Raw genomic sequence first — 288,358 nt, 5'->3', positions numbered from 1 at the left:
GTTTATGTTTATTAAAATGTGGCTAATGCACTAACAAGCTAAATTCCTTTACCTACAACCTAGAAGTCCTTACTGTATGCAGACTTTTGTTAGAGTCATGTTAACGCTATTGCATGTGTGTTTTCCCTTAGACTGTGTGCTTCCCGAGGGCAGAGCAGGTGTCTTTCATCTTTGTATTTCTGGGACTTGTTGTAATATCAAGAACATAGAATATACTCAATACTTGTTGAACTGAAATTAGAATAAAAAGCTGGATAATTCAATATTTTTAAACTCACAATTCACTTTTATTACAATCCTAGATGAGGCCGGCAGTTCAGAATTTTACCTTCCATCTACATTAGGCATTTTCCAGCCACTGTGAATTTGGATTTCATGTAGTTTAGTCTGGATGTTTCCGTCCAATTCTGTCGTGATATTTATAAACCAACACATATGATACTCTTCTACATTGTGTAATAATGTGCCTTCCTTTTGCTGGAAATGGTTCCCAAAAGGAAAGTATTAATCCAACCACAAATATGTTTACTTTTTGAGATTCAAGGACCTGAAATAGTGATAGAATCTTTGACTTTATCTCTGTTCGGTCTTGCTACCATCCGCCAACTGATTTTGAGATTCCAAAGGAAAATCTTTTCATATGTGCCCTCTTGAGCATCGTATACTTTAATTCCTAAGAATTTAGGATTCAACTTGCTCTGCTCCGAGGGTAGTGTGTTTTAGTTCATAGACATATTGAGACAGGAATGCCTTGGCAAATTTGTTTTGGAAGGAGAGATGAATATTTCAAGCTCATATTCATACTGCCTGGGGAGAAATTTGTAATCTGGATCCCACAGCTGTTGCTGGGTGAAACTGTGGGGTCGTTTTCCTCTGGCTAAACCAGTAGGGGGTTCCCAATGCCTGTCTCTACAGCTAGATGCTCTCTGCATTTTTATTACTTGCTGTAACCTTAACAACTATGTTTGGAAATAAATGGTTTTTCTAAAAATCCCCTGATAACTTATGTATTTTGTATTGACTTGAAATCATGCTCATTCACAGGTTCTGCATTTGAGAGGAAACAAAAAGGATTTGGATAGATTCTTAAAATATTTTTCAAGAGTGGGAGCTAAAAGGAGAAGCTTTTTTTTTTTTTTTTTTACTGTCCTAAGAGATGGCTTTTGGGTTGATGCCATAAAATCTAGTGTGTGTGTGTGTGTGTGTGTGTCTGTGTGTATGAGCACAAGCGACATGTCCCTGTGTGCTAGCGTAAGATCCATCCATTTTACCTTCCTTTCCCTCATAGCATTGTGGTACTTCAACACTTGACTCTAAATCTCAAGGCTGTGAGGCCCTGTGATAGCGTAAAGCTATCAGCTAGGGGAAAGCAGAGACGTGACATTTCAAGGGAGAGAATTTTCTAAAAGTAGACAAACAGGGAGGGGCAGATGGTTGGTGGCAAATTTTCTGCACCCCTATGCACCTCAGAGCAAAACAGTGTTTTGCAGATAGCAGGTTCTAGCAAATATTTATCAGTCTGATATTATATTCTATATTCTTTGAGGAATTCTTTGGGTCTGTTTAATAATTATTTTGGGGAAAACGTGAAACCATGTTAGCAATATGTGATTTGCATATTATAAATATACCAGCCTCTGAAAACACTTGCTGCTTTTGTTTTCATAAAACTTGCTTTAGGAAGAAAAAAAAAACCTGTTTTCAAGGTTTGCTCCTAATACTGATATTCTCATTTTTAGAGTTTCTGACTTCAACCTGAGAAGAGGTGTTGAGACCTTTGGGCCACACTGTTCTTATCCTTGACTCACTTGATCCTCAAAGTTGATTTCCCATTTTTAAAATGCATATTACATCATCTGTCTGTGTGAATGATGGCACAAGAATGAACTCATGGTTAAAAATTACTTGCAATTTGGAAAGGTTGGTTTCTATAGCTTTTAAGTGCACAATATCGAGTTGATGTACATAATGAGTCTTTTTTTTTTTTCATTCAACAGCAAGGTGTTTCCTTCACTGAGCTTTGAATGGGTCTTATGAAGAGGATTTTCAAGTGACACCTGGGAGAGCAAGGCAGTCATTACTGACTTTACAAGAGCTTCTTTGGATATATGTTACCCTATCACCAACTTTGCTGGTGATTTAAATTCAGCACTATATTGGCTCTGATAATGTTACCCAACAAATTGGATAGCACATATTCTGACATCTTATCTAGGGGATCTCAGCTGTTCCCTTGCAGAAATAAGTTTGGAGCAGGGCTGCAATGCAACCTTAATTACAGGGCAGATGGACCAGCTACAAATGGATGTTTTGCTGCTAGATGTTCTGTTCCAGAGAAGGATGCAATCAGTTCAAGCTGTTTTTGACTGATGTTTCAGATTGTGGTCTTGTAAACAGGTCTGAAAATAGCCACTTTTTAAAGACTGTAAATTCCTGTATTTAGGGTTATGCCTTAAAAATGAACCCTAAAAGGAATAAGGATTGGAGGATGGAGTAGCTTTCAGTTTTGAATTGCTAGCTGGATGGCTGTAGCACTGTTCTTAAAAGAGGAGGAAGCGGGTCATTAGAGGAGATGCATCTAAATGCTGTGTGTCAGAAATGAAAGGAAAATGGAGTTTCCTTGATGCTGGGGAACTGTATAACTAGCTGGGATAACAAACATTGATATTTATTGTAGTGGAATGCAAGGAAGAAGCTGAAAAACAAAACTCCTGGTGTCTCTGCTCCACATCTGCTGAACTAATTTGGGGGTAATTTTATCATTTTAATGTGCGTGATGCTCTTCCCCAGTTGCTAAAGTACCCTGTTGTATACCAGATGTCAGACATTTAATGAGGCCTCTGAGGCTCAGGATGGGTTGCATTGCATGTGTTTAATGCTTGCCAGGTCTTTAGATAAACCCACAAGCTTGTGTTTCCTGGTTAGCATTGATTCACAATACTTAGATCCTTTCGTAAATGTTAATGGCCGTTCTAGCCACGAGGAGGGGCTGGAGGCTACTCCATCCACTCTTGTCAGTATCACCCAAGATGGGTGCAAATGTAAAAGGCTCCAGGTTCTAGGGTACTAAGGGGTTAGTATTATGAAAGATGGAATTAAAACTCCCAGCCTATAGAGGTATGGCTTGAAGTACAGTAAACTGACCAAGAGGGTACAGTTCCTAGAGTCTAGGATTTAAGTCCTGGCAAAACACTGAATTTCTCCGTCTCAAGTTTCCTCAACTTTAGTATAAGGATAATATTAATATCTATCTCTTAGATTTGTTGTAAGCAAAAAATAAAATAATCCAGATAAAGCATTTAGCTTAATGTCTGGTACAGCCTTAATGCTGCTCCATAAATGTTATTTAGTTTTGATATTATTATCTGATCTCTTGGGTATTCACTTTATCTTGGGGAATCCTCTTCTGTGGAGCTTGATTTCCAACTAAGGTAGATGATGACTTAGGTCACCTATGCTACAGTCATTAGTTCCCCTTTTAGAAGTGGTTTATCTGGATGTTTGGAGCACTAGGTCTAGAGTCATACAGACTTGGGTCAGAGTCCTGGTTCTGACACTTAAAACATCTGTGACAGTGGGAAGTTTATTTAACTTCGTTAAACCTCAGTGTAATGATCTTTATTTTTTCCAGCTTTAATGAGATACAGTTGACATATAAAACTGTGTAAATTTAAGGTGTACAACATGAAAATTCGATACACAAATATATTGTGACATGATTACTACAACAGGGTTAGTTAACCCTTTCATCACCTCAGATAATTACAGTAATTACAAGATTTACTGTCTTAGCAATTTTCAAGTATATAATACAGAGTTGTTAACTGTAGTTTCAACCTTTTACCTTTTTTCCTTTTGTGGTGAGAAAACAAGATTTACTGTCTTAGCAATTTTCAAGTATATAATACAGAGTTGTTAACTATAGTTACCATGCTGTACATTAGTTCCCCAAAACTTATTCATCTTATACATGAAAGTTTGTACCCTTTGACCAACATCTCCCTCATTTCCCCCACTTGCCAGCCCCTGGCAACCACTATTCAGCATCTCACTGGTCATAGATTTTTTTTTAACTGGACAAGTGAGTCTTCTCATTCCCACTGAACTCACATTCCACCTACTTTTGACTTTGATTCTGATGATAAGTTTACCTCAGTCATTTTAAGATTATAGACTTTGGGTTCAAAGTGTGTGGTCTTCAATCTCTTAGTCTTAGATGGCTCGTTCTTTTAGCTAGATATTCCTGGATTTGAAGACCAGCTGGATGTGATATTTTGAGAAAGAATCTCTTTTAGCATTAGTTTCCTCAACCTTAAAATGGGAATTAAAATTATCTAATTTTTGACATTACATTTTAAAATGAGCTTATGCAAATAAAGCACAGTGCCTTGCCTGGCCCATGTTATAGGCTGTCAGTAAACAAGTCAGACTGCTGCAGGAGGTGAGGGAGTGTTGAGGCAGAAGGAGTCATACAATCCAACTGTAGCTTGGATCCATGACCTAGAGCTTACTTTATCAGAGGATAGGTTCCAAACTTTCACTCATATTTAACCCTTTCTCTTCCTTCTTTTGGCTTAGACTCTTTTTTCTTTGTCCACTCTTATTTCTCCCGCTCTATGCCCCTAGACCCAACGCCAAATCAACCAGGCATTAAGTATGCAAATATAAGTTGGTGCCTTTTGTATTGTCCACTGATGCTTTGGTACTTTTTACTGCTGATGGGGAAGAGTCAACAATGGCTAAATTCATTGCTCAGATTCTGGAGAAAGTCAAGCATGAGGGTACTGTCAGGCTAGAAAGGTAAGCTGTGGACCCAAGGTCTGATGGTCAAGGCCGAGCAGAAAGCAGAAAGATGTATAGGGACTCTAAAACAACTATAGTACATTGAAGATGCAGTGCCATTGAATTCAGTTTTCTGCACACAACTCCTTTCATAGCTGGCTTCTTTCATAGTTTGACTTCTGCCAAATTGCACCTTGGAGTAAAAATTAAAACAAAACAAAACCTTCCTTGCCACCACTGATGGATCTCTGTTGCAGATTTTTTCAACAGGTGACAGCCACTCTGAGAACAGAGAATTGACAGCTGCCTGAAGTCAGCAGTTAGAGCTGAAATTGAGAAATGCGAGTTATAGTGCTGCTTAGTGAGAATTTGAAAATTTCCCCCTGAACTTTAAACCCTTTAATATACCTGCCATAGTGTTTTCTGAATTAGAAAATTGCAGGAGAAACTAAAAGTGAGAAATAACTACTGAGAAGGTGAAAATATTTTTGCTGACATAAAAGACAGGAAAAAACCCCAGAACTTTCAATGATGTTTTGAACAGGACTTTGTAACATATCCTTATAAGTTATTTTTATATTGGTGCATGTAAACTATGAGGGAGGAAAAACTACAGAAGAAAAGGCGATTCCAAATTATGTTAGAATATTACATTACTTTGAGTACATGTGATTGAATTATCTTAAATATAATTAAAGAGGTATAAAAAGGCACTTTTCTCTTTCTTCAATAAGTAATTACTGGGCAGCTATTTTTGAAATACTGGTTTAGATGTATATGAAACTGTTAGCTAGTCTAACTTATCCATATGTCTAGGTATGGCCCTGGCAGGGAGTTCAAGTTATTCTATTATGGAGTTGGATAAACTGCCTTTTCTTTTAATTTTAAGTTTGATATGAAATAAATTATTTAAGGTGTCTAGTAACATAGATGCTGATAGTCAATCCTGGTTAAAAGGAAAGGGGAAACTAAATGAAAACATTAGTAACACTGTACTCCACAGAGTTTGTTTTGCTTACCTCATATCCATAAGTGTTGACCCATCATCTTTAACATATCCTCTAAATTTGGTGACTGAAAATCCTTGTGACTGTTTCTGATGGATGTGATCACAAACAGAAGTTTTATTTCATTTATTTGGTTTAAAGAATCAAACAAATGTGTTTGAGGACCTACACTGCATGCTTCTATGGATGCATAGAGTGACTGGAGTGGAGAACTCAATTCATTCAGAGTTGCCTATCTGAGGAGGTGACACTTGAGCTAAGAAGTGAAGGATAAGAAAGACCAAACGTAAACATCTAGAGCAGAGGAAGTGGCTGGTTCAAAGTCTTGAGGGCAGGAGTGAACTTGTTATCTGAGTGCACTGGGAAAGAAGTTTCCCTTAAGAATTCTGAACCACACACACCTGGATTCAGTGTGTGGAACTCTCTTTTATGACTCCCAAATACTAAAGCCAAGAATTATGTTAAAGTAGTCATGGTTGGCATTGCCCCTAGAAGAGGTAAATGAATTTTCTCTGCACAGAAAGACTTCACAGTAAAGTTTTCCTAAACACACAAGAAATCAGGTCACCATAACTGGGAGACAGCAGAAACTATAGTCTACATAATCAAAAGCCCAAAGATGGCAAATGCTAGAATGATCAGAACAGAATTTTAAATGAGCATGTTTAATACGTTGAGAAAAATGAAAGAATATTAAATATGTTTAGAAAAATGAAAGAGTATTTAAGGTCTCTCTTTACCAGAGGACATGTATTGAACACATTTTATGTGGCAGGCAGTGTCCTGAGTGCAGATCTTATAAGGTCTCCATTCCAGTTTATTAATTATCTCAATTGTTCAGCTCTGTCTCTGGAACACCTATGTACCTGCTTCTTCTCCTAGATATTCTTCTGGGTTCCATTCAAGGTCAATTTGCCTTATTTTTCAAAATGTATGTAATCTACCTCTTGGTCCAATGTTGTAGAATGTACGGTGGGCTACCTTTCAAGGGCACACCTGTTTTCCACTCTGCTTGTGACCTAAAATGAAAGAATGCTCTGTCCTTGAGCCTGACACAAGTGGGCAGATCTGAGAAATAATGATTGGTTCAATGGTACAATTCATAAAAATGGACATAGAATTGGCAAATGAGAATTATAAAGGATTTGAATTATTTGGACCATTGGAATGAAGGGTGAAGGGCTTTAACACACACACACACAGATAAAAGAAAAAGAGCAGGAGAGAAAGAATGAAGAACATTTTTACATTGACATTTGAATTCAAATTTCATGGTTACCATAACTGATTTATGCTCAACATATTCTAGAAATGACAGAAAACGTAGGCATGAACTGATGGCATTGATTACAATAAAATAAGTGTTTTAAACATGGATGAGAGACAGTACAGTATAAGAACCTTAAAAATCTTCATTAAGAAATAATTATGGCCTCATCTTCTCTGGAGACACTTAGAAATTATGGTATTCTTATATTCTTGAAACTGTAAAGCTTTCTTTGCTGGCTAAGTGAAGCTTTGTTTAAAAAAAGAGAGAAACATATGAATAACCTATTAAATGTGGTTTCGGTATTCTGGTTGTATGATATTGTCTCATTTAAGAGGCCCTTTCTTGGGTACTCCAGCCATGAACTGGATTAAACTAAAGAGTGTGTTTGTGTGTATATGTGTGTTTGTATTTATATATTGTCACACACATTTTTTTAAAGAGAGAGTGTCATTTAAAACATATGCACCCTCCTCTTTTTGATAGGACCAGCTAATTATACAGGAACAATAACAGTAGAAATCCACCATTTTACTTTTTAAAAAAGAGGTGACAGTGAGCATGAAACTATACTATAATAATAGTAGTAATAAAAATGTTTAATAACATTTTCAGTAGTGCTTTAGCTTTTACCAAGCATTATTTCCTTTGAGTCTCATAACTGTGTGTTTAGCAGATACTTTTTATCCTGCTCTAATTAGGGACTGTTTGGTAGCAAGAGGCCTGATGTACTCAAGGTAGATTAAGTAAAGGGAGATTTGTAACAAGGAGAAAGGAGTTATCTCAATGTATTGAAACACAGCAGGAAAGCCCTTGGTAACCCATGCACCTCTCCACTGCTCTCTTGGCCTGCATGTGTTTCGTAGCCTTTAGTGTCTGTCTGTCTGTCTCTCTCCTAACTCCCTCTTCTTTACTTGCTGAGAGGTGGGGGGCAGTTTAGAGGAGATGGAGTAGGCTAGACACACAACCTCAAGTGTGGCAAAATACATTCCCTTTACAGATGAGGAAACTAGGCTCTGTTTCCTTCACTACCCAGGGCCCTACTGAGATCTCAAAGCCCTTAGCATGGTAATTCAAAGTAAAAACAACAACAATCATTAAAATACATGTGGCCGGACTTCCCTGGTGGTCCAGTGGTAAAGAATCCGCCTTCCAATGCAGAGGACAGGGGTTCAATCTCTGGTCGGGGAAATAAGATCCCACATGCTGCGGGGCAACCAAGCCCGAGTGCCACAACTACTGAGCTCACACACCTCAACTAGAGCGCCCGAGTGCCACAAACTACAGAACCCATAGGCTCCGGAGCCCATGCGCCACAACTAGAGAGAAACCCACGGGCCACACAAGCCTGCAACAAAGATCCTGCACGCCGCAACAAAGACCCCATGCGGCCAAATAAATAAATATTTAAATAAATAAATAAATAAAATACATGTGGCAAAGTCCATCAATGTGCTGATGACAACTTTGACACTTTCAGAAACATTACGTTCTTTCAAAAGGTTTTATTTTTCATTTCTTGTGTGTATCTGCTTTCTTGTTCTCTAAACACATAAACTAGGAAACAAGCAAGGCCTTTAGCACTCAGAAGAAAATTCCATGCCAGACTGAAAGTTGATAAATGAAGGGACTGACTTTTAAGTCCTTCGCAGTTTCATGAGCATAGACTTGGTCTTAGAAGAGCTTTTGTGAGTTAGGGGACATTCTTTCTTAGTGGCGTATGATAATCTGGGGTTTTTTGCTCTCTTATGTAATGCCCAGAACTGAATTTGATGAGAAAGTGCAGTGTGATTTGTAATCCATTCTAAGACATTCAAACACAGATTTGCTTTTTGTTTTATTTGAAAGTTGTAGAGTTTTTGTTGCTTAAATAACAGAAAATGAGTTCTTTCGAATAAACTGCAATTTGACAACTTGAATGACAAATACATGAGTCTTACCTTTGTTTGATGACCCCAAGCCTTCTGGCAGGCTCCTGTCTAACAAACCCGTAAGTCTTCAACAGTGGAGCTCTTGGGGCTAAGTGGTCAGGGAGTATGAGATGCGGGCTCTTTGCACTTTCCTAATATGTTCATTAAGCAAACAATTCTAGGCCACACCTAAGAGTGAGAGGGGACTGGAGCTCATTTTCTTTATCATAGCCCAGTTTGTGCTACGGTGCCTCCTACATAGTAGGTGTTTATTCTTTATTAAATAAATAATTTTTTTCACCTTAAGGTTTTACCTGAAACGAGACATTCAGTTGGAAATTCCCACCATTGGAAGGTGTTCAGATTAGGCATCATCAGTAGTTCAGACTGAAAACAACTGTAAACTAATCCAGAGTGAGCACATTTCCGAGTGACCCAGAAATCATCAGGTACTTACCATGGCTGTTTCTCTGGGATATTCTGGAAACTGACATAGTATTCCATATTCATGCAAAGCTGAAGTAATTTTAAGCCATCACTGCTTATTTTGGGCTAGAATATGGTGTATAGCATATAGAAAAAGTAATTAGTTCCACTCTGTCTTTATGTTCTTATTTTCCCTTCTCTCATTTCCATATTCAGCAATGTCAAATATCTTGCAGGCCATGGAAAACAGAGATGAATAAGACAGGGCCCCTACCTTCAAGAACTTTTCAGTTTGCAAAAGACAAAGGGAATTAATAAACAGTATTGAAATATTATGGATGTTTTGATAAGAGATTAAGGGCATTATGGTTATACATAAAAAAGGAATTATTTTTATCTTGAGATTTGGGGAGTGGCGTTGTGATGTTTTCATAAAGTTTAAATGTGAATGGCAATTCTTCAGATATTTCTTAAAGTATATTGTTTCACTTTGGTAGATAAAGAAAAGAAAGTCAGGTATTAACCTGTAAATGGAACTTTCCACAAAATATTTTTAAGGTGATCTCCTTTTGGAGGAATAAGTATTAGGCAGACTATGAGGTACCAGGGTTTTCCCAGGCACAGAGAGGGAAGAGAGCTTGGCGGGCCTGGTGAATGCAGTTGGCTAGTGAATGCTCCACTATGGAGCATGGGGTGGGAGCACAGGTGATGCTAGAGATGTATCCTTCCTTACCTGATATGCAAATTTGTGGCTTTCTTCTGTCAAGTATTCTTACTGCATATCTGGGGTTTGAATTGGAAAGTTTTTGAAGATATTTAATGACCATTTACTAAGGTATGGCTATGTAAAATTCTAAGGAGGGCAGATAAGGCAAAGAGGAAAGAGTTGGATCACAAAATGATAAAAGAAAAATTACAGGGATATATTTATTAGATTTAGGTACTATTTTTTGAATCCTAAAATTTTTCATGAGGTTTCAGACCATATGTGTTTAATTAACTTTTTTTCCTAGCAGATGTTCAAAGACAATTTTCACATGCCAAAGACTATAAGAAATGTCCAACCAAAAGGATACTGGAATGATAAATCTGACAGGTTTTTGGTGATGAATATAACAAATAAAATTTACATACTTAGATGCTTATTTTTGTTGCAAAAGCCTTTGGAGAAAATATTTAAACCCCTATTGAAGGTCTCGAATACCATAAATGCCTATTAGTTGGCTTGTATCTACCACTGCCTGTCATCTCAACTCAGCCTGTTCTATTCTAAAACCATTTTATGAAGTCTAAACACTGAATAGTGTTTAAATGAAAAGATGGAAAGGGAAAAAAGAAAGCTTTCATTTTGGGTTTCCCAAGGCCTTTTTCCCCCACATTCTAATATTTTCCTTACCTTTGGAGGTCTAGGAACTCAATGACATAATTATAGTTTCATTGGTCATAAAGACTAACTCACACTAACCAATAATTTAAGTAAACTGAATGGCTAATTCATTACTTGAGACTGAGGGAATTTTCATTTCCAGCAACCAAAATAACCTTCTTCTACCCAAGTCAATGCTTCCGCAGTAACAGAGTCCAGAGTTATTAAACTGGCAATTGGAATGTTCCTTGGCAGGCACAGGATCAGAGAAAAGAGAAGTAGAACATTTTGAAGAGTGTTTTACTGATTCATGATGAGGTCCCACGAACATTCCCTGCTTCACAACAGATTCCCCCTCTCCAATGAGTAAGAAATGTGTTTGTAAGATTTAATGTCACTTTTCTTTAGAAAGTGGTGACCAAACTCATTTCTGATTTACTTTTTTTTTGTGACCCTTGAGGATATCTCCACTTCTTTTGACGCATCTTTTCTTTAGAATGATTTTTATCACCTAGACTTGGAAGTTACACAGTGTTACTTCCACAGTGTTCCATGGGTTGAGACAATCACAAAGGTCTGCCCATGTTCACTGGGAGGAGACATAGATCTCACAACTCAATGAGAGGAGCATCAAGATGACATTGTGAGAAGACCGCGTGGGACAAGAGATACTGACGATGGTCATCTTTGCAAAATACAATCTGCCACAGTCTATTCTCTGGCCACAAGAATTCACATTGCTTCTGCAGGCAAAATATGTCTACCCCTGCCTCAAGATTTCCAAAGTTTCATCTCATTATAGCATTTGCTCAAAGTTCAATATTTTGTCATTTAAATTCGGTTTGGTCTCCACATGAGCATTTTCTCAAATACATCAACTTTAGTACAGTTCCTCTCGATCTAAAGACATGTAAACTAAAAGAGATAAATTATCTGTCCTTTAGCTCTCTGACCCCCAAACATAAAAGTCTGGCATACTAATAAGATAACTCCTTGAAAATGGTGGGATATGAAAAATGCACATTCAGGGGCTCATAGCAGTTCTGAAATCCAGTAGAACACATTTCACCAGTTCTTTGATTAGGGCTCAATCTTACTCTATGGGAGTTCTCAGTACTGCTTGGTTCTGTCCTGTGAGTTCTTCCTTTTCCCCAAGAAAAAGCCTGTGGTTTCAGTTGAGAAGTCTTCCCAGTCTGCTTCCTGCCTGTAAAATGCTGTAGGTGCAGTTTTCTTTTCATTTTGTACTGTCTCTGCCCCTTTCAGTCTATGATGGCAATGCTTGTGCCAAAAGAGTTTTCTTAAAAATGTTGTGACTTTTCTATGAATCTTATTGGGGTTCACTCCCATAGACAAAAGCCACAAGTACAAGTATCTTTAAGACTGGTCCTTTTCTATCTTGGGCTTCCTGAAGGAAGCTAAATGACAAAATGCTTAATATTCATATAAACCCCAGTTTTTGGTGGAATCTGCAAGGCATTCTCTAAGATCTTTAAAGTGCTTTTATTTGTCTGGAAGTTTTTATAAACCACTGTATTAGAACTTTATAAAGTCAAAAAAAGAGCTTATAACCCCATCCAGGATTTGATCTTTGGTATGACACTTAATTTGAGAATCATTTGCCATCTGGAGAGACTAGAAATGAGAAATAGTTTTATTTTTGAGCCCAGCAAGTTCCGACTCTTTGATATTTAACAGTTTTCTCTTTAGCTCAACTTGTTCCTTTCATATTTTATCAAAGTCTAGTAAAAGAAGCCAGGTGGCAATTTTAATATTTTGCCTGGAAATCTCCTTAGTTATATCATTATTTTCATGAGATACATTTTCTGTTTTTTCACATTACAGCAGTCAATAGATTTGCCAAGCTTTCTGCCTTTACATAACGAGAAACCCATTTCTGTAGCTTCCAATAACATTTTTCTTATTTTTCTTTAAGCTGTCACTGATAGCCTTTGAGCTCTGCGATCTTTTACGTAACTGTAACACTACCCTCAAGTCCCTTCCAGATTTCACTAACAGTCTTCTCAGGCTCCTTCCAGCTTCTACTCAGTACTGTATCCCTAAACCAATACCTCATATTTAGGTTTTTGTTATGACATCACTCATTTTCGGATATCAAATTATGTATCAGGTGTCTATCATTATATAACAAATCACTCCAAATCATAGTGGCTTAAAACAATAACAATCATTTATTTTGTTCACAACCCTATTATTTGGGCAGGATTCTGTGGGGAGAGCTCATTTTTTCTCCATCCAGTGTCAAACAAGACAGCATGCTTGTGGCCTGGATGACCCATCTTCAGGATGGTTCACTCATTGGAATCTGTTGACTGGAGCTCAACCAAGACTTTTGGCCAGGGACCTTGATTCCTCTTCATGTGGTCTCTCCATGGGTTTCTTGGACTTCCTCACATCATGGTGGCTGAGTTCCAGGGTTGAGCATTCCAAGAAAACAAGGTGGAAATGCATGACATTCTTATGACCTAACCTCAGAAGTCACATAGTGTCACTTCAGCTGAAGTCTACTGGTTGAGGAGTCTCAAGGTCATATTGCTTGAAGAGCATATGAGAAGGGAAATATTGTTACAGTTAATCTCGGAAAAAACAGCCTGCTACAACTAGTATTGTTGAAAGAAGTGTTCCTATTTATGGGCCATTTGTGAGTTATTTTTTGCCTAGTTTTCAATCTTTATATTTGACTTATTGATTTATGTATGTTCATTGTACATTGAGAATATTAGTGTCTATAATATCCATCGCCAGTATTTTTTCTCCAGGACATTCCTTTTTACGTTCCAATGGCTTTTTTTTTTTTTTTTTTTTTTTTTTTTTTGCGGTACGTGGGCCTCTCACTGTTGTGGCCTCTCCTGTTGCAGAGCACAGGCTCCGGATGCGCAGGCTCAGCGGCCATAGCTCACGGGCCTAGCCGCTCCGCGGCATGTGGGATCTTCCCGGACCGGGGCACGAACTCGTGTCCCCCGCATCGGCAGGCAGACTCTCAACCACTGCGCCACCAGGGAAGCCCTCCAATGGCTTTTTTAAATGGACTACACATGTGTCGCCATCCCCAGCACCCATGCCAGAAGTGAGCTATGGCCGAGGTACATAGACATACCCAAGTCCTCTGGGCTCTCATTTGGTACACGTATGAAAATAAACAATAAAAGAAAGCAAAGAGGGCTTCCCTGGTGGTGCAGTGGTTGAGAATCCGCCTGCCGATGCAGGGGACACAGGTTCGTGCCCCGATCCGGGAAGACCCCACATGCTGCGGAGCAGCTGGGCCAGTGAGCCATGGCCGCTGAGCCTGTGCGTCCGGAGCCTGTGCTCCGCAACGGGAGAGGCCACAACAGTGAGAGGCCCGCGTACCGCAAAAAGAAAAAAAAAAAGAAAGCAAAGAATTTATAAAGTAAAAATAAGAACGTTAAATTTTCCCTAAGTGTGTGTAGAACAATCTTATGCTAGTGAGATATTTTAAGGGAAGAACTTCCAAGAGTAAGAAATTAAAATATATTTCTTATATGCAAACATTGGACAGTGCCTGGCACATAGTAAGTGCTTGTTTAATGCTTGCTTAATGACTAGTTTGTTTTCATCAATGACAGACTTAGTTTGCATTCTCCCAAAAGCAATCCCTGAGAGAAGGATGTGGACATGTGTATTTTATTTGGGAAAAGATTTCAGCAACCAAAGAAAGGGTGGTGCTATGATTAGTTTACCAGTGTCGACAAATGGAACTCAATCCATCTGGGACTCTTTAACAGGCTATAAGAAACACACCTCAGAATAATCCCACCAAGAGGCAAGGATGCTGCAGCATCAGGCTATCAACTGTAGCTCCTGCGGGTTGAGTGTTAATCCTCGGAGCATTTACCTGTGACAGTTCCAGCCTTCCCTGAATGCAGGTGCTTGAGATAAGAAGCCATTGACACATATGGGAACTTCATGTCAAGGCACAGGTACCCTCTGTGGTAGGTGCAGGTATCCAGGTGGGGCTCTGGAAACATTTACTACAGTGATATATTGGATAAAGGAAAAAAGAAAATAAAAACTATAAAGATGGACTAACAGAAATGGAGCAAGGAAGAAAGGAAATCCATTTGTGGAGGAAAAATTAATCCTCCTACACCTCCTAAGAATGTTGTGAAACCAGTTACTAAAACCAGTTACTTTGGGGGTCAAATAATATAATTGAGAACTTTAAATCAGTTTCATAATTTGTTATCTGAGATGAATGTGTTGAAGTGGTATATTTCTGAGTCAAAAGTAACAGACTTTGGCTGAGAGTTATTTGCTTAAAAGCTGCCTCTTTAAATGTATTAGAAAATAGAATGCTGGTTTAATACAGAAAGAGAGGTATGAGAGTTCTAAAAAAAATGAAAACCCAAAATCTAGCAGAAATTTTCTCTCTCTCTCTCTTCTTCTCACTCCCCTTCCTTCCTTCCTTCCTTCCTTCTTTAGAATGTACAACTCAAAGAGAATATTGCTGAAAAATACGTATGACCAAACATAGACTTCTCTTCTATACCTTTGCCTTTACATTTTACATCATCCTGGAACCTCCAAAGGTAATGACATACTTGTGATTAATTGTTGCTTATCATTTAGTATCTATTTGGCCCTTAGAAACTATTCTCTCTTTACATTAACTGCAAGCTGCCACAGTCTGATTACCGTTCAGTACTGATCTCCCAGTGTATGATAATAGAATTAACTTAACAAACATAAAGAGTAAAAATGAAATGTCAACTTTTATTACATACTTTTCTCCCATCTGCCAGAGTGATTTAAATGCCAGTTTTAAAAGTAAAGAGACAACCAGCCAGCCTTTCAGTGGGCCTTGCATATGGCTGCCCATGGCGTATAGCGCTTGGTGTTCTGCACGCCAGCCCAGGGCACTGCTGAGTCCGGCCTGGTGGTGGCATTGGATGGCACATGGCAGTAATCCTTTGTCCATCTGTGTCCTTTCTTTGCCTGGGATAAGACATTATGGTTGAACAGCTCTGTTTTGTCCTTCCTTTTCTGAAAGTTTCTCGAATTTTGAATCTTGGCCGTTGCATTGGCAAAAGTTCTGCTTTCCTCTTTCAAGAGAGATGCTGCATCTCTTCTTGCATTCCAGACTGCTGTCCTTTTTGATTGTGAGCCAACAATATGCATGACAATGTTTGGGGTTTTGTTGGTAACTGATGAAATATGGCAGCTTGTGAGATAGATTCTAGATGATATGAAGAGTTTAATCTTTCTAGATAAATCAAACAGCCTAATCCAGGATATTAGTAACTCACTCAGAATAAATTAGGTGCTTTATCTGTTTCACATTGCTTATCTATACTTACTTATTATAGTTTCCCTACTTACTTATTTTCTATAGTCCCATTAAAATGCAAGTTCTAAGAAAGAGAGAACTCCGTATTCTGTGCAGGCATACTTTCAGCCTACCTGGTACATAATAGTTGCTCAATAAATACATTTTGAATAGTTGAGTGAATGTCATCTTGCTGCCTATCGAGTCCATCCATTTTAAAGTGTATTGAGTTACAGATGTAGAAAATAAACGTATGGTTACCAGGGGGTAAGTGGGGGAGGCATAAATTGAAAGATTGGGATTGACATATACACAATACTATATATAAAATAGATAGCTAATAAGGACCTACTGTATAGCACAGGGAACTCTACTCAATATTCTGTAATGGCCTATATGGGAAAAGAATCTAAAAAAGAGTGGATATATGTATATGTATAACAGATTTACTTTGCTGGACACCTGAAACTAACACAACATTGTAAATTAACTACACCCCCAATACAAATTTTAAAAAAATCAAGTGTACTGAGTTAAGAATCAATAAAATTGGCAAGAACTGAGCCTGCCTTCTCAAGAGGATGTTACCTGGAATGGTAGCTACAAATTTACCTCAGAACAGTCCCTCCTTTGTCACTGTAGAACACAGTGAGTTAAAATAAATGTCAGAAGCACTAAATTATCTCATTTGCTGCTTCTGCCAGGTAATGCCCAAGTTAACCTGAGTTTGAGACTGTGAAATACAAGGTCACATTGCTTAAGGTCCAAAATAAAAAAGGGAAAGTGGTCCAGCAATGGTAGAAATGTAGAAAGAGAAAAGATGCTGATTAGAAAAGCCAAAGTCAGGAGCCACAGACACTGGTGAAGCGATGATTGGAGGGGTATTTGGGACACTGAAGAAATTTACCAGTTCATCAAAGGAAGCGATGAGATGCGAGTTTAACTGCTTGGTTGCAGCAGCTTCCAAGAGAGGTGGCCGATATGTACCTCCTCACTGCCATTAGAAAGCAGTAACACAGGACTTCCCAGGCAGCCTTGCTAGGGATCATTCCTCTTCTTAAAAATTCCTGCTTCTTCCAGAGCGATGCAGCTCTCTGTTGGAGTCCTGGTCCAGTCATCTGTGAAATGCTCCAATCCCTTCTACAATGTTCCCAGTGTCCAAACACCAGCAGTGCTTATTTTTTAAGAGAGCCAAATTCATCTTTGTATAGTTCTGATTGTTAAAAAGTGTTCCTTTGTTTTAATATTTGTTTCTGTATGTTTTATCTTTGGTTTTAATTCTATTCCTTAGGAACTTGTTACTGCTTTACATGACTGGGTTCTCAAAATATTTACAAGCAGTCATTATTCCCCGGACTAGTCAGAGTAATTAACTCTAGCGGTCATTTCATATAAACCCTGAAATCTCAGTGGCTTAACACTGAGGCTTATTTCTTTCTCATGTGGGTCAAAATGCCTTTCTGAACCTAGTAATTATGCTTTCTGGAACATGGGACCTTCTGCATCACTTTGCCAGAGGAAAAGAGATTTGGAAGCAGTAAAGAAACCAAAGTGACACACGTCATTCAATCCACTGACCTGAATTAGTTGTGACCATAACCTAACTGCAAGGGATGCTGGGAAATTTAGGAGAGCACAAGGATATTTGGTCAACTCTGTGTTATCTGCTACATGCAACTCCCAGTTTTTTAAACTTTTCAACTAGCTAAATTTCCCAGAGTCTTTCATTCTTTTCTTTTCTTTTTTTTTTTCCTTTCAATTATTTCTTATAGGACAGAATTCGAAGTAACCTAATCACCCACAACCTCTAAGGTCAACAATATCATTCACCAGCTGTGCTACACTCTCTGTGTGGTAATTTTTTTCTGTCCACCATTGTATCCAGACACCTTTCCCACAGATATCTTCCACCTGTCCCATCTAGAACTCATCTCTACTAGGGTTTCTAACTCAGACAAAGGAATCACAACCAACCAGGTGATTTCAACCTACGAATGTTGCAAATAACTAAGCTTCCAATTTGGGTTTAAACAGGACACCTGGATAGATGTGTATTCATCTTTCTCTCAGCTAAAATGTGACCTTATTTTATACTTCATTTTATTTCTATCTGGAGTTCTAGGTATACAATAAACATTAATTTTTAAAAAGCAGGTACAGTGTAACATATAAATAAAACAAAATTTGAAATCATCATAATTACCAAGCACATCTACTGTCTCTCAGATGATCTATCCAGTAATTCCCCAATCTTACAACACTGCTTTGGAATATATTTACAGTTGACTGTCTTTACTTACCAGCAAGAGAAAAATAACAATAATATGGATTAAGTGAATGAAGGGGCCCCCAACAGTGATTTTGCTTGGAGGAAAATTTTCATGTGATTGTCTCTTTAAGCTCTAATCTGGCAAGAAAAAATATTCAAAATAATGAATTATTTTCATCCTTGGAAGATAGACTAAAAGTGTACATATTTGAAAGTAAGTGAAGCACATTTGTTATAAGAAACACCGCAAATAGCACAGGTGTCTTTTTGACATGAATAGGGAAAGAAAACAAAGGTTTATTCTGATCCCCAGAGCTCAAGGTGGAAAGTGCCAACATCTAACGAGAAGATTGTTGACTCCACCTTTACTACAAATATGGAGCTTTTTTGCTCATAGTTGGAGTGTCAATGTTGATATATTTGTAGAAGAATACCTGCTAAAATGGCAAAGCATAAATATGGCATGCAAACGAAGCAGCCTTTTTACACACATACCTGCAGATGAGGTACATTCACCATCTGCCTGAAGTGAAGCCACGTCGTGCTTGCATAGTTAGAGCTGATCACTCTGGCACAGAAATGAATATCTCAGTGGGAGCCAAGTACCACCACAGAGTTGAAATTCTTGTTAAATTAAGATTATCCAACCCCACTGAGGAGGATAATCCATTTACATATTTACACTCCAAGCTCTTAATTTTCCAGACAGGCCTTAGTAAGAAGGACAGAGTTTTGTACAAGAAAACAAGGAAATTAAACATTTATTGTATTCCTTTCTTTTTTCCACCTAAATTGTGTAATAAATAACAGAACGAAATGGTTACTAATGTTCCTAACAGCCTTCAATTTCCAAAGAATTTCAATTTGAAAATTTAAGCTTCACGAGGGCAAGCATCTGGACAGCTTTGGCCTTTGTTAGAGTCTTACCACATACAAAGAAAGTGTTCAGTAAATATTCACAGAGTGAATATATGAATGAATAGTTTTTGTTGATTCCACTTTACTTTTTGTCTCCTACCGACCTCTAGCACTCAATCGCTAGTTTTATGATACTTATATTCTAGTTAAGACTAGGTTTATAAGGCCAACATTATGTTTCATAATCAGTAGAATACTAGAAATTATTTTAATTTTGAAATATCTATAAGGTCAGTTACAAAAGCTTACACATTTTTGTTTAGATAAATTTTTGATAATACTAAACTTTTCAAAGTGCCTCTGCATTTGATGTCTTAAGAAAACATGTTCAAGGAAAATGTTACTATTCTTTTGTTACTGATTCATATTTTGTCCGTTGACAAAATAATAACCCAACATCATAATTCAAAACATGTATTCAAAACATTTCCATAGATTTTTAAAGATTATAAAGAGAATTTAGCTAATAGGATCTCCTTTGATGTTCACAGGGCTCTGGCTTTCATTGCAATATTTACTTTTAGGGACTTGAGAAGACAGGAATGTGGCATCTGTAGTTATAGGTACTGACTGAAGAAAAGTTCCAATTCTGCACATACAACTCAGCATTTTGAATTCTGTCTGCCTAAATGTTCATCATGCTGGCAGGTCTGCATCAGTGATTTGGTAGCTAATTGACATGAACTTTGTACCTTTCTTTGATTTAAGTATTAGAAAAGGAAATACAAATCTCTTAGCTATGAAAATAAAGAGTAGTCTTCTTTGAAAAGTTATACTTAACTGAAAATGGTAATCTAGGAGATTATTCAAGAACATGTAGAAGTGTATAGGATATAATGTTAAGGGAAACATGTTATATAAAAATATAGATGCAAATAGATAAGGATTGGAAGCTAATGTGCAAGAATTAAAATAGCTAGTTAGGGCTCAGGGCTATAGGTAACTATTTTTCCTTTTACACAGTTATATTCAAAAGTGTTGCTGCATTATCATTTTTCTTTTTAAAAGGTAAGACAATACATTCTGGTATCATTATAGGACAAAAAGATTACCCTGGAAATGTTAACACACAGCCTGGGATTACTTTATAGGGATAGGTATGATGTCTTTGGAATTGCTCCAGTATTCTGTGTTCTTAGTATAGGCCTTCAGTTCATACTACATTTATCTTCTTATTAAAAAACAAATATTCTTCATTCATGTTATGATAAACTATTAAATCCAGGAGTGTCTAATTTTTAACAGTTCTAAACAAAAATAAGCTATGGATTACAGATATTCCACTACAAGCCTGGAAAGCAATAGAGAGAAATAATTATTAACAAAAAGGAAAAAGAAATAGTCACACTCATATTTATTAGCCCAAGTAAATACTAAACGATGTTTGAAATTATGTTAAGAATTCTTCCCTAAGTAATATTTTTCATTTTAAAACCTTACATTTTAAAATGTTTATACTCATGATATACTTATTAATTAGTTTCACAGACACAAATTATAATGTTTTGTGGTTATAAACCTTAAATTCATGTGATATAGTGTTCAGTGCATACCTACTGCTTATTTGCAAACAAGAAAAAAATTAATAATGGACACATGATTTATTCCATAAGTGGAATAAAACTGTTTTTCCTGAAATTGCATTCTTCTAAAACAGCATGAAATAGCTATAATGGGAAGTAAGTAAAAACTTTACATGTAAAGTGACATTGTTATTTTTTCTGCTTTCTTATCCAGATGCAGATTTTTACCTTTAGGCAATAGTGTAGTCCTGCCATCATCCAGACTATGAGATTGCCCTGAATCTTCATTCTCAAGAAAATTTGCAAATTACCTTTATACCAAAATGATAAATTGTTCCCTCCATCCCAAATCACCAAAGAACATCATACATTAAAATTTCTATGTCAGTTATCAAATGAGGTGTATTATAACCTAATGGCTACACAAGGAATAGTGAGAAAGGACAATTGACTTTGATGTATGACTGCTTAACCTGGAGAAACTAGGTCCTACAAAGGAGAGCTCTTTTGTGAGAAACACACACATACATACACAGCCAGTAAGAAGGAAATGTTATTATTAAATACACAAGGGTGCCAAATCTGCTCATGTATACTAAGCATCAAAATAACATTCTGAGCATAAAAGATTTAGAAAGAAAAAATATTGTGGCTCTAGAATGAGCAGTCAATAATATGACAACTGTAAAAGGCTTACTTTGGAATTCAGAGATCAAAAAGGAGCTGTAGTCTTTGCAGCTCCATTAGGAATTAGACCCAAACGACTTCCTTTTTTATGACAGTATTCAACTGTGCACTTTAGATCTTCCCAACAGAAAGCCTAATGAGCCCTGTGGAGGCCACACTACCTGCCAAGAAAATAATCCATCCTCCAAAAGCCCCGGCAACAATATTCTTCAATGCTCAGAAAAAGTGCTGAAATGTCATTCAAAAGACTTTCTACAATCCTCCCTGGCAATCCTGGAGAATCTAATGAGTGAAAAGCCAAAGTACACCAAAGAATCATCATCTCCAAATTTAGAAGAAAAAAATCCAAGTCACGTAAGTCAGAAAATTAATGACTGACTGTCAAAAATGACCTTCTTAGAGTATCCAATGATGACTGTCACGGCTTCTCAAATTACCCAGCAGAAAGGCCCAGGAACTGAGGAGAAACCACAGAGCAGAGATTCACTGCCCTGCTAATGTGCAACCTGTCCCTAACATTTTTATTTCCATTTCATTTTGGAGATATATTTTAAGACTAAATAATTCTTAGGCCAGTGAGCAAGCAAATCTGGTAACGAATGTTACAAAGGAAAGAATTGTCTTTCTTCTTTATTTTTCCTACCTTTCTCTTCCTTCTTTTTATATCTCTGATTGGTTGTTTTTTATTTTTCCCTCTCTCATAAAACATCAATATAACTTTTATTTTTATATTAAATAAATAGAATGCTCTCTGGGGCATTTATAAATCAATATTTCTGGAGCTTCCTCCTCTGTGTGGGACCTGCAAAGCATGGCATGGACCTAGAGTCACTTCCATTTCTCCTCCAGTCTCTGCTCAACTTCCCCTCTTTAAATTAAAGTCTGCTCTTTGCTTAAAAAAAAAAAAAAAAAAAGGAAATCAATTGTTTTTTAACCTGAGGTAGGTATTTTCCTGTAGATTGCTAGAAAAAAAATGGGCATGCCACCATGAGTAAGGCACCATATCTGCTCTCAAAGAGCTTGCATTATAGTACAGTAATGTACTATACAGACGAGTACAACTACAAATACATGCTAAGGATGCTAAATACAAATACAACAGCAAAGACCTAAATAATACCTAAAGTGTATACCAAATTTAGTCTTGGAGAATTGAGGAATCTTTCTGGAGAAAATTAAACTGAGATCTGAAAAAGGAGCAGGAGTTGACCGCTGAATGTGCACTCTGATTCTACAGTAAAGAATTTAGAAGATCAAAGTTGTGATTTCAAATGACAATTCACTTAAGCTCCTTGTGTCTTGATTTTTCTCTTCTCTGAAACTAGTTTTGCCATCCTAATAGGATTGTTGTGAGGAAAAGGATGTCTGAGACCAACAAACTAAAAATGGGTACTCAGTGACAAAATGTTACTATATATTTTACTAATTATAAAAGCTTATATGGTATAGTAGGCAACCATTAAGATGGCCCCAAAAGATTCTCACTTCCTGGTATTTACTCCCTCTTATCCTGAAGTACGGCCTGGATTAATTGACTCATTTGTAAAGATAGAATATGGCAGAAATGATGGGATGTCATTTCCAAAATCAAGTGATAAAAAGACTGGGACTTCTATATTGGGGCTTGGCTCTCTCTCAGACCCCCACTTGAGTCCCTGACCTTGGGGGAAGCCAGCTGCCATGTGGTGAGGCAGCTCAATGAAGAGGCCCATGTGACAGGGAACGAAGCTCTGAAAATACCATGTAAGTGAGTTTGGAAATGGGTGTCCCCACCCATTTGAACCCACCCAGCTGAATCTTCAGAAGACACCTCAGCTCTGGCCAACAGCTATCTCCTCAGAGACCTTGAGTCAGATTCAACCTGCTAAACTGTGCCTGGTTTCCTGACATTCTTGTAAAACACCTTGGGATTTCCAGTGAAATGCTGGAGAGGCCATGGGCTAGAAGAAAAGAACATGACCAGAATTAAGGGATTCATCATAGGATTAAAGGCAAAACTAAAATAGTTCCTCCCTAATAAAAGTATAAAGTGAGCCTCCATTTGATCAAGGTAATCTGGCAATAATTTAACTGCATTCTCAGACAAATCTCAAAACTATTTGTTTAACAAATAGTTGTATAACCAAACTCACAATCTTCACAAGTATCATCATCTACAGTGTCCAATCTAAAATTTTAGAAAATGTAAACATGGGGTTTCCCTGGTGGCACAGTGGTTGAGAGTCCGCCTGCTGATGCAGGGGACATGGGTTCGTGCCCCGGTCTGGGAAGATCCCACATGCCGTAGAGCTGCTGGGCCCATGAGTCATGGCCGCTGAGCCTGCGCTTCCGGAGCCTGTGCTCCGCAACGGGAGAGGCCACAACCGTGAGAGGCCCGCGTACAGAAAAACAAAACAAAAAAACAAAAACAAAAAATGTAAACATGAAAAAAAAAACATAACACATAATTAAGACAAAGTCTGTCAATAGACATAAACCTATAGCTGTTGAAATTAGCATACAGGGACTTAAAAATAACTATGATAAATGTCTTAAAGAATTTACCAAAAAAGCACAATTAGTGAAGAAATGGAAAATATCAGAAGAGACAGAGCTATGAAAAAAGAAGTAAAAGAAAATCTCAGGATTTTAAAAATCTAACATCTAAAGTTTTTACAAATCCATTGGCTGGAATTAACAACACAATGAAAGAAAATGTAGACCAAAGTATCAGTAGACCTGTAGACAGATCAATATAAATCATTAAAGTGAAGACAGACAGAAAAAATATAGAAAAATGAAAGGAGCCTCAATGACCCGTGGACAGCATCAAGCTTCATCATGTACTTGTAGTCCAGAAAGAATGGACAGAAAGAAAGGAACAGGAAAAATAGTTGAAGCAGAAAATACTAGGTAACAAATGTACAAATTTGATTATTTAAAAAAAAAAATCTAAAAAATCAGGAAGCTGAGATAAATACAAAAATAAAGCTACATTTAAAAACTTCAAAGTCAAATTGCTAAAAAGCAAAGAAAGAGAAAAAATTAAAAGCAACCTGAAGGGGAAAAGGCTGAATTTTCATCAGAAGCAGTAGAGACTAGAAGACAATGAGACAATATCATTAAAAAGATGGGAATGAAAAAAAACCAAATCTGTCAACTTAGAATTCTATATCCAGTGAAAATGAATTTCAAAAACGAAGGCAAGGGCTTCCCTGGTGGCGCAGTGGTTGAGAGTCCGCCTGCCGATGCAGGGGACACGGGTTCATGCCCCAGTCCGGGAAGATCCCACATACCGCAGAGCAGCTGGGCCCGTGAGTGAGCCATGGATGCTGAGCCTGCTCTTCCGGAGCCTGTGCTTCGCAACGGGAGAGGCCACAGCAATGAGAGGCCCGTCTACCGCAAAAAAAAAAACCAAGGCAAAATAACAAAAGCTATAAGAATTTGTCACTAGCAGACCCACAATACAACAAATGCCGAAGGAAATTCTTTAGACTGAAGCAAATGACACCAGGTGGAAAGCTGGAGCCACAGGAAAGAGTGGAGAGTACCAGAAAGGGTAAATTTGAAAGACTAATATTCTTTAGTTTTGTACATCTTTGAAAAGCAGTTAAATGCAAAAATAATAATACATTATGGGTTTATAACATATACAGATGTAAAATATGTGGTGAGAGTAGCACTAAAATGAGAGAGGTTAAAAGAAATTATACTCTTAAAGTTCTTACATTGTAAATGAACTGCTACAATATTAGGTTATAATATGTTAAGGATATCTACTGAAATCCTTAGAACAACCACTGAAAAAAAATGAGTATGGTTAAAAAGCCAGTAGAGTGAAGAGAATAAAATGAAATTTAAAAAGTCTATTTACAATAACAAAAAAGTCAGGAAAATAGGAAGAAAAAGAGAAGTGAGGGGACAAATAGAAAACAAATATCAGCAGTTTCTAAATATAAAGTCACATTGTATGGAAATGGAGCAAACACTTCACTTAATAAGCACAGATAATTAGACTGGATATAAAAGCAAGATCCAATTGTATAAAGCATTTACAGAAAAATAAGTGAATTTAACAAGGTCAGTATAAAATCAGTTAGAGTCTTGTACTTAGTACAAATGAATTATAAAATAAAATCAAGCAATGCATTTTCAACGCTACCAAAAAGTATAACTTATTAGGAATAAATTTAATTTAAAAATCTCCAAGATCTCTACAATGAAAACTACAAAACATTGCCAAGAGACATTAAAGAAAATTTAAATGAATGGAATAATACATTTATCATAACCATGGATTAGAAGACTTAATATGGTTAAGTTGTCAGTTATTCTTAAATTGATCTACAGATTCAATGCCAAACACTTAAAATCAAAGCAGGATTTTTTAAAGGACAAACAGACTATGGGCTCCTAAAATTTGTATGAAAATGCACAGACCCTAAACCAAAACAATCTTAAAAATCAAAAATGATGTTGGAGGACATATGCTCTTTGATTTCAAGACTTCCCATAAAAAGATAGTAATAAAATCATTGTAGTATTAGTTTAATGATAAAATAAAACAAATAAGTATATAAGTAAATAAACAATTAAATTAATGAATGTGACAGCAAAGAGATTTCAGAAACAGACCCGCTCATATATGGTTATTTACAAAGGTGCCAAGGTAATTCATTGGGGAAGGATAGTCTTTACAACAAATATTGTTGGAACAACTAGATATAATTAAGGAAAAAATTGACCTTGACCCATATTTCACACCATCCACAAAAATTAATTGAGAATGTATCATATACCCAAACATAAAAGCAAAATCTATACAACTTCAAGAAGAGTATATTAGATAATTTGTTCATGACTTTGATGCAAAGATTTTTTATGCTCCAAAAATCACTAACTTGCTTTTATAAAATTAAAGACTTCTGCTCTATACAGTCACTATTCAGAAAATGAAAGATAGCCTTGAGATTGAGAGGAAATATTCTATCTGACATAGTGTCAGTATCCAGCATATATAAAGAACTTTTACAATTCAATAATAAAAAGACTAAGAAATCAACAAAGAGTGAATGAAAAACTTGAACAGAGCTTTTACAAAAATAAGTTATGTGAATGACAAATATGCACGTGAAAACATGCTAAATATCATTACCCCTAAGGTAATGTAAACTAAAATGAAAATCAGATACAATACACACACATTAGAATGTCTAAACTAAAAATGATTGACAATAACAGATGTTGGCAAATATGTGGAACAACTGAAATTCTCACACATCACTGGTGGTAGATAAAATAACACTACCACTTGAGAAAAAGTTTGGCCATTTCTTATAAAATTAAACAAACACCTACCTTATGAACTAGAAATTTCATTTCTAGATATTTTTCCAAGAGAAATCAAAACATGTCTACAAAAAATCAAGTATACAAATACTCATGGCAGTGCTATTCATAATATTAAAGAAACTAGAAACAATCCAAATAGCAATTTATAGAAAAATGGATAAACTGTGGTATATTCAAAACGTGTAATACAGCACACCAATAAAAAGGAATGAACTACTGGTACTCTCCACATTTTGGGTGAATGAATCTCAAAATATTGTGTTGATTGAATAAAGTCAGACACAAAAGGATTCTACAGGTGTGTGTCAGAAAATTCTATATGAGGTCTTACCAATCAAATGGAGGCAAGTAAGAATATAATGCTGAAATATTCAAGTGGTGTATTATAGATACATGGTCTTTAAACTGGGAGAGACCTTATCTTCAAGTCCTTTTTTCTTCTTCTCCTCCCCCTTCCCCTCCCCTTCCTCTTTCTTCTTCTTTTTATAATGAATGAAGACACTTAGAAAAGTAAAGGTTTTGATGACTTGGCCAAAGTCACTTAGCCCATACTAAATAACTAAAAAAAGTAGACACGTACTAAGTACTAAGCTCTGGTGATAAAAATTATGGGACTTTCCTGGTGGTCCAGTGGTTAAGACTCTGTGCTCCCACTGCAGCGGGCACAGGTTCAATCCCTGGTCAAGGAACTCAGACCCCACATGCCATGCAGAGTGGCCAGAAAAAAAAAAGCAGTGGTTACATTTGAGGATGGGAGTGGCTTTACTGGAAAAGGGTAGGAAGGTATTATCTAGGGTGATGGAAATATTCTGCATCATGCTTGGGGGTAGTGATTACAAGCATATAATACATTTATTAAAACTCAACAGAAAAAAAAAACTCAACAGACTGCAGACTTAAAATTTTGTATTTCATTGTATGTAAATTATACCTCAATTTTAAAAAAAAGGAATCAAAACTGTGAACTTGTTGAAAATAAACATTTGTTTTTGTGTTAAAGAAAAGGTTGACCTATGAGGAGCTATTTACAATAAAATATTTCACTTGAAAAAAAAAAGGTTGAAATTTGCAACATAATACTGTTAATCTCTGTGGAATTGTTTTATGCAATTTTTGTTCACTTTTTTCTGTATATCTTCAGTGTTCTCAATTCTTTTTTTAAAATAAAAGTGCATTTATTTTTATTATCAGCCAAAAATCATTAAATATTGTGAAAAACTTAGGAGTATTTATTAAAATTGTTTCTCTTGTGCAAAAGCTTGATTGGAATATCATAAATGCTAACGCTTATGAGTGTGAAAGAGTTAAGACTAGAAAAGACCAGAAATAAATCAAAGGATTAAAAAATACAAGTGTGCATTAATATATTTAGAAGGTACATATATGATCAGCTGGGACCTTGAATTTGCCAACGTGGAGACTAAAACCCATAGCTATAAAAAGCTATCATTAAATTATCTTCCAAGATCAAATGAGAGAATGAGTTGCAAAGTAAAAATCTGGATAAAAATTCAGTGTTATTTTTTAACTGAGAATCATGAATCATGGCAGTTTATAAAAGATGTGTCCTGATTCTAGGTGAGAAGTGTATTAGCCAGACACTATCTGACATTTTCCCTCAGAGAATGAGGACATGGCAAGGGATATGTTCTGTTGACAACAACCAGTATTCAAAAATTCTGACCTTTGCTAATCAAAATTGAGTTCCACCTGAATTTGTGGACCTGGAAATCAATGAGAGCAAATGTTTCTCAGCTTCTAATTGGATCTCCTTGTAAGGAAATACCATCGGGCAAAACAAATATTTGGTGTAATTTATGTACAGGAGCAGTGTATTTTTACATGACTTGAGAAAAGCACATTATACTGAAAAGCCCTTAGACATTTTAAAATACATAGGATTTTAGTAACACCATGCATACCAACTTGACAGTTTGTAACTGGGCTTTGTTCCCCTTTATAGCCACCTTTTTTCTTGTTGCTGTTGTTTGGTTTTGCTCAATGTGGTATGCTCTCTGAGCCAGTATGGACTTCATAGACATGTGTCAGAAAATTCTAAATGAAATCTTGTCAACCAAACTGAGAGAAGTAAGAATAGAATGCTGAAATATTCAACTGATATATTATAGAATCATAAAGTATCCAAATCAGAAGGACGTTGTAGGTCTGTCTTCAAATCCAATCTTCTTACTTTTTCCAGTGAAGAGAAGTGAATGATTTGTCCAAAATCACATAGCCAGAGAACCAAGAGTAGAATCTTGGTCTCTTTGACACCCAGTTCAAATTCATTCAAGAAATAAAATAACAGTTAATTAAAAAACCTTGCCTTTTGGGAATGCCTTACAATTTAAAAAGCATTTTTAAAATTTATGTAACACTTTCAGGTAGAAGGGATATAATGATCTTATTTTATAGAGAAATTGAGGCTCAGATTCTTTCTAAATAAGTTCACTGGGAGATCCAGTGCATAGACTCAGGTTAATATTTAATTTGTCCACTTAATAATTAACATGGATGAGGCATCATGTTAGGTAAGTAGTTTCACCCCTTACTACATATCAGAATCACCTGAGAAGGTTTTAAATCTTACCCATACCCTGGCCACACCCCTCAAGAGTCAGATTTAGGATGGTAAACAATATTATTACAAAGGTCCCCATATGATTCTATGTGGAACCAGATTGAGAGTCACCATGCTATAAGAAAAAAAGTATGTTTGTTTATTTGATAGATATTTATTGAATGCTTGTTATGTGTGAAGCATTGTTTTAATTGCTAAACATGCAATAGTGAATACCACAAAAATATCTGTCCTCATTGTATTTACATTCTGGTGATAGAGACAAATAAAAAACAAATAGAATATTGAAGATGGTGATAAATGAAATGGAAAACAAGCAAAAAAAACAAAAGCAAAGGAGAGGAATAGAAAAGGAGATAGATATTGCTATTTTAAATAGAATACAATTTAAGCAAAGACCTGAAGGAGATGAGTTTGAGGAGAGAGGTGGGGAGGGAGATGCTATTTTTGAATGGAGCTCTCTGGAGAGAAAGAAAAGCAAATGCAAAAGCTTTGAGGCAGGAGTGTGCCTGCTGCACTCTAGGAACAGTAAGATGGCTGTGAAAGCTGATTTAGTGAGGGCAAAGGTGATAGGAGATGAGGTAGGAAGAGGGAACAGATCATGTAGGACTTGTAGGTCATTGTACAGAATTTGGATTTTATATAAGAAAGATGGAAATCCAATGGAGTATTTTGAGTAGGAGTGTGACAAGGTCTGATTTTCATTTTAAAAGGATTACTGTGTATAGAAAAGATGGTAAGGTGGCCAAGACAGAAATTGAAGGTCCAACAGAAGGCTTTACAGTGATCCAAGTGAGAGATATTGTGATTTAGACCACAATTATAACAGTGAAGGCATTGAGAAATAATCGGATTCTGGATATATTTTGAAGTTAGAACAAACAGAATTGACACTTTGGATGTGTGGAATTAGATAACGTTATTAGCCCAGATGACTGCAAGTTTTGGGTCTGAAGGACTGGGATTTCAGAGCACCTAATAAGACTTCAAAACACATGAAACAAAATCTGATGAAACTGAAATGAGAAATAGACAAATCCACAATTACAGATGGAGACTTCTTAACAATAACTGATGAGCAAGTAGACTAAAAAATTCAGTGAGGTTATAGAAGACTTGAGCAACAGGGCCCAATTAATATTTATAGAACATTATAGCAACGACTGCAGGAGACCAGCTCTTTTCTAATGCACATAGACTATTCACCAAAATAGACCATAAAATAAGTATAAATAAGTTTCAATAGAACACCGTATGACCCAGCAATCCCACTACTGGGCATATACCCTGAGAAAACCATAATTCAAAAAAAGTCATGTACCACAGTGTTCATTGCAGCTCTATTTACAATAGCCAGGACATGGAAGCAACCTAAGTGTCCATCAACAGATGAATGGATAAAGAAGATGTGGCACATATGTACAATGGAATATTAGCCATAAAAAGAAATGAAATTGAGTTATTTGTAGTGAGGTGGATGGATCTAGAGTCTGTCATACAGAGTGAAGTAAGTCAGAAAGGGAAAAACAAATACCGTATGCTAACACATACATACGGAATCCAAAAAAAAAAAAAAAAAAGTGGTTCTGATGAACCTAAGGGCAGGATAGGAACAAAGACACAGACGTAGAGAATGGACTTGAGGACACGGGGAAGGGGAAGGGGAAGCTGGGACAAAGTGAGAGTAGAATTGACATATATACACTACCAAATGTAAAACAGATAGCTAGTAGGAAGCAGCCTCATAGCACAGGGAGATCAGCTCGGTGCTTTGTGACCACCTAGAGGGGTGGGATAGGGAGGGTGGGAGGGAGATGCAAGAGGGAGGAGATATGGCGATATAGGTATATGTATAGCTGATTCACTTTGTTATAAAGCAGAAACTAACACACCATTGTAAAGCAATTATACTCCAATAAAGATGTTAAAAAAAAATTCAAGTGATTTAAATCTTAAACAGGCTGTGTTTTTTTTGACTTCCATAGAATTAAATTAAAATCAGTAATGGTAAGGCATCTAGAAAATCCCCTAAATATTTGGAAATTAAAGAACTAACATAAATAATTTATGGTTAACTACTATAACTTTCTCCATTAGAAATATGTACAAAATTTCTTATCAATATTAGAAATTAAATCCAACAATATTTATAAGAGGTAATACATTACAAAAAAGTGAGTTTTATTCCAGGAATGCAAGGTTAGATTACATTAAAAAACTTATTAGTGTATTTTACCATATTAACAGAACAAATGGGAAATACCTTATAATCATTTCAATAGATACAGAATAATAATTTTGAAAAATTCAACACCTATTCATGATTTTTAAAACATTCCCTGCAAGCTAGGGATAGAAAGAAATTTTCTTAATCTGGTAAAGGACATCTATGGAAACTCTACAACTAATATTATACTTAATGGAGAACTAGAAAATTATTTCCCCTCAAAATCAGGAAAATGCACTTTCATATACTGGGGGTCCTTAGCCAACAAAAAGCCTCGAAAAAGAAATACAACCATAAAGATTAAAAAGGAATCAGTAGTGCTATCTTTATTCACAGGCAGTATGATTGATTATATAGACAATCCTAAACTGTATTTTAGACACACACACATGCACACGTGCATACACATACCCAAATACACACACTGACTAGAACAAAAAGTGGAGTCAATTTACAAAAATACATTTTATTTCTATATACTAGCAGTAATTAATTAGAAAATGAAATGTAAAAACACCATCTGCAATAGTATCTAACAACAAAGAATACATAGGAATAATCTTAATGAAAGTAATGCAAATTTTATACACTGGAAACTACAAAACATTGCTGTGAGAAATTAAAGACTTAGATGGAAAGATATTGTGTTCATGGAATAAAAGACTTGATACTCTTAAGAAGGTCTCCCAACTGATCCACTGATTCACTATAACTCCAAACAAAATCCCCAAATTATTCTTTATAGAATTTGAGATAGTCTAAATTTTATATGAAAATAAATAGGACTTAGAGTAGCCAAAAGGATCTTGGAAAAGAATAAATTTGGAAGACTCAGGCTGTATGACTTTAAAAAGCTTACTGTAGATCTTAAGTAATTTTAGGTGATAAAACCTTGTCAGGTAAAACTTTTCTGGAGTGCCACACACTACTGTAATAACCAAGGTATCACCTCTACTGAGAACACATACTATCTAGCTACAGTAAAACAGACGGTATGATTCCACTTACAGAAGTTCTTGAACAGGCAAAATTAATCTATATGATAACAGAAATCAAAATAGTGTTTACGTGGGTAGGCTGTGACCAGAAGTGGGCAAAGGTAACTTCCTGGAGTGATAGAAATATTTCATATCATCATTGGCCTCTTTGTTATATGGATGTCTCATTTGTCATATCCTCATCAAATTTTATATATAAATCACTGTATATAAATTTTAACCCAGTTAAAATAAAAGATTAATATGAAGATCATAATTTAAAAGAATATATCTTTACATTTGTTGTCCAAAAAATATGCAGACAAATTAGGCAATAAATACATTTTGGTAAGTTATATATTATATATGTAATATATATTATATATTACTTTATTGATATTCGTGACAAGCAAAATCTTTTCATTCAAATTTCCAAAAGTTATATGAAGATTAAATCCAAGAAAGAAAAGCAGGGCATGATGAAAAAAATGTTAATATATCCCACCTATTGTCTTTATATCTTTGTAAATTGCCTTAAATCTTTTCAGGAAAAGATGTCTCTGGTTACAAATGCTACATAACAAATTACCTTAAAAATTTCTGTATTAAAACAACCATTTTCTTTTTGGTCATAATTTTGTGGGTCACGAATTTGAGGACGACTCATCTGGGCAATTCTTGCTTGGGGTGTCTGATGTGGTTGCAGTTAGATCTGGGCTGGGATTGCAATCACCTGAGGGATTGCCTGGGCTTGATGTCCAATATGGCTCACTCATATGAAAGTGAATTGCTGGCTATTTGCTGGGACCCCACCGGGCTGTCAGCCAGCGAGTCTACAGTGGCCTCTCCAGCATAGTGGTCTAAAGGTAATAGGACTTTTTATATGGCTGCTCAAATCTCCAAGCACGAGTGTACCAGTGAACATGACAGAAGCTGTGTTACCTTTTCTGATTCAGCCTTGGGTGTCATGCAGAGTCACTTCTGCATTCTACTAGATACAAATGAGGCACAATCTTACCCAGATTCAAGGAGAGATGACACAGAGCACAATCCTCCACAGGAGCTGTGTCAAAGAATTTCCATTCATTTTTTAAAAACAGCCACAGATGAAAAGCAAATAAATTAATTAAAAAATTTATTGTTTTGTTTTGACATGAAGAGTTGAGATCTATTGAGATTCAGCACATTCTAACCTGAGTGGACAGTACTTTTGAGAGATTTAAATTTTATGTAGAAATTGAGATCATTGTTGTTTGTATTCATATAATCTCTCTTAATAGTTTTACCTAATCAATATCCCTATCAATTCAGTAGTAGATGTGTGGTCAGGATTTGGAAGGAATTAACACAAATACGTCTTTTTTGATTCAACAACTTCTTAGGGATGGAGGTATAAATTACTTTTTAGTTCATTTATATAGGAGCAGGATTAAGTAAAAAACATAGAATTATTAAGCATTCTTAAGTTCAGAGGACTTGAGGGAGATTCTTTTTTATTCATTCATATATACACTCATGATGAATTCATTCATCAGTCACCTTTAATTCCTTTTTCTATGAAGCAAGCAGTTGCCTAAACTGGAATGGCAAGACTCTAGTTCCATGAACTAGAAAGGGATAGCAAGGCTCTTTTGCAGGAAAGAATCTAGCTCTGAGGCAGGGCTGGTGATCACTAAGGATGCCTATGATTGGACAAAGGGCCCAATCATTTAGTGCCTACCAGTCAAGCTTAAGAGAAAAAGCTGAGCAAATTTTTTTTTGGCTCTGCAAAAATCCATTTCATCTCATAACTGGACATGGGCTGAGTGCCAGTAGAGGCGATGAATGCTACAGATGTGTAGTTTTCATTCAATTTATTTGCTTCAGCCTCTTAAAACGTGTTGAATTGGGAAAGGGGGTGGGATCTATAAGCTTAGTCTTTATCTTGAAATTCACCACTGATTTAGGAATGAGGCCTGGGGAAATGCTTATTTAAGAGCTTTTGGATTCCTTCATTCATGCTGAATTTTGTAATAGAATAACAATTTATTTGTTCAGTTCTCTTGGTTCTGACATAATGCATTGGGTAAATATAAAACCATATTACTCGAGCGTGCAAAAAAAAATTGATATCACCTCAGTTATTCTCAGAATAATTTTTTAAGCAGGTCTCCTGATATAGTTGTAAACTAATGGCTTATACACTGGAAATATGTAGGAAAATTGTTACTTTATGTTTGTGTGCAAAAATAAATGAGACGTCATATAAGCCAATCAATCAGCTCTGTAAAGCATCATCTGTTCTCAGTAATAAGTGGTTTCCTCTCAACATTAGGTTAATTTTACTTGCTCTGATCTAAAAAGTCTCTCTTGAATCCAAACCACAGAATGATATATGGGACTAGCGGCTATGTACAATAATATCATCTTGCTGCTCTGCCCACTTTTTAAGTTGTATTTCAGGTACCATATGCTTTCATTTATTTTTTTCTTTTCCTTTTTAAAATTTTTTTAAAGGAAAATAATAATTTTTTATTAACTGACCCTGAAGAAATGGATATTTATGAATTGCCTGACAAAGAATTCAAATTGTTTTTTTTTAACATCTTTATTGGAGTATAATTGCTTTACAATGGTGTGTTAGTTTCTGCTTTATACCAAAGTGAATCAGTTATACATATACATACGTTCCCATATCTCTTCCCTCTTGCATCTTCCTCCCTCCCACCCTCCCTATCCCACCCCTCTAGGTGGTCACAAAGCACCGAGCTAATCTTCTGTTATGCGGCTGCTTCCCACTAGCTATCTATATTATGTTTGGTAGTGTATATATGTCCATGACACTCTCTCACTTTGTCACAGCTCACCCTTCCCCCTCCCCATATCCTCAAGTCCATTCTCTAGTAGGTTTGTGCCTTTATTCCCGTCTTGCCCCTAGGTTCTTCATGACCTTTTTTTTTCCCTTAAATTCCATATATATGTCTTAGCGTATGGTATTTGTTTTTCTCTTTCTGACTTACTTCACTCTGTATGACAGATTCTAGGTCCATCCACCTCACTACAAATAGCTCAATTTCGTTTCTTTTTATGGCTGAGTAATATTCCATTGTATATATGTGCCACATCTTCTTTATCCATTCATCTGTTGATGGACACTTGTTTCCATGTCTTGGCTATTGTAAATAGAGCTGCAATGAACACTTTGACACATGACTCTTTTTGAGTTATGGTTTTCTCAGGGTATATACCCAGTAGTGGGATTGCTGGGTCGTATGGTAGTTCTATTTTTAGATTTTTAAGGAACCTCCATACTGTTCTCCATAGTGGCTGTATCAATTTACATTCCCACCAACAGTGCAAGAGTGTTCCCTTTTCTCCACACCCCCTCCAGCATTTATTGTTTGTAGATTATTTCAATTAATTTTTTTTTTTTTTTTGCAGTACACAGGCCTCTCACTATTGTGGCCTCTACCGTTGCAGAGCACAGGCTCCAGACGCACAGGATCAGCAGCCATGGCTCATGGGTCCAGCCGCTCTGCAGCATGTGGGATCTTCCCGGACCAGGGCACGAACCTGTGTCTCCTGCATCAGCAGGCAGATTCCCAAGCACTGCGCCACCAGGGAAGCCCATTTGTAGATTTTTTGATGATGGCCATTCTGACCCGTGTGAGATGATATCTCATTGTAGTTTTGATTTGCATTTCTCTAATGATTAATGATGTTGAACATTCTTTCATGTGTTTGTTGGCAATTTGTATATCTTCTTTGGAGAAATGTCTATTTAGGTCTCCTGCCCATTTTTGGATTGGGCTGTCTGTTTTTCTGATATTGAGCTGCATGAACTGCTTGTAAATTTTGGAGATTAATCCTTTGTCAGTTGCTTCATTTGCAAATATTTTCTCCCATTCTGAGGGTTGTCTTTTCATCTTGTTTATGGTTTCCTTTACTGTGCAAAAGCTTTTAAGTTTCATTAGGGCTCATTTATTTATTTTTGTTTTTATTTCCATTTCTCTAGGAGGTGGATCAAAAAGGATCTTGCTGTGATTTATGTCATAGAGTGTTCTGCCTATGGTTTCCTCTAAGAGTTTAGAGTATCTGGCCTTACATTCAGGTCTTTAATCCATTTTGAGTTTATTTTTGTGTATGGTGTTAGGGTGTGTTCTAATTTCATACTTTTACATGTACCTGTCCAGTTTTCCCAGCACCACTTATTGAAGAGGCTCTGTTTTCTCCATTGTATATTCCTGCCTCCTTTATCAAAGATAAGGTGACCATATGTGCATGGGTTTATCTCTGGGCTTTCTATCCTGTTCCATTGATCTATATTTCTGTTTTTGTGCCAACACCATACAGTCTTGATGACTGTAGCTTTGTAGTATAGTCTGAATTCAGGGAGCCTGATTCCTCCAGCTCCATTTTTCGTCCTCAACATTTCTTTGGCTATTCAGGGTCTTTTGTGGTTCCATACAAATTGTGAAATTTTTTGTTCTAGTTCTGTGAAAAATGCCAGCGGTAGTTTGATAGGGATTGCATTGATTCCGTAGATTGCTTTGGGTAGTAGAGTCATTTTCACAATGTTGATTCTTCCAATCCAAGAACATGGTATACCTATCCATCTATGTGTATCATCTTTAATTTCTTTCATCAGTGTCTTATAATTTTCTGCATACAGGTCATTTGTCTCCTTAGGTAGGTTTATTCCTAGATATTTAATTCTTTTTGTTGCAATGGTAAATGGGAGTGTTTTCTTAATTTCCCTTTCAGATTTTTCATCATTAGTGTATAGGAATGCCAGAGATTTCTGTGCATTAACTTTGTATCCTGTTACTTTATCAAATTCGTTGATTAGCTCTAGTAGTTATCTGATAACATCTTTAGGATTCTCTATGTATAGTAACATGTCATCTGCAAACAGTGACAGCTTTACTTCTTCTTTTCCAATTGGATTCCTTTTATTTTTTTTCTTCTCTGATTGCTGTGGCTATAACTTCCAAAACTATGTTGAATAAGAGTGGTGAGAGTGGGCAACCATGTCTTGCTCCTGATCTTAGTGAAAATGGTTTCAGTTTTTCACCATTGAGGATGATGTTGGCTGTGGGTTTGTCATATATGGCCTTTATTATGTTGAGGAAAGTTCCCTCTGTGCCTACTTTCTCGAGGGTTTTTATCATTAATTGGTGTTGAATTCTGTCGAATGCTTTCTCTGCATCTATTGAGATGATGATATGGTTTTTCTCCTTCAATTTGTTAATATAGTGTATCACATTGATTGATTTGAGTATATTGAAGAATCCTTGCATTCCTGGAATAAACCCCACTTTATCATGGTGTATGATCCTTTTCATGTGCTCTTGGATTCTGTTTGCTAGTATTTTGTTGAGGATTTTTACATCTATGTTCATCAGTGATATTGGCCTGTAGTTTTCTTTCTTTGTGACATCTTTGTCTGGGTTTGGTATCAGGGTGATGGTGGCCTCATAGAATGAGTTTGGGAGTGTTCCTCCCTCTGCTATATTTTGGAAGAGTTTGAGAAGGATGGGTGTTAGCTCTTCTCTAAATGTTTGATAGAATTCACCTGTGAAGCCATCTGGTCCTGGGCTTTTGTTTGTTGGAGGATTTTTAATCACAGTTTCAATTTCAGTTCTTGTGATTGGTCTGTTCATATTTTCTATTTCTTCCTGGTTCAGTCTCAGCAGGTTGTGCATTTCTAAGAATTTGTCCATTTCTTCCAGGTTGTCCAATTTATTGGCATAGAGTTGCTTGTAGTAATCTCTCATGATCCTTTGTATTTCTGCAGTGTCAGTTGTTACTTCTCCTTTTTCATTTCTGATTCTATTGTTTTGAGTCTTCTCCCGTTTTTCCTTGATGAGTCTGGCTAATGGTTTATCAATTTTGTTTATTTTCTCAAAGAACCAGCTTTTAGTTTTATTGATCTTTGCTACTGTTTCCTTCATTTTTTTTTCCTTTATTTCAGATCTGATCTTTATGATTTCTTTCCTTCTGCTAACTTTAGGGTTTTTTTGTTCTCCTTTCTCTAATTGCTTTAGGTGCAAGGTTAGGTTGTTTATTTGAGATGTTTCCTGTTTCTTAAGGTAGGATGTTTCCTGTTTCTTAAGGTATGCTGCATCCCATAGGTTTTGAGTCATCATGTCTCCATTGTCATTTGTTTGTAGGTGTTTTTTGATTTCCTCTTTGATTTCTTCAGCATTCTCTTGGTTATTAAGTAGTGTATTGTTTAGCCTCCATGTGTTTGTATTTTTTACAGATCTTTTCCTGTAATTGATATCTAGTCTCATAGCTTTGTGGTCGGAAAAGATACTTGATATGATTTCAATTTTCTTAAATTTACCAAGGCTTGATTTGTGACCCAAGATAGGATCTATCCTGGTGAATGTTCTATGAGCACTTGAGAAGAATGTGTATTCTGTTGTTTTGGATGGAATGTCCTATAAATATCAACTAAGTCCATCTTGTGTAATGTATCATTTAAAGCTTGTGTTTCCTTATTTATTTTCATTTTGGATGATCTGTCCATTGGTGAATGTGGGGTGTTAAAGTCCCCTACTATGATTGTGTTCCTGTTGATTTCCCCTTTTATGGCTGTTAGTATTTTCCTTATGTATTGAGGTGCTCCTATGTTGGGTGCATAAATATTTATAATTGTTATATCTTCTTCTTGGATCAATCCCTTGATCATCAGGTAGTATCTTTCTTTGTCTCTTGTAATAGTCTTTATTTTAAAGTCTATTTTGTCTGATATGAGTATTGCTACTCCAGCTTCCTTTTGATTTCCATTTGCATGGAATATCTTTTTCCATCCCCTCACTTTCAGTCTTTATGTGTCCCTAGGTCTGAAGTGGGTCTCTTGTAGACAGCATATATATGAGTCTTGTTTTTGTATCCATTCAGCAAGTGTGTCTTTTGGTGGGAACATTTAATCTATTTACATTTAAGGTAATTATGGATATGTATATTCCTATTACCATTTTCTTGTTTTGGGTTTGTTATTATAGGTCTTTTCCTTCTCTTGTGTTTCCTGGCTAGAGAAGTTCCTTTAGCATTTGTTGTAAAGCTGGTTTGGTGGTGCTGAACTCTCTCAGCTTTTGCTTGTCTGTAAAGGGTTTAATTTCTCCAACGTCAAATCTGAATGAGATCCTTGATGAGTAGAGTAATCTTGGTTGTACGTTTTTCTCCTTCATCACTTTAGATATGTCCTGCCAGTCCCTTCTGGCTTGCAGAGTTTCTGCTGAAAGATCAGCTGTTAACCTTATGGGGATTCCCTTGTGTGTTATTTGCTGTTTTTCCCTTGCTGCTTTTAATATGTTTTCTTTGTAATTAATTTTTGATAGTTTGATTAATATGTTTCTTGGTGTGTTTCTCCTTGGATTTATCCTGTGTGGGACTCTCTCTGCTTCCTGGATTTGATTAACTATTTCCTTTCCCATATTAGGGAAGTTTTCAACTATAATCTCTTCAAATATTTTCTCAGTCCCTTTCTTTTTCTCTTCTTCTTCTGGGATCCCTATAATTCGAATGTTGGTGCATTTAATGTTGTCCCAGAGGTCTCTGAGACTGTCCTCAGTTCTTTTCATTCTTTTTTCTTTATTCTGCTCTGCAGTAGTTATTTCCACTATTTTATCTTCCAGGTCACTTATCCGTTCTTCTACCTCAGTTATTCTGCTATTGATCCCTTCTAGAGAATTTTAAATTTCATTTATTGTGTTGTTCATTATTGTTTGTTTGCTCTTTAGTTCTTTGAGGTTCTTGTTAAACGTTTCTTTTATTTTCTCTATTCTATTTCCAAGATTTTGGATCACCTTTACGATCATTATTCTGAATTCTTTTTCAGGTAGACTGCCTATTTCCCCTTCACTTATTAGTTCTGGTGGGTTTTTACCTTGCTCCTTCATCTGCTCTGTGTTTTTCTGTGTTCTCATTTTGTTTAACTTACTGGGTTTGGGGTCTCCTTTTCACATGCTGCAGGTTCGTAGTTTATGTTATTTTTGGTGTCTGTCCCCAGTGGCTAAGGTTGGTTCAGTGGGTTGTGTAGGCTTCCTGGTGGAGGGGACTAGTGCCTGTGTTCTGGTGGATGAGGCTGGATATTGTCTTTCTGGTGGGCAGGTCCACATCTGGTGGTGTGTTTTGGGGTTTCTGTGGACTTATTATGATTTTAGGCAGCCTCTCTGCTAATGGATGGGGCTGTGTTCCTGTCTTGCTATTTGTTTGGCATAGGGTGTTCAGCACTGTAGCTTAATGGTTTTTGAGTGAAACTGGGTCTTGGCGCTGAGATCAAGATCTCTGGGAGATTTTCGCCGTTTGATATTATGTGGAGCTGGGAGCTCTCTTGTGGACCAGTGTCTTGAGCTTAGCTCTCCCACCTCAGAGGCACATCCCTGACGCCTGGCTGGAGCACCAAGAGCCTTTCATCCACACAGTTTAGAATAAAAGGGAGAAAAAAATAGAAGGAAAGAAAGAAAGAAAGAAAGAAAGAAAGAAAGAAAGAAGATAAAATAAGATAAAGTAAAATAACATTATTAAAATAAAAAATAATTATTAAGAAAACAATTTTAAAAAGAAGAAAAACAAAAATGGACGGACAGAACCCTAGGACAAATGATGAAAGCAAAGCTATACAGACAAAATCACACACAGAAGCATACACATACACACTCACAAAAAGAGAAAAAGGGGGAAAAATAATATATCTTGCTCCCAAAGTCCACCTCCTCAATTTGGGATGATTCGTTGTCTATTCAGGTATTCCACAGATGCAGGGTACATCAAGTTGAATGTGGAGATTTAATCCGCTGCTCCTGAGGCTGCTGGGAGAAATTTCCCTTTCTCTTCTTTCTTCCCACAGCTCCCGGGGTTCAGCTTTGGATCTGGCCCCGCCTCTGCGTGTTGGTCGCCTGAGGGCGTCTGTTCTTCGCTCAGACACTACGAGGTTAAAGGAGCAGCTGATTCTGGGGCTCTGGCTCACTCAGGTCGGGGGGGGGAGGGGTACGGGTGCGGGGCGAGCCTGCGGCGGCAGAGGCCAGTGTGACATTACAACAGCCTGAGGCACTGTGTGTTCTCCCGGGGAAGTTGTCCCTGGATCACGGGACCCTGGCGGTGGTAGGCTGCACAGCCTCCCAGGAGGGGAGGTGTGGATAGTGACCTGTGCTCGCACACAGGCTTCTTGGTGGCGGCAGCGGCAGCCTTCGCGTCTCATGCCCGTCTTTGGGGTCCGCACTGATAGCCGCGGCTCGTGCCCGTCTCTTGAGCTCCTTTAAGCGGTGCTCTGAATCCCCTCTCCTCGCGCACCAGGAAACAAAGAGGCAAGAAAAAGTCTCTTGTCTCTTCTCCAGGACTCCCTCCCGGCTAGCCGTGGTGCACTAACCCCTTCAGGCTGTGTTCACGCTGCCAGTCCTCTCCCTGCACTCTGACCAAAGCCCAAGCCTCTGCTCCCAGCCCCCGCCCGCCCCGGCGGGTGAGCGGACAAGCCTCTAGCTAGGGCTGGTGAGTGCTGGTCGGCACTGGTCCTCTGTGCGGGAATCTCCCCGCTTTGCCCCCTGCACCCCTGTTGCTGCGCTCTCCTCCGTGACTCCGAAGCTTCCCCCCACCACCCCTCGTTTCTGCCAGTGAAGGGGCTTCCTAGTGTGTGGAAACATTTCCTCCTTCACAGCTCCCTCCCACTGGTGCAGGTCCCATCCCTATCATTTTGTCTCTGTTTTTTCTTTTTTCTTTGGCCCTACCCAGGTACATGGAGAGTTTCTTGCCTTTTGGGAGGTCTGAGGTCTTCTGCCAGTGTTCAGTAGGTGTTCTATAGGAAGAGTTCCACATGTAGATGTATTTCTGACTTATCTGTGGGGAGGAAGTTGATCTCCGCATCTTACTCTTCTGCCATCTTGAAGCTCCTCACCATATGCTTTTAAAAGGCCCTGCTTTAGTGATTACTTTGCTACCAGTTGATTTTTCTTCTCTTCATTTCTGGTCCATAAATGTGGTGTCTCTGGAAAACCTCAGATGGCTGGGACCAACCCTAGCATGAATGAGGTGCCACTTCCCTCTTTATGTCATTGAACTGGAAGGCTCAGCATTAGAATAACGAAATAAAGAGGCTCAGAATACTGGAGCGAAAAAAAGATAAGAGTAATTCAACTTAAAGCCTTTGTTTTACCTCTCAGGTCATGGAGGCCAAGAGTGCATACAGTTTTTTCTGAAGTCACACATCCTATGTCTCCAGATCATCAGTCAATCCCTTTTCCATTGAACTCTTCTGTTATAAAATATTAAAGCAATTTGGAAAGTCAGTACTATAAAGTGTGATGACCATGAACTATTAGATTCATTTTTTGTATTACTTTTGGTTACTAAACCCCAGGAAGAAAATATTTTGAATATTTGGAACTCTTGGGATAAATTACCAGTTAAAGCTCTCATGATGGTGATAATAGCTTTTGTGTATTTTGTATCCCCTTTTATTACTGGACAGAGGAATCATCCTCAGACCTTAAGTTTTCCTCCTTGTCATTTAACCATCATGTCGATTTTCCCTGTTGATAAAAGGTCTTCTTTTCCCTGCCATGGATATGGTAGCCTTTCACTAAATGTCCAGGCCCATTTAGATAAGTTCCTGCTCTATTGCCTGAACCTGTATCTTCCTAAATACATAAGCCTTTAGTTGCAGCAGAGACAAAGAGCATTAAACAAATTGGAATTATCTCTTTTGACCTAACAAATAGAAGAGCTAGCCATTTGATGCAACTTATAAAACATTATCTCTAATAAGCAACTTTCTCATTATAATTATTTTGATATGCTAATTCTCATGTATTACTAGCTACCTTTTTGTACTAAATTATAGGGCTCATATTTTTCTTTGATGAAATTTGATGGAATATTTAGATAGCTTTAGAACATACATATATTAAGGAGGCCTACTATTACCACACAGAAGTTTCATGTGTTCTTTGAGTATAATTTGACCCCTAGCCTTAATATTGCTCATAAAATTAGACATCCTTTTTAAAATCATTACTCAAAAAAATAACATTTTAAAGAATACAAGTGAGAAAACACTTCAGCCTTAACAAGTGTATGCCACACTGTGATTTCATCACTTGTTAAGGATATTTAAAAAGAAACAACTTTATATTGTCAAATTATGTAATTTAAAAAATTTACTCATGAAATAAGAGTAAACTCTACCCTTCTGCTGTGACATAATTTTTAGTAAGATAATGCAATGAATTATTTTCAAATTGAATCCAAATCTAAGTCCTCTAAGCAAAGCATTTTCTGTTGACTCCCTTTAATATGGAAGAGCTGGCTCACAGATAAATTAATGTTGGTTGGTGCACATTTCCCTTTGGATAACATTTTTTTTTCCCATCCTGAGACCAGCCATAAGCCATTTGCTTGGGTTTATTAGTTCTTAGAAAATGCTGTAACAAACTGGAAGGTTTGTAATATATTGGCACACCATGCATTGCATCTCAATGAATGGCATTCTCAGCACTGGAATTTGGAGTCTCTTATTGTGCAACAAAGATATGTATAGTAGTACTGCTGACCTAGCTAGTTTTGGGAAAAGGTATTCTGAAAAGCTAAGTGCTGCTAACTGAATGCTACCTTTGTTTTAATGATCTTTATTCAGAAAGATAATGAAAAGCAGAAAACTCAGTCATACCTGGTAAGATCAGACCCAACACACATAGGGATTCATATGTATTATTGAAAAATGGTTGCACTGAGTAATTATATTCTGTCTCATTTATAGCCTCAAACTTCCGGGGTGAGCAGAAATAAATTATGTCAAAAATCTTCAACTATAAGCTTAAATTCTTTCTTTAGAATACAACTCTGGAATTCTATAATTTTTATCACATTCCTGAAACAGGGTTTAATAGTATTCCCCTCACTTTTATTTCTCTCTTGCCTCTACCACCAAGTAGGATTTTCTACTGTTGATTATACAAGAGACCGTGGATTTAAAAGTGGCTCAGAACTCCAGAGTTCTAATTAGGAGCCTTGAGAATAGCTGGTTTCACACCCAGACTATACTCTATATCTCTTCTCCATTCTGGGCTCACTCCATTCTGTCATTGTGTATACCTATATGTCTGTGACAGATATAGCTAAGCTATATCTTCCATTTTCATAGCATGAGTTGTTGCTGGGAGTTTTACTGAGCCAGAGACTACATTTCCTAGACTTTTTGCAACCAGGTTAAATGATTTTCATCAGTGGAATGGGAACTGAAGTGGGAGGTCACTTTTAGACCCAGGTTTTTTTAAAAGCAGTTACGCCTTCTCCAATGTCTCTCACACTCTCTCACTTTCCCCTTCTGCTGGCTGCAGGATGACAACACAGAAGTCCTAAGGGAATCCAGGACGACAGGCGAAGGAACCTGGTTCTCTGAATCACTGCATAAAAGAATGTCACATTTACCAAACAAGAACAGCCACCTTGGACTTTTGCATGAATAGGAAATGAACCTCTATTGAGGTTACTCATGGAAATTTGGTGATTTATTTTTTACAGCAGTGAACATTTCCTAACTATAATAGTTTTATATGCTTCTATGAATTTACAAAGAAGTAAAACTGGCTTGTTTATTTTTGAAACTTCTATTTCCAACTCCCCCTCAGTGTCTAGCACAGTGTTTTCATATTCAATGAGTAGCAATGAAACTATCTCTTACTGAGTTCTTGCTATGTGGGCATCAATATGCTGAGAGATTTTCATTCATTATCATAATCATCTTAACATCATATTACAAAATCATTACAAGGGAATATGAAAAAATGTAACCTCTCCATGGACACAGAGAAATCATAAAGCTTGCTCAAGGTCACACAGTAAAATTTTAAACCCATAATATCTAATTTCAAAACATATTTTTTATACTAAACTTTATACTATACTATACTATAGTATAAAGTTTTATACTAAACTTTATACTATGCTATACTAAATCTTTTCAAATTTCATTTATTGAGGGCTTTCTCTGGGCCATCTTTGTATTTTGCATGAATCATCTCATCTAACTCTCCAAAAAGCATATGTGAAAGGTAATAACAGAAGAGGTAAGACTATTTTATAGCTTTTGTGCACTTAAGCATCTTTCAAGCACTTGCCCTGTGCACAGTTTTATGGTATGTGAAATCCAAAGAAAGTAAGTTTATTTACTATTTTACAGAGTGGTTAGATAGCCAAATGCTGATATAACCACAACTGAAGAATTTAAGCAAGTCATAGTGGAACTTTAAAATCAAGAAAGCCTGTAACTTGGATATGGAAGACTTAACTAGAAAGATATTTTATTAGTTTGCTAGGGCTTAAACAACTGGGTGGCTTAAATCTCAGAAACGTATTGTCTCACAGTCCTGGAGGCTATAAATCTGAGATTGAGGTGTCAGCATGGTTGGTTCCTTCTGAGGGTTGTGAGAGAGAATCGGTTCCATGCCTCTCACCCAGCTTCTATTCGTTGGCTGGCAATTTTGACATGCCTTGGCTTGTAGAAGCCTCACCTTAATCTTTGCCTTTATCTTCACATGGTGTTCTCCCTATGTGCATATCTATCTCCTAATTTCCTCTTTTTATAAGGACTTTAATCATATTGAATTAGAGCCCACCCTCATTTTAATTTGATTATCTTTCTAAAGACCCTATGTCCAAATAGGTCACATTCTGAAGTACTTGGAGTTAGGACTTCAACATACAGATCTTGGGAGGACACAATTCAAACCATAACAGATATTCATGCATTTACTTAATGAGCCCATGACCACTAAACATCTATGGGGTGCCAGGAACTGCTCTGTGGGGCTGGGGGGAGAGTAAGCAATAAACAAAACAGATAAGGTCCCTGCTCTAATGGCATGTGGTCTCACTTGTACCTGCCTAGTCCAAAGTTCCTTCTGCTGTATCCTACTGGACTCCTTATGAATTTTCTTGATAAATTATTTTAACATTTTAATCCCATATTTTAAGTAGCTAAAAGAGTACATATATCTCCCAGTTTTCATACCCTGTGCAATAAGTAAACACTTCAGCTGTATTTAATAAATGAATTTATTCCACCTGGGGATAAAATTTGGATGTTAGAAAAACTATTGGTTTTTTTTTTTTATGTCCCCAACACGACCTTCAGTGAATTATTTCTGGCTGTGTATTAAATGACATAACATACAACACTGTAAGCAAATTAATTGTTATTCAACATAACATTGCTTTGCATTAATTTTGCATTTCTAAGCTATTAAAATGCTTTATACACTCTAGGCCTATACTACTGAAGTTAAGGAATTTGCAAAATGAAATACCAATGGCCTTCTAAAATGTTTTTACCACATCTGCTCTTTCCAGTGCAGGGAAACTGGCAGGATTCAGGGAAGGAGATCCTCATGGACAAGAGTTAACAGGAATCAATGCACAGTCTGAAAAGATAAGTGTGGCTTAGGAGTTCTCCTAGAAGAAATTAGGCAACAGCCCTTTAAGATAAAGTACACAATATAACATTTCCATATCAAGAACATCTGCCAATTTCTTGAGAAAAGAAAAATTAGAAAAAAAAAAGTCATCTTTCTACTCAGATGGCCTCCTGGACCAGTGAGACTCAGAACTATTCTGTTGGCATCTGGGTAGCATCTACTGAGCGACAGGTGTGTTATCCAATGTGGGGGGCAGAGAAGTTCTGCAGAACTGGAACATTCTTGGAAACTGGTTCCCAGCTTGCATTTGTTCTTCTTTTTGGAACATCTTCCCCTACTCCCATCTTCATTTACCAGGCTAATTTTCTTAGCTGCGGCTGAAAATTTGAGTTACCACCTTTGAGAAATTCTCCTTGATGTCCCCAATTCCACATTAGTGTCTCATGCTCTCTGCCCCCCTGACACAGTACTTACCCCTATAACAGCCCCCACCAGTTTAAGGGTAAATGCCAACCCACTAATGTGTCTCTTCCACTACACAATGAACTTCCTGAGGCTAAGGATTGCATCCTTTTCTCTGCTGTAGATCTGATGCCTGAAATTTAGAGATGCTCAACATGTATTTGTCAAAAGGAAAAGTTAGAATGATAAATATTATATCCAGTTCTTTTTCTAAGAACATATTGCTTAATTTAAGCTAGAAAAAACACAGCATAAAATGAAGAAGCATGTGGATACACAGTATTCATAATTAAATAAGGGATTTTCTGTTGCTGCTCTGTCATTTATAGTTGGATGATAATTGAGAAGTCAATCTTGCTGAAACTTAGCCTCTTCATGAATAAAAAAAAATAGTCTCATCCACCTCCCAGTGGTGTTGTGAGGATCACCTGAGACATATACGTGAAGCATTTTGTAAAAGTATCAGGTTTGTTATTATTACTAAAAAAATCAGTGTCATAAGTCAGAGTGCATAAAGTTCACTTATGGAAAGAACAAGTACCCAAAGATCCTCAAATTTGCTTTATTGCCAGGAATGCTTTTGGTAAATTTTTCTCTGTATCATTGTCAACAAACGTTTATGGAACTTGTGCTGGAAACCTTATTTGCATTTCTGTGAAAGTGTGGGAAGACTGGCATCATCAAAAGCGTTTCTTAGTTAAATGATAAGTCATTTGAATTCCTTCATTTTGTGGATTGCAACCTTAGGAGTGCGTCTGTTCAGAGTAGAAGCTTGGTGTGCTTACACTAGGCTCAGAGAGGCTTTTGTAAGATAAAGTAGTGAAACCAACCATTGTTTTGACTTCTTTTTGTTTTTCATTCCTATGGCACAATATTAGTTTACTGTTTTAGTTTCCTCTTGCTGCTGTAACAAATTTCACCAATTTAGTGGCTTAAGACAACACAAATTTATACTCTTACAAATCTGGAGGGTCAGAAGAATAATATTAAAGTGTCACCAGGGCTGTGCTCCTTCTGGAGGTGTCACTGGGGAATCATTTTCCTTTTTCAGCTTCTAGAATCTGCTTGCATTGTTTGGATCATGGTCTCTTCCTTGTCACACTCCAACCTCTTGTTTCCACTGTCGTTATCTCCTACATCTCATTTGACTCTCTCTCCTCTGCCTCATAAGCTCCCTTGTGATTATATTGGGCCCACTTGGATAACCCAGGATAAATCTCCTCATTTTAAGATTCTTAATTTAATCACATCTGTACTCTTTTTTTGTCATGTAAGGAAACAAATTCACAGGGTCTGGAGATTTGAACCTCTTTAGTCCAATGGACATCTTTGAGAGGCCATTCTGTTTACCATGATATCCAAAACCTTTTCTCTTTTTGAACTATTGCTTTTAGTAGCATTGGAGTCACTGTTTTCTGGGATTATAAGTGATGAATTTATAACTTGTATTAGGTATCTTGATCAGGTTGTATTAGATAGCTCTAGTTGCTGTGTAACAAATAACTTCACAATTTGCTGCTTAGATTAACATAAACACACTACTATATATAAAACAGATAACCAACAAAGACATACTGTATAGTGCAGGGAACTATACACAATATTTTGAAATAACCTATAAGGGAAATGAATCTGAAAAAATATATATATATATACATATGTGTAACTGAATCACTTTGCTGTACACCTGAAACTAGCACAACATTGTAAATCAACTATACTTCAACTAAAAAATTCCCCCAGACTTCCCTTGTGGTCCAGTGGTTAAGACTTCACCTTCCAATGCAGGCAGTGCGGGTTTGATCCTTGGTCAGGAAGCTAAGATCCCACATGCCTCATGGGCAAAAAAAACAAAACATAAAACAGAAGCAATATTGTAACAAATTCAATAAAGACTTTAAAAATGGTCCACATAAAACAAAAAAAGTCTTTAAAAAAAATTCCCGTTATTCCCCTCCTTTCGGGGAGAAGGTGTTTTTAGAGTACAAGCCCTCCCTTCCCCATTCCTTGATCAATGAATAAAGCTTCTGCTTGCATACAGAAAAACAATTGCTACTTAAAACAAGATGTATTATCTCACACAGTTTCTATGGGTCAGGAATACAGTAGTGGCTTAGCTGCGTGGCCTGGCTCAGGTACTTTCTTAAGGTTTCAGATGTCCTCTGGTGCTGCCGTCATCTTCAGATTTCACTGGGCTGCGGCAGCTGCTTCCAAGGTCCCAAGGACACTCACAGACACAGATGGCAAGCTGGTGCTGGCTATTGGAGGGAGGCTTCAGTTCGCGACCAAATGGATTTCTAAATAGACTTGTTGAGTGTTCTGACATGGCAGTTGACTTCCCCTAGGGAAAGTAATCCAAGGAAGAGCAAGGTGAAAACCCGCAGTGTTTTATCAACTCCCTTTGGAAGCACACACTGTAAGTTCCGCACTGTCTAATTGGCCACCCAGGCCAGCCGTGAATCATTGTGGGAGGGGACTACACAAGGGCAGAAATACCAGGAGGGAAGGATCTTTGAGACCTTCTCGGAGCTTGGCCACCACGTAGGTGATACCTATGTACTAAATAGGTGTACACAAGTGAGTGTTCTCTTGCTGTGATTAAAAACCACCTGTGAGACTGAAGTAAGTCTCTTTATTAAATCAGCTATATATATAGTCTCCCAAGATGAATCAAGAAAATGATGAGCTTTTTCTCAGACACGAGTAAGAGGTCGGGCATATAGCAGCATCAATGTTGGAATGCCAATATTGTGACTTGAATTTCAAGGATCTTATCTCTAATCCAAGCCACGTTAGAAAAGAAAATTTACTGTACAATCCACTACAAGTTATTTCACTTCATTTCATCAGATAAACGTTAGGAATCAATTCCTGACTGTTGTCTAATAGTCTAGCACGTTAACTCCTAAGAACAGTTTTCCTCTGCTGAAAAACCAATCTGAAAAGAAGAAACATATGTAGAATTCTGAGAGAGATGAGCATCTGGCCATCGACAGTTTTTCTTCTTTAATATAGTCTTCTGACATTTTCCCAGCTTGAAAGTTTTACCTCTCAGAACACTCTTTGGTTGACTTCAGGATCTGCCACATCCCACTTAGTGTGCTACAGAGTATTAACAAATTACATGATTTGCTTTTATATTTAGTGTTTTCTGACAGTATAGTTTTACTACCTTCTGCTTCTAACAGTAGCCAAATGAGCTTTAAACTATCTCATCATCTCTTCATTTATCTTCCTCCTCCAAAAGGCAGAGAGAAGGAGAAGTGAGGGGAATATGGGGAGGAAGGAGGAGAGAGAGAGAGAGAAAAAAAAAAGAAAGAGAGAAAAACCTCTGTCTCATCACGTGGAAACTAATTTTATCATCAATAGGCGTGAGATCTTCAACGTTGTCAGCGGTTTGGGGGTTGCTTGAGACTGCCAGAGATGCAGCAGTAACACTTTCTTGTAGCACCAAAGGAAGTGTCAAGATAGAGCAGACACTTCAGCAGCCAGAAAAGCAGATTTAGCGACAGCCACTCTCTCCTAGGCTATTTCTGGATAACAGGAGAGTTCTGCCATTAAGAACAAATTTGAAACCAGAATCTCTTCTGAAGACAATTCTTTCCAGTGAGTCTCTTTTGGGGGCTGTCTTCTCTCCTGCGCCTGTAATACATCAGGCACTAGAGGTGAGACAGGAATCCTGCTTGCTCCTACTGGTCCTTATGGACCCTTCTCTTTCCTCTCTAAACCAACAGAAAGCACCCAATGCAGCCCATCTACTAACCCCTCTGCCAAACCAACACTTCCTTATTCCTTGAAGAAGTTAGATCCGGGCTGACTGTCGCTCTCTCCAACACTACTCCTGTCATAACAGTGGATGATTTCAATATTCACTTACGCCATTTTTTCCAAACCCCTAAAATCTCAGTTTAGCTGCCCTCCTCCAGTGATGACGTTTTTCTCCTAAACTACCTCATACACCATTTCCACTGCTAGTACCAATACTGAAATCCCTTCGTAACTTAAACCCAAGTATCCTGTCTCTTAGCTCTTCTGCTCACTCTTAGCTCTTCTGCTCACTCATACTATTGCTCTGATTACTGTTTCAATCCCACTTTCAGAGTTAAAATCCATTGATTCTACCACCTCTTTACTTATTCTTATGTCCTTCCTTCCTGAAATTCCATTGTCAATCAGTATAATCATTTCTTTGAAGATGCCTTTACCTTTCTTATATTTATTTGGCAAAACCCCAATCCTTGTTAAATCTAAATCTCTGCCTACCTTATCCCTGTACCTGCTCAGGTGAAAATGTCTGGGGGAAAGCAAGTAACCACGATGGCTGGTCTCACTTAAGCCCACAATCAATAACTTTAATTGGGCTTTTAACATTTCTCAACAGTAATACTCTATTTTTTGCTCGATTAATTTTCCATTTCTCGTAAATGACTACTTTATACTTCTTCCTTCACACTTCTAATCTCTAACACCTTCCTCACCTCTCTGAGGAAGCAATCAGAAAAGGATCTGTCAAGTTCTTGCCATTTATATATGCTCTGTATTTCCTCATATTACAGTAGAAGAATTGCTTGTGCTCTGAGGTAAGTCCAGCCTCTCTCATTTGTGCTAGATACCATCATCTTTTGCTCATTCAACCAATTCTCTCCTTTTATGTCCAAGTTGATAGTGATTTTCTTTTTATCAGATTTTCTTCATTGGTATACAAAAACGCTATCCTTTCTTCCTTCTTAAAAATTCATCTCTTAACCCAACTTCCCTTTCAGTCATTATTCTATTTTTTTTTTCTTGTCTGAGAAAAGCCCTACTGAAAATAGTTGTCTCTGAGCAGTGGTTTACTCTCTGTACTGAATTCACTCTAGTCAGGCTTTCACTCCCACCATTCCACTACAGCTAGTCTTCTCCAGGTCATCAGCTGACTTGCTTGTTCTAAACAAAGCGTCCATCTACAGCTCTCATCTTAACTTAACCTACACGTAGAAGTTGGTAGATTTGATCATTCTTTTCTCCTTGAAACACTTTCACTGGGTTTCCAGAGCATCATAATCTTGCTTTGCCTGCTACCCCTCAGTTTCCTTTGATGACTCTTTCTTTCTCATCTCCCTGGCCACTTAATGTCGGAGAGCCTCAGGGATAAGTCTTACTCTGTAAGTATAGACTGTTGAATTTATTTCAGGTATAAATTATACATATAAATATATATAATCAGGTATATATAAAATGTATATCCTACCTCCAATCTCTCCCGTGAATAACAGACTCATATATCCAACAGTCTACTGCACATCTCTTGAATAGATAATAAGTCTCTGTGGTCACAACTCAGTTCATACTATTTCTCCTCAAAACCTGTTTCTCTTTTAATTTTCTTCATTTTAGTTAATGGCAGCTCCATCTTTTTGCCAAAATTTTCAGATCAATCCTTCTTGACTTCTCTCTTTTTTTTTCAAACTTCATATTTACTTACCCGCAAATCCTATTGTGTGTAACTTCAATCATATTCAGAATCTGACCGATTCTGACACTCTATTACCACACTCATCTATGCCTTCATCTCTCACCTGGATAAATGTAATAACCACCAAACTGGTCTCCTTTTTTCTTTCCTTGCCCTCTCCCCCTTGTCTATTCTTCACAGCAGAGGGACGCAAAGTATTTTCTAATTTCCATTACAACTTATTCTTTGATCCATAGGTTATTTAGAAGTGTGTTATTCAATTTCTATTTATTAGAAGATTTTCCACTTTTCTAAATTGATTTCTACTTTTAATTCCATTGTGTTAAAGAGACATGCTCTGTGTGAGCTCTATCTTTTAAATTTATTAAGACTCATTTTTACTGCCAAGCATATGGTCTGTTTTAGTCAATGTCCCATGTACACTTGAAAGCAATGTATTTTCTGCAGTTGTTCGGCATAGTGCACTACAAATGTTATTTAGGTAAAGCTGGTTAATAGTGTTCTTCTAATCTTCTATATGTTTACTGAATTTTGTGCCAGTTCCCACTATAAATTACTGAGGAAAAAGTATGAAAATATCCAAGTGTTATTTGTGGACTTACCTATTGTTTTTCTTTTCCTTTTTTCTCCATTTTTCCAAGCATTTTGAAAATGTGTTATTTGGTTAAATATATTTAAGTCATTATAACTTCCGAATGAATTGGCACTTTTTGTCATTAAGAATTCTCCCTCTTTATCTCTGTTAAAAATCCTATCTTTGAACCATAAAGCACATCTGCTTTGTCTAATATCTACATAGCCACACTGCCTTTTTAAAAAATTAGTGTTTGCATGCTATATAATTTCCTGTCCTTTTTCTTTCAATGTATATGTGTCCTTATATTTAAAATAGATCCCTTGTAAATAGCATTTAGTTGGTTCTGGCAATCACTGTCTTTTAAATAGAGTGGTTTAGTCTGCTTAGGTTTATTGTAATTACTGATATGATTGTGTCTAAGCTTACTGTCTCGCTGTTTGTTTTGCATATGTCCCATATGTTCTTTGTTATTTTGAAGGGAAATTTAAAAACTAATTTTTGTTTTGTTTTGTTTTTGTTTTTGTTTTTGTTTTCTTTCTGCAGTACGCGGGCCTCTCACCGCTGCGGCCTCTCCCGTTGCGGAGCACAGGCTCCGGACGCGCAGGTCCAGCGGCCATGGCCCACAGGCCCAGCCGCTCCACAGCATGTGGGATCCTCCCGGACCAGGGCACGAACCCGTGTCCCCTGCATTGGCAGGTGGACTCCCAACCACTGCGCCACCAGGGAAGCCCAAAAAATAATTTTTTATATTTGCCCTCATATTTGTCACCTTCAGTGTTCTTCATTACTACAGGTCCAGACTTCTATCTGGAAACATTTCTCTTCAACCTGAGAACCTCCTTTGTACTTCTGTAGTGTGGGTTTCCCACTGTTGAACTTATTAAACACTTATTTGTCTGAAATGTCTTCGTTTTGCTTTCAGTTTTGGATAGACATTTTTTATTGGACATATGATTCTGAATTAAAAGGATTTTCTTTTCTAAATGTTAAAAAAAGTCATTACATGCTCTCTTGGCTTCCACTTCTTTCTAATGAGAAGACAGCCATCATTTTTATTATTCTACTGCTAATGTGTGTTTTGCCCCTTACTGGTTTTAAGATTTTTGTCTTTGTCTTTGGTATGCTTCAATTTTCACTTTTATGTGCCTCAGTGTGGTCTTTATATTTATTCATTCTCTTGGAATTTGCTGAATTTTTTTCTTCTGTGGATTAATAATTTTAATCAAATTTGAAAAATGTTTGGTCACTATCTTTTCAAATATTTTGTAATTTGTTCCATTTTCTCTCTTCACTCTTGTATGCTAGTTGCATGTATCTTCAACTGTTTGACATTAGCTCAGGTGATAATGGAAACTTTGGCCTGCATTTTTTATTCTTTCATTTTTCTTCTCTGTATGTCAGATTAGATAACTCCTATGATCTGAATTTGAGATTACTAAAATTTTTTCTGCTTTTTTCAAGTCTGTTTAAGCATCTCAATAAATTCTTTGTTTCAGACAGATTTTCTTTTCAGTCCTAAAATTTTCATTTGATCTTTTTCTAGACTTTCAACTTTTTGCTAAAATTCTCCATCTGTTCATACCTTTTGTCCATATTTTCCACTAAATTATTTAACATGCTGATAATAGCTCTTTTAAGTCCCTCACTGCTAATTCCAACCTTTGAATTATTTATGGGTCTTCTATCAGCCAACTTTCTGTTGAGATAGGTCTCTTGTCTCATCTTCTTCCATATCTAGTAATTTTATTATATGCTGAACATTGTGAATGATAATTGGAGAGCTTCTGGATTACATCATTTTCCTCTAAAGAGGAGATTTTGTCTTGATGAATAGTTAAATTTTTGGCAGGTTACTTTGATCTCATTTGCTCTTGGTTTTAGCATGTTACAAGAGTAAGGATCTTAGGCTGCAGTTCTAACTCCTAAGGCATTGGCTTTCTAAATTCTCATCTGGATGCTCAAGTCATTTGGCTGGGTGGGGATGCCAATACTTCCCCAGAACTGTGAGGACTTGGAAACCTCTGTCCACTTCTTAGTCCCCCAGCAGCTCTTTTTGGCTTATCCTCAAATATTCATGTCCCACACATGCACAACTTAGAATTTAGCCAACAACATGAGGTGAATATTTATGCTAATTTCTCAGACTTATTTTTCAGTCGTTTCCTCTCTCCAGGGTCCTGCCCTAACAATTCCAGATGTCTTAAAATCCCCAAAGTCTAACATTCATTTCTTTTACCCACTTACCTTTTCCTATATCCAGCCATATAGCTCCTTTTGCTTGTTCAATCTTCTGAGAAATAATTTGGAAATCTCTCCCAGGCAGAAAACCAGCATGAATGGAAAATTTACCTCATGAGCTTCCCTTCTGTCAAGGATCGCAGCCTTGTACTGTCCATTTTTCAACATTTGAAAACAGTTACAATTTTTTTTTCTCCAGCATTAACAGTTTTTTATTACATAAGGGTAAGTAAGTCTAATACTAACTTCTCAGTCAGGAACTGAACCATAATTTTGTTATTTTAAAACATTTTCAGCAGAGTATTTTCCCTATGGAAAAAAATTGAAATAGCACACACTTTTCAGTCTTAGGAAAATGTGCTGCAGATATTATGAATAATTAATATAGTGAAATCACGTTTTTAAGTGCTGATAGTGGTAGTAATGGTGGTGGTTGTGGTGGTGATGGCGTTGTGTGTTTTTAGAGGGTAAGTTCTAAAGTTGACATATAAGACAACTACTGCATTTACCCCAACTTATCACTGAAAACCACTTGGAACAGAGATTTACATACCACCTTTCAGAAAGTTCAACAGATAGATGGCCAGCTTCTTTGAGCACCAGGTGAAGAAGTTGGCTATATTAAAGCAAAACTTGTATCTTTAAGCACTAGATCACATTTAGTGCTTATACTAGGAGAAGAGACTGATGCTGACTAAAGAAACATCAGATCCACATATACTCTCTGTGGAATGTATTCTTTGAATGAAGCGGTAGACTTGGTTTTCTCCATCTTTTTTCCTATAGGATAGTAAATTGTATTCTCTCTCTCCTGTTTTCTGTCACTATCTCTGTCCCCCTCTCTCTGTCTCTCACTCAAACACATGTCTAGTGGTATTTTTCACAAGTTTAATATGTGGATTGGTCTTCCCCAGAGTTTATGGCCAGAGGGCTGGATAGCTAAGTGGTTTATAACACAGAGCTACCTGTAGTTCCTCTATAGGGCTGATTAGTTTATTTTCATTGGTTGCCTGACCACAGACATCATTTTGACCATCATAGTTATAGTCAGTTGGTTTTGCATGAGATCTGTAGAAAATCTATCATGACCAAAAGAATAATCCAATGCATGTATTATGTTAAAGGTCTTCATTTGTGGAAGATGTTGTGCCAGTCTATTAGCTATTTTGCATATTATGTCATTAATTCTTTCTGGTTGGCACAGCTAGCCATCTCTGTCTCAATTTGCCTTAAGTAATTGGAGAGGAAAATAACTAAAAAAATAAGAAGTAATTTGAGAATAATTTCTTCTGTCAATTCTTTTAAGTTTATCAGCATTAATTTTTTACATTTAGTAGCTAATGATGGTTATTCTTTTTTTTACAACTTTATTAACATAAAATTGAAGTATAAAACAAGTACACAGGTAGAATGTGTACAACTTGATATGTTTTAACATATGCATACCCTTGTGAAACCACCATCACAATAAAGTGAATGTATCCATCATACCCAAAAGTTTCCTCGTGTCCCTTTGATATCCATCCCTCATCATCTCCTATCCCCAAGAAACCACTGATTTACTTTCTGTCACTATAGATTAGTTTGCATTTTCTAGAAGTTTATATAAATGAAATAATAAAGTGTACTATTTCTACTTGGCTTCTTTCACTGAGCATAATGATTTTCTGATTTAGTTATGTTGCTGCATCTGTCAATAATTCTTTCCTTTTTTTAATTCCTGAGTTATTTTCCATTGTATGGCTCTACCACAATTTAATTAATTATTTAATTGCTGATAAACCTTTAGATTGTATCCAATTTTTGGCTATTACAAACAAAACTTCTATGAATATTCATGTACAAATACTGGAATGGACATACATTTTTATTTTTCTTGGGTAAATAGCTAGGAATGGAATTGCTGGGTGTATAGTGAATGCATTTTAACTTTTTTACAAAACTGCCAAGACCTGTACTGAAGTCGTGGTGACATTTTATATTCTCAGCACTGATGAATGAGAGTTTTACTTACTCCACATACCCAGCAGCATATGATATGGTCAGACTTTTAATTATTTTATCATTTTAGCCATTTTAATGGGTGCATAGTGGTATCTCATTGTGGTTTTAATTTGCATTTTAATAACACCTAAAGATGTTAGACCTTTCTACCCATACTTATTTGCAATTCATATATATTCCTGTGTGAACTGCCTGTTCAAATCTTTTGCCCATATTTAATTGGTTTGTTTGTCTTTGTATTATATTGAGCTCTAAGGGGTCCTTTTGTATTTTGCATGTAAGTCCTTTGTCTCAAATGTATGTTTCAAGTATTTTTTCTCAGTCCCTGGATTGTCCCTTCATTTTCTTAATGGCATCTTTCAAGCAGGGCAAAACAGTTGATTTGACTTACTTAAAATTACCTGGCTTATAAATGTTACATCTGGAATTTGAACTCAAGTCTTTTCATTTCCCCAATCCTAGCTTTTAGCCATTGTGCTATGTTGCTAAAGAGTATTGCAATAATTCATTTACTTAGATTGAAATATTTTAATGAATGGCCACAATTTTTTAGTGTCAGTTCTTGAGTAGTGGACCTATGTAAGTGAACAACACATGGTTCCTGTCCACCTTATGATCCCAGAAAAATGTGAGAAAAAACCCTCAAATTTAGAAATGTGTGTTGTATGCTGTATTAAAGGTATATAGCGCAGACAAGGCAGGGGTTTACTACCTGGGGTTGTAGAGAAAATTATCAAATAGAGCTGATGTTTGATCAGAGTCTGAAAGGTACAATGGGTCTGGAGAGCAGGATAGGATGATCAAGGATGTGCCATTTCCATACCATGTACACAGTGTGAACATGGCAAAGTCAGAGAGGGTTGAAAGCAAGTGGTCACTGCAGAATTGGGGCTAAATGTTAGATTGTTTGTGAGAAAACCAAAAGATGCCATTTTAAATATATATTAGGATCTGATAATATTGAATGCTCTGATGCATAGACTTATAGATAATTAGCTATGAATATTTATCTGATTATGGTAAAACCATGGTCTTAGAATATTTATTCAGGTAGCAGTGTGCATGATTGGAAACATGGGGATGAGACTGGAGTTCAGGAAACAGTTGGAAACCCATTGTAATGGAAAAAGCGAAACTAAACTGATAGGAATTGATTTGGTGAAGAGGAAGGGCTGAATTTATGAGTTAATTTTAATGTCTAATCAATAGTTCAGGTATGAAATATATAGCATGCTGTTTGAGTACAGAGAATGAACCAAATTAAACACAATACATTAGATTACTAGTTAAGGAAAAGCCCTGAAGGAAAAAAAAAACACTCCACACATTAGGCAATTGAGAATCATTATTATCTGATGATGTGACTGAGCTATATCAAATGCCAGCAACCTAGAAAGAAAGCAAGGAGATCTGTAATAAAGAATAAACATAGAAAACCCCAATTTAAAAAATTAATATATGACCCAGAAGAAAGACAAGGTTATTTTAATATTCAGTGCTGTCAATACTGCCTAAGGTGTTTACATGAGCTAGAAGAAAAGGCTGTAATCTCTATTAATCAAGGGTGCCCGATGACACGTTGCTTGCTCCACACAGTCTGGTAGAATAACGTATCCGAACACAGATGGTCAAAGTCTTGGAGAGCCAAACGCTGCCTGTGTCTAAGTGGAGTACCCAGAGAGAATCAATAGCTTAGAGTGTCGAACCAACTGCCAGCATGTTTCACTGGGTGCACAGACATACTTACGTAGCCTAAAGTGGTTTATAAACTAAAATGAGCAATTTTCTCATAAAAATCCAGATTTCTGGCTTCTCTTGAAATATTAGAAGATCCAGAGGCTCAGGGTCAACAGCAACATTTGTCAGAAGCTGCATGTTGCTGCCACCAACCCTGTATCTGAGCATGCACCCGCATTTATACAATGTAAACATATTCACAGAAAGACCAGCGATCATTCATTTTTATTATCTCTCTGGCCTTGTGGGCATTTGAGTGTGCAGTCCCTGATTTAAGTTGCAAGTGAAGACTCAAGGGCTAGAGTATTTCATAACTGGATCCAATAAGACCCCTAAGGAAGGCTAAAGGAGTTGGGATTGTTCATTTTGAAAAAATATAATAAAATGTTTCCAGAAATATCTTCAGCATGAAGGCTGACACCTAGAAGGAGGCTCTCAATTGTATTAGATTAAATAGATTTTCTAATGAAGACCTATCTAAGGAAAAATTATCAAGTGGCCAAATTTTATTTTGAGTCAAAAAAGCCACCTTTCCCATTGTCCTTTTCTTTCTCTTCAGCATTGGATTATATCACCAGATTCTTTGGTCTTCATTAACATCTTCTGTAAAATATGTGTGCATGTTTATGTATTTATATTTATGAAACATCTTCTAAAATATTCTCAGTAGCTAAAGAGAATAGGATTTTACAACTATCTCTGGCTTTAACTACTAGGGTACTATCAAAGGTTTGGGTTTTAGATTCATTTATTCTTTCAGCAAATATTTATTTAGCTCCTGGGGATAAAGCAGGTTCAAGGTTCCTTCTTTCTTAGAGCTTAAATTCCAGTGGGAAGACAGATAATAGATAAATAATAATAGTAAACAAATACATGATTTTGCATTTTGATAAGAGCTATGATGAATAAAAGCATTATTGGAATGGAAAGTGGCATGGCTGTGAAAGTCACTATAGAAAGGCAGGTCAGGGAAGGACTCTCTGAAGAGTGACATTTGAATTAAAACCGAATTATGAGGAGTCAGCCTGGGGTTGTCATTTTCTGGACAGTAGACACAGAAAGTGTAAAGGCAAGAAGGCTCTTGACATGTCCTCGAGGCAGAGACAAGGCCAACAAGGAAGAGAGTGGCAGGTGATTTTGACTGAGGTGCATTTCTCATGGCTGTAAGTTCCTTGTGGTTCTAAATCACTTACTGTAAAATAGGGAAAATAACATCTCTTTCACTGGGTTGTATAAGGATTAAATATAATCATGGATAAAATATTAATCTGTTGGGGTCATTTCTGAAGGATTGTGGAACTTCCTAGGAGAAAGGAATAAGTAAACAAGCTTCATCCAGCAACAAACACCTCCTTCATAGAAGAGACAGGTTTCTGAGCACAGAGCAGGTGCACGTCAAATTCAGTCCCCTATCCAATTCATGTCTGACTACTGTGGACTATGTGGAATTAAGGTACTCTTTGGTGACAGGACAGGGTGAGCTGGAAGTAAAAAGTTATAAGTGCTATTTACTTTCATTTAAAACCCTTTAAGATATTGGAACACAAGCAAAAGTTTTTGGGGGTCCACATGAGAAAGTAAAAATCTAACACATCTTGAGAATTCTGTCTATTTCTACAGAGAACACAGCTGGCTTTAGTGCTTTAGCTTCAGTGGCAACACACCTCTCATGAGATGGCAATCCCCATGGAAAGAGTCGAAAAGTCGAGTGGATGAGATAGTTCCTGGAAGATGTGGCACTCCTTAGCAGAGGCTGCTGTAGTGCCTGGAAAATAAGTGGTGCCCAGAGGGAATGGTGGTAATAGGCTGAAGAAGCACAGGTGTCCATAGGGACATAGAGATGTCTGGTGATGCCAGAGCCACCTAAAGAGCAGTATGGTACCCAGAAGATGCTGTGGTGGCAATATCCAGCGTTACTGCATGATGTTGTAGCCAGACTATCCTGGCAAAAGAGGAAAGCAGAGAGACAGAGAAAAAAAAGACAGAAGTGATATTGTGTAATAGAGTAACTGACTGGTAGCATGTGTGAAATACACTCTGAAGATTTACCGAGAAACTTGGGAGTTGGATAGCCAGGGACTGGTGATCTGAATGTAAGAACAAGAGACAGGAAAATGTGTGTGTAACACTTAATACTGTGCCAGACATATAGTAAATATCCATATAGAGTTGCCAGATGAAATACAGGATGCCCAGTTAACTTAGAATCTCAGATGAACAGTGAATAATTTGTTAGTATAAGTGTGTCCCAAATATTGCATTGGGGATACTTATACTAAAAATTATCCATTGTTTGTCTCAGACTCAAAGGTAGCTGGGCATCTGTATTTTAGTTTGCCAAATCTGGCAACCTCATGCCCATAAAACTTCATTTGTTTTTATGGTGCCCTATAGCTTAATTAATTGCCCCTTACTATTTGGAAGCCATTTTCTGCAAACTTCCCAGCAGGTTTATTGTAGTTGGGTTTTAAATTATTTACTTAAAACACAGTGCCACCTAGCTGGGACTTGCTATTTAACTATTTCATACCCATTACATGTAAGTTTCATCCAAGCAGCCACAGTATGCACTATGTCTCAAGATTCAGTATATTTTATTACCTATTGGGAAGAACTCCTTTTATCTAATGGGCATTTTTTCTTGACATTTTTCCCCCTCTAATCAGGCTGCCAGCATTTCTTAAATACTTAAGATGTACTCAAGCTGAGAGCTTAGTTTTGAAGGAACGAGGCAGTGAATTACCGTTTGAGGTGGAAGAAGTCATTAGAGGGAAAAAGAATTTTGGCAGGGAGGGGGAACCGTGGTAAGGGACTCCAGGCAGGCTGGATTGTGAAGAAATTAAAAGAGGGACATGTGGAAGGAAGCTTAAAACTCAATTTAGTCTATCACTTATATACGGAATCTAAAAAAAATGATACAAATAATTTGTTTACAAAACAGAAATAGACTCACAGATGTAGAAAAGAAACTTATGGTTACCAAAGGGAAAAGGGTCAGAAGGGGTAAATTAGGAGTTTGGGATTAACAGATACACACTACTATATATAAAATATATATAAACTAAAGAACAAGGACCTACTGTATAGCACATGGAACTATATTCAATATTTTGTAGTAATGTATAATGGAAAAGAATCTGAAAAAATATATGTATATATATATATATATCTGCATCACTTGGTTGTACACCTGAAACACTGTAAATCAACTATACTTCACTAAAAGAAAACCTTAATTTAGTCTCCTTCAGAATTTTGTCTATATTCAGCCCTGGCTATATTCAGGATATACTGAATATATATACAAATATATATATAAGTATATATATATATATATATATATTAAAATATATAAATAAATATATATATTTGTCTATATTCAGGATATATATATATATATATATTTGTCTATATTCAGGATATATATATATTTGTCTATATTCAGGATATACTGGCTTTGATACTCTGGCTCTAGAAACAAATTTTCCCCTTCCAGAGCAGACACATCATTAGAGTAAATCACAGTTCTCACAGATTCTTTTTTTTTTTTTTTTTTGCGGTACGCGGGCCTCTCACTGTTGTGGCCTCTCCCGTTGCGGAGCACAGGCTCCAGACGTGCAGGCTCAGCGGCCATGGCTCACGGGCCCCAGCTGCTCCGCGGCATGTGGGATCTTCCCGGACCAGGGCACGAACCCGTGTCCCCTGCATCGGCAGGCGGACTCTCAACCACTGCGCCACCAGGGAAGCCCTCTCACAGATTCTTGTTCCTTTGGTTGGGGTGGGGGAGACAGATCCCCCTGATTCCTAGCCCTGAGTGGATTGCTCCTTCCATGTTCACTCTAGGTTGCAGAGTTAAGCTGCTTCTGAAGCTGCATACAGTCTCAGGGAGAGCAAATTCAGCGACGGATTAGCAATACTTGCCATGAAAAATGGGAGTTTGGGAGATACGGAATGGCAAAATGGACCAGGAGTGATTTAGCATAATACTACCTTTAGGAATGTTTTGGTTTGTATGTTTAGGGCAAGAATAGCAAGAGCCAGGCAAGTTCCCAGGCCAATGTCCGGGACACTCTTGGTAGATCTTGGAGTGGGCTTATCACATGGAGAGAAGCAAATGGGAGTGAGAGCTGGCAGCCCAGGGCTGCGAGGAGCTGTGTTGACATTTGGCTCCTTCTACAGCCTTGAGAAGATCCCCCATTCCATGCCTAAGTCTCTAGGCTGGAGGGTTGGTTAACCCATCCACTGTTATCCGTGTAGGTGGATGGAAATCACACGAATATAGTCCTATTAAGGCGTGCTAGAAATAGAAGCCTCAAGGGGCCACAGATGCCAAATAAGGCACATTTCCCTGCAATTCGCCCGTCAGCAATCGTGCCAGACATTGCTAATCGATCACTGGACTCTCCCACTGGAAGCCCGGAAGCAGCTTCACTATCAGTCTTAACTGAGCAACCCAGGCAGCAATTTTTAATATTGATTGGCAACTAATTTGACATTTCCGGTCAGAGACCAGATTCTGAGACAGCACAATTCCACTCTGCTATGGGACTAAAACAAAGATTGGGAAAGGGTGAAGGTCAAAGATAAGGATACAAGAAGTCAGGACACAGGTCATCTCCTGAGCTTCATGACTCTGCTCTCAGTGTGCCTCTAAGACCCTTGAAAATGGAGCACTTTGAACAAAGTGCCTAAAAGTGAAGACACTTTTGGTTCTTGGTTTTTGGTTTTGGTTCTTGTTATATTATGTGGTATTTTGATTTTGTCAGTTTGGGATTAGTTAATATTTAACTATTAAAAAGGTCTTCCCCCTTCCAGGTGATGGCATTAGTTGAAAACCAAAAAAAAAGAGAAAATTTGGATAATTTCTGTACAACTATGCATGGTGTTTGAATGGTTTTCAAAATTCCTGCCATATAAATTGACTTTTTGTTTAGACTATTTTACTTCCAGGCTGTGGCATATATCTGACTTACATCACAGTTTATGTAATATCCTCTGCCTTTCACAGTCATCAGCAAGACTTTAAAGCAGATATTGATTTATGCGATGTGAATGCCAAGGCTTTTTATATTACCCTCTCCACCCTCCAAAGCTCCCCTCCCCTTGTCCCTGTACACCAGTTTCTGACTTGTTTTCACAAATGCTGACTATATTGACTCTGTAGAATGTGCTTCTTACACTGATAGGCAGACCTGATTGCTTAAAATGAGCACCGCATTGATCTCTTAAAAAAGGGGCACACGGGCTTCCCTGGTGGCGCAGTGGTTGAGAGACCGCCTGCCGATGCAGAGGACACGGGTTCGTGCCCCGGTCCGGGAGGATCCCACATGCCGTGGAGTGGCTGGGCCCGTGAGCCATGGCCGCTGAGCCTGCGCGTCCGGAGCCTGTGCTCCGCAACGGGAGAGGCCACAGCAGTGAGAGACCCGCGTACCGCAAAAAAAAAAGGGGGGGCCCACTTTTTGATCTACTTTTGTCAGGCTCTGTCTGCTTTTAGCCTAGTGGCTAAGAGCAGAGAATCTAACTTGGGTTTGAGTTTCAGCTTTATACCTTGTTATCTGTGTCACCTCGAGTAAGTTATTAACTATAAGTGTTATACTTTCTTTATATGTAAAATGAGGGATAATAATATTAATGATAAAGGTGATTTGTGGGGATCACATGGGCTTGTACATGCACAGTCCTGGCACATAGTGAGAGATCAATAAATGTTAGCCATTTTATGGTTATTATCTTCTCCATCCCGTCCTCAAAGATAGTTTAACCTTCTTATTCTCCCCCCAACCCCACCACCTATATTCTCTGCTCCTTTCCATTGCCTAAAACCAATCTAGATCTAGACAAGAGATATTTAAGTGGATTCAACATAGACTTTTAGGAGTAGCGATCCACTCCTCCCTCCTTCCCCTCTTTCCCGCCTTTTCTCCCTTCCTCTCCCTTGCTTCTTTCTTTTCTTCCTTTCAAAAAACATTTCATAAGGGTCTTTTAGGAACTACGTACTGTCATAGGTATAGAGGATAAATGATAATAAAAAGTTGTCTTCTCTTATGAGGAACCAATGAATTAACACTTCTGAAGCGCTTTAGGATAGCCTGATATATAGATGCTCTCTAAGCGTTTGTTAAATAAACCTAGGTTTCTGCTTCATCCCAATGTCTGATCTTAATCTTCTATTTCCACTGGTAATCACATCCTTATTTGATCCTCATGTTTTCATGCCTGTTGTGATGACAAGTCTATTTTATACTCTGATCACATCAGGACTGAGGTTTGCCTTTATATTTTTCTTTGGAGGCAGGGCAGTGGGGAGGAGAAGAACGTCAGAGGCTCAGCCCCACTACCGCACCCAGCTCAGTGGTTTCTGAACCAATGCCCTGCTGGTAGATATATTCAATGGCAACTGCCTGTTGGATCTGCACTAGCAACTTGGACACTGTTCTGTGCTCTTCAATATGTGTTGCTCCACTCTGAGCTCTTCTGAGACAGACTAACATACTGCATTACCTCTTGTTTTCTATTCCCCTGCTATTTTCAGGTATTGTATTATTACCTACCAGATTGGCCTTCCATTTAGGACCAGCAGTGGCCACCATGCCTGCTACCTCCCAGCCCCATCCTTCAGTCAGATCTATCCCATTACAGCCCACCCAGTAGTTCTGATCTTTTAAAGAAGCATGAGGCTTATTTCTCTTCTGTATTCCTCTTTGTCATCAAATATCTCTAGCTCTTAATTAATATATAAACAATATTTATAAAGAGGCTGCCAAGTAGATGTTAGGCATATTTATGAAAAACTAGTAACAGCCAATAGATGAAGTTGAAGCCTTGATAGTAAAGAATGTGGACTTTCTCTGTGTCTGTCTCTGACTGTGACTTTCAGGTAGTTCGGCAAAAAGAAGATGCACTGACTAATCTTGACAACACTTGTTTTTTTTTTCAATAAGCATTATTTTAAAGTAAACTTTATTTCAAAATATTTAGGTTTACAGAAACTTTGTGAAGATGGTACAAGAGAATTCCTATATACCCACAGCCCGTTTTGCCTATTATTGGCATCTTACGTTTCTATGGCACAATTTTCACAGTTAATGAACCAATAGTCTTTCATTATTAACTAAAGTCCATACTTTATTCTAATTTTCTCAGTTTTTACCTAATGTCCTTGTTCTATTCTGGATCCCATCCAGGATATCATATTGCGTTTACTTGTCGTATCTCCTTAGACTCCACTCGTCTGTGATTATTTTTCAGACTTGCCTCGTTCTGGATGATCTTGATAGCTTTGAGAGTACTGATCAGGTATTTTGTAGAATGTCTCTCAGTGGAGATTTGTTTGATATTTTTCTCATAGTTAGACTGGGTTTTGGGAAGGTCACAGAGGTAAGGTGCCATTCTCATCACATTATATCAAGGATACATACTATAAACATGATTTATGACTATTGATATTAATTTTGATCACCTGGCTGAAGTAGTAATTGACAGATTTCTTCACTGTGAAATCATTCCTTTTCCTCTCTTTCCATACTGACTCTTTGGATGGAAGTCACCAAGCTCAGTCCCCACTTAAAGAGTAGGGAGTTATGTTCCATCTGCCTGAGGGCTAAGTATCTACCTAAATTATTAACACTTATGCTGCACAGATTTGTCTATTCTCTCCCATGTACTTATTCAATCATTTATTTATATAAACATGGGATCATTGGTATTTATTTTGTACTTTGGGTTATAATCCAATGCTACTTTATTTATTTGATTGCACAAATTGTTCCAGCTTTGGTCACTGGGAGCTCTTTTAGTAGACCCCTGTTTTTCTTCAACACACCCCCATCACTCTGTGTGTGTGTGATCATTTCCTTTCTTTCCGGCACTACAAGATGATGTCCCAGGCTCATCTTTCCTGCCCCAGTCCTAGAATCAGCCATTTTCCTGAGATGCCCTGCTTCCTCTCACTGAAGAATGATATTAAAACCAAGATGTAGGCACTGAGTGTGCTTGTTGCTATTGGGGTGTCATTGCTTCTAGGCCAGTCTCTTTAGCTGCTGTGAAGTCAGAGGGAAGTTTAGATTAATTTGAACAGCTGCAATGAAGACATGCATGGGTTATATGCCAGTTGGCAGTGGAGTGAATGGGAGATAAGAAATTTTCGGTAACAAGTAAAAAAATGGTAGAGGGAAAGTGGTAGCTTGAGGTGGAGTCTGGATGGTGACCATCCAAAGGATCCTGGGAATGTTTGTATCTAAAGGCAAGGATCCAATGACAATGAATGAAGAAATTCAAGACACAGGACAGGGCAGACAATTGATTAAGGAAGCTAGATTATTCTATCTGGAAAATATCAGTAAGGTAGCAATATTTTGTCATGGTTTTCATCAATATTTTCCAGGGAAACACAACAGATTAAAAATGTCAAAAGCGGGACTTCCCTGGTGGCACAGTTGTTAAGAATTCGCCGGCTAATGCAGGGGGCACGGGTTAGAGCCCTGGTCCAGCAAGATCCCACATGCCACGGAACAACTGAGCCCATGCGCCACAACTACCGAAGCCCGCACGCCTAGAGCCCGTGCTCCACAACAAGAGAAGCCACCACAGTGAGAAGCCCGCACACCACAACAAAGAGTAGCCCCTGCTCACCACAGCTACAGAAAGCCCACGTGCAACAATGAAGACCCAACACAGCCAAAAGTAAATAAATAAATAAATTTATATAAAAAATGTCAGAAGCAATTACTCATAAACTATTGAATAATTGTTTCTACCTTCATTTTTTCTTCTTCTTTTTGGTAATCAACTTTAAGAGATATTTCAAATACATGAGACGGTAACATTTATATGGTACATTTTAGCTCCTCAGAGCACAGTCACATTATGTCTCCCATTTTACTCTCAGAACCATCCCATGAGATAGGATAAATATTATTCATCTCCTTTTGAGAGGCATGGACATATATACACTACCAAATGTAAGGTAGATAGCTAGTGGGAAGCAGCCACATAGCACAGGGATATCAGCTCTGGTGCTTTGTGACCACCTGGAGGGGTGGGATAGGGAGGGTGGGAGGGAGGGAGATGCAAGAGGGAAAAGGTATGGGAACACATGTATATGTATAACTGATTCACTTTGTTATAAAGCAGAAACTAACACCTCATTGTAAAGCAATTATACCCCAATAAAGATGTTAAAAAAATTATTCATCTCCTTTTTACAAATAAGTAAATTGAGGGATTGAGTTTAAGTAGCTAGCTCAAGGTCATTCTTTTAGCTGTGGAAATAAAACTAAAAGTTGGGTTTCTGTACTGTTCAGCTTGTATTCTTCCCACTGCTTACCCCAGGGTTTCTCAACCTGGGCACTAATGATATTTTGGGCGAGATAATTCTTTGTTGTGGGAGCTGTCCTGTACATAGTAGAATGTTTATCCACATCCCTGGTCTCTAGTCCCTGGATGCCAGTAGCACACTCCCCTCCCCCAAGTTGTGACCATTTCTCTAGACATTGTCAAACATTCTCTGGGGACAAAATTGACCTCCTGTTAGAGAAGTACTGGCCTTAGTTAATAATCTGCTTTTAAGCAATAGACATTTCTTTCCCCCCCAAACTTCAACAATTAAGATCTCAAATATCTTAAAATTTAAAATCCACATTTTATTGTAATGGATTAGAAATAAGCTCTGGGTGATTGCATCATTCACCAAATTTAAGAATTATATTTGTTTAATATATAGGACATCATTTACAATAGTAATTTAATATAGAAATAATAAAAATGCTAATTTGAGGATTATAAATTAGGAAAGGATAACATTTGGTCAGATTAGAGTACATACGTGTTAGGATTTCATTCAAGATTAGATCCATGGAGTGCGGAGGCATTGTTCTCCATGGCCCTTTTAATTATAATTTTGAATTCATTATATAAGAGGGAAGAACAAATTACTTTACCCTTTGTATTCTATTGCTTTTGCTACAAGTTAATTGCTAAAGGGATGTGGCCTATAAGCTTAAATTATACATAGTGGCCCATCTCTGGGAACACTGTCTCCAATGCAATGAATATTAAGCTAAAATACCTTTGTTTAGCTCACAGGAAGCCTCCTGACCAGGCTCACCTGTGAATGACAGCAGTAAGGAAGAAATTAACACATCCCTTCCAGAGTCTGACTGGAAGCAGGACTTTAGCCCCTCCCCTTTTAGTATAATAGAAGCCTAAATTCTAACTCAGGGAAGATGGTTCTTTGGGACACTAGTCCACCATCTTCTTGGCCTGCTGGCTTTCCAAGCGAAGTCTCTATTCCTTGTCCCAGCAACTCCTCTCTCGATTTATTGGCCTGTCGCGCAGCAAGCAGTACAAGCCTGGACTCAGTAACAATTACATAAACAATACTACTGTGAAAGTGCTTGTTAAACATTTGATAAAGGTAACAAAGTGACTGAAATATATTTTTTAACTGCTAAGAATTTGCTCATTCTAGACTTCACTTTTCTCTGTTCTCTTTAATTTTATGCATTTACATATATGATTTTTACATCACAGTAATTACAGGGTATAATTTGCATCCTTTTTAACTTAAAATTATATCATAAACATTTTTCCTGTTGCTTACATAATGTGCATAATTATCATTTTAATGACTACATAATATTCTATATAGTTGCTAAGCCATAATCCATCTAAGCATTCCCCTATTGCTATATATTCAGGTTGTTTTTGATATCACAAATAATACTGCAACAATCATCTTTGTGATTATTAAATTATATTACTTTTGGAGACAGATTCACAGGAATGAAATTATTGAGTCAGGGTTATGAGCATTTTAGTGGATCATGAAACATATTGCCAAATTGCTCTCCAAAGGGATTTACACTGCCAGCAGAAATATATGCTTGTATCAGTTATATTACATCCTTGCCAGAATTAGGCATTTTAATCCTTTTTTCTATGTTGTATAATTTAATAGGCACAAAATTCACTTTGTCCTCTGTTGTTGATGCTAATGATCTAGGGTGTTGGGGAAAGGAAAGAAACATTTTCTGGGTGCCTACACTTGCTATGCACCATGCTAGGAAATTTATACTCATTGCCTGAAATATTGACCCTAGCACTGTCTCCCCACTCCAGTGTTTCTCAATAGCCCTCATCTGCTTCACTTTCTTTTGTAACACTTATAAATATCTGAAATTATATTACACATTTACATTCTTCTTTATTTTACCAATTCCTCCAATAAAATGAAAACTCGCTGGACAGAGGGGTTTTGTCTTGTGTGTTATTATCTGGGATAGTACTTGACACACAGTAGAGTCTGTATAAACATTGTTGAATGAAAATATGAAAGGTTTAATTAATTAGTCTCAGTTCATAATCATGTCACTTCTATTGGCTTGCCATTAAGACTGTTTAGAGATATATGGTGCTGTCTTGTCCTTTCTGGATACACTCTGTTGCATTAAAATATGGTCAAGCATGGTCTATCTGCTTTGGTCAATGAAAGGTGAGCAGAAGTGATGTATGTCTTAGTGGGGTAGACTGTTTAAGAGCCAGGCACACTCATCACTGTTTTTTCTTCCCCTCTGCCAGAGTTAATGCCTAAGTTCCAAATAGTGTCTTCTCTGCCAGCCTAGGTCTCAAATTTAGGAGGGCTATGAAATAGATTAAAGTCTCCAAGTAATCCTTGGTAGATATACTGCGTAAACAGGAAATAAACAATAATTACTTTGGGCTGATATTTGAGGGCTGACTGTTACTGTAGTAAAATCTAGTGTAACCTAACTAATGCAGAGTTTAGTATGTATAAATAGTGTGGTCTGAATCACAGGGCTGGCAGTGGAGAGGCCAAGATCCAAACCTGGTTCTGCCTGTGTCTTTTCCACTATCCCAGAGTACTATAGATAGTAAATAGGTGTATTATTTTGTTACGGCTGTGTACTACAAACTGGGTGGCATAAACAAGAACAATTTATTGTTTTACAGTTCTGGTGGCTAGAAATCTGAAATCAAGATGTCTGCAAAGTTGGTTCCTTCTGAAGGCTGTGAGGAAGAATTTGTTCCATGCCTCTCGCCAGCTTCTGTCTGTTTGCTGGCAGTTTTTGGAGTTCCCTGGCAAGCAGAAGCATCACCTCAGTCTCTGCTTTTATCTTGTTTTTCTTTTTATTGAAGTATAGTTGGTTTAGCTCTCTGCTTTCATCTTAACATAGCATTCTCCCTATGTGTGTTTGGCCGTGTCCAAATTTCCCCTTCCTATAAGGACACCAGTCTTATTGGATTGGGGACCCATTCTACTCCAGTTTGACCTCATCTTAACTAATGATATCTACAACTACTCTATTTCCAAATAAAGTCACATTCTGATATGCTTGGGGCTAGGACTTCAACATATTAATTTTAGGGGGACACAATTCAAAAATAAATACCATGAGCTTATGTAAGGGTATAAATAGTGTATAACAATTCTATGACTACATCTAGATTAACCTGGATTGAAGATAATTTTCCTTACTATTGCTTCTGTTATCCTTACAATGTTCCTGGAAATCTGTTGAATTAGAAAGAGCCAGCAATAATGAAAAACAATGGGAGATGAGAAATTGCAATATTATCTTTGTAAAATATATATTGTCAAAGTGAACAGTGTTAGTCTCAATTGATGGTGGTCCAGCTGTTATGTCCATATGTCTTTAGCATTTCAAAATTAGGACCAAGTATTCAGAATAAATATAAAGGCATCTAAAATGGTAGGGACGTGATCCCAGATATTGTCACCATATGTATAATGAATTTCCCATTTAAAAAATACCAAGTCTATATCATTTGGCTTATCTGGTATAACATACAAGTTGATTTCCTAGCACAAAGCACCATATCACAGGTAAAGCAAGCTAGCCAAGAAAGCTTGAAATTTTCTTAGCATTGAAGTTTTACTTTCAGTCATTGCAATTTATGTTGTCAAAAGTTGAAATTTCATTTATAATAAAAATGTATTAATATTGAACCATATGCTAAAAGAATTTTCTAAGAGAGCAAACATAATGATCTGACATCTGAGTTCTTACAGATTATGACTTAGGATAACATCCAGAAATCTCATGTTATACTTCTTCACTTTTAGCAGTGAGAAAAAAAATACCCTAATTTAAGATGTACTTATCTACATCACATATATAATCATGGCCTCACTTTTGATGATTGGTGGCACAGCAAATAAGTCAGAGTAACAATAGTGAAAAAAGCCCTCGCATTTTATTTCATAAGAGAGTTGAGTCCACTTTAGCCTAATGGACTTAATTTTACATATAATAGCACTATGATTATCTGTGTTCTGTTGGCATTCTTCAGCTCTTCTGTAGGACACAGCTGCAGGAGATGAAATTTTAAGGCAGTGGATAGCTGTTAGGACCTAAATTGTGTTCTGCCCAAAATTCATATGTTGAAACCCTAATCTCCAATGTGACTGTATTTGGAGATAGGATCTTTGGGGAGATAATTAAGGTTAAATGAGGTCATAAGAGTGGGGCCTAACCTGATAGAACTTTGTGAGAAGAGGAAGAGATATCAGATCTCCCTCTTTCCCTATGTGTGCACAAAGGGAAGGCCATATGAAGACACAGTGAGAAGGCAGCTGTCTACAACCCAGGAAGAGAGGCCTCACCAGACACCAGTCTTGCTGGCACCTTGATCTTGAACTTCCAGGCTCCAGAACTGTGAGAATATAAATTTCTGTGGTTTAAGCCACCCAGCCTGTGGTACTCTGTTATGGCAGCCTGAGTTGACAATGCAATAGCAGAATGAAAATGGGTGAGAAGGTTGCTAAGAGAGATAAATTCAAGAAATAATGAGAATTAACAGCAGAGTGCAGAGAAAGCCATAAGAAGGTGAATAGGAAAAAAATATCAAGAATCATAACTTCTTAACTTCTTTAGATCAAGGGAACAAAGTCCTCTATATAGCTCTTTATAACTCCCAAGAGCTTTACTTTATTAGAGCAACAAAAATGATTCATGTTCAAAAGGCTGGGTGGGAAAATGCTGGGTGGGTTAAATTACATATGTGAGCTAGAATGTGCACAATATAATCTAGAAAAATTACCTAAATTATCAAGCTTGAGTTATTTGGAAAAAAAATCACTTTTCTTGGTCTCTCTTCTACACCTTCTACTGAGGAGTTTGAATAGCTGAGATAGCACTCTAATACAAATACGTTTCTATCCACTGATGTGACCAGTATTTCTTAATTTGATCATATAAAAATAAGTGACTCCCTTTCCCATTGGATCTCTATAATCACAATAAAAAGAAATCTAAGGGGAAAGGGGGTGGGGGAGGGATAAATTAGGAGATTGCTATTAATTTATACACACTACCATATATAAAACATATAACCAACAAAGACCTACTTATAGCACAGGGAACTATACTCAATATTGTGTAATAACCTATAAGGGAAAAGATTCTGAAAAAGAATATATATATATTTATATATACATATACATATATGTATATGCATAACTGAATCACTATGCTGTACCCCTGAAACTAACACTATGTTGTAAATCAACTATACTTCAATAAGAAAAGTAAAAAAGTTAAAAAAAGAGACCTAATAATGAACAATTATGAGATTACAAAGTTCTTATGTATTAATAAAGTATAAATAACATTTCTTTTAAAAAGAAAACTTTGTGTTATATATATATTAGGGATTTTAGATATATCCCTTTCTCTGTGTTTATATACAGGCCTCTCTATATAGACAGTTGTAGATATATGTGTGTGTGTATATATATACATAGATAGATAGATAGATAGATAGGCAGTCTTTGCACAGTAGTGTGGGACCATAAAACATAAAATGACCATGCAAACTGAATCAATGCCAAAAGATCTTAATAAGCGACGGGGAATATTACAGTTAATCTGCTCCCTTTATTTTTTGGTCAAAACATTAAAAGCTCCCTTACTGTCAATTTTAAATATGTAGGGAAGTGAAAAAATTAGCAAAACTGATATTTATTTAGTACACTGTAATTTAAAATGATGGAAACATTTTGAATTAAATGTTTCATTTCTTTGTAAAAAATTTATCCATAGCAGCCTGAACAGTGCTTGCTGCTTTCTTCCTGTCATATAACTTACTGCATAGAGTGGTTGTTTTCTCTCTGCCTTGGCTAATTGTCATACTCCTTTCTAAGTTTACCAATAATTTATCCTTTGAACTTTCAATGTTGTGAAAATATCTCCAAGAGTTCCTTTAATGCGATGTTTTTGGTCAGAATCACTTCTCTGGGATACCTTCATTTTCATCACAATCTCATTCTTTATTTTTGTCAATAAACTCACTTTTACTCAATTTCTCTGGCTGCATTCAACATTCCCATGGTCAGCTATATCTTCTTTTATGCCATTTATGTTTGATTTGAATTTCCTTTTCAGCGTTATCACCTTTTCTTCTTTACTGCCCTTCCATCTTTATTGGCCAGTTTCCTCTTTTAATTATGCAGTTTTGAAAATGTCCCATGGATTTGTCACTGGGAGATAAGGGGTCAACACAACTGCATGCTTTGCTGTCTGTGTGTGAACAGAATAACACACGTGCAGTGAACACTGACAGACTTCAAAAAAGTGATATGATTGGTCACCGATCATTATGTGTTATTTACCTAGTAATTTATGAACTGAAGAGTTAGCAGAAACATGGTACTTTGCGCAAATACTCAGTTACACCACGGTAAATATAATTTGAACACTGTTGTTGGTGATGTGGTGTTATTTACTTGAACCATGTGTCTTATATAGTTTGGGCTGCTATAACAGAATACCGTAGACTGGGTAACAGCAGACCTGGTATCTGAGGTCTAGTTATTTCTCACTAGCCTAAAGGCTGTGAAGTCCAAGATCAAGGTGCCTGCAGACCTGGTATCTGAGGAGAGCCATCTTCCTGGTTTGTGGACAGCTGTCTTCTCATATCCGCACATGGTGGAGAGCAGCAAGAAACGGAGCAAGCTCTCTTATAAGGCCACTAACATCAAGAGGGCTCCACCCTTGTGATCTAATTACTTCCCGAAGTCTCCATCTCCAAATACCATCAAGTTGGGGATTCAGGTTTTAATGTATGAATTTTGGGGGGGCATGAATATTAAGTCCGTAACACCATGGTAACAAGTTTTAAACATCAGAGTTGCACAAAGCAAGCGCGCGCACGCATACACACGCACACATGCAAGCACACAATTAATGTATCAGAACATGGTCTTATATTTCAATTAGTCTCTTTCTTTTTTTCAGGTTTTATTCTTTTGCTTCAATCTCTTCCCTACTCTTTTTGCTCAGATGTTTTTTCTCCTTCTCTCTCTTTCTTATGTGCCTACAGGAGAAGAGCTAGGAAGGCTTTCTGGGAGAACCTAGGAGGGCTTCAGCAAGCTCCCCATGGCTCTCAGTTAAGTACCGGGTGGACAGTTCTCTAGTCAGTTTATTTCAAGGGCATTTTGGGGGTTTGGCTGGAGACTGGGGAGGTGCATTCTGGGTCAGATACAATGAGCTTGCTCTCTCTTGTCATTTGTGAGCTTCTCATGCTTATCAGAATAAATCCGTGCTCAGCACATTGAGGAACTCAGTTCATTTAGGCTCTGCTTGAACATTTTTAAGGTCTAGCTGCAGGAAGTCTATGGTAGATTGAATGCACATATGGCCCTTGTTCTCCACCCATCTTTGTGTCCACCCCTCTGCAATGTGCCTTTGCAGCTCCTCCCTCACTCCTTGGAAAATGGCTGGCCTTGGGACTTGCCTTGGCCCATCTCAACTGAATGAGATGAAATTGATAATGTGCCAGAGCCTTGCATGTTTCTGCTCTAACTTGGCCCCTATGTGAAGCAGTTTAGCTAGTCTGAAGGAGAGACCACGCAGAGAAAGTTTCAGTTGTCCCAAGTGAAGCCATCCTAGATTAGCCTACATCCAGATGATCCCCATACATTGGAGAACGTCCAGCCAAGATCAAAAGAGCTGTCAACTTGGTCACGGATGCATGAATGAACCCAGCTCAGACTAGAAAAATGGCTCGGCTAAACCACAGATTTGTGAGAATAGTATTTGCTTATTATTATGGCATTTGACTTTTTTTAAAGCTCAGCAATAAATAGTACAGTGTCATTTATAGAGGCAAAGGTTTTTAAAATTAACTTTAGCTGTTGCTGTAATCTATAAAAATGTCTTTTGCTTAGTCCCAAGAGTAGGTAGCTGGTAAACTCCAAGCCAATTCTACCACCTTAACTTTAAACAGACCTCTTAGGGCACCATCAGTGTCAGAGCTGCTGATCTATCCAACCTGGAGGAGTAGGGACCATGTCTCTCTTTCTAACCACTGTTTAGTCGACACACTGCAAATTATCTGGTGTACAGAATCTCTCTATAATATTTGCTGAATGAGTGAAGGCCTAAAGGCCTTTTTGAGTAAGAACAATATCTCTAGGGAAATCTGATTAATACTCAAAATGTATCAATATTTTGGAAAGGTTTTTCTTTTTTAAATATCAAATTTAAAATACACCTCTTTTCCTCAATTTTAAAATACACCTTTTTAAAATATCAATTTTAAAATGCACCTCTTGTTTTCCTCCTGGGAAGAAAAAGAACTTTTTCCCCTTTTCTACAAGTGATAGTATTTCAGTGCAAAATGAAAATGGAAATGAATTTATAAATGCAGTAATATGAAGGTCAACAGGCCAAAGGATGGTGTAAGAATCACCCTCGTTAATATTGGCATCTTTGAGACGTAAACTTTCAGTTTTTGTCTGATTGTTGGAGGTGGTTTCATGCCTACTCAACTGTATTTCTTTTTGTCTGGAGGTCCTTGTGAGCAAGTCCACAGATTTGAAAATGGCAGTGTGAGTTTAGAATTTAGATCCTATAATCCATTCATGGCTCACAATCTTGGGGTGGTGAGAGCAAATTTAATTTTTACTACACCTTGATCATGTCCTGAGGCTCTATCAGACCAAGAACCAACTATGATCTAAAGTGAAGGAGACAGGCAAGAAGAATTTGAATACTTTTATTTTTACTTCTTGGAAGAGAATCATTCATTTAAAATTTGGAATAAATTTCCTTAATTGATATTTTTAAAGAATCATAACTCACAAAACTCATTAGAAAGACCATGCCTGCCAAATGTGAGATCAATGTTTGTAAGGTGTAAATAGAACCATTTGGTATATGTCCAGGGAAACTTTTTAGAGTATAAAATAAAAAGTTAATAAATGGTACCCTAGAGGCAGGAACAAGTGATACTGAGCATGGCCCCGTGGGGCTCCTAGGCACAAAACCTTTCTGTGTCCCCCGTTTCTTTGATGACAGGAAACAGCCTTCATTCAGCCTCCATGACCTTCCCTGAGTTCCAATGGGTAGATCCAAGCAGTTGTTAATTAGCGAAGGGAGGGGATGCGAGACCAGGGAGAAAGAAACAGTCGAGCAGCCTTGGGGCAAGGTCCTGTTTCCCCATTAACGGATACACACAACAATATCTTTGAACTATTTTGCAGATACTGAAACCCCCTCCAGGTGGGAGAAGTTAACGATTAACGATGGTATGCTGCACACAAGCATGTAGACCCCAGACCAGTTGGACCTGAAGGTTGATGATGCTGACCCCTACTTACCTACCCACGAACCCATTAGAAGAATATCCATGAGCTGATCACACCCTTTTTGAACAATTACTATAAAACTTCTCACTGGGCTTCCCTGGTAGCGCAGTGGTTGAGAGTCTGCTTGCCGATGCAGGGGACACGGGTTCGTGCCCTGGTCCAGGAAGATCCCACATGCCGCGGAGCAGCGGGGCTCGTGAGCCATGGCCGCTGAGCCTGCGCGGCCGGAGCCTGTGCTCCACAACGGGAGAGGCAACAGTGAGGGGCCCGCGTACCGCAAAATAAAACAAAACAAACAAAACTTCTATCTTCTCCAAGGGGGGGCACATAATTTTTCGAGGCAGGAGCCCACTGTGTCCCCTTTGCCTGGCAAAGTAATAAAGCTACTCTTTTCTACTTCACCCAAAACTCTGTCTCCAAGATTTGATTCAGCAACTGTGTACAGAGAAGCTGAGCTTTCGGCATCACAAGGTCATTTACAACTAGTCTTTAGCATCTTAGCTCATACATAGGAGGCAGATTATGTAGTAGATTGTGTACCTGCTCAGTATCCCATATTGTCTCCAGGGGGCTGTGATTTGTAAATAAGGAAGTTGGTGAGATCCCAGGATGGCCCATGGGATGCAGAGGGTCTTTTAGCTGCCCAAAGAACTGGTCCAATCTGAACCACTATGATCCCCTTCCAAACATTCTCCAGTCGCTCTGGCAATCTGACTTCCATCAGGATAGCCAGCATTCTTTATTCCTCTACCCCCAAGAAAGAATTAATACCTGGGGAAAAAAAATCAAACTTATTTTTTTTTATTTATTTTTTAAATTTTATTTGAAAAATACAATACACAGCAGAGAATTATTTCCTCCCCTACTGCTCTTTCACAAAGGACACTGTATGGTAAATGGAACTGAGATATTTGGCTAGGATAGATCCTGAGAAAAGAGAGGCCCAGTTAGAAGTGGAATAGACAAAGTCTGTCAAAGAAGGTTCACCTCTCTTTTAACATAAAAGATCCTTTTAGATAATCTTAGGAATCAGATAAAACATGTGCAGAATTTCTGCCATGCAAACAGAGACTACTGAAATTTTCAGGCTGACCAATTTATACTGACCTGGGCCCCAAGTAACTAGAATAAAAAGATGTTTTTATCAGAAAGACATGTGTTTGCCTGCTTTCACTAGACTACCTATGTACATATTTACAAATGAATATTTTCTTAAATGAGTTTTATCATTATTCTCAGTAACAGCATCATGGTTAAGGGCTCTTTGCTGACTTTTTGCCTTATGCATGTGTATCCTTTTTATCCTTCTGAATTTCCTTCATGGCAGGATCATTCACTGCACAATCTTGGGTCCATGACATTTAAATATTACAGATGACCTTACTCTGATCCTGGTTTAAATGTGGATTTCTGAGGAATTTATAACTCCTGCATTCAGACCAGGTTTAACCAGGTACAAAGATACATTTATATATAATATATAGCTAAGGCTTCCAACAAGAAAAATGTGACTAATTGATTCCTTGAAGACTGATGCTAGAACCAAGAGAACAGATCTCTTTAAGTCTTACTTGTAATCCGCCTCCTAAGATATTATGATCATTCCCTCCACTTTCATTGCCAGTAAGTGAATTCCCCATCACTGTTATTGCCTAAAAAGTCTTTAATGAGGGTCAAAGGCATTCCAAGCTTTTTTAGTGTTCTAAATTTCTACCGGAACTGAATTTTCTAGAGAAGTCTGAAAGGTAGAAACGTGAATTTTCTGTTTGTTTGTTTTTTTTTCTGGCCCTACTAAAAGTGCTTTAACTCCCACGGTGATGAAAAAGAGTAACATCTAATTTGGGAGTAATGGACAAGTCTTTGGTTATATTTGTTTTCTGATTTCTGTTAAAATCACAGAGAAAATTAAAAGTTTATTTCCTTTAGCTCTATCAAGGTTGGGAAGAATCTTCTCAGTCAATTAACCACTTCTCATATAAGACAAAGCTACTCTGCGTAGCTTTGAAAATCACAAAGTTATTGTTGAGCAGTACATTGCATGGTTTTCTCAGAGTCCAATTTATTTTCCTTATATTATGATTTTCATCCTTAATTCCACATGCTCAGTATAAGGGAAGTCCCTCAGGGCCTCTCCTGAGGGGTGGGGTTAGGGCATGGGGGTGAGGGTTGCAGGAGAGACATCTGATTTAGGTTTTGACTTTACAAAAGACCTCACATCTAGACTCTTGACGTTATTTTTAAATAGGATTATAAATTGGCTAGTATATTGTTGTGCTTTGAAAAGTGTTCGTTCTTAAAACACAAATGTTTAAAATACAGCATAACTTTTATAACTTTATTTTGGCATGTCTTCGTTTTTTGAAGTGTAGATAGTTGCCCAGACTCCATTGACCTCTGAAAGGCCTCGATGTGTCCAAAATGATATGGCAGCTGTGGCATATTTAAAAAGAATACTAGGGTCAGAAAATCTAAATTTAAACTTTAACTGCCTCTTACTAGTTGTGTGGAATTGGGCACATTATTTAACCTGCGTTGTCTTTATTTTTCTCATCTGTAACACTAAAGCCAAACTTAATGTTTACCCAGGGTTACTGTGAAGATTAAATGAACTAATAAATGAAAATGTACTTTGTAAACTATAACGTACTACACATACGCAAAGTAAAATACATTAACTACATTTCTTACTTTTATATAATTTAAACTGCGTTGTCAGGGTGTGGTTCTTTGCTATTTAAATTATCTGGAAACTTGACTAGTAAAAGAATGGAGCCTTAGACCACTCTTGAGACAATTATCAGTGGAAAAATGCTCAATAAATAGGTATCATTGCTAAGGATTTAGTCACTTTGACTCTCCTAAATACTGCCTGAATTCAAAAACTACAAGTCAACAATTAAACCACAACTGTCAGGAACAAAAATCCAAATAAATAATTTTTAATTATGATACATTACTTATTACAGTAAAAATTGGCATTTTCCCCTTCAAAAGCAGAAGCACCAGTCTTAGAATTTATAGTATGAATGGTATTTTAAGTGAAATATAGCATAATATTATGTGCAAACATTATTTTAGTACAGAACATACTTTCTAAAAGTAAAGTAATTTCACACACTGAAATCTGTTAGAATGGAAATAAGTCATGCTGAATAATGAAATAAAAACCCCCATGACTTTCAAAGTCCACTTCAAATGAAACATGGTGTGCTGCCGAATAGAAGATACATGAAAAATTAAAAAGCTTGACTAGCTCAAAATAGAGGGACTTCTTACACAAATACGACTCGCGTAGAGGTTTCTTTTCATATGGTCTCAGTGATTCTGTGAGAAACTGAAGTGAATGTTTTATTTCAGAATTAATTTTTGTTCATTGGTCATCATTTTTTATTGAACCTACTCTGTGTGAGGCTTTGTTATAGGTGCTGGGGAGACAGAGAAGAAAGACACAGTCCTGCCCTTGAGGAGCTCACAGTCTAGTGGGGGAAACAGATAAGTTGACACTGATTTTTAAATTATAAAAATGATTAGACAACTTGATAAACGTTTTTGTCATCAAACACACTTTGGGTGTTATGAATGGATGGTGAAAAGGGACGATGTCCAATGCAGTGAAAGACCATCTGCTTCAATATCATGTGACTTCTGCGAAGGCAGTGATGTGGTTCTGCAAAAAGAAAAGAATTACAAAGTCAGAGCCCTGGGAAAACTGGCTTTGTAAAAGATTCAGTGCTTTTACAAATAATCATTAGCCTCATATAAAACTGTAGCCCAGGTGTGTTTAAACTGCAAAAGCATACAGCATTATTCAAATGAGTTGTACCTATTATTACATAAATTTGGCTGCTAATTATATATTTTATTCAATATTATTAATTAACCAAATAGAGTAAAATGTTATACCTGCCTTATTCAAAATTAACACTGAAATTTGGAGAGAGAAAAATGGCAATGCCAGGCATGTTAATATTCTGTTCAGTGTTAATGGAATTTTAATGCTGCATGTTGAAGGTTCAGACTAATTGCTCCCTGTGAGACAGATGGCATAGAAGGAGTGGTGAAATGTTCAGACTGAAATGGCATTTGCTAGTTGACAAAGATCTCCTTTAAACACTTCATTTTTGATGCATGAATCCAGACTACAGACTGCAATCTCTGTTGTTTACCTCAACCAGAAAATTCTTTAAGGAGGTTTAAAATTTTTTGTTGTTGTTGTTTGTTTAAGCAACTGAATTGTGTACAAAGGAACCCTGCGGAATGGCTAATATTTAAATGGTTTCAGACATGCAACAGGCCATACCATGGCTGCTGAAATACTGCAGTGGAAAATCGACATGACATAATTAATCATGCCACATATAGGTCATGTCAAGAGCTAACTTAAGTGACAGCCCCAACCAATAACAGCAGCATTATGGAAGGGTTTTACCATCAAATTACCTGTTTGGAATGTTTTTCATAGTAGCTTGGACTCTTTATAAGTCAAAGACATCATAAATAGAATTTCACGTAATGAATGCACGCCATGAGATTTCTTCCATGTATGTGTAGCTCTTTTCAAGTTAAGGTGTGTTAAACAGCTAAAACATTTTCTGAATGTATGTGAATAAATTAAAATTCATTTTCACTGAATTGAGGCATATTAACCGCAACTAGAAGGATATTACTAACCACAGCTTAAGGCATTATTTTCTAGGTGTGACCCACTTAAGCCTAGAGAAAAACAATATCAGTAAGAATCAGTAGTGAGCAGAGCATGCGGACCCTTTTACTAACTGCTTGACAAGACCTTAGATACTTTAATTTCCCATTTAAAAAAATGCATGATGAAAATGTTGGCAAATTCAACAGTTCATCTCTAAGTTTTCTTGAGTTTTCCTTCCAAAAGCACAAGCATGACTTTAGGACAAAAAATATTCGTCAGAGTTATATAATGCACTATGATTGAGTAAAAGCCGTAAGAACTGTGGAAACAGTACATCATAGTTTTATTTCCAGTGGCCCCATGGGGACTTGAAATCTGTGAACAATTTGATATACAGTGTTTCAGTACAAAACTGACAGGAGTGCACTCCTCTGGACAGGACCTAGCACATAGTAATTTCTGGAAAGATGTTAAGATATAAATTGAAGATTAATCAGTCAGCGGCAAATGGAGGGTAGGGAAAGGGTGAAGACATGACAGTAAAAAGAAAGGAAAGGAGATTAAAACAAAGGAGAGGGCTTCCCTGGTGGCGCAGTGGTTGAGAGTCCACCTGCCGATGCAGGGGACACGGGTTCGTGCCCCGGTCTGGGAAGATCCCACATGCCGCGGAGCTGCTGGGCCCGTGAGCCATGGCCGCTGAGCCTGCACGTCCGGAGCCTGTGCTCCGCAACGGGAGAGGCCACAACAGTGAGAGGTCCGCGTATCGCAAAAAAAAAACCACACACACACAAAAAAAATACAAGGGAGAGAAAATGGATGCTGTTCCAAAGGCCACTGGCCTAGGTATCAGTGTTCCCTTAACCTAAATAATAAAGTGTCCACAAGGCTCATTACATTTGCTGAAGATGATCCTAAGTGAAGGGGACAACCATCACTTTGGAAGATAGAAGTGAAATGTTAAAAGACCTTAATAAAGCAAAGAAAGTATCCAAAACAAATCACTGATAATCAATGCAAGGGAGAACACAAGCAGAGTAAGAAAAACCAAGGGACAGGTACAAGCTGGAGAGAGTGACAAAGATGTGCAATGACTGACTGCAGGGAGAGCATATAAATTATCATCTAAACCTGGACATAGTGGGGGAGAAAAGGGATGCTAATCATACATAGGAATGACAGGCTTAAACTGGGGCTGTCCCAAATAGGGACACGAGGTCACCTTAGAAATGAGACATTGAATGGATAACTGTAAGTGTGCTATTGAGAACCAGGAAATCCTGGTTTCAGTCTTGCCATTTAAAAGCACGTTTTGGGGTTTCCCTGGTGGCACAGTGGTTGAGAGTCCACCTGCCGATGCAGGGGACACGGGTTCGTGCCCTGGTCTGGGAAGATCCCACATGCCGCGGAGCTGCTGGGCCCGTGAGCCATGGCCGCTGAGCCTGCACGTCTGGAGCCTGTGCTCCGCAACGGGAGAGGCCACAACAGTGAGAGGCCCGCGTACCGCAAAAAAATAAAAAAATAAAAATAAAATAAAATAAAAGCACGTTTTGGTGACCACTAGATCTTCCTTTCACTGCCCATAAATTCTGAATGATATTACCCCTTTCTTTATGCTAAGTCATTACCAGGTTAAACTTCAAGGGTAAACAGTTTGTTTCCAGACTGACTCCACTTTTAGATCCCAGGGCTCTGGGGAAATGCCTGCTTTTTCCAATTAGTCCCCTTTCACTTTCACATCACAATTAAGTTCTAACTGAGTTGATTTTTCCTATTTGACTGGAATTAGAAGGGTTCTACTTGGGGCTAATCATTTAAAGATGGTCATTAGGTAAACAGAGGAAAATAAATAACAAAGTGACTATGCAAAAGGAAGAGAAAATAAAGGGGAAATTTAATAACAGTTTCCAAGTACATTAAAGGAGTATACAGAGAGCACAGGGGCCATCTGTTTATTAATTTCACTAAGAGCAAATAAACCCACACCACAGACTGAAAGGGATGGACCTTATATCTCAGTATGCTTTAAGAAATAAGATGAATTCTCGTCTAGCACAGGAGCAGTTTTTCCCTGAAAGAATCTTGAGAAAGGGCAAACTAATTACTTAAAGTCCTTACCATCTATAAGACTCTATGATTCTATATTATAACAATTACATGCATGTAAATGCATGATTTGAAATATTCAAATGGTATAATTCCTATGCAGGAAGTTATGACATTGCTCACTTCATCAGCATTTTTCTCAGTAATATTTAAAAAAACAGAATTGCATTTAATATTTTCAGATCACCTGTCTTGAGGAATGGACTCCCTATGAGGCAGACTAGGTGACAAGGATTTTCCCCTTTTAATCCAGCTGAATCCTTAATATGCAATACTAAATCTTATTAGTAGATAATAGTGCAAACACTCAGCAGGCAAACCAAAAACTCATGCATAGAAGCTTAATTCAGAGCCACAAGAAGAAAGTGGTCATATAAATCATCAGTGCAATTATACATACAGAGGATTAGAGTGGAGATAACAAAGCTTGTGTCCAAAGAGTTGAAGATTAGAATATGCTACATCCATTAGAAAGTGTTCATTCAAGTCCACAGCAAATCAGTGAGCAAAATACTGAATCCAGTCCTTGAGTGCAGAGGTCCCATGAAAAAACAAGCGCTTGTTTCTGAAAAGTAGTTTTGGATTCTTAAATTTGATATACTCTAAGTCTCTAGCATATCAATTTTTGAAGCCTTAAGTTCTATGTGAAAATTTCTGTTTTCCTATTTATTCTATACCCCCAGTTGTATAAATTATGCTTTGGAATTTTAAAAAGTTACTTAAAATTGTCATTTACTTATGACATGAAAATTTGGTGATGACTTGCCACCTGACAAGATCTGCCACCCGCCATTTCTCTTTGAGAAAACAGTGGGAGATGCAAAATGAGTACCTCAGGTAAGAAAACAAAAAATAGTCACTACTATTAAGGGCTATTTCATTGAAGAACGCTAATTTCCCATTAATGAGTGAAAAAAATCAGTGAAAAAACAAAATATATTTGAATAAATATATACAAAATTTTATATTGAATAAAAATAACAATAACAACCCAAACAACCTAGTATCTAGATCCCTTTTCGTTGTAACGGAAACCTGCACAAAAGGACACGGTTTCTGTATTTGCCTTAGCTTTGCAACCAACTCCAACACCAGTGCGCTCTAGCGCACATACGTTTATTGCCTTAATTGAAGGTGTTCACAGTGGCTGATTCCCGTTATCCAGCTGAAGAGCCTTGCAAGACAGCCTTTAAAGGACCTTCCCTGTGAATTTTCTTCTCGACCATTCTCAATAGGTTGGATTTGGGACACCTACAAAATGTGTTTTATATATTATTTCAGTGTTTATTAAATATTGACTGACTTACTTGGATAAAGTGCTAGTCTATTTAAAGTTCTATGCTGTTATATTGCTGCACCAAATGCTGAGGTTAAATGTTGTTCCAGTTCCTTTCTTTCTGGATGATTATAAACAGCTTTTGTTTTTTAACAGGAGGTTATCAGCAATCAGCTTTTATGCTAAACTTAAGCATAAAATGGGATCTGTGCATATGATGGCTAACTCAGTGATTTGTGTACTCAGCTCTATTGGTAAGGAAGCTGGGTGGCACAGTGGACTCTGGAGTCAGGTAGTGTGAATGTCAAGTGTTTGAAGGTGGGCTCCGTACCAACTGAAATTTTCACAAGCAATTTAACCTTTCAGAGACTTAGCTTTCTCATTTGTGAAATGGAAATAATAATACCTATTCGAATAGATTTTTATTAAGATTAAATGAGATGATATGAACAAAGGTCCTTGTCTCTACTCAAACATATCACTATATCGATAGTTGTCTGTAAAAGCCAGAGAAACAAGATAAAAAAGTAAAAGAAAAGAAAGAAAAGGAGAGAGAATGAAGTCAAGAAGATTTTTATAATTGGTTGGAATTTCACAATGCTATAGTCTACAATTCTAATATCCAAACAAACTTTAAAACCCAAATGTTTCTGGTAAAATTGGTGCAAATTCATTTGGTGGTAAAAAACAAACCTGAATAGCTGTGAGGCAATTTGTACTCTGTTATGCTGTGGAAATATCCATCTTTGATTACAAAGTGATGCCCAAGATCCTGCTTGTGTAACAGAATACACAGTACTTTCCCCTAAAATATAAAATATTTTAATCCTGAAAAACACCTAGCACTAATGATTTAGGATAAGGAATCATAGTCCTATAATAATCAACAATTATTACAGACACAGCCTACATTTTATCAGGGGAAGGTGGATGGATGTCATACTCCCAAATATTGGCTATCTTTATTTTGCATTTGCTTCCTTCCTTCCTTCACTGTGTCTCTTGATGAAGGCAAAATGGGTAGGAGAAGAGAGAAGGAAGAAAAGCAGTAGCATATGAAGTGTGTGCTCTTAGACTGTACTTTGTCACATTGTTTTCCTCCTGGTAGGTTGTGAACTTGGTGAGTATTTTAGAAAAGAAAAATGATGTTGGGTCCATATTAGAAGAAATTATTAGAGAACTTCAAACTTGAGACTACAAAACATTGTAAAGTTCATCTAAGCAATTTCTTGTTTTAAAAAGTTGGGGATGTGAAGACATAAAAGATAAACGTGATAGAACCAGAGTTCTCTCAGGAAAGATGACTTTTGGGGAACTATTTCTTTTTTTTATAGTGGTTCTGTTTCAATTCAGAGTTTTATATTAGTTCAGAGTTTTGTTTCTTCGCAGGAATTTCCTTTTACACCAGTCTGAGAACCACTGCCAAAAGGTACAGAAAAGTGATTAGTTAGCAATGTGAGCACTGCCAGGTATATACAATCAATTCTTAAAATATTATTTATCTGGTAAAAAGAGCATTGCCTAAAAAAGCAGTAATCCTGAATGGTTCTCCAAAAAAAAAAAAAAAAAAATCTCTGTGTTTAAATACTTCTGGGAACAGCTGCACATTATTTCCCTTGCTTAGAACTTCACGGGGCATAAGGTATTGAGAAGATGTGTAATAAACTCTTGGGTTTCACTGTAACTCAATGTTTCCCAATGCACCGACATGAAACTCCAAGTAAGTCTATTAATACTAATGTGTTTATGGTCCTTAGTGGATGTGGGTATCCCTGGACTCTATCTAAAGTTTCTTAACTTCCCTAACTCTAATGACCTGTCTAACATACTTTTAGCCCATATTCACAACTATGTTCTCAACCATCAACCCAATGTACCTCCTGGCCTACATCCCTCATACTACAAAGTTTCTTTGGCCATTTTAGAAATTTCCCAACCAATAATTGTGCATCTGCTCCAGCTCATCTTGCTTCTTTTCAATTCTATTTCTATTACATTCATTCTGGACCCCATTTGAACTCTCTTTAATGGCATCCTCAAGTCTCTTGACCCAGTGCTCTTACCTCACTTGCCAAATAAAACCTTGGTGCAAGCTGGTTCCTCTATCTAGAATATTTTTCTCTCCTTCTCCCATGGCCACCAGTCCTTCAGATCTCTACTTAGAGGATGTTGTAAGCATCGCTAAGTTTGGATGGGTCCCCGTTTATGTGCTCCTCTAGCATAGCTATCATCACCCTGTTTTGAATTTGCTTATAAAATTATTTATAAAATCTATAAAAGTACAGACTCATGAGACTGTAAACTCATGAGTCCTGGGAAAGGTACCATAGTGCTGCTTATTTGATATTTGTTACGTTTCATATATTACAAACCTAGTAACAAATAAAATTTTACTATACATAACAAATGATGGTAAAAAAGGTAACTCACCCATAAATTGTACCCATGCCTTCTTTTACACTAGTATTTTAATCTAACTAATGGCTTCTTATTTAATTTCTCTTTAACTTTTTAAAAAAGCATTATATTTGCTAAATAAGCAGCCCAATGCTACTTGACAGAGAAGAATCAGAGGATGTGGGTAATGAATCAAGTGCATGATAAGTTCTTGTATAACCAGGAGCTGATTAGAACTCTTTATTTAAAAACTTGCCTATTTTCAGAAAGAGGTACCAGTCAATAAAAATCTGGATGAGCTACATCAAGAGTAATTTCAGAACCATTCAAACCCATAAGGGCCATTAGGCATGACACAGATACTTCAGAAACATTTTGTAAAGGTAAAATATTGAATATATTTACCATACAAACCAACAATCCCATTCCTAGGTATTTATCCAAGAGACTGAAAAATATACATTTTCACAAAAACCTGTGCATGAATTTTTATATCAGCTTTATTCATAATTGGGAAAAACTGGAAACAGCCCAAATATCCTTCAATTGGTAAATGGATTTTAAAAAATGGTGGTACATCCTATACAACAGAATACCACTCAGCAATAAAAAAGGAAAAAAAGAAAACAGGTAACAACATGAATGAATTTCAAATGCATTATGCAAGGTGAAAGAAGACTCAAAAGGCTACATACTATATGAATCCATTTATATGACACCCTGGAAAAGGTAAAACTATAGGAACAGAAAAAAGATAGTGGTTGCCAGGGGTTGGGGGCTAAAGGAAGGGTTGGCTATCATTTTAGGGTGATAGAAATGTTCTATAACTTGATTGTGGTTATGATTACATGATGGTAGGCATTTGTCAAAACTCATAAAACTATATGCTAAAAAGGGAATTTTATAGGATGTAAATTATGCCTTTAATAAACCCCAATTAAAAACAGGAGTATTAAGCCACTCTATGAATTAAGTCTAAGGGCCAAGTGATGACTAGAATTTGTCAGTTATTGAACTATTGTTTCAATATTTGTTTCAGTCACAAAAAGGGAAATACAAAATAAATGTACAGGAAGGTATTCAAAAGATGCAAATTAAAATGAGGTACCTCATTTATTTTTGACCTATAAGATTGGTGAAGATTGTTAAGAACAATACTCTCCGTTCTTGGTTTGATGTGAATCAAACCGAAAACCTTAAGAGTACTCATCCTCTTTTTTTGCAGCATTTCCACTTCTATAAATATATCTTAAATAAGTTATTAATTGAACTTACAAATATATCTATTTTAGAGATGTTTACCCTAGTATTTATAATTGTGGGAAATTGGAAGTGGAAGCAATCCTCCGCCTAACAAAGGTAATGATTAATTTATATGGATTAAAGCTTTTCAATGTAATTCTATATTGTAATTCTATGTGTTAAGCACAGTGATTATGATCTGGAGCTCTGCAGTGATAAACATGGAATATAAATAAAAAATGGAAAAAACAGTTCTGTATTCCAATTTCAGAATGCAGGTTATGTGACCTTGGGCAAATTACTTAACCTCTTTAAGTCTCCTCTGTAAAATCGGAATAACAAGCTACACTCAAATGATTTCTGTAAAAACTAAAATGGCATTTTATGTGTGATGTTCTTTGCATAATTCTGGACACATATTAGGTTCTCACTGAAGATTAGCTTTTACAGTTATGCTTGATATGATGATATATTCATTGATCTGTGAGCATACTCATGATATACTGTTACATGGGCAAAAGCTGGCTACAGAAGGGAGCATCCAGGGAGGTCCCGTACCACACACAAACTCAGACACATACTCATGGGGTCTCGAAGGCTATTTTAAGAAAATATGTCCAGTGATTACTGTGGTAGGATATGGATATTTCCTATTCATTACTGTTTTGCTTACCCAGATTTTCAAATTTTAAATAATGTACATAAGTTACTTGTTGCTCCTTTAACAGAAACGACAAACAACAAAAACTAATTGTGGTTGTTTCATAAGACTGGGAATGGGGTCACTGTTTATTTTCCTAGCTTTAGTCAAATAAAACTGTATTTTCTCTACCAAAAATGTTCATAGTGTCATGGTGCTCTGGACTGATTTTGAAGGCTGCCATAGCTTCAAAAGCGTCTCTAGGACAGTCCCAAAAGGGAACCAATCTGAGAGAAGAGGGGGATGAATGGGTGGAAGAAGTTTTCCATGTGTAACTAACGATGTGTGCACTGAGAATGATTTTTTAAATCCATCATTGTCTTATTCTGTCCTTAACTAATGACTGCACGAATCATATAATTTAAAAATGCAGTCATCAACTCTATATTTATTCATAAAATGAGATGAGAGAGCTTGTTTATATTCAAAAGTAATGTACTGAAAAGATGATTTTATAAAAGGCCTGCTAGATATGACTGAACAAAAAATCTGGCTTTTATTCTTTGTATAGTATATTATGATTTATAAATAGTGTGGAGAAATAAATAATGAATATATGTAAGTACAAATAGGAAAAATGACATATGGCAAAGTAATATCAGTATATGCTAATTTTTCTAACCTAAAATGTTGATGCCTGGTTGGAATTTTTAAGCTTCCATTTTCAATTGCCTTTTTTAAGCAATATTAAATTTAACAAATGAGAACAGAGTACAGCATGTAAACATTGATTCACTTCAAATATTTTTCATAAGTGCTCAAAGCTTAGATTGAGAAAAAAGGCCTAAAATATAAAGATATTTTGTTCCACTAACTATTCCAATATCTGATCACTAATACAGTTGTTTTGACAGGTCCTATGTAACATTTACATTACAGTTCAGCAGCTCTGTTAAACAAAGATTTGCATTATAGAAAAGTAACTGAATCTTAAACAGACTGCCATTGTTATTCAAGCACAACATTTTGAAACCTCAAAAGAATTTATCACAGAGAGCACCGTAACGTATAATCATATTTGTCTTGGCAAGAAACCACAGGATTGTTTTGCTGTTGCTATGACACTAATGTATGCAACATTTTATACTATAAGATTTTCTGCCACATGTGCTATGTATGACATAGACGATCTGTATAAATTTTTAAATCTGTGAAATATACCTATAAGGGTATCCTATCCTGCAATAAAATGAAAATCCTATTAAGGGAATCATTATTGTTACAGGAGGGAACTAACTTGTGTTAAGCACCTACCATGTGCCAAGAAGTTCATTTGGGATCTGTTAATCCCAACAATTACTCCGTAAGGAAAACATTATTATATCAATCTTTTTGGAAAAGGAGAAGAGGAATAATTTGTCTAACCCCGCCTAGTTCTAATGTAGACAAACCAAGCTTCAGACTCAGGACTGCCAGCTGCAGAAGCTTGTCTCTCCAACCTCCACCCCCACCCCCACTCTGCCTAAATTTCAGCTCAGGCTTCACCTTGATTTCTGTGATTTTATAATCTGCAAAACAGTCAATGTAAATGTCAATGCATGGGCTTTCCTGGGTCACCGTGAATTCTCTTAGAATTTTCCTATCCATATAGTTTTCCTTCGCAGTTGCCATGGGAATTAAACAAAACATGGTAATTTCTATCTGTATTAGTACACATTCCTTATGCCATTTCTAGATTTTTCAAACTGTTATCACTGGTTACCACTTTCACTCAGGTGATGCTTCTGTTAATCAGGAAGTGCTTTCATACAACGAAGCTTCTTGGGTAGTACAGGTTAGTGAAAAGTCCCTGACCCGATGTACAAAGCTGTAATCTTGTAAATTATTCCTAGCATTACCTTCCCTTTCTTGTTGTTGGCAAGAGGGAATTACCTTTGGTTTAAATGATTAGGTCACATAAACCTAAGAAAAAATGATGCTTAGGCTTAGATGGAAAAAAAATATTTTTTCACAAAAAGCATTGCCTATACCTGGCCCTATCCACTAAGTGAGTTCTCAAAGTGATCTCCAATGAGCCAGCCATAAGTGGCTACAGTGGCCTGTTCTATTTGCCTTAATAAAACTATGCAGATTATCAACTCCTCTCAGATTTATTGGAAATATTCTATTTTCTATCAAATCCCATCTATCCTTACATTTATTTTTAAATATTTTTGCTCCCTTGCTAGATAGTGAGTGTCCCTTTCTTTAGATTTGCTGTTTGGCACCAGTTAAAATTGATAATGCATAAGCACACATCATGTGTATGTGTTTACCTATGCAAATCTGAACAGCAGCTTTCTGCCTTAGAGAGAGAACAAGCAGAGGGCAAGAGGGAAAAAACAAAAGCATTTAGTGTTTTGTTTCTGGGATGAATGAAGCTTGACCCAGGAGGACCCCTGGAAGGAAGGAAGTCAAGGTGCTCCTTTTCTGTTAGTTATGGCCAAGAGAAATGTCTGAAGAGAGGACAGGAAAACTCCAAAGATGGAAGGTCAGCAGGTTTCTTGAGGTGGGTAGGGTGGAGGGATAGTTTTCTTAGCGACACCCTGGTCAGCAGTTAGCCCTTTTTCACTGTAAAGTACTGGTATGGTTAGATAACCCCTGCATATAGACCGAATGCTTGTGTGCCCCCAAATTCATATGTTGAAAGCTAATCCCCAACATGATATCAGGAAATGGGGCTTTTGGGAGATGATTAGCTCATAAGGGCGAAGTCTTTTATGAATGGGATAAGTATTCTTATAAAGACCCTAGAGAACTCCCTCACCCCTGCTGCCATGTGAAGACACAGGAAGAAGATGACCATCTATGAACCAGGAAGTGAGCCCTCACCAGAGACTGAAGCTGCCAGTGCCTTGATCTTAGATATCCTAGCCTCCAGGATGGTGAGAAATAAATTTCTGTTATTTATAAGCCACCAGTCTATAGTATTTTGTTATAGCAGCCTGAATGGAGTAATACAACTCCTCTGATCAGAATCAGCACCCGACCAAGGGAGACTTTGCCAAATGATGCCTGGTCAGTCAATATGGCACAACATGGCTGTATTGAGGTCTAGTCCATGTCATCTTTATCATTTATCTGGATTTTTACAACAGCCTCTCAGATTGGTTTTTGTTTGATTTTGTTTTGCTGCAGTGTTGCTCTCCTTCAACTTATTCTCCATTCTGAACATGCCATTTCCTTCCTTACACTCCTTCATGGCTCCCCTTTGCTTACAGGGTAAGAACCAACTTCACAGTGTTGCATAAAAGACCCTTCACAAATTTTCATCAAACATGACAGAGAGTACTTTTCCATATACTTCTTTTTCATTTGCATTTGATCTCTAATGATGTGCTTATTCATGAACTTTGCCCAGTTTTCAATTAGGATGTTTTATATATTACAGACATTAACCCATTGGCAAGTGTGTAGTTTACATCTTACACTTCGTCATTGGACTTTTAAAACTGTTTAAACTACTCTTGATAAATTTTATTTTAAAAAATGCTTGAACCTAAATTTTTCTAGTCAGTAATGCAAGAATGAAGCAGTAATATTGAGTCCCTCCTTTATAAAATCTACAAATTATCATACTTTGACAATTTTATTAGCATTATCTAAGATTTGTCTCATTTTGTCATTGCTGTATTAATTTATTTTGTTACAGATCTTCTCTCTAAATGAATTTTATAATTTTGCCCTGTTTCTGTCACTGCATTTACCACAGTCAATTCTAATTAAGTCTATATTTAAATGGTTTCCATTTTTCCTGCCAACTCATTCATAATATGACTCTTCTCAATTTGAGAGCTCTAGATATTGGTGTTTTGCTCAGTTAACTGGTAAATATCTTCTGGTACGAGCAAATATCTTCTTTCATGAGTAATATAGTTCCTGAATTCTTACACATGTGGTGCTTTATGATTATCTTAACACTTAAATGACCTTTTGGGTGGGAATAGAATTCGTATGTCACCACCTTTTTCATGGAAACTCGGAAGACATTACTCCATTTTATTCTGGCATCTAATCCTATAGAGGGAGAAGTCTGAGGCTAACATGCTGTTAGTCTTGGGTGGTATATTAGTTTTGTGTGTATTAGTTTTCAGTAGGCACCCTGTATTTTAACCTCAAAAGCTCAGTTGGCTTCCAACAACAAATGTGTGTATATGCCTCCTCATACTACATGTTGGTGGTCAGGTTCTACGGATCTGCCCCAAGCTACAGGTTGGGTGTTGGTCTGCTTCCCATGACTTCCCATTCTGGGACTCAGGCTGTCAGAACAGCCCGTATCTGGAACACAGCCTTCTCCTGGAAGAAGGCTCAAGGGCAACAGGGTGGGCAGAAGCTCATGATGGCTCTACAAGTTTCTGGTTGATGGGTTATCTATCAGGTTCACTCACATGTTATTGATCAAGTCCAAAATAACTGGAGCAGGAAGGATACTCTGCGTATAGAAGAGGGTAGTTAATAATTGGGAACAACAATACCATCTACCACAATATTTATAGAATTCTTTCTTCAGTATTGAAATTTGAAAATTTCACTGAGAAATATCTAAATTCTGGTATATATTTTAATTTTCCCTTGTATCCTGTTAACCCTTGGAGCCTAAAGATTCAGATACTTATTTGGAAGGAAAGTTTACTTATAGTATTTCTCTGAATATTGCTATAGCTTCATTTGTCCTCTTCTTTAGCATCTACAGTGATTCACATGTTACATTTCTGTGGTATATCCTTCATATCTATTATTTTTACTCAGATCAATTTTATTCTCTTGTTCTTGTACTACGAATTCTGAAACCTGTCCTTAACATAACTGATTTCACTTTCTCCATTGTAGATTTTGTTCTTTATGGTTTCTAGTATTGGTTTTAATCTTGCCATGACATTCTTTTCTTACATTAGTTTCCTAATTGTTCCAGCTACCTTTCATCTCTCATTTCACATATTTTCTTTAATTTCCTTGACAGTAGAAAATAGATATTGTCTACAATGAATTCAATTATCTTGTAATCTTTTTTTTCCCTCAAAAACGTATTCTATCTCTTAAAATATGTCTCTCTTCTGTGTCATGAAATCATTTCAAAGGATTTAAGTAATTGTCCTGATTATTTATACTTGAATCAGAATAGATTTAGCTCAGTTTATCTTCCTAAACTGAGTGGGAGAAGATTCAAAGACCCCTGAACTGTTTTCTTGAATAGTCAGGGAATCCTTCACCTAGATCTTAAGCTGAAGAGCTGGAGAATGTAGTTTTATAATATCATTTTGATGATTTACCAGCCTGACAGGAGTGGGAGAAGAAGCTGAGGCCATGGACATTTCCAGGAAGGTCACTTTATTTCTATATGAAACTATATAGAAGCTATAATGAAACTATTCAGCTATGGCTGCTGAAATATCAGGACTGCTATTCTGTTCAGCTTAAACTCTACTACAGGAAGATGGCATCGTCCTTGGAGGCAGCTTATTTATTTTTATTTTTTTACCCATTTTATGGTACCCATTCAGTTCAGGAAAGGGTTCTTTCATCTGGCACGCGCCCATATTAATGAGAAGCCTGATCAGAGGAAAGCTTCTTGCCTGAAGGCTTTCTTTTGGTGTGTACTTGCCTATCTGCTAACCCTGCTTCAACATGGTGTTGGTCCAAGGTGCTGAATTGTGCTCTAAATAAGTCTTCTCATTCTCTTAAAGGTCATTCTTATCTCTTGTCCTCACTCTTTGAAATTTTGGAGGTATTACTGGGATCGTATAGGATTTTAGCCACTTCTGCAACATTGAACTTCTTTACTGGCAAAGAAAAATTTCAATTGTCCTTTGGTGACATCCATCAAACTGGATCTATTTACACTATATCTAGTAGAAATGCCTATAATTTTACTCTATCTTGTTTTCTCTCTGTGACACAGCTATTAAGATATTAACTCCTACTTTGCTCTTGCTAATATAGGAGAGTAAAGCTAATGAATATGTAAATGTTTCCATCTTCATTTCCTAGAAGGAGAGGCAGACTTTTGGTTTTTGGACTCCCGAGAGTAATTAATGGTGTCTTTGTGTTTTTGGAGACCTCCTGAAGCCAGCACCCCTGAAGATTCTGTTTGGGATGCATGGGCCCTTGAGGGCAGGAGCCAGAAAAGGATAAGTTTGAAAGGGAGGAGTGGTGCGACTTGGCTCCCTGGGGCCTTCGGTCAGTGGGATTTTGTGGCTCCTGCAAATGAGAGGCACCTACACACAGCTTGTGTCAGGGCCCCAGGACAGATAGGACCTGAAATGGAGATGACTGCAGGTGTGCCAAGGACAGCTGGACCCTGGGCGTGATACATAAAGGCATGTGAGCTACAACCAAGGTCTCCGTGCCCAATTTGGCAGAGAAAAATAAACCAAACACTCTCCAAAGGTTTGTGGGAGTCATAAGGAAGGGGCACAGGAATTTAAATTATTCCAGGGAAGTTTTTCCAAGGGACTTTGCTCAATCAAAACATATCAACAGTCAATACGAGGAAGCATAACCAAGACCTCCTCAGAGAGCAGCTGAAGAAAACTGAATAATTTTAAAACACTATAATTATTTTAGTTACACAATTTTTCATGAATATAGCCTCATTACAGGAAGATAAAGAGAAAATGAGAGAGAAAAGGAAGAAAGGAAGGAAGGAAGGGAGGGAGGCAGGGGAGGAAAGGGAGGAAGACAGAGACAGGAGAGAGAGAATCAGGTCCACTATGTCAGTTGCTCTCAGACTGGTGTCTGTGGGTACCCTGCCCCCTTCTCTCTCTCATCTATATGCTCTTTTCTTTCCTACTAGAGAGAAATATCTTGTGTGGTGTTTTGCACACCTGGCTTCGTCATACACAGACACATTTTATACATATCAACTTACAAAACTTTTACAACATACTAGAAAACTTTCCACATCTTGATTTACCTCATCCATTTTAACTGTGGAATAGTAATAATAATTATAATTCGTAATGATTAAGGGCTTCAGAGGTGCCAGACACTGCTCTAAAATGCTTGACTATTATCTTATTGAACTCTTACGACTATCATTCTATGAATCATTCTATGAAGGAGAAAACTGAGTCACAGAGCATTTAGGTAAGCTGCCCAAGATCAAAATTGTCCATAACTGCCAGCTAGTCTACCTCTAGAAACTGTAAGCAGAAGTACCACACTATAATGTACTGGATCCCATTGTAGGAATGTATCACAACTGATTTAATAATTCACTACAGATATACATTTAGACCTTTCATGATTTGATATTACAAACGGCTGTAATAAAGTTACTGGTAACTTAAATAAGTGGGCATTGAGATATGATGGGCTACTTTCCACAGGTGATTAATTCTTTTCATAAAACCAAAGGTAATGAATGTTCAGATTTATTTAGCCTTCAGAAAAATCATGACTTTTCCTCAAACTGTGGTAATTAACTATATGACAAACTCCCTATAATTAAGGGGTAAATTGCTGGCATTTTATAAGCAAGAACGTTTGCATGCTGTAATTACTCTGTAGTGTACCATCTATCAAACATGTACTTTGAACATGAGGTTATATAAGTACATAACTTCCAAAAGAAACCCTTTGCCTTCTCCATGTAAAACTGACAACCAGAAAATGATAGTTTGGCATAATAATGCTAAAACACTAGGCCATGCCTGTGGACCACACTTTAACACCGGGCCTCCTTTCTCTCCTCAGAGCGCCAGCTTTAAGGATTTAATGTCATTCTCCAACTATCGGTTATTAAGATCAACTTACTGGGGAGCGATTTGCATTCACTTGTTTCCCACTGTGAACTATGATGAAAAGCAATATATTTACTCCAAACATTCCTTATCACAGAAAGAAGAGAAAGCTACTGTGGGCTTCCCTGAAGTGATGGTCTTCTTCCCTTTCTGGCTGATGAGCTCAAATACATGTCCTCTCACCCGCAGAGCTCCTGGAGGAAACTCCTGAGACCCATGCTCTTCCTGCGGTCTATGTGAGTGAGGGCAGCAGACCACAAACTGCGCAGACAGCGTTCTGCCTTGCAGACAGGGATGGAGAGAGCGGAGAGGGAAGTTGGAGCTCAGCGGGGTGAGCGTAAATGTGCTAGGTGTGTGAAGGGGAGAATCAAATTAGATTCCAATCATCTTTACTGCCTAACTACTGGAGTGAAGACAAGGCACATGAATTTGTCATAAACAAAAATATTAATGAAAGAAAGAAGTTAATAAACACGGATCTCTTGCAATCTATGGATTCTAATAGAATATTTTTGCTTTCACCATCTAACATCTTAAAAGTCACTATAAATAAAAATGAATTTGCATAAAATCAAGAACAGAAATATTTTAATAACTTAATATACATAATGATGTAATGGTATATAAGAATATCTGGCAATGCTAGTAGACCACTAAAGAACCGTTATGCAAATAAATATGTTAAAAAGCAGAAGACTGTGATTTTTGTTCAAGTTAATATATTGAGAGCTATATAAAATAAAGACTCTATTTTTTACCCTGACCATTTTCTTCAAAGTATGTTTAAGATCTCTTCCTAAATTCTACTGTTTTCTATATTTAATTTAAAATTAAACAAGATTGAATTTTATATGTATTATTCACTTATATATTTCATCACATAGGCATGTGTCTTGGATTACTATGTTGTATAATTTTTCTTTGCTGTTTATCAGTGATATGGACATTTGCAAACTGCTTAACTACTTGGAAGTTCAGTTTTCTTAACTGTATAATGAGGAAATTTATTATAAGAGGGCATCAACTAAACCACTGTAGAAAAAAGATGAAAACAATCCAATGACTCAAAGAGAAAAGAAATTTATTTGTTTTTCAGAACCATCTAGGGTATGTATGTGGACTGCTCCATGAGCTCACCCAGAACCTACGCTGTCAAGGAGAGGAGGTCGTCTTTAAAACTTAAAGACTATTCCAGTCATTTACCTTTTCCATTTGGCGAGAAGGAGTACAGAATGTCCAGGACAAGAGTTTTCAAAGAGATGACCCAGAGGTTGTTGCACCTACCCTTCTGCTCACATTGTATTGGTCTAAACTTGGTTGCATGGTCACACCTAACTGCAAGGGAAGCTGGGAAAAAGACTACAGCTGGGCAGCTGTGAGTGTAGCTAAAATTGGAGTGGGAAATTTCAGTAACTAAAAGGAAGAAGGGGAGAAGGAATATTGGTCAACTATTAGCAGTCTTTGCCACTAATAATACTCAGCTTTAAAAATTGTTGTAAAGAACAAAATTCTACTTGTAGAGCACAGAAGTGTTTTTGTGGAAGCAATCAGCATAGTATTTGACACATTCTGAATGATCACTAAATGACCATTGCTATTTTATTACCATCATCATCATTATCTAGTGTCTCTGTCCTCATCTAAATGCTTGAATTCCTTCCGCAGTATCATGGATAAGTGATTATTTAGCTATTCTTGAATCCCTATAGTAAAAAGAAATTTCATTGCTTTTAAGGTGGGAATTCCACTTTCAGAAAGTTGTTACTACTTACCAGACATTATTTATCTTTCTACACTTTCATTTCTTTCATCCTAATTGTGATCTCTGAACAAATCGCATCCCTCTGCCATACAGCAGTACTTCAGATATTTATGGGAAGATATTGCTTCTTTCTTGAGTTTTCTCTTCCTATAAACTAACCATTTTTGTTCCTTCCAGTCTCTTATAATCCATGATTTTGAGTCCACTCACCATCTTAGACACATCTATTTGCTCACTTAACAAATATTTATTGTCAGTTTTTCTATTTTATCAATATTCACCTTTAAACCATGTTGCCAAGGGCAGTACACAGTACACCAAGTTGGTCTGAACAAAGCAAACCGTCAAACCCCTCATTCAGGATATCATTTTCCCTAAGTGGGACTTAAAAACCATATTAACTTCTGGAAGACATATCATGCTGTTCACCCAAGTTGAATGGTAGACTTCTATACTCTCTGAGCCTTTTTCATTTGTGCACTTAACCTAGACATACCCTACCCTACAGGAACTTTTTTAAAAAGTCCAAATACAAAACACTTCCTTTATTTCTAGTTAATTGTTAGTTGTATCTTTGTTGTACTCTTCCAAGAATTTTTATTCTTTCATCCAATGTATTAATTATCCCTCACAGACTCAGACCATCTAAACCGCCAATTAGCATGTAACTGAACTCTTCATTTAAGATATTGATCAAAATCTGGACGTGGACAGGGCTGAGGAGAAGCCATTAGTAACCCTCTGAGCAGTCATTTAAAGTCTCAAGAAAAGTTATTGTCATCTACCTGCTTCTCTGTTCATTGCTATGCCCAATGAGGCCTTGACCTGCCATTCAAAGTGCTACCTAGTCAGGCTCCCTTCAGCCCAAGCTGACCCCCAGTTCCCCCCCTGAGCAGGAGAGCATGACTGGTGATTCCCTGCTGCCAGAACTTGATACACTGAGGTTCAACAAATATTTACCGAGTCCTGATTATGTGCCAGTTGTTACACTAAGCAGTTTCTCATATAAGTGAGGCATGGAAGAAATGGAATATATGCTATGAAAAAATGCTTATATTCTCAAGTAAAACTATCTTATTATTTTGCCCATGTATGGGACCACTGTATAACATTCCTATCTTGAAGCTATGGCAACTTACAGAACGCATCCCATGTACAGACTCAGCATTTAGCGTGAGGGATTTGAAGAAATATTTTCCACGTGATATGCATTTTTCTAAGATGTTGTATTCAGTGACTAAATTCTTGCTAAATACCACGTTAGACTCTGAGCTTGTTTTAGTAAATCAAAAATGACTGTGTAGGAACTCTCAAGAGTAATTATTCATTTGCTCTAACAATCACATTTAGAATTTAAATTATGAATCACCTGTACAGATGTTACCTTTTCCAAAGGACTTTCTACTCGAGGAATGCTGATCATTGGCATCTGTGCCAGATTATCTGTGTGTATATGCTCATTTTCTGGTTGTCTTCCTTTGAAATTATTTACCACACACACGACCTAAAATTTTGGGAAAAAATACAGTTAAAGCAAAGCCATGCTCCTTATAACTATGACCCTTGTGGATAGCCTGATAAAGCTAATCACAGTAATAAAGTATTGGAATTACTTAAATATTACACGTCTATAACTTTACATCCAGATTTATTTTGTGTAAATTTTAATGGTTAATCCAGTGCAAGCATGTTCAAGAACATTCATCAATTAATATGTAGCTCAGTTAATAATGACAATTTTATTATTCCAAAATTTTCATTAAATTAACTTATAGTCAATGCTCAAATCAATCCAAAAATAAGATCATAACCCTATAAAAATTCATAGCAAGCTAACCTTTCCTTATTGTGGCTAAAAATTCATAGCAAGCTAACCTTTCCTATTGTGGCTAATAAATGCTAATCATTTCCCATTGCTTTAAGATCATTACATTCATAATAAACCTTCTACAATTGGCACTTTCTAATTTAGTAGCATCCTTTAATTAATCTAATTTATTGTCTATTATTGTATCCCACATATATTTGGCATTTCGACAATAGCTTACTACTGCTACCACTGAAATAGAAGAACTTCTACATAAAGGAAACTGGTCCTTGTTTCAATTATGCCACTTATATCCCACTTATATCCCATAAGTGACAGAATTTGAATTAAACCAGAAGTTCTCATATTCTAGTGTGCATAAAATAAAGTTCTGGCACTTTTAAAAATGCACATTCCGAAGCCCTCTCCTAAAAATTCTGATTTCACAGATGAAGGATAAGGCCTAGGAGTTGCCACTTTTAAAAGGCATTCCTGGTCTTCCCTGGTGGCGCAGTGGTTGAGAGTCTGCCTGCCGATGCAGGGGACACGGGTGCGTTCCCCGGTCCGGGAAGATCCCACATGCCGCGGAGCGGCTGGGCCCCTGAGCCATGGCCGCTGAGCCTGCGCGTCCGGAGCCTGTGCTCCGCAACGGGAGAGGCCAAAACAGTGAGAGGCCCGCGTACCGCAAAAAAAAAAAAAAAAAAAAAAAAAAAAGGCATTCCTGAAGCTTCTGATGTAGGTGAGTCAAACTTTAAGAAATAGTGATTTATTCCTGTCTTACCCCTACGTTCTTCATGACATTTTTTTTTCTTAAATTCCATATATATGTGTTAGCATATGGTATTTGTCTTTCTCTTTCTGACTAAGACAGGAATAAAGACACAGACCTACTAGAGAATGGACTTGAGGATATGGGGAGGGGGAAGGGTAAGCTGTGACAAAGTGAGAGAGAGGCATGGACATATACACTACCAAACGTAAGGTAGATAGCTAGTGGGAAGCGGCCGCATAGCACAGGGAGATCAGCTCGGTGCTTTGTGACCGCCTGGAGGGGTGGGATAGGGAGGGTGGGAGGGAGGGAGACGCAAGAGGGAAGAGATATGGGAACATATGTATATGTATAACTGATTCACTTTGTTATAAAGCAGAAACTAACACACCATTGTAAAGCAATTATACTCCAATAAAGATGTAAAAAAAAAAAGTAATAGTGATTTAAACAATTCAGGAGAATTATTTGTTATTATTTGCTTATATTGAACTAATGGGTAAGCTATTCTTGAGTCTTCTTTTTCTGGGTTTTATATTCTATTATCAAACCAAAATATAGAACTTACTTGCAGTTTATAACCTAACATTCATTTAAAAAAATAAATGCTTAATATACAAGTATAAATTTACACTGTATATTTTTCACAAATCCTCCATTGGAAAGCCTTTCCTTTAGTAGGGCTCATTACTGAATATTTTCAAAGGCCAATTAGATCTTGGTTACTCTCCAGTTTTTAAATAAAATTTTCAAATCTACAAAATAACACATACTCTGAGACTTTATCTCAGAAAAAAAATTTCCTTGCGAATTGCTATATACTTATTATCCTTCCACTTCCTTGAATAATTACAGATCAGAAGCATAGATCAAAGCCTGATTATTTGATACCTCAGCTTCATCACTGCCATCAAGATGTTTAAAGTAAGGGATGGCAAAGGCTTAGAGATGGGTACTTGATAATCCTTCTATCAAATGTTGACCCTGTAAAGGACTAATAGATAGTGTTGTGCCTGTAATGGGCAGATAGTATATATTTTTGATTTTGCAGGCATACAATCTCTGCAGCAAGTACTCAGCTCTGCCATTTTGGCGTGAAAGCAGCCAGAGGCAATTCATATAGGAATAGGCATATCAGTGTCCCAATACAACTTATCACACAGCTATATTTAAAATGGATAACCAACAAGGACCTACTGTATAGAACAGGGAACTCTGCTCAATAATCTGTAACAACCTAATTGGGAAAAGAATTTGAAAAAGAATAGATACATGCATATGTATAACTGAATCACTTTGCTGTACACCTGAAACTAACACAACATTGTTAATCAACTATACTCCAATATAAAATAAAAAGTTTAAAAAAAAATAAGCAGCAGGCCAAATTTTGCCTATGGGCTGTAGTTTGCCAACTGACTACTGCCAAGAGCACAAAGAATATAATCAAGAATTTTAGCCAACAACAACATAACAAACAGCAGTTTCATACCCATTTCATGACATATATACACACACATGCACATTTCCCTTTTCATTAATATTATAAATTAATGGAAAATCGGCAGATGAAAAACACTGCTACAAATTCTTCTGAATTAAAATTTGCTAAAATAACTATGTACATAGACAAAAGGAAGTCACTAGATGAAGAAACATTCATCTAGAGTTAATATGGGCTACTGAAATTAGTTTAATTGCTTTTAACGCTATTTAGGTTTGGAAAACTCTTTGAAAGGTATTATCAGTTATCTCTTTACCTTAATTGAGGGTCAGGACAACACCCCATTGAAGCAGCTAAGAATTCACATGTGAAATATTTAAATGCCTAACACAGAGTAGATATTCATTAAAGCATCTATTAACATAATGATTACTCTTCATTACTGTTATTATTTAAATCATAAGGAAGGAAATTACCAAATCTTCCCTAGAATCATATTCAAATATTTAGTAAGTCTTGTAACGTTCACAAGCATGAAACTGATATCCTATTAGAAAAATACTCAAAGAAAAGCAATTGACCTGTCTTTTTGATCCTGAGTCTGTAAGTTCTTGAACAGTCCTCTAGGTCTCAGTCTTCTCAATTTGAAAGTGAAGAGTTTGCAATAGATTAGCAAGTTAGCTCCATTTCTTTGTTTGGCAAAGGTATGAAAAATTCAACAAATGTTCAAAATAAAACCCAAGATGCGCCCATCTCCTGGCCCTACTCCAAAACTTGATCTTCTTCTGGACTCTCTCAGGGAAAGGCAATACCCCTCACATTCCCGTTCACCTAATGCAGTTGCACGAGGCTGAAAACTTGGACACCTCTTATACTCAAGCATTCACTCAATTTGCTCAATTTTCCTTCCTAAAGATTTTGATTTCTTATATCTACTTTGTTCTATCTCCGACACCGACTCCATCGACTAAGCAATCACCACCGCTTGCCTGAATTCCTACATGGCTTTCTAAAGTCTCCCTAAATCCAGTCTTGCCTCCCTCTGATCCCTTCCTACAAAGAAGTGAGAATGGTCTGTCCAAAATGCAAATTGTATCATGTCAACCTTCTTAAAACCACTTTGTGGCTTGGCTTCTCATCAAGTGTAAACTCTGGCCCACCTTTCAACCTTCCTTCTTGGTTATCTAAACACCTTCTGCTCCCTTTCACTGCCTTTTGCTCGGAATACTCATCTCCACTGTCTTTGGGCACCATATCTTACTCATCTGTGGTATCACCATCTCCCCTCCACTTCCTTACTAGTCTTCCTTGACCCTAGGCTGTTTTTGTTTGTTTGTTTGCTGGCAAGGACCTGTGATTCTTTTCATCCAAGCACCTATCTCTAAATGAAATCATACATCTGTTAGCATAGTGTTTTGGTTGATGTGATTTTCTTTCAAGGTTGTCAGCTCCATGGTAGCAGACATGTTTTTTTTTCTGATCACTATTGTATTCTCAGTGCCACCGTGAATGAACAGATTAATGAATGAGCATGTATGTATCCAGCCTAAAAATTCTCAAATTTTCTAACGTTCCTGTACAATTTAAAGTGATTTTCTTTTGAAACATTCTATTTTTACATTAGTGGTTTCCATGAGTGTAATTCTACCCTCTCTTCCAAAAAATGACACTCCTAAGTCACCGTTACACATAGATTTTTGTTTCCTTTATCCGGTAGTGATAATAAATTAATCTGATCCATCTGTGATCATTTTCTCTCTTGCTTGTGGCAAATAAAACATCTCTGTTGTATGGGGCTACGTGCATGGGCTTTGGGGTCAAACAGGCCTGGGGCTTAATCCCGGGCTCTTTCATTTACTAACTTTGTGAGTCCAGGCAAGTTACTTAATATAACGAGACCTGTTTCTCTTATCTGAAAACTGAGGACAATAATAATTACATCTCAACATGCTGTTATGAGGATTAATTGAGTTAATATAGTAAAGAGTATTCAAATAGTTCCTATTTTTATTATTATGATATCACATATGTCAACCCGACAAGCTTTTGCTTTGGCTCAGTAAACTTGAACTTTTCTGCTGGACACTAATATGCATCTTTGTTGTAAGTGCTTTGAGGCACACATTTTTATAAAACAATATTAGTCAATCTACACCTATTGTTCAACTAGTATTTGCTTTGTATTTTCCTAAGCTTGGGGATTGTGTTCTCTAACTTTGAAGAAAAGGCACGTGAGATAAGAATAATAAATTTACTACAGAAGGTAATTACTTGTTAAGACTGTAACAGGACTGACTTCAAGTGCAGTGGAAATTCAGGAAAAATGGGAGAACCATGTAATCAGGGACACTTCCTGGGGAAGCTGGGATTTGTCTAAGAAAAATCTCAAGTGCATAAAGGATTTGAATACAGTCATCAAAGGTGAAGACCATGATACCTAGAGCCTTCTCTGTACCACACACTCGACTGCCTTTATTATATATGTGATTTCCCTTAACCCTCAAAAGAGCTCTGGAAAGTAAATAAAACAGTTCATTCATTCATTCATCAAATATTTCCTGAGAACCTCCTATGTACCAGACCCAATACTGAGAATACACAGTGATGAAAACAAATAAACACCTTCTCTGTGAGTGGCTTACATTCCAGTGGGTTTGATAGCAAAAAACAAAACCAAAAATATTACATGTGTTATATTAAAAGTTGAATTACACAGTGGAGAAAAGTGAATAGGAAATGAGAAAAGGAGTCCTTGGGGAGGGGTAATCACTTTAAATACAGTTCAGGGGAGGCCTCACTATTTTAGGGATGATGAAGGGCTAAGTGACTTGTATGATGTCACACATCCAGCAAAAGTGGCAAAAAGAAAAAGTGGCAACAGAAGGATTCAACCTAGGTTTGTCTGACTCCCACTCCTGTTTTGCTCTCTAAACTATACAGAGGAGTGGGTGTTCCAGCTGAGGCAACACACAGGCCAGACAGAGCCTGTCTGTGTAAGACAGGAAGAAAACTGACTGGATTCCAAGTGCAGGAGTTCCACTGCAACGAGGGAAACATAAACTTGGCTGGGAAGAGTGAAGCCAGACTATGGAGGATCCCAGAAGTTCAATGGAAGTGTCTGATTTAATGCAGCAGGAAAGAGGGTTTTGTTTGTTTGTTTGTTTGTTTTGCTTTGTTATTGGCAATGAATTATGGTATCATGTGTATGAAGCAGAATGTGAGGTATTTGGAGGAAAGTCTGAAGTGAGCAGGCAGCTAGGAACCCGTTGATATAATAGAGGTAAGAAGTTTTGATCTCTAAAATCGAGAGGCTATGGTCAGAACAGTGCAGAAATACGACATGGGAGAAAGACTCTGTGGTGGAAATGAACTGGAACTAGATCAATCACTGGGTGTGGGGGTGAAGGAGGAGAGTGGGTCAAAGGCAAACGCTAGACACCAGGTGTGGGTGATGGGGGATGTGAATGCCTTCAACTGACACGCAGAGTCTTGGAGTAGGTTACTGTTAATTTTATTTTGGAATCATTTTAGTGATCTGCACACACTGAAGGATCACTGGAAACACCCCAGCATATTGTAAGCCAGAGCTGTAGTCACTGCTTGAAATAAATATTCTACTTAGTTGCCCAAATGAGAAATCCGAGAATCATCATAGATTGCTGCCTGCTTCACCCTCGTCATCTCCAATGTTCCATCAAGCTCCAAAACATTCCACCTCCCAAATACCTCCCGATAGCCTCCCCTCTCTCTGTGCCCTCAGAGGCCCGATTTGTGCCATCTTATTTCCCTGGTTCTGCATAACTTGTCTCCTCTATCTTCACCTGGAGTTTTATTTTCCAGAAAACATATTTTCCCCAAAGCACAAATCTTATCAGAAAGTAAAAGGACTGACAGGAAACAAACTCTCACTTACAGAAATTACTTCAGTCATCCATGTGGCCATGCACTGAATATACACACCATTTTGTTCAACTTTTATAAATCCTTATAATGATCCTTTAAGGAGGCTGTTTATAGCCTCCTTTAAAGAGGAAGAAACTGAGGGTTGTTTAATGGCACAAACGGAGTAGATAAAGAAGCTGGGATTCAGATTCAACCAGGCTGTTTTTCTCTGTTTCAACTCACTTGGACCCTGACAGAGGCTCCCAAATCACCTACGTTTTTAAACAAAAGTCTATGTTATTGTCATAACATACAAGACCTTTCAGAGTATTCCCTTGTGTGCTCTTCCACTCCCCTTTCTCGTCACTCGTGCTGGATGTCTGGTACCATTTCCGGGTGCCATGTTCTCTCAGATGCACATGGCGCCTTGGGCCTAGACTATAGGAGAGGCTTCATACATACTTATTTTATGAAGCATTTAATACTGCCTCTGTGCTCTGTGCTCTTTGCCCCTCATTCCTTATGCCCCAGGCTAGACCTACCTGCGTTACAAACCTTTCAAGTTTATAAATTATCTCCTCTTTTTGATTTGTCCCTAATCCCAACAGGGTAGATGTCTTGAGTATCTGTACCTCTACCATTACATTTACCCTCTATAGAACTCTTTGTGTCCATCTTGTTCCACCTGACCGCGATCTACTTGAGTACTTGGATTGTATCTTTTTCGTGTATTTATTCCCAGCACCAAGCACAGTGCCTGGACTAGAATAGGGTCTCAGTAAATGTTTCTTTCACGAAGGAAGAGAGGGAGGGAACGTTTGAGGGAATAACCTGACTATTCCTCCCTGACCCCGGAAACAGATTCCCACAGCAGACAGGTCATGTTTATCTGAGCCTCCTGGCAGCCCCAGTTCTTGACACCTTGCCTGGCACCTGTAGGCACTCACATTCATAAACAGTTGGGAATGAACGTATAAAAGCTTGTTTAGCCGTTACGTGGTTAAAGCGTTTTCACATGACCTTTTTATAAGGTCATTTTCCTGGGTGCGTGGGAATGTCTGAAGGGGCCTGTGGAATGTTCTAAATATGTGCAGTAGGAGGGTCTTGAACCCAAGGGGTATCCAGAGCCCAACTCATCATTCACCACATGGTTCTCAGATAAGGAAGCGACAGGGAAGACATGAGGGCTCTAGATTTCACAACGCAGGGGGTCACGACATTCACTGGCAGTAAAGGGAAGGTCGTAACAGCCACAGGAGGATAAGACGAAGCCTGATGAGATGCTAGCAAAGATGTTCTGGACCCGCAGAGCTGCAACGCAGTTACGTCTGACAGCAGTGTTTTAAAACTTTGACTTTTGGCATGCTCTTTGTCCTGCCTATGATTATTTTCTTAGGATTTATGTAAGATGCTTTCTGTTTTGTTCTGTTTTTATAAAAAGTTAACCTGTTTCAATTGTGATAAGTGACAGCAAGGGAAAGGTTTTGGCCCAAGCGTGGGTGGGCCCCAGTTTTCCTGAGGCTACAGGATATCTCTGAGAAACAGAGGAGGGTGAGCCTAAGTCTCTCAGGACTTTGGACATCAGAGGGAGTGACATCAGCAAGAAAAGCAGCACAGGGTCTAGAGAGGGATCAGGGGATAGTCACCACTTTACCGCAGGAAGTTCTAGAAGAAATAACCTCCTAAAATGCCCGACACATAGATAGTGCCCAAAGCTTTGGTAGAAGAAAGGTTCATATAAGTTTTTGCTTACTGCTTATGAACTAGTGAAAATAAACTGAAGAAGGAAAGTTACTCTGGAGAAACAATTTAAATATAATAAAATTAAAATAAAGTGTTTCTTATAATGTGTCAATGCAAAAATATGTTTTGATTTATACAGTAGTCTACACATTTTTTCCATCTGGGTAAAATATCCATACTTATAATGGATTGATTAATTCTACAGCCAGACTGAAGTATATTTTCCAACAACTAAAACCTATAGACATATTCCAAGGGGATTTTATCATAAGAGTAGAGATGACTTCATCAGAAGTCACTACGTATGCTCTTCACTCCTCGGCAAAATCTGATTTGCGCGACGTTGTCTTGGAAACTATCCCTGGGTTTTTAGTCACTGCAGGGAACCGGTTCATCTCACAAGTGAGGTTCACCTGTTATCAGGTGCTGAGACTTGGCGGCTCACTAAGAGTACTGCGCAGAGGCACCAGGGCACTTTGGGATGGTCTACATACTCCAGGATGCAAAGTGCCATGAGGAAACTTTTAAAATATTCAAACAACCCAGTTTTAAAAACCATCTGGGGAGGCATGAGTGTTTTTAGCCCCTTTCCATTTTACATGAAAATATTTTGTTCACCTTTAAATGTAGAATATATTGGGTTGGCCAAAAAGTTCGTTCAGGTTTCCCGTAAGATGTTACGAAAAACCCGAACGAACATTTTGGTCAACCCAATGTGTTTTCTTCACCCCCAAACCTGACTTTGGGCAGAATAAACGAGGGAGCAGGAAGAAACGAATGACTTAAAGCATAAATATTTCTATTTGCTATACCACCTTTTGACAACTAAACCCAGTGATTCACACCTGTATTTTCTAATAGGTGGTTATACACGTTGATTAAGAAACAAATTATATTTAGAGAAATTTGTACTTACCAGAAATACTGCTATAGATATTCCAACCAGAAAGCCTGCTATCACATCGGACCAATGATTTCGATATTCTGCTACTCTGTTGAGCCCAGTAAGAAAGGCCAAACACATTAAGCCCAGGCATAGAACAGGCTTAGCAAGTCTTGTTCCTTTGGCTTTGATTGTGTTGGTAATGTACATCTGAAATAGTAAATGAAAAACATGACTTTCCATGAACTTATTTCCTTGATATACACCTCATATATGTGTCTGTACATATATATATTTATTGACATAGATATGCCTATATAGTTCAAATAATTAACTGAAGTTTATGAATTTTTTGAAAGAATTTCTTAAAAGTAGAGTTTAAAAGTAGTGATTAGTTCATTTTACTTACCTTATATTGACTAATGGCCAATTCTTATGTACTAGTAATTATCTAAGATACTGAGTGCAGACATTCCAAGTGACTTTTTTTTAACTTTTAATGTACTTATTCTTGTTTTATCTGAATTTACATTTTAGATCAATACTATTAGAAGGGGAAAACTGATGAATGAATGTTTTTAATGTTTACATTTTTGTATACCATATGGAGAGGATGCATACTTTATAAAAATTAGAAGTTGTGAGTATAGTTATAAAAAACAAAATGGAGTGGGTTTCCACTAAACAGATACTACTTTGAAAAAAGAATTTAAAGTTCAATACAGTGCCAAGGTTTGCTTTTATGCTGTTACCTGAAATTGTGAAATTACTTTGTTTTAACCAAATTTTATCAACCAGCATTAGGACAACAAAAATAAATTAACGATGATGGGGGAAATGTGTCAGCTAAAGCCAAAACAAAACAATTAGTAAACACCTACATTTTTGGCATCTTCACATATGCTAATGAAGAACAATTAAGTGTCAGCTGATTGCACAGAATGAAATGCCTTCAAGTTGTGAGCCACCATGCTCAAAAAACCCAGTCTTTCCCCCAATCTGATTTATTCTATAGCTCAATTGCTCATAACTTAAACCATGTGTTCCTATATAAGTGAATCTGTTGACTGTGAAGGAAATGTGTCAGTTATTATTTCAAGTCACTAGTAAAGTAACTATTAAAGAGATGGCTTTGACAGTGCAATCAGTTTTTATGATATTAATGTCAGAATCTGATACTGATAATATAATCAGAAAAATACTTAGAAATGCATATAACCACTTGCCTATTGTCCTCAGTTGAATAAAAAATACATTTGCCTAAGAGATTAAACCAAAATCAGCACTTATGCTTTTAGTTCATGGCAGCCATTTTAGAATGCTATGAAATTCAGTAATTATCTTTTCTCTTTTTTTTTTTTTTTTCTGGGCACGTTTGCAGCCCTGTTAGCTGCCAGTACACACTGTATGAATATTTAAACAGTTCATGTGATACAAGGCTTCTACCTAGCCAAGTTCTAGCTCTTTGCAATCTATCCCTGGTCCCGATACTCTAGGGAAAAAAAAGCTGGATTATCTCCATTTTGGGCCTATGACCTTCAGAGCTATGTCTGTGTATTCTAAGCCTGTGCTTGAAAGAGCTAAATAATCTCAGTTAAGAAGAATAAGTATACATGAGAGGGAAATAGGAGGAGATGAGAAAGAGAAAATGGTGCTTTTGCCATTCTGAGAGAATATATTAAAGAGTTTTGCCCACATGAGTAACAAGGCAAGAATATCACACCACTTCAGGTGTCCAGTGACGCACCTAATAGAGTAATTCCTTATTTGACTCGTGCATATAAACAGGGAGTGAAATTTGAGCTGCTTGTGGGATTTTCTGTAACACAGCTATGCGGCCGATTACTAACTTCTTACCTTTGCATTTCTTCACATCTGTCAGAACGCTAAAGACATCCTATCCTTATTAAAACAAAATGAACGTGAAATGATAACTGAATAGTATTAATACCGCTAATACTTATTATAGCTATGATTGAATGAGGCTGTTCAAGGCAATGTTCTAAGCATGTTACTTTACTTATTAAATCCTCAAAATAACTATATTAGTAAGAAATCATCATTACCTTCATTTTATAGATGAAAAAATTGACTCAAGACAAAGCTTACTATGAAGAATATACAACTTAACTATTGGGGGTGGCACTTTTGAGAAGGAGAGATGTCAATGGGAAGTAGGGGTAAAGCACTTTGATGCCTTTAACCTTTGTTTCTTTCTTGACTGATTTCTTGCCTAGAGAAAATGGCATAAGCTAAGTATCAGTGAATGCAAGAGAAATGAAATTAAAAATAAGGGAAAAAAGGCCACCATAGTACATAGCAGTGAGGCTACATCTATACTCTACTATTAGGAAAAAGTAGGAAGTAGTATATATGTGGTTTGTGTGGAAAATCTCCTACAGAATCTGTATGGCTTTGGAAAACATTTGCCTTCTCCTTCAACCCCAGAGGCCATCACAGATAGAGCTCAGCCCTAACTTATCCAAATTGTGTAGGCCTATAGTGATCTGTGACCTTGGGCTACAATCCTCTGAAGTGTCTCTCTTGAATTTGAGTTTATTCCTAAGATTCTCTATGACTTAAGCATTGTTTATAAAGGGTCCCAAGACACAGTCTGGCCACTATGCAAACTCATGAAAAGGCTTTTATATTAGGAATAGCCTGGGATTTGGCTCTTCCCCCACCAGATCCCCACTTAATGTCCAGAACCAGAATAGAAGATAATTGAATTTTAAGCGTTATGGGAGAAGGACGACATTTATTCAAATAATTTCAACTTTAAAGTGGGTCACTGTAGTGCTTTATAATGCACAGATTTTTCTGTACCATAATCAGTTGACATAGATGTCACAAAAGAAAAATTTGAGTTTGCACTTATATGTACTAGGAAACTTTTTGGTACTTATGAATGTAAGTGCCTTTTAACCAGTCTAATTGTGTTATCCTTACAGGAGGTCTATTATACCTAATTTGCAGAAGAGGAAATTATAGCATGAGAATCTATTAAGCAAGTTGGACACAGGACAGGAATTGATTATTTATGCTCTCTTGGTTTTTAATTCACTTATGAAACCATCTAGGTTAACCAGATGTCAAAATGTAGCTAAAATAAAACACAAACAGAAGGGTGTGTAATCTGAGCAGGATGGTATCTGCTCAGTCCTCAAGGGTCAGTGAATGCTCACTACCTCATAGGCCAAGCCATTTAGCCATTATTAGGCAGTTCTTATTCGTCAATCCCATAAATATCTATTAGCCCCAAGATGCAGAAAGTTAAAACCAGTCATTTGCTACCTACTAACAGTGAGGTGTATATTCTTCTACACATTTTTTCCTTGCTTATACAATATATACAATAATTGACACACATATAAAGGGGTTTTGCTTACTTGTTTGCTTTTACTAAAATATAATCTCAATGCCCATGTAGTAAAGTGAATGGACTCACTTGTGAGAATATTAATCTATCTCTTGGGTAAATGAGAAAGCACTGTACAATTTTAAAACAATACTATTATAAAATAAAAACACAAATGTTTGTGTTTGTTAATTACTTACTATACACCTGAAACTGTTATTCAAAGAGGAGGCATCTAGGTTAGATCCAGAAGGATGAGTACGAGTTCCCGGCAAAGGGGAAATGGGGGTAAAAGGTGTCCTAGACCCAGGGAGAGCATCTGTAACCCTGCTATGCGCTCCCCAAGCACCTGCGTCGTCCTCTCCCAGAACACTTACCACAATGTGTGGTTTATACTCATTTGGGTTGTTCCCTTCACTACAGTGAGGACACAGAAGGCAGATCTGGAGTCTGCACTGTAAGCCCTGAGCTTAGCACTTTGCCTGAAACACAGTAAGCACTCAAAAGACTTACTAGACTTACTAAATAAAAGAACGAATAAATGAAAAATGCAAAGGCACAAGACAAAGAGTATGGAGTATTTTCTTCATAGCATTTGTCACTATTTAAAATCATGTTCCCCATTTCTGTGTAGGTATATCTGTTGCCTCCACGAGAATATTCCATTAGAATAAAACTTCTGTCCATTCACCATTCTACCTGAAATGCACAGAACTCCTTTTATGTAGTAGGTATTCAAAAATGTTGAATTAATGAATGCATGAATGGCATGCTTGGGGAAAAGTGAAGTTTTGAACTCTTTTATTGTCAGAAAATACACATCGCTATCAGAAATTGTCTTGCATATGCATGTGTTTAGTTGCTATTGTTTCTCCTCCTTGTCTATCTCATATTGCCTGGATCAAAACCTGGTACAGGGTAGGCACCTGTGATAGAAAGAATATTAGCCCCCTAACAATGCCGAAGCTCTAATCCTAGGAACTTGTGAATATGTCACCAAATCACATGAGTCTTTAAAAGTGGATAACCTTCCCTAACTGTAGTCAGAGAGATCTGAAGATGCTATGCTGCCGTCTTTGACGATGGAGAAAGGGAGCAACCAACCAAGGAATTCAGATAGCCTCTGGGAGCTGGAAAAGGCAGGGAATGAATTCTCCCTAGAGCCTCTTGAAGGGATGCAGCCAGGCTGAAACCTTGATTTTAGCCCAGTGAGACCATGCTGGACTTCAGATCTATGGAACTCTAGGATAATAACCTTGGGTTGTTTTAAGTCCCTAAGTTTGTGGTACTTTGTCATGGTGTCAAAAGAAAACTATGATAATCAATCAATATCTGCTCCATGCGTGAATGAATGAATGGACTGGAATTTGTAAAAAGGATCCGTAAGGGATAACTGTGGCATAGTGATTAGATTACCCGCTCTGGAACCAATGAGATTTGGGTTTGAGTCCTGGCTCTGTCACTTACTTAAGCAAGTTATTCAACCAATCCAAGCCTTGAACTCCTTATGTATAAAATGATTGGGTTGTTTTTTTCTTTTTTGATATTAAGCTGTATGAGCTGCTTGCATATTTTGGAAGTTAGTCCCTTGTCTGTAGCATCGTTTGTAAATATTTTCTCCCATTCCTTAGGCTGTCTTTTCATTTTGTTTATGGTTTCCTTTGCTGTGCAAAAGCTTTTAAGTTTAATTAGGTACCATTTGTTTATTTTGGTATTTATTTCCATCACTCTAGGAGACTGCTCCAAAAAAATATTGCTGTGATTTATGTCAAAGAGTGTTCTGCCTATGTTTTCCTCTAGGAGTTTTATAGTATCCAGTCTTACATTTAGGTCTTTAATCCATTTTGAGTTTGGTGTTAGAGAATGGTAGCCGTCCAGTTTTCCCAGCACTACTTATTGAAGAGACTGTCTTTCCTCCATTGTATATTCTTGCCTTCTTTGTCACAGATTAACTGACCATAATGTGTGGGTTTATTCGGATTGCACCCTATAGTCTTACTCATGAATCTACAATTCATAATCAGGTTAGGATGGATTCTTTAAACTGATTTCCAGGTTTTGACTACTTTGATTCATATATCCTAAGAAGCAATAGGTTTTTTTGGTTTTGTTTTTTTAATAACCACATAGCATTACTACTGGTCATATGTTTGTAGTCCTCACATGGACTGATGTCCCACCAAGTTCTTCTTATCTTGGATTCCTAGGATTATTTTTAAAAAATCAAATTTCTTAATTGTTTTCAAAATAGCATTCCACCTTGTTAAAACCCTTTTGACCTTTGAGGTTGACATCTATCAAATTAGTCCCCTTTCTCTCAGCTTCTTCTTAGCACCATACAGATCACCAATAACAAGGCAGTGTCAAGGGTAGAATTCCATGGCACTTCACTGGAGATTTATTTGCAAATTGGTACAGAGACATTGAACAAAATTTGGAGTGTACATTTATTAAGCCAGGTGTGCAGTGTCCTGAAAGTCTTATTATTATATCCATACTTATCCATGATCATAAATTTGCCAAACTGCAATGTAAATGTATTTGATAGGGTATGTAACAGAATTGTGATGAGAGGTAATGCAGTGGTAGAAAGACCATGGACTTTGTACCAGATTTGTGTCCACATAATTCAGACCTTTCAGGGCTGTGTTGGGGAAGCACAATAAACAGTGGTATATTGAAGCCATAAATTTTATGTACTAAACCTAGATTGTATAGAGCATGCAGCTACTTTTTTTCCCCCTAACTGACCTAAACTTCATCATGGGCATCCATCCTGCACTGAAGAGGAACAGAAAGGGAGAGAGAAAGTCTGCCACTTTCCCCTCCTATATGTTGGTGGTACCACCCTGTTTATACTATATCCTGTGTACTCTTTATTATTACCTTGTAATAAAATACACAGATCTTCAAATTTTGCTTTTGGTATGTAAAGGTAGCTTTGGAATTTAGAAATTCCTGTTCTCTTTTGACAAAGAGAGATTTGACTACTGAAGCCAAACATTGTCTTCCTTTTCTAATTGGTACTGGCCCATCTCTCTTTTTCTTTTTCCAGTTTTACTGAGGTATAATTGACAAATTTAAAAAATCGATATACTTAAGGTATGCAACTTGCTGTTTTTATATATGTGTACATTGTGATCACCATAATCAAGCTAATTTAATGTAACCATTACCTCACATAGTTACCATTTTGTGTGTATGTGTACATTTAAGATCTACCTACTCTCTTAGCAAATTTCAAGTACACAATACAGTGTAGTTACATTGCTATACATTATATCTGTGTGGTATGTATAGATATAATACTATTCAGGATTAAAAAAGAAGGAAGTCCTGCCATTTGAGACAACACGGATCAACCTGAAGGACATTATGCTAAGTGAAATATGCCAGGCGAGGAAAGACAAATACTGCAAGATCTTGCTTATATGTGCAATCTAAAATAGTCAACCCCATACAAGCAGAGAGTAGAGTGGGGGCTGCCAGAAGCTAGCGGACAGGGAAACGGGGAGATAGATGTTGGCCCTTCTCTTACGGCATGTCCTTCTCTGAGACACTGAATAACAGATGAGAAATCCTAGAGCTACGTTGCCCAATATGGTAGCTACTAGCTAGAGCTACTGAGCACTGGAAACATAGGCAGTGGGACCAAGGGACTGCATTTTTAATATTAGTTAATTTCAGTTTTTAAAACTGGTACTTCCTTTGATTATTAGAAAACTTTTAAATATGTTTGGAACAAACTGGGTGTTTCTACTTTTACACTGTAAATTTTATGAAACCTAAATAGAGATCAAACACTTGAGATGAAAATGTAGTATCAGAACTGAGATGAACTGCAAAAGACAAATAGACACTGGATTTTGAAAACTTTGCAAAAAAGGGAATGCAAAATATCTCATTAATAATTTTTATATTGACACATATTGAAATGTTAAAATTTAGACATACTTGGTTAAATAAAATATATTTTAAAACGTGAACCTTTGTTTTTGCTTTTGAAAAATATGACTTCGAAAATTAATAATCATATATGTGGTTCATTTTATATTTCTACTAGATATTGTAGACATAGACAAGAGCATATGATTCAAGGGAAATGAAAAATATATCAGTTAATATTCAAAAATATTGTTCCTATTTCAGCATTTATTGCTATTTTATTATTTTTATTTATTGTATTGGTTGGAGTTGTGTACTGAACCTAAAACCATTTTTTAGGGCACTCGTGTTCTGTAAGACAATAGTTACCTATATCTTTTAACTATATCTAACTTTTACATCTATTAATATTTTACTATTTCAAGCAGCACATAAAGTAATAAAATGATTTTATGGAATTATCTTTAATTTTCAGAGTTAAACTATCACAGTCTATTTTTTCAGGTTCTGATTATTAACACAGCTTTTTTTTTTTTTTTTTTTTTTTGCGGTACGCGGGCCTCTCCCGTTGCGGAGCATAGGCTCCGGACGCGCAGGCTCAGCGGCCATGGCTCACGGGCCCAGCCGCTCCACGGCATGTGGGATCTTCCCAGACTGGGGCACGAACCCGCGTCCGCTGCATCGGCAGGCGGACGCTCAACCACTGCGCTACCAGGGAAGCCCTAAAACAGCTTTTTAAAAACCATTTTGCTTCTAAAAGTTAATCAATTGTTTTGTATTTTATTGATATTTTATTTTTTTAACATTTTATTGGAGTATGATTGCTTTACGATGTTGTGTTAGTTTCTGCTGTATAACAAAGTGAATCAGCTAAACATATACATATATCCCCATATCCCCTCCATCTTGCGTCTCCCTACCACCCTCCCTATCCCACCCCTCTAGGTGGTCACTGAGCTGATCTCCCTGTGCTATGTAGCTGCTTCCCACTAGCTATCTATTTTACATTTGGTAGTGTATATATGTCAATGCTACTTTCTCACTTCGTCACAGCTTACCCTTCCCCCTCCCTGTGTCCTCAAGCCCATTCTCTACGTCTGTGCCTTTATTCCTGTCCTGCCCCTAGGTTCATCAGAACCACCTTTTTTTTTGGTGCCATATATATGTGTTAGCATACAGTATTTGTTTTTCTTTTTCTGACTTATTCCACTGTGTATGACAGTCTCTAGGTCCATCCACCTCACTACAAATAACTCAATTTCATTTCTTTTTATGGCTGAGTAATATTCCATTGTATATATGTGCCACATCTTTATCCATTCATCTGTCGGACATATAGGTTGCTTCCATTTCCTAGCTATTGTAAATAGTGCTGCAATGAACATTGTGGTACATGTATCTTTTTGAATTATGGTTTTCTCAGGGTATATGCCCAGAAGTGGGATTGCTGGGTCCTACGGTAGTTCTATTTTTAGTTTTTTAAGGAACCTCCATACTGTTCTCCATAGTGGTTGTATAAATTTACCTTCCCAACAAACAGTGCAAGAGGGTTCCCTTTTCTCCACATCCTCTCCAGCATTCATTGTTTATAGATTTGTTGAAGATGGCCATTCTGACCAGTGTGAGGTGATACCTTATTGTAGTTTTGATTTGCATTTCTCTAATGATTAGTGATGTGGACCATCCTTTCATGTGTTTATTGGGAATCTGTATATCTTCTTTAGAGAAATGTCTATTTAGCTCTTCTGCCCATTTTTGGATTGGGTTGAATGTTTTTTTTTGATATTGAGCTGCATGAGCTGCTTGTATATTGTCGAGATTAATCCTTTGTCACTTGCTTCGTTTGCAAATATTTTCGCCAATTCTGAGGGTTATCTTTTCACTTTGTTTATGGTTTCCTTTGCTGTGCAAAAGCTTTTAAGTTTCATTAGGTCCCATTTGTTTATTTTTGTTTTTATTTCCATTTCTCTAGGAGGTAGGTCAAAAAGGTTCTTGCTGTGATTTATGTCAAAGAGTATTCTTCCTATGTTTTCCTCTAAGAGTTTGATAGTGTCTGGCCTTACATTTAGGTCTTTAATCCATTTTGAGTTTATTTTGTGTATGGTGTTAGGAAGTGCTCTAATTTCATTCTTTCACATGTAGCTGTGCAGTTTTCCCAGCACCACTTATTGAAGAGGCTGTCTTTTCTCCATTGTATATTCTTGCCTCCTTTATCAAAGATAAGGTGACCATACGTGCGTGGGTTTATCTCTAGGCTTTCTATCCTGTTCTACTGATCTATATTTCTGTTTTTGTGCCAGTACCATAGTGTCTTGATTACTGTAGCTTTGTAGTATAGTCTGAAGTCTGGGAGCCGGACTCCTCCAGCTCTGTTTTTTTCTTTCTCAAGATTGCTTTGGTTATTCAGGGTCTTTTTTGTTTCCATACAAATTGTGAAATTTTTTTGTTCTAGTTCTGTGAAAAATGCCAGTGGTAGTTTGATAGGGATTGCATTGAATCTGTAGGTTGCTTTGGGTAGTATAGTCATGTTCACAATCTTGATTCTTCCAATCCAAGAACATGGTATATCTCTCCATCTGTTTGTATAATCTTTAGTTTCTTTCATCAGTGTCTTATAGTTTTCTGCATACAGGACTTTGTCCCCTTAGGTAGGTTTATTCCTAGGCATTTTATTATTTTTGTTGCAATGGTAAATGGAAGTGTTTCCTTAATTTCTCTTTCAGATTTTTCATCATTAGTGTATAGGAATGCAAGAGATTTCTGTGCATTAATTTTGTATCCTGCTACTTTACCACATTCATTGATTAGCTCTAGTAGTTTTCTGGTAGTATCTTTAGGATTCTGTATGTACAGTATCATGTCATCTGCAAACAGTGACAGCTTTACTTCTTTTCCAATTTGGATTCCTTTTATTTCTTTTTCTTCTCTGATTGCTGTGACTAAAACTTCCAAAACTATGTTGAATAACAGTGGTGAGAGTGGGCAACCTTGTCTTGTTCCTATCTCAGAGGAAATGGTTTCAGTTTTTCACCAGTAAGAACAATGTTGGCTGTGGGTTTGTCATATATGGCCTTTATTATGCTAATTCCCCTATGCCTACTTTCTGGAGAGTTTTTATCATAAATGGGTGTTGAAATTTGTCAAAAGCTTTTTCTGCATCTATTGAGATGATCAGATGGTTTTTATGCTTCAATTTGTTAATATGGTGTATCACATTGATTTGCGTATATTGAAGAATCCTTGCATTCCTGGGATAAACCCCACTGATCATGGTGTATGAACCTTTAAATGTGCTGTTGGATTCTGTTTGCTAGTATTTTGTTGAGGATTTTTGCATCTATGTTCATCAGTGATATTGGCCTGCAGTTTTCTCTTTTTGAGACATCTTTGTCTGGTTTTGGTTTCAGGGTGATGATGGCCTCGTAGAATGGGTTTGGGAGTGTTCCTCATTCTGCTATATTTTGGAAGAGTTTGAGAAGGAGAGGTGCTAGCTCTTTTCTAATTGTTTGATAGAAATAGCCTGTGAAGCCACCTTATCCTGGGCTTTTGTTTGTTGGAGGATTTTTAATCACAGTTTCAATTTCACTGCTTGTGATTGGTCTCTATATTTTCTATTTCTTCCTGGTTCAGTCTCAGAAGGTTGTGCTTTTCTAAGAACTTGTCCATTTCTTCCAGGCTGTCCATTTTATGGGCATATAGTTGCTTGTAGTCATCCTTCATGATTCTTTGTATTTCTGTAGGGTCAGTTGTTACTTCTCCTTTTTCATTTCTAATTCTGTTGATTTGAGTCTTCTCCCTTTTTTTCTTGATGAGTCTGGCTAGTGGTTTCTCAATTTTGTTTATCTTCTCAAAGAACCAGCTTTTAGTTTTATTGCTCTTTACTATTGTTTCCTTCATTTCTTTTTCATTTATTTCTGATCTGATCTTTATGATTTCTTTCCTTCTGCTAACTTTGGGGTTTTTGTGTTCTTCTTTCTCTAATTGCTTGAGGTGTAAGGTAAGGTTGTTTATTTGAGATTTTTCTTTTTTCTTGAGGTAGGATTGTATTGCTATAAACTTCCGTCTTAGAACTGCTTTTGCTGCATCCCATCGATTTTGGGTCATCTTGTGTTCATTGTCATTTGTGTCTAGGTATTTGATTTCCTCTTTGGTATCTTCAGTGATCTCTTGGTTATTCAGTAGCATACTGTTTAGCCTCCACGGGTTTGTATTTTTTACAGTTTTTTTTCCTCTAATTGATATCTAGTCTCATAGCGTTGTGGTCGGAAAAGATACTTGATATGATTTCAATTTTCTTAAATTTACCAAGGCTTGATTTGTGGCCCAAGTTATGATCTATCCTGGAGAATGTTCCATGAGCACTTGAGAAGAAAGTGTATTCTGTTGTTTTGGGATGGAATGTCCTATAAATATCAATTAAATCTATCTGGTCTATCGTATCATTTAAAGCTTGTATTTCCTTATTTATTTTCATTTTGGATGATCTGTACATTGGTGAAAGTGGAGTGTTAAAGTCCCCTACTATGATTGTGTTACTGTCGATTTTCCCTTTCATGGCTGTTAGCATTTGCCTTATGCATTGAGGTGCTCCTATGTTGGGTGCATAAATATTTACAATTGTTATATCTACTTCTTGGATTGATCCATTGATCATTATGTAGTGCCCTTCTTTGTCTCCTGTAATAGTCTTTACTTTAAAGTCTATTTTGTCTGATATCAGAATTGCTATTCCAGCTTTCTTTTGATTTCCATTTGCATGGAATATCTTTTTCCATCGCCTCACTTTCAGCTGTATTTGTCCCTAGGTCTGAAGTGGGTCTCTTGTAGACAACATATATACAGGTCTTGTTTTTTATCCATTCAGCCAGTCTATGTCTTTTGGTTGGAGCATTTAATCCATTCACATTTAAGGTAATTATCGATACATATGTTCCTACTACCATTTTCTTCACTGTTTTGGGTTTGTTATTGTAGGTCTTTTCCTTTTCTTGGGTTTCCTGCCTAGAAGTTCCTTTAGCATTTGTTGTAAAGCTGGTTTGGTGGTGCTGAATTCTCTTAGCTTTTGCTTATCTGTAAAGGTTTTAATTTCTCCGTGGAATATGAATGAGATCCTTGCTGGGTACAGTAATCTTGGTTGTAGGTTTTTCCCTTTCATCACTTTAAATATGTCCTGCCACTCCCTTCTGGCTTGTAGAGTTTCTGCTGAAAGATCAGCTGTTAACCTTATGGGGATTCCCTTTTATGTTTTTTGTTGCTTTTCCCTTGCTGCTTTTAATATTTTTTCTTTGTATTTAATTTTTGATAGTTTGATTAATATGTGTCTTGGTGTGTTTCTCCTTGGATTTAACTGTATGGGACTCTCTGTGCTTCCTGGACTTGATTGACTATTTCTGTCCCACGTTAGGGAAATTTTCGACTATAATCTCTTGAAATATTTTCTCGGACCCTTTCTTTTTCTCTTTTTCTTCTGGGACCCCTATAATTCGAATGTTGGTATGTTTAATGTTGTCCCAGAGGTCTCTAGACTGTCCTCAATTCTTTTCATTCTTTTTTCTTTATTCTGCTCTGCAGTAGTTATTTCCACTATTTTATCTTCCAGGTCACTTATCTGTTCTTCTGCCTCAGTTATTCTGCTATTGATTCCTTCTGGAGAATTTTTAATTTCATTTATTGTGTTGTTCATCATTGTTTGTTTGCTCTTTAGTTCTTCTAGGTCCCTGTTAAATACTTCTTGTATTTTCTCCATTCTGTTTCCATGATTTCGGGTCATCCTTACTATCATTACTCTGAATTCTTTTTCAGGTAGACTGTCTATTTCCTCTGCATTTGTTTGGTCTGGTGGGATTTTATCTTGCTCCTTCATCTACTGCATATTTTTCTGTCTTCTCACTTTGCTTAACTTACTGTGCTTGGGGTCTCCTTTTCTCAGGCTACAGGTTCGTAGTTCCCATTGTTTTTGTTGTCTGCCCCCAGTGGGTAAGGTTGGTTCAGTGGCTTGTGGAGGCTTCCTGGTGGAGGGCACTGGTGCCTGTGTTCTTGTGGGTGGGGTTGTATCTTGTCCTTCTGGTGGTGTGTTTTGGTGTGTCTGTGATCTTATGATTTTAGGCAGCCTCTCTGCTAATGGGTGGGGTTGTGTTCCTGTCTTGCTAGTTGTTTGGCATGGACCATCGAGCACTGGAGTTGCTGGCCTTTAGGTGGAGGTGGTCCTTAGCAATGAGATGGAGATCTCTGGGAGAGCTCTCGCCGATTGATATTACGTGGGGCCGGGAGGTCTCTGGCAGTCCAATGTCCTGAACTTGGCCTCTCCCACCTCAGAGGCTCAGGCCTGACACTAGGGTGGAGCACCAAGACCCTGTCGGCCACATGGGTCAGAAGAAAAGGGAGAAAAAAAAGAAAGAAAAATAAATAAATAAATAAAATAAAATAATTAAAATTAAAACAAAAATTAAATTACTAAAATAAAAAAGTAATTGTGGGGCTTCCCTGGTGGTGCAGTGGTTGAGAGTCTGCCTGACGATGCAGGGGACACGGGTTCGTGACTCGGTCCAGGAAGATCCCACATGCCGCGGAGCGGCTAGGCCCGTGAGCCATGGCCGCTGAGCCTGCGCGTCCGGAGCCTGTGCTCCGCAATGGGAGAGGTTACAACAGTGAGAGGCCCGCGTACCACCAAAAAAAAAAAAAAGGAATTGTGGGGATTTAATCCGCTGCTCCTGAGTCTACATGGAGAGATTTCTCTTTCCCTTCTTTGTTCGCACAACTCCTGGGGTTCAGCTTTGGTTTTGGCCCCACCTCTGTGTGTAGGCTGCCCTTAGGCTTCTGTTCCCGCCCAGACAGGACAGGGTTAAAACAGTGGCTTATTAGGGGGCTCTGGCTCACTCATGCCAGGGGGAGGAAGGGGTACAGTAGTTATAAGTGGTATGCGGGGCGAGCCTGCGGCGGCAGAGGCCAGCGTGAGTTTGCACCAGCCTGAGGCGCGACGTGTGCTCTCCCAGGGAAGTTATCTCTGGATCACGGGACCCTGTAAGTGGCAGGCTGCACAGGCTCCTGGGAGGGGAGATGTGGATAGTGATCTGTGCTTGCACACAGGCTTCTTGGTGGCTGCAGCAGCAGCCTTAGCATCTCATGCCCGTTTCTTGTATCTGAGCTGATAGCCATGGCTCGCGCCTGTCTCTGGAGCTCACTTAGGTGGTGCTCCGAATCCCCTCTCCTCGAGAACCCAGAAACAATGGTCTCTTGCTTCTTTGGCAGCTCCAGACTTTTTCCCGGACTCCCTCCCGGCTAGCTGTGGCGCAGAAGCTCCCTTCAGGCTGTGTTCACGCAGCCAACCCCAGTCCTCTCCCTGGGATCTGACCTCCGAAGCCCAAGCCTCAGATCCCAGCCCCCATCTGTCTCAGTGGGTGAGCAGACAAGCCTCTGAGGCTAGTAAGTGCTGGTTGGCACCGAACCTCTGTGTGGGAATCTCTCCGCTTTGCCCTCTGCACCCCTGTCGCTGCACTCTCCTCTGTGGCTCCAAAGCATCCCCCCTGCCCACGCCCCGTTTCCACCAGTGGAGGGGCTTCCTAGTGGGCAGAAACTTTTCCTCCTTCACAGCTCCCTGCCAGAGGTGCATGTCCTGTCCCTATTCTTTTGTCTCCGTTTTTTCTTCTTCTTTTGCCCTACCCAGGTATGTGGGGATTTTCTTGCCTTTTGGGAAGTCTGAGGTCTTCTGCCAGCATTCAGTAGGTGTTCTGTAGGAGTTGTTCCACAAGTAGATGTATTTCTGATGTATTTGTGGGGAGGAAGGTGATCTCCACATCTTACTCCTCCGTCAACTTGAAGGTCCCCCCGATACCCTTTAAGTACTTGGTGGATTCCTTATTTAGTCAGTGTAAACCAGGAGGAAAAGCTGAACTTTAGGAGTTTAGTAACGTGGGCTAAAATGTCAGTCTACCACTGATTATTTCTGTGACCTTAGACAGATTACTTAACTTCTCTGAATCTTAGCTAGATCAGTTTTTAAATGAAAATGACAATAACAGTCTGTAGGATTTAGCACAGTTATCTTACAAGGAGTGTAAGTTTTATTACTGTCACAAGGCACCATGAAGATTTTTGTTTGCTCTGTGCCAGGAAAAAACCTAAAGGATTAAAATGATATATTTGGATTAAAACTACATTTGCTGGGAGAAATAATAAATTGAATCGCCTAACTTATGTGCATGGGAATAAAGGTCCTTAAACATATTGCATTTGAAAAACCAAGGGTGGCCATCCATTTTCTTTACAATATACTTAATGGGTCCCTAACAAAAGATCACATAATCACAGAAACAGAATTTATCATGTAGTTGATGTCCCCGAATGGGTAACGCTAGGGAGTCACAAATGTGATGTAAATTAACAACAAGCTCAGTGTTCAGGACCAGCTGGTACACACAGTTAGGATCAGAATACGCTCAGTGACTCAGCTGCCCCCAGCACAATGGCCGACTGATGGTTTGGCTGTGAATAGCAACCCCTTCATCACTGACACATTTACTTTATCCTTGTAATGCAGCCGTGGCTGGTTTTACATGGAGACCATTTCTCTCCAGTATGACCCCCATGATAAATATATTGTACACACGGCACTTCGTCCATCAGCCAGAAGAACAAAAATTCCTTTACTTGACATTTTCTCTGTCATCTATAAAAACATTTCCATCATCTAACAGCTGTTTCCATTCACCAGATAAAATAGTAAGATAATATTTAGATAAAGATAGGCTTCTGTCTTATTTCTGATTGGGATACAAGGAAAAGAAAGCTATGTGACATGTGAGGAGTTACATGCAAGCAAAAGGAATTTGATTCCTGTGATTGTGAGAATTCCATCATCTCTAAGATGTAAAATTCTCTAACTGATAAGTAAGAAAGTGAAATTAATATGTCAAAGACCAACCTAGAGACCTTTAAATACAACAAAACATGCACTAGACTGTTAGATGAATTGAGGAATTAGTTTTGGTTAAACTTAAAGGCAAATGAAGAAAGTAGAACCTACTAAACTATTAAAATATGCAAGTAAGAAATTTAAGTTTAATATCAGGGATAAGGGGCTTCCCTGGTGGCGCAGTGGTTGAGAGTCTGCCTACCGATGCAGGGGACACGGGTTCGTGCCCTGGTCCGGGAAGATCCCACATGCCGCGGAGCAGCTGGGCCCATGAGCCATGGCCACTGAGCCTGCGTGTCTGGAGCCTGTGCTCCACAACAGGAGAGGCCACGACAGCGAGAGGCCCGCGTACCGCAAAAAAGAAAAAGAAAAAAAAAAAAATCAGGGATAAGAAGTTAGTGGTAAAAATGGTAAAAGCACATCTCAAATATCTCTGACAAATCCTCAAAACTGTTTAAATTTGTGGTTAAATCTTAGGACTCACAATGTTTCTCAGATTTTCTTTAGCTAAGGAAAGAAGCTATAATTAATGGATAAGTGATTATCCAAATACACGATCACTGTATGATATGCACTATGTATAATAATCTATCTATCATATGAATTATAAAAAATTAAAGAATAAGAACTGGAGTACAGATCTTGAGATACTCTCTTAAATTATACAATAATAGGAAAAGACTCATAAGACTTAAAAAGAAAATGTAATAATGCAATAAGGAAAAGAAATGTGTGAAGAGAAGGCATGCTCCCCTGGCCTCCCCCAACCCCACACAGAGTCTCATAGTTACTGGGAGTATATAATAAAAGACAGTATATATATGTTTGCAATTAGCAACAAAGTACTTTACCCATTTCACACAAATAATAAATATTAAATATAACAGTGTGAGATTTCAAGGGATATCTTAAAATCTGAGAGTGTGCTTTTAGGATATTGCTGACCTCATTGCTAACCCTCATCTGTGGCTAAATCACAGGGATATGTTTTCCTCTATGGTCCCAAGGGTCTTAGGAGGTGCCTTTTTTTCCCCCATCTCATGTCTTGACACTTCTCTCCTCCCACCCCTCAATTTTCATTCAACTAAAAGCCGCCTAGATTCATTTCCATTGTGCCCCCATCCGATCTCCAACTCTCACCTCACTCCTCCTCAAGAAGAAGGATTAAATGGAGAGGATGAACCCTATGAGTGGCCTCTCTTCTCCCATGATCCCCACCAGCTTTCATCCCGTACCTCAAGAAGCTCTAGGCTTGGGGCACATGAGTGGCTAGATGTTAAAAGATCCCTCTCTCCTTGATGCCTGCTCTGCACCTCAAATCACATTCCCAGTCTCTGGTCCAGCTGTTGTGGGGAGTGAACTCGTTCTCATTTTGCTACTAGGCATTTTGTTCATAACAATTATGAAAAGACATCATTTTTGTATTGAAACAATATATTTTTTTCTTCTTTGCTAGCTTATGAGGGATAGAAATATCCTTTCCTCTTTGTCACCTCAGTGGTTAACACGGTGTGTGGCTCACTCTCAATAACTAATTAATCACAATAAAAGTTAAGATCACCTGAATGCTTACTATTGTCAAGGACTGTACTACATGCAGTACCTGTGTCAATCATGTAATCCAAATAATTCCATGACTTTGGTACTTAACAGCAGAGGTAACTAAGATACAGAAAGGTTAAGACCTAGGTTAAGGTTAAGTAGCCCATGGACTTACGGCTAATAGTGATGAAGCAGGGCTCCAAATTCAAGCAGTTAGGTGCCAAGTCCATGCTCTGACCACCACCATGCCATATGCAGTAGCCTCTACCTCTGTCTTGGAGGAGGGCATGGCTTGAGGGGTTCTTCAAGCAGAGGTGAGAGCATGCACAAAGGAGAAACTGGAGGAACTGAAAATCAGTGTGTCAGACTGAAGGTTTGGTTGGTGGGGTGTGGGCGAGTGCTGGGAGGTGACCGCAGAGAGGGGAGTGGCGGGAAATCAGTCTGGAGTGACAGGGATCATGTTTCCAAAGGCTCTGTATGTTGATGGACCTAGAGGATATCATGCTTAGTGAAATAAGCCAGAGAAAGACAAATACTGTATGATATCACTTATATGTGGAATCTAAAACATAAAACAAACAAATGTATATAGTGAGACAGAAACAGACTCACAGATACAGAAAACTAACTAGTGGTTACCAGTGGGGAGAGGGAAATGGGGAGGGGCAAGATAGGTATATGGGATTAAGAGATACAAATGACTATGTAATAAGCAACAAGGATATACTGTATAGCACAGGGAATTACAGCCATCATCTTGTAATGACTTTTAATGGAGTATAACCTGTAAAAATATTGAATCACTATGCTGTACACCTGAAACTAAATATTATAAATCTACTATACTTCATTAAAAAATTAGCATATGTTCGTTCACAACAACAAAGAAATAAAAATGGCTTTAAAAAGAAAAATAAACAACAAAAAAACACAAAGGCTTTGTGTGTCAGGTGAAGGAGTTTGGATTTTTATTAAAAGGAAAATGGAAAGCCATTAAAGGGACATCAGGAGATGATAGGACAAGATCTGAGTTTTAAAATATCACTTTGGCTGAAGGGGTTCTAGGTGTTGGACCGTCATATCCTGAACTGGAGTAATGGTTGTAATTAAGAACAGATTAAGTAAATATTTAGGGAGTTGAACTGGTAAGATGTGGTGGTTAACTGGATGTGTGTGTGTGTGTGTGTGTGTGTGTGCACGTGCATTCATGTGGATGAGTGTGAACTGAGTGCAGGTCAGTGGGGGTAGAAAGTAAGGTGAATGAGGAGTAAAGCATAATTAGTCCCAGGCCTCAACAGAAGGTTCCAGTGAGGAAATTTATATTCCTACCTAAACACACAATTATGTTCACACATTCACCAAGAATCAAAACATTCTACCTGTTTCATCATGGAAACGTTGTACTTCATGGTAGTCCTATAGCATTATTAGTAATATCCGTTAAGTATATAACATTAATGAGTTAAACAGGCTTTTGAAGGCTGAGCTAGGTACCAAAACTCCATGTAAGACATGCTTGCCATCAGGTAAAGTTTCAACAAATAAGTTAAAATACCAGACTGGAACTCAAGGAGAGAGACAGCACCAGACATCAACCCTGACAGCACCTTAATCTTGGACTTATAGCCTGCAAACTGTGATAAAATCAGTTCCTGTTGTTTAAGCCACCCAGTCTGTGCAATTTTATTACGGCAGCCCTAGCAAATTAATAGAACCCTCCCCCTCCCAGCTACATCTAAGTATTAAGCACCATGAGATTAAGGGCTGAATGCCTTTGTCTTTGAATCCTTAGAACATCATAGGTGAGCAATATTTTTTTGATAAATTAATGAATACATAACTGAATCAATTGTTATTGTCAGTGTTTTGGAAATAAACCAACTAATAATTGTTTCATTGTTTAAATCTAAATTTCTTCTTTAAAATGTGGTACAAGTGCTGCAAATTCATATAAAAATATAGTGAATCAAGATTATTTTACTTTGAGCCCTTTTAGACATTTCTTGTCAGACACTAAGATAATGGATGGCATTGCATATTACTGAAAAACTGAATCTAGACCTGTGAGTTTAAAGGAAAAGACAAAGGTCACTGCTAAAGAAAAACCTTGGGAATTGTGTGACCATGAAGTCTATACAAGTCAACAGTGTGATAAAGCAAGCAAGCAGAGAAACCAACACAAATGAACAAAAACTACTGCCATCTTAGGTTTATGTGCACTGGATCAGTTTGGAAGGTGCTTGTGTAAATATGAGATCTTTGACGTCCCTTAGTATTTATATTTGTAAAGCATTTTACAGTCATAGAATTATAGAATTGCAAAATAAGGAAGTTTACAGAAAATCCAGATGTTTCTAAATCATATTTCATGAATTCTTAGGAAATTCAAAGAGGGCTTCTAGATCATTCATGAGGAAGTGTGATGAGAGGATTACATGGTTATATGTTACCAGGACTGGTTATTTAAATTGCAGGGTCCAGTGCAAAGTGAAAATGCGAGACCTCTTGTGGAAAAATCACTAGGAATGTCAAGAGCAGAGCATCAAAACCAACCACGGGGCCCTCCTGAGCATGGGCCCCCGTGTGACAGCACAGGTTACACACCCAATGAGACTGGCCCTGCATGTTATGATTTCCATTTTAGAGAGTCACTTGGAAAACTACGTGAAGAATAAATGGATTACAATGGGCAGGAGGAGAGGCTATTAGGAAAATTTTATTGGTAATCCAGGCATGCTATGATAAGGGCCTAAACCATGTTTGTAGGTGGGATGAAGAGAAGTTTTTCATGCTGAAGTAATACCTCCAATGACTGTTCAACTTTACTATTTAATTTTCCCTATTTTAATTATATTTGTAAATAACCCCAAAGCTATCATCTTAATACCACAGACCTTCATGAAATGAAAATACCCACTAAGAAAACTTTATGGAATAAAGAAAATGTATTACAGAATGAGTTTAAAAGACCCTGTGATTCTATGTTAAAAATGGCCCAAGTGAATTAGTGGGTGTCACCGTAAGCTGGTTAAACCTAATAGCTGTGAATATATGAGCACACTGGGGCCATTAAGAACACTTAAGTGTAAGAAGTATGCCTGATTTACGTGCAGTGGCTATCTTTAGCATTCTGGTAAGTGCACTGTGATTTCTGGCTCACCCTAAGAAACCAACCAGGCTGAAACACCGTATTATACCATTGGCACATGGGAGTCAAAACTACGCTCCTGGGAAACTACAGAGACATTAGCCACCCAGAACAAAGGGCCCCAGGTAAGGGACCTGGATGGAATTCTACACTGTCAGCACTCCAGGTGTGCACCTTAGTTTACTGGCTGTACCGGGGAGGAAGTGCAAGGGAGTGGCTCAGAAAATACACTTGGGGAGCATTCTGGATTCAGACTCTGGCTCCAGCACACACCGGCTGTGTGACTCTGGGCAAGTTATTAAATTTCTCTGAGTCTCAGTTTTTTCATCTTTAATTTGGGAATTATAATATATCCATGGCTTACAAGTGTGAGGACTGAACAAGCTAATCTATGGAAAGCACTTAGCATAGTACTGGCGCACACAGTAAAAGCATGTCACTTATCATTCAGCTATTCACACAAATATGTTGGACCCCTTTTTAGGGAAAGTAAGAGTCAAAAGGGCCTTAAGTTTTAGGGCTTTTTTGAGTGTATAAGAAGAATTGTAAAGCTGACTGCTGAAGGGTCCAAGGGGGTGCTGTACTGGGTGCTGAGGCTGTGGTCATCACCAGTCACAGCTCAGCTGCAGACAGGTACCCTACCAGCCAGCATCCCTGTGAATCCAACTCAGCTGCTTTCACGTCCCCAGGCAGTGACAAGTAACTAGGATCACTGAAGGGTGTAAAAAGGACCTCCCCACCCTCAGGATGTGCATGGACCCACTGCAGGCACCATGTCCAATTACGAGATTGATTAAAGGCTTACCCAGTTGAGATGAGAGTGGCAAAGAGACTCCACGGGAGGGCCTTTGGGGGAAATATATAAACGCCAAGGTGTATGCCCATTTCCTCTCTTGGCTCTAACAAAAGTGCCATAGAAAGTGCAAATAATTTATTTAAGGAATTAGGAGGAGCTTCAAGATGGCGGAAGAGTAAGACATGGAGATCACCTTCCTCCCCACAAATACATCAGAAATACATCTACATGTAGAACAACTCCTACAGAACACCTACTGAACGCTGGCAGAAGACCTCAGACCTCCCAAAAGGCAAGAAACTCCCCACGTACCTGGGTAGGGCAAAAGAAAAAACAGAGACAAAAGAATAGGGACGGGACCTGTACCTCTGGCAGGGAGCTGTGAAAGAGGAAAGGTTTCCACACACTAGGAAGCCACTTCGTGGGTGGAGACTGCAGGTGGTGGCAGGGGGAAGCTTCGGAGCCATGGAGGAGAGTGTAGAAACTGGGGTGCAGAGGGCAAAGCAGAGAGATTCCCGCACAGAGGATCGGTGCCAACCAGCACTCACCAGCCCGAGACACTTGTCTGCTCACCCGCCGGGACGGGTGGGGGCTGGGAGCTGAGGCTCGGGCTTCGGAGGTCAGATCCCAGGGAGAGGACTGGGGTTGGCTGCGTGAACACACTCTGAAGGGGGCTAGTGCGCCACAGCTGGCTGGGAGAGAGCCCGGGAAAAGGTCTGGAACTGCCAAAGAAGCAAGAGGCTTTTTCTTGCCTCTTTGTTTCAGGGTGCATGAGGTGAGGGGATTAAGAGCTCTGCCTAAACGAGCTCCAGAGATGGGCACGAGCCATGGCTATCAGTGCAGACCCCAGAGATGGGCATGAGATGCTAGGGCTGCTGCTGTAGCCACCAAGAAGTCTGTGTGCAAGCACAGGTCACTACCCACACCTCCACTCCCAGGAGCCTGTGCAGGCCGCCACTGCCAGGGTCCAGTGATCCAGGAAAAACTTCCCCAGGGGAACACACAGAGCACCTCAGGCCGGTGCAACATCGTCCTGGCCTCTGTGGCCGCAGGCTTGCCCCTCATTCCGTACCCCTCCTCCCTCCGGCCTGAGTGAGCCAGAGACCCCGAATCAGCTGCTACTTTAACCCCATCCTGTCTGAGCCAAGAACAGACGTCCTCAGGGGACCTACACGCAGAGGCGGGGCCAAATCCAAAGCTGAACCCCAGGAGTTGTGAGAACAAAGAAGAGAAAGGGAAATCTCTCCCAGCAGCCTCAGGAGCAGTGGATTAAATCTCCACAATCAACTTGATGTACCCTGCGTCTGTGGAATACCTGAATAGACAACAAATCATCCCAAATTGAGGCAGTGGACTTTGGGAGCAACGATATATAATTTTTTTTTCCTTTTTCTCTTTTTGTGAGTGTGTATGTGTATGCTTCTGTGTGTGATTTTGTCTGTATAGCTTTGCTTTTACCATTTGTCCTAGGTTTCTGTCTCTCCGTTTTTTGTTTTGTTTTGTTTTTGTTTTTTCTAAACTATAGATTTTAGTGCTTATCATTGGTGGATTTGTTTTTTGATTTGGTTGCACTTCTTTTGTTTTTTTTAATACTTTTAAAATTTTTGTTTATTTTTAATAATTATTTTTTATTTTTAATTTTAATAACTTTATTCTATATTACTTTATTTTATTTTCCTTTTTGCTTTCTTTCTTTCTATCTTTCTCCCTTTTATTCTGACCTGTGTGGATGACAGGGTCTTGGTGCTCCGCCCAGGCGTCAGGCCTGTGCCTGTGAGGTGGGAGAACTGAGTTCGGGACATTGGTCCAACAGAGACGTCCCAGCCCCACGTAATATCAAACGGCAAAAATCTCCCAGAGATCTCCATCTCAACACCAAGACCCACTCCACTCAATGACCAACAAGCTACGTGCTGGACACCCTATGCCAAACAACTAGCAAGACAGGAACACAACCCCAACCATTAGCAGAGAGGCTGCCTAAAATCATAATAAGTCCGAAAACACCCCAAAACACACCGCCAGACATGGACCTGCCCACCCGAAAGACAAGATCCAGCCTCATCCACCAGAACACAGGCACTAGTCTCCTCCACCAGGAAGCCTACACAACCCACTGAACCAATCTTAGCCACTAGGGGACAGACACCAAAAAAAACAGAAACTACGAACCTGCAGCCTGAGAAAATGAGACCCCCAAACAGAGTAAGTTTAGCAAAATGAGAAGACAGAGAAACACATAGCAGATGAAGGAGCAAGGAAAAACCCACCAGACCTAACAAATGAAGAGGAAATAGGCAGTCTACCTGAAAAAGAATTCAGAATAATGATAGTAAAGATGATCCAACAACTTGGAAATAGAATGGAGAAAATATAAGAAATCTTTAACAAGGACCTAGAAGAAATAAAGAGCAAACAATGATGAACAGCACAATAAATGATATTGAAAATTCTCTAGAAGAGATCACTAGCAGAATAACTGAGGCAGAAGAAGGGATAGGTGACCTGGAAGATAAAATAGTGGAAATAATAACTGCAGAGTAGAATAAAGAAAAAAGAATGAAAAGAATTGAGGAAAGTCTCAGAGACCTCTGGGACAACATTAAACACACCAACATTCGAATTATAGGGGTCCCAGAAGAAGAAGAGAAAAAGAAAGAGACTGAGAAAATATCTGAAGAGATTACAGTTGAAAACTTCCCATATATGGGAAAGGAAATAGTAATAAAGGCCAGGAAGCACAGAGAGTCCCATACAGGATAAATCCAAGGAGAAACATGCCAAGACATATATTAATCAAACTATCAAAAATTAAATACAAAGAAAAAGTATTAAAAGCATCAAGGGAAAAGCAACAAATAACAAACAAGGGAATCCCCATAAGGTTAACAGCTGATCTCTCAGCAGAAACTCTGCAAGCCAGAAGGGAGTGGCAGGACATATTTAAAGTGATGAAAGGGATAAAGCTACAACCAAGATTACCCTACCCAGCAAGGATCTCATTCTTATTCGACAGAGAAATTAAAACATTTACAGACAAGCAAAAGCTAGGAGAATTCAGCACCACCAAACCAGCTTTACAACAAATGCTAAAGGAACTTCTCTAGGCAGGAAACCCAAGAGAAGGAAAAGACCTACAATAAAAAACCCAAAACAATTAAGAAAATGCTAAAAGGAACATACATATCGATAACTACCTTAAATGTAAATGGATTAAATGCTCCAACCAAAAGATATAGACTGGCTGAACGGATACAAAAATAAGACCTGTATATATGCTGTATACAAGAGACCCACTTCAGACCTAGGGACACATACAGACTGAAAGTGAGGGGGTGGAGAAAGACATTCCATGTAAATGGAAATCAAAAGAGAGTTGGAGTAGCAATTCTGATATCAGACAAAATAGACTTTAAGACAAAGACTATTACAAGAGACAAAGAAGGGCACTACATAATGATCAAGGGATCAATCCAAGAAGAAGATAAAACAACTGTAAATATTTATGCACCCAACATAGGAGCACCTCAATACATAAGGCAAATACTAACAGCCATAAAAGGGGAAATCAACAGTAACAGAATCATAGTAGGGGACTTTAACACCTCACTTTCACCAATGGACAGACCATCCAAAATGAAAATAAATAAGGAAACACAAGGTTTAAATAACACAATAGACCAGATAGATTTAGTTGATATTTAAAGGACATCCCATCTAAAAATGACAGAATACACTTTCTTTCAAGTGCTCATGGAACATTCCGCAGGATAGATTATGACTTGGGCCACATATCAAGTCTTGGTAAATTTAAGAAAATTGAAATCATATAAAGTATATTTTCTGACCAAAACACTATGAGACTAGATATCAAATACAGGAAAAAAACTAAAAAGTACAAACACATGGAGGTTAAACAACACAGTACTTAATAACAAAGAGATCACTGAAAAAATCAAAGAGGAAATCAAAAAATACCTACAAACAAATGACAATGAAAACATGACAACCCAAAACTTATGTGATGCAGCAAAAGAAGTTCTAAAACGGAAGTTTATAGCAATACAATCCTACCTTAACAAACAAGAAACAGCTCAAATAAACAACCTAACCTTACACCTAAAGCAATTAGAGAAAGAAGAACAAAAAACCCCAAAGTTAGCAGAAGGAAAGAAATCATAAAGATCAGATCAGAAATAAATGAAAAAGAAATGAAGGACACAATAGCAAAGATCAATAAAACTAAAAGCTGGTTCTTTGAAAAGATAAACAAAATTGATAAATCATTAGCCAGACTCATCAAGAAAAAAAGGGAGAAGACTCAAATCAATAGAATTAGAAATGAAAAGGAGGATTAACAACTGACACTGCAGAAATACAAAGGATCATGAGAGATTACTACAAGCAACTATATGCCAATAAAGTGGACAACCTGGAAGAAATGGACAAATTCTTAGAAAAGCACAACCTTCTCAGACAGAACCAGAAAGAAACAGAAAATATAAACAGACCAATCACAAGCACTGAAGTTGAAACTGTGATTAAAAATCTTCCAACAAACAAAAGCTCAGGACCAGATGGCTTCACAGGCGAATTCTATCAAACATTTAGAGAAGAGCTCACACCTCTCCGTCTCAAACACTTCCAAAATACAGCAGAGGGAGGAACACTCCCAAACTCATTCTACGAGGCCACCATCACCCTGATACCAAAACCAGACAAAGATGTCACAAGGAAAGAAAACTACAGGCTAATATCACTGATGAACACAGATGCAAAAATCCTCAACAAAATAGTAGCAAACAGAATCCAACAGCACATTAAAAGGATCATACACCATGATCAAGTGGGGTTTATCTCAGGAATGCAAGGATCCTTCAATATACGCAAATCAATCAATGTGATACACCATATTAACAAAGTGAAGAATATAAACCACATGATCATCTCAATAGATGCAGAGAAAGCTTCCGACAAAATTCAACACCCATTTATGATAAAAACCCTCCAGAAAGTAGGCATAGAGGGAACTTACCTCAACATAATAAAGGTCATATATGACATACCCACAGCCAACATCGTCCTCAATGGTGAAAAACTGAAACCATTTCCACTAAGATCAGGAACAAGACAAGGTTTCCCACTCTCACTACCATTATTCAATATAGTCTTGGAAATTTTAGCCACAGCAATCAGAGAAGAAAAAACAGTAAAAGGAATACAAATCAGAAAAGAAGAAATAAAGCTCTCACTGTTTGCAGATGACGTGATACTATACATAGAGAATCCTAAAGATGCTACCAGAAAACTACTAGAGCTAATCAATGAATGCGGTAAAGTAGCAGGATACAAAATTAATGCACAGAAATCTCTGGCATTCCTATACACTAATGATGAAAAATCTGAAAGAGAAATTAAAGAAACACTCCCATTTTCCATTGCAACAATAAGAATAAAATACCTAGGAATAAACTTACCTAAGGAGACAAAAAACCTGTATGCAGAAAAGTATAAAACAGTGATGAAAGAAATTAAAGATGATATAAACAGATGGAGCGATATACCATGTTCTTGGATTGGAAGAATCAACATTGTGAAAACGACTATAGTACACAAAGCAATCTCCAAATTGAATGCAATCCCTATCAAGCTACCACTGGCATTTTTCACAGAACTAGAACAAGAAATTTCACAGTTTGTATGGAAACACAAAAGACCCCGAATAGCCAAAGCAATCTTGGGAAAGAAAAACGGAGCTCGAGGAATCAGGCTCCCTGAATTCAGACTACACTAGAAAGCTACAGTAATCAAGGCAGTATGGTACTGGCACAAAAACAGAACTGTAGGGCTTCCCTGGTGGTGCAGTGGTTGAGTCCGCCTGCCGATGCAGGGGACACGGGTTCGTGCCTCCGTCCGGGAAGATCCCACATGCCGCGGAGCAGCTGGGCCCGTAAGCCATGGCCACTGAGCCTGCGTGTCCAGAGCCTGTGCTCCGCAATGGGAGAGGACACAACAGTTAGAGGCCCGCATACAGCAAAAAAAAAAAAAAAAAAAAAAAGAACTGTAGACCATAGGAACTGGATAGAAAGCCCAGAGATAAACCCACGCACATATGGTCACCACTTTTTTCATAATGGAGGCAAGAATATACAATGGAGAAAAGACAGCCTCTTCAATAAGTGGTGCTGGGAAAACTGGACAGGTACATGTGAAAGAAGGAAATTAGAACACTCCCTAATACCATACACAAAAATAAACTCAAAATGGATTAAAGACCTAATGTAAGGTCAGACTCTTAGAGGAAAACATAGGCAGAACACTCTATGACATAAATCACAGCAAGATTCTTTTTGACCCACCTCCTAGAGAAATGGAAATTAAAGAAAAATTTTAAAATGGGACCTAATGAAACTTAAAAGCTTTTGCACAGCAAAGGAAACCATAAACAAGACGAAAAGACAACCCTCAGAATGGGCGAAAATATTTGCAAATGAAGCAACTGACAAAGGATTAATCTCCAAAATTAACAAGCTGTTCATGCAGCTCAATATCAAAAAAACAAACAACCCAATCCAAAAATGGGCAGAAGACCTAAATAGACATTTCTCCAAAGAAGATATACAGACTGCCAACAAACACATGAAGGAACGCTCAACATCATTAATCATTAGAGAAATGCATAAAAACTACAATGAGCGGCTTCCCTGGTGGCGCAGTGGTTGAGAGTCCACCTGCTGATGCAGGGGTCATGGGTTTGTGCCCCGGTCCAGGAAGATCCCACATGCCACGGAGCGGCTAGGCCCGTGAGCCATGGCCGCTGAGCCTGCACGTCCGGAGCCTGTGCTCCGCAACGGGAGAGGCCACAACAGTGAGAGGCCCTTGCACCGCAAAAAAAAAAAAAAAAAGAAAAAGAAAAACTACAATGAGATATCTCACACCAGTCAGAATGGCCATCATCAAAAAATCTACAAACAATAAATGCTGGAGAGGGTGTGGAGAAAAGGGAATCCTCTGGCACTGTTGGTGGGAATGTAAATTGATACAGCCACTATGGAGAACAGTATGGGGGCTCCTTAAATAACTAACAGTAGAACTACCATACGACCCAGCAATCCCACTCCTGGGCATATACTGTGAGAAAACCATAATTCAAAAAGAGTCATGTACCACAATGTTCACTGCAGCTCTATTTACAATAGGTAGGACATGGAAGCATCCTAAGTGTCCATTGACAGATGAATGGATAAAGAAGATGTGGCACATATATACAATGGAATATTACTCAGCCATATAAAGAAACGAAATTGAGTTATTTGTAAGGTGAGGTAGATGGACCTAGAGTCTGTCTTACAAGACCTAGAGTCTTGTCTGAAGTAAGTCAGAAAGAGAAAAACAAATACAGTATGCTAACACATATATATGGAATCTAAAAAAAAAAAAAAAAAATGGTCATGAAGAACCTAGGGGCAGGATGGGGATAAAGACGCAGACCTAATGGAGAATGGACTTGAGGACATGGGGAGGGGGAAGGGTAAGCTGGGACAAAGTGAGAGAGTGGCATGGACATATATACACTACCAAATGTAAAATAGATAGCTAGTGGGAAGCAGCGGCCTAGCACAGGGAGATCAGCTCGGTGCTTTGTGACCATCTACAGGGGCGGGATAGGGAGGGTGGGAGGGAGGAAGACGCAAGAGGGAAGAGATATGGGGATATATGTATATGTATAGCTGATTCACTTTGTTATAAAGCAGAAACTAACACACCATTGTAAAGCAATTATACTCCAATAAAGATGTTAGAAAAAAGAGTCTGTACCAACAAATGAAATAAAACTTAAACTTAAAAAAAAAAAAAAAGGAATTTGACCTGTTTATTCAGAAGAATCAATCCAGTGCTTTGTATAGGAACAACCTCTGAGTATCATTTTCTAGATCACTATAATTAGAGATTATAGATTTATTAGGGGGCAAGGGGAAAACATCTATTTAAACTTCGTAGTTAAAAATAATGAGCGTTTAAAACAGGGTGTAGTTGTTTGAACCAATCAACATACGTTTCTAGTCTGTATTATAATCATGCTACTGCTGGCATTGTGGTGGCTATAAAGAAATGGTCTCTAACCTCAGTGAATTTATAATCTACTGGAGGCAGAAATACATAAATAATAAAACAACTGGGAGAACCTTTACCCTTTTTAAGTGCTGATTTACCAAGGCCTTCCCAGATCAGAACATGAGCAGTGGCATACTAAGGGCAGAATGGGAACAGCAGTCTGCCCCAGGTGCAGGCAATAAAGGGAATACAATAATAAAACCAACTGTCTAACTGCTTTCTATAATTGCCAGGCAATTCTAAACAATGTCAGTGAATAGGGACTTCTGCCCCCCAGGATCTTTTGTTGGTTGTGGCAGATTCTATTCTTCAAAGATGGCTGCAACAGTCCCGCCATCCCCTTGCTCCCTTGCCATTCCCTCATTAAGTGGTGAAGTCAAATTCTCCTCCCTTTGAATCTGGGCAGTCTTATGACTTGCTTGTAAACAACAAAATGCAGCAGGTGTGACACTATGAACTCATAAAAGCCAATGAACTTCTGCTTTGTTCACTGGAACACTCGTGCTTGGAGTCTTATAGGAAACCTGACCATCTGGGGCAGCCATGCTCTGAAGAAGCCAAGACCTATGGAAAAGTCATATATAAGTAGCCCTAGTCTTCAAGTCCTCCCAGCCCTGATGCAGCATCTGAATGAACAATCCTTCAGATGATTCCATGCCCTAGATATCAAGGCGCCCTTGGAGCCATCCTTTGAGTCTTGTCAACTGAGGCCAAAAACATCATGTAGAAGAGACAAGACAGCCATGCTGCGTCTTTTTTAAATATCTGACCTACAGAACCTGTGAGCACAGTAAATTGTTTTATTCCAAGTCTGGGATGGTTTGTTAAGGAGCAATAGTAAGTGGAACATTGGTTTAAGCTGAAATAATTGATGCTGTTATTGATGAGTGTTAATATATATATTTATATATATATATGATCTTCAAATCAGCACATTTTGACTACATAATCTCTAATAAATACTGTATTGTACATGGAAGTTAATTTGAACTCCCAGCTATACTTTCGACTTCTGGCATGTGGACTCAGCCACACATACTCATCTGGAGAGTAAGTCTGTAAAGGTTGGGAACCATTCAAGCACACTTTGGTCATGGAGTGTCTCAAACCCCTATGGTGCCACATTTAAACAGTAGATTTGAGAGGGAGAAAAAAATGAAGCTTAGTAACTGTAAAGATGAAGAAAAAGACCTTGAATTATTTTGATTCTGCCAGTCTACGTGACTACTTGGAGTTTTTATGTTTAACTTAATGAAATGATGTAATGAAATAATAAGATACTTCAGCATAATAAAATCATAAAATAATGGAAAAGCAGAGTATAGTGTTTTTATTGGGTAAGTGCAAACTTTAGTTCATACATGAAACACTTTACCAAATTTTAATGCCTTTAAAATTAAAACATTCTTATTTGTTCATCTTAAACCTGAAAAAATGAATCAATAAAATAATGATTATTACTGTTATCATATAACTATTACTGAAAGTAATTTTTCCATTTAAAGGAAAGGATGCTAAAGAATGATGTGCTTTGGTGTCAAATAGGCTAGGTGTGCCACTGAAGACGGGTAGAGTAATTTCAATTAAAAAGACGTGACTAAACTTCAAAAAGGAGATCAACCTTGCTCTAGGTTATAAAGGTAAAGAGCGTGTTTCTTTTTACTACAAAATGTTTGAACCCCCTTCCTTACAGTACACCTCCCATATGGGAAGCACAGACTCTATCCCACCACTAAAGCCAACAAGAGCTGGACAGTGCCTTCCTCAAAGCCCTGGCAAGCCAGCTGCTGGCACGTGACCCACACTCTCAATCAGATGTACCTGCAAGCCTGCAAGTGACACAGAGAAGCGGATAAAGTGAAATATTCATTCCACCAGGAGCTGCAGTGGAAGCCGTGCTCGTAGAAGCATGGCAAGAGGGTGGCAATGTGGTGAACGGGTCCTGTGGTCACAGCAGTGTATCCTCACCAAGCCCTTCTTGTGGTCAGATTCTGGCTGAGTTCTGGCTGCTCAGGTTCCATAGGTTCCTGCTCATTCCCTGAACCTAGTTTTTCAGCCGGTCTAAATCAGCCAGATTCACTTTCTATTATGTGTAGTAGAGAACTTTGGCTGATACATGAAAAGGTGACTAGAATTTTGATTAGGTGAACATGGAGATAGGAGGTACTGCAGATACTGTAGGTTGAGAGACAAGAGCAAAAGTAAAAGTATTAAAGTGGAAAAAAATACTGTGGTCAGTAACTGTGGTGATGATCTAGTGTGAACTGAGTTCACGTGACCTGGGAACCGAGCTCATGAAAGAGGGTGTCCTTAGGGAGGTGTCTTAGCTCAAGCTGCCATAATAAAATACCATAGACTGGATGACTTAAACAACAGATATTTATTTTCTCACAGCTCTGAAGGCTGGAAGTCTGAGATCAGGGACCAGTATGGTTGGGTTCTGCTGAGAGTATTCTTCCTGGTTTACAGAGAGCTGCCTTATTTTGGTGTCCTCACATGGCTGAGAGAGAGAGCAAGCTCTCTGATGTTTTTTTCTTATAAGGGCACTAATCCCATCATGAGGGCCTCATCTAAACCTAATTAACCCCCAAAGGTCCCACTTCCAAATGCCATCAATTGGAAGTCAGGGCTTCAATATATTAATATGAATTTTGCAGGGGACACAATTCAGTCTATAGCAGAAGGGAAGACAGGACAAAGAGGCTCTTGTATATCACGTGTAGGAGTGTGACCCTCGAGGGGTCGGTGAGGGGAGACTATGAAAAGCTTTTGTGCAAAGACAGACTTGCTTACACTCATGCTTTAGGAGTGTTACTCTAGTGGCACAGGGTAAAATGGATGGGGTAAGTGAAGAACTTTCTTAGGAAACTTTTTTGGGAGGCTCCTGCAATAGTCAAGGCAAGTGATTTAAAGGACCCATATTCAAGCAGAAGTGTGGGGGGCAGGGTGGAGAAGAAGAGTCTGGATTTGAGAGATTTCACATGTGGAACCAACATAATTAATCAGACATCTGACGTGGGGGTGTGGAAGTAGGAGGAGTTGAGGAAGACACAGGTTTCACTTGGGAGGGTAGGAATGCCAATAATCAAATCAGAAGATACAAAAGCAGTAGCTAGTTTGGAGCAATGGCAAGGTCATGATTTTCATTTTTGAAATGCTGAGTTTAAGGAGCTGATGAAACACAACATATTTATGTTCAAGTTAGGAATAAACTCTGGAGTTCAGGAGAGAGGATAGGGCCAGGGAAGGAGTTTGAGGGTTCACTTCAAAAGACATGGAAATGGCGATGAATGAGATCACCCTTGGGAGGGATAACAGAGGGAAGAAAAGGAGGTCAAGAACAGAAACCTGGTAAATGCTGGTAGGTGGTTTTCTGACATTGCAGTAAAGCACTTAATGAGACAGAAGGCCAATTTGGAAAATATAATGTTCTAAAAGGTTAAAAAAAGAAAAGTTCAGATAGGAGGGGGTGATCAGGAGTCTCAGTGATGTTGAAATGGTCAGAAAGACAAGGATCTGAAGAGGCTTCTGATTAAGACCTCTGGTGGATGAAATCTGAAGAGTGGTTTAGGTAGAGTGTATGGGGGGTGGAGAAGGACAAAACCCATACTGTAACTAGTTTAGAAGGTGAGGAAGCATAAACTAGTCTTTCTAGAAGCTTCTTTCAGAAATGGGATGGTAGTTCAAATTAATGGATGCTTTCTGTGTGATTGCTGGTTTTATTTTTTGGTGGTGGAAATTTTAGCATGTCTAAGGAAATCATATTTCCCTCCATTGTACATAGCTAATGGCACACATCCCTATATATAGAAAGAGGCCTGATTAACATGTTTGAGGAAGGAAAGGAAGCAGTAAATAAACTGTATGTAAAACGCTTCGCACAGTGAGCGCTCAGTAATAATTATTTTTATACTCTAAATTTCTATATTATTATAAAAGAATTTCTATTTGTTATTTGAAGTCCTTTGTTCTTCCAAGATTTTCTTTAAATGGCGTAAACAAACGAAAGGCTCAAAGCAGACTGTGTTCATAGGAAAAGGTGATGTCTTTTGTAATACAGTGGAGGATGTGACAGGAAACCTGGATTTAAACTATATCGTCAGTTTAGGAGGAGCTTGATGACTGAAATTACGCTGTTATCATTTTTTTCCTATACATTAAGGCAATTCAAATGCAAATATATTTGACACAGGGAGGATCACAGAAGATAATACGTCACACTACTAAGCCCTTATCTTACTAGATCCTCTCTGAGTTAGAACTAGATGAAAGCTGTGTGGCAGCCCAGAGGTAAGTTGCTCTGATCTCCCCTCAGAAAAGATCAAGCTCTTCTCCTGTTAGGAGAGCAGTGAGCTGAGAATCTCCACCCGTAAAGCAATTGGATTCTCCACAGTGTTTAAAAAGAGGCCACAGTCTTCCTGGCCAGACCCCCACCAGCGACTGAGGATGGCAGGGGACCTAAGGCTTGGCCATTTATGCCCAATGTGGGGCTCTTCTAATGGACCACCTCTGCTCAAGACTGGCTGAGACTCTCCCTATCCAACCTTGCTACTTTCCTCTAACTTTTGAAAGGACTGCCTCCCCTCCAAGCTGCCAATAAATCTCGTCCACTTCTTGGAGGATCCTAACTAATGGAGTTGGTACCAGGGCTGGTCTAAGAAAGCAGGTGGTAAGACAGGGTTTGGGAACAAATCCTGGCTGGAAATAGGGACCCAATTCTATGTGGTGTGTGAGGCACAGACAGTCTGCCAGATAGCAATGCAATTGCTAAAAGCCATCAGTAGTGGCTTGGGAGAATGCTCCGGTAGGAGTAGGGTAACCAATTCATCCTGGTTTACACAAACTTTCCCGATTTTACCACTGAAAGTCTGAAGTCTGATAGTTGGTCACACTAGGTGGGAGGAAGATGCTAACCAGGCTGATGATCCAAGCAGTTGAGAAATCGGGGAAACGCTGCCTTCAGGGATAATAAAACTGGCCGACTCTTATTAAGTCGTGTTGGTGCCCTACAGAGAGAAAATGAAAAGCTGAGGGTAGTTAACAAACAAACGAAAACTGAGTGTGTCGGCCAGAGAGCCTCTTTGGTAACTTAGAAAGAGGCTGTTTATTCTGCAGTGTGAGGGTAGAGAAAGCTGAAGGCCTAATTTATGACTTACTAGCTAAGAGTCAGGGGGCCTTCAAAGATGACTGGGTGCTCAGCTAAGGCAGGTCTATTGTGCCAAGGTCAGGACCCTGGTTTGGAAAATCTAAGACCTTAACACAAAGGAAGGGGACATCTGGCTGGATGTGCCTGAAGACTTTGGTTCACGAAGACTCCTCTAAACCCTCGGAGCCTTCAGACGCGGCCCACCTCTACCTACAAAGTGCTGGTACTCCCCCAGTCCACCCATGCCAGGATGCATGATTGTGGCAGAATGAGAAGTCTCTGTCCCCCAGTGCACCAGGGGACCCCTCATGATCTGCCCCCACCTCCCCTCCTGGATGCCAGGCAAATAACTAGGACTCAGTTGCCCAGGATGTGATGAACCTGATGAGAAGCAGATAGATTTCACCCCCAAAGAGCTGCAAGAATTAGCCAGTACACACTGGCTGGAGCCAGGACAGGCCTACGGGGCTGGATTTTGAGGGGGCTTTATCAAGGAAGATGAAACCGAAACACGGTAAGGGAGTGTTTGTTGACACCAGGACACTTTCCCTGGGGATGTAGGATTTAACACTCTTGCAAGGCCCCAGGGGACAGTACAAGCACCTTGCTGGGCTGGCTCCTGAAAGCCTAGAGCAAATGGTTGCTTTCTCTTAATGAAGCTGACATGCCTGAACTGCCTTGGCAGTTGGTGGGGGAACAAATGAAAACTCTCCGAGAAGTGGGTGTTGCTGGAATGGACATACAACATGATCTCAAAGGCGCACCAGAGTATTGTGTACCATGGGAGGACCTAGGAGACGAGCTATTCCTTGAGGCATCAGGAGTGTGCTAAGTGAGAGGGGCACCAGCGTGATACAGAAGTTCAGTGGCGCTTCTCCTGTGCAGGCCAGGGTTGATGGTAGGAGAGCCTATCACAGAGCTGGGTTTATGCAGATGATGGGGAGCCTGAAGAAAGAGAAGCCAATTATCATTATCGGTGCTTAACCATCAGAAGAGGGGCGGGGTGGGAGGGAGCGTCTAATTATCATAATAATGCAGAAGGCCTGAGTGACAGCCAAGCAGACTTGACCAGCAGCAAGTTTCAAAGATGATTTATAGCTCATAGCCTTCCCTAGGGGCAAAACAGATGGGGAGCCAATGAGACTACTTAATATATAACCACAAGAAAGCAAGAAGGCAGAGCTGAGAGTGGATGCTGCAATAAAAACTTTTACTCCTTTGTGCAGTTACCAGACCTGAATCAAACTCATTGACTGAAGAGGCAGCTGGTCTCCAGAGGGAAGGACCTGCAAAACTATAGAAAGTATACATTGTAATGATTTTCCCAGTCCTGCCCCAAAAGGACCTGTGACCATTCATTCAGGTGACTACACTAGGGAAAAGAGAAGATCCAGATATTTTGAGGACTATTGGACATAGGATCCCAATGGACATTGTTACCTGGACACCTGAATTAACATCATCATGGCCTCATGGTAGAGTAGGGTCACATAGGGACTAAATAAATGAGTCCAGGCCAAAGTCTGGCTCACAGTGGATTTACTAGGTCTGAGAGCACACCTAGTGGTCATTTTCCCCTGGGCAGTTGGAGTATTGGGTAATTCAATTGGAAGCTTATGAAACTATATTCTCCCAGTCCTGCCAAGATAATAAATAAAAAATAATATTGCATTAGGAAAGGGAAGATGGTAAAGATTTAATGCCACCGATTAGGATCTTAAGAATGCAGCGGTGGTAGGTCTCCTCGTCTCCATTTAATTCACCAGTCTGGACAGATCCTGGAGAATGAATGTAGACTACTGAATCTTCAGCCAAGTAGTGGTGACCATTGATTTGTTAAATGTGTTCTTTTCTATCTCATTCAAGAAAGAGGATGAGAAACGGTTCACATTCACATGGAACGAGCAACTCCTTACATCACAGTTTATGTCAGTGTTATGTTAGCTCTCCTACTCTTTGCCACATCATAGTCTGAAGTGAGGTGGACATTCTGAACATCTCACAGACCACCATACTGATCCTTACATCCAAGACATCATTCTGATCAGGCAAGATAAACAAGAGGTGGTTAGCACACTGGAGCCTTGGGAAGACACATTCCACGCTTATGAATAGAGTTCTGGCCCATAACATCAAAGTAATATTGCCTACCACAGAGATCTAATCAGCATTAAGCATGGCCAGTGGTAGTTAGGTTATTACGTCGCCAATTATTGTACATTGTAAAGAAGTTGAAGATAACTTAGAAATTGTCATTTTAAAAGCAACTGAAGTTCTTTTAACATCTCAAACAATGTGCAGAACACAGATATTCAAAATTAAGGTTCATAAGAATAAAATACGTATTCGCTTAAAATCAAAGTACAATTAAAGTCCAGTAATAATGACCATTTGTGTAACTTTTAGTGTTTGAGCTACCCGGCTGCCTGGAAAATAGGACACAAAACAGGAAATTATGGAATGCATACTTTTTTGACAACCTTCCCAATTCATATTGTGGAACATTTCAATTAAAATCAACTAAGTAGTTTTCTTCACCTACTATATGTAAGGTACCGGACTCTGAAGATAACTCAGAATGTAGCTGCCTTCTGTTCACTGGGGCACATCTCAGGAGGTAGTGTGATATAAGAGACCAAATACTGGCTTTGGAGTCACACCGACCTGGGTCACAGTCCCAGCTCTAACAAAAACTAGCTGAATACCTTTAATCACGTTAATTAGCCTCTTGTATCCTCAGCTTTGTTACCTTTAAAATGAAGATAGCCAAACTCATTCCAGCCATTGTGAAGATTAAGGCATAGAGAGTACTTAGTATGATGCTAGGCAGTTACTTTTTAACAAACGGAAGCTGGGGAACAGGAGGATGGAATACAGAAACAGTACGAAATACAAAAATTGGGCCCAGGGATTTGGCTCCATTTAGCCATGGCATCTAAGTAAGCTGGTGGTGGTGTATAAACCCTGAGGTGCACATCAGAGCACTGGCTCTAGGTCTAGGTCTGACTCCTATTCCTGTGCTCTAAGAGAAAATGCTTAGGGATCCCTCAGCTGCTTGAATCTATACATTTCATATCATCTGACTCTGGTATCATCAGCACTAGGGCTTTCAATCTTAAGGAAACCAGCTGAATTTAAATCCCTATCGTTTCATGTCTGAGATTGACAACCTTAAAATATTCCCTAAGCTTTTAGCTTCTTTCCTTTTTAGTTCCCTCTTTACTCTCTATCAGGCCATTTTAAACTTCAGGAGGAGTTGATATCAGTAGGTACAGGCTGGATGCATTCTAAGTACTCAAAATATATTTAATGAAATTGAAGTAAATAAAATCATTCTAAAGAACTGCTTCTGTAACGTTATTTTACTCTGTATTGCTTATTAATTCAAGCATCTGGCCTCAGATTGGTTTACAAGGTCTTTCTGATTTATTTATTCCTGCTAATCCTTAAACCTCACAATCCCCCCCCACAACACACACACACACACACACACACCATATACTCCTAACGTGAGCTTCCCCACCTTAGTCCATCCTAATTGTGTCTGCTGTTTCTTGCTCCTGGCCTTTGCTCTCCCTGTCCCCTTACCTGGAATGTCTCTTCTTTACCTATTCAAATCATATTCATCTCCAAGACCCATCCCAAGTACCACTTACTTCTGAAGCTCTCCCCAAGGTGCCTGTCAGAAGTGATCTCTTCCCTCCTGGACACTCAGTGGCTCCCACTGTCATTACCTGCTACACTAACAATCATATTTCACTTAGAGCTTTATTGTGTGCCATCCTCAGGACAAAGTTCTCCCGTAGGCACAGTGATGCTTCTAGGGACCCACGAAACTGTCTTAATATCTCTTAAAATCAGAAGGAAAAAGTGAATATTAAAGAAAATGTTGAATGTATATTATTTACAAATTTGTTTTTATAGTAACGAGGTCATTTTTTTTTAATGGCAGAAGGGGCCTATGAAGGCACATGTAAGTGCCTAGGGTCTACAAAAGTCATAATGCAGCCCTGGCTATCTTATATTATATTGCCCAATGATAGTTAAGTCCCCTTTTCCTAATTAGAATGTGCAAGTGCTGCCAGCAATCCCCAAGCTGGAGTTTGCTGACACCTAAGAAACCCCAGATGTATCAATGGAACGCCACGACATATTTTTCAATATTTCAACGAACCGAACAGAACAGTATATTTACCCACAACAAGCCCACACGCACTAACTAAAATGTCAGTAGCTCTTTGCTTTTGGCTGGAACTATATTAAGTCAGGTGGCGACACTGGTGATCTCATGCTGCTGAGTGGTTCTATGTTGTGGAACGCACAGGAATTTTTGTGATGTGACCAGAAAACCAGATGCCACTACAAAGCCACAGGTCAATCACCGAATACCCAGATATAAGTGTCACTTACAGAAGCCAGGTAAAATTAAGGTGAAGAGGCAGAGTATCCATGTGTCTTTAACCATTTACTGCTTGTTATTTAATAATTGTACGTGTGCAGTTTTAATAACTATTGTGCAGTTTCAAAGCAGCATATTATAGTTTTATTATTATGGACCATTGTTTAATATCTGGGCCTAAGTTGAGATGGGAAAGTGTTAATGTGTTAATAGAAAACTTAAAGACATGGAGTTCATGGAGGAGTGGGGGGGAGGGGAAAGGTAAACTATAAAAGGGATCTATGGTAGTGAAAATACTGGAACCCCATGGGTACTTTGCGGATACCTTTCGTACCTTCCCCACCTGTTACCAATAACACATAGCTGAAGGCTGACAGCAGAACGTCAGTCGGCTAATATCAGTGGTTGTGGCACAGGTAGTCAAGTAATAGCACAGCAGCCACATTATGAGTGGGTGCTCAGTAAATACTTCTTGATATATTATCTAGTAGAATAAAATTTGCTCATTTGAAATCTAGAGCACAGGGACCTTATACATTTCAGTGTTAAATTACTCCTGAGCAGAGAAGATTTAGAGGAATGGCTTTCTGAGGGCAGCCAGGTCTCACCAGCCAGTGAAGACCAATTTGTGAAGGCAGCCCAGAGCTTTTCTTTTTACCCACCCCAACCCTTCTTTTCCAAACACAGTCCCCGACCAGTCAGTCTCATGGAGCCAACTGCTGCAAGTAATAGGCATGCTCCGCCAAATTCCTGTACCCCAGAATGAAGCCCTGCTCATGCCCCTGTGAAGAATTAGGTAAAACATCACAAAAGGAGGGGTAGACACACCAGTGGGCTGTGTTTATTTAACTCTGGTCTTGGCAGCCTGCAAGCAGTCATTGCTGCACGTGGGACCTTGTGAGCTTATTATAAAAGATGGCCATGTGGGAAGTGACAGTAGGATGATACGAATGATCTGCCAACAACGAAGAGGAAGAAGAGAAGAAAATGATATTTTAGAGCTTTCCACTAATATTCTGGGAAAAGACTGTAGTAAATTGTTTAATGTCCACAAATTCCTCCTTTCCCAGCATATTCAGCTCTTTATAATCTGACTTTGCTGTGCCTCCCGTCTCTAGGTGGAGACTGTTTCTCCATCCCCATCAATCTGGGCTGGCCTTGTGATGTGCTTTGATCAAGAGAATACAGAGATGGGGATGTTGAACAAGTTTTGGAGCCTATGCCTCAAGATGCCTTACAGCTTGGACCTCTGCCCTTTTGGTAGGCTGCTCTAAGATTCTGTCAGGGAAAACAACCTGTGAGAAAGGCCTCTTGAGAATGAGAGAGCCCAGCTATTGGGGCTGTCCCAGCTCAGTCCACCCCCAGCTGACTGGTCGGCTGAATGCGACCCACGAGAGAAGCAAAGAGGATTGACTACCAAGAAAACCACAGGTCAGCCTACAGAGTCCTGAGGATAATAAATTCTTGTTTTGAGGTTAAGGGTGGTTTTTTACGTGGCAACAGACAGTGGGAAAAGACTAATATTCAATAAATGTAGCTGACCCTTCCCTTTTTTAAAAAAGATTTTCAGAAAATCTAAGGCCAGAATTGGAAGTGACCTAAAGAGACCATTCTACGACTTTTTGTTTCAACGGTTTATGAGGTTAACTGGAAAGTCACCAAATATTATGTCTCATTCTCAACTCTGGAGTTCATTTGACTTTAATCAAACAAAGCTTTATCCATTTTATATGAAAAGAAATACCACACAGCTAAATTTAAATATTATTCTAATGCAACTTAACACTGAATTATAAATTTAATGGTTGAGGGTTAAATAACCTTTAGAATTTTTTCCTGGGAAACCGACAGCATTTGCAAAACTAGGCATAGGATTTTCTTTTTTCCTGAAAGTTCTCAGTAAAGCAAAAGAGAACAACTCTGTGATCAAATTATCTCCAAAGCCTTAATTAAAGTCAGATGCTAAGGGAGAGTTCAAGTTCCTTAATTTTATTTACTAATCCACAAAGAGAAGCAGCAGGAAAATATTCTTCAGTTCTTATTCACATAGTTCCTCCTAGGGCTCATTTATTTTTATTTATGTGTTTACATACATTTATAACACCTTCACCACATTAAACAAATCTCTCTCCCTAAATATAGCAATAAGCCTATTTCCACAGAGAATATTGAGTATATGGCTGTCTTCCCCTATTTACCTACACGTCAAAATTCTGGCAAGTGTTTCATGAGACTGTATTAATTTGAAACACCCCAACATTTCTCTTATATAGTTTCCCCAAGGTGTCTCCAGTGAAGCTGGGAAGAAATATATGTACAGGTTCAAACAGAACAGCAAATCCTGACTACTCCCTCCATCTGCAGTAGGAGTTATATTCAGAGTTGCCATGGCAGCCGCCCACACTTACACACACAAAGGGGTGGTGGAGAAGAGAGAAAAGCAGTTAGCAAAGAACAGAATCTATTGTTAAAAAGACAGCGGTACCCTTCAATGTAATTACAAGCAGGAATGCTGACTTTTAGTCTGAATCACTGTTTAACGATAGAAGAATTCCGAATGCTGGAGTGTTATTAATTTTTTTTTCTCTAAACATATCTACCATCTGAACCTTTGGTTTTAACTTTTATGTATGCTGAAATTATGTAGGACCAGGAGGGAACTCAGCTAACCACACACATATTAGGGCTAATAGGATTTAATGATTCCCTCTCTGGAACATTTAGAATCATTGTAGCCAGGAAAAAGTGTGGTTCTATGGATCCGGGCAAGTTACTTCACCTTCTGAGTGTCCTCATCTGTAAAATGTGCATAATAATAGTATATACTTCATGAAGTTGTTATGAGGATTCAATAAATTAATACAAATAATCAGTTATTACAATAATAATAATGATAAATAAAGAACAAATTTTAAAACACATAAATAAGAACTAGTAATGTATTAAATAAATTAGTAAAAGTAAAGCACTCATGCCTGGCATATAGCAAATGCTCAATAAATGTTTGCTAATAATAGTAATAATTATTATTAAAACATCTCCAAAGGTTTATTACAGATTAGAACAGTATGGCTTATAATTCAGAAGCAGTTTAAATAAATGCCTTTAGGTAAGTTGCTAAAAAAATAAAACAAGAAGTTGCTAAAACAAATGCCAGCAGACACACCATTTTGGCAGAATAAAAAGACCAAGTATCTCACTATACTAACACATTCACCACCATTGGCACACCCTGATTACACAGTAAAATCTAACATCTATACCAGTGCTAAGATAACCATGTCACAGTATTTGGGGTCAGAGAGTATTCTAAAATTTGTCTAAAGTCATTGGCTTGATCACATGTGTATATGCAGATACATTTACAACTCATACCCAGATACAAATACAAACATCAGATTTAGGTGTGATGACAATGATTGAAAAGTATTTTATGGCTACTGATTCACTCAAGTTTTAAATCTTCATATTAAGGCTGAATGTTCCATATTCTAGGAGAGGTGGAACACGCAGTCAAGCAATTTAGTGAATAGGAAAGAATACGCATGGCTTAGAAGATTTCATATGAAGTCTAGAAGCACCTTCAAGTGTGTAGCGGAAATCAGGAGAAATTAGAGGAACACAGTTGGGAGCAGAGTGAGCGTAAGAAGGAAACTGTAACTGGAAAATTGTACAGAAGTCAGAAGAGAAAATGGATAGGATGGGATTTGATCCTTAACTATAAAAATTTTCTTGATGGGATTTTTTTAAAAGTCCAGGTAGTGAAAAGTAATAAAGAGGAGATTGGTTCAAGATGGCGGAGTAGAAGGACGTGCTCTCACTCCCTCTTGCTAGAGCACCGTAATCACAACTAACTGCTGAGCAGTCATCGACAGGAAGACACTGGAACTCACCAAAAAAGATACCCACACCCAAAGACAAAGGAGAAGCCACAATGAGATGGCAGGAGAGGTGTAAACACAATAAAATCAAATCCCATAACTGCTGGGTGGGTGACTCACAAACTGGAGAACACTTTTACCACAGAAGTCCACTCACTGGGGTGAAGGTTCTGAGCCCCACGTCAGGCTTCCCAACCTGGGGGTCCGGCAACAGGAGGAGGAATTCCTAGAGAATCAGACCTTGAAGGCTACCGGGATTTGATTGCAGGACTTCGACAGGACTGGGGGAAACAGAGACTCCACTCTTGGAGGGCACACACAAAGTAGTGTGTGCATCGGGACCCAGGAGAAGAAGCAGTGACCCCATAGGAGACTGAACCAGACCTACCTTCCAGTGTTGGAGGGCCTCCTGCAGAGGCGGGGGGTGGCTGTGTCACACCATGAGGACAAGGACACTGGCAGCAGAAGTTCTGGGAAGTACTCCTTGGCGTGAGCCCTCCCAGAGTCGGCCATTAGCCCCACCAAAAAGCAGGATAGTCTCCAGTGCTGGGCTGCCTCAGGCCAAACAACCAAAAGGGAGGGAACCCAGCCCCACCCATCAGCAGACAAGCAGATTAAAGTTTTAATTAGTTCTGCCCACCAGAGCAACACCCAGCTCTACCCACCACCAGTCCTTCCCATCAGGAAACTTGCACAAGCCTCTTAGATAGCCTCAATCCTGCAGCCTGTGGAACAAAAACCACATTCACAGAAAGATAGACAAGATGAAAAGGCAGAGGGCGATGTATCAGATGGAGGAACAAGATAAGATCTCAGAAAAACAACCAAATGAAGTGGAGATAGGCAACCTTCCAGAAAAACAATTCAGAATAATGATAGTGAAGATGATCCAGGACCTCAGAAAAAGAATGGAGACAAATATTGAGAAGATACAAAAAGTGTTTAACAAAGACCTAGAAGAATTAAAGAACAAACAAACAGAGATGAACAATACAATAATTGAAATGAAAAATACACTAGAAGGAATCAATAGCAGAATAACTGAGGCAGAAGAACGGATAAGTGACCTGGAAGACAGAATGGTGGAATTCACTGCTGTGGAACAGAATAAAGAAAAAATAATAAAAATAAATGAAGACAGCCTAAGAGACCTCTGAGACAACATTAAACGCAACAACATTCACATTATAGGGGCCCCAGAAGGAGAAGGTAGAGAGAAAGGACCCGAGAAAATATTTGAAGAGATTATAGACGAAAACTTCCTTGACACGGGAAAGGAAATAGTTAGCCAAGTGCAGGAAGCGCAGAGAGTCCCAGGCAGGATAAACCCAAGGAGAAATATGCCAAGACACATAGTAATCTAACTGACAAAAATTAAAAAGAAAGAAAAATTATTGAAAGCAACAAGGCAAAAATGACAAATAACATACAAGGGAACTCCCATAAGGTTAACAGCTGATTTCTCAGCAGAAACTCTACAAGCCAGAAGGGAGTGGCAGGACATATTTAAAGTGATGAAAGGGAAAAACCTACAAACAAGATTACTCTACCCAGCAAGGATCTCATTCAGATTTGACGGAGAAATCAAAAGCTTTACCGACAAGCAAAAGATAAGAGAATTCAGCACAACCAAATGAGCTCTCCAACAAATGCTAAAGGAACTTCTCTAAGTGGGAAACACAAGAGCAGAATAGGACCTACAAAAAAACCCAGAACAATTAAGAAAATGGTCATAGGAACATACATAGTGAAATTACCTTAAACGTGAATGGATTAAATGCTCCAACAAAAAGACACAGGCTGGCTGAATGAATACAGAAACTAAACCCATATATATGCTGTTTACAAGAGACCCACTTCAGACCTAGGGACACATACAGACTGAAAGTGAGGGGATGGAAAAAGATATTCCATGCAAATGGAAATCAAAAGAAAGCTGGAGTAGCAATACTCATATCAGATAAAATAGACTTTAAAATAAAGAATGTTACAAGAGACAAGGAAGTACACTACATAATGATCAAGGGATCAATCCAAAAAGAAGATATAACAATTATAAATATATATGCACCCAACACAGGAGCACCTCAATACATAAGGCAACTGCTAACAGCTATAAAAGAGGAAATTGATAGTAACATAATAGCGGGGGACTTTAACACCTCATTTACACCAATGGACAGATCATCGAAACAGAAAATTAATAAGGAAACACAAGCTATAAATGACACAATAGACCAGCTAGATTTAATTGATATTTATAGGACATTCAACCCAAAAACAGCAGATTACACTTTCTTCATGGAACATTCTCCAAGATAGATCACATCTTGGGTCACAAATCAAACCGCACTAAATTTAAGAAAATTGAAATCATATCAATCATGTTTTCTGACCACAACACAATGAGATTAGAAATCAATTACAGGGAAAAAAAGTTAAAAAACACAAACACATGGAGGCTAAACAATACGTTACTAAATAACCAAGAGATCACTGAAGAAATCAGAGGAAATCAAAAAATACCTAGAGACAAATTACAATGAAAACACGATGATCCAAAACCTATGGGATGCAGCAAAAGCAGTTCTAAGAGGGAAGTTTATAGTAATGCAAGCCTACCTCAAGAAACAAGAAAAATCTCAAATAAACAATCTAACCTTACACCTAAAGGAACTAGAGAATGAAGAACAAACAAAACCCAAAGTTAGCAGAAGGAAAGAAATCATAAATATCAGAGCAGAAATAAATGAAATGGAAACAAAGAAAACAATAGCAAAGATCAATAAAACTAAAAGCTGGTTCTTTGAGAAGATAAACAAAATTGAGAAACCATTAGCCAGATGCATCAAGAAAAAGAGGGAGAAGACTCAAACCAATAAAATTAGAAATGAAAAAGGAGAAGTTACAACACACACTGCAGAAATACAAACCACCCTGAGACTACTACAAGCGACTCTATGCCAATAAAATGGACAACCTGGAAGAAACAGACAAATTCTTAGAAAGGTATAACCTTCCAAGACTGAACCAGGAAGAAATAGAAAATATGAACAGACCAATCATAAGTAATGAAACTGAAACAGTGATTAAAAATCTTCCAACAAACAAAAGCCCAGGACCAGATGGCTTCACGGGTGAATTCTATTAAACATTTAGAGAAGAGCTAACACCCATCCTTCTCAAACTCTTCCATAAAATTGCAGAGGAAAGAACACTCCCAAACTCATTCTATGACGCCACCATCACCCTGATACCAAAACCAGACAAAGCTACTACAAGAGAAGAAAATTACAGACCAATATCACTGATGAATATAGATGCAAAAATCCTCAAAAAAATACTAGCAAACAGAATCCAACAACACATAAAAGGATCATACACAATGATCAAGTGGGATTTATCCCAGGGATGCAAGGATTCTTCAATATATGCAAATCAATCAATGTGATACACCATATTACCAAACTGAAGAATGAAAACCATCTGATCATCTCAATAGATGCAGAAAAAGATTTTGACAAAATTCAACACCAATTTATGATAATAACTCTCCAGAAAGTGGGCAGAGAGGGAACCTACCTCAACATAATAAAGGCCATATATAACAAACCCACAGCAAACATCATTCTCAATGGTGAAAAACTGAAAGCATTTCCTCTAAGATCAGGAACAAGACAAGGATGTCTCACCACGATTATTCAACATAGCTTTGGAAGTCCTAGCCACGGCAATCAGAGAAGAAAAAACAATAAAAGGAATACAAATTAGAAAAGAAGAAGTAAAACTGTCACTGTTTGCAGATGACATGATACTATACATAGAGAACCCTAAAAATGCCACCAGAAAACTACTAGAGCTAATCAATGAATTTGGTAAAGTTGCAGGATACAAAATTAACACACAGAAATATCTTGCTTTTCTATACACTAATGATGAAAAATCTGAAAGAGAAATTAAGGAAACACTCCCATTTACCACTGCAACAAAAATAATAAAATACCTAGGAATAAACCTACCTAGGGAGACAAAAGACCTGTATGCAGAAAACTATAAGACACTGATGAAAGAAATTAAAGATGATACCAACAGATGGAGAGATATACCATGTTCTTGGATTGGAAGAATCAATATTGTGAAAATGATTATACTACCCAAAGCAATCTACAGATTCAATTCAATCCCTATGGACTTACCAGTGGCATTTTTTACAGAAGTAGAATAGAAAGTCTTAAAATTTGTATGGAGACACAAAAGACCCCAAATAGCCAAAGCAGCCCTGAGGGAAAAAACAGAGGTGGAGGAATCAGACTCCCTGACTTGAGACTATACTACAAAGCTACAGTAATCAAGACAATATGGTACTGGCACAAAAACAGAAATATAGATCAGTGGAACCGGATAGAAAGTGCGGAGATGAACCCATGCACCTATGTCAACTAATCTATGACAAAGGAGGCAAGGATATACAACAGAGAAAAGACGGTCTCTTCAACAAGTGGTGCTGGGAAAACTAGACAGGTACATGTAAAAGAATGAAATTACAACACTCCCTCACACCATACACAAAAATAAACTCAAAATGGATTAGAGACCTAAATGTAAGACCAGACACTATAAAACTCTTGGAGGGAAACACAGGAAGAACACTCTTTGACATAAATCACAGCAATATCTTTTTTGATCCACCTCCTAAAGTAATAGAAATAAAAACAAAAATAAACAAATGGAACCTAATGATACTTAAAAGCTTTTTCACAGCAAAGGAAACCATAAACAAAGGAAACCATAAACAAGACAAAAAGACAATGGTCAGAATGTGAGAAAATATTTGCAAACGAATCAACAAAGGATTAATCTCCAAAATATATAAACAGCACATGCAGCTCAATATTAAAAAAACAAACAATCCAATCAAAAAATGGACAGAAGACATAAATAGACATTTCTCCAAAGAGGACATACAGATGGCCAAGGAGCACATGAAAAGCTGTTCAACATCAATAATTATTAGAGAAGTGTCAATCAAAACTACAATGAGGTATCACCTCACACCAGTTAGAATGGGCATCATCAGAAAATCTACAAGCAACAAATGCTGGAGAGGGTGTGGAGAAAAGGGAACCCTCTTGCACTGTTGGAGGGAATGTAAGTTGATACAGCCACTATGGGGAACAGTATGGAAGTTCCTTAAAAAACTAAAAATACTATTACCATATGACCCAGCAATCCCACTACTGGGCATATGCCCAGAGAAAACCATAATTCAAAAAGACATATGCACCCCAATGTTCCCTGCAGCACTATTTACAATAGCCCGGTCATGGAAGCAACCTAAATGCCCATCAACAGACGAATGGATAAAGACAATGTGGTACATATGTACAATGGAATATTACTCAGCCATAAAACGGAATGAAAGTGGGTCATTTGTAGAGACGTGGATGGATCTAGAGACTGTCATACGGAGTGAAGCAAGTCAGAAAGAGAAAAACAAATATCATATACTAACGCAGGACCTAGGGAAATGGTACAGATGAACCGGTTTGCAGGGCAGAAATAGAGACACAGATGTAGAGAACAAACGTATGGACACCAAGGGGGGAAAGCGGCGGGGTGTGGGCGTGGTGGTGGGATGAATTGGGAGATTGGGATTGACATGTATACACTGATGTGTATAAAATGGATGACTAATAAGAACCTGCTGTATATTAAAAAAAAATTAAATTAAATTAAAAAAAAATAGAAGTCCAGGTAGTGAGTGGTAGATTAGCTTGGATTAAAAACTTTTAAAATGTTAAAATGCACACACCCTGGGCTTCCCTGGTGGCGCAGTGGTTGGGAGTCTGCCTGCCGATGCAGGGGACACGGGTTCGTGCCCCGGTCTGGGAGGATGCCACGTGCCGCGGAGCGGCTGGGTCCGTGAGCCATGGCCACTGAGCCTGTGTCTCCGGAGCCTGTGCTCCGCAGTGGGAGAGGCCGCGGCAGTGGGAGGCCCGCGTACCGCAAAAACGAACAAACAACAACAAAAAAAATGCACACACCCTTATGACCTCCAAAATTACCATGCCATCGTGAATGTTATGTATGATGCCATAGTTCCTCTCTTAAATTCTCCTTTCTTTAGTAACCTTTATTTCCAATCTCAAGTAGAGGTGTCACAGCAGATATTCTCTCTTTTAGAGATAAACTGACAAGATTGCATCAGGAGCGTTAGAAACATTTCCATAATCAAATAGCTCGTTGAAGGTAAAAATAATTCTGCGTTTTGTCAAGTAATCAGAAATTATCAAATTTGTTTTCAAATTGGTCCTGAGGTCTCATCAATGAGCTGAAATCAGAAGTAGTTATTGGCATTGTTGGACAGGAGAACTCCGAAAGGAAAAATTTTCTGCACTTTTTATTGTACCTATGGAAAAGCCTTCAAAGCACACTTTTGGGAGTTCAACCTTATAGCTGGCAAGGCACATTCTGGTGATAGAGGGAAAGACTGATGGGTATAAATACTGGGGTCAAGAGCTGCCTGCCAAGGCTGCCCTTCTTTGTACTCCTGCCTGTCATTAATGCATTCAGCTTTGGCCACTTACTTCCACCTAAATGTCCTAAGATAGCAGCACTTAGGGCCTGGCTCCTACCACTAAAATGATGGCAAATACTCAAGAATAAAGAACATATATATGATTTTTAAGGGCATTTTGGTTAGTTCTATGAGAAAATATTAAAACACTCATTGAGATATTAAGATGATATAGTTACCAATAACAAAAGAACTTTCTGGAAAAAGAGTGCCTCTTTCCCCACCTTTACCAGAGAACATTAGAACTTGAGTAGGTGGCTAAGAGGCCTGGGTAGTTCTCTTACTTGCACTATTACAAGTTTATGGTAACTGCTATAGGACAAATTTGTTTCCATTAAGCCCTATTTAATAATAAAGACAAACATATTCTCCAATGGAAATGCTAATGGCTATATTTTTTAATACAACCAAATACCCACACATAATCTCACGAGAGTCAACTGACTTAATTTTATTCACAGTACAAACAGCTATCATTAAAAATAAATTAAATGTCCTGCAGAAATCTGTTACTGTGACTTCCATTATGGCAGGGAGAAGTAATTTCTGCTTTGGGAGAATTACCAGAAAGACAAACTAAGAATGGTTTCTAATTCTTACTTACTGTCAGATACATAGCTGCATAGACACTGAGAGCCGCTTCTTTGGATGGAAATGTTTTCCTTGCTCTCATGATGAGATCCGGGTTGCCCGTGCAGGCCTCTTCCCCACTGATGAACTGTGTATACTGCTGACACCCAAGTGCCGTGTAGTTGGGTTTACACAGGGCGAGAAAATGTGGAGCCAGATTTCCTGTAACTACTTGTCCGGCATTTACAAAGATGTCTGTAGCAAACAGTCCAAATGTATAAATTCCTGAGGAAGAAAACACACCATTTTAACTTTTTGGTTTATTGTGGTTCAATTTACAATACACCAAGATGGAAATATTTTAGAAACTATAATATAGTTCCTACATACATATATATATATATACAGTTCCTTCCATTTCACTCCCTCCAGCTCCTCCCTTTGCTTTCTGAAGTAGTGGGAGTGTTAAATTATTTAACATATTGAGCTGTCTACCACTGGCTACATTTTTATGCACGGCAGGTTTATAAGACATATGATAAAAGAAGAAAATATATTCTAAGGCTGTGTTTGGATAATGAGATTTTTTAAATGGAGATGTGTTTCCCTTGAGAGGGTTCAGTCTATCACCTTCTGCTAATGTTAGTAATCTTTATTTTTTCCCTATTTTTGAATTTTTTTTTAATCTTACTAACATTAAGCAGAGCAGCCATCTCCCTTTGATTATGCCTCTTAAGCTCATTCAAACTGATATTAACTCAGCTGGAGGTGCCAATTAGCAGCAAAATCCAATGCCATCAGTCTTCATTTAAATACCATGGAAAATCTTAAGTAAAGCAGAATGTTTTCAGATTAATCTCTATATCGCCATCAGAAACACATTTTTTAAAGTCATATAACAGCTAAGTCCCGCCTTATCTTTTATGGCTTGAGTTTCAATTTATCAAATTTGGGACAATTTAGTAAATAATAAAGCAATTAGATCATAATGTTTAAATATTCTTCACAGTAGTAAAATTTATTTACTTTGTTTACCTGAAGGTATAAAATTAAGTACATAAATTTTTCCCCTTTTGTAAGGAACACGCCAATTTACTCAAATACCAAAAATATTTTCTACATTCAATGTCATTGGTCATTATTGCCAAAACTTATCTTTCTACTTAGATAGGATAGGCAAAATAAATTCTTTGGCAGCATTGTCAATAAACGTACAGATACAATCCTCAAGGATGTGGTATCGATGTAAAGAAATCCGTTCTTTTATAATTTTGGGTAATAAAATCCATCAGGACATTTTAAAACTATGCCAAAATAATACTTCCCAAACAGTCGGCTCATTAAAAAGTCAAAAAATTCTATTATGATAATTAGATGCTTTTTTTTCTTTGTCATGTATTTCTGGATTGTTTGTTTCCTAAGCCTTTACATAATTATTGGCAGTTGTGTTGCAACTCACCAGGATCAAATAATTTTCCAGGATTAGATACATGACTATCCTTTTCATTTTCAAAATATTATGTAACATTATGCAAGGTTCTTGCACCCAAACCTGCACATAGCAAAACTCTATGTGCATACAAACCACCATGAACCAAAGACCTTAGTTCTCTATTGAAAAAACTTACAAGGAAGCAATGAAAAGCTTTCTTTACATCTTACCAGTATTCCATGAGCCATACAAGTAAATGATACTCAAATCAGAAATCTGGCATAAGCAGAGAAATGGAAAAGAACAAAGCTCAATAAAATGTTACCGCATATACTCTCCCTTTCCAAATCTCATGGTCTAGCATGGCAATATAAATGGCAAGTCTTCACCTCTTTTCGCTTGAAACCTAGGCTAAGAAGTACTCATTTTATTTAACCAAACCATTCTTTTTATCTGGTACAATAAGTTTTCCTGTTTAAAATACAGAGGAATGTGTGATAAGGATATGGAAATGTCTCTTGATACTTGTAAAGTTCCCAAATGTGCTTTAGAATTAAAATAGTGCATCAGGCCCAAGGCCAATATTGAAGTTAACTACAAAGATACTCATTAAAGTGAGATCTCATGAGTGTACCCACTGTGCTGACCTCCAGAATAAAGTCGCTATGAAGAGTGATGTCTTATTATGCAGTAATGCTTTGCGCACAAGCTTCCATTTTATTTTAACAAACTAGAAACATCCAAATCATGATAAACAAGGAAACAAGAGAAACAAACCAAAGCACTCCTAAATATTTTATAAAATCATATAAGAAGTAAGAAACATGCAGAGACTTAAAAGCACACTTTACTGTGTGCCATTCAGGCAGACTTCGTTTTACTGAGGTTCGCTTTATTGGGCTTCACAGAGAGTGCATTTTTTTTACAAATGGAAGGTTTGTGGCAACCCTGTGTTGAGCAACACTATTGGCACCATTTTTCCAATAACATTTGCTCACTCTGTGTGTCTATGTCACATTTCAGAAATTCTCCCAATATTTCAAAGTTTTTCATTATGATTATATTTGTTATTGGTGATCTGTGATCAGTGATCTTTGATGTTACTATGGTAATTGTTTTGGGGCAGCACAACTGCACCCATACAAGGCAGTGAATTTAACTGATAAATGTGTGTACTCTGACCGCTCCACCAACCAGCCGTTCCCCTATATTTCTCTCCCTCTCCTCAGGACCCCCTATTCCCTAAGACACAACATTATTGAAATTAGGCCATTAAAAATCCTACAATAGCCTCTAAGTGTACGAGTGAAAGGAAGAGTCACACATCTCACTCTTAATCAAAAGCTAGAAATGATGAAGCTTAGTTGAAAACTGAGATAGGCTGAAAGCTAGGTCTCTTGTGCTAAACAGTCAGTCAAGTTGCAAACGCAAAGGAAAAGTTCTTAAAGGATGATAAGAAAGCGGAACAGCCTTACTGCTGATATGGAGCAAGTTTTAGTGGTCTGGAGAGAAGATCAAACCAGCCATAATATTCCCTTAAACCAAAGCCTAATCCAGAGCAAGGCCCTAACTCTCTTCAATTCTATAAAAGTTGAGAGAGGGCTTCCCTGGTGGCGCAGTGATTGAGAGTCCGCCTGCCGATGCATGGGACACGGGTTCGTGCCCTGGTCCGAGAGGATCCCACATGCCGCGGAGCGGCTGGGCCCGTGAGCCATGGCCGCTGAGCCTGCACGTCCGGAGCCTGTGCTCCGCAACGGGAGAGGCCACAACAGTGAGAGGCCCGCGTACCGCAAAAAAAAAAAAAAAAAAAAGTTAAGAGAGGTGAGGAAGCTACAGAAGAAAAGTTTGAAGCTAGCAGGGGATGATTCATGAGGTTTAAGGAAATAAGTCATCTCCATATCAGGAAAGTAGAAAGTGAAACAGCAATTGCTGATATAGAAGCTGCAGCAAGCTATCCAGAAGATCTAGCTAAGATCATTACTGAAGGTATCTACACTAAACAACAAATTTTCAATGTAGACAAAACAACCTGCTATTGGAAGAAGATGCCATCAAGGACTTTCAGATCTAAGGAGAAGAAAATGCCTGGCTCTAAAGCTTCAAAAGACAGGCTGACCCTCTTCCTTGGGGCTTATGCAGCTGGTGATTTTAAGGTGAAGCCAATGCTCACCTACTATTCTGTAAAGCCTAGGGCCCTTAAGAGTTATGCTAAATATACTCTGCCTTTTCTCAATAAATGGAACAACAAAGCCTGGATGACAGCATTATCTGTTTACAACATGATTTACTAAATATTTTAAGCCCACTGTTGAGACCTACTGCTCAGAAAAAAAATTCCTTTCAAAATATTACTGCTCATTGACAACGCACCTGGCCACCCAAGAGCTCTGATGGAGATGTACAATGAGATTAATGTTGTATTCATGCCTGCTGACACAACATTCATTCTGCAGGTCATGAGGAGTAATTCAGATTTTCAAGTCTCATTATTTAAGAAATACATTTCATATGCCTGGAGCTGCCATAGATAGGGGTTCCTCTGATGGGTCTGGGCAAAGTTAACTGAAAACCTTCTGGAGAGGATTCACCATTCTAGATGCCATTAAGAACATTCATGATTCATGGGAAGAGGTCAAAATATTAACATTAAACAGGAGCTTGAAAGAAGGTGATTCAATCCTCATGGATGACTTGGAGGGGTTCAAGACTTCAGTGGAGGAGGTCACTGAAGATGTGGTAGAAATAGGAAAAGAATTAGAAATAGAAGTGAAGCTTGAAGATGTGACTGAATCACTGCAATCTCATGATAAAACTTGAATGGATGAGGATTTGCTTCTGTGGATGAGGAAAGAAAGTGGTTTCTTGAGATGGAATCTAATCCTGGTGAAGGTGCTGTGAAGACTGTTGAAATGACAACAAAGGATTTAGAATATTTCATAAACTTAGTTGATAAAGCAGCAGCAAGGTTTGAGAGGATTGACTACTATTTCTAAAGAAGCTCTACCATGGGTAAAAAGCTATCAAACAGCATTGCATGCTACAAAGAAATCGTTCGTAAAAGGAAGACTCAATCACCGCGGCTAACTTCATTGTTGTCCTATTTTAAGAAGTTTCCACAGCCACCCCAACCTTCAGATGCTACCACCCTGATCAGTCAGCAGCCGTCAACGCTGAGGCAAGACTCTCCACCAGCAAAAAGATTACAACTCATTAAAGGCTCAGGTGATGATTAGCATTTTTTAGTGATTTTAATTTTTAAAAGTATTTTTAATTAAGGTATGTATTTTTTTAAGACATAATGCTATTGCACACTTAACAGATACAATAGAGTGTACACGTAACTTCTATATGCACTGGGAAACCAAAAACTTCATGTGACTTGCTTTATTGCCATATTCGCTTTATCGTAGTGGTCTAGAACTGAGCTCAAATATCTTGGAGGTATGCCTGTATATTCTTTAGAAATATGTGCGTAAATGAATAAAAATATTTTACTTAAGTAGGCATAATATAATTTAACAATATTTAGGAAGGTTCAACTTCATCAAAATACTTTAGCTCTGAGTATATTATTGCTTATTTTGTTATTAAATGTTTCTCATGCAAAGATTAAATGGGTCAAGAACACAGTATTGATGCATGTGAAAAATATAACTTTTAAAGTTTCATATAAAAGCTATCCCTTCAACTGTATAAATGAGGGCTGTGGGGATGTATAAGTTGACGGCAATAAAATGAACAGTCTTAGATATGAAGACCTTTCGGCTCCAGAGAGATTTAAAGGCATGATGACATTTGATTAGTCTTTAGTGGGTTTATATATAGATTAGGTGAGCTGTGCATAATATCTCCAAAGTCTTCATCTTGTTCCCATCAATATGAGAAATATATCGAAGGGTTACAGTATCCGTAATCTTAATACTGATCAGAATTTATCTTAAATGTTATTTAGTATATATAGATGCACTTTTTCTTATTTGATAAAGCCAGGAAATAATAATCTATATTAAGTTTTATTGTTTCAGTTAAAAAAAACCTGTCTTGGCCACGTGTCTTTTGAATTGAGATGATTTTCAGTAATTCGTCCATGTTCATATCATTAGTGCTAGAATTTGAGATTTAAAGGATCAGTAAATCTTGTCCCCTAATAAAATCACCAATTTTTGTAAAAAATGGTTTTTGTACCATTTTTTTGTAAAAAAATAAAACACCCCAGAAGTAGTTCATGGAGTGCTACTTATGATAATTAACAAATACAGCATTTCTTTTATTTGTCCAGCTATTTTGCTTGTCCTTCATGATGTTCGATAACCAACCTAGATTATCATTTCTACCTAAGCGTTGTTTCTGAAATTTAATAAACATAGTAAATCATTTCTTTAAATTACGTAATTTTTAGTTTCTTTTAGAATTTAAATATCCAAGTGTGGTGGGATTTGTTTTTCTTAAAATAATATGGAAATGACACCACGAAATGGAGTTTTGCAAAACAGGAGAGAAAATAGTATGCAGTATTTATTTTTAAAAACCAAATTGAAACATTTCAAAGAAAATATAATCTAATATTCGAATACAGTTAATATGCTGGTCATTTTAAAGGTTGGCTTATACATAAACATTGTTTCAGCAACAATAAAAACAATTCAATGAACACATACCAAGAAATCGCACAGTTCTCCTCACCAGTGGGTTTATATAGCAACAGTCTCCAGTTAAAATAGTTTTCTCCTGGTTTTCAAAATCCCTTGTGGCCAGTTGTAGGCAAAACACAGCAGTTTCTCCAACTATTATCTTCCAAGGAAATAAAAGATTAAAGAACATTAGAATTTAACCAGTATAAATGTAGAATATTTTAATTTTTAAAAAATGCAAAAAAAGGACTTCCTTTGAGTGGTAATAATCTCAATATAAACCTGAGCCATATTTGGGTAACCAGACCCTTTTTTTTTTTTTTTTTTTTTTTTTGCGGTACGCGGGTCTCTCCCGTTGCGCAGCACAGGCTCCGGACGCACAGGCTCAGTGGCCATGGCTCACGGGCCCAGCCGCTCCGCGGCATGTGGGATCTTCCTGGACCGGGGCACGAACCCGTGTCCCCTGCATAGGCAGGCAGACTCCCAACCACTGCCCCACCAGGGAAGCCCCAGACCCTTTTATTATAACCTTATCCCTATATATATAAAACCCGTATTTCCCTCAATTCAAAAAGTATTAAACTGATAAATTATGAATAAAAACAGACTATAACGGTTTTGCTTTCTAAAAGACTTCATTAGAAGTGAAATATATGAAAGATCTTTGCTTTAAGGATGCACTCATTTTTTATCTGTAATTGAATTTCAAGTTTCATTTTTAAGTGATTATGTCTCATTTAAATTTGACTCTGCATATCAGAACAAATCTCAATGAAAATAATCTTGGGACTTCCCTGGTCATCCAGTGGTTAAGACTCCACACTCCCAATGCAGGGGGCCCAGGTTCGATCCGTGGTCAAGGAACTAGATCCCACATGCTTCAACTAAGAGCCCGCAGGCTGCAACTTAAAGATCCCGCACGCCGCAACGAAGATCCTGCATGCCGCAACGAAGACCCGGTGCAAACAAATAAAAAATAACTAAATAAATAAATAAATATTTTTTTTAAAAAAAAGAATGCTTTTATTAAAAAAAAAGAAAAGAATCTTGAAAGGATCTAATATAAATATACTAATATAAAATTATATTAATACTTTTATAACAAGAAAATATAATCAAAATAGTATCATTCTATTCTGGGACATTATTAAGAATTGTAATCACTAATATATTCTTTATACTTTAGTATACATATGTCATTTTAATCGTCATAAAAACTACATGAAACAGAGAATATTATCATACCTCTTTGACAAGGGAAAAAAAACAAGACTTGGAACTCAAATGAATTGTCAAAGGCCACAGAGCTAGTGAGGAGAAAAATTAGGTTCTGATACAGATTCTTTACTCAACTATGTGATTTATGAAAGGACCTGGCTACCTTCCACTGGTGTTTATACCATTTCATTAGTTTTTATACATGGTCTTTAAAATCACCCATCAGGGTGTTAGAACAAGTGTCATGTGTCATAATACCATTTTCAGATGAGGAAATGAAAGCTTGGGGAGGTTAAATAATTTGCTCCCCATAAGGCCAGTCAGAAGCCAAGCAGAAATTTCTGACTCAGCCCTAGATCTTCTGACTCTATTTAACACCACAACCACACTAGAAATAAGATTATGAGAAAAGAAACCGGAGCCAATAACATGTCTCCTAATTTGTCATTGTTTAGGTTAGTTTTTAGGTCATCTTATCAAGGTTAAATAACGCACTATATAGGGAGTCCCTGACATCCACTGGAGAAGTGATTTTGGGGTCTTTGTGAAAAGATATACCTACGATTACCAGATATTCAAAATTATGAGTGGGAGGTAGAGAAGGAGATCACAGGAGACTAATTTTATCCCAATATGTGCAACAGATTATGAGGCATCTCTTAATTTTTATCCTTCCTTCTACCTCCTTTTCCTCTACTATATTTCTTCTTCCCAGTACGTGAGGGTTCAAAGTTTAACCAGAAGATGTTGAGCTGAATTACTTTAAAGGAATCTAGTCTTGCCTATCTGGTAAGGTGGAATTGAATTAGGAAAGGCTAGAGTCTATAGCTTTCCAAATCCTCCTGAACTTTTTAACTTTGGCAAAGTCGAGCAGGTCAGCATAAACAGGCACAACAGGTATTCTTTTATGGGTTCATCAGCTACCACCAGGGTCCTAGGAGAAACTGACAAATAGACAAGCTGCGTGCCTGACACCTTCTTATCTCCCATTCTGAATCACTCTTTCCTTCCTCACCCTACCTTCCTCTCTGCTGCTCCTTGAAAGAAGTTACTTTCTGAGTTCTCCGTTCCAACTTCGTCCAGGTCTGTTTTACCCCAGAATGTTCCAAATTCTAACATTCTATCGTCCACTTCACATCATGAGCTGACTGATGCCCCCCGATTCTGCCCTCTGAGCCTTCTCTTCCCCACAGCAGGTATCATGGGGTCTCCACTCCCGGGTTGGCTCCACCCCACAGTACACTGAACCCACAACTCAGTCTGTTAACACACTAAACCCCCTAGACTGTAGTAGATACCCAAGAATTCTTACTGAATGCATGAATAAGTCCCATCCTCAATAGATCGGAAGATCTTAGTCTGCCTCTGACCTTTTACCTGACACCTAATAACCACCTTTTTCTGCCTTGTTCTTGTGAGGAAGGCTCTACCCTCTACCCTAGTTCCTCTAAGCAGATCCTGTATGTTTAGTCTCTGACTTGGTTACCCATTTACTTACCAGACTAAAAGCTGCTTTGTCCGGGATACTCTTCCCAGTTTTCCTAATGCTAACCTCTCGCTTGTCTGTATCCCTGCAAATTGCATGTTTCTGAGCTTCCTGTTTGTGTCTTGAGCATATCTGTCAAAACACTGTCTCAGTCAATATTATTTGGCTGCTACTAAAAGAATCCCACTCAAACTGGATTAAGAAGAATAGAGAATTTATTCTAAGGTTGGTGGGTTATCTCAGAACCTAGTGTGAAAGGGCACAGGATTAGGTTGAGGGATGGAAATTTCTCAGGAGTCCAGGCAACGACTCTCTCAGTCTCATTCTTCTTCTCTGGAGTCGTGCTGTCTCTCGTCTCAGCTTGTCTCTGAATGCCTGACTCATTCTTGTCTTTCTGCAGCCGCTTCTCCTGCCTCCTAGTGTACACAAGGGCTCCAGCAGTCTCCAAAAGCCCTGCTTCAACATGTCAGCTCAGTTAAGGAAAATTCGACTAATTAGATTTACTGAACCCCGATTCAAAATTCCCAGAAGGTTCAGCTTGAGACAGGTGTCTCTTCGGTCCAATTAACCAAGGTTAAGAAGGTGTGATATGGTGTATGAAAACTGCCTGGTGGGTAGAAAGGTTAGTTCTCAAAAGAAGAGAGTCGCCGTGATGTCTACTTCAAACTCCCATCCATTATATCTTGCTGGACCTCCTCCGTGCTAGTTCTTGCCCTTCGATTAGCACTTTCTACCATGTTCTCTGGATACTGGCTTCTGTCTGCCTACCTGGACTTCATCTCATCAAATTCATGTGCCTAGGCCCTAGTGTCTGCTTTCCTTCAGTGGGTACATCTGCTTCCCATGCTCTAGTTCTCGCTCCCTCACTGTGACATCTGTGGAACGCCTCATCCAAATCATATTCTTTCTTAACTTCCCTCATCCCAACTTCCTAAGTCAAAACTCCCATTGCTACACCTCTCAGATAAATTCAAGTAATGAAAATAACACAATTCATATTACGACGAATACCTAGATGCCTCTGAGTTAAGGACACTGCACTGACGTTTAAGGAAGGGTTTATAATCTAGTTGGGCGGACACAAGGTGAGATAATTAATAATGGTGCAAGGCTGTAAATGCTGAGTTTTGACGGTTTGGACAATAAGTGCCAGTAGAACGTTTAGGAAGTGTCACTGAGTCACTGAGGCCATCTATGGTGGCCATGAAATGTGCCACTAGGATCTCCTGCTCTGGGCAGGCTTTTGGTCTGATGTTCCCAGTTGTCACTCCTCTGGATCAAATACTGAGTCCCTGCTGAGGCCACACTTCCTGTAGGCTCCTCCTGGCAATGGCTAGGCATGGTGGGGGAATTCAGGTGAGTCTATTCCTCTAAGATGAGGGATAAAGACTCCCCATGATTCTGGCCTTTCTTGGAGCTGTGCTGTACTCTGAGGTGCTTCCTACCCAATCCTCCTTCCTTCCCCCTCTCCTTCACAGGGGTCAGCCCTCCATCATAGTCTGAAGGTTCTCCTTGCCTTCTCTGGTTTACCACCCTGCAACTTTTAGCTTTTACAAGTGTTTCCCTTGATAAATATATGGTATATATCTAATCACATTTGGTACCTGCTTCTAGAAGAACACAAATTAACATGGCATCAAAGAAAGACAGGGGGTGATTCTTACTATGCTTCAAGGAAGGATAGTTCTTAGACAGATGTAGAGGATTTGGATGGAAGCCCTATGGGGAAGACAGTATTAGGAGAGGAAAGGAGATAGCCTTTCTCCTTGTGGCTCTCAACTTGACCTGCACATAAGGCTAAAGTGGACTGAGTTTGCCTTGGAGGTAGAGGCTCTGGTCAGTGAACTGCAGACCTAAATTCTATGTTCCCTGATTTTATCAGGTTCTTTTTCTCTTGACCTGTCAGAAGCCCTCCCTAGAGGATTTCATTCCTCCTAAGGCTTTACCAACCCCTGCTACTGTAACAAGTCCTAAATATTTCTCTCTCCCCTGAGCTCCAGATGCAGGTCTCCAACCACCTATCAAATAGCAACATCTCAACATGCTCAGACCTACATACTGAAGCCTTCCCATCCAAAGTGAAATTCCAGTCTCCAACCCTAAACCTCCTGTCCAACTTGGACACACAGGCTAAAACTCTCACACCCTTACACACCATGCTGAAACCTTCATTTCCCTCCTCTGCCTCTCTCTATCAACTGCTAACTTCTATTGCTCTTATATTTTAATATTCTTGTATTGCTCTTATATTCTCAGAACTCACCTCTGTGCTTGCATTTTCCCTGCTCAAATTGTGTGCAATCCAAACTTCCTGTTTACAATTTCCAGTGTGTCTTCATAGCCAATGGAGTAACAGGAATTGTTGTAAGAGACTGTTTACAGGTGAACCTAAACCCATCTTTTTCAGCTTCCCTTACAAGCCTCCAGACACGCTATGTTCTAGTCACAGCTAAACATTTTCATTCCCCAACATACCAGGCATTCCCATACATTCTGGCTTGTATACTTGGTCCACACTTATGATAGGCAATGGTAGGCAGTTCTGTTCTGAAGACATGATTTACATACTGCATACTCTACTGCAACTCTATTCCTGGTACAACCCATCCCTCCCTCCCTCTCTGTGTTCCAAAAGCACTTTGTATATTTATTATGGTACTTTACGCATGCTTTTACAAGTATCAGTAACATCTGTCTCCTCCACTTAATTGAGAGCTTCTCTGAGACAGGGATTGTATAATGTTATCTTTATATTTCCATATTAAAACACAGTGATCGGCAATAAATATGAATGGCTGCATGAATGAATGAAATTGAGCTCAATCTGCCCTTAATAGATAAGGACACCAACCCAGAGAGAAATAAAGAAGCCAAACATGGTTGTTACCGGCACAACCAGAATCTGAATCCAAATTTAGAGCTATTTTGACCACAGCCTTTACCTAGGAATGTGTAAGCTTTTCCTCTAATTTTCCCAGGTTAAGCCAGGTCAGCCCCCTGATCCCTACTGTCGGTCCTCAATGCTCAGGTTACATCCTGGAGTTCCACCATACTCCTAGCATTTCTACGGTTTTAAGGGAAAGGTGCTGGGGCACAAAGCACTTTTATAACTCCTGGAATCTCCAGATATAAGAGAACTGAGTATAGAAAAAGACTTTCCTGATCCTTTTGACACACACACCAGTCTTCCCACAAAGACCAAGAAAGTTTCACACCACCCTTTCTAACTCTGCCATTATTATTTTGAGGTTCTCTTTCCAGTAAAATTTCTTCGTATTTCTACTGCAGGCATTAGGTTCTGACGTGTAACTGAGGACCTGGTGCTTTGGTCATTTCTCACCATTGTCAAGAAGGAGTTCTTAATCTGGAGTCACTGGCTGCCATTTTCAGTAGATTCCCAAAGCAGCCCTTGGGGAAAGATCATAATTGCTTGCTTCCTGTCCTGGGAGTGGGAGATAGGGAAACATGGCAGGACAAGGGCATGGAAGCCATAGATGGAGATGCTAAAAGCTTTGTAGTTTTCCTTGATAAAATTCCCTTTCTCTGTGAACTTATAAATGGAAGCCGTTTCCAGAGAGAGTTGAGATGATGGACAGTGTTAACTGTGACCCACCAAGAGGAAGCACGGCCCCTCCTCCTGCCTGCCACAGGCTGCAGCGGGCTACAGAGAATGAGAAAGGAGTAGAACATCGGGAAGGACACCTGTGGCTCTGGCGGGGAGAATCAACCCGCTTCCCATGGGCCAGCAGTTCATTGGGGGTATTCCTCCCCCACCTCAGCAAAAGCTCCCCATTCACTGGGAAATAAAAGAAAAAAAAAAAAAGACTCTACTGGTAGAGGGGGTGTAGGCTGGCACAGTAAGAACACAGCAGTCAACCCTTACTTCATTCCTTGCATCTGCCTTCCAGCTCCCCTCATCTGGGCTCACTAACCTCATCCCACCATCACGCCTCCCCTGCTAAGAGAGGGGAAGGCCCCTGTTCCCCCAGTTCCATTGGAAGCCCTCAAGCAACCTCCCTGGAAGGTTGCTATCATTCGTGGTCCATGACAATATATCTGGAATGTGATAAGATGCCCACCAAGGGCTCAGGAGCCGATACTGAAGGGCTGTCACTGCTCCACAGAGCTGTGTCTGAGCAACTGTGCTGTTCCTTGAGTCACAGTCCCCTCCCCACTGCACCCTGACAGTCTACCTCCTTGGAGGAAACAGTTGTGCTCCTGAACCTCACCCAGCCTGTAAATGGAAGCCCTACAGTCCACTGACCAACCAAAATGAAGTACTATATGCTCGCTATGATACACCACCCTCTGAGTCACTCCATCATGCTTTACTGAACTCAGTGTTGACATTATGAAGCTGTTTGAACCCTACCTTGCTTATCGAGCTGGGCCTAAATGACCCATCAATGCCTCCATCTCATCTTTGAACTCAGATCTGGTATCCAGTTCTGTTTCTTATCTTTTACTATGTTCGCCAGTGAGTAAAAAGCTCCACGTGGCTAATGAAAGCAACCTACAAAAATACAGGTATGAAGCATAAATCACTAAGTATAAATTTCTCTGTTATGAGCACATAATGTTGCTCTCATACCTCAGCTTCCAGGGGCTGACCCTCTGTTATCCCTACTTCTTCATGACAAAATACAGAAGTAAGTTTTTTCCAGGATGATAACATCATAGTAGACTTTCATCAAATGTCAAATTCCAAATAGCTTTAGTTTTCACCTATAAAAACCCAATTAGAAATTCCTCTCCCCTTCAACTGGTGGTCACTCAAACATATCCATGCTTCATTGGTTTGAAATTAGCACAGGAAAAATATTTCAGATTGTACTACAGCAGCAGAAATCATGTAATCAGTGTGGTGGTACTGGGCATGTGTCTCACACATTTCAAATATATGTCAAATGATAATAACAACTTTAAATCATAAAATTTTAGTGATGGCACACAGTTAAGTTTTAAAATGCAGGAGGGTACTGGGTTTATATGTAAGTTCCTATCAACCACATTTTTCATTCTTGGTTATTATACAGACATATATAGAGACAGAGCTCATTTCCCATCTAGCCAAGGAAAGTTCTAAGCTATACTAAGAGGTAAAAAGCTACACTGGCTACTATCTCATTAATTTTGTGTCATGATACAGAGAAACAGGTTTCTTCTGTGTATATATGGATTTCACTCTCTCTAAGTAAGGCAGTTGTTAACTTCTTGGAACAGTTTCTGAGTGAAATTGAGGTTAGGAGAGAGGAGAATTAATTGGACTAAAATAGTAATATAGTTAGTGAAGAAGTAGTTGCACAATCCCTGCCAGCAATCCAGAAACTATGGCTGTGTCTTGCTATATAAACTGTTTATGTTTCATAATTTGACCACCAAAAACTTGTATTCTCACTTTCATAGTATAAAGTAGCTGTGGGGAGTGGCTACCTAGCTTGGACCAACATTCCCTGCACACCCACCTCTAGGTGATTTACACCAAAGGACGAATTACCTATGGTAGTTTCAGACCAAAAAGGCAAAAAATCAGGTGACTTCTCCATGTTCTCTCCCTGCATCTGTTAACTGGACGCAGAGAGATTTCTGGGTCCCTCAGTTGTTGGTGCCACAAGACGGAAGGAGGTCCCTGAATCAGCAGCCCTGCGCTGGACTGTTACATGAGTGAAAAACTCTAGTGTATGAAGCCAGTGAAATGTGGCAGTTTATTTGTTACAGCAGCTAGAACTTGCTAATTTACCTGTTTTTCATAAAAAGGGAATAAGTCTCAGGCTCAGAGTACTCAGCAGAAAATAACTGGCTATAATAAAAGAACATTGGTTTTCACTGTATTTAATTTGTGGTTACCCTCTATTTATCAGGTGATACTGGTGTTCCATTTACAGTAATAATACAAGTTTTCTTTTATAATAACTTGTTAGCAAAGTAGATTGATTTAAAGAAAAAATAAATGATAGTTGAGGGGATATGCAGCCATGATAGAAATCATGAAGGTAATTTACCCTGAGAGGTAAATTTGGGAAACATTTAACATATAATAAAAGCTAACTTAAAGCTTCTGCACAGCAAAAGAAACAATCAACAAAATGAAAATGCAACCTATGGAATGGGAGAAAATATATGCAAATCATGCATCTGATAAGGGGTTAATATTCAAAACATATAAAGAACTCACACATCTCAACAGCAAAAAAGTCAACCCAATTAAAAAGTAGGCAAAGGAACTGAATAGACAGTTTTCCAAAGAAGATTTATTTACAAATGCCAACAGGTACAAGAAAAGATGCTCCATATCGCTAATTATCAGGGAATGTAAAGCAAAACCACAATGAGATATCACCTCACACTTGTGAGAATGGCTATCATCAAAAATATGAGATAGCAAGTGTATGAGAGGGTGTGGAGAAAAGGGAACCCTTGTGCACTGTTGGTGGAAATGCAAAGTGGCACAACTACTATGGAAAACAGTATGAAGGTTTCTCAAAAAATTAAAAATAGAACTACCATATAATCAGCAATCCCACTTCTGAGGGGTATTTATCCAAAGGAACTGAAATCAGGATATAGAAGTTAACCTGCACTCCTATGTTCAGTGTGGCATTATTCTCAATATCTAAGACATGGAAACAACCTTAGTGTCCAGTTATAGATGAACTGATAGAGAAGATGTGTTGTGTGTGTGTGTGCGTGTATACAGAATGGAGTTCAACCATGAGAAAGAAGGAAATCCTAGTTTGTGACACCTTTATGAACCCCGAGTGCATTATGCTAAGTGAAATAAATCAGACAGAGGAAGACAAATACTGCATGGTATCACTTATATATGAAATCTAAAGAAAAGAAAAAAAGAAAGTCAAACTCATAGAAACAGAGAGTAGAATGGTGGTTTGGTTACCAGGGACTGGGAGGTTGGGGAAATGGAGAGATACTGGTCAAAGGGCACAAACTTCCAGTTATAAGATTAACATCTTCTGGGGGTCTAACGTACAGCATGGTGATTATTGCTAAAAAATACTGTATTATATACTTGAAGCGTGCTGAAAGAGTAGATCTTAAATATTCTCACCACACACACAAAAATGCGTAATCATGTGATGGGTTGGAGGTGTCAGCTAGGGCTATAGTGGTGATCATTTTGCAATCCAAAATGTATCAAACCAACACGCTGTACACCTTAAACTTACACAATGTTCTATTTCAATTATATCTCAATAAACGTGGGGGGAAAAAGATTTCAAAAACACATAGCATGTACGACGTTTTAGGGACTATTCTCAGTGCTTTGCAAATATTTACCAATTTAATATTTAAAACAACCCTATGAGGTAGGTACTGTTATTGAAATCCAGTTACAGATGAAGACGATGAAGCACAGAGAAAGTGTCCAGGATTGGATATAGAGTGAGGAACCAACCTCTCAACCCAAGACAGCCCACCTCCTGAGCCTATGCTCTTAATCTTTACATGTTAAGAGCAGTGGTTAAGATGTGGGTGTGTGACAAGGAGGCCCTAATACCTTAGGGAGAGGACAGATTTAGTGCAACAGTGGGACAAAGGTAGCTTAGATAGAAGGCTAGGAGGCCAAGAACTAGATTTGTTCCTGTGAAATAAGGGTTGTAGTCTTTAAAAAGAGACTCCTGTTAAAATGCAGATAGCAGGGGATAAGAGACACATGAAAGCTGTCAAACCACCCAATGGATGAGACAATCTTATTAAATCATTTTTAATTGCGAAACCAGAGGAAAGGGATATTTTTTTGGGGGGGGGAGTGCTCGATGGGCGGTGATTCCCAGATACGGTCCCCACACAAGCAGCATCAGCAGCATCTGGGAACTTGATGGAAATGCAACTCGGGCCTCACCCCAGTCCTACTGACTCGTCAACTCTGGGCACGGGTTCCAGCCGTTAGTGTTTTAATAAGCCCTCAAGCTCTCTACAGGCTATTTCAAGGAGTCTAAAACTCCTGATTACCACGTTTTAAATTTGTCAGGGACATTTTATAAAAGGGGTTTCTAGATATTTATTTGAACAAATATTAGGTACTTGTACTGTGCAAAGAGCTATTCTAGGCATTGTAGTGAAGGGTGGGATTGTAGAAGAGGTTAAATGAAGCCTAAAATAAAAAGAAATCCAATGCTCTCACTTTCCAGATGTTTTACATGAGACTTGGAGAGATGAAGTACCCTGACAGGTCACCTAATGCTCAGCACCCCAGCAGGTCATGCTCATTCTCTGGCTCAGAGTCTACTCACCGCACTTCTCACTATGGCTGAAATGCAGGAGGACATCGGAGAAACATCCAACTTCCCTGCCACTACGGTCACATACACAAGTAATACTAGTGAATGAACAAAGAAGGGGTGAGATAAGGAGTTAGTGCTGACTGAGGACTTGAGTATGCGAGTGAGCAAACACCCTTGCAGAAAGGGATCCAGTCTAAGCAGTGTGGTCAGTATTAACTCTCTAGGGCCTGAGGACCAGAGAGCAGAGGATGGAGAAATACTACCTGGAATATTTGCTCCAAGCCCGGGAAAGGCATGCCTGTGTCTCCAAGGCAGTACAGTGAATATGGGCTCGAGAACCTGACTGCCTGGAATCGAGTCCTGCCTTTACCTCTTCTTAGCTGAATGACCTTAGATAAGTCACGTAACTCCTCCTTGCCTCAGTGACTTCATCTATTAAAAAATAGATAATAGAAATAATGCATCATGGGCTGTGGTAAAGATTAAATGAATTAACTGTTACAAAATTCTCAGAACAGGAGCTAGCACAGAGTAAGCACTCTGCACATTTTAGCTATCATTAGATGACCTTGAAGAATCTGTCCAGCTCAGATCTGTGATGGGTTAGTGTTTGTGGTAAGGGAATCTGGGATGCCTGGAATAGCATAATAAAGTGGTTTGATAAGTTGGAATAGTATGAAAGTCCTGCCACTAATCTTGGGGTGCATATGTGTGTTGTGTTGGGGGGTTGGGAGAGCAGCATGAGGATGCAGTAAAAGGAAACACGGTCTGCTTAACAAGGCACAGATTTACATGCTATGCTCATTCTTGTTTGTTTTTTTTTAATGACTAGGTGCTTGTGAAAACCATTAAAAAAAACTTCTTTCCTATTTAAAATAATAGCTGCTAATTAAACTTTACATGATATCCATACTTTGCCCAACCATTCATATAAATGTAGCGAGCATAAGCTATGAGAAAAATGAATTATAAGAGCACTGTAATATAAATTCATTTTGCATACTTGTAGTGTTTTTTAAAAATTTTAACATATAGGGTCAAATTCTGCATGTTCACAAATCTGTAGGCCATTACGGTTATAGTGTACCTGCCATTCTTCAAAAGAGCTAGCTTATAATTAATAAAAACTAGTATACAGGTTATTAGCTTGCTTTCAAGCTCTTCTAAAATACATGTTTGAATTAATTTCCCCTGTTCTTATCAACAATAAAAAAGCAACATGAGAAAATTTATTCCTTGGGACCTGGAGATAACAGAGTTTTTAGAAATGAGCCTTTGAAGCACAAGCAGTAATTAAATGCCCCTATGTCAGTGCTTCTAAAACTAAGTTCAACAGGATGTAAAGTAATTTTTTTTTTCTTGTTTGTTTGGGTTTTTTTTTTTAGGGAGGTTGGGAGGAGACTCCTAGATCAAAAAAAAATCAGCTGAAAGCTGCAAACTCTAACCCCTCCTGGAGACTCACAGTGCACATTAGCACATCAAGATTCATAATTTCCAGCTACCCTATGATGGTATTATTCTACTGTCTCCGTTTTATGGATGAGGACACTAAGGTGCAGAGAGGTTATCTGACTTATCCAAGGTCATTCAGGTAATAAGTCAGGAAGTCAGGACCCACTCAGCTCCATGCAGTCCAGTTCTGGAGTTCAACTTGACATTGTAAAGTTGTATTATCTTGCTTTATTTTAGGAAGAAAAGTCTGGTAGCTAAAGCTTTCTCGCCTGAACTTTCTGCATTTAAAAGTGCAATTTCCTCCCAATTAGCTTTCCTACATAACCCAAAGCACGACAATCTGTTAAAGAAAACTGTTAACTTTCCGAAATTGATTTGATCTTAGCAATTTATCTTCTAGGGACAATCCTGGTAGAGTTGTATCCCAGAAACACTAGGCAGAGTAAGTAAAAGCAAAGTCGTTTTTTTTTTTAAGAAGAGAAAAATTCACATTTAGGAAGGATTAGCTAGTATAGCTATTTATGGTAATTGGATAAAAGAATTAGGGCTCTTTAGAAAAAGTAAAGCTGAGAAATGCTAATTTTATAAAGCAATGATGAACTCATTCACCACTTCCCTAGTTATTAGGAAGAGGAGAGAAGAATGTCTAAAACAAAAGAGACCAAGTAATAAGTCACATGAGAGAGAAAAATATTACTCTGAAAAATGACACAGGTGGGAAATAAAGAGGCTTTTAAGTAGTGTTTTGAGATGTATCTGTGTAGCAGAAAAGCACCCAGGGAAGGATAGTGGGATTTACCTGACCTTTTCAATCGATGGCTAAGAAAGAATGACATTTCTTCTCTATAGTACAGATGAATTATATGTTCCCTTACTGGACTTCCTTGGAATGCCTGCTGGCAACTGAATCTGGGGAGAATAATCTCAGGACCTGAGCCAATGTAGTAACTCTTCATTACTGTCTTTAGTGGACAGTAATTTTTTTTTTTTTTTTTTTTGCTAGTTCGAAGAATCTACACTGCTCTTTGGTTAAGATTTCTCCTGGACCAAAATACAAGCTTCTGTTGTACAACAGGACTGAATGATTAGTGGTCACCTTCAAGTGCCTTACCCGCATTAAGGGAATATGCATTCAACAGACTAAACTCTGATACTCTGAGTAACACTCTCCTTTCATGAAAATAGGCTTTTGAGGTGACAGCTCTGCCTGGGAAAGCAGAAATAGTATTCTCTGCAATTTCAAATTCATCATACAGATCTTTCCCTTGAGGGCATCTTCTTCTGGTTTTCTTGGCTTTCATTTCTCTCATCTTTAAATAGACTGCCAGGACAAATGTCTTTTAAGGCCATTCATTTTTACTGAAAAGAAAAAAAAGACTAGACGTTTGAAGGACTTTATTTTTAAAATACTTTCTCAGGAAAAATAAATGTTGATTACGCAGGAAATGCTTCTACTTTACCAAGTCATTAAAAATGCTGATGAGAATGTACAAAGACTAGCATGATTGAAACCCAAAAATAAATGAATGAGATGAATCTTGGAACATAAGCTCATTTTGCAGTCTGGGCTCACTTGTATTTGGTATACGTGTAACTTTCCAGCTTATTGCTCCCAGCTTATTAGGAAAAGGTACAATTAGAACTTAAATGTGAAACCCTAACAGTTCTGATTCCACTGAATGTATTAAGCAAGCCAATGTAAGGTTTTCCAATATATAAGAGGAAATGCATTTTAGAAAACTGATTATTTATCCCAAATGCCCTTAATTTAAGCTTATGACACATACATATTTATTATATAAATTCATAAGTCCACCCTCGTTGTTGTCATCTTAAAAAGCGATATATAGCACTTACCATGGGCCAGGTGCTGTTCTAAACACTTTACGTATATCAGTTTGACACGGTCCTCACAACTACCCTCCCTACCCTAGGTATTATTATCCCTCTTTTACAGATAAGGGAACTGTGGCACAAAAAGGTTTAGTAATTTTCCTAAGGTCTCATAGCTAATGGCAGACCTGAGATTCAAATCTAGGCAGCGTAACTCCAATTTTAATATTATATTCATCATTAAAGATTTTTGCAGGAATGTAGTCAAAGTGCTTTATAAAATCCATATGAACCCACTTTATCACTCAATGTCAAACTTGACATTGTAATATTTTTTTATTATTTAGCTTGATTTTAGGAAGAAAAGTCTAGCAAAGTTTTTCACCTGAACTTCAGCACTTATGAATACAATTTCCCTCAATTAGCTTTTCTGAATAAAGTACAAATACTGGAATCTGTTTTTTTAAAAAAAGCTAGATGAGGCTTATAGATAAGATGTTCTAATGAACAGTTAAGTGCATTCAAACGAAGAGTACAGTCTGTATGGGTAGGCAGAGTGCAGTGGGGCTGGGAATATTAATTTCTGCAATGTCTTCCCAGCCTCCTGCATCTTATTTTTAGAATCAGCCTGTTACCCCGAAATGTCATGTGAAGTACTGGTGATGGCGCAGTTTGGTGGGATGTTCAGATAACATTAGCAGGAAGTTTATTTTAAAAACTTTGAATGAAAATTATATATTCATATTATTTCTCAAAAGAATAATGACTATATATCTATTTGCAGGAGTTTAATAGAACAGCAGAAGCCTATAGGACTGATGTAAAAATGTTTCTATTCATTCAAGTTATTAAGGGAAAAAAAAGTCTGACTTTGAAGTCCACTATCTCTTCCATACACAGCTTACTCAGTTTCTATGCTATTTTCCTACCACCATTCCCCGCTGAGATTCAGATTAACTTTGACATATATTTGAACATACATGCAAATAGGCTGCCCTTAGATAAGAATCCCTGACTTTTACACTTGGGAGGAATTCGATCTTATCCAGACCCTTTACCCTTCAGAAAACTTGTTCAAATATCCAAGCCAGGCATAATCTTAGATTCTGCCTCTCTCCTGAGTCCTACTGCAGCCTGTCAAAATATTTAGAGTCATTACATCTCAGCACTTAACAAGAGGGTTTCTGAAAACATAAAATGCCAGCCCGAAGCCCTCTGGCACCAAGGTCCAGAATTCTGAGCAGCAATATCCAATGAAAGGTTTAGAAGCAGTTTTCCTCTGTTCTGTCCTTTGTTTCATTCAGAAATAAAACGAGTCTTTCTGATCCCTTTTATTGTATGGAATATTTTCAGGTTAATAGTGCTGGCTCCATCTCCTGTTGACCCAGAGGGTACTGGCTCCCTAGGGTCTCCTCACTGGGACCATCTGTGTGGCAGACTGGTGACAACACTTCAGAAGGTTGAATGAGCCCCCATTTACAGAGTACAGTACTAACTACCGTGCAAGGAACACAAGAACTGCTCCAAATTCTCTGGCTTCCACCACTGATTTACCCACAGAGGATCTTGGGAGGTGTTGGGCTTGAACAGACCCTGGGTGGAAAGAACAAGAGTCCTCTCGTGGGTATGAGAAGAGGATTCTCGTTCAGCAGCCTCTCTTTCCAACTCCTCTTGATGCTGCAGGACATTTCAAAATCATAATGTTTTGACCTATTGTTGAATACATTTCATAGTTGGCAGGCATTTTGAGAATTCTGCAATTCAGTGCCAAAAGGTAAATCTGTTAACAGAGAGTTGATATCCTATGAGTATTTGAATCCTATGAATATAGCGCTCAAATACTCAGAAAAACATTCCCTCAAAAAGCAACAGGAAATAATTCTACTTAATGAGCAATTCTGAGCACAGTGTTCTGGCCAGCAGTTTTAGATAGCTATTAAAATCTCAATCAAGTTTTCTTTCAAAGTCTTAATTCTAATCTCTCCATATGAACTTAAGCAAAACAGTGTTGAAATGAACCTGCTATGTGCAGTACTGATCATTTTAAAGGTTTATTTAAGATCAGTATTTATAATTCATTACAGCATTAGAATATTCAAGTGAATTAAAATTCTTCATATCTTGAAATAAAACTAAAACCTTATTTAATAAACATTGATTGAACCCAAACTTATATGAAGCAGATACTGTTGCTTGCCTAAATAGTGGTAACTATCCCTCTTCCTCACAGAGCCTTGATTTTGCTCTGCTCAACCTTCCCTAATGGCCACGATCTTCCAGGGAATCAGGGCCACCTCAACCTCAGGGGATGAATGATTTGTCAAGTCCTGACGGCCTCATCTGTGACTAGTTTAGGCTGGGCATGTAATGAAATTCTGCCCAAGGAGGGATGAGGTGACTTCTGCTGGGAATGGGTGCTTTTGTAACAGGGATTCTTGCTTAGAGACTCACAGAAGAAATCTTCTTCTAGACATCATCACATTTGCATGTGATTTCTAGAACAAGGCTGGCCACTGGGCAATTGTGAGCGGAGGTAGCAAGATTAGAGTAGACGCATAGTATATCAGAATGGAAAGAGAAGAGAAACCTGGATCTTTTTTTCTTTTTAAATAATTCAATGATTTTTTAAAACCACTTATCTACAAATATTAATGTACGCCTCATAAATAAGCATTGCCAAAACTATTTCATCCATGCAGTATGAACAACATACAATGAGAAACAGATTGATTATATTCAGGAATGCAGTGATAATAGTCTAGTAACACAATTTACTAAATTTAAATATTAAAACATACAATCATTTCCAAGAATGTTGAAAAAGCATTTAATAAAAGGAGCAACCTGGATTTTTAATCCACTGTTCAGATACTAAATTAGTCATTTTTGAGCCATCCTAACTTGGCACCCTCTGTTATGTGATACAATAAATTTTCCTTATTGTTAAATGGTTAAGTCAGAGTTTTCTGTTATTTACAAATGAAAGTAATCTAATCAATACAAAAAATAAGGTCTTGAACTTGTAAGTTACTATGAAGGATTTAAAATATACAGATAACTACATTTAAAAACAAACAACTACAATACCATGTTGGCAAATGTAGGGGCTGAAAATAGGAAGGGAATACATTAAATTGGTGATGGTAGGGTGGAGAGTGAGAAAGTAAATCTCATGAAAGTTAGTTGTTTTTTTTTTAATATGGCACATGGCTTAAAAGGATAGGGCTATGTTTACCACAAGCAAAGTTAAATAGAGTGCAGACTGAGGAATAAGACAGAGAGAAGGAACAGGAAAAAGAGCTTTATAGGTAGGGTGACCATATAATCTATCATTCAAATTACTACACTTTTGAGTGTGAAATGGGAGCTGAGTAATACTATTATCGAGACAATAGGAATAAACCGGGACTGATCCAGACAAACCAAGACATGTGGTTACCACAGTTACAGGGCAAAAGGAGAATATAAATAAAGTCTCAGAGGAGGGAAAGTATAGGATACCCTTGAGAAACAGTAAGTGGGCGAATCTGGCTGGAATGCAGACTAGATATGGGGGCCTAATGGGAGATTATCTTAGGACCATGATGTAAATGCCTTGAGATCTAAGTGAGAAGCTGGTACTTAATTTTGTTCACAGTTGGAGGCTATAACATTTCTGGGCAGGGGAGTAGTGCGATCAGACCTGTGCTTCAGGAAAATCAATCTGGAAGCAGAAGAGACTACAGAGAGGGGTGAAAAGCCAGGTTAAGTTAGCTGTTGCAGTAATCCTTCCAGGTAATGAGCCAGGCTTAGAGCAGTGGGGAAGCAAAGGGGCACATGCAAATCATGAGGAGAGGAGAGCAGAGGAAAGAAAACCTTAAGGGTACCTTTTGAGATCACCTACGACTGGGGAGTGGGAAACAAAGAGAGGAGCAACAAAGGACACAGAGCAGGAGTGTCAGTGAGATGGAAGAAAATGATCACATCAAGGAAACCAGGAGAGGAGATAATGTCAGGGGGGTGGGGGTCCTTGATCAGCTGTGTCCGGTGTTGCAAAGAAGTGGAGGAATTTAACGTCCAAACAAGAAGGCTGGTGGTGGTGACCTCCAAAAAAGGGTTTGGTGGTGATGAAAGCAGAAAACTTTTTCACGTTGCCTTTGCCTTTCACAAAACCTTGTTAGCTGAATCAACAGAGCAATTCCCCAAACAGTCTAATCGTAAATGACCTGACAGTGGGTTCAATTTAAATAATGAAATCAATTTGGTGAGGAGTTGAAGGTGGGACTCTGAAATGGATGACAGTGTTTCATCCTAGTTCATTCTTAGCTCTGTACCTCCCCTCCCCCACTCTCTTCACAAAACCAGGGTCACTTGAGTATATTTCTTTCCCCTTTGTCCCCAAAGTTTAAGCTGAGCTCTCCCTGATCTCTGAAAACTCAGACTTTAGGCAGGAGAGAACTACACATCTATAGCACAGGCTCTCTGATTCAATATCAAGCCTCTACTGCTAATTGAGGTTGAACACTTCCACCTATATTTGATAATGAGATTTATGCCTTGTTCCTGAAATGCAATTTCTACTTTGTGCCTGATTTTTGCTGATGAGCCCAGTTCCTGAGTCTCTGCCTTGGTCACCTATTTAGCACCCCAGTGCCGCTATGGATGAGACTTTCTGTCCCCCTCTGTCTTCCAAGCAGTGGAGTTCTTCTGCTTAACCCTACATGGTGGCTAAAGCCCTATTCTCTAACTTAGCAACAGGTTGTCCCCACACCCACCAGCTCCTAGATTCCTGGGAGATGTGTTCTGCCCAATACCAGAACACGCCACTACTCCCTATAGGTCTCCCTGATGCAGACTTTCCTACAATTCCTATCTTCTGTAAGTCCTCTTTCCATAGCTCATGTTCTGCTGCAAGACCAGATGCCCCGAGCACCCTTGGGGTAGTCTACCCTTCTGTGTCCATTCTTCAATTGTTCCCATGCCCCAGCTCTTCCACTGGGTCACAGAATGGCTCTCTGCCTCACCTGTCCTGATACACGGCATTAGGTGTTTGTATCCAATCTCATCTTTGCAAAGAGCATCCTGGCAAGTGGGAACACTTGTAAATTGGCACTAGAGGAAAACAGATTCTGCAATGTGCCCCTCCATTAACAAAAATCATGGCATGTGATTCATGTACTTGGAGATGTACAGGAACCAGTGAGAAGCTCCGATCCACACACACAGATGAACTGAACGCTGCAACAGTATATTTTTTGCCAGTATTTGCAGTATGAATAAAGTTGTCAACAATGAGATTTTGGTGGCGATACTTGTAAAAGTACCAATATAACCCAGTGTAATTTCAAATAGTAAAGTATTCACTTCTTTTGATATCTATGCAGACTGATTTGATGGCTCTAATAATTGAGCACAAACATGAACATAAGCTTCTCTGGATAGGGGTATTTGCTTGGAGAAAGGATGGGCTGGAACCCAGGAACATTAACATAATTAGCACCTTCAATAAAAGTAAAGGAAAAGAGAAACACTTCCCCATTTCCAAGACATCTGGGCCCAAACTCTATCACACCAACAAAGATTAAGTAATATGTCCTCTTGAGGGTAGTGAAGGACATCATATGTTAATATTTGTAGTTTTTTTTACACAATTTTCCCACTACATTGTGAGAGCCTTTTCATTGTTTAACCTCCATGCCCAGCAAGTGGTCTGGCACTAAGTGTTGTATGAACGAATGAATGAATGAATGAAACAAAGAAAGAAAAGATACATATGACAGAACTACAGTCTTTAGGGCACTTGCTGCCACCATGTGTGCTGATGATAAGACAAAATCTTATTATTTAAAAAAAAGCAAGAATGTCTTAACGATGCCTTGAATAACCTTTCTCCACATACTTCACCATATACAAAGAACTGGCAAAAGGAAGAGGTGACTGGGGGAGAATCCACACACAGCAATGAATTTTTTCCTCCCACAGCAAGATTCATGGAAGGGAAATCTGTAATATGTCCAGATCCAAGTTTAAGATTCAGAAGTGTTTTAATATTTTCACATCTTTCTCTATTTCTTAACCTTGATGAAAAAGAGTATTTTATTTTAAAAAGTGTTTTAAAAATCATATTCGAAACAGTTACAGTAAACCAAGTCTTTGTTAATTTGAGAACACGTCTTTAAAAATCTACTCAGGTGTGTCTTCTGAAGCACAACTCAAAATGGTATATATCGGGCTTCCCTGGTGGCGCAGTGGTTGAGAGTCTGCCTGCCGATGCAGGGGACACGGGTTCGTGCCCCGGTCCGGGAAGATCCCACATACCGTGGAGCGGCTGGGCCCGTGAGCCATGGCCGCTGAGCCTGCGCGTCCGGAGCCTGTGCTCCGCAACGGGAGAGACCACAACCGTGAGAGGCCCGCGTACCGCAAAAAAAAAAAAAAAAAAAGGTATATATCAATTCAAAAGTATCCCCTAAAAGCAGAGGAAGAATAGGCTAGGAAACCACTAAGTTTCTTTAAGATAACAAGAAAAAAATGTCCTGTCCAATACAGTTGTCAATAGCCCTGGGCACTTACTTGGCTATTAAGCACTCATAAGGTGGCTGGTCCAAACTGAGATGTGCTGTAAGTGTAAAACACACACTGAATTTCAAAGACTTAGTACAAAAAGCAATGGAAAATAACTTATTAATAAATTTTTATATTGATTACCTGGTGAAATAATATTTTAGATATACAGGGTTAAGTAATACATATATTATTAAAATTAATTTCACCTGTTTTCTTTTTAATTTTTTTAATTAAAAAAGTGGCTACTAGAAAATTGTAAAATATGGTTTGTATTATATTTCTATTAGATATCACGGGGCTACATTCTATTTTTACATCCCCTGGTCCATCATAATTGCAGATGGCTCGGGAGGCCCTGGGTTTTCAGAGGAGCCAGAGCAGAGGGAAGAGCTGCCAGTGTATCGTGGATATAGATTTTTAGGCATTTACTTAGTGTGCATATCTGATTGATTAAGGGAGAAATATAAAACTAAATATGAGGAGAGCTTTTAGGAAACTTTTCATCATGTCTCTTTATTACAGTGCTTTGGTCTTCAAAAGATAAAGTGCTCTATGATAAGACACTCTACCAAACAACTGAGCATACATTTGAGGATGGATTAAATAAATACACATGAAACTCTACTGTATTGGATGGTTATTTTAATCAACTGTCCTGACATTTGTCATGTTCCTGAATTAGATGCAGCTCTGACGTGTCAATCACATCTGAGGTCTAACCTGCAACAATCAATTCACCATCCATTATTCCTACATGGTCTAACTAAAACAACAAACAGATCAGAGAGGAATCAACTCACAAAATTTGTACCTTGTTGTTGTTTTTTTTTCCTATCTTCCTTCCTGAAAGCAATGTTATTATTGTTTCTATAGACATGTGCTAATGTATCTAGAATTTCTAACTTGGCTTTTCTTGACTATGAATTTTTGCCAATCAACTAGGATTCTTAAGTAACCTTTTTATAGATACCATCTATTTAAATGCAGCAAACTCAATAAACGCTTCTAAGTGAAACAGCTCCTCCCCTTATCTAGTTCCTCATCTTGGCATTATTTAAGTATACCTTTTTCCTGGTATGTTTTTAATCCAGTTCTCCTATGAGTGGCTAATACGTGTGGATATTTGCTAGGGAGCGATGGCTTATACTCTGGTCAGAAACTGGCCTCTTCCATAGAGGAGGCTCTTACAGAACATTCACATCATATATATTACATACTTAGACTACGGTAGACAGAGCTTTTGGAAAGTACCTATTAAATAAGCCAGTAACCAAAGATAACAAAGATGAAAAGGAGACAGTGGAATAGTAAGAATGTAACTCTCTCAAAATGCTCATGCAAAACTACCTCTGGTATTATAGCTATGCTATAGATCGTGAATGTAACTTTAGACAAAAGTTGTAAAATCTTTTGACAGTTCCAAACTTTTGTCTGCCAAAAGCCAAAGGAGAAAAGCAGGAATGAGTTTTAATTCCTCTAAGGTCTACAATGGTTGAGTCTCAACTACGATTCCTGACTCCTTAATTTATCTATTATCAGAACTTTGCCCAGTTCCTGGCACAGAGAAGGCAAAATATGAATGTTTGCTGAAAAAAGGAAGGAAGAAAGAGAGGAAAGGAGGAAGGGAGGGAGGAAGGAAGAGAGATATAGGAAGAATGAAAAGCTTGGCTTTGTTGAATCACAAACTGAATACCTGCTACCTGAATGAATGATGTTAGCTATAACAATGGTAGGATCTCACTGAGACACTCGTGGACCTGACACCATAGCCATGCCCCGGTGTCAATGTTTCATCACCCATCCATCCACATATTCACATACAGACAATCTGTGTGGCTCAGAATTTATGCCTTTGCCAATACTTCAACATACTAAAAAATCTTTATTCATATCACATATCCAGTAGCAAGACAGCTTCCTTCTTTATGGTACTATGAGAATCCACAAGCCCTCACATTTACATTTTTATCGTATCTACTTATCTGGGATCCTGCATCAATCAAGAATAATTTGGGAAAAGCAGAATTGACAAAAGGAGATATAAAAAGACAGTTAAACACAAAGAGATGATCCCAGATCATACTCTGGGAAGAGACTAATACCCCCCTTTTTTTTTCACCTCCATCCTATTTAATATTCTTACAGTTAAGCTGTTTTCTCCTAATTCAAAATACCCATGAGACATAAGTTCTTCTGGTTGTTTAGTTCAACTCAATGTTGTCTTGATTCACTCATTGAATATGTTTACACCTTTAAACCCACCTCATCTTACTTTATAAGCGCTACAATTTCAATAGGCATTTCAGCTGTCTGATTTTCATATGGAATGTTTACCCTATCCTCTAAACCTCTTTTCTCCATCAGTGATAGCTATCGTTGCATTTGGAATTGTTTCAATTGCACATAAATTACTGCTCTCTTCTCTTGGTTCTAACTCTCTCCTTCTACAAACTCCCTAATACAATCAAATGGACTAAATGAAAGAAGCTCACTCCCTCTTTTAAAAGCTCCCCCTGGAGCCCCTCAATACATCCCTTGCATGTCGCTGGAGGGTGCTGGAAAAAGAATGGGTTTTGAGGGCTTCCCTGGTGGCACAGTGGTTGAGAGTCCACCTGCCGATGCAGGGGACACGGGTTCGTGCCCCGGTCCGGGAAGATCCCACATGCCGCGGAGTGGCTGGGCCCGTGAGCCATGGCCGCTGAGCCTGCGCGGCGTCCGGAGCCTGTGCTCCGTAACGGGAGAGGCCACAGCAGTGAGAGGCCCGCGTACCGCAAAAAAATAAAATAAAATAAAATAATGGGTTTTGGAGCCAGGAAGATCTTCTGGTTTCAAATTGCTTAACTTCATGCAAGTTACTTAACATTTTTTGAGTCTCAGTTTCTTCTTTTGCAAAAGGGTGATAATACAAAATGATAGAACCTTTGTGAAAATTAACTTACACCCCCCACCACCAAATTAACATGTTCCAAGGCACTAGCTTCTGTACAATGAGCATGTGCTATAAGAAAACTGAGAGTCAATGAGGTCAGGTTACCGGCCCCACATTACACTGATTTAGTAGTAGATCCGGGATCCAATCTGCAGATCACAAATTAACATGTTCCAAGGCACTAGCTTCTGTACAATGAGCATGTGCTATAAGAAAACTGAGAGTCAATGAGGTCGGGTTACCGGCCCCATATTACACTGATTTAGTAGTAGATCCGGGATCCAAGCCCAGGTATGTCTAATCTAAATCTACCTCAATAAATACTAGTTCTCTTTCCCTTCCATCCAAATCCAAACAAGCATGTCCCTCACGGAAGCATCCTGTCCTTAGTAGCTAAAATGCCCTGTTCTCAGAGAAGCCTTCTTTATAGCCTGAGTTCAAACTGATTATTCTCTTCACTGGGCTACCACAGTTCACTCGATATTCATTCAGACATCACACAGTGGCTGAATGCTTCCCAAGCCCCAGTTGCTCTTCTAGTACAGGGATGAGTTTTTGAAACGTTAAGGTTATTTCTGCATGAGCCTGGATCCTTGACTAGACTGTGAACTTCTCGAGGTCAGGAAAGCCCTTCTCATTTATCCTCATACCAGCTGCCCTTTTCTTTACTTTCTGCAAAGCATCAGCTCGGTGCTTTGTGACCACATGGAGGGGTGGGATAGGGAGGGTGGGAGGGAGGGAGATGCAAGAGGGAAGAGATATGGGAACATATGTGTATGTATAACTGATTCACTTTGTTATAAAGCAGAAACTAACACACAATTGTAAAGCAATTATACCCCAATAAAGATGTCTAAAAAAACCAAAAAACAAAGGTTTTTTAAACACACCAGGGACAGGTTCTAATCTAAACTCTGCCACTGTTTTGACTGCATGACTGTGAGAAAATATTAATTTTCTGAGCCTGGGTTTTATCACCTCTGAGTGATTAGACTATCCATGTCACATGATTGTTGTGAACCATTCTGTGAAGGATAGCGTTTTATGCAAATGTAAGGGGTGAGGAGGTTGCTATTGTTGATGTCTCATTGTTACTATTTAATACGTGAATGCCAGAATCAATGTTCTGCAGATCACTTGTGCACTAGCAGCTGGAAGGTCTGAAGTTTGGTTCCATATCAAGGCTTTCTGAATTCTATTACCTCACATCTGTTGTTGAGCCTCGGCTCAGAATCAACTTCTGAGCCTCTGATCGCTGCCTGCTGGGAAGGGTTCCTGGTCTCCACTGCTGGAGATCCTAATTTGGGCTGCCAAGCCCTGGTGCCCCGGGCTGTGTGCCTGAGACCTTGTCTCAGCAGCCTGTTCTGTCCTTTGTCTCCTCTGGACTTGCCTATTCTGACCAGCCTGCCTTGTCTCACGCACATGTGCCTTGCTCCACTTCACCACCTCTTTGCTTCCCTGGTGCTGCCCTGCTCTGTCCTACTTCTCAGCGTCCCAGTTCCAGAATGCCATCTTTTCGGTAAGCCTGGATCAGCACGGGTCTCTAATGACCAAGCGACTCTCTGTTAGAACTGCCTGCAAGAAGCCTGCCTGCCTACAGTCCAAGCTGCCATCCTTACCTTGTCTATCTCAGTCCTAAATGTACCACCAGCTCCCCCAGCCTCTGTAGTCAAACCCATATCAGGCATCAGGGCTGCTTTAGATCCCTTTTCTTTTGGGGAAACAAAAACAAAAACAAACATACACACACACACACACCAAAATCTTGTGGTCTTTCTGAACCTCCCATCTCTTTTGTCCTATGCCCAGCTTTTCCAGACTTGGCCAGCTTATATATTGCCAAAGCGCTGCTTTGTTCTCGCCATGCCATTAACCTGACTGCTTTTGCGTGCTTCCTTTGCAACCTTTAATGTGTTTCCTCTTTACAAATCCCTTTAAGTTCTCCCTTCCAAGCAGATGAAGCTGAGACACTAGCACACTCACCTCATAAAATTTATGCAAATCCAATTAATCCAATCAAAGCTTGTTTGTGTAAAAGCCTGTCTTATGTGCTCTTTAAAGTCATTCCCCATGAATGGAAATCTTAATTAGATGACTAAATTTAGAAGGATAGAGCATCTTGCAAGAAAACCAAGCACATTTAATCCTTAATGCCATAAACTGGAAAATCTGAGTTTCACCTACCAAGAATGATACAGTTCCATTACACATAAATTTTAACCCGTGCTTTCTAAAAGAACTGCACGCTCATGTCCTCACATTTCTAGAGCAACATGTAGATGCATATTTTTCACTTTAGTATCCAATTTAAAATGAGAAGACTGAAGACATTTACTACACAGGTGAGCACACCTGTTATGTAATTTATAAAATGCAAGTCAAAATGACCTAATTATAGAAGCAAAACACAGCAATAGTAACAAAAATATCCTAACCAATTTAAATTTTAAATGTGCATACTAACATAAGCTTTCATAATTATACAAATATGGATCTTTTAGCATTGTCCATGTTGCAAATACTGATTTAAAATCATGTAATATATGTGTCAGGGGGGTTAACTTCTCAGTAGCTATCTAACAGTTTATTTCACAATGGTATGTTTATTTAAAACAAGGAAAATATAAGTACTCTGGAACACACTTGCCAGCCAAGACCCATGTGATGAATATTGTCGTAAAACTCTGAAAAGTATTCTAATGTTTCTCCTTTAGTTTACTAAATAAAAATCAGTCACAGAAATAAACTTACTTTGTAAGACAGGTAGATTTAGATGTCCCATTTTGCAGACAGATCAAGTGAGCCTAAGAGGTTAGACTGTGTATCACAGGTTTACCTCTTCAAGCAGATAAGGGAATCTGGACTTCAAACTCTGAGTATTACTGTAATGTACTTTTTACTAAACATCCTTATGTTCTGAACCTAATTGCCTCTGTGTTAGACACCTTTCCATTCCAGACATTCTTGGAGTTTCTTCAAACAAGAAGGTTTCTCCAGCCTAAATGACTTTGTGTTTGTTCTTTGCTTGGAACACCCTTGCGTCACGTCCCTGACTAGCTAACATCACCTGCTCTCAGAACTCTCTTTCATTCCCTTCTTCGCTTTCCCTCACCCCAGCCCACTCACTGTCAGTTATCACGATTAGTATATTTTAACTCTTCACACACATGGGACTGAGTTCCTTGAGGACAGGAATCCTTTCTTCCATTTGAATGTGTAGAATCGCTTACACACACAAAGCCTTGTCCGGGGAGGACTGGTAAATGTTTCCTCAAGAATACATGAAGAAATGAATTACTGAATACCAGGTCATTGTGCTTTAATGTGATTGTTACGAGACCATTTCATGTGCACCCGTTTGATTCAGAGAGGAACTAATTTGCACTTGTTTGATATTTTACTCTAATTGGGAAATCCTGAATTTCAATGAAAAGTATCCATAAACAGTAAAATCCTAATTTCATTTTCCTGGTTCCTCCTGAAGTTAATTGAAGTTGTAAGTGATTTGCCTGCCCCAGCAGCACTGAATCTTTCTTTACTCATTAATGTCATTCTCTAAAGCACCACTAATTTTTATCACTCTCCAAGGAAAGAAACTCTCCTCAAAAATAGTTCCATGTATTGAGTCAAATGTTTCAACTGTTAATCTATGGTTACTAATGAAAATGTATACAGTATGATTCAGAGACCCTGAGTGACAATAAAATCATGACTCATCTCATTTAGAAACCCTGCCAGCCATCTGAATTCTCCTTCAGAACACCAAAAAAGTTTTCCAATTTACCATACATGCAAATTTCACACGTAAAATGTACTGGTGGTTTAATTTACAAAACAGAATGGAAGATGATATGCTCTTTAAATCAACCAATTTGTTTTGAGAAAAATAAAATAAAGTATTGAAATAAAGAAAATGTCACAGTTGATGAAGAAAGAGCATGTGCTACATAAAAGCTTAAGTAGTGACAATTTAAGTTACAAAAGTATGTGCAACGGACAATTAAAGACATGGGGAAATGAAATAGTGGTTACAGAAGCAAAACTTGATGATGTTAAAGATTTTTAAAACAAAATGATAGGTGTTTGAAATATTCTTCATATCAAGTAAAAAAGATTTATTTTGAACTACATTCTACATAACTTGAAGTAAATGAAAAAAATGAAGTGAGTGTACATGGGGAAAATATTTGAAATCAGGGATCACTGGCAAATAAAGTAAAATATTAAAGATGGGTTTTGGAAAAATAATTTGGACTTTACGATTTAAGTATCTGTGAACGGGTAAAATTATAAATAATTTTAATTTATGCTTCTCTAATTCTCTTCTAAAATACACAAATAATTACTTATATCTACCATTTGAAAGGCACTCTATTAGGCATTATGTGATGAGCAAGAGTCAAAGATATACGAGACATATTTGCTGTTCTATAAGCATTTATAATCTTCTGACGGCCATAGTATTTAAATGTAATTAACTATAATGCATAGCCATGCAGTATACTACATTGTACATGCTACATACAATTGAAGCATTTTAATAGTCATTTGATTCCAAGAGGGCAAATACAGTTACAAGAGGTTGCCTGGAGTTCTGTCTTAAGGACTGAAAGCCCAGATCAGTCTCAGCTGGTGAGAAAATGCCACCGTCTCTTAGCAACGTCTGTTGTGGCCATGGGAGCAGAACAGTGTACATCATCATACAGTGCTTCTGCCTACTTGACGAAAAGTTTAAGCTACTCCCTTTACAGATGAGATAACTAACCACAAGGTGACTGGATATTGATCCCAAGGCTAATGTATTAAGAAAAAATTTTGTATGCAAAATTCCTGCTCTATTTGCGAGGGGTGAAAGTACACCTGAGACACATCATTCAGTGCTGGTGCCACACCTTAAAAACACAGGACATCCGAAGCAAAGTCAGATGTGAGTGGCCAAAAGGGTAAAATGGACTCAAATCCATGCTATGTCAAGATGAAGACTTTAAGTCTCAAGAAAGGAAGATTCAGAGAGAAACCATCTAGGTGGTTCCAGATGGCTTCAAAAGGTGAGAGAGACCACTGAGCAGAAGACAGGGAGACAGACTTTCATTGTAATATAGAGCGTCCTAATAGTCAGACTCGTTTCATGCACAGAAAGAGCTGCTCCGGGGGCCATGAGCCAGTTTTCTGCCCTGGGTGAGGTTCAAACACTTTCAAACCAATTATCTAACGATACAGCGGCAGGAAAGCTACCTGACTTTCTCAAGGTCTCAAAGGTTGAAAGCAGCAGAGCAAGGAGGACAGCTCAGGTCACCTGCCTGTGAGTCCAGTGAGTCACTGCTCCTTTTATTTATTTATTTTAATTTCAGATTATCATGAAACCTGCGAATACAAAATTTATTACCAATTCTCTGCATTCACTATTTCCATAAAAGAGTACATTATTGCTACTGATCCTTTTTTTTTTTTTTTTTGCGGTATGTGGGCCTCTCACTGCTGTGGCCTCTCCCGTTGCGGAGCACAGGCTCCGGACGCGCAGGCTCAGCGGCCATGGCTCACGGGCCCAGCCGCTCCACGGCATGTGGGATCTTCCCGGACCGGGGCACGAACCCGTGTCCCCTGCATCAGCAGGTGAACTCTCAACCACTGCGCCACCAGGGAAGCCCTGATCCTTTTCTTTTGTCTTGCTTTCTCTCCAGCTCCCCATCTCACACCTGCAACAACTCCTGTTTTATGGAAAGTATATAAGGGGAAAGACTTATATTAAAAAAAAAAAAAAGGAGTTTATAGGAAAGATAGATTAATATTGACTAGACACATCAAGGAAAGAATTATGAAAGAGGTATGATTGAAGTTGCCCAGATTAAAGAATAGAGATCATTTAATAGATGGAAACAAACAGCAGAGAGAATTACAGAAAGCAGAGAGCTGCACTTTCTCAGGTCACTGCTGTCTCGCAGGAAATGGCACCACAAGATTGAACCAAGTTTTGAGAATGTCTCTTAGTTCCTTCAAAAAAAAAGAGGAGACTTCAAAACCTATAAATATATAATTGTCTATCCTTTTCTCTGAAATATATTTATACCAATAGTTTTTCCATGCCTCTAACTAGTTGCCAAGCTTATGCCAAACTAGTACGCCAAATGTAGTAACTATGTCTTGAATGCAGTAGATAGGCTATATATCAATTATATGTAGTGTGATAATTTTACTGTGTTACGTAAAAATCACATTAAAAGAACTTAAATTCTGGGAGGTATGGATGGGAGATTGAAAGGCAGAGGAAGGCAAAATCGGTATTTCTTCACCACTTCCTTCCTCCCTCCTCAGGCAACACCTCTAACAAGAGCTCTCCTCCATACTTTTAGCTCCTGTGAAACACATCATCGTAGGTTCCAACTTCTGCCCCAAGCTCTGCTAACCCCATCTCCTTCCTTTGTCTCTCCAGCCCCGGCAGCTGTAGTAGTGGCTTTCTGCTATTGCATAAACTCTGGGTGGCCTCACCATTTCCTGTTCAGCTTCTCAACTTTCCCATCACCTGTGTAATCAACTCCCTAATTATATTCCCTCAGTTTTAAATTAAAAAAAAAGAACTTAAAGGTCTGCGTATTAAAAATGGTTAGGTTTTTGTTATATCCACTTGTGGCAAGTTTCAAATGTAGTTTTACTTTTTGTCTGAAAAGATTTGATGTCAGCAACATAAAAGAAGGCATCATAGAACCAAGTGATTTGGGAATTAAATGCTCTTTTTCCTTATCTGTTACTATGTCTTCACTATCACAGATTAACTGCTAATTGTAAATACAATATTCAGGAAAATGTTTTCAATCAGCACTATAGTGTCATAAGGAAAAAGCTATCATAATAATCACATACTCTTCATCTCTATCTCCCAACTAATATTGCTATGCAGAACGATTTGCTGCAGGCGGCCTTAACCTCTCCAGGAGATGACAAAAAAATTGGTACTGGAGAAAAGAACCATCTCTGTGCTATTAAAAGCTCATATGGAGACATTCTGCCCAGGCATGTCACTTCCTTGCTGTGGGGTCATGGGCTAGTTGCTTAATCTTTCTGTGCCTCAGTGTTCTCATCTGTAAATTGAGATAACAATAGTGCCTACCTGTAATGCTGTGAGGATGAAATTAGTTAATATGTGTAAAGTACAACAAGGACTGATGTATACCAAGTGCCCATATATGTCAGCAATTGGTGTAATTTCTCATTAGCTGCATGGTCTTGGGCAAGTCATTTAATCTCTCTGGCCATTCATTTGGAAATTAAGAGATGAAACTAAATGATCTCTAAGGCCTCTTTCATGACTAAAAAGTCCCAGCTACAAAGAAGCATAATCTCTCTCACAGTGGATTCACAAATCTTTTCCAAAAATGGAGTGGAAGAAAAAGCCTGACAGTGTGGCTTGAATAAAGTGTCTACTGGATTCCTCTATCTGTATTCTAGACTGAGCCCCAGGAAAAAGGAAAAGGAGACCCCCCAAGGAACCATGTGATGAAGCCAGCAAGAAGAAGAAACAAAGGTCTCTTTGTGAAAGACCAAAAGGGTTGTCACGTAGTTTTGACTAAGTCTCTTCATTCATTTTAGTAACTGAGTAAACCCCACACTGGAAAGGCACGTGTGAAGGAAGAGGTCATTGCCACCAACCCAAAGATAGTGTTTTGTTTTTTGACTGGAAATGTCAGGAGCTCATTTTAAATTACAAGATGAGGCCCCAGGTGCACTGCCTTTATCCAAGACTGCTCAATTTTTCTGTTTGGGAGAACATGGCATTCTGCTTTGATGAGATCTCTGGAAATACAAGATGCTTCTCAGTGTCAAGAGTGCTTCTGTGCACCCCAGTGTGAGAAAAAGCTAAATCTGAAATCTCGATTAAAAAATCTCGATAGAAAAGTACAGTTTCTGCTGGCACTACTGAGAGCACCCTTTCAAAAAAGGGATCATTATGCTAGAAACACAATACACAATTTCCTCAACATAGCAGGGCTGGTTATATCAACACAAATCCTTAGAGAAGAAATGCCGTAAGTTATTTTGGTAATATGCAGATATGTCAGGACTACATTTGTATTTAACCGCCCCATGATTTCATGAGTGTTTTACTTCCTGACACTGCTTTGAAAGATTTGGAAAAGGGGAAGATCGGCTCTAATTCTGGTTTTGGGATTTGGAGCAAGTCAGGTAACTTCTGTAAGCCTTATTTTCAGGGTATGCTACACATGGAAGGTACTCAACAAATATTTGCTCAGGGAAAGAAGGAATGAGAAATCGAGGGAGAGAGGAAGTCCGATAGTCACAAGCATTTTATCAGAAAGGTCACACTCCAAAGAGGCTGCTGTAAGTCTTTTTGCTATCATATGTTAATTAACAACTAAATTAGCATTGTAGGTATAAAATGATTTTTTACTGATGAAAGTAGTGACTTTTAGTTAGCATGATAAGTGCTAAAATGGACTCTTAATTGGTGAAATTCAAGCTATTGAACTGGATTGACTAAAATAGTTTGGAGATACTTCCTACCCTTGAATGATCAGGGTATAAGACTCCAGGGAGGCCTGTAACCCATATCCCAGTGACTTGTTCTCAATGGATAGGAAGGTTTCTGCTTGAAGCATGTCAGTCTGAGGACACAGAATCACACCTTGGCTATGCTGAACCTTTTATACAGGGTTTATACACTTAAAACGCATCAAAGGACAGAGAGCTGCCAGTTCATTAAACTTACAGAATAGGCTGTAAGGAATATTTTGCCTATTTTAATGAACGGTTATTAAGTAACTGTGTGCTCAGCAGAATTTGGTCATTATAACCTCATCATCACAAACTTCGATTAGTCCCTGGATAATTTATTCACCAAAAATAACCAAAGAGTTGGGCATGATGAGTCAGATTACAAAACCCTGATCTTGAGATGCTCAAGTCTAGTGATAGAAACATGAATAAAATTAAATACAACATAAAGCACAATATAAGATTATTTTAATGCCATAATGTGCTAAAGCCACAAAGGAATCATAGAGGAGAATGCAGCTACCTCATATGGGAAAAAGGATCTACTTAGAGGAGTTGGTGCTAGGTCTGAAAAAGAATGTTTCAGAAATATTATTTTTCCTGAGGGGAAGGATGGGAGAACACTATAAAGGTTAGAAGCAAGGGAAATAAAAGTGAGTTCATATAAAAAATTACAAATGTATTAAATACCAAAAACACATACACACGCACACGCTTCCACTCACACATGTTCTCTCAGTGAGAAACGTCCACCAAGACTGTCTGTAAAGTTTTAAATGCACCTGAACTGGAAAAAGAATCTCTAGGATTCTGTTTTTACCAAAAAAAATGGTGATTTTACTGACAGTGGTTCTCAAACTACATCTGTCATAATAAGACTAAAAAAGTAAGCAGCCTGCTGAGTGAAAACTGGCATTCTCAGAAATAGTTTAAATAGTACTGAATATAGAACTCCATTTCACATATTTTACAATATTTCCCATCAAAACGATAGTCTTATGATTTTCCAAAGTCTGTTTAAAAGCTCTTCTTCTTCCTAGGTTAAGGTCTCTGACATCAGAACTTGCCTCCTCCAACTGTATGGATGGGAATGTTGAGCTGGGAGAAGCAAGTTCTATTGGCTATTCCACTGGTTTTAGGAACCAATGAAGTTTTGTCTTTGAACACAGATTTTATATTATTTTTAAAATTTTTATTGGAGTATAGTTAATTTACAATGTTGTGTTAGTTTCAGGTGTGCAGCAAAGTTAATCAGCTATACATATACATATTAAACACAGATTTTAAATTCCCCTTTTCATGTCTGGTTGTAACTGAGCCTATACATTTACAAGCATAAAGACGCTGTAAAGAGCACAATGATACATAATCAATATGCTTAAACTCTCCTCTACCTTCTAGGAATGCCACCATTCAGGCTATGAATCAAATTAGTGGGCAATGGCAGGTAGCCAAGGGAGCATTGGATTTGAAGTAATAGATTCAGATCCTAGATGTGGCATTTACCCAGTGGAGGAATTGCGTAAGCTCCCTAGATGTGTTAGTTACCACACATAGTACCTGGAATAGTTAATATGAAGAGTAAATGGTTTACCACATCCATTCAACAGAAATGATTAAGGACACCTGATGTCCTTTTGCTGCGTAGCACCAATAAATGTTACTGGTATTTATGTTAAAAGAGCAGCTATCACTTAATGCATGCTTATGTTTAATTCTTAAAAGATAATGTTAAGTATCATCTCAATTTACAGACAAGAAAGCTGAGGCTTGGAGATATAATTTCATGCATAGTGTTTGAACTCTTGAAGGGCAGTGACTATGCCTCCCTCATTATACAAGTCAAGTAATAGCACTGTGCCTAGCACATAGTAGATGCATTATCATCATTCCAAACTTTTACAAATAATGACTTTTGGGTACAGTACAAATTTAAAAATGAATATGATACAATGCACACTTAACAGATGGTATCAACATTGCTCCCTGGAAACATTATTTCTTTCAAATTACACAAATGAATGGGATGATTCTTTATAATAATCTTGACAGTAAGAGCTTATTGAAACATTTTGAAAAACAGCATTGAGTATTGGAGTAATAGTCTGTAATAATTAGTTAGGCCATTTCATACTGTTGTCTTTTTATTTTTGCTCTTCTTTCTACAAGAAAATAAAAAAAGAAGTATAAAACACTTTTCCGTTTTTCTACTCCACAGAGTAAGTGTATTCAGCTGGCAAAGCCATGCTATAAGCAGTCTAACCATCTCCAATGACCAAGCAGCTACACCCATGTAATCTGCTCACATTATGTTTTCCACATATGCATGAAGTGACTTATTGTCTCCAAGGTGCATATACATCCGTTTGATTCTCAAGAACAGTTCCAAAAGGTAGGAAAGGCAGGAAGGAATAAGTCAACATTTTTCAGATAAGGTAACTGGTGCAGAGAAGCAACAGGGATGATGAGTGACAGGGGATGGAGGGGGAGAAGGGGAGAGGAAAAGGAAGAAGGGGCGTGGGAGGAGAAGAGGCAGAAGGGAGGGGGAGAGGCAGGGAAAAGGAAGGGAAAGGAAACACAAGCTGGTTTTCAGGTTCCTGGGCCTTTGCTTCCCCTTACCCCCATCACAATCTCCTAATCAGTATGCAAAGGGGAGGGGATAAGTGAAAAAAGAGAGATCATCAAAGGAATGCAGGGAGGAGAAGGGAAAGAGGGAGGGTGAACATGAATGAATGAATATGAATGAGAATATCTAAGTAAAGCAAGGGCCCAAGAGACCTAAGGAGGAGTTTAAACAGATCCATAAATCCTCAAAGAGTAGTTCTTAACTTTTAGGAATCTTGGGCATTTCTGACAATCCGATAAAGCCATGGAGGCTCTCACTAGAAAAATGCGTACATACACACACACATACATACATATGTACATACGGTATTTTATAATACAATTTCAGTGTGTTCACTGCTCCCCCCCCCCAAATCTAGGGCTAGGTCCCATTTTAAGAAACATGTCTTAGAAACAGAGGTCCCCTCAGCTCTCCGTGCACTGCAGTTTGCAGATCTAGAACCAGAGGGTGGTTCCACAGAAAAGCAGGTGCCTGAAGCACTGTGCCAATGTGTGCCACAGAGATAAGAAACGCGGCTACAGATCAGAACAGAAATATCTCTGAATCCCTCCCGCTGCCACCAACCTCTCCATAACATTTCAAGCTTAATAGGAAACAAAACAATTTCCTACACTACACATTGAAACCACTGTCTACACTAGAACACAAAGTTTCCCATCAAACCAGAAAAAAATGAAATTGAAGATAAAAGTTTTGAGAAAAATTTGACCCTTCTAGTATTGAATCCCTATGACTAAATATCTTTAAAGATTTGTTTAATGTGTAAGGGCAAAGGTACATAAAAAGAACTAAATGCACAGGCTCTGACGATTCTAGCACTGTCATTGTGGGACTCTGGACTGGTCATCTCACCTTTTTACATCCAAATCTCCTTCATAAGTTTATTGTGAAGATTAATTATACTAATGGACTGAAAAAAATTAATACAAGTCTGACATCTAATCTCACTAAACATCCTATTTCTCATTTATAAAGTGGGCTTAATGATAGTGCCTACGTTTAAAGACAGTACTATCATGGTGAGCATTAAATGAAGTAACACATTAAAGGTACATTACACAGTGTCTGGTACATAGGAAATATTAGCTAGTGTTAGCCCGCAGAAGAAATGGAGGAGTCGTCAAAGGCAGAAATCACTGACTTGACTGGAAGAACAGAGTTCTAACTGAGTTTTAGTGTTCTTGCTATTCAGACCCCCCAATTTTTGTGGGTGATGGATTGAACTAGGTAGCTTCTGTTCACCTCAAATATTTTATCAGCCCTGGAACCCACTAACAAAGGTCTTTTGCTAGGTGCCTTAAATAGGTTGTCTTTCTTTTTTTATTATTTCATTTATTTACTTATTTATTTTTGGCTGTGTTGGGTCTTCGTTTCTGTGCAAGGGCTTTCTCTAGTTGCGGCGAGTGGGGGGCCACTCTTCATCGCAGTGCGAGGGCCTCTCACTATCACGGCCTCTCTCGTTGCGGAGCACAGGCTCCAGACGCGCAGGCTCAGTAATTGTGGCTCACGGGCTTAGCTGCTCTGCGGCATGTGGGATCTTCCCAGACCAGGGCTCGAACCCGTATCCCCTGCATTGGCGGGCAGATTCTTAACCACTGCGCCACCGGGGAAGCCCAAATAGGTTGTCTTGATGAATTATCCCAACCTTGGGAGGACTAACAGTAGCTAACACATATTCAGCTGGGCACTACTCTGGTACTTAAATGTCAACTCATTTTATACTCATAGGATTCCAGGAGTGGAGATGGGTGGAGATAGTAGTGGGCACCCAAGGCAAGGTTCAAGGAAGGAGAGGTCTATGGGAGAGCTTTAGGCTTTGATTTAACAAGATGGACCTCTGGATATAAGATGGCTTTCTGTCTACTTCCACCACATTTAGTGATGCAACATCCTTGGTATAGCGGCAGTAGCTCCATGCCTCAGTCTCGGAACCCAGAGGGAGCTTCCTGGGGATGCAGGCATAAACAATCAGAGATGCTCCCTAACCCTCAGACCTACCCCACTCAGTGCTGGTCTTCTCTGTCTTGATTCTGACTCTATGAAGAGGGATGGTCTAGCTTTGTCTCCTTTAAATCATCTGTGTTGCTCAGAGGTCTAAGGAAAAATAGGGGCTAGTGGCCACTGTATCCAAATTTGAGGGGCAGAAACCATTGTCATCACCAGGTCTTTTAATCAATGAAAAACAGAGATCACTAATTAAATTTATATCTGTAAATTCTGTAGGTAGTGCTTGGGTGAGTACATACAGATCAAACTGAACAGTACCTGTTTTCAAAGAGTTTATAAACCATGTCATCTTTGTAAATGAGCCCAAATTACAGGTGTTTTCTGAAAACACAATTAAAATAATAATATTTCACAACACAAAATAGACTCGGGGATGAAGAGTGTAAAATTATCTTACACAGATATTTTAATAATAGAAGAGCCCTACACTACTGTCCCCAAAATGTCCTAAAACACCACCTATCAGACAAGTCCCTACTCAATTCCCAATAAATGGAGAAAAACTCAGCCTGACATTCCAGGACTCAGCAATGAGACCCTAGTCTTCCTCTTCTGCCATATACCCCTGCATTCCCCACACACCACTCTTAGAAACAAGACAGACCAATCACTGTTTCAAGAGTACAGACTGCATTTTCTGCTACCAAGCAGTCACTCATGTTCACACTGCTGCTTTCTGTGATGTCCTGACTCAAACTCCATTTCAGCCTCTCCTTCAAGTCACATCTCAAAAGCCACCCTTTTCTTCATGAAGCCTTTCTTCTCCTCTCCAAATAAAAATGATCTTGTCCTCTTTGAACCACCAGAGGTCTTTGCGATATATATATATATGTAAATATGTACATAAACACTTTTATTATGGTGATTTACATTATGACTTTTGGCATGATTACCTAATTTCCCAAATTACTGTAAACTCTTAAGGATTAGTGACCATGGTTTACTTCTGAAATTACCTTTATAACCACTACTCTGGCTGATATGGTGCTTGCAACACAGGAATTCAATAAGCATTTACTGAATTACTATTTTACTAATAGTGTTAATGAAATAGTGATCTCTTATGGAGTATCAACTATGGGCAAAGGATGACATTTATATATTATATCTCATTTAATATTCAAAATCCTGTGACTTAGAAAATTAAGGATTAAGGAGCTATAAATTAGTTGTTCAAGGTTACACAGCAAGCAGAATCCCCAACTCTTACCATAACACCAGGATGCACTTTGAATCTGAATCCAAACTTGTCAGACTCCAAACATGTGCCCCAAGTCAACACTATATAAAAGTGATAAAATTTAAAGAATATTTTCCTTTTAATTTTTAGATAAATAAATTTGGCAAATTTGAAACAAAACCACAGATTGTGGCAGTGAGGAGAGCTACTTTTCAAAATTAACTTTAAGGATTAGAATGAGTTTTCAAGATTAAAAATATATATAATGAAGAATCTGTATCACTACAGTCCAAGAAATGTAAAAGATGGGGAAAGAGACCATTTGAGGCATTTATTTAGAAGAATGACTTATGAGTAAGCTGAATTTGCATATTGTAATAGAAAGGCGCAGGTTTGGGAGCGTGACACAGTAGGGTTAAAATTCTGGATGTAATGTTTTTAGCCTTGGTCCTTGGGCAAGTTACTTAACCTTCCTAAACCTCAGTTTTGCCAAAGGGTAGGTGACAGTAATAATAACTGCTTTCATAGATAATGCAAGTATTAGATAGGTATAGGGTATATAACCCAACAAATGATGGGTACTACTAACATTATTATTAATAATATTGTTTTCATGCAAAGTGACTGTGCTAAGCCAGTGTTCTTGAGAAGAATGGAAAAGCAGGGCTGCCATTACTGTTCCCAAACTTTCACATTATGAGAGTGTAATATTGGGAAGAGCAGAAGCAGAAACAAAGGCCCGCAGCACAGCTAGCCTGAATATCCAACATTTCCTTCCCTTCAGACTGACTCCCAAATTCTCTCTCTTGTAACTAATGAACTGAAAATCGAAACATGGAAATCAAGTTGGATCCTCCCTTTTAAAATCTCTCAAGAATATTCTAGATCCCCACCCAAGCAGCCTTTCTCATCTTCTTTCAGAGAACATGTTTTTTGGAAGTAGGACAAGCAGTATGGCATTTGGCATCAGTCTCACAGGCATCAAACACCACACCCACCATTTTTGTTTTCAGGTGCTTCTAGTTTATTATCTGATCCCCAGGGTCCTCAAATGTTAACTGGAGAGACTATCTCCTGGAAGGGATGCTCTGAGAAGTATATGTGGCCATGACTATTCAGTGCCCAGCACAAAGCAGGTGCTCAATAATGACTAATTAATTCCCTTTCCCCTCTATGGTTCCCCCTAAGTGGAGAATAATCAAATTCTTTGGGAAAATATGTTATGTCTCTAAATGGCACCTGCCACCATGGATGGATGGTTAGGATCTGAAAAGTGCTATCTCATTTAAATAAGCCACAGAATTGTAATCACCAAGGGATGAGTTACAGACATTACTGATTATGGCTGTACCCAAACCAGTGTCCTGAAAGTGACAGGCTTTTTTCTTAAAAGAAAAAAAAAAAAAATCCTTGAAAAATCCCTGAGCTATTCAGTCTCCTAGAAAACACGTGTCTGGAAACTCAACATCTGCAGAAAGCAAAAGGGCCCAAGAATGACCAATTTATTTTTTTCTCTTACAGCTTTCCACATAGAGGAGAGAGAACACAAACATGAAGCTGGATTTGGGGTTTCTGATATATTTTAGCAAATTACAACTGAAAAAAAACAAAACATTTTCTGGTGCAAGGTCTAACACTTTTCAAAACAGTATTCTTGGAGCCGTATTTGAAGTCAACTATCACAGTACCTGTGATAAAGTTACTTTGAAGTTATCAAGAAGTTCTTTGGTTTGTGGAATTCCATTATGTGTGTTAGGAACTTTTCATTATTTTGTAAATTATTAACTCATTTCCTCTAAAATCAAAGAAAACATGAATATCCAAACCTAACAGATAAAACAGATATTCTTAACATTCATTATTGCAATTTACACATTCAACCACTGGGGAAAAAAGTCCCTTTCCTTTCCCTCTTCATTTTTAATTTCTTATTAGTTATCTGTTGAGAGAGAGAGAAAGAGAGAGAGAGAGAGACAAGATGAGCTGTACCACAAGAAGGGAACCTCCAATACTTTGACAGTATTAAAGGAACCATAATAATTATTTTCTGAAAAAACACCACCAATTCTCCTACCTATAACTTTGCACCACATTCACATACGTAAATTATTATACGATTATCATTCTAATAATTACATATGTATATCTGTGTATATATGTACGTGTATGTGCCCGTATAGATACACACACAATCCAAAAGGCATTCTCAGAAAAGCTCTATGAGAAAAGGACTTAAGCCGCCCAGGGAATGGAAGAGCGTTTAAATAAATCCTGTAGTTTAGGCTCAGCTCCTGCTTTTCAGCAAGCACTGCTACTGGAGCCTCTTCATTTAGGAGGGGTCTCATGTTCTTTTTTAGATATTTGTTCCCTGGTCAGCTTAGCCTAACTGGCACTTCCTTTCGAAAGGGAAGGAGGCGGTAAAAAGGGAATTTGCGCCCCGACTCTGGAAGCAGAAGTCCCTTCCACACCCCAGCAGTTGATCGCCGTCTCCCTCCCGCGGGCCCCGCTGCTGCTCGTCTTCCAGTCGCAATGTGAGAGGTGGCAGCCAGCGGAGCAAGGCCACAGAGTAGATGAAGTCAAGATTCAACCGGATAACTCACCTCCTCCCCAGCCCCGACTCCCACCCATTACCGTCTACAGCCCCCTTCCCTCCCATCCCCCTCCGTGTCACGCTAAGTTGCAGCCACCGCGGGGGGTAGCGGGGGTGCGGGGGCGGCAGGTGGGGAGAGTTGGGGGCTTCCTTCGGACCCATACCGACGCGCCCTAGAAGAATGTCCTCTGGGGAAGGGGCTGCCGCCAACTTGGAGGAACTTAGAAGGCAAAGGCTGCCGCGCCCCGACCTCAGCGGGGCCTCAACCCTGAAGGCGAGGGGCGGAAAAGGGCAGTCGGGGCGAGGGCGGGCACCCCCGGGCTTACCACGAGCACGGGGACCCCGGCGGCCAGCGAGTAGAGGAGCACGGGGGGCACGGCGCTGCTGTCCTCCGGGCCCGGGTAGGGCTTGCGGTAGGCGCTGTCGTGGCAGAAGAAGCCCTGCACGTTCACAGTGAACGTGTCCGTGTATTCGAAGTAGTACGCCAGCATCACCGTCCCTGCCATGATCACCATCTGGAAATAGAGCATGCTGCTGGTGAGCGCCGCGGGCAGCCGGGGCATGCACGCCTCCCGGGCCGGGCCGAGCCGAGCGGGCGGCGGACGGGCCCCCTCCCGGGTCCGCCGAGGCAGCCACCGGGGGCGCGGCGGCGGGGGCGGCGGGAGGACGAGGCGCGGGAGGCAGGATGGAGCCGCCAGAGGAAGAGGCGGAGGCAGGTCCGGGTTTCGAGGCGCCGGCTGGCTGCGGAGGAGGTGGCTACCCCCGGACGAACCCCCGCTCCCCTCCCCGCCCCCTGCCCGCCGCAAGCACCGCCCGCCCGGGCGCGGGGTCGCGCGGGAGGGCGGGAAGTCCTGGGCGGCGGGTCGCGGCCAGGCGAGACACCGTTCGCTATGCAGCTGCGCGGGGTCGAGCCCCCAGGCCCGCCCGGAGGAGGGGCGGACCGGGCGGCGGCGGCTGGGACAGTGGCACCTGTACCCCTCGGAGGGCGGACGCAGTGGAGCAGGCGAAGCTCCTCACAGGGGTAAAAACCAAAAGGGGGGAGGGGAGGCAGTGGAGAAGGAGCTTCTAGAAACTCCCTTCTGAGGCAGCAGCTGGGTGTTTTAGGAAACCCGCGCAACGCCTGGGAAAATGGTGCGCGGACGCCTCTTCGGAGCGCAACCCCATAAAGCGCCAAGTGTCGATTCCGCGCATCGACTTTCAGCCGGCGCCTCTTTGGATTCCTTAACCCCGTGCAGGACACACGCCCAGCGCGAGTTTCTAGGCGCAATGAGAAACATCATCCCAGAGGATTTTAGATTCTGAGTTTTTTTGCTTCCCCCTCCAGCTTCCTAGGGCTTTGTATGTAAAAACAGAAATCGTAGCTCGGAAGTTCCCGAAGCATCATGTCTTGTACAACGGCCCCTTCCTCGTTCGCGTAGTCTCCTCTGGCTCATCTTCTCAGTTTCCCTTTATTAGCTGCTTGTGAGACGAGGCACTGCAGATTCCTGGGACCCAGCAGTGGCAGCCCCTAGAGAAGGGAAAAGGGCCTTTTGCCTCACCTCGCTATTCCCTGAGTTCCCAGGTACTGCCGGGATTCCCCAGGGGTCAAGTGAAAGGAGAGGGAGACAGAGGGCTCACACCACAGGCATACAAAACACACCCATACGTTGGGCAGGCACGCGTGTGCGTGGGTATGTAAGTAGCTGTGCAACTGCATGTATGTAAGGAGCCTGTTTCGTGATGCCATATGGGTCCCTGCCTGCAAGATTAGGCAGCCGACTGAGGGGGCTTAGGGAGGGGTGGAGCTTAGTGGAACCTGACACTGCTTACCTTTCACTCCGGAGAGCAGGTAGGAAGCCTGTATGCAAGGCGAGGGGATGAAAATACTCCTAGAGCCCTGCCCTTCTCATTACAACGTGGAATTATCTTAGGAGATTTGCAGAATATTCATGTTAATGGGTTGTAGCCTGATGATTTTTAGAGGTGGGCCTTTATCATCAGGAAAAAACACTTTTAAGCTAAAAAAGGCCTTTTAAATTTGCCAAGTGATTGGTGGTTTAGGGATGAGATAATAATGGCAGTGTGACTTTCTTTAATGTAGAATTATTTTACCCTCCATGTTATTACAGACATCATTTAATAACTAATTACTTAGTGCTTACCAGGAAAACAACACCGAAAAACCTATGTAATAAGCAATTTGGGGCAGTGGGAGCAAACTGTTCCTAAATGGACAAGCAAGACTTATCATACGATGAAAATATAACTACTACAAAGATACATGGTCTAGTGCTACATTCAGAAAATCATTCTAAGACTGTAAGGGTGTTTAAACTGCAAATCTGGTTCTAAATCCTGTTTAATAGAATTTTTGGAGGAATGGTATTAATTTAAAAAGATAGTTTTAAAATGTAACTTTGGATTAAGGAGAGTCTAATGTAGGTAATATATTCAAACTGATGAAAACGTGCATTACTTTTGAAATTAAAATGCACTGTAATGCACTGTTCCGGTGTTATGTGTGCCTAGTACTGTTCGTGTAACAAAGCCGGGTCCTCGTCTGTCCTGTTCACTGCTCTGTCCCCAGCATGAGCAATGTATGGTATACTGTAGATATTTAATCTTTGAATGAATTAAGGAACTTACTCCTCTAAGAACAACAGGGAAGTGTTTTCACGTATAAAATTTACATCAAGGTTAGGGAATCCCAATCTTTATGTCCCCAGATAAACCTAGCCTGTATACTTATTTGGCACACAGGGCAATGTTAGAGCAACGACTCTGGTACTGCCTCAGTTCAAATCTCAGCCCCGCCATTACCAGTTCTGGGAACCTGGGCAAAATGCTTAACCTCTTCCTGCCTTGGCTTCATCACCGGTAAAATAGGGATGATACTCGTAACTACTTTACAAGTTGTTATGAGGATTATTGATGCTCATTTCATTATGTCTGGCACATTGTGTTTAAATTCTATAAAGTTTAACCTTTAGTCATACATGTATCTAGCCTGCCTTAACCCAGGTCGTTCTAACACCCATCACCAGTCACTTCCTTCTCTTTTTATTGCTTACAAAATGATTCTGGGGCTTCCCTGGTGGCGCAGTGGTTGAGAGTCCGCCTGCCGATGCAGGGGACACGGGTTCATACCCCGGTCCGGGAAGATCCCACGTGCCGCGGAGCGGCTGGGCCTGTGAGCCATGGCCGCTGAGCCTGCGCATCCGGAGCCCGTGCTCCGCAACGGGATAGGCCACAACAGTGAGAGGCCCGCGTACCGCAAAGAAAAAAACAAAAACAAAATGATTCTGGGTGTATCCATATTTCTGTATATATTTTTCTGTAGATTTGTGCACATTCTATCTTCTCTTTCAGATGGTATCCACCTCAAGAATAAGATATTATTTTCCTTCAGAATTCTCAATATCCCCATGATTTGTTCATTTTAGATGGTCAAAAAGTGTTGTTGACCGACTCATGGTTGACTAACCATCCAATGCTGAAATTCAAGGTTAATAATCTTAACTCACATTATAAAGATACCAACATTAAATTAAACTTCCATGAATATTTGAACAGCTTGGCTATACATAGAAATGGTGTGAGGTGGATGAAAGAGCATGAGCAATATGCCTTTGGGCTGGTTACTTTACTTTCCTGAGCCTGAGCTTCTTTGGGGACAAAATGAACTAATTTTCTTACCTCTGGGCTTTGTACCAAGTAAGTACCAAAGAAGGTACTTATTTAGGGCGTTTCTTCATTTTATTTTCCGGTAAATCATGTAAGCTAATTCTTTTCCAAAATACGTTTTTCAACTTCAAAGAATCCTTTGGAACCCTGCCTCAATTCTTTTTTTTGCGGTACTCGGGCCTCTCACTGTTGTGGCCTCTCCCGTTGCGGAGCACAGGCTCCGGACGCGCAGGCTCAGCGGCCATGGCTCACGGGCCCAGCCGCTCCGCGGCATGTGGGATCCTCCCGGACCAGGGCACGAACCCGTGTTCCCTGCATCAGCAGGCGGACTCCCAACCACTGCGCCACCAGGGAAGCCCCTGCCTCAATTCTTAATGTAACTATCTGTTTCTAGATTTAAAAAAGCCCTACTCATATTTAATCTTTTGGAATCTTGCCCAAATTCTTAATTTAATTTAATTCTTAGGCATATCATTGTGCTTTCAAATGTATTGTAGCCGTCAGTCTTTCTTAACAAAACACTGTCCTGTCCAAATTCTCCCCATGTCAGCTCCTACCAAAGTGAGTAATGTAGGTCAAAAGTGCGGTATTTATAACTCTTTTATTTTCCAACTTCCAGTGATTCATATTGTATTTATCTGTGCATGACTTAACAACCACTCCATCCCACCATGTTTCTCCACCTATAAAACATGAATACTGGGACAGATCTTGGGGGAATCATTTATCAGTTCCAATACCTCCCATCTACCCACCCCAATACTCATGCTCCAGTAAGAACTAGTAAGGTGCTAGACTGGCATAGAAAGATGTAGTCCTTGTCTGTATGGTTTATAACTTTTCTTCTATAGATAGAAGACAAATGTACAAAAAGGCAAGGTGGAGGGGACCTTTAGGTTGGTAGCAAGTGCAAAGACCATTTGAATAATCCTTGGGAAGCCAAGCATTGAATATTTGTAGATAGCTAGATGACTGAATGTATTCTTCTTCTTTAAGTTTGAGAACCTAATGTGCCTGCTAAAACGGAACAGGAGATGGACCTGACTCCTCAGGATTATGACCAGTTGGGTTCCGTACAACAAATCTATGAATACCGAGAGCCAGATTGAGATTCTCTGCTCAGGTTCAGGGATTTGGACCTCATTAGTTTATAGACAGAATGTTTTTGGCAGAGATACCTGAGCATTTCCAAGGACCAAAGGAGATATGGAATTATAAACAATGGTTTCCATGTGTTTCAGGTAACTGAAAGGTAAACCCAGGTATTTTCCTGAAATTTTCTCATTCCATGTGCAAAAACAGAGATAAATAACATTACTTTCTATGCATAGCTGAGATGGTGAGATAAATAACGTTACTTTCAGTTCATAGATGAGATGGTAAGGTATGAATTTAGAAGGCTTTACATAAATGGACTAGGGAAGCTCTCCAAAAGAAGAATAGAGTCCTTCTTTTAAAAACAACAAAAAAATCCGTATTCATAATGCTGAACCTGCACTAGAGATGTTTAAGGAGATTCACATGTGTGACAAGTTACAGGACTTTGTACTAATGAGGAACGTTAAATATTAACATATATTGGTAGAAGATCTCATGGGAATAGGTTTTGGGAAAAAAGGCTTTATATAGGCCAGATAGCTGTGTTCAGAATAAGTAATTCATTCTAATACTTATTGAGCTGCAAAAGACAATATCTCAACAGATCTTTATTGACCTGGATCTAGAAAATGAACAATTGCACTAGTTTACTAACTTCCAAACAATTTGATATAGAGAACACCCCTGAAGCTTGAATAAGAAATAAGATGTAGGGCTGGTTAACTAAAGAAATGTTGTAATTAAACACATTCATACAAACTCAAAGAGACAATATCCTCATACGAAAACTAAAGAGAGATAGGAGCATTTGGGATTACACCTTTGACCTCTTTATCTTGGGTGTCATAGCATACTGCATCCTCACAGGGTGATTTTCAGTGCTTGATTTAGGAGGTAACTGCTTTCTCAAGAAAACAGGAAAGAAAAACAACTAGAATAGTAATTTGTATGTCTGCCTTTGAGGTTCCAGCTGTAATGGGATGTTTATCTCAAAGGCCAGATGCTTCTGACCTAAATAAGTGGTACTTATCTTCCTCTAGAACCACTAAGATATCTTTAAAGTGCCTTACTCTGTGACTGTATTACAGCTATTCTATTCTTCTATATTTCCAGTATTTTAAATTTTCACTTTCCAAACAGTTATCACAAACGAAGCATATATTTTATTAGAAAACCTAGTTATATTTCACTGAAGGTATAGGTGTGAAATTGATTGACCAGGTAAAAGAACCCAAATTTATTAAATATTAAAGCAGGGAAAGAACAGAAAAATTTAACTAGCATGCTATCTTTTAAAATTATTGTTATTATCCTATATTAAAATTAAAAATTTAAATTATTAAGTTAGCGAAAGTTAATTGGGACATGCTGCTACTACTTAAGCTGTGTGGCCGTGACAATCACTTAGCCTCTCTGAATCTAGTCTGCTCATCTGTGAAACTGGGTTAGTGAATCTTTACAAAGACATCGAATGACTTATATTTATAAAATGTTTCATAAATATTAAAGCACTGGACAAATCTACATTAGAAAGCATCCTAATTAGGAGGAGAGAATACCTCATCTGAGTGGGTCCTGGATTTTCTCCCCAGCACTGAGTTTCAGTTCCCCAAAGCTCAGATTAATTGCTTCCTGCTCTTGTTGCCATGTCTGTGAATATGGAATTGTTTACCATATGTTTCAGTGATTAAAAAAAAAATTATTTTGTTAAGTATAAATCTATGGATCCATAACATCAGGGGAAGTTTCAAAATATTCAATTTCCCTAAGAATACCTTTAAACAATTGTTAAGGATAAGAACATAAGAGTGTGTCAGCTAAGTATGATGGGTAAGCCTGAGGACTGGGGATTACAGAACTGACTTCATATCTTTACTCTGTAGATTCATAACTGAGGGACATTGGCCCAAGTCATTTTAATTTCTGTAGTGTCCTAAAATGAGGATAATGTTGCCTACTTCACTAAGATGTGATATAGAACCTTGGCCATTCACCACAATAAGTGATCATTACGGTTATTGTTACTCTTCTGGTATAATTAATCCTGCCACTGCTGGATCAGCAAAACTTTTATTGATCCATTTGGAAAAGTGCCTGCATAAAATTCTGCTGAACTGTCTTTGTAACTTCATGTTACTTGAAGACACCTGAAAGTCGTTATGTGAGCTATGATAAATGAGAACCATCCTACTAAACAAAATCACAAATCCTGCTAACACTTTGAGAAACAGTTTCTTTAGCAGCGATATGGAGCATGTGGCGCCAACTATGCTGATGACAGCTGCAGGTCCTTTGTCAAAGATACAGCTTGTGAATGCCAATCAGCGTTTGTTTGGTTGTCCTTCAATGCACTAGGTAATGATTGAAGCAAAGATACAACAGAAATTAGACACTCAGAAAGGTTCCTTATGTTCACACATGGACCATGATCAACTATTAGTACTATTAGTTTAAAATCAGATGATTTTTGGGCTTCCCTGGTGGCGCAGTGGTTGAGCGTCCGCCTGCCGATGCAGGGGACACGGGTTCGTAACCCGGTCCGCGAAGATCCCACATGCCGCAGAGCGGCTGGGCCCGTGAGCCGTGGCCGTTGAGCCTGCGCGTCCGGAGCCTGTGCTCCACACCGGGAGAGGCCACAACAGTGAGAGGCCCACGTACCGAAAAAAAAAATCAGATGATTTTTGGAATGCTATTTTAGTGAGAGCACAAAGGCTCCTGGCATGATGAATTTCTGCCCTAAATTTCATCATTCTTGAATGTGTTCATAAATTACTGAGCTTTTTCCACCTACAAGTTTACATCTATAAGCATGGAAAGTAATTTTTTGGTCAAGTAAAGAAATAATGTCCTAATTGCTGAATTGGAAGCTAGTAAGTAGCAGAAAAATTGCCATTAAAGTATAAGTATTTATAGATTGTATCACTTTGAAGGAAAGTGGGGGAAGTATTTGGAAGAGAAACATCACTGTGCATATTGTTTTGTTACTCTTGTGATTATCACCCTTTGTTATTAAATCAGGTGTGATTAATCATATTTCATTATTTATCAATTAAGTTATTATAATCAATGCTTCAATGTGTAATGGGGCCTTTAATGTACTTGATAAGGATAAAATATTTTACCTTGTTTTCCACTTACTGATGACTTGCTTTAATACTTCTTTTGTCTCATACAGATCGCCAATAAAAATAGAAGAACATGAATAGTAAAATCTTAATTAACTTTAGAAAGGCTCATGAAATAGGGTATCCTGGGGAACTACTGCTTTTATTAATAGAAACCCTCTAACGTTCTTTGTCAGAACTCTTAAATTAGTAATCAAATTGTGCTGAATGTACTACATTTTTCTTTGATGATCTGACATAGGGGTCATTATTTTGAAGCTCAGCTCTTACTGTTTATTATTGTAGTGATTCTAGATGTAGGAGATTGATTTTTGTAAGTGCTGATGGTAGGATAAACTCTGGACATTTTGCGAAAAAAAATGCCTGAAATATATTTTTATTTATTTGAAACCACAATACTATTTATTGAGTGACTACTGTATGCTAAAATAGTTCTAAGAATCTCTGATTCTTAAAACTACACTCCCCCCACTCCATTTACTGAAGAGAGATGACAACATCAGTCTTCCAAAAAGTAGTATGCAGAATGCTACCACTTAATTGAGGGTCCCAGTCTATGTGGAGTCCAGTTTGAGTAAATCAGGTTTTTACTAATCAAGATACCTATTTGTAATTCTACAGGAGCATAAACATAAGCTGCTCTGAAAGAACACAGAGTTTTCATTTTAGTGTTTAGTGGACCTGTAAATTAGACCATAGGCTTGAGGAGTAGATGCCCTGTGTCCTTTTAATATTGGATAACAGCTTAGCTACTGAACCAGAGGTGAAAATTTTGGGAGGATTGGGGATTGACACCTATATCAGTCTGCCTGGGTGGCCATAACAAAATACCATAGACTGGGTGGCTTTAAACAACAGAAATTTTTGTTTTTACATTTCTGGAGGCCGGAAGTTCAAGATCAAGGTGCCATCAGGGTTGGTTTTTTGTGAAACCTCTCTATCTGGTTTGTAGACAGTGCCTTCTCACTGTATCTTCATGTGGCCTTTCCTCTGCTCTCGCATGGAGAGGTAGCTCTAACTCTTCTCACAAAGACACCAATCCTAGCAGATTAGGGTCCCAGCCTTATGACCTCATTTAACCTTAGTTATCTCCCTTTTAGAGGCCCTAACTCCAAATACAGTCACATTGGAGGTTAGAGCTTCAACATATTAGTGGTGAGAGGGCATAATGCAGTCCGTAAGAGCACCCCACTGCTCTCCCAATTCAATATATTAGAATGCTTCATTAGGTTGAACCGTATGAAATTGGCAACTGCAAGTGGATCAACCTATACAAGATCAATATAAATAAGCTTGATTGCTGAAATATCCAGGTGATTATTTCATAAATTGTAATGTTAGGAAAAAATAAGTTATATTTACCCACTGTTTAATGATGTCTGTGCCTCCCAATTTGATGGATTTCCAGTTGAACTCTTTAAAGTTAAGTTTGAGACCAAGTAAATTTTTATTACCTCATTGTAAAAGTCAGAAAACATGAGTTAAAATTGATTCAATGGTACATAACTTTAACGATTTACTTGGCAATACAACTGCTCTGAAACCCTCCTCAACATGATTTTCAGACGATAAATGTTGGTGTCTGAAGGACAGTCTTACTCAGTTGTACAGCCGGAAGTATAAAATGAATATAATATGGGGAGTCTGGGCTAAGCACACACATATTTTTTACCTTTGGGTCAGAAATTTAATTGCTGCTTCTTGCTCATATTGATAAGGAAGCCAAATGCTACGCTCCAGGAATTGCAACAAATCAATTACTGACAGGTAATGGAGTCCAGTATCAAGTGAGATAAGAGTGCTTAGAAATCAGCTTCATCAGAGGGCTTTACCAATGCTCTCTGAATCACCCAAGCCTCCTTTGTATTTAAATATTGCCCCCTTCTCTCCACCTGGCTATGTATGACTGCATGATGAGGAGCAGATAAAATATGCATCTTGGGCTTCCCTGGTGGCACAGTGGTTGAGAGTCCGCCTGCCGATGCAGGGGACACGGGTTCGTGCCCCGGTCTGGGAAGATCCCACATGCCGCGGAGCGGCTGGGCCCGTGAGCCATGGCCGCTGAGCCTGCACGTCCGGAGCCTGTGCTCCGCAACGGGAGAGGCCACAACAGTGAGAGGCCCGCATACCGCAAAAAAAAATATATATATATATATGTATATATATATATATGTATATATATATATATATATTCTGTTATATATCTCATCAGACTACATGGACCCCCAGTTCTGCTGGTGCTGCTCAAAACAAGTTTACCAGATTCCAGTCCTCTAGAAAATTATTCCATAAGATAACCTTGTACTAGAAAAGCATGCAAACTAGTGGTATGCATTTGTTTAGAGACATGTTTATTAAGAATTTATGCTCTGCAAAGGTCTGTACAGGCATAGTAAGAATAGATTACCTCCCATCTGCTCACAAAACATTACAATAAGGTCAATATTATGACCTTATTGGATCCATTACAATAAGGTCAATATTATGAGTTTCCACACCTGAAAATCAGGAAGACAAAAATTTCTAAAAATATATACTATGCTACCTTAACTTAGTGGCAGATGGGAGGTAATACAGACACGTTTGACTATTTACTATGTGCCAGACACTTCACATGTTTCAATTGTATGTAGTTAATTCTAGAACCCTGCAATATTAAGTACCATTACCTCCCACTTTGCCAAATCTGAATCTCAGAGATACTTTCCTACTGGCCCATGATTAATAAGTAGCAGAACTGGTGTTTGAACCTAGATCTGGCCGGTTCCCAAGAAATTTCTATTGCATCATATTGACAGTTTTTAATATGTTGTACCAATTCTACAAATACCATTTATATTTACTATAAATATATTAAAAGATATACTTGAATAGATTAACAAGCTGTGGTATATCCATATTAAGGAATACCACACAACAATAGAAAGGAATAAAACTCCATAACTTGGGTGAACCTCAGAGGCTTTATGCTGAGTGAAGGAAGCCAGTTTCAAAAGGTTATATACTGTACAATTCGATTTTTATGTCATTCTGGAAAAGACACATCTACAGTGATAGAGTACCGATCAGTGGTTGCCACAGGCTAGGAGTGGATGTGTGGGTGACTGTAAAGAAATAGCACAAGGGAGTTCTTTGGGTGATGGAGCTGTTCTGCATCCCAATTGTTGTGACAATGATCTGAAATATACATAGGTTATAATTCATTGAACTGTACACAAAACATCAATAAAAAATTAAAAAGGAAATATTTAAAGTGTGGAAAATTATAAGAAAGACATCATCATAATAATAAAACTTTTGATATCTTTATAGGTTTGTTCTTACACATAAAGGTGACATGTTTTGTGAGAGTTTTTAATCCCATACAGAAAGGTATAAATTATGACTTAGCTGTATTTGAAAGATGATAAAATATGATGTTTAGAAATAATGAAGACTGATATGTACCTGCAACAGTCTTTTGGAATATATATTCTTATATATATATACATATATATGTCCTAAGGAATATTGTGAACATTTCAGACAAGAATTCAGCGTATTAATGTAAACATCCCAACCAATATCTGAGAAGAATGTAGATAGGGTTCTTCTGCCAGAGTTCCTTCTCATGGTAGCAGCTGGCAGAAATAGGCACCCTGTCCCAGTGATTAAGGAAAAGCATACCAATTCCCATGAAGAGCTAGAGAACTAGGAAAGAGACATTGGAAAAAAACACATTTGTGCCAACTGAGCCTAGAAAATGGAGTTGAAAGGAGGCTGGGCCTGGTGGAAGGAGAGAGTGCCAGAATTTAATCTGGTCCTATCAGAATTTCTCTGGCTACATCCACTGACCATGTCCATGTGCCACAACTAAATGTAACAGCTTAGTCAGGATTGACTTAGGAACTTGCATCACTGAAGGTTAGTGACAGAGGCTGGAGGAGAACTGGCCCTTTAAATGGTTCCTCTGTAGCTTCAAGAGGTTATTGAGCTTCCCCAAGATGTCAGACATGTTATTAAATGAGTTAATGTATGAGAAAAGGGTGTACTATAAATTGTAGGGTACCACAGAAGTGTTACTTATTATTAACCTTAAAACTGGGAGACTGACTCAATGGAGTATATTAAGCTAGAGGAGGAACATCTGTAAGGTAACCAAGATACCAAATGCTCAGCCTTTGAAATTTTTAAATGTGCATTTCTGGTGGACACAATCCATATGTGCCTGTGCATTGTGCAAATATTCATACTGCACATTAATAAATACATATAAATGAGCTGAAAATTATGAATTACTCAGTAAAACCACAGCAGCCCATCTTGATGAGATTACCCTTTCAGAAAAATGCATTAAAATGCAAATATGTTAAATCAATCAAATTTGGGAGGTCAAATTTTCTGGGAAAGTGCAGTCTGTTAGCAATATTGCATCTCTTCAGGATTTCCATCTGAATTGTACTAATGATGTGCAGACTGGGAGTGCAATGAAAGAAAAATTTCTAAGACTGTGGGCTTCAGCTTTAGCAGATGTTGTATGTTCTGATAACTGAATCAAAAGGAGATGGATAAAAACCTTTGTGTGCTCTTCTCAGCCCCATGAGGGCTGAATCCATGGTTTACCTTTCTGTTATATCTCCACTGCCTAAAACATTTCCTAGCACCTGGTATGTACTTAATAAATAGTTGTTGAATGCATGGATGATAAATAAGGAGTAGAAGAGAGTGGTAGATGTACAAATTGAAGAGAAAGGATGAGTACGAGAGACATTTTGAAAGAAAAGCAATAGGAAGAAAGGAGACTCATGAATTAAAGATGATGCCAAAGTTTTTTGTCTGGATGACTGGGAGTGGTATTGCCATTGGCTATAATGGAGAAGAACATGGGGTAGAGGCAGGTAAGTTTCACATTGTAAAGTTAGGCATACATCAAACTCAGAGACAGAATTATCTACGTAAAGATGATGATTAACATAAGAATGAAGAATACCTCACACTGCGTGTATATATAGTTCCGTATTTCCTTATGGAAAAACCTGCACTAGAGTAACACTCATGATGTATCTTAATCACTTCTCCCCAAGAGGGAGCAGTGATTTATCTGACTGGGAGTGCAGTGACATTCACTGGTTCACATTTTTACACTGGGTAAATCTTATCTATTTAAAGCCTGAAAGATCTGGAGATTCATTTCCCCCTTTTTGTGGGAAGCAACAATTCTGGGTAAGTATGTCTGCCCTGCAAAGCCAATTTGTTTCCTTGAATAGATTCCTTCAAGCTCTGAGCTTAGGATAAGTGGAGAGACAAAGAATATTAGCATCCCTTTTTGGCCGTGGATCTATAGAAACAGTTAATATCCAATTGCTGATCTCCCATGTTCAGTTTTTCACTTGGTTCAAAATTATGCAGTAGAATCAAGTGATACTGTATATTATCCTCCTACAGGCCCAATATTCTGGAAAGTTTTAGAGAGTAAAGAAAAATAGAGCAGCCAGTGCAACAGAGAATTAATGGTTGAAAATGTTTGAAGATATCAAGGATTTCCCAGTGTCAAGTAGATCTTGGAGGGAGAGTTCACAAAGGATGTGTGAGGAACACAGATCAAATCTGTCATGCAGATGTGGGGCATGAGGACAGAGTCTGAGCCACTAAATGCGGTGATTAGGTACCTGGTCACATGTACAATTTTATTCGACATGAAATGGTCAAGAGGAAGCCAGGATTCAGAAGGCAGTAAGGAAACAGAGGCATTGGGTCCAGATTATTTGTTCTTGTAGTTTAAGAATCAGTAATGTGAGGGGAATAGAATAGTGGCTGGAGGAGGTCACAAGGTAAAAACTTTTTTGTTCTGTTTTCCCAAGAAAGGAACAATCAGTGCACACATTTGATGGCTGAGAACCAATAGAAGTATGAGTGAATAAGGAAGCCAGAGGGGAAGAGCTTGTTTTTGATTTTGAAAGAGACAGAAAAGAGTGAGAAGGTGAGATGGGCAATAGGGTCAGCCTTCATGGAGCCATCTTCCTTCACTGAGATGGATGGAAAACAAAACAGAATAGGGAAGTTGATGAGGTCCTCTACCAAGGGGAAGTTGAGAGAAAAGAGCCAGTGAGAAAATCTATCAATCAAAACGTGATGTTCTCAAGAAGGTTGATGGCTCTCACTTTATCTAAAAACAAGCGAGGTCTCTTCTTTAATTTAGCTCCGGTATCAAAGTCTCTCTTTTAGATTATAGAGTAAGTGAGAAGTGTACTAAAATAGAACACAGTAACCCAATTGAAAAAAGCAGAGGTTTAGAAGAATATATTGATATGAAGGAACCTGGACATCCCAATCTGGAAACCCATACTACCATGGGAACAAAGCTTAATCTTGAAGTCAAAAGGCAGACCTTAAGATTCCTGCATCCAAGAAACATGGCCCCCACTCCCTTGACTCTTTTTTATCCCACCAACACCCCTTTCTTCCCTTTCCCCTTGGGAAAAAGTAGCAAGGACACAAACACTTTTATTTTTCTCTTTTATCAGCTAAAATATCTCATGAATATGACTCCTTTTTAATGAATCCTATATCAGAGCCGCTGAAGTTGTGTCAAACCTACTGATTGATCCAGTGCCATGTTTTGAGGTTGAACTAAGTCATGGGACACATTCAATCAGCCTAGCATGGGAAAAACAAAAAACAGAAGATTAACCCCATGAGGTTTTTCACATGGTCTAGCACTTGTTAGTGAAAATCAGTAATATGTTATGTGCCTCCCTCTTTTTATGAGAAAGATGAAAACATTTCAAAATGTGGAGTAAAGCAGTTTTGTATTAAACACAAAAGACAAAAGCAATGTGGTCCATGGCAAGATTGGTTACATAGAAAATCATTATGTTGCAGTGATTTTCTTCAGGTAACTTGAAGCTGAGAAAAACAAGTTTATTAATTATCGATTTTCATTTGTTCCCTTTTAAAAAATGAGAACCAAGAGGAATAAGATAATTCAACAGTTTCCCTTGAATCAGCAAGTTTTTATCAATGGAAAATAAACTTTTTAACATGAAAGCATGAATAAAATGAGTTATAGAAAGGTGCTAGCTACTTTCAGGCTGTGATAATAAAAAGAAGTCCAACTTATGTCTTTTATTGTGCAAGGCATTGTACTAGCTGCCTAATTTTTTTGCATTATTAAGAAACATTTCAAACATTCAGAAAAGTTTATGTATATAAAATTACAAACTTATGGATTTAAGTGTTTGATGTGTTTCAAACCATTAGGTTGTTAATCTTATTTATACTCCGGTTATCCTATTTTTGGCCAGAGAGTGTCTTCAAAATGATTTCCTGGGTCTTTTGGATAGGTAGTTTCCTTGCTTTTGGTATGATAAGATGTTCCAGAATCAACTTGTACATGTTTTTCCCCAGACCTAGAACCAGCTATTTTTCCAAAATAGTTTGGTTCCTGTTAGGGGAAAATGGTATTTACAGACCAAAATCTGATCAATAAGTGTTTGTCTATTGCTACCAGGTTGGTCTTCATTTCTAGGTCTTTTCAATGGATAGAGCTAACTTTTTCTTTTAGAGAAGACACACCATGAGCTCATACTGACATTTCAATTCAAAGTCAGGGATACAAGATTTGTACTTAACCTCTTTGGTTTCATATCTGTACTTCTTTTTCCAGTTCTGAAATTCCTTCACTTACATAACCTCGTGTACCTCACACTCAACAAATTCAGAATTAAAGCCATGACTGCCTCCCATCTTATCCACACCTGATTTCCCTTCTCATTCCCTATTCCAGTGAAAAGCAATGCTTTGCACCCATCAGGTATCACACTGGAACCTTGGAAGTTATTTCATTGTTTACTGTCTCTTGCACACATTAAGTCAGGTCCAAGTGCAATAGATTAGACCTGCTCTCTGAAATCCTCTCTCTCTTCCATTCCTTCAGCCACCATCTTAGTTCAAGCCTCATGGTTTCTTATCTGTTTCATGAAATAGACATGTGTGCCTGTCAGATCTCTTCTCCACATTCCTTTCAGAATGAATCTCCCAACATGTGAACAAATCATGTCACTTCCTTGCTTAAATAAGAATCTTTAATGCCATCTCCTCTTGGTATGCTCTCCATCCCTCTACCATCTTTTAAGACTGCAGACCTCTGTATACTATACAAGCCCTTCCTGGTCCCTCTTCTTTTACCTGTTTCTGCCCATGACACATACTTCCATGTATGCCTACTGAATTATAATCCTTCAGCAGCTTTCCCTGATAACTGCCATGGGGATTAAGACCCTTGATGGGTGTCCACATAGTTTTTTATGTTTATCTCTTATTCCATTCATTTTACTTTCTATAGTTACTGATTTTGTGGTCTCATTTTTCTACTATATTCTGTGCTCCTTTAGGGCAGAGACTGTATAGTTAAGAACCAATCTTTTGTGTTAAACACATTTCAGCTTACATTCTAGCTTTGTCTTTTCCTAGCTGTGCAATTTGGGGCAAGTTAACCTCCTCTCTGAACCTTGGATTCCTCATCTGTAGCCTTTATGTGGCTGTTGTGGGGATTAAATGAGGCAATGCCTGTCAAGTGTTTGATATAACTCCTAGCTCATTAGAGCTTTCAATAAATATGAGCAGTTACTACTATCATCTATGTCAATAGAGGATGAATGAAGGTAAAATAAGGACAAGGTTGGCCTCCAAGGGAGGCAGTCTTACCACCAAAGGCAGTACTGATGCAAGAAGAACAGAACTCAGGGGCCACTGGGGACAGAGGTTGCAGGTTCAGCAAGAGACTCCCCTAATTAGACCAGGAGTGACATCTAAACCAGACCCAAGAGGCAACTCTCAATTGAGGCCGTCAGGAGATAGCTGAGAAGCTAGGTACAGAAAAGTAGGACGCACAAGAGAACGTTCTCAGAAAAGTGCTTTCTATACAGCTCTTCTGGGTTGGGAGATTTGAAGTTACATGGCTCCTTTAAGGAGCGGTGTTAAAAGTAGATGCCTGGTATTAAAGGTGGAGTTTTGTCTCCCCAAAATGATATGTTGACATCCTAATCCCAAGTACCTAATTTAGAAATAGCATCTTTACAGAGGTAATCAAGTTAAGATGAAGCCATTAGAGTGGGCTTTAATCCAGTATGACTGGTATCCTTATAAAAAGGGGAAATTTGGACACAGAGAGACACGTGCAGGGGGAAGATGATGTAAAGACACCTGAGGAGAAGACAGCCATGTAACTGGAGTAATACATCCTCAAGCTAAATAATGAGTAATACATTCCTCAAGGCTTGCCATCAAACACCAGGTGCTAGAAGAGGCAAGGAAGGAGTCTCCCCTGGGTCCATCAGAGAGAGCATGGCCTTGCCAACACCTTGACTTCAGAGCTGTAGGCTCCAAAACTGTGAGACAATAAATTTCTATTGTTTCAAGTTACCTAGTTTTGGGTGCTTTGCTGCAGCAGTCCTACTAAGCAAATACATCTGATGATACAAAATAACAGCCAGGTCTTTTGAACTGTGCATTAGACACTGTGCTAAGCACTTTTCACGAGTTTTCACATTCAATCCTCACAGTTCTATGGATCGGGCACAACATGTCCATTTTATAAATGATCACACTGAGGTTTAGGGAGGTTAAGCAACTTACCTGAGATAAAGGGCAGAGCCTAAATCTGAACCTGCTCATACCTGCCTGAGAGCTCATGCTCTCATCACTACATAACCCTCCACCCCATGCATACAATAACACACTGGAGCTTTACAGTAAATACAGAGCGACACCTGAGTTCAAGGGTATTGTCATCTTAATAAAGGACAAGTGTCATCTGTGTCTGTATGCCATCTTCCTGCAGCTGTGGTACCATGGAAAAGAATAGAGTTAGATGGTCTGGGCTCAAGCCTCATTTTGATAATAGATGTTTTGTTTGGGGCAGATATTTAAGCTCTCAATTTCCTCTTATGCAAAAAAAGTCTCCTGATGCTCCAATTTCTCCTTTTATCTCTTTGTAGTTATTTATTCATTTGTTCATTCAACAAATGTATCCTAAGCAACTACTATACACCAATGAACAAGGTGAGGCATTGGGATTCCAAAAGGGAAAAGACAGACTATGCCTTTTAGAACTTCCAGTCCCCATTTCAGCACTTCTGTTACAGTATTGTGGTTTCTGTATATGTCAGTTATCCTGGGTGGACATTAGGATGTGTCAGATTTTTTTTCCACTATTTCCTCAATCTGTATAGAAATTAAGAGTATGATTTGGAAAGGACAGATCTGGGTTTGAATCTTGGATCCCCACATATTGTTTATGTGACATTTGGCAGGTTACTCTCTACACTTAAATTTTCTCATTTGTAAAATGAGAATAACAATACTTATGTCATCATTTTGAGGATTAAATTAATAAGGTGTGCAAAGCAAATAGTTGAATGCTTGGCAAATCAATAGGCTTAATGAATCTGGTATTATTAATCATTTGGTACATTTTTCTGGAACATAACAAATACTCTAATGATTAATAAATTTATGAAATAAAATAATATAATGAAAGCATTTTATCAACAAGCATTTTATCAGGTTATAAAATGTAATGTATTTCCTGTAAAATCTGCATATGTACTTAATCATTCCATTACCACCTTTTTCCCAAAGGATAAAATTGGAAAATGGTTTGAAAGGCTGATAAATTTTAATTTTCTGGAAATACTGGTGACAAAAACAAACTGTCAATATTTGTTCCACAAGTCAGGAAAGGTAACTAAATATGAGTAGCTGGTGCATTGAGAGCTAACTTGTATGCAAGATAAATTCAGGGTTATCTCACTGACTTGAATCAGCTGCATAGTAAAAATTAGTCTGACTCATAATTTCGACGGATTAACATAAATAATGACAATAAAAACCAAAATGGATCAGATTGTTCGAAATAGGCATTGCTGTTTATTTACTTCTAACTTGACTATCTCTAAAAGTCTAAAATAAATCTGTCAAAGGCCAGCCTGAATGATAACCTCTTCCAGAAAGCATTTACAACCACTGGCCTAGAGTTAGCACCAATCTGTTTTTCTTTTATTCCTTTCACCATATACCACACTGAAGCAATTATTTGAGCATGGGTCTTATTCTTTTTGTTGTTGGACTCTATAGTCCTTGCAGGAAAAAATAAATCTATATGTCAGTACCTTTGCTTCTCATAGCACTTAATGTAGTGCTTTGCATAGAAGCAAAATCTGTTACATGAATGAATTTAGAAAATCTGGAAATGAATACTTGAATGAATAAATTAATAGTTGCATTTCTGAGTCTTTATTCAGAAATACTTGTCATAAACATTACCAACATTTTGAATGTATGATATTTCCAAATTTCAGAAAAATTGGTTAATGTATTGCAGTGAGGCCTACATGCCACCATTCACTCACTCATTCTGTCAGCATTGTTTGTTGACTGCCGATTATATACTAGGTATTATACAAGGTAATGAAGATCTGTTCTTCACCTACCAAGAGAATGTTCTTTCTAAGGCAAAGTCTACTATGTTTCACCACTACCTTTCAGAAACGTTGAAAAATTTTTAGCATGACACAAATGTATCTGCCTACATCTCTCAACTTATACTTTGCTTTGTGGACCCCTTGCCCTCATAAATCTATTCTCTAGCCTCAGAAGTCCTTGCAATTTCTCACCATTATATAAACTCCCATGTCTGTGCTTGTCCAGACCTTTCTTATCCATTCTATAATAATCTCTATTCAGTATTTAAGACTCATCTCAAAGTCACCTACTCTTGGCAATCTACCTGGGCAAGCAGAGTCATCCTGACATCGCTTTATGAAATTTCTCTTTACATCACTTATTTGTTTCTGTCATCACATTTAATGTAATCTGTCATTATTGTTGATTTACTAGTGACTCTTTTCTACTGGATTGTAATTTCCTTGATAGGAGGCTATATGTCTCACTTATTCCTATGTGCTCAGTACCAGGAAAATCAGAGGTACTCAATAAATACTCTATGAATGGGGGGAAAAAAGCAAAGGACACTTTAAAACTAGTCATTTATTATAATTACCAAATTCTCCATTCTAATGATCATATGTTGCCTAAAATATGTTAATAATAATAGTACGTATACTTATATAGTGCTTTATTCTTTCCAAAATGCTTTTGAACTGGTTTAAACTGAAAATTTATATTTTAAAAAAAAGTATATACACACATTGCTTATTCAGTTCAGGGTGAGCTAGTTTTAAGAGCACTTGTGATTTGTAATTTTCCTCCTTCCAGGCACCTGATGGGACAGCACTCTCCATCCCCTTGAGGTTGGGCATAGACGTGTGACATGCTTTGGTCAAAGCATTGTGAAGGTAAGTTGAGCGGGCCGCTTCCAGCTGGAAGTCTTTGGAAGACACAGTTGTTTGCCATCGACATGAAACCATATTGGCTTGTATGCCCCACCCCACAAAGACAAAAAGGAACAGAGCTCACCACTGACCTGAGATGAATATGTTGCAGGAATAAGGAAGACAAAACAAACAAAAAAATCCAAACCTTTTGTCGCTGAAAGCCACTGAGATTTTAAAGGATTTTTTTGGGGGGGGAGGGGTGTAACTGCAACATATTTTAGTCTATCTTCAATAATACTCAGAGTATGTTCACATATGAGAATTACACAATGGTATTTTCCTATATAATTTACTCTCATTCCCAGTCATTATTTAATCTTCGGAAAGATTAAGAACAGTATTATAGTGTGATGATCATGCTGGTTCTGCCTGTATCTTTAGCAGGAATGCCTAGGGAAGGAAATTCAGACCATCAGCATCAAAATCATACATTTTGGTGAGAAAAGGAGAATAGCTGAGAGTGGTGAGGAAGGAGATAAGTGTGTTTGTTTTGGAAGAGGTTTACATCAGAAAAGAGCCGGTGCCTAAGGCCTCACTGGCTTGTTACTCATACTGTTGTATCTTTATCAGAAGATAGGGAGAAGGGGTAACTATATTAATACGTAATGCAATAAATCTGACTATCTTCAGATCAGAGGACACGTTATTTTCAACTACGGACTGCACAGCTTTCATTAGTGCCATGGGGTCCAAAAGGGACCATTGGATGAGGACCCCTGCTCTCTGGGTTCCTTGGGAGATCTTTGGATCATGGATTTCAGAACTCTTGTTTGAGTCAGGTTCAAAATTTATTCAAATTTGTTTCCCCAACATTTGCATGTAATTGGTGTACAAAATATTTTATTGAAGATGTTAATTGGTTCAAGTGGACTCAAATTATTCACAAATAGATGTTCCAAGGAGAAGGGGAAAAAAGTAAGTTGACTAATTATTTATGTGTATGTACAGATTATATACTGGAGGCACACTTATCCACACAGACACACATAATTAAAATATCCCCAAAGTAAAAATATTAAGCTTGTCTTAAGACAAAAGAGAATGAAATAGAAGCAAATCAATGGCATTTTTGAGTTTTCATATCAAGTCCCCAGTCTTGGAAAATTTGAATTCAGAGACCTTAATAGCTGGTCAAATTCTCGCACTGATTATATATATTATATATATTCCCTTAAAGGGGACAAACAACAAACTAACTTCAACAAACTAACTTGCATCAACATTTGTTGTGTTTTAAACAACTATTATTTCATTCCATGCTTTGTGTGTACTTATGATACTAAAACTTTTCTGAGATGTCATGGTACATGTTCCTTACTCTCTATAAAACTCAATATATCCCAATATGATTTTCTCATACAACTAAAGCATTCACTACAGGCATCCTTTAAATAGTAAGCTCCTGAAGAATTTAAATGCTGACAGTTCATCAACTAATTGACAGAATCTTGAAGGGCAAAGAGAGGATGAAGGTGTTATGAAGGACTGCCAATTGCAAATCAATCGGAAATGCATATAAAATAGCTCTTCTAATGTGAGTCAATGTTATTAGATTTGCCCTTATTTGATGTGCATATAGCTTTTCAGAAATTTACCTAATGAATAAAAGACACATATGTGTAAAATTAATTCCAAAGTTTAGTGCTTATATGCTCTGCCTCCAGGTTGCAAATTTCTCAAATTAATTTCTAAATTTGCTAAAACAAGTTTTTAGTCAAATGAGAGTAACCTTTCTTTCACAAAATTAGTTGCATGAACACATGAAAACACTTATGCATTTCCAACCTCTGAAAATTCCTTTGCCACACCAGATCGTCCAGCTTCTATGCTGAAACCTTTCATATCTACCTTTCCTATTTTTCCCTGCTCTTCAGACCTACCTTTCCAACTCCAAACAGAGCACATTCACTAATCCTTAAACTCAATATAGAATGTATTCTTTCAAAATGAATTTATAGAACACCAACTTTGTAGGTACTGTGTTAAGTGTGGGAAGACAATACTAACCAAATAAAACTTTACTAATATTATTTAGGTTCCAACCTAAAACTAATTCCAAACTACCCCCATTGGATAAAAGCTCTTCAATTGTTCCCATCACTTAAAAAATATTCTACGTTGTATTCTCTGGAATCATTATTTTAGTTTTATCTTACTCCTCATTATTTTATTTATTATTTATTTATTTATTCATTTATTCATTTATAATTGAAGTATAGTTGATTTACAATGTTGTTAGTTTCAAGTGTACAGCAAAGTGATTCAGCTATATATATTTTTTTTTTCAGATTCTTTTCCCTTGCAGGTTATTGCAAAATATTGCATATAGTTCCCTGTACTATACATTAGGTCCTTGTTGGTTATCTATTTTATATATAGTAGTGAATATAGGTCAATCCAAACTAATTTATCCCTCCCCCCTTTTCCGCTTTTGTAACCATAAATTTGTTTTCTATATCTGTAGGTCTATTTCTGTTTTGTAAATAAGTTCATTTGTATCATTGTTTTAGATTCCACATATAAGCGATATCATATGATATTTGTCTTTCTCTGTCTGCCTTACATATATATATATATATATATATATATATATATATATACACACACACACACACACACACCGTATCTTCTTTATACATTCATCTGTTGAGGGACACTTGGGTCTTGGCTATTGTAAATAGTGCTGCAGTGAACATTGCAGTGCATGTACCTTTTCAAATTATAGTTTCCTCCAGATATATGCCCAGGAGTAGGCATTCTTTATATTCAGTCTGCTTCTAAGGATCACTTTCTTCAGGATTTTTGCAATATTTACTCATTGATTTATCAAAAAAATTTATTGAGCACGTATCATGTGTCAAGCACTGTTCTAGGCTGTGGAAATACAACACTGAAAAAACAAAACAAAACAAAAAAGATTACCTATTGTAGAGATGAGAGAGACAATAAATAAAAATAAAATGGTTAGGAAAGCTAAGAAAAAGCAGTGCGTGAAGAGGATTAGAGAGTATCACTGTGGATGGGTTAAGTTTAATAATCAAGGAAGATCATCTGTTGCTCTTTATATAACATAGAGTATTCCTGGCCCCTTATCATCTCATGCTTTAATTAGTACAATCTGTGGTCTCCCTGACATCACATCTCAACTTTCTGTTCATTTTTTTTAATCTTTCCAGGCTATTCTTCAGAAGACACTGAGCGTAATTATCACATCACACTTTTTAAAAAATGACTTTCAATGAATTCTCTGCTGAACATATCAATTCCATGATTTTTATCATTGTCTGATCCTCCTTAAGTTATCTCAAGCAACTTCCAACTCTGCGCTGATGTCAACTTCCAAGTTTTATCATCTTTCTATATCCTAGGTTCATACAGTTCCCTGTCATGGAATTCTCTACCCTCTTCTTTTCAATATCTTTTCTTCCCTTCACTTAAGCTTCAACTCAAGGCTCACTTTTCTCTGGATGTTTTTCTGTCTAACCTAGTATTTGCAGATAGCCCTTTTCTCCAAAACTCTATAATAAGATGAGTGAAAACCAACAATTTAGTTCTTCATTCTATCCCAACTTATATCACTCTCTGATTATTGCATATTAGTCTCCAGTCCTCCTCTTCTCATAGGGTTCTTAAAATTGAGAAACAACAGTGCTCATCATGGGATATTTTGTCCTCTCAAAGCAGGCATAAAGTTTTCTCATTCTCTTTTATATATCCCTCATCGTTTACGTCAAAGGCTCCATAAGAACAGTCTATTGATTGTATGTTTGTTGATTTTTTTTTTTAAGACAGAAATACTGGAATCTCTTTCTTAGGTTTATAGGTCACTAACCTGCCTTTTCTAATTAAACCTTGAAGCCCTACTTGAAATATTCTACCCTGTGTCGATTGCATATATCACTATCTATCTCCAGTGAATAATATGGTTTCCCACATCCGAAGTTTCCACGAAATAATGAAGCTGCAAAAATGTAACCCCAGAGAACATTTACATTATTTATTTTTATTTGCTGTGGGAACTTCCCTTAATCCTAGAGTGCCTTCTATAATGTATAGTTGGTTTTAAATTATAACACACTACAGTTTGTATCAAAATCCATCCATTACCTTCTTATGCCCAAAATCCTGAAATAATTATTTTTAATTTTGTATGGAACATTTTGATGATATTTTGTCATCCTTGATACTCAATCTATTCTTTCCTGACACCCCAGCACGTGGTAAGGCTGTGGGCCGCTATCTGCCTGTCACCCCTTCACTTTATGAGAAAGATGAGGCAAGTCCATCTTCATCTGGCCCAGCCTTCTGTAACCACAGAGACCAAAGAATCTAAACAAGGAGGTGCCCTCTAACTGGGTACATGTGTCATGTTTTATGTAACTAATCTGTTCTTGAGTGAATCCTCTTTGCCTAATTTTCAAGACGAACACAAATGAAAAGCTGTATTATTTTTATTGTTTTCTACTACTTCAGCCTAATAATATCACGTATAGCATGTTTCACAGAAGCACACAGTTTAAATCTTTTTAGGGCTTTGCCTAGGGAGATGTTGTATGCTTCTTTTCCAAGTCCACTGCCAAAGCTTCAGAATCTCCCCTTTGTTCTGGGTAATATACACAGAAAGAGAAAAAACTGATCCTCTGCTTTACTTAGGTTAAATCCTGACAGGCATGATTAAAAAAATTCTTCCATTTTGTATGTCAGTATTTGTGCCCAACTTAATTTAATTATTGCATTTGAGTTTCAAAAAGGGAAAAAAATACAAATACTTACAAAGCATATCTTTGTTATTGCAAATCCTGTTTATTCTAATTCTATGTGAAGTGCACTGGTCTATACTATTTAAAAGAATGTGAGTGACCTATCTCAATCATGTCTAACCTGCATCAAGTATTTTGCCTAGAACATAAATCCTTGAAAGGTAAATGCCAAATGAATAAATAAATGAATGAATGAGTGCTAGTTTTGTTTAAATTTAATGTTTCTATATTAATGGCTTTTTAGATTGTTTTTTTCAAGTATATACCAGTCATTAATGACCATACTTGAAATCGGGGGAATATTTTGAAGCATTTTACCACTAGCAAACTTTAAATAAATTATGAGTTTTCAGGTAACATATGTACATTTTGGAACCCAAGGCTATGTCTGGGTTAACAATAAAAGGAGCAAAGGTGATCAAACCATGAAATAATAAGTTGTCTTAATGTCCATATCAACTAAGCACTTAGATTTTTGTATCAATCAGACCAAGGTGAAATTTTTCACTTAGCAGGATAATTTTATGCCCATTAAAATAATTATCCTGATTTGGTCAAATTGAGTTAGTTCCTGTATATACTTTCTACTACTTTACTTCTACTCTGCTTATGTAGCTTTGCCTAGGATTCCCTTATCCCATCTCTCTGTACACAAATCCTATCTACCTTTAATAACAGTTTCAATGGTATTTCTTCTATGAAGGCTTTCAATAACTCTCAACTGAAATAACTATTTTCTTCATAAGATTTAACTATTTGGTTATGATACTTAGCATAATGACCACTAATTAAAAATGCAGAAAGCCTGTTTCATTTCAATGTGTACTGACTGAATGGTCAAGGGTAGGTCACTATACCTTCATGTACCTCACTATACTGATCTGACAAAGAGGAATACTAGTACTAGTAGCAGATACAATTCTTTATGTTTATTACATGATTTTCTTTTTACGGGCCCATAGAAAAACAACATTTCCCAACTTCTTTTGGATTTGCATTCAGGTCGTATAACTGGTTCTGATTAGGAAAATGTAAGCAGCAGAAATGACTTGTGTTGAAAAAATAAAACAAACTATTGAATAACCTAAAAGAAACAGACTCACAGATATAGAGAACAAACTAGTGGTTACCAGTGGGGAGAGGGAAGGAGTAGAGGCAAGTTAGAGGTAGGGGATCAATAGGTACAAACTACTATGTATAAAATAAATAAGCTGTCAATACAAGGATATATTGTACAGCACAGGGAATATAGCCAATGTCTTATAATAACTATAAATGGAGTGCAGCCTTTGAAAATTGTGAATCACTATGTAGTACATCTGAAACTTGCTTAATATTGTATGGCAACTATACCACAATAAAAAACAAAAAAGAAAAGAAATGACTTGTGTTGAGATGGAGGGAGCTATCAACATTTGACCTCATTCTGTGCCTTCCCAAGTAGCCATGTGTTGAGGTGGAGGGAGTTGGATTGAGGTTTAGGACTGGTAACCGTGGTCAAAGATTTTACTGCCTCTGATCCATGCTTGAAGCAGAGCCCTTGCTGACCAACATGGCACTTTGCTTGAGTGAGAAATAAACTCTGGTGGAATATGTCACCAGAATTTCATGGTTAATTCATAATCATGAATAGCTTTCCTCATGTTGACATCTACTCTCTGCTACCTCACAGAGTAGCGGTGAGGATCCAGTGAAGAAGAACACTTTTCAAGCATATACTATATGCCAAGTATTATGCTAATTGTTTACCTATACGAATTAATGTAATAATATTGTAAAACTATTCTGGAAATTATAAATATTAATTATGTAAAAGGATTAATCCTTTGTTTAGGCACATGTCTTTCCCTTTTACTGATCTGTAGGTTCTTTAAGAATGTATTGGAATGTAACTTATTTATCAGAGGCAGTATTGAACAGTATTTAAGAATGTGGGCTTTAGGGCTTCCCTGGTGGCACAGTGGTTGAGAGTCCACCTGCCGATGCAGTGGACACAGGTTCGTGCCCCGGTCTGGGAAGATCCCACATGCCGCGGAGCAGCTAGGCCCATGAGCCATGGCCGCTGAGCCTGCGCGTCCGGAGCCTGTGCTCCACAACGGGAGAGGCCACAGCAGTGAGAGGCCCGCGTACCGCAAAAAAACAAACAAACAATAAAAGAATGTGGGCTTTAGACTCAAATCTTATCCATACCACTTACTAGCTGCATGACTTTGTATAAGTTACCTAATATTTACGTGTCATGTTTACTTATCTGTCAAACACAATGAATAATACTACCTACCTCACTGAACGTTTGTGGGGCATGAACTACTTGATGTACATAAAGTGCTTAGAAAAATTAAGGCTTCAGAATATTTAACTGTTATTATTTTCCACTTGTTCTTCCCAGAATTCAGCAGTATTCTGGGAAAGTGAATAGATGATAAGGCAATGTTTTCTCATGTCTGCTGTAATGAATTTTCTTGGATTATAATATAACTTTACATATCATGCCTGTAGTCAAATTTACTACACTTTCTTTCCCACATCATTTTATATTCTGTGATTTTAGCTTAAATTTTTATACTAAGAATTTTCCTTTAAGAAATATATTTTCATGCCATGTGGACGCATATATGGCATGCATTGACCTAAACAAAGATCCACATATGCCTGCTGAGTTGGTGGAGACTGAGAGAAGGCTGCTCTCAGACATCTATTTGCATAAGCTGATTTGAATAAGCCAGAGTTTGAGGCAACGGAAGTGGGCAGCGCGGTGTCCTTTTCCCAAAGCAATGCTACAACATAAATAAATCGTAGCCCTGTGGAGAGGAACGAGGCACAGACACAAGGAGATGCTTTCATGAGCGACATTGTGAGAATAAAGCACTCGCAGTGTTGAGTCAGATACGCCTTCACTTTTAATTCAGGAGCCCAACATTTATAGTTTGATTGCTAATTAATGCTTTGTTGATAAAATTGATGTTTCCACAAAGGCAAATTTACTCCTATACTATTAAAAATGTAAAGCACTACTGTATAATTTTTATGGAATAATGATTTTATTTATGCTTTTTTAAGGAGCCAGTATTTAGTCTATAATTATAAATATCAGCTTGAACAAAGAGTATATATTTTTGTTGAATGATTCTTTCAATTCTATTGTGCTTTACAATTTTCAAAAGTTATATATATACATATGTTTTAATTTTATCTATAATTAAGCTTATTTGGCTTGAACATCTTGTGATAGAATCTGAACCCAATAATTTTGGTTTACCAAGTTAATCAAACAATTTATTCAGTTTTTCATCGATTCATTCATTCAGTCAGTCAGTCAGTCAGTCATCAGTTATCTATTGAGCAACTACCACATGCTGGGCACTGTGCAAGGCCCTGGGTGTATACTGGAGAGCAATATAGACATAGTTTCTGTTCCCATGAAGTCTACAGTGTAATGAGAGACACATACAATCAACAAGTAAATATGTCATTGTGAATGCAAAAAGTATTACAGAGAAAATGAATAAAATTGTTTGACAGAGAATACAATGAGAACAATTACTTTACTTTGGGTGGTCAGGGAGAGCCTCTCTGAAGAAGAGTCATTTAAACTGAGACCTGAAAGTCAGAAGAATCCAGCCTTGCATGGTCTGGAAAAGAGCATTCTAGGTGGTTGGATGACCACCAGAAAAAGTTCCAGTGAAGTTATAAACACTGGATGGTAGGTAGGGAGAGAGAGAGTGGTATTAGCTGGGCTAAAGCATAAAGAACATTATAATTTATGGGAAGGAGATGAATTTTTTCCTAAATGCAATGGGAAGACATTGAAAGGTTTTACACAGATATGAATTGATTTGTGTTTAAAATAAATCACAGTGGCTGTTTATCAAAAAAGGTTTGAAAGCTGGAAGACCGTATGAAACCTGTTGCCATAAGCCAGAGAATTAGACCAGGGTTGTGACAATAAGTAGGGAGAGAAGTTCGTGGATTAGAGAGTTATTTAGAAGTAAAGTCAATAAGATTCAGTGATGGATTTAATATGGGGACAGAAAGCATACAGAGGGAAAAGAGACGCCCAGGGTGATTTCCATGCATTGTGGAAATAGACATTGTGCCCCTGGGTGGATGGCATAACCCTACGCAGAGATGAACAAGGCAGGGAGAGGGACGCCAGTGAGGAAAGATTCTCTATGTAAAGTCCAGCTTCTTTCATGTCTGGATCTTCATACATTCACGTTGGAGTTTTAGCAGCATCATTTCCTGAACCGTAGCTAATTTGAAAGCAAGGGATGCACATCTAGAAAATTATAAAAAAGATCTTGTAAGGCAGAATTCTACTTTTTTTCTCATCAGTTTGTTCCAACCTTTATTATATGTGTAAGAATTAGAAATATAAAGACCTCGGGGAGGAAATATGGGTGCATGAGCATAAAGTCATAGAAAATTAGTGGCATAAAAATAATTAAATATGAAAAAAAGTTAAAGCTTGGATTGTTTAAAAAACTTACGTCAATAAATAAAACATTTCAGTTCAAGTTTTCATATACTTCATCAAGCTTTACTCTCTCCAGAAATATTTCTAAAAATAAAAATTTCAATATCTCACTGAGCGGAAACAGTGTGTTTTTCCAGCTTTTCATGCCCAATCATTTAGGCAACTCCATTATTTCATGGTATTTAAGTGTGCTTTCATTAATGAACGTCGAGGAAAGTAAAGGCAAATGGGAAAATAGTTCTTGTCAAGTAGTTAATTCAACTGCCATTTCTATAGATCCAGGTTTCAAAGGTGTATAAATGATGCTTACGTTTGAGCTGTTAACTTAATTAAATTTCCAACAAATAGCATAGTTTGGACTAAATGTTAGAAAAGCAAGTTCAAATGTAAAGTAACAGGGAGAGCCTTTATTTGGGGGTGTCAGGAATGAGGTTTGTGAATGGTAACTATGTTCAACAGTTTTAATCTCTTTAGATTCATTTCCAAATCTGTAAAATAAGGATAATATAACCCTAATCCCAGAATTGTTATAAGAGTTAAAACAGATAATGTCCGCAAAACACAGATGTATTGTTGGCATCATTGGTTGCTCTGAAGAAGATATATTATGTATATGGACCAGAAGATACATATGTATTACATACAGTGCAAACAAGTTATAATAAATAACATAAAGGAAGATAAAACATGTGATATTACTATTTAGCCAACAAATATTTATTGAGAGCAGTTACTTGAAAGATACAGTCTGGATGCTGGAAATAGAGAAGAGGAAAAAAAAATCTCTCATGTAGATTATATTCTAGCAGGAAAAGCTGTTGCTCAACAAATACCTATGTAATATTTAGGTACTGATAAATGCTATGCAGAAAAATAATGCAGAGGGAGAAAGGTAGAGACATAATACAGAGTGTTTAAGTGAGGCCTCTCTGTTAAGAAGTGGCATTGGAGCAGAGACTAAAGGAAGTGAGAGGCAAATGTGTGGGTATGTGGGGGGAGGAAAGCTTCTCAGGCGAGGGAACAGCAAGTACCAATGTCTGAGGCAGGAGTGTGCCCGGTGCGCTCAAGGATCTCCAAGTAGGACACTGTGGCTAGAGCAGAATAATTGAGATGAGGTGAGGTCAGAATGAGAAATTAGCAGCAAATGACATCATAGAGTTAGTGGAGGGCAAGATCATGGGAGCTTTGCCGACCATGCTGCAGATTTGAATTTAATTCTGAGTTTGATGCAAAATCCTTAGTGGGTTTTGGGCAGAAGAGTATCATGATCTAACTAACTTATGTTTTAAGAGTATCACTCAGAGTGCAGGGGTGGGGACACTTATGGGAGCAGGAAGACTAGTTGGGAGGCTGAAGCGCTAGTTCAGGTGAGAAATGATGGTTCTTTAGAAGAGGGTGAAGGTGGTGAAAAGTTGTTGGAATTTGGATGTCTTTGGAAGGTAAAGCCAACTGATTTTCTGATGAATCTCTTGGATTCAAGAGAGAATAAAAGGACAAATGGAGAGTGTGAGGATGGACAACTCATTTGAGGACTTTTGCTGTAAAGAGGGACAGAAAATTAGAGTAGTAGCTGGAAGGGGAAGTGGGGTGAAGAAAGGTTTTTTTTTCTTAACATGGAAGATATTGTAACTGTTTTTATGCTGATAAAAATTATCCAATAAAAGAGGATAAAAATGGCAATGCAGGAGAGAAAGGATCGACTGCAGGAATAATGCCCTAGGGTGAGTGAGAGGAATGGAATTTTGTGCACAAAGGAAGAGTTTGTTCAGATATAGAGGTACCATTAGTTTACTATTGTCATGGAAATAAAAACTGGTGGTATGAGTACAGATGCAAGTAAATTGGTAAATTTGGTAGGAAGAGCATGTGTTGCCCATATTTTCTCAATGACAAAAAAATCAAGGAAATCAAATGGGAGAAGGATGGGGTATTGGAGTTTTAAAAGAGAGAGAAAATGTGAAACCTTTACCTAAGAGACTAAGAAAGTTAATGAAGTGAGGAAATGTGATAGAATTGCTTGTAACTTGAGGTCAGTGTAGATGAATTTAAAATTATATTGATCAGCATTGCTGTCTTTCTTCTGACCAAGTTCAGATGCTTGGAGCAAGATAAAAGTCCGTTAATTGAATTTAATCAGTGTTGGGGGGTTCACAAGTAATTACACTGGAGAGATACTAATTCCAGATACTAGAGAAATCAAAGATGGTTTCTTGGCAGGAAACAGGTTTGAGGTGGATCCTGAGTTTATATAGGCTTTGAGTAGCCAAAATGTTTGAACGGTCTCTCCAAATAGAAGAAAATTATGGAAAAATAAGTCTTAAGTGGGTAAAGAATAACACAGATTATCAAATAATGGGGTCTTATTAGTCTGTATATTATGTAGAGCTATTTTAATGGAGTGGGGAGGGATAAGTGGTAGTGAAAAGGAGGGAAAGGGGAGAAAACTATACCTTCAGAAGGGACCAGGTTTTGGTGACCTTTGCCTGCTGTCTTATGTAACACACGAAAAAATCATGAACTTTGATGACAGAAACTCTTTTGGTTGTACCTCTTATGCACCTATAACTCAAACGTTTTTCTGGGTTTGAAAAACCTGCGCCAAATTTAAGAACTAAACTAAAATTGACAAAGGCAAAAAAAAAATCTTTATCTGTTTGGGCAAGATTTTAATATATAGATTTCTCTGAAGGAAACAAAATAAATCAATGGAAAATAAGATTGATTTAGCAACCATATAATCAAAAATAAATTTCAGTGTGTTTATTTTTCTTCTACTTCATTTTTGAAAATAAGTGCTTTCTTTACTTTCTCTATCTGATACTCTGGAGGACAGAAATAATATTAGCTTATGCCTTATAATAAATCAAAATTATATCATTATTCATCTCTCCTTGCCCCACCCCTCTGCCCTCACCCTATTCCATTAAAGGAATTAAAGGGATATAGAAAGCAAAATGTTCCCTCCTAAATTTTCAAAACTTGTCAAATTTATATCCCTAAAAGATTTAACATAGGAAGAATACATTTGGTTTTGATTTATTAGGATCTATATTTCCCTTAAAAAGATGAATAATGCTCCCAAGTACAGAAGATGAGATGACCAGGATTGCACTGGATGTCCTCAATTTTTTTTTTTGTTCTAAAATTTTATAACCGTGGGTAATTAAATCAGCATAATCAATAGCTCATGAATAAGCCACCATCAATAGCTTCATTTTAATGTTCTTTGCATGACTTTTTTTTCTATTAGGTGCTTATAGTTCATAATTTTTTGCCATTAAGTTGTGAGAAAAAATGTAAATTGTATTTCTTTATAAATGATTTTCTCTAAAAATTTCTTCTAAATGGTGTGGAAAGAATGTCATGACTAAAACACACCAGAATTATTGCCCAAATATCATAGTGTCACCACTGTAACAGCATAGTAATATACAACTCATAAGGAATATACTTTGGTGCTTAAATGTTTGTCCTTTTGTATTTGTCCAGAGAAATCTAAGTTATACAATGTATATTTCATAAGTCAGGCACTATGTTGAACGTTTACATTGTTATTTAATTTGTACAACATCAATATACGGTGTTACTATTCAGTATTATCTATGAAGAAATTCAGCCTCAGAGAAATAAAGTATTTTCCCAATATCGCATAGATTCTTAAGCAAATAGTTACATAGATAGGTAAAATAATGCCTATATGAGCTATTGCCAATTATGCAGCTCATAATGCTTACATGAGCTATTGCAAATTTAGGGAGAACATTTTAGGGAAAAAGAAATGATTACACATATTGAAAAGATATATCATAAACTGTGGCTAGATATTTACTGTTTACTTACGGAGTGTGTTATAAAATGACTTTCAACATCAGAAACTTAACCAGCTCAATGCCAGCATCCCTTTTAAATGGAAGAGTCTATAATCTCTGATGTTTCTATAATGATTTTGATTTTAGAATCTATCTTGACTGAGTAGAAGAAATTATCATATGAAAAGCTTGTCTTCCAGACATTTGTGCCCTCTATAGAAGTAGTAAAGGGAGGCACCAGGGTGACAGCAATCTGTAGGAGGAAGACAATATAGTCAACTATAGATGGCATGACTAGAAATCTCCTTCTTAAGGAATTTGATGTGTTGATAGTGATTTGGGACTCTTTAAGGGTTTATCACTTGGAATATTGGCAAGAGTTCAAGTCAAAGGAGAGTCAACAGTCCTAAGATTATACATATGAGGTCCCAGAAACAGACCAGTATTCTAATGCTGTTTTAAAAGAAATCATTTCCATCACTTTTATTGATTCTGTGACACCAGGACTCATAAGTCTACATATTCTACGTCTGTTAGATGAAGACAAGGGAGGCTATTCTGATGGAATTCCATTAGAAGGACTTTTTGTTATTAAGCTAGATTTTAAGACTGCTTGATTTAAATGCCCTCACATAGGAAATTAGGAATCAATTGATGTACTGAAGAATATTTATGACATAGAAGACATTATGCTTCTGAAATTTTTAATGTTTTAATTTTTTAATTTACTTTATATTCCTTGAGTTTGCTTTGTCATTCTTTTTAAAGTTCTTGAGCTGAATTGCTAGTTTATATCTTCTTTAATAATGAAGAGATCCAAGACTAAAATTATATTTTCTCTGAGAAATGCTTTTTTCCATAATTTTTTAATTTATTAATTTTAGAAAATTTTAAACGTATACAGAAGTAAGACAGTGTAATAAACTCCCATGTGGGTCTATTACCCAGCTGCAAATATATCAACTGATGACCAGTCTTCTTTTATTTATAGGTCTTCAGCTAGATCTTTCACCATTGGATTATTTTGAAGAAAATCTTAGACATCATATCATTTCATCTATAAGTACCTCTAAAATATAAGCATTCTGATATAACTTGATATGTCTTTTAAGTATCTTATACTCTACAAATCTCTCTCTCTCTCTCTCTCTCCATCTTTTTATTAAAGAAACCTGACTTTTTCTTCTATTATTCTATAGTTTCCTAAGACTGGATTTTGATGGTTATTTTCCTTAGGTATCATTTATCATATTTTTTGTCCCTTATTTCCCTGTAAACTGGTCATTATCAGAGCAGATTTGATTTCAATCAAAGGTGGAATTATGTATAATACTTCCATCAAGAAACACATAATGTTGATTGTCTTTTTGTCATATTAGCAGCCATTGTTGATCATTGCCTGGATTGTTTACATTAGATTTGCATTAGGGTTGCAGAATAGTGATTTTCACTTTTATCATTCCTTTTACATTTATTAGCTTCAAATTTTCCATAAGGAGGGCTTCCCTGGTGGCGCAGTGGTTGAGAGTCCGCCTGCCGATGCAGGGGACGCGGGTTCGTGCCCTGGTCTGGGAAGATCCCACATGCCGCGGAGCGGCTAGGCCCGTGAGCCATGGCCACTGAACCTATGAGTCCGGAGCCTCTGCTCCGCAACGGGAGAGGCCACAAAAGTGAGAGGCCGGCGTACCGCAAAAAAAAAAAATTCCATAAGGAGAAATATTCACTCATCAATTATTTGTTTTTTTCTGAGCTGTAGATCTTATGTGAAGGACAAGATAAATAATTGATTACTTTCTTTTTTACATTTTTCAAAACAGTGAGTTTGTTTCCTAGTACCTTCATAGTTATCCAAGGATTTTTTTTTTTTTAATTTGCTTGGGTGGAGTGGGGAAAGCACTTACCCTTATGAACTCATAGATTTAAACATATCTGATGTATTTCAACCCAGAGCACATATTATTGTTTTTCAAGATACTCACCTTTGTCCAGTGGAAATCTTTTCATGTTTGTTCTGGAGTCATTTTGACATGAACCCAGTATACCATGAAAACTTTCTTACTTTCTGTTATGAAAAATGTTCTGGACTCATATTGTACATGTGTACATTTCCTGACCCAGAACTGAAATCAGCTGTCTTCAGTGAGTTCTGGTTCCTTTTGGCAGAAAATAACATCCAGAGACCACAATCACAGCTCTGAGGTCATAGCTCATAAGCTTTAATAGAAGCTTCTTGTCATTATTTTCTAAATAGCTATAATTGCAACTTTAATTTCTTCTTTGACCTAAGGGATACATTTTAAAATTTTCTAAGTAGTCAAATGTTTTTGATAATTATCTCCTTACCCTTTGTGTTATTATTTTCTTGATCAAAGAAAATCATCTGTACAACTTTTGCTTTTTATAGTTTAATGAGTTTTTGTTGACCTAACATAATATTTGAAAATATTTCATCAGCTCCAGAAGAGAAAGTATTGTATCTTTTGTATGATGCTTAAGTTTATTATATATCACTTAAACACACTTATATCTGTATTACTTAGATCCTGATACTTTGCAATTTGTCCACCTGGAAAGCTGTGTATTACGTAAGGACCTAAAATAAAAGGAACTCAGATAAGTTAGAAGTAAGTTTATTTCTCTCCTTTTTGTAATAGTCCAAGCATAAGCAATCAAGGCAAACATGCAGGTCCTTTCATCCTGCCGTTCTGCCATTTCTAGGAAGTTGTTCTCATCCACATGGAAGATGGCTCACCACCATGTTCACATCTCAGCCAGCTGGAAAGGGAATGGGGGCATAGGGGCAGATATACCTCTTCCTACTAAGGACATGACTTAGAAGTTACATACACAAATTCTGCTCACATCCTTTGGAACAGAATGTGGTACATAGCCACACTAAGATGCAAGGGAGTCTGGGAAAAGGAATGCTTATTTTAGGTAGCTCTGTTAAAATACCCTTATTACAAAAGAAGATGAGAAATGATATTGGGTCAGGGGTGTCAATTAGCAGTTCTAGTATAGCCCGAAAGATGCTTTATCCTTGAAATCACAATTTCTCCAATATATTTATAGGTTTGGTCTCTTTCATTAATCCTGGCTTTTGAAGTATAATGTTTCCCTTTGATGTAGATATAGGCTTTATTTCTAATTAGGTAAATTTTCTTCATTATATCTGGACTCTTCTGTCCTACATGTATGGTCATTTTCTTCAAGCCCACTCATTTCCTTAGGATCTAAATCTGTTTAGTTTGGATTACAAGCACATAAGTATATAATTACAAAGCACATGTTTCCTATTAGTGGAAGGATTTGAGCTGGATGATTACTATGGCTGAGAAGGGAATCTCTAATTTTTGGTGGAAACTTAGACGGATGACCTCTAAGATTCTTCTTAACTAGGAATCTCTGATACTATAAAATGTTCATAAGATGTTGAACTTATTTTCTCTTTTGTGCACCTCATACGAATCTTATGGACTCTATGAAACCAAAGTAAGATACGGGTATGTTATTTGTAGGGAAATATTTGCCTACATGGATCTTACCATCTTGAATGAGTTTCTTCCTTACTGAAGTTTTTGTGAATCTCCTGAATCTTTATAAGCAGAGTCCCCTAGAGTCACCGTTCTATCTCTTTCCCAAGGTGGTATCTCATGAACATATGACTGGGTGTCTCTTATTGCCAGGAGGTTTCAATAGGTACTTATTTATTCATATTTGGTTGTGTCCTTACTGTGTGCCAGACTCTGTTGTAAAACAAAGGTGAAAAAGACTTGGATGTGCCCTCATGAATCTTATAGTCTAAATACCATGATATGGACATATGATTAGAAAGTTTCTCTTGAAAATATTTTAGCTCTGTGTGCATACATATATAATACATACAGCTGTGGACAGTAGAAAAAGGTTGATTCTCATAAAGTCTTTAAAGTTAGCTACCAGTGAAGTAAAAAGTCATGTTTACATAGACCAGTGTTAATATCAGTTTAGCCTATTGAAAAAGTGGAAACTCCTAAGATATCTTGAGCTACTGATTAAATAACTGAACAACTAATAAATCAGTCTAGAAATTTTGGGTGGAAATAAGACAGAGAAGTTTTTAAAAATTCCTTTATATTGACATAGAATTATAGAATCCTACAGGAGTCCAGTAGCCTAACACGTATCTAATGCACACATGTATCACCAGATTTTTCCCTTTACTGTTTTGGGAAAAAAATTATGTAACAGTACTAAAGTACTTTCATAAAATCAGAGGCCAGCTTTCAAACTGAGTGAAAGTATTAGTTCTATAAATCATGTGTTTGTATTTTTATAATATTTAAGTGGTGATTTGCAAACCACTTTGTGAGGTTTAGTGCAAAAGAAATTTATTGAGACAAAATGTGCTAAATCTTAACGAAAAACTTAGTCAAGCACTCACAGTCCATGCCCAACGGGCATGCAACCTAATTAGACTGATTGGCCTAATGCAGTCCTAAGAATTCATCCTACATTAACCACTCAGTTAACCACATTTTAAAACTGGGCCAACAACGTTAAAATCTCATGGGGTTCATTATGCCTTAGTGCAAACTGGGCATCTCTAAAATCGCAAATGACTTGAGAAGATAAAGAGTACTGGCAACAAATTTACATTATAATGCTGACCCAGACACCTGCCAAAGGATATGTCTTTATTATGCTTGTTTGTATCAACCTCCCCATCAGCCTCAATCAAATGTTTTTATAGCTACTTGTTGGTAGTAGATCTGCTTTATGAGCTGTGACTTAAGATCATCTATCCTACATACCTCACTAAGCTAGGTCAATTTTTAAATGGAAAGTTACCAATGACTATGAAAAATATTTTTGACACAAGCTGGGAATATAAGGTTTGTATTATACCTGACATGTATACATATGTGTCTGCCACACTAAACAGGAAACATTAAAAGTAAGATGGAGAGATGTATCAGCTGGCACTGAGCCCTGGATCAAGAACTGTCTAAATAAGTCTACCTTGAAGAGAACACAGCTACAGAGAGCATCCCTCCTGCTCTCCTTCTGGAGTCTTTAGGCAGAATGAGAGTCTTAGATAAAACTCCTAAGGCACTTAACTCTTATGTGCCATGAAAAAGACCTGGAAGGTACCACATGTCCTCAGAGTGAAGTTGATGTGGAGATGTAGAAGTAGTTGGGCATCCAGCTACGGTACCTCCCAGAGGTTCCATAGAGGTCTGGCAGAGATTAAATGTACTATAGCCGAGCACAACCAAGTACAGAACCCTGCAGCCACACATAGGACATTTTAGCGCTTGTAAGTGAATGAAAGATTGAGTCAAGAGCGGAGGATCTCTGGGTCCTGATCAAACCAAAGAAGATGCAACAAATTCCCCAATCACAGACATTAGCACAGTATGCCAGCAGGGCATACAGGGACCTGTGTGCAGACCTGTCCCTCCCATCCTCTCAATCACCATGGGTTATGTAGCCCTTTACATCTCACAACTTGAGACCATCTTGGACATATCAGGGCAAGGACAGAGAATCTGGAAGATGGAGAATTTGCTTGAGTAAGACTATTATCTAAAAAAAAAGTTTAAGTTATTGGATCGATGTAAGTTACTGGATTAAACTAAATTATATTTTTCCTACTCCCCAGCATTGTTGGAGAGGGTGGCAGGAAGGTGGTTTCAAAGAAAGATTACATCAGTTATCGGATGTAAGGCATATATGGGTGTAAACTTGGGACTCATTTGCAAATATCTACACTGAGTGCACAATTAAGTAGTCATACCTTTGTTACCAATTGCCATGGTGGACTTTAGCCATGTTAGGACAGTCAGGAGTCCTTGTTTGGGAGCACCCCTATGCAGTCTGCCTGTGCCCCGTGGCTTTGGTGGGAGAGCTGAATCTGAAGTGAGCATGGGCTGTGTCTTCTCCTGGGATGCACTGGTAGCTGCTGCCTTGGTGAGAGGTAAGCCTGGCAAGTTGGAGGGACTAGAGCCAAAGCCTGTGAATTCTGGGGCTTTTCCCAGGATCAATGGCTGTTGCCTTACTCTCAGAGGGTAAGGCTGGAGCCCAAGGGGCTGGAACAGGAGCCCTGAAGGAGTTGGGCTTCTCCTGGTAGCCATGGCAGTCTCTCTTTGGTTGGGGGCACATGTGGGGCCCAAGGTGCTGGAGCAGCTTTCCTGAGCTGGCTTCACTTTTCCTTGGTGCAAACGATGGTGGTCTCCACCTTAGCAGGGAGCAGTGTCGGAGCAAGATGGACGAGCAGGAAGCTGATGTGGCTTTGGAGGGTGTACTGGGGAGGTTTTGGCAGGCCAGCTGGAGCATCAGGCAGCTTTCAATCTGCTGCCTCTGCACCGGGACTGGGAACAAGCTAGTCCTTGCATGTGCTCTTCAAGAGTGGAGGCTCTGTTTCTTACAGCCCTCAGGTAAGCCCACTAGTTTTCAAACTAGTCATGGGGGCTCATCTTCCCAGTGTCAGGCTCATGGCTGGGATGCCTAATATGGGGCTCGTATCTCTCTCACTTCTTAGGGAGGATCCCCAAGCCTGTGAAATCCCCCTTCTCTTCTGGGTCCCCACTTAGGGGTGTGGGTCCCAACTAGATTAATCCTCCTTCCACCCTACCAGACTCCGTGTGGTTCTTTCCTCATAACCTTGGTTGTAGAAGAGCTGTTCTACTAGTCTTCAGGTAATTCTCAGTGAGAGTTGCCATATATGTAATTGTAGCTTTGATGTGTTTGTGGGTTCCCTGAGTTGAGCTCAGGGTCTTCCTACTCTGCGATCTTGATCCCCCTCCACCAATGATATATTATTAAGGGAAAAAAATACATTCTAACACATTAGTGGGCACTAGTATATTGGATGCCCCACTTTATAATTTTAAGGCATGTGTGTTCACATGAACAGAAAAATCCCTGAGAGGTTCCCATGACAATGTTAACAGTCATGTCTCTTGGAAGTGGAGTAACCAGTGATTTTCATTTTCTTTTCCCTGTATAAGTATTATATAAAATATTTGCAATGACATGCTTTATATTTATACTTTTAAAAAACCAACCAAGCTATTTTTTAGGAAAAATATCCTTAAAGTTTATATATAACACTGTGAGTAAATGATCAAACACCATTATTATAAACCATACAAGGGGCATAATCACCACAAGTTACGTATTAATAGGCATGCTCTTCTTCCATTCTGTAAGACAGAGAGAAATATGATGTGAATGAATCAACAAGTTCTCCTTCCACTGTGACTGTGAGGAATCACATCCTTGGCTGAGGGTCCTGAACTGGACATTACTGGAGAACACAATTATTCCCTTTTTCCTTAACTCTGTAGAAGGAAGAAGATTTTGTAACATTCCTGAGAAAGGAGCAGCACTTACTGATTTTATTAATGAGAGTAACTTATATGAAATCACTTAGTCTCTACAGCAACTCAGGTAGGGACTTTGGACCCTTGACCACAAGAAAGCATTGCCTTTCTCCAGCACGGCAGTACGTATTTTCTGATACTATCTCTGACCCTTCATTTGCTCTTCTCTATTGGAGGAGAAGTGATTTAACTGGCTGGTGAGGTGAGGAACTTTTTTATGGATAGATGTATCCTATTTAAATGTGGATAACAGGTAATTCATCTCTCTTCTCTCTCTCGCTTTCTCTCTCTCTTTTAGTTTAACCCTAATTTTGTAAACTTCAGGAGATATCTTCACCTCATGAATCCTTAAAATAGTCATTGGTAACTAGGAAATAAACATGCCTACCTTTAAACTCTTGGCTTAGGATCTGGCCCCCCATAAGTACTCAATAAAGGTTAGGTTGCTATAATTAATATTATGGTTGTTGCTTTAGAGAAGGAAAGACAGTCATTTAAGAAGTGAGTAAAATTTTAAAAGCTCAGCTGGTTCTCACTGAAAGAGCAGGGGAACAACAGAGAGAAATAGAACCCTGAAGGCAAATGGAAACCTGTGGGAAAAAGAGACAGCAGGAAGCAGTGTTTGGGATGCTTGGAAGAAACATAAGGGATTCAACTTCTACCAACTCTAACACTCTGGGAATGCAGAATTGGACAAAGTGCACACAGGAAAGATATATTTATCCTCTGTTAATCCACAAAGGGCACAAACATTGGAAAAATCAATGGCAACTTTCAGTCAATAATATACTGAAGGAAAATCTCCAGCTGAGGCAAATATGAAGGTGAGGGAAAGATCCCACTAAGACACAGGATTCTTAGGCCCAAGGAATTCCACACGCTGCTAAAAATGCCTTTCGATATTTCTGAGGTTGAAGAAATCCAAACACAAAGCAAAAGATTGACATTGTGGAGAATGTGATGCAATGAACTCTGGAGTGTTGGCTCTTTTAAAATGTAGGGTACCCAGCTCTCAAGGAGGAGGGGAGGTTGTATCCCCAGGCGGCATGCTCATTCCTCAGCATCCACATGCCAGAATCATGCTGGAAGAGTACGACTCAAGGGAGATATGGAAGTGAAAAGTTGTGAAATGAACATAAAGTGAAAGATGAAAGCTTCAAATAAGACCTGGAGGCTGAAGAGGCTATCACAGCAAATTTGTAATTTTTGGAAAAGGTAGGAATATATGAAATGTGAGAAACAGTGTCATCATTAACCTCTTAATGGAAGCATTCTCATAACTGAATTTAAGTTCATGGTGTAAGGACTCAAAATAAACTGGCCTAGACTATCAGGCATTCTGGCAAGACAAATCAAATCTACTCTATTTTTTTTTTTTTTCTGCTATGGTTCAGTGCTGACGGTTGCACTGTGACATGATATTATGTATGGGGATAACTGCTGTGGGAGGATTGAAATTATTTTGTCTCTTTCAAATTGTATGAGTGAAGGCTGCAGCTGAAATCATCTTACATGTCCTATAGACCCTGGATTCTTTGTCTGATAACACATCACACATGAGTGTGAATTAAAATTGGAGTCATTAAATTTTGAAGTTGTTGGAGAGGCTACACCTATTCCCATAGGAAAAGGCCAGCCTGCTCCTAAAAGGACCCTGATTGCATGTGATTGAAATCCTTCTTGCTGAAAATAGAAAGAAAAACATTGAAGAGGCAAGATTTTGGACTTTTGATTTCCTGGAAGTTTCATTAACTTGAATCAGATTTTGCTTCTGGTCTTTCATTTCTCTCTAGGAATACAATACTGAGAAGAATTTCATGTTGTGCAAGTGTGTGATATAGTTTGAAGTTAAACTGTATTATTGGCGCTACTTTTGCTTTTATATGGACTTTTTGTATAGTTTCTAATAAGAAGCATTTGACAATGTAGTGGGGCATAATTTGGGGTTAGAACTTGAACAGGGAATGAGTTTTTGGCCATGAGTACATTGTACCCTGTGAGTTACATCAATCAATGGCTTATTCTAAGCTTTGTCAGAACTTTCTGAGTTCAAAAGCTGAACTGTTCACTATTGACCCAGAAGGAGGCCCAGAGGGGCAGTGGTGGGCCATGGGGCACCTCTAATACTCTGCTAATTCCTCCTCTGAAGAGGTATAGTCACAACCCTGGACGACCATAGGCTTGGTTATTCAACACACACAATTAAATAAGCACAAAGTTTGGGAGTATTGGGGAAGAGAACTCATTCCCTGACTTCCTTCTCCTTTTCTCCTTGGAGAGAGCATGGTACGTCACATATTCCACACATAGGAGCAGAGGTAAAATATCTGATTGGTGAGATCTAGGGGAGCTTAACATCTGTGAGCCACACTTACTGTGAGGCAGTGTCACTTTGTTGAAATACTGCTGCATTGTTAAGTAATCACCACCTCACAATCCCAATCATCCACCAATTCTCAAGTGCTGAGGGCCTGACCACCTTGCACTCCCACCCGTGTGGTCACCAAACTGAAAAGTGTCCTGGTGAGCCCAGCTTGCCCTCTGTTCTCTCTAACCTAGCGTCTCTGCCTGTGAATGAGTGAATACTTCCGTGGGACCGAGGAGACTCCATTCAGGAGGGGCCATAGGAAGTGCCATTCTGGCCTCAGATCCAGACTGGGTTCTCAATCCCACTCTATCAATAAAATTGGTATCAATACCTAATTGTGTTCCTTATTTATCCCCTCAATTCTGTTTCTCGGTTAGCTAGAACCAGGAGGAAAGGACGGTGAGCAATTAATAACCAACAATTTTTACAACAAAAATATGTCCATTTTTATTGATATAATTTTATTGATATAGCTACTTCATGGATCTAAGAATAATTCTCAAAACTTAATCAAAGAGAGATAGGGAACTAAAAAAGAATAAAGAAATTAAGATTAAGACAAGATAAAGAACTGAAAAATGACAGAAATTTTATAATAAGCCCAACCAAACTGACAAATGATTTTTTCCATTTCTGGTTTCAGAGGGGGAGAAATAAACGCAGTCACTGAATATGTTTAAAATGTATAAATGGGTGCCTATATGGATGGGTGGTTAGAGTTTTGCAGGGGAAAATCTCAATTTTAGAGAAAATTTTAAAAATGTTATCCTATTGTAAATTATTAAATTATCCTCGCTCTGGCCTTGACCTACTCAATATAGGAAAATCCAACCTTTGCAAAATTTCTTCTCCTAGCATTGCATCACGTCCTTCCATACTTCCAAGTCAACACACCTGGCCACAAATAAGTCGGAGATTCTCCAGGAAGTGTCTTACAAATTGTTAGGAAGAAGACCTAACATACAGCATCCATGCTGCTCTGTTGACGCTGTATGCTCTATGTAATGCTCCACTGACGCAAAAGTCGCCATTCTCAAGAATGCAGAGGCGGATGACCACCACACAGCTACAGTGGTGGTGAGAGTCTTTCCTGCTGCTTTCCTGGGTTCCCAAGACCTCTGAGTGTCCACTCTGAGCCCTTAGTTACAACAAAGGTCTGTGTGGTCCATGAAAGGATGTGGGAGCAGTCTTAACTTCCCTCTGAATATTTTTAAACAAATTTTTACTACAATGGTGGAAATTAATGTTGCCTGTGTCACGAAGTCTTACAGCATTTAGCCAAAGAAGTCTTTCTATTTTAATTTATAGGTCCTTGAAGCTAAGCCTAGAATGAAATCATGCATCAACCAAGACTTGTACTGAGTCCCTCCTCCTCTGATGACTAAAATCTTTGTTACTGGATTTAAGCCATTTGCCTGCTTTCTTCTTCTTTGGAATCAACTCTCTATATATAGTTTTTAATCTCTTACTCACAGTTAGGCTTCTTTGAAGCCAACTCATCAATTCATCAGGCATGATCAGATATGCTTGAAGTTCAGCAATGAACACAGTTTATATTCTTTTCCAGAAAGCTTCTCAGTCACTAAGAAACTCTGGCAGATCTATTCTACAACTTATCTAACTATGCCTGAATCCCAGCATCGGGCAGCACAAAGGTAGTAGCTTAATGTGAGCTTCCTCCTACGTGGTTTATAATTCTATAGAAACAGAACATAGAATCACGTAGCTTAAAGGGACTCAGGAGACAGCACCTCAATACCTCATTAACTGCTAGCAATATCACATGAAACATGTTTTTATATAGACACATATACATGGGAGTTAAATTGGTTTACTAGGAAATTCTTATTGCTCTTTATTTGCTGAGTCAATGGCTATTCCCACAAGTACAGCTGCAGGTCCAATAGCATAACTGTCAGCTGAACTAATTGGCCTTTTGACATAGTGCCGTGATTAGCAGTCTCAGAAACATTAGTCACTTTGATTGGCCACTGTGTATAAGGACTGGTTTAATTCTTAAGCTGCTTTAGGAAAATGTTGGTCATAATTCTACCATATGTATGAAAATAGTCTTGAGTTTCTTTGGGTATTGAAGACTTCTCTTTTTCAAACCATTTAAAAATAACTGTCATGGACTTAGAGGATATTATGCTTACTGAAATAAGCCAGACAGAAAGACAAATACTGTATGTTATCACTTATATATGGAATCTAAAAAATAAAACAAGCTAGTGAATATAACAAAGCAAGAAACAAACACAGATATAGAGAAAAAGCTAGTGGTTACCAGTGAGGAGAGGGCAAGGGGTAGGGGCAAGATAAGGGATAGGATATTAAGAGGTACAAACTGCTATGTATAAAATAAATAAGCTACAAGAATATATTGTACAGCATAAGGAATATAGCCAATGTTTTACAATAACTATAAACAGAGTATAATCTTTAAAAATTGTGAATTATTATGTTGTACACCTGAAACATATATTATTGTAAATCAACCATACCTCAATAAAAAAATAATAAATTTTTTTAAAAAGTAGCTTCTAGGAAAAAAATAATGTCTTTCCATAACCTTTTTCTAAGTAAAATAACTTTTAAAATTTCTGGGAAATTAAGTTCATATATAAAATATAACTTCTTATCAAAGTGGAATAAGTACCTAAGTGTTGCTTTGGGATCCTAAGCTAGGTGAAAATGGATGGCAAAAGGGGAAACAAACACCACTGAGGGAGAAACAAGTAAAGTTTGGTCCAAGGGAAAAAGAGGATCACAAAGAGAATGGAGGATGAAAATTATTTAAATAAAATAACAATTGAAGATACAAGGGACTTTGAAACCATCTATTGATGAAATTCCTCTCATCAATCTGCAAAATAATGATTAGGGTCTATGGTTACTGTCAGACAATGTGAGATTGCTGAAAATTAAATATTTTTGTATTTCAATGATAAGAAGGCATATGAAGGTGTAAGTGTAAAAGCAAGTGCTCTCTTTCACTTGGCAGCATTATCAACTAAAGGAAAGGTATTTGACTTTGGAATGTGGTATCTGAACATAAAAGAAGTGAAAAGAGAGTACAAGTCAAAGATTTAAGAAGAGATTTGGAAAATGAGCATGCAAAATAAATATATCAAATAAAATAGAAATTGATGCCTCTTACACCCACCAAAGTGGTTCAAAGGAAAATACATAAAATACCAAGTAAAGGAATTGTCAGTAAGTGCTAATGGGAGTGTAAATCTGTGTAATTACTTTGGAAAACTGGTACTGTCCTCTAAAGCCAAACATATGCATGTCTCATAACTTAGCAATTCTACTCCATGTCTCCAAATATCACACACTAGAATGCTCATAGTCGCACTGCTAGTAATATTCCCAAATGTGGGAAATTACTCACATGTTCATTGACAGGAAAATACTAAATTAACTTTGTTAGGTTCACATAATGGAATAATATGCAGCAGTGAAAATTAAACTACAACTGTATGCAACAATAGGAAAAATGAGAGTGAAAGGACACAAAAGACTGTGTAGATTACAAAACAAAACAAAAAACACTTAACTATCTATGCTGTTAAAAGTCAGCATAGTGGTGCCCTTATAGGAGACAGGGTGGTAATGACAGGAGGAGGAATGAGGGGGTCTAGGAACACCAGCGTGACCCCCAAACTATAATAAACCTCTTCTGTTCTTTCCTCTTTACCACGTTGCCATCACCTTTTGCCTAGACTATGAAGACAGCGTTATAACTGGTTTCCTTCTGTTCCTGCTTCCCTTTAAACTATTCTCCACGTCATGGCCAGAGTGATCTTTTAAAATAAAAATCTAATTACGTCACTCTCTTGTTTTAACCCCCTCCTGTGGCTTCTCCTCATCCTCAGAATAAATTCCCAATGTCCAGCAAGTACTGAATGGTCTTGAATGATCTGGTCTCTGCCTGCTTCCTCAACTTCATTGTTTATCATCAAAATGGCCTTCCATCTGTTCCCCAAACATACGTACTTTTTTCCTATCTTTTCACTAGTTATTTGCTCTGACTGAAATGCCCTTTCTTCCTGGACCTTCATATGCTGGGTTCCTTTATGGATTCATGCCTCAATTCAAATCTTACCTCCTTGGAAAGACCATCTCTAATCCATTGGTTAAATGCAGCTCCATCCTGCCCCAGTCCACCAGCATATTTTTACCATGTCACTTTGTCTTATTTTTTTCACAGTGTTTATCACTATCTGAAATCTTGTTAATTTCTGTTTTTCATATTTATTGTCTGTCTTCATTAATAAAATATGGAGTGCATAAAAGCTAAGACTCTGTCTTTTCATCTTGTCTACTGCTTTTCCTCAAGCTCTAAACACAGTGCCTGGCACAAAGCAGGTGCTCAGTAAATAACTGAAAGCCTTGAGGGGCTTCAGGGAGATGCGGCTGAAGGGGTAGAGCTCTCAGAGGTTGTCAGCTGCAGTTAGAGCAGAGAGACCCAGAGGAGACATGGTGCAACAGTGCTCACCAGGCCCAAGGAACGGTGGAACTGGGTGACTGGATTGCTCCCTTCCAATCTTTGATATATTTGCAAGATACAACCTTATGTGGTAGAAAAGGGGGATCATAAACTACTCAGAATACCTAGTTTTTTGTGTATAACTATCCTCAGTTGGACATAAATTGAAGACAAGATTCTGCCTCTTATTTATTCAAAAATATGTATTAAGTACGTACTGTGTGCCAAGCAATGTAATACTGCTAAGTGTACCTTTAGGTATAAATAATGGAGTAATAACCTCTGTCCTCATGGTCCTTATGTCCTTGTTGGAGAAATGGGTACTAAACAAACATGAACCAAACTTACAATTCCAAAAACTATACCCTAGATGTCCTTCAATGGGTGACCAGATAAACAAACTGTAGTATGCCCATATCATGGAATACTAGCCAGTGACATAAAGGAATGAACTATTGATACATAAAACAACCTGGATGACTCTTCAGGGAATTAGGCTGGGTGAAAAAAACCAATACTAATAAGTCACATACTGTATGATCTCATTTCTATGACATTCTTGAAATGACAAAATTATAGAAATGAAGAACAGATTAGTGGTTGCCACCTGTCAAAGATAGTGTTGGGGAAATGGAGGTGCTTGTAATATAAAAGCAACTCGGGGAATCCTTGTGGTGATGAGACTGTTCTGTATCTTGACTATATTGATAGTAAAATCCTGGTTGTGATGTTGTACTGGAGCTTTCAAAGACGTTACATTTGGAGGAAACTAGGTGAAGGGTATTAGGCGTCTCTCGGTACTGTTTCTGACAATTGCATATAAACCTCCAATTCTATAAAACAAAAAGTTTAATGTTTTAAAGTAGGACTGGTGTAAAAAAAATACCGAACTCTCCTACAGAATATTCCAGAGTCCCAGAGTCCAAGAGAGATCATCTACTTAAGGTGTAGCACTGGTTCCTCAGTCCATAGCAGGGAAAGAATAGGTGGGAACAAGTGACATTTAGGGGGGAAGAGGATTGCACATGTTATGGATAAAGAAACTTATACGTGGATTTGGTACACATAAAATGGACAGAATGGTAAGCAAAAAAATATTTGCGGTACATTCTGAGAAAGCAAATATGCTATCATGTATGAATATTTGAAAAAGAAAAAGTGACAAAGTGTCTTTTTGAAATGGGAGGAAAATAGAAAGGAAAAGGATGAAAAAAATTTACTTACTGTGATTATATGAAATGCATTAGCTGAGGCTTAAAAGGTGAGGAGAAGTTAGCTAGGCTCTAAGGGGACAGAAATCAAGAGAGGACATGTTCAAGTTAGAAGTGTAGCATATGCAAAAGTTGGGGGCTGTGATTGTAGCGTGTATTTGAGGAAATGCTACTAACTGGGCTTGACTGAAGCTGAACATGAACTGTATTTATAGAGGTTACAGAGGCTGCCAGGGCCAAGCCAGAACTGTCTTGTAAACCAAGCTAAGGAGTTGCATGTCTTTCTATCCTGAAAGTGGTAGGGAATTACTGGAGAAATATAAGCCTGTTTGATGATTCCTATCTCCTACCCTCTCCCTTCCTGTTTATTTTCCTTCCTTCCTTCCTTCCTCCCCACCCTTCTTCCTTCATTTCCTACTCTTCAGCAATGCACAGAACTAGACAGGGAGAGTACAGAAATAGGATGGTGTCTGCTCTAAGGGCTTATAGTGTATTAGAAAAAAAATGCATTTGCAGTTAGCTTACTGTTAGCTTAAAAACTTTTATTGAAGTAAAGTTGATTTACAATGTTATGTTAGTTTCAGGTGTATGGAATTTATATTTTGTTTATATTTGGTGACGGAAAAGGAAATGAAAATAAATTGTATTAAACCCTATAATATTCCAGCCTCTGTGTTTAACATTTTGCATGTATTATCTCATTTCATCCTCACTATTGCTATGTAAAGTAGGAAAATCATGTGCAAGCATATTAATATATTATATAAATGATTTTCATAATTAAAACTGGAATTTTGTCCTTGGAGTATTCAAAAACAGTCTAGACAGCCATCTGTTATGAGTACTCAAGTGAAACCCTGAGGGATGCTATAGCCCTTGGCTCAATGAATTTGTCAGCTTCTGTATATTTCAAAAAAAATCTACACTTCTATAATCAGATGGAAGTAGTGGTGAACTCTTGCACTCTTCTCAAAGGAGTTAAATGTGATAATTTTTTTGAAGGAAGAAACTAATGTTTTATCGTGTCTTCTCACTAAAGATGCCATGCAATTCTCCCTGGGGTGTTGGTGGCTATTCTCATACCAGGGCCAGCTTCCAACGGAATAATTTTAACTGACTTGCCTGAGATTCCTGGGGATTTCACCTGCTTAAGACAGTCTTCCCTTCTGATTTCAGTAGTTGCAGAGTTGTGTTGGTCAGATTTATACTTAAGCTTAAATGATGAGGAAAATAATAGCTTAAAGAAATCCAAGGCCCTGTAAATGGCTGCTGGTGCCCCATGCATGGAATTCAGGAAGGAAAGAGTAGTGTCATCAAAAAAAAAAAAAAAAGCCTTGAGCATTTCTAAGACACGGAAATATTCCCAGGTACACAAATATCATGTCTGCTTTCAGAGAACTGTTTCCTCAATGGGAAAATTTTGATTCATCTCACTACAAAATGTTTTACTAAATCAGGAATATCATCTTTATGCAATTCTATTAAATCTTGGTTTATGATTAGTTGATTTTGACTGATGAAAGTCAGTACATCAGAAAATACATCACTAATATAGAGCAGTAGAAATAATTTTGGAATAAGTGTTCCATATCCCTCTGTTCTAGCATAACCTTTGCCTCTACTCAGCTATTTGATCTGAAGCAAGTAGGTAACTTCACCCCTGTGAGTCTCTGTTTCATTCTCTGAAAATGAGGGAATTAGAAATATGACTTTCAAATTGTGTTTGATGCCTCAGGAACCACTTGGTGCTCAGCTGATCCTGTTTTCTAACGTCTGAGACTCTCTAAGCTCTGAGTCTAGAGCCCACCTGAGAGCGGTCAAGTGCAAAGGCAAGTCTGAGTGGCAGTCCCATTCGGCCTAATGGCTGGGTCATGACTGGAGAGGAGTCCATGCCAGACAATTCCTAATTTATAAAGAAGTCCCTCTAGATTGTGTGGGTTTCTGAAAATGAAATCAGCCAACTGAAGCTCCTGAAGCCAACTGAAGAAAAAAAAAAAGTTAAGACTATCAAAGTGATGTCCATGCCTAGTGATGATAAAGGCAGAGACTTTTTTCTGTCATTCCATATACTGCCTCATTTGGAAACCTTCTCTAGAAACTACTTTGCTATGAGAGGATGAGAAGCCAGATCCTTTACATGTTTGTGAGATCACCTGATCTGAACACATGTTTCAGCCGGAATGGGCTGGTTCCTCAGAAAATCAAATATCATCTAAGCCAGAACTTTTGATCAAAAAATCTGAAGGGAGATGCTACTCAATCTAATTTCTGTAAATCCCAAAATAGAATTTTAAAAGTCTAGCCAGATTCTGAGAGCAGTGAAATTATGCTGTAAGATACGAAAATGGCAGATACATGTCATTAGGCATTTGTCCACACCCATAGAATGTACAACATTAGGAGTGAACCCTGATATAGGCTGTGGACTTGGGGTGGTAATTATGTGGCAATGCAGACTCATCAATTGTTAACACCTGTACCACTCTAGCGCCAGATGTTGCTAGTGGGTGAAGCTTTGGGGTTGGAGGAGCAAGGAGTACATGGGAACTCTCCTACTTTCTGCTCGATTTGGCTGTGAACCTAAACCTGCTCTAAAAACTTGTTTGTTTCTTTGTTTGTTTATTGTCCAATCATGACTGCTTCTTTATTTGCCGGAAGGAAACTGTTTTCATTAATTGAAAAATTATTTATAGATTACCAACCGTACATAGGATGGCAAGATCCAGGAAGGCAGGAGCAAATTCTCTCAACATTGTTTCTATGTGTTAAGGACAGTGTCAGATGTAGAGAAAGCATGCAAGTGTTTAACTAAGTGGTGAATAAATAACTGCAGGCATATATGATTACAGGCACTGTGATAGGTGTTTGGGATACAATGGTGAACAAGATCTGCAAGTTCTCTGCCAACACTGTCCTTGTAGAACAGATAGGAGCAAGTCAGCTTTGGGTTGTGACCACCAACTTGAATGGGATCAGATTGTGTGTGTGCGTGTGTGTGTGTGTGTTCATGCACACACACACAATGTGGGGGCAGAAAATCATATCTGGGACAAGAGTTAGGTTCCTAATTTTTCAGGAGGCAGCACAGATAAAGGGATGAGACACCATGAATTAAGGAAGGCTGGTGATAAGTTCAAAATATCGAGAGGAAATTGTTGAGATGAAGAATCAAGCTCTTATATCTAAGGCAGCTCGATTCCCTCCTCTTATCTCTTTGTGCTGGGACAGCTTATATTGCTGTCCTGGAAATAGGTAATCTCTGTCTAATGGTGCCAAAGGGAAGACTGTACCTGAATTAGTGCAGGTGACCATAAAACTGTCAGACTGTTGTATCTGTGTGACAGCTTCCCAGGAGGTTGGTCTCAGAGACGTCAAATTCTAATTAAGCAGTGTACACCTATATAGTTCCACTTTTAACAACTTTAAGCACTTATGGCTCAGCTTAAGATTTCATTGCAAAATAATTCCAATTTTTTAAAGTTTGAAAACACTAGATTTGTTGTTTTGTTAGAATTGTTAGAATTCCAGCTCTAATAGGTCATCTAGCGCTAACAGATATTAGAAGAGAATCTGATTTCTTTTTTTGTTGTTTCACACAACTAAAACATTCTAGAATGTATTGACCTAACTTGTACCTTACTAGTAAGTTCAAACTCTAAACTTTACCTCGCTGTTCTCCACTATTTTTTCCTGTCAGTGATATTATTAGCTTTATTTTTTAGTTGGGGAAACTAAGACGAAGACTGACTCAGCTGGAAACAGACCAAGTGTCATACCCAGAAAGATTCCCAATTTGTACTAGTTTTAGAACTGCCAGACTCTTTGGAGACAGGAAATATGTCATTTTATTTAGAGAATCTCCATATTTCCTAGCACTGTGCTCTGAACTTAATTGACTTGAAGCAAGCACCAGATAACACCATATTCTCGGAATGGAGTAAATAACATTTACCTGGACACTCATGATAAATGATGACAAAAGAATTGCTTAGCTGAATTTCTGTAAAAGCCACAAATACCAACCAAATAATAACTATAACTTAACAGATAAGTTAAATTCTGCATGCTGCTCCAATTTAACATAAAGCCTCAAGAAAATTTATTAAGCCAGTGATACAAATATGAAATAAAAACTTCTGGAAAAAAATATAGAATTTAGGAATGAGGCCACCCAAGACATTTCCTAATGTTTGCAAGGATTCCAAGTTGACTGTCCAGTTATATTTGATCACTCACTTATTTAATCATTTGATCATTATTTAAATATATTATGTTTATTAAGTGGTTTTGTCACCAATTAATTTATGTGGTCAAACTCATACACAGACATTTTAGAGTTTGTTAGGTGCTAGGCTTACACTTCTCTCAGAGATTTTATGTTTGAGTCCAGCTCCAATGAAACAAATTGCTGCAATAGTAGGAAGGAAGTCAGAGTCTATACAACACTTTTCTACACTTACCCAACACCCAGCTCTGAACTGTTCCGGTTCATCCCTCTATTTAATACTGTGTGTCAGGCACTCTACCAGGCACTTGTCATATAGCCGTGAAAAAAAGTATGTTAGAATCTCTGCCTCCCATGAAGCTCACTTTAATGGGGGTGGGGAGTAGAACAAAAAAACAAACAACAAGATTGTATAATGTCAGATAGTAATAAGAATTATGAGGAGAAAATAAAGTAGAATAGGGGTCAAAGAGTGACAAGTGTGGTCGTTTAGAAAGAATAGCAAGTAAAGTCCTTTCTGTGGAGATGGTTTTGTAACAGAGATCCGAACTAAGTAAGTGGATGAGTTATGTGAGTGTCTGGGAAAGGAATCCTCAAGTCAGAGAGAACAGCAAGTGCAAAGGCCCTGAAATAGGAGCACTGCTGGCTTGGTAAAGGAACAGCAAAAAGGCCAGTGTGGCAAGATGGAAAGCAATAGGAAATGAAGTCAGAGATGTAGCCAAAAGCAAAAGAATGTAGATCTTTGTAAATCATGGTGAAGATTCTGGATTGTTTTCCCTAAGTCATGCTGAGATGCCATTAAAAGTTTTATCTAGAAGATAACCTGTGCATGTGGGAGATGGGTAGGATGGGCAGGAGACAAACCGGGGACCAGTTATTCAGCTCTTGAGTCATCTGTGGAGAAATGATGGTGACAATGTTGGAGTAGAGATGTGAGAATTGGTTGAATTTGGAATATATTGTTGTCATCATTAGAAACGATGACAAAACAGTTATGGTATCCATGTTTCTGAAGATGAATTTTCTGCTTTTGGCTCCGACTTAAGTGAAGTTATGCCTTTTGTCAAAAGGTACGAAATTTATCATCCCCATTGCTTCAGTGCGGCAGAAACCACAGCATATAACCTATATAGAGAGCTTGTATAAAGGAGCAAATTTCAACAGGGAGACAGAAAAACCCGTGTCTGCACTGGTTTATCAAGTAACAAAGCTAGCTAGCATCTACAGAGCAAAGTGGGGAGAAGCAAAACTTACCTAGTTTTATCACTCATAAAGGCTCTCACAAATCTGTTGTCAGTGATCTTAGCTGCAACCACGAGAAACCTATTCTGATTCATTTACACAGAAAAAGTACTTATTGAAAATATATTGGATTTTCCACAGAACTTTTGGTAAGGCTGGAGAAATAGACTTGTGCAGAAGCAAAGGAAGCTAGGCAGTAGCAAGAACCCTAGCCTGAATCCTATCACAGAGCAGGTCTAGTAAAGACACCACTGCTGCTGCCCCTGGTCGCTAGGTGCTACAGCATGCATTACAGCCACCACTGCCCTGAAGACCTGCGCTGGACACTGGATGCTGCCACTGGAACTACTGACACAGCTGCTTTTGGAAACATACTATTTATACTGCTGCCACTATCACAATCTCCATATCTGCTTCTATCACAATCTTTATATCCACTTCTATCAGTCACTAGCTCCTGTCTGAATGCCTATAGTACTTGATTGTCTGAGCCTAGGTCAATTATATATACCCATGCTACGAGAGTCTGGCGTAATGAGCATCTAGTCATTTAGCCTTCTAAAATGGGAAACAGGCTCCATCTCCCATAAAGACCAAGACTTGTACACACAGCCTAGGGAGTTCACACAGCATAGGAAGTGGGAAATTCATACTGCACAGGAAAGGAGATCAGATACTAGGAAGACAAAAATATGGAAAAAAAATTCTATTATAAGAAGCAGCAAATACAGAAGCTGAGAACAAAAATTGTCTGCCAGAAGTAGTAAGGTATCTTATGCCAGAATATTTTATTCCAGTGCAAGTCTACATAGGAAAATGGTGACAGGGGTTACACACAAAAAAGCATAAAGAGAACCTAAAAGAAAAGAAATTCAGACTAAAAATAACTCCTTTAATTGAGGATTTTGATCAGTTCCTTAAGGAGGAATCAGATATTTGTATATGAATCCCTTTATCTTTTAAAATCCAGTCCAGGGCTGGCATGTGCACGGTACTTGAGACTTCAATTCACCTGCGAACCAGTGCAGACACTGGTAATCAAGAATCTTGTTCTTTCATGTTGAATTCAATTTTTACTTCAGCTTTCTTCTCACCGCAATGCTTCAGGCAGCCACTACCAATAGACTGGTGGTGAGGTGGTTGAAATTCATTTTCCATTCTATGTTAAAGTACCTATTTAGTAAAATGCTTATTTTTCCCCAAGAAAGTGGGTTTGATGTCATAGATATACATTGGGGTGACCCCAGCCGATAACTACCATCGAGATTCTTATTGCTTTCAACAGTGTGCAGAAGTAGCTACGTAGCACTCCTTAGACAATTTTATTTAACAAGATTTATTTCTCTCCTTGTTGAAGAGATTGAGCTATCTTTTACACTAGCAAATGCTTCATTGTATTTTTATTAATTATTTGAAATCATAGTACTGTCCCAAATATAAGAACAGGAAGTCTTAGATTTCTTAATGTCTGTAGGGAATACCTCCATCCTCTATACAGTGTCCCACATTTATCTGTATGATACAGCTATAGATATAGACACATATTATATGTGTATGTGTATTTACATCATATTTCACATTTTGTTATTTATCGACTATGAGTTTTCCTTTTACTCCATCTTTTTGATAACTACTTCATTGTAAGAGATTAGCATTAGGAGAAAAATCTTTCCCCACAGATAACCTTTTACAAGTTGCTACCACCTCAAGATAACATGGAATGAATCTCTTTGAGTAAGAGCTCCGAAAGCCAAATACATTGACAGGTTGATAGAGTGCAACGTTTGTATTATCCACAAAAGGCAAACTCTGAACATGTTGATAAAATGTCACAGTAGATTTAATGATCACTATGAAAAGTTGCAGAGAAATTCAAGGGGGAACTTTTTTATAACAGATCACTAGAATTTCCATGCTACCAATATGAAGGCAAGGTTGTTTGTTAACTAAGTACAGTTTATTAACTTGAAAAATGATTATCTTAAATCATAAATTGAGCAATAAAAAGTCAGCATTTTTTCAAACTCATTGATTGATAACAGTAGAACTTTATTTATCTTCTTCTTCTTTTTTTTTTATAGTGTATAACCCTTGGTCACAGATGGCTGCCACACCTTCATTCATGTCATCTGCATTGAAGGCAAGAGTAATGGGGAAAAGTGATGGGCAAAAAGGTGCACACAAGATTAGTCTAGTTAATATTTTATTATGTGAGAATAGTTTTCTACGCCTCCCACCTGGTACCATATTTCTACATCATTAACCATAACTATGTCACATGGCTATCCATAGCTTCAAGGACACCAAGGCTAAGAAGTTGAGATTTTAGTTGGCACACTGCCACCCAAAAATAAATTAAAGGAGAACATGAGAACTTTAAAAGAAATGTTTCTGAAAACACAAATAAGATACAGAACAATTCCAACATCCCAAAGATTTCCCACCAGCTGACCCTTTGTAGTCAGACCCTCCCTCATCCTACCTCCCTCAACGTCTGGTACCCAGCCTTTTTTTGAATGCCATATAAATGGAATCATACTGTATGGTATCTACTGAGACTGACTTACTCACTTAACACAATGTCTTTGAGACTTATCCATGTTATTGTATATGTCAATAGTTTTTATGGCTGAGTAGTATTCCACTGTATGGATTCAGGACACTTTATCAATTAAAGATCTGAAACAGAACTATCCCCCATGGTGATGGCCCTGTTCACAGTATCAAGCTGAGTGCTATGTAGTTCCTACAAAAGTTTTTTAATGGGAAATGATAAGGAGATGGACCATGTTTTGCTTCTCCATTCATCAATATTCATAAAGTTAAGTAACTTATTTAAATTTGTCTGATTAAAAAAAGACAAAGGAAGATTTTGCCTATAATAGCTAATATATAAGTGGATAATCTCATCAATAGGTGGCATATTAATAAAATATATTTTTGCCTTTATCCAATCAGCTATTTGGATCAGTTTTTAGTTAAAAATAATGTATTTTATAGAAAAATGAATAAAGAAGCAAGGAACACAGATTTAAGTGATGAACATTATGATAATTTAGGCCTAGAATAATTATTATCCTGAAACAATACTGATATATAATTAATGACATAACTCATTTTCATTCCATCTAAGGACATTCAAGACTGTGTATAGGTGTTTTCATGTAAATTGGCCTAGATTGATTTTCTTTACTCGAAAATTTTAAAATGCTAAAATACTCATATTTTAAAAGGCTTTTTGTGCTTTTTAAAATCATTTTTCAGTTTTATTAGGTAAAATTGATAAATTTGACTGCACATATACAATGTATTGCATATACATAAATACCTACCATATACGGCACATATTTTAAATATATAATTTGGTGAGTTTATTACCCACGAAACCATCACCATAATCAAGATAATGAACAAATCCATGAGCTCAAAGTTTTCTCATGCCCTTTATGCATCACTTCTTCCCCTTGCCACTTCTCTCTCCCATGCTTAGGCAAGGGCTGATGTCCTATATATTATTTCACTATATATTATTTTTCATATTCTAGAAATATATATATAAATAAAATCATAAAGAATATAGCCTTTTGGGGGAGGTGTGACTTCTTCCGCTTCTCATAACTGAGATTCACCTGTGTTGCTGCATTTATAGTTTATTATTGCTGAGGAACCTTAGGTTATGTGGATATGCAACGACTTGCTTATCATTCACTTTCTCTCTCCCTCTCTCTCTCTCTCTCCCGCTCTTTTCTTACCAATACTCTGCTCCTAGACTCCCAACTTTATAACCTCAACTCAGGGAAAATCCTGGGCTCTGCTCCTCCTCCCTGATCTGTGGCCTGGAAACTCTCTCCGGCAATCACAGGACTACATTAATTGTTCCCCTGTCTCATGATCATTTCCCTGCACTGCCTAATATCTAATATCTGCAGACTGTTGTTTGATATATTATGTCTACTTCTTAAGTTTTTTCTGGTGGGAGTGTAAATACAGTTCTTGTCCTTCCATCTTAATCTGATGCAAAACCCTGAGCAAGCATTTTAAAAGAAATAGAATATGTATTTTTAAGGTAGTAAATACATCCCCAAATACTTCTAAAAGGACAAAATCCTTTTTTGGAAAAGAAATTGTTACATGGTAAAGCCTTTGACATATTTTCCTAATTTTTAAGGTTCCAGGTACAAATTTGGGGGTTCTCATTCAACTCATGTATAGAGAACTAAATTGGGATTTCTGCTCCTTTGGAGCCAGTGATTACCAGAAATTAAGTTGCAGTATGAGGAGTGAGTACTTCTGATACTCAAACAACACATGAGTCAGAATAAAAGATATGTTTATATAAAATTGGCTTTATTACTGAAGAAATTTCCTTGCTAAATCTCAAAATAGCCTATAGTTTATTTAGGTTTATTATTTTTTAATTAACAAAAATTAGTCTCAAATCCATGACGTGAACTGACAACTGCAGAATACCAGAAGATAATTTACATATTTTAATTTGGTTAATTAGTGTATATCATTATTACTAACTACTGCCGTATATTGAATCAAACATTTCATTGAAACAGTATATTAATTATGCAAAGTACGTATTTTATTAAGTAATTAATATGTATTCACTACTGTATTTCATGCAAAAAATACATTAGAACACTATTCTAGGCATTGCTAGGACACACAATATTGGGGCAGGTGTTTCTATCATTAGCAAAGTAATACTAAATATTATTTGCAAATTATAGTATCCATGGGTTTTAACAATTACTGTTGTTAGAAGTCCTACAGTGACTTTCTTAAAGGTACCCTGGGCTCAGATTTTCATAGAGGAATGGTTGAGAATAAAAGTCTGCTGAGGAAGCAGTAACACATTCAACACAATTAGGTTTGGACCCTGGGTATGCACCACTCCTGCTCAGTTTTCAGTCGGCTTTCAGTCTTTTCTTTTTATTGCTCCTCTTGTTGCTATAACTGACAATAAATCCTTCATCAGATGTGACTTTGTTTCCAGATCTTTAAATATCAGTTCACTTCCTCCTATCAAATCCTAGGTCTTAGTTAAAGCACTTTGGTTTTAAGCAATAGAACTCAAATCATACAAACTTAAGCCAAAAGGAAAATTAATTATTAAGATATAGATTTTTAAATGTAACCGATAAGCAGAAAGTGCAGCTTGCTTTCACAAAGAAATGGAATCAGAAATTGGAAAGCTACCAGAAAGCAAGGCCACTATATTCTCAGTCTTTCTTTCCTGGCATATCAAATTTCTCTTATTTGCTTTGGAAATACTTGACCACGATTTCCATAATTCTTGGATATGCTTGTCCTCGATTCAGGCAATTTTCAGAGACTAATTTGTATCTCTTAAAATCAATTCCAAATCTCCAATGTCATGAACTGACAGAATCACCTTGAATCAAATATCAACTGGTCAAAAGAGGAAATTACAGAAAGAAAGTATGGCTTCCTAGGCTCGTCACTATAGGTTCTGCTAGTTTAAATGACTTGACTGTGAGGTTATCACTTATATTAAATTGCACAGTCCTTGAGTGCAGGAATATTCAGTTTGGGATACTCAAAAAGGACTAGGATGTATAAACAGCACAATAGACCCTTGTAGAATAGATACACATTAACAACTTGTATTATTGAGAACAAATATGTACTAGGTGTAGTGTTAAATACATTATGTAAATGATTTATTTATTCCTAGCAACGATCCTGTGAACAATCCACTTGAATTTCCGTTTTACAGATGTGGCAACTGAGTCTCAGAGAAAAGTTAAAGTAACTTCCAAAACTTTCATTTTTATTAAGAGATGAATTTGAATCCAAGGATCTGACTCCAAAATATGATTATTCGCTAAACAAAACATTCTGCACCAAGTACTCCTAGGCTTCTCAGGAATCATGAGCATCTCAGCTGAGTGGACTTTCTCTCTATCACACTGCCGGTTCATCATCATTTTTATCAGTATTTAGTAGCCTCAGTTAAAGTACGGTTATTTTTTTTTTCTGCTTAAAAATGAGCCAAGTGAGAAAAAAGAAGCATCCATGAGAATGTATACCTACAGCTACTTATACAGGGTTTGACAGATTACCTTTTTTTGGTGAAGCAGATTTTATAAGGTACACCATAATGCCTTTCACAGTATCAAGAAAAGCTTTTGTTTGGAAGGTGTTTTTTATAGTTGCTTTTAATTGACCAATTCTTATAGAGAGTTAAAAGGCCAACTCCTCTAAACCTTTCTTATTATTTCTGTAGAAAGTTGGCAGTCTCAGCCATCAAACCATCTTGCAATGGATGTAAGAATCACAGCAGAGTGTTACTGAGTGAGGAGCTGTGACTGGATGGAAGGCCTGTGTCTGAAGTTGTCTCAGCACAAGACTCCATAGGAATGAAAAAGCAATAAGGCTGCTGGGGAAGATGTTTTGTGGGGTCCGAATGCTACCTGAAGGGAGTGATGTAAATTACCAGGTTACCAAAGCAATCGAAATAGTCTGATGAGAAAAGTAGTGTGTACTGCAACAACACTGCTCTTTGTTTTAAAAAGGTGCTTCTCAAAAGACAAAAGGAAACATGAAAGGGAGAGGTGAAGAATCAGCAGGAGTCACAAAAGTTTTTGAGAGCCAACTGAGTTTAAATGCGTCAGATGGAATATGAATGAGATAAATATCCTGTTGTTCTATGGTAAATTAGAATAGAAAACATTATCTACTTTTCATGATGAATTTTTGAGATAGTCTTCATTCTTGTTACCTAGTAAGTTGTGTAAATATAAGACAAATTCAAATACATAAAAGTAGTCTATTGGCAATATTGCCCCATTTCCTTATTTATTTTGCTTTCACATTCCTCTGTCCTGGCAGTTTTGAAGGATTAAAGATATAAAAGGTTTCCCTGGCAGACTTATGGAGACAATTTTTAGTTAAAGCTTAATTTTAAAGAGAAGATGGGGATTTAATATAAGCCATGAAATGAAATATTGACCTAAGTAGTTATTTGCCATTTTGGCATATATTTTTCCTTCCAAATAATTGTAATCTTTGACTTGCCATGGAAAGGTCTGATATCTGCCTGTACCCCTAGAACCAAACACAGTACCAGGCATTAGTAGGTGTCCTGGTCATGTTCATTGTTGCTGTTGGGTGATTGTGGAGGTGATGATCATCCATTAATCTACAGTCTCCATGACATTTAGCTACAGTCATTTGCTCATTCCACAGATATAAATTATGTGGGGCTGATGAAACTTGAGCATAAGACTTGTTAAAGAAAAAAATTATTCACGATACTTGTTGAAGAGGGTAAGGAGGACGTTTTATTCAAGGGGGTTGTATCACAATAGGTATAGGAATCACTGCAATGGGAGGTTCTGGCTGAACCCATCCAACAGGATTCTTGCTGAAAGCAAGCCAGGGTGATCAGAGACCACTTGGGAGACAGTAGAGGATGAGGAACCTGCTTGTATATCGAGGGTGATCAGATATGGAGGATGGGGGAAACTGGTTGAAACTGAACAGTGCGGAGAAGAGCACCAAGTAAAAAGTCAAGCCTAGCTGTAAAAGAGCTCAAGGGAACCTGAGTAGAGTTTGGTCAAGGAGAGAAACTTTGTCAGGTTCAAAAAATTAATATTATTTATCAACTTTATCCATGTTGAAACAGAAAAAAAGATGGATGTTTATCAAGTAAAAACTTATAAAAAATACATTTCTCAGTTCTCATTAGTCTGTGCTGTAATATTCAGATCACTACTGCATGATAAATTCTAAATTCCAGAAAAGAAAAAAAAAGCACATGGGCGTTTCATTCATAAGGACGTACAAAGTGTTAAGTAATTAATTAAAAAGTTGTTTTTGAAAGATGATGCTTTTCCAGAAAGAGCCAGAGGCTTGGTTATAAAATTGAAGAAAATAGGGCTTCCCTGGTGGTGCAGTGGTTGAGAGTCCGCCTGCGATGCAGGGGACAAGGGTTCTTGCCCCAGTCCAGGAGGATCCCACATGCCGCGGAGCGGCTGGGCCCATGAGCCATGGCCGCTGAGCCTGCACGTCTGGAGCCTGTGCTCTGCAACGGGAGAGGCCACAACAGTGAGAGGCCCGCGTGCCACCAAAAAAAAAAAAAAAAATGAAGAAAATAAAGAGATAGCTCTCAAAATAGAGAATGAGTAAAATTTTAAGCAGAAAACACTCAGGGCTTATACAGAAAATATTTCTCACCACACAAATTACTTAAAACTTGTCCCCTAGGCCTGAACTTTTTGAGTTATGTTTAACTTCTCTCTTCCCTTTTCATATTTAATCATTGAGTGAATATTGATGCTTCTCTTAGAAACAACATCTTAGGTTGTCACTTCCTCTTCATACTCAATGCCACTTAATAGTTCAGAATTTTATCACCACAAAAGCCTGATTAATAAAATATCTTCCAGTGTGGTCTCCTTTCCTTCTCCAAGCCTTCGTTTTTAAAAAGAAAGCCATTTGGAAAACCACCACCAGTTTAATTTTTTAAAACTCACTTACTCATAAAGTTTCTTTCATTAAAAAAATCCATATTCATTCCTGTTGTCTTTCAGACTGGAAATGAAAATCCATTAAAGCTGGAGTTGCATAGTCTATCAAATTTTAAGATCCACTCTTCCCCAACAGGATTTTTTTTTGAAGTGTAGTTGATTTACAGTTATAGTTAGTTTCAGGTATATAGCAAAGTGATACATATATGCATATATATATATCACTATACATACAGTTCTCTGTGCTATATAGTAGGTCCTTGATGGTTATCTATTTTATATATAGTAGTGTGTATATGTTAATCCCCAATTCCTAATTTATCCCCTCCCTCCTTTCCCCTTTAATAACCATAAATTTGTTTTCTATGTCTATGGGTCTATTTCTGTTTTGTATGTAAGTTCATTTGTATCATATTTTTTTAGATTCCACATATAAGAGAAATATGATATTTGTCTTTCTCTGTCTGGCTTACTTCACTTAGTATGATAATCTCTAGGTCCATCCATGTTGCTGCAAATGGCATTAATTCATTCTTTTTTATGGCTGAGTAATATTCCATTGTGTGTGTGTGTGTGTGTGTGTGTGTATACCACATCTTCTTTATCCATCCATTCGTTTGTTGATGGACACTTACGTTACTTCCATGTCTTGGCTATTGTAAATAGTGCTGTTATGAACATTAGGGTGCATGTATCTTTTTGAATTATGGTTTTCTCTGGATATATGCCCAGGAGTGGGATTGCAAGATCATATGGTAGTTCTATTTTTAGTTTTTTAAGCAACCTCCATTTGCAAGCTACAAGAGAGTGAAATAATACTTTATAAATTATGAATGGAATCATTTTAAACATAGAATCCTGTATCCAACCGATCTTTAAATCAGATGTCTATGTACAACAAAGACTAATATGTGTTTCCTATCTATCCTGAGGTAGGCAGAACAATAGATCCCCCAAAGATGTTCATGTCCTAATCCCTGGAACCTGTTAATGTGTTACCTTACATAGCAAAGGGAAACTAAGGTTGCAGATGAAGTAAAGTTGACTAATCAGCTAACCTTAAAATAGGGAGATTATCCAGATGGGCCCAGTGTAATCACAAAGGTCCTTAAAAGAAGAGGGAGGCAGAAGAGGAGGTCAGAGTGATGCAGTGTGAGAAGGACTTAACCCGCCATTGCTGGCTTTAAAATGGGGAGGGTCACAAGCCAAGGAGTGCAGGCAGCCGCTAGAAACTAGAACAAAGATTCACCCTCAGACCTCTAGAAAGGAATGCAACCCTGTCCATACCTGGTTTTAGCCCAGTGCCATCTAAGTTAGACTCTAATATACAGACTGCAAGATAATACATTTGTATTGTTTTAAGCCACTACATTTGTAGTGATTTGTTACAGAAGCAATAGAAAACTAACTTTTTTGAGAATCTATTGGAAGATTTTTCTCCACTAAAACAGGAGAAAAAACTAAGAACAGGAGACCTAGGATGCAGTGAACAGGCAATACAACACAGGAGATGGAAAGAAAGATAATCCCCAAGATGGTGGCAAAGGAAACCTCAAGACAACTGTTGTGGACGAGGCCTAGAGAGCAGATAGACCAGTTTCAAACAAGAGAATGAAAGGTACCTAGAGGGATTAAGAGGGAACAGTAACTAGTAGATTATCTGATAGCTTCGATCATGTAGAAAATTGTAGTAAGACATTTGTAATAGAGAGATTAAATTGTGTGTCAAGAGTTAATCAGAGATTTAAGGAAAACTAAGCAAATAAGATAACGAAGCCATTATTAACTCCAAGGAAAGTGAAGTTATAAAAGAAAGGAAATGAACCAATAGTCCATTACTTTAATAGAATCTAGAAAGCCATAATCATAATGAAAATGTTGTGTACAGATTTGTGCCAGAAACTCTGATACATCAGTTATAGTAGAATGGAATGGAGAGAAAGGAGTAGGGAATGTAAAAGATATAAAGTCTTCATTCCCTTAAAGGCAAGTCAATAGATGATGTTTAAAATTTATGAATCAAGACAGCAGTATACACATATTATTTGGTGAAACAGATTAAAAAGTTACTTTGCGGGAGGGGGAGACACAGAATTAGTATCCTGCGATTTTTTGTTATAACTATTTAATGCTTTTTAACCTTTTAAACTATGTGAATACGTTTATAGATAAAAAAATAAAATGAATTTAAAAAAGAAACTTTATGGTAAGTTATATGCTAAAATATTAACAGAATTATTTATGAGTGGCAACATTATAAGGAAAATTGAGGCTGCCTGGCATCAGCTGACCCCATCCTCATTCCCTGCTTTCTTTTTCCCCAGAGCACTTATCCGCAACTGATTCTCTAAATATTCTGCTCACTTATGTGTTACTTGTTTTCCCAGCTCATTGGAATGTGACACCCATGAGGAAAGAGATATTATCTATTTTTATCACCTCTGTATCCCCAGAGCTGAAAACAATGCTTGCTTCATATAAGGCATTCAGTAAACAGAAATGAATAAATGGAATTTTAAAAACTTTACTATAATATCCATTTTTTAAAACTTCATATTTCTTAATTTAAAATCAGAAAGAAAATGAAAGTAATTTCTACTTTAAAGAAAAACTTTAAATGCTGTCTGGGAAGAAAATAGCGGAGTGAAGTGGTTGGTCAAGCAGGTAGAGGTGGTTTGGTCTCACTACTTTGAGAGACATCAAGGTAGCAGAAACAAAGCACATGGAGCATGAAAACTGCGTCCATGTCTGTGAAAGCACGGGAGTGGAGCTATCCAAAGGAGGGTCAAGGAAACCAGATCAGAGTATCTTTTTATATTCTGACTGTCCAATTAAATATTGGGTGATGAAATAGTGGAGAAGGAGGACCATGCCTGACTTTTTCTTCCTTAGCTATGAATAGTTAAGTAGACTAATGGATGCTATTCCAAACGTTTTTTAATCTAATCTCTAGTTTACTCAACTGAGGCACAAGTTAACATCACTTAAAGCAAATTGATAGACTAACAATCTCTGTTCATATATTAACATCAGTTAAAATAGTATTTAAAATTAACTTAAAACAACTAGTCACCATTCCTGCCTTACTCCTTCCATCTCAACTATTAGCTGTCTATTTTCCTGGACTGACTCCACAGGTAATTTAGCAACTGTCCCCAACTCACCCTAAAGCATTTTTTCAGTTCTTAGTATCCTTCTAAAGAACATCCATTGCTCCCCAAACACCAGTACTGTTTCAGTCTCAAGAGCAACGTGATTAGGCATTAGAAGTTGTCATTTATCCTTCTGTGCTCCAGTTCTCATGCTCCACCTAATTTGGAAAACTTTAAATAGCGAAAAACTACGGTCTGTGCCTGCCATTGCCAGCCTTATTTAGCTACCCAGGAACTTCTACTTGTTTAACTTGTAGTCTGACTGAGTTAAATTCTTCCTATTGCCATCCATGCTATTTCTTTTCCAGATCATGAAAGAAAAATTGGTAGAAATAGCATGTTGTATATCTTTTACCCAACTGTAAAGAAAGCATTTTCTCTCATCCATTATTCATCAGTTTATTTGTCTTTATGTAAATTGCTGACACTAAGGCTAAAGTTCTCTGTCATAAATTCTAAACATAGTTACTTTCAGCTTACTTTGTGTATTTACTGGATATTTTTTTTACAAAACCTAGTTTCTTAAAGGAGCTTTACCTCTTGTAGTTCTAGAGTTTTAAAGCATATTTTTAAATAATTGGAAAGTTTGAAACATTGAAAACCTGTTTGCCAGTTTATTTCATCATTTTCCTTCCTCTAATATCTTTATACCTTTGCCTCCCAAGACATATGATTGGCATGAATCATTTTTAGAAGGATAAGAGAAAACTGCATTGCAGTCATAAAAATAGGATGTTGACTCCAAGAAAGCAATTGTCATGTCTGAGCACTAAGCTGTAATCTTATTAAAGCCGTCATTGCAAGAAGCACTTATCATTTAGTGTTTCTGGCTTAATTAAAGTATTACTTTTATTCATTATAACATGGAAGTAATATACATATAATAAAGATGAGGTCACTGTAAAATGTATTTGTGATATATCTAATGCTGTACATGTACTTAATAAAAAAGTAAATATATAGCAGTAATTTGGGCTGGCCAAACGGGTTTCAGTTGGGTGTCTCTTTTCCATCGTAGTTGATGCATTATGAGTATGTTTCTTATACACGCACAATCTAAAAAGGCCAATGTGAGTAATAGTTCATCCATATGCACATTAAATCTCCCATGAACTCTTTCATTGGCTGTGTGATGCAAAAATCTTGGAGATGTACCCTAACTTCCCATCAACCCAACTTCCTTATAATCCTTGATAAATATAATGAAAGAAGAGCATGAGATGGAAAAGGTGAGTAAAGAAAAATGAGGTGGAGGAAGCCAAAATAAGTAAGTGGTGATGATGCAGAAAGTGAGACAGAAGATCCTGAACTGCATGACATTAGCCTCAAGGCTTGCTGGCTAATTTAGGGTCAGCTATAGCTATATTAATCAACTAAGTGAAGTCAACACATGGAGTTCCAGAACAAAGCTGACACGTCCTGGGATAAGGAATAGCTTGTGGAGGGAGGGGTAGATATCAGAAAGTGGAGGTAGACAGAAGGAAATGCACTGATGAGGTAATGAAACTGTAACTCTAGATCTAGAAAGGCATTTGCACGTGACACAAATGTGGAACACATGTTCATAATCACCATGACCATGAAACATTTCAGATGAAAATACACCTGTGACATTACAGATTTCTATAGTTAAAGCTTCAGTGTCTACAGAGGAGGATACATAGAGTAACTTTTAAGGGGTAACATATTTCTTTTGATTAATACATATTCTAAGGTCGAATTTTCAGAATAATCTTACCTCTACAAAGATGAAGCAGGGGAAAATTGTGTAGCTCCTGAACTCTTGGCTTTGATGATTTGGAAACATGTTTGTCTGTTGGGATAAGGAGAAAGAAAAAATGATTTTGAAATCAGCTTGTTCATGGCTATATGCTCTGTTGGAAGCTCCATAAATTCTCATTACAAAGCTAACTTTGTCTTTAACAGGAACTGACATCTTGCATCCTGAGTTATTGTTTGGAATGTCAGAAACATCAATATTTTTTCACTTGTATTGCACATAGCATCCACAGGGATCCTTCTTTTTTAAATGCTACCTCTGGCTTGAGAGAGATCATCAAACATTTCCACTTCCACCCTGATGCAGGCATAACCAGGTATCTAACGTTAGATTATATCTGTCCCAGAGATAGGCATTATGGCTATGGAAATAGTGCATTGAAGTTCACTGGGCACCATGGCCACACCTCCTACTGCAGCTCTGTGCCTGAAAGACACCCCCCTACCCAATTCTACCATAATATTAGACATTTATTTAGATCTCTTGTCAGTAAACACTTGTCAATAACATGACAAGGTACCCCTGACCCAAGGAACATGATGAAGGAAGAAGATGTCCTAAACTTTGATCAGGAGCTCAAATTCCAAGAACATTCCCGATTATCCTCACCACTTGGCTTGGAAAATTTACAAAATAAAATATTCTCAATGTGAAAACCACCTGATTAGGTAAACATGAGTCAAACAGTGAAAATGTGTATACAGAATTATTAACTAGTGTATTTTGTTTATTATCCTTATGAGAAGGTATAAGTAAATAGTTTCAGTTCCTTCAGATAGTCAAGGAGGCAAAATCTTACAGAGTCAAAACCTTAGAGTCTAAATTAAATATTTATTTAGAATTACCACCAGAGAATGACATACAAAAATATGTGTGTGTAAACAACTCATTAAAGACAGAAGAAATATCTGAATTTCTATGTTCATCTGTAGATGAAGCTGAAGTGGTGATAAAGTGTGACTTTTTTCCCTGTGTTGTGCTATCATGACCAGGCCCAAAAGGTGACGTCCCATATTCTAAGTTCAGATGCTGTTAGCAGTTGGGGTCTACCTCCTATTGAAGGAGCCAAACCATTCCAACCTCTTCCCCTATCTCCCCATAGTTCAGTAGTTTTCAGTAGAATGCCTTACTTCAGGAGATATTTGGAAATTGTAAATGGGAATTAAGTCATTATAATGAGTTGGACCCTCTCTTGACCTTTAAAGGCAAGGACCAGGGATGCTACATGTTCTTCTGTACCCAGGACAGTTCTATACATAATGAAGAATTGTTCCTGCATTCTGCCCCACTTTCTAATGTCCCACTGGCTTACACTCATTTAAAATATGTCAGTAGTAGCTTAGCTGTGATGGTAACAAATACAAGAAGTTATGCGACAATTTAAGAGAAGATTATTATGGATAGGGAAGTTTACATGGAATAAAGGCATTGTTTCACAATTACAAAAATTCTACTTACATGCAGCATCCTGTTCACCAAAGATTGCTTCCTGCTACACTTAGCTTATAAGGTTTTCATTGTATGGATTAAATTATTGGAGATTCATGACATGCAGTGATCTTATTGAATTTCATTAATATAATTTATTTTAAAATATTTTATTTTACTTCCATCTATCTATCATCCATCTCTCTCTATAGATAGATAAAATACATAGTTTAATTTTGAAGATAATAGTAAGGAATCTATGTGATAACAATTATATATTTTAATTATTTTTTTATGTGCACATGTTTTTTCTTTTTTTTTTTTTTTTTTTTTTTTTGCGGTACACGGGCCTCTCACGGTTGTGGACTCTCCCGTTGCGGGGCACAGGCTCCGGACGCGCAGGCTCAGCGGCCATGGCTCACGGGCCCAGCCACTCCACAGCATGTGGGATCTTCGCGGACCGGGGCACGAACTCGCGTGCCCTGTATTGGCAGGCGGACTCTCAACCACTGCGCCACCAGGAAAGCCCTGTGCACATGCTTTTCAATTTTACTCTACACCTTCAGCACAGACTAGCCAAGAAATGGTAAGGCTGGGGACAAGGGGTCACTGAAAAGTAGCCTGCACACCCACTGTTTGACAGGGAAAGGATGTTTCATTTTCCCATGGGTGGAGCTGACACGAGAGAAGGGACCTGGGCTTTGGGCTTTCTTGCCAGCACCACACTCAAGAAAAGCACCTTGTCAGGCTAGGAAATCCAAGCAGCAAGACAGTGCAGGGAGGGACATCTTTGAGGGGGAGCTGAAGGCATGTGGAAGAGGGAGGAGGGGGTTCTGAGCTTTCTTGCAAAGAACCTTCAAAGAAGCCCTGGGAGAAAAGTCTGTGAATTAATTCTGCCACAAAAGACTAATCCAAATTGACAATGATGAAAAACAAATTATATGAGATCCCCCAAATTTAGGATGAGAATGAGACAGAGAGACAGAGAGAGATGCAGAAAAGAGAAGCAGATGGCTAAATGCCATGGTCTTGCTTCACCTGTGGGTCACGTAGCCCTTAGATGTCTGCACGCTGCAAGCATTATCCCTTCCCTCTCTAAATATAAAATAATGTAACCTTTCATGAAATTTAATATGTACAGTGACTGAGTGATGAAAAAGGAAATGTGGTCTTTATTAAACTAGAGGGAAAATAATGATTAATTCTGCAATGGCATATTGCCAGCATCATTTTCAACCTTTTCCATCTTGGTATAAGTTGCCAGAATCTTCCTTCCAAAATGCAGATGTTATTCTTCAGCTCTTGGTGCCCTCTCTTGGAAACCAGGAGCAAAGGTAAGGACAAACTTTTGATAACTTTTATATGCTAATTTGTCATACTCATCATAAAACCAATACATTTCGGTTAAATTTATTTGAAGTCTGTGCACGTTATCAATGATTTGGGATTTAAATAAAGTCGGACACTGAGTAGAACTATAATATGAAGCAACAGGTGAGCTAACCAGGAAGGAATGGCCTTTGTACACATGAACACAACGCTTTAGAATCAAAATGTTTTGATCTTTTAAATAAGCCAAGACAACTTTTCTGCTGGTATGTTCAGTTATGTTAAACTATTTTTCAGAAGTGTTTAATGTATTCTATTATATATGTACAAGACTAAGGCCCAAAATTTCCTGTTCGATCTCGAATTACTGTTTGAGAGCCACGGACTCTTTCTTGAGTGCTTCTTGGCACGCACGACATAGATGTAGTGTAGCAGGCTTAGAACATGTCCACAAATTCATTGAGGCTCCTCCTTGCAATAGGTGGAGCTTAATTTCCCTCCCCTGGACTTAGTGACTTGCCTCTAGTGAATGGACTAGAGCAGAAGTGATGGCAGGTGACTTCAGAAATTTGGTCATAAAAAGCACTGTGTCCTCCTGTTGGCTGGCTTGCTCTTAGGTTGCTGGGTCTGGAGCCAGTTAGCTCCATACTGTGAGGAGAGGCCCACGTGGCAGGAACATTAGCCTCCTGCCAAAAGTCAGTGGGGAACTGAGGCCTTCTGCCAATAGCCATGTGAGTAAGGCATCTTGGAAATGGATCTTCCATCCTCAGCCAAACCTTCATGTAACTGCAGCTCCTGCCATGTGCTGACAGCAGCAATGAGAGTGATCCTGAGCCAGATCTACCCAACTAAACCACTTCTGGATTCCCTGTCCCCAAAAGCTGTAACGTAATAACTGTGTGTTGTCTTGAGCCACCAAACTTTGGGGTAATTTTTTACACACTAATAGATAATTACCACAAGTATTAACAGTGATACACGTGTATATTAGATAACAACAGTGATCATGAGTGGTATGTTGTTTGTTTTTGGGGGGGGGATTGGGGGTTAGTTTCTTTGTAAAGATATATTATCTATCCTGGAGAAGGGAATACCTAACAGTAAATGTCAACTCATTTTAACTTCTCAGTGGAATAGAATTATAAGAAGCTGTTCTTGGAAATGGTTATTTAGTTTTTGCTCATGATCCACTCACTTAGTCACTTTTCAACAGACACATCGCCATGTCTTCTGCCCTGACCTTTCCACTTTGTTCCCAGATTGGTATCTTGAAGGGAACAACTGGCTGACAAACAGCTGGGTTTGGGATGGGGTCCAATGAGAGATGGAAGGGGGAGTAAATCTCAAGGGAAATAATTCAAGGGAGATGCATATAGGAAACTGGAAGTTTATGGTGTGTTTTTTCTTGATTGAATCGTAGGAAATTGCCACTTTTGTAGGTCAAAGCTCATTGAATATTAGCAATTTCTTTTGGTTTAATATATCTTCTATGTATTTGGGGTTTTATACATAATATTAAAATATATAAATATTAATATATAAATTTACATATGTATCTTAAAAACCAATCCTCATTGATTTTATAGCATTTGAAAAAAATTAAATAGAGCACCCAAAACAAAAAGGAAGGAAAAAAAATTAAAAGACAATAAGGGAGGGCTTCCCTGGTGGCACAGTGGTTAAGAATCCACCTGCCAATGCAGGGGACACGGGTTCGAGTCCTCGTCTGGGAAGATCCCACATGCCGCGGAGCAACTGGGCCCGTGACCCACAACTACTGAGCCTACGCATCTGGAGCCTATGCTCCGCAACGGGAGAGGCCACGATAGTGAGAGGCCCGCGCACCGCGATGAAGAGTGGCCCCCACTCAACGCAACTGGAGAAAGCCCTCACGCAGAAACGAGGACCCAACACAGCCATAAATAAATAAGTAAATAAATAAATAAATTTATTTAAAAAAAAAAAGACAAGACGGGAAAAAGGAGGGAAGGGGGAAGGAAAGAATTTGGTTAGTTAATTCCTTGCAGGTGGTGTGGTCTGAGGACTGTGCTTGAGTCCTGGATTTGTCAATCACTGTGTAACATTGTGCAAGCCATTTAGTCCTGTTGATCCTCAGTTTTTTCATCTATTTTATGAGTGTAGTAATAATACCTACCACACAAGTTTGTTTTGAAGATCAAATGAAATATCATGTGAAATACTGTGTATGAAGAAGACTTAATAAGTACTGTCCACTCAAAACAGTCTCAGGATATGGGACCTTGTACTACAGAGCTCAGCTCCGAATCAAACAGATGGATAGTAACCTCTGTCTGTGGAACTATAATTGGGATCTTTGTGATAGGAAAAAGAGGAGATTATATTTTCTAGGTGTTATGAGCAGTGTTTCTCCAACTTCCTATGTTGAAGTCCTAATCTCCAAGTACCTCAGAATGTGACTATATTTGGAGATAGGTCCTTTAAGGAGGTAATTAAGTTAAAATAATGTCATTAGGGTAGAACCTCATACAATATGGCTGGTATTCTTATAAGAAAAGGAGATTAGGACACAGACACACACAGAAAGAACATGTGAAGACACAGGGAGAAGAATCGCTGCCAACACCTTAATCTCAGACTTCTAGGCTCCAGAGGTGTGAGAAAATAAATTTCTGTCATATGAGCCACCCAGCTCTAGCAAGCTAATATACTAGGTAATAGCTACCAAGGTATTAGAGTGGGGTCTCATATGCTACTTTAAATTCAATCATTATTTAGCTATATATATTTGGGACTAACTGGTATCTAAGTAGCAGTTTTGGGGTAAGAAAAGATAATTAGACTTTTTTGGAGGGGATCTTAAGAACTGTTACTAGCTTTATAATCTTGGAAAAATTTTTATATTGCTATAAAACAGATTGAAAAGTTGAAAGAATTATTCAAATGTAATATATTTTGGAAGTTTTTTCCCCACTCAGGGGAAATTTAAACATTTTAATATACATGGATAAAATCTCAATTTGAATATGACGTAACTATAGCAAATTTAAATTCTAGAATAATTTTCCTGGTAGGTGCAAATGGAATGCTAATTAATGTTAATATTAGTCTCAGAAAAACATAATTAGGAAGGTAAATCTGTTGTATTTTCTATCCCTGAAACCACATAACACATTCCATTAGAAATGATTTAAAGATAATCAAAAATTTTGCTTAACTTTGCTACATCTATTCATCATTAGTGCAAAAATTAAGAGGGGACTGGACATTATTGCTACTTTTGTAACATTATCGTGTCCTTAAAGTATGTAAATATCTGCAGAAAAATTCAGATTTTTTTAAAGCAAAATTAATATAATTAAGTTTCACCAATGCTATTCTATTATTGCCAGAGATCCCCACAATATGATGCTACATTTTATTACCATTTATATATTGTTTTAATACCTTATTCTGTATTAATTGATTTACATTAATTGTCCCCTTGTGCCTCAAGCAGTGCATATATATGAACTCACCCTCTACAAGAAAATACTTCATTGATTATCAATTGCAGCTTCTACTGAAGAATTTCACAAAATGATATTAAAATCTTCCATAATGCCAAGAACCTTGTGTGCCCTAGGGTACTGTCATAATGGGTTGTGTATAATTTCAGGGAATATTTGGTTAGGTTATCTTTTCACCAACCCACAGTAATTTAACTGGTAGCTTACATGCATTTTCTTGAAGAAAGAGAGTGAGAGGAAAAAATAACATGAATATAAAAAAATCTCCTCTTTGTCAAGCTCTAATCTTTACTTTTAAATATTGAGGTTTGTGAGACTTTAAAATAATGGGTGAATACGGCAGCTTTCTGGAAGATGAGGGAGCAGCATGTAAAAAAATAAAAGCTACTGATTTCGTAGTGAGTCCTTGAATGTGTGTTTAAACTGACCATCCTACGAATAGGCAATTCCCTTGTTACCCCATCAGTTTTGAAATTGCTTTATTTAGGATACTTTTCAGATGTGTAATAGAGGACTAAAATCACAGTAGCTTAAAAAAACAAAAATGAATTTCCCACTTAAGTAATAGTCCAGGTGTACATGGTGTGGGGCAGATAAGGCAGCTGCATGGTGTTGAAGATCCAGGTTCCTTCTATCACGTTGCTCTGTCATCCAGGCATTTTCCTCATCTACATAGTCCAGTATGGCTCATTTCCACTATGTCTGCTTTCTAGGAAACAGGAAGGAGGAAAGGAGTAGAAGGAGGTGTCCTCTCCCACAGAGGAAATGTGCATATCAATTCAGTATTGACTAGAACACAATAAAAAGACCACACCTAGGTGCTTAGGAATCTGGGAAATGTGCCCTTCTGAAACTTCTATTTACATATGGAAGAAGTTGGGGGACCAATCATCCCGGTCTGAATAAACAGATGAATTTTTTTTTTTTCTATGCAGAGCTTAATTCAGAATCTGTGAACCTGGGTTTTCAGCAAATACCATGTTGGAAACTCTAGCCATGTCTTTAGGCTTTGTATAAATTCAGTAGCCCAACCTAAAAAGTGGAATAGTGTTGGTGACGTCCAGCAGTATACAATGGGCACTTTACAGTGACTCAGAGAGTCTTACTGTACGTTTCAGAACTGTGGTCGTATATACATGCTGCCACAGCATTTTTTTTCTCAATAGGAACAGGAACTACAAGATAAACTTAGCCACGTCACTTTGTAAAGATAAAAAAAAAGCACTGTATGTTATTACTGATCACTTCAGCTATCTTTTGAACTAAACTGGACAAGTCTTAGCTCTTCTAGCTATTTTAAGAGTATACTAATCATAGCAGCCTGAATTTATATAGCATAGTTTTGCCATTATTAGAATGGTTCTAATTTCTATTTTATCAATTGAAAAAATTGCTTTATTTTTTCTGAATATAAAAGTATTTACTTCTCTTTATAAATACATGTAAAGAAGAAAGTGAAAATAATTCATAATCTTACAGTTTAAAGATAATTCTTATTAGCATTTTGGTATATTTTCTTCCAGGTTTCTTCAATTCATACAGACTATGAACTAATAAGTTTATCACACATTACCTTAAGCATGAATTACTTGGCATCTATGAAATTACTCAGCGTTCTAAGGGAAACTCTACCCAGATTACTTGGGATCCTCAAAACTTGGAGGTGCTCTGGCTTTCTTGTTTCTCTTCTTATGTGCTATCAGTCTCATCCCTAACCATCATATGGTGGATGTCACCTTGGTTTGGGACGATTAAAACTTTTGTGATTTTGCTTACACATTTGTGATGAATTCCATACAGAAAATCTATGAAAAGCTTTGCTTTCCTCCAACATTCTGATTTTTTTTTTTTTTTTTTTTTGCGGTACGCGGGCCTCTCACTATTGTGGCCTCTCCCGTTACAGGCTCCGGACGCGCAGGCTCAGCGGCCATGGCTCACGGGCCCAGCTGCTCCATGGCATGTGGGATCCTCCCGGACCAGGGCACGAACCCGTGTCCCCTGCATCGACAGGCGGACCCCCAACCACTGCGCCACCAGGGAAGCCCCAACATTCTGATTTTTACTTAACTGAGAATAGGTCTTGTGATGCAGCAACTCTTGATCTTTTCCCTTTTGATCTGAGCTCTTGGTGAGAGGGTGTTCATCTTCTGGCTGAGCTACAGTCCATATATTATCTGTGTGGCTACATTCTCTCCAGTATACTCAAGTAAATGAGCGGAATTTTATTTCTCACCTGTTAACAGTAAAGTCAATTGTTCATTAGGAACTCAGTTGAAAACATTGTCTTGAAGCTGATGCTTAGCTAAGTTAGTGTTATGATTTTATGCTCACTCTTGTGTAAGTTTCATTTCTCTAATATTATGAAACTCTTTCAATGAAGTATATATATCCTGTTGCCTTTTATCAGCCTTTGTTATTGAAAAACATGGTGTAATTTCATTTCTCACTTCTGTGTAGATAGTCAATTTTATTCTTTTCTCTTCTTGTAAACTTTTAGAATCTTCTCTCTGTTCCTGGTTTGAAAAACTTTAGGAGTGTATGCCTAAGTGTGGGCCTTTTTCACTTATATTGCTCGACACTTAATCTTAGGACTTATTTTTTCCTTAACTTTGGTAAAAACTCATATTATTTCTTTGACTAATGTCTCTCCTATCTTTCCCTGGAAATACTTTTTAATGTATGTTTGACTTTATTTGATTTTCCATGTCTCATCACTCTCTTTTATATTTTTTATACTTTTGTCTTTGTGCTTTACATTCTGGGAGATTTTATCATCTCATTTAGTATTTTTGTACTGTAAAAACATCATATTGAGGCAACAAGATACATAAGTTACAATACCCCTTTTTGTCCACATAAATGCTTAAAATTATATGTAACTTTCATGAATAACATCAATTTGTCATCAACAAATTTAATTACCTACCACAACTATTTAGTCTCACAATTAGAATTGGTCAAGGACCACTATCAGTGCTGAAAAATAATTGAGAATTTCACGAATGATTTCTAAGTAAATGTAAGTAGACTGAAATAACTTTAAAGTACTACAAAACTTAAGATGAAATATGAACAACTTAAGTTCACAGTTGAGGTTATAAACTGCAGAACTGAAGCTCCAGGAAGGCAACTCATTGATTAAGAGGAAATTTTGATATGCTTCTCTGGAATACAGAAATAAAAAAGATTGGAGATAAAATAGATAATGTGGAATAGAAAATGGAGATGTACTACATATTATAGATTTTTTTAAAGGAGAAATAGATTAAACTTGAGGCCCCAAAACTCTTTTTAGATGTAGGTGTTCCCTGGAGCTGGTATAGAAGTAGGGTCAGTGTTGCTACTTTTTGGAAGAAAGTCTAGCCAACCATTACTCTTTCTTTACACTTCCTTCCATTGCTTACTTACAGGATGTTTTTCAAACTCACAATTGGTGAGGTGATGCAGGACTGGGGTCACTGCATCTGCCCGGTATAAGAAGGCCTGGGGAGGACAGCCTAGGACAGCTCACCTTAGATATGGGGGTCAGTGTTCTTTCTTTTCCCTCTGGTGTGTGTGTCCTGGATTCCTTTTTCCTTGCTATTGGAGTGGTAAGATGCAAGACTTAGGGAAGGCAGAGGAGGCCATTGACTTGTTGGGGATCTATACTCTCAAAGGCAAAAAAATTAACTCTTTAGAAAACTAGAACTACATAGGAGTGAGGGGCCCAAATTTAAGACAGTAGGAGAGTGTTTTAAAGCGTCTCTTTGTCAATATCGTTCCCTATGAACACTGTATCTCTCCTTCGTGAAACTGAAACTTGTATGGTGTAGTGGCTGTTTAAGCCCAATTGTGTTTCTTCAGGGTCCTGATTTCCTTTAAGAGCTCTTTCTCTCTTAGTTGGTACCTATCATTTCCTTTGTAAGTGCTATTTAAAGATGGACTGAATAGGACAGACCATATTGGCATGAACAGGATGTGATATCTGATTGGTAAATTTTCACTAGAGAGACTGAGATTCTCTGGGAAGAGGGCAGATTTTCAGAGCCTTTTCACTGAAATGGTAGACCAAATTCTATAGGTGTAGAGTTTGGGGGCTTTTGAATTTGTGATTATTTTATTTAGTTTTCCCTTCAACTTAACTTTAAGAAAAAAATATATTCCTTAGGTAGCAAGAGTTTTGTTCTCCTTTACATGTTCATTTGGAAATTGATAAATTTTACCATTTCTTCCCTCTGGGTTTCTACTAGTCACAGCTATCGTCAGGGATTATTTAATATCCACCAAAGACCCTAAATTGGGAAATAAAGCATAATGTCCTCTCAGATGTCTCTCAGTCAAGCCTCACAGGCCACAGAGATTGGCTCTTTTGTCCTGCTAAATTCCAGAGATTGGGGCTTTTGAAGTTTTTAAACCAGAATCAATCTGAGAAATAAGAAAGGTGTACATCAGAGAGACAGTGGATATACCACATGAATCCTGAAAGATTAGTGCAACTATAATGCTGTTTGACCCCAAAGTCTTAGAAATTGATGAACTGATATGGGAAAGAATCTGAATCAAGAAAAACAGAAAAAAAAAAATCTTCAAGTAGCCAGTCTAGTGCCATCTACTTCTGCTTGGCACTAACTGCATGAAAATGTACAAGAGCTGAAAATGTACAACAAAAAGCTTCTAATTATTATGCCCATTTCACAAGTAAAAGGAGTGAATTTTAGAGTAACTCACCCAATGTCAAACAGCTAGTATTAGAGCTAGTATGCTGATAACAAGGCCCGTGTACTTTTTACTACACCATCACATCTCCTAATTAAAATATAATGTGCTAAGTGTTAGGATGCATGTAGCCCACAGTACTGTGGTTTTGGTTTCAAATAGACTGAGGAGGGTAAGTTATGAAATAGATAGCAAGGTCAGTGACTTATAAGTTAAACACTCAGAAAGTATTTTTGTTTCCTAGAGTACTGACTGCCATAAACAGAATGGCAAGAATAATATGTGAAATAAATAAATAAATATATATATATATATATGGTGTGATATTCAGCAAAGAAAATCATATAATCAAGAGGCTCTTAATGCCCAGTTTTAGAGAGTTGCATAAAGATACAGACGTCTGATGGAATATTTCCCTCCACAGAGATACAGGAAAGGAAGAGAGAAAGGATATAAAATGACTGCTGTGCCCGATGATACAGTATAGTTCTTAGTCTGGCCAGTATAGAGACTTTAAGGTTTGTTAGATTTTTTTTTTTAATCAAATTCTCCCAGATTAAGCAGGAAACTGTAGAGGGGATGATGAGAGCCCAGCTGCTGCTTCCAGAGAACAAGGACCGATTTTGCCAGCATCTGGGAAACCTCATGTAATAGCTGATAGGTCAAGATCACAAATGGAGAAATTCACTCCTGCTTCCACTCCCACAGGATTTCAATTCACTGAGGTTTTAACTTGTTACTGACCCAAATAAAATGTGCAAGAGACTCTTTTCTTATTCTTTCCTTTGATTTTTTTGGCTTTAATTTCCTGTCTTTCTTTTGTTTCTATGAATCATGTATTCACGATGAAATTGGAAGATATGAAAATTCACATCCCCCAAAATGTAATTATTCTGTTCATTAACAATCTCTTAATACGTAAAGGTTTACTTCATTTTCCTATTGGGGTAACCCATCTGGTTCTCCTGGTGAGGGAAAAGCAGTTTGAGCAAAATGACTCTTTTTGGTCTGAGTAAATGCAAACCATCCAGAGAAAACTCTAGCAAGGTTAAATGTAACTGACAGTGCAGCTTCCCTTTTTGATCTTTTCCCCACCCCCCAGTAATCCAATTCATTCTTCCAGGTGTGAATCCTAGCAATGACCTATAGCTCTTTTCTGATATATAACAAGGAGGTGTTGATAAATTAATTTCCTTCCTTGAGACATAAACACTCTCAGTCATTGTCTGCTGTCCTTGATTGGGAAGAGTTTTCCTCCTCTTTTAATTTGTTACCCATTGTACTTCTTTTGCCCCTTAATTTAGTTTTCCTTTTATCAGAATCCATTCTGTTTCCACAACTTCCACTTCATCTCCCATTCCCTTTTAAACAAACCCCTAAGTGCAAATAACCATGTTTGTTTCTGTAGAATGTAGTGGATACATTAATAGGGTTAAAAAAATTAATAGGTGAGCACATGACCTTTGATTTAGAAGTCTCCTTAAGAACAATCCTTATAAGCACAGTCAATAAGTAAACATTCTGTAAATATTAGTTGAAAGAAATAAACAAGACATACAAGACTTGCTTTTCTTATTCCTTTCTGCCCATCTGTGCTCTGTCTTCAAAACTTAACCCCTTCCAAATGCTATTCCGGCAAAACCCACACAGCTGTTTATTTTTTTACTGGACATCCCTTGATAGCCAACGTAATGGAGAAAGGATACATTAGTATTTATCAAGCACCTACCAATGTCAGGCATCATGCTAAGTAATTTTCACATGCTATCCTAAATCTTCACGAAGTTTCCCTTTTCAGAGATGACAAAATAGTGACTGAGAATGGTTAAGGTAAGATTTCCTCACTCTGTTAGAATGTAGAAAATCATAAGAGATTATTGCTCCCAGTGGACCAACTAAAAAGATGGATAGACTGCAAAAATTAGAGTTTATAATACCCCACAGAGAGGTGAGGTACACAAAAAAGTTAATGGAATTAAATTTCAGAGCTTTACAATGTCCTCCTATGTTGCCGGCTGTGTTCACCTTTGGAAACATGGTGGGAGAAAATGCATGCCCAACATAAATGGTGAGGTTGCAAAGTAAGGAGAAACTTTTAAAGGGTCACAGAGGTTGATAAGGCAGATTAGAATCTTGAGGACCTCCAGATGTAGAACAAGTCTGCACCCATCTGCCAATTCTTTTATGGGATCTTCACCAGCACACAGGGCAAAGGCTGGGAAAATAGCAGGAGAGCTGAAAGAAATCCCACAAAGTTCATGGAGGCTATAGTGTGTGCATGGCAGAGCTCACTAAGGGCTAAGAGCAGAGAAAGA

General features: G+C 38.1%; 1 protein-coding gene across 1 annotated transcript; it reads right to left on the bottom strand.

The window, feature by feature from the left end:
- Positions 1 to 85,598: 85,598 nt before the first annotated feature.
- PLPPR5 (phospholipid phosphatase related 5) lies at positions 85,599 to 208,016 on the bottom strand. Its single transcript, XM_089919107.1, has 6 exons — positions 207,780 to 208,016; positions 166,866 to 166,998; positions 160,810 to 161,060; positions 110,481 to 110,657; positions 101,289 to 101,423; positions 85,599 to 86,072 (listed from the first exon to the last, which is right to left on the bottom strand). The coding sequence occupies exons 1-6, from the start codon at positions 208,014 to 208,016 to the stop codon at positions 85,938 to 85,940; spliced, it is 1,068 nt and encodes a 355-aa protein (XP_089775233.1). The 3' UTR covers positions 85,599 to 85,937.
- Positions 208,017 to 288,358: the final 80,342 nt, after the last annotated feature.

This window comes from Delphinapterus leucas, chromosome 1 (genome assembly GCF_059928025.1).
Source record: "Delphinapterus leucas isolate spDelLeu-1000000601 "Yukka" chromosome 1, BTC_Dleu_Yukka2, whole genome shotgun sequence".
Lineage (NCBI taxonomy): Eukaryota > Metazoa > Chordata > Mammalia > Artiodactyla > Monodontidae > Delphinapterus > Delphinapterus leucas.
The sequence above is the reverse complement of the archived record's forward strand: the minus strand, read 5'-3'. Positions and strand labels throughout refer to the sequence as shown.

Coding starts and splice junctions, on each gene's coding strand:
- PLPPR5 (XM_089919107.1), bottom strand. CDS start 208,016: ATGCCCCGGCTGCCCGCGGCGCTCACCAGCAGCATGCTCTATTTCCAG. Junction 161,061..166,865: donor GAGAACTGTGCGATTTCTTG/GTATGTGTTCAT, acceptor TTTCTTCCTCAG/GAATTTATACATTTGGACTG. Junction 110,658..160,809: donor ATGCAGCTATGTATCTGACA/GTAAGTAAGAAT, acceptor TTACTATTTCAG/ATGTACATTACCAACACAAT.